Consider the following 263,533-nt stretch of genomic DNA (forward strand, 5'->3'; position numbering starts at 1 on the left):
ATTCCCATCACATTGCACAGGAAGCTTCAAGTACAATTGTGCAATGTCTCTGTTCTATGATTGATTGTGAACTCCACAAGAACCACCCTGTTCATCACTTTATTCACCAGAACAATACCAGGTGTGCAGGAGATTTTTAATAGATATTGTTCAAATGCATAAATAACTAAAGAAATGAACAAGCAAAAGCCATGCCAGTTAGAGAGAGCTTTTATATTTTTATCCTAATACTGGAGATGAATTAACTAGGGTTCAGTAAAGCAAATTGACTTAAGTCACACTACAGAGAGTCCCTGACTTAGATTTTTCAACTTTATGATTATGCAATCTTCCTGAAATGTAAATCCAATCATGTCACACTCCTGTTTAAAACTTCCAAAACCTTCTTAATCCACCTTGTATAAAATTCAGATTCCTTCCATGGACTTCAGAGGCTGTGTTGGCTGGCCCCAGCCTTCTTCTCTAACCTCATCTCTCTCCATTTTCTTCTACCCTCTCTGTGCTCCACTCACATTGACCTACCCATAATTTCTGAAATGGGCCAACCTCTGTCCTGTCTCAGGACCCAACTAAAACAATTATTACATTAAATATAAATGAGTTGGAAGAAGCACTTCTCAAATGAGGAAGTAAAGACCTCCCAAAATCTGATATACCATAAAAGCAACAAGAACACTGGCATAAATTGTCCAAACCAATATTTTCAGAACCTTAGAAAGTAACCAAAGGCTTGAAATAATTCAAAGAGAGACTCTATAAAGCAGCAAGAGAGAAGCAATCTATCATGCACAAGGGAGCCTCAATAAGATTAACAGCTGATTTTCCATCAGAATCCATGGAGGCCAGAAGACAGTGGGATGACATATTTAATATGATAAAACTAAAGACAAAAAAACCAAAAACCTATCAACCAAGAATTCTACATCCAGCATAACTTTCCTGCAAAAATGATGGACAAATTAAGACATTCCCAGGCAAACAAAACTGGACATTGTTCATTACCACTCGACCTGCCCTACAAGAAATGCTGATGGAGTCCTCTAGGTTGAAATGAAAGGACACCAAACAGTAACTCAAAGCTTTATGAAGGAAAAAAAAGATCTTCAGGAAAGGTAAATACATGGGCAAATATAAAAGCCAGTATTATTTTTGGTTTGTAATTCCACTTTTTATTTCTCACAAAATTTAAAAGACAAATATGTAGAAAATAATTATAAATCTATGTTATTGGGAACACAGTGCATAAAAATGTAACTTGTGACAAAAACATAAAGGGTGGGAGATGATAGAGAATGCTACTAGCAATAGAAAGGATTTCAGCAAAGTTTTCAGGGTATGAGACTAACACACAAAACTAAGTCATGTTTCTATATATCTGCAGTGTGCAATCCAAAAAGGTGATTAGGAAGGGAAGTCCATTTAAAATACTACCTAAAAGCACAAAATATCTAGGAATAAATTTAACCAGAGAAAGTCTTGTACACTGAAAACTAGAAAATGTTGAAAGAAATAAAAGAAAACCTAATAAATGGAAACACATCCCATGTTCTTGGATAAGGGGACTTGATGGTATAATGCCAATACTACCCAAGGTGATCTACCAAGTCAACATAACCCCTAACATAACTCCAGTGCCTTTTTTTTTTTCAGAAATAGAAAAACCAATCCACAAATCCATATGGAATTGCAAAGGGCTCTGAATTGTCAAAATCATCTTGAGAAAGAAAAAAATTGAACTCCCTATTTCAAAACTTACTACAAAGCTACAATAATCAAAACAGTGTGGTACTGGTATAAGATAGACATAGAGATCAACACAACAGAATAGTGAGCCCAGAAAGATCCTTCTACATCTATGGTCAATTGATTTTTTGACAAGGGTGCCAAGTCCATTCAAAGAGAAATCAACAAATGGTGCTAAGCCAACTGGATTTTCACATGTGAAAGAAGTTGACCCCCTACCTCACACCATATAAAAACACTAACTCAAAATGAATTAGAGACCTAAATGTAAGAGCTAAAATCATAAATCTCTTTGAAGAAAACATAGGGATAAATCTTCATGAACTTGGATTTGGCAGTAGATTCTGATACAACACCAAAAGCATGAGAAACAAAAGAAAAATAGATAATTGGACTTTATCAAAATTAAAAATATTTGTGCATCAAAGAACATTATCAAGGAAGTGAAAGACAACCTAAAGAATGGGAGAAAATATTTGCAAATCATATATATGGGAATGGTTTAATAATACCCAGAATATATAAAGAACTCCTACAACTCAACAACAAAAAAATAAACCCAATTTTAAAATGGGCAAAGAACTCGAATAGACATTTCTTCAAAGAAAATATCCAAATGGCCAATGAGCACATGATAAGACGCTCAACATCATCAGTCATTAGAGAAATGCAAATCAAAACCACAATGAGATACCACCTTACATCTACTAGGATGGCTATAATCAACAAGGCAAAAAGTAAGAAGTGTGGCAAGGAGGTGGAGAAAGTGGAGCCCTCATATTCTGATGGTGGGAATGTAAAATGGTATAACCACTGTGGAAAACAGTTTGGCGGTTCTGCAAAAGGCTAAATATAAAATGTTTATATTTGAATTATTGGTTCACTCCTAGGTATATTTAAACAGGAACTAATTGAAAACAGGGACTCAGACTGATACTCGTGTGCCAGTGTTCATAGCCACGTTATTCACAATAGCCAAAAGGCGGAAACAACCCAAGTGTCTGACAGCAGACACTGAACGGATTAACAAAATGTGGTAGATACATACAGTGGGATGTTATTCAGCCACACAAAAGGATAAAGTTTGATACACACAACAACATGGATGAATCTTGAAAACATTATGCTAAGTGAAGAAGCCAGACACAAAAGGACAAATATCATATAATTCCACTTATAGGAGGTATCTAGAATAAGAAAAGCCATAGAGGCAGAAAGTAGAATAGAGGTTACCAGTAGTGGAGAAAAGGCAGAATGGGGAATTATTGCTTAATAGTTACAGAATTTCTATTTGGGGTGGCAGAAAAGTTCTGTAAATAAATCATGATGGTGTTTGCCAAACATCAGGAATGTAATCAATGCCACTGAGCTGTACATTAAAAATGATTAAAATGGCAAATGTTATGTTACATATTTTTTATCACAATAAAAATATTTCAGAAATATGTCTATTCACCCACAAATATGTATTATTCAATGTAGGACCCTCTCATCCTCCACACACCATGTCTCTCTGTGAATGTTGCCTGTCAATCAAAGCTTAATGTCTGCCACTTTTCTTTCTATTTCAGGGGATGTCTTCTCCCTGCTCCCCTTGATTCTATCACCAGAGTACTGACCCTCATCCCCTCTCACCTCCTGTATTACAGTCGCTTCCTATTTGGCTCTTCTTACTCTAAACATCACACCCCAATAAAGATGAAGTTTCTGCAGTTTTAATAATGTCTGTTATGTGTACAAGTGTCTTTGGGAATCTTCCATGAACTTACATGAAGTTCATATTCTTGCCTCTCTACCATAGGGCAGACCTATCTATCTACTCTTACCTTTTCTCTGTATGAATCTTAACCTTCCATTAAAATGAAGTGTTTATTTGTGTCTTTGCTTCTGTTTCTTTATTCAAGCTACTTACTCAGTCGATCACTGTGATCTCTGCTAACCTCATCAATCAACATACCAAATCCTCAAGCTCCCATCTCTAAACATATATCCTCAAAGAAAACTTCCCAGAGTTTTCCTCCCTCCTGTAAATCGTATAACTAATCCTATGTCTGTGATTACACTATATGCTCCTTGAGAGTTCATCTTTATTTTATTTCCCAAAATCTTTTTCCTTCTAAAATTCTCTGATAAACAATTTTTGAAATATTTGTCTCAAAATAAGTTAATACATTTTTATTGCTGGATAATGAAATGTACCTGGACCTTTCGAGTCTATGAATAGTAAACATGAGTCTGTGATAACTGAAATGCAGTTAAGCAGAAAGAGCTAATTAACAAACATTTAGGACATAGTTTCCCTAGATGGAAATAGTTTGGGTCTCGATAAATCACTGTAATCACAGTTATTTGCATCCATTAACTGTACATCATACAAACACTAACTTTTAAAAATGTTTTGCGGCTATACTGCCAAATAACCAAAAAGTAGTACTTAGAGATACAGAGGGACGTTTCATGTTGAAAAAGGGTCAATTCAACAGGAAGACAAAACAATTCTAAATTTGTGTACACTTAATAATATGGCTTCAAAATATATAGAAAAACAGACTGTAAAATACGTAAAGGAAGTTAAAAAAACAAGTAAAAGAAGAAATAGACAAATCCACAAACGTAGTTCTAGATTTTAACATATCTCTCTGTGTTAAACTGATATAATAAAACATCTCTCTGTGTAACTAATATAACATGTAGACAAAAAATCAATTAGGATACAGCAGATTTAAACAATGCCATTAACCAACTTGACCTAATTAACATTTATTGAGCACTAGCACTATACTCCACAAGTTCAGAATACACATAAGTGCACATGGAGTATAAAATAAGCATTTAAAAAGTCTCAACAAATATCAGAGGAATGAAATCATACAGAAAACGTCCTCTGATGACAGTAGAATTAAACTAGCAAACAAAACAAAAAGACAATTAAAGTAAGTGTTCTCACCACACCTCCTCTAGCACCTAGTTATTCTCTTAGCTCCAATCACAGCATTTATCACAGCTTGAATTTTGTGTTTTTATTTTTTTCCTTCTCTCCCACTAGACAGTAAGCCCACAAAAGAAAGGCCTCACCTACTTGTTTCCTGCAGTATCCTCCAGTTCCTAGAACAGTGCCCGACTCAAGGTAGGCTCTCAGTAAGTATTTGTTGGATGAATGAATAGCACTGATGGAAGGGTTCATCTGAAAAAGAACGAGGATATATTGTCTCCTGATGCCGGAATAAAAAAAGATAAGGATGTGTGGGTATATTGGTCAGGACATTTTTGGTCAGTTGTAAGAAACCCAACTTAAAATGACTTAAGCAGAAAAAGGAACTTTCCTGGCCCCTTTAACTGAAATCCTGTAAGTAGCACCACCTTCAGGAGTAGCTGGATCTAGGGGTTCAAAGGATGTCATTAGTTGCCTCTCTCTTTCTTTCTCCATCTCTTAGAGCTATGATGGCTCCAGTCTCATGTACGACCTCTCCTTATGGTATGAATATACTCGTGAGTAACTCCCAACCTGTATCTTCCTAGCTCAGTCATCCCAGTAGAATGTAAGCTTCTCATTCTGAATCATTCCTGAGGTAGTTTCTCACTGGGGGTTCTTTGGTTCTGTATCTATTCAAATCCCAATCACCATGGCCAGGGAGGTTGATTCTACTCACTGGACATGTAAATCCAAAGGATATGATAACTCTCATCCAAACAAGACAAACTGAGTGCAGCAAGGGTTTCCCAAAGAAAAACTGAGACATTGTTACCAGAAGAAGGGAGCATGTACACTGAGAAGGCAAAACCTACAGAGGCCCTCTGTGGTGCAAATGCAACAAGTTTGTGGATGAATAAACAGGCAACTGTGAAAGATTTCCCCTAATGGCCTCCAGGGGCCATTGTGAAGGAGATGGTGAAGGGTTGGACGTGTTTGTGAAGGGTGTGAGAGATGAAGTTGAACAGAAAAAAGACAAAGACTGATAAGCTACAGTGGAAGCAGCAGTCTTTTCATGATGGTACCCAACTTCACGGTTGCAGGAGTTCTACCTTCAAGCCACCTGGGGACTTGAGAAGCTGGAGAGTTGTGTTGTCCCAAGGCTGGGGTTTTGCCAGGTGGGTGACGTAGAGGGGCCGGGGTGCAGAGGGAGCGAAGATCCTGGAGGGAGAACAAATGGAATAACCAGTCATGAGGTCAGCCAGAGAGGTGACGGAAGAGGAGCTAATAGAGGGGGCGGACACAGAGAGGTCAAGGACCTGGGAGTCTCAGTAGGGCACAGAGCAGGCATTAGGTGTAGGTGCCAGAGGATGGGACCCTAGAGCATTTTCAGGTAGTGACCAAGTCCAAGGAGTGGAGCTTGAAATAGAGTGGAGGTAATGGCTCTCAGAAGTAAGGAGGCCCAAGGGAGAGTGTAATGCTGATAACACCAAGGCCATGGGTTCGGATCCCTATATAGGGATGGCTGATTAGCTCACTTGGGAGAGTGTAGTGCTGATAACACCAAGGCCATGGGTTCGGATCCCTATATAGGGATGGCGGATTAGCTCACTTGGGAGAGTGTAGTGCTGATAACACCAAGGCCATGGGTTCGGATCCCTATATAGCGATGGCCGATTAGCTCACTTGGGAGAGTGTGGTGCTGACAACACCAAGTCAAGGGTTAAGATCCCCTTACTGGTCATCTTTAAAAAAAAAAAAAAAGAAGAAGTAAGAAGGCCCAAGAATTTTGAGGTGAGTGTTTGGATGAGTTGTTTAAATGGAAATGGGTTCTCTGAGGATAATGGCAGGAGCCGGGGTGAGGAGGAAGACGTTGCTTTCTGAGCTTCAGTCCTGCCTGTATTTGCACAACACTCACTACTGAGGATATCTGTAGACTGTCGCCTGGCCAGCATCTGTTCCCTTCTTCTTGAAAGTAACACCTCCATTTTCTTTTTTAGACAACTACCCTTCCCGCATGTTTAGTCAGGTGGATCATGTGAGATTGATCACACTCAGACTCCATGGTGGGCATGTGACAAGGCCCCCAAAATTATCATATTTTGTTCTCCTGCCACAGTGATTGGATCAGGGTGAACACATGACCCAAACTAGGCCAGTGAGTGCCTTTCTTAGGACTTCTGTTAATCTGTTGAGAAAGAGACTTTTTCTTTCTGCCAGGATTGTTAATCTGCTATAATATAAATCTGGAGTTTCTAGAGGCCTTCTCTGCAACATCAGTGACAAGCCTGTTTGAGAAGGAAGTTTATAAAGTGTCAAGTGGAGAGAAAAGAGGGAAAGAAATGCCTGGTGATATTATTGGTCGTCTGGATTCAGCCATTTCCGGAGTTCCAGATGTATCCTCAGACTTTTCAGGTATGTAAACAGAGACTTCTGCTTCCAGGTGTGATGGAGTAGACAGACTGCAGCAGCCCTACACTCCCTCTGAGAAGAACTGGAAAAGCTGGACAAATCCTTTTTTTCTTTTTCTTTTTTTTTTTTTTTTTTTTTGTAAACCTGTTTAAAGGCATTAGAATTCTGCTGAAACAACCAGAACTAGAGGGGACAAGATTCAGAGAGTAGGAATTATGAAGAGGTGAGCTGGCATTCTGAAGCCACTTTTTCTTTGGGGAAATTTGCTGATTCAGGATGCAGGGAAAGAAGATGAAAATCCAGACCTATACTAGGCAGAGCTCACTACTGAGGGACAGAGAAACCAACAGAGCTGCCAAATTCTGAAGCTAAAAAGAAAGCCTTTCAAAAGCGGAGTATTGAGTGGTGTTTTCAACAATCTCACAATGCTAGGGGGACAAGAATAAGAGTTTCAGGCCTCACCAGGGGGAGGGTGTCCCATAAACACACCAATCTCTCAACTAGAAGTCCTGGAAGACTAGGAGCAAACCAAAGTTCTATGGTGCCTTACCAAAACTGCAGCCCAGCCTCAACTCAGCTCAGTTTGATTAAATGAAGGTGATCAGCCCCCTCACAATCTGACTAATACAGGAAAAGGTGAATGAGCCTTCTCTGGAGGAAGTTAACATCATCTGGAGACTCTACACTGTCTGATATTTAATTGGAAATTACTAGGTATTCCAAGAGATAAGACCATATGACTGAAAACGAAGTGAAATAATAAACAATAGAAACAATTACGTTGTTATCATTTATGTAATAAATGTCCCTTTTTCCTTAAGCCATTTTGAGGTGGGTTTCTATCACTCGCAATAGAAAGATTTCTAACAAATACACCCAGAGGCTTTCACTGCCCGCTCCAGCCATCACAATACCTATGGCAGAACTCGTACCCTACTTTTCCCTCATACTTTATGCAGGTTTGAACAGAATATTTCAGACTACCAGGCCCTAATTTTTCACCAAGATACTATTGAGTTTCCACAAAAAAAAAAAAGTTGCCATATATTTACATCCCCTGTTGTCTTAGACTGTTCAGGCGGTTATAAAAAAATACCTTAGACTTGATGGCTTATAAACAACAGAAATTTATTTCTCACAGTTCTAGAGGCTGGGACTCTAAGATCAGGGCACTGGCAGATTTGGTGTCTGGTGAGGGCTGTTCTCCACTTCTAGATGGTGCCTTCTAGCTGCGTCTTCGTATGGTGGAAGGGGCAAACAAGCTCCCTCAGTCCTCTTTTATAAGGGCACTAATCCCATTCACGAGTGCCCTGCCTCTATGACCCAGTCACCTCCCAAAGGCCCCACCTGTTAGTACCAACACATTGGGGATTAGGTTTCAACATATAAGTCTCAAGGGGACAGAAATATTAAGACCACAACACTTGTCTTTCAGCAGCAATAACAATAACATCTAGCAATTTACATGAAACCTTGGAGTTTATAAAATGCTTTACATACATTACCAATAGTCGGAGTTATATGGAATACTTAAGGTAAATATTAGGGTCTTCATTCATAGATGAGTAAACCTGAGTATGTGGTTATGTCTTGGCTATAGAGGAAGAAGCTAAAGATTAGAGAGCATGCCCAAGCAAGTTAAGTGACTGGACCAAGATCATACAGAAGTGGCAGAGGGGGGTCTTGAACTCAGGCTTCCTGATTCCACTGGGTAATGAGTCCATTAGTCCCGGGCTCTGGTCCTAGCTCTAGCGTTGATTGGATCTGTAAACTTGAGACAGTCACTTCACCTCTCTGTGCCTCAGCATATTCATCTGCCTACCAAGATTGTACATATTGCCCTTGATCCTTCCTGACATTCTTCAAAATATATTTAGTCTATGTGTTTCTAACTTTTACAGCAAGAAATTCTTAATATGAGATCCGTGAATTCCCATCTCAGTGGATCCATTAACACCATGGAATAGTAAGTAAATTTCATTTGAACATGTGAATGTACATTTTGGGTGGGCACATCAGTGTTGCAAAGGGTTCTATGACCCCCAAAAGTTTAAAGAATCCTGCCTTAGAACCATGCTAGATGAGCAGCTACATATGGCATGCCTTAACACGTTTCCTCTTCTCTGGTAGGATTTGCATTTGAATATGAACTTTCAATGCCTAACCCAAGGCAATGTAAATGTCAGAAATTTCAGGCACCAGGGCAGGGACAAGTCAGAGGATAGTTTGAAATAGGAAGATTTTACTTCCTTCCATAAAAATAATACTCATAATGAGTATGCCTATAGCACTTACAGCTGATATTTATCTCAATTTTTCTTTTTGATCTTCATTTATAATCCTGTTATTAAGAAAGGAACCAAAGTTACGGTTCCCCATTATATGGTTCCAAGAAGTTAAAAGAACTGTTGAGCTTCAACAGTCAGTGCTGGTTCCTTCTTTTGCTCTCTTCAGAGGCAGAGCCACGACTCAAGGTTGGGAGTTGCTGATTGCTGGCCACGTGGACCCTTGATTTTGCCTCAGGGAGGAATCAGTGCAGGGAGGAAGGGGGCGGGGTTCTAAGCACATTTCTGCCCTCCACACCACTGCCTGACTGTCTTCTAAAGCCCACAGTCAACAGGCAGCCCCCTTCCCCCAGTACCCCTCCCAAGAGACCATTCTCGGGCACAGAAGGATGGCAAAAGTAGCCACGATCCACAGCACAGCATTAACAAATCACATTTTCTTAATAGCATACCATCCCCTCAGTCACATGCATGTTTGTGGCCATGCTGGAGATTACTAATCAAGTGCAGCTGGCCTCAAGCTGACATCCAGGACACACGTGTGCACACACACGCTCGCGTTCACACACACATACCCATGTTTAGAGGGTGCCTGCTGCCAATATCTTGCCTGGCAAACCAGAAACATTTTAGTGGTTTATAAATATGGTCCCAATCCATCTTGGGACACTTCTCAGGTTCAGCCCATCTGTGTCAGGTGCTCACAGGATTGTGAGTCCTTTTCCGTCCACACCCACCCTCCACCCAACCAGCCTTCCACGTCCCATGATTCACAGCGAACTCCTCGGCACCAAACATCTGAACTGGACAACTTCACAAGCTGTATCAGTCATGTCTTGATTTGTTCTTTTTTCTCTCACGTTGTTGAAATGTTATTTTTTCCACTCATATACCACCACTTTTCACCCCTCCCAAATCGGCCTGTTGGAAAAGATGTTTATTTTGCCTTTTTCCTTGGCATAATTTAATATCAGACAAGTGCATCCCTGATGCAGACAGTATATTCTTGGGGCATACATTTGAGATTCTGGTTGATTAGAATTACAAATTTGTCATGCAGCCCTGGCCAATTTGGAATTTGGCATCCTGACATCATGTTTATGTCCTTTTGGCCTTGCCAGCAGTGGCTAGGATTGTCGGGGGGCTTTTTTCAGCAATAAGTTAGGATTTCATAAATAGTTGGCCGGGCCTTCAAAGAAGCCTGCTCTTTAACATGAGATAATGTATGTTTTCTTTCTACTTACTTGGAGTAGGTCGTCTTGGGAGCCAACCAAGTTCACTTTTAAATCATTTCTCCGCATGCCAGACACAGCTTTTGAAGTCGTCTGCACCAACTCACAGGGAAGCCAGCGCCCTGGCTTCTACCAGCAGCCCCACTGTGTGCCCGGCCGCCCATAACAGGAAGTGTGTCAGAGCCGGGTGGGCACGGGGCGGGGGGAGCAGGACTGCGGGGCTCACTTCCACCAAACGGAAAATCATCTGACGTGTCCTTGGTGTATTCGTCTGGAGCAGAAGCAGGTCAGATGTCACCCTGGCCTCCAAGTCTCAACACGCCTTTCGGGTCTGCCCTGTTGGCGTTCAGATGCAGCACACGGCATAAGAGCAGGCGTTTTCAAAGTGCAGGCCACAGGAAATCACAGCTGAAGTGCCTGGCATGGAGGGTATTTTTATACCGTTCACTTTTTCCCTTTTCTTTTCATCTGTTTTCTGCATTTTTTCAGTTTGCTTTTTCTTTTTGATTTATTGTTGTATTATTCTATTTTTAAACCAAGACATACTTTCCCATCAGACTCTTTAATATAACTCATATGAAAATTAGGGATGGGTGGACCTCAGACAGTGCAGAGACTGGATTCAGTAGGCATCGACTTCCCAAAGCGCAGATGCTCCTCTGGATCTGCACCAGCTGCTGTGGTCTAGGAGGAGAAACCACCCTCCTCTTTTCCTCCCTCACTAACCAATCTGGGGTACAATAGTGTGGGCCCATGTGACAAATGGCTTAATAACATGTAACAAATGGCTTAGTCACCCCACTGGTGGCTAGGAAGTCACTATTGGCCTCCCCTTTGGTGTGGAAACACAGGTATTCCAGTAAGGATCACAGAATACCCAAGACAGAAACGAAGAAAGCCAGTCCGGCCCAACCCAACTTGCCCACCTGAATACTGATCCCACTTGAGCCAGAGTTCCAAGCAGGACAGGCTGAAGGGTGAGGGTCACACTCGGCCCTTGTTATGGCTCTCAAGGAGGCCAACGCCACTCTGAAGCCAGGGAGGCTTGTGCTGAAATTCCTGGTAACTGTTTGGCCTGGGGCAAGTCTCTCTGTGCCTCAGGTATCTGTAAGATCTGAATGAAATACTTTTCTCCTAGAGTTGTAAGAATTAAATAAATTGTCAGACAAATGGCAGCTGCTCAGTAACATGATAGCTCATCTTGCAACTCCAAGATTTGTTCCCATCTTTCCATCTAATCTGAGTTCATCTCTTCTCCTAACTTCCAAGTGAGGACTTATCACAGTCTCTCTTTTATTTCTTTCTGTGTGTCTCTCTCCCTGCTCTGCTCAAATTGGAGAGATCGTGAAGGGTAAGGACCATATACCACGTGGCCTTGGCAGTTAGAAACCCAGACTTTAGAGACTAAGAATCTGCCTTCACTGCTTATTAATGAGTTCATCCATCTATCAAGCACAGAGAACTGAGTTCCTAGAGGTGCTGAGGAGTTAGCAGGAGCAAGCGTGGCTCCTGCAGCAGGCTCCTCCCCTCTCATCTCAGCCCCAGCCATAGCAGACACTTCCACACAAGCTCAAACTCATGTGGTGCTTGCACTACCAGGTGCACTGCATGACATTCCACTTCCTGCTCCAAGAAATTGCAGGACATCAAAAGGGCCTATGAGGACTTTGTGCAAATGCAGTGCAGAAGTGTGGGGCTGACACTCCTGGGAGCTACCCTCAACAGGTGGGGGGCAAAAGCTGGTAGATAATCCTCCAGCCTCCCATCCTTCATGTCAATTCTAGAGGAATCTAGATCCTGCTGCCTACAGCACAACCTCAACAGCACACCTTGCATTGACTTTTTCTCCTTCCTGCTCTCACACTCCCTTCTCCCTCACTTCTGCTTCCTGGGATCGACTCCCAGATCAACTACTACACCTAAGCCCTTGACTCAGGCCCTGCTTTCAGGAGAACCCAAACTAAGGCAGCCTCTGCTCTCATGATGCTTATAACTTAGTGACTGTAGAGAAACAGTAAATAAATTAATAAATAACAAAGCTATCAGATAATAATAAGTAGTATGCAGAGAATTAAAACAAGATGATGTGACAGAGAGGATGATTAAAGGACTATGCTGAGTGGTTGGGAAAGGTCTCCCTGAAGCCACAAGAAGAAGCCACCCTCGTGATGTTCAGGAGAGCGTCTGTCACAGCCATAACCATTGGGACAAAGGCCATAGGATGAGAATGCTCTTGGAACAGTCAAAAAACTTGAAGAAAGTCAAATTGGAGTGTGTGGATGGGGAAGAGAGTGGTCCGAAATCGTGTCAGAGAGGTAAGCAGGGGCCAGATCAAGTAAGTTATTTATAAGTCAGGGTAAAGATTTTAAATCTTATTCCTAGTATGATAGGGAGCCATTGCAAGGTATTAAACAAGATAATGTGACACGATCCGATTTATATTAATTAACCTCTTTGAACCTCAGTTCGTTCACCTGTAATTATCTATAACCCAAGTGGTAATGAGGTTGTAATGGATAACGTGAGTTTAGTGCTTAGCAAAAAGCCTAAAGTGTATCCATTCCATATGTATGTTCACTATAATTATTATTTCTGTTTTGTATCCACTACTTACTCTACAGTGTCCAAAACAAAGAAGGCATTTAAATATTTACTGGGGTGTTAAGCTCCCACAGCCTCTGAGAAGCTGGCCAGATGGTGCAGCAGGACCTTATTGATGCTACTTAAAATAACGTCACCTGTGTGTTTCAAGATGGCGGCGGCTGCGGCGGCTGGCGCGGAGTAGCTGAGGTGGAAAAGGTGGCCACTGGGCCTCAGGCAGCCGGGAAACTTGTGGACCTTCCTCTGGCCATCTCTTAAGGGAGGACTGCTGCTGCTGGCCGGTCGTGGGGGCTCAACGCCACTTTGCCCCCGGCAGGAGAGGCTGCCTCATTTACAGGCAACAGCTTTGAAGTGTGGAGCAGGAAAAGAACTGATTCTTAGCTGCAAAAGCGAGTCTTGAAACAGGGAACACGGCGCCAGGGCTGCTGTGGATGCAGCCAGGATCCCGGAGGCTGGGGCCGCACTGAAGGCGGCCAGCTGCCCTATTCAGGATTCGAGGTTTCAGGCCGGCATTAAAGAAGATTCCTGGGAGCGCCCGAGCGGCGCCGCGACTGAACAGCCCGAGGCGGCAGCGCCGAGAACACGGAAGGCAACAAACCAGAGACAGAGCGAGCGCCCGACCTGGCACAGCACTGTGAGTGATCCCTGGCACAGCTCTGTTCGGGGGGTGGATGCCCATGCGGCTCCTGCCTGCACCACCAGGCCACTCAGTGCCCCAGTGCTGCCTCCATTTTCCCAGGTGCGGGCAGCTCCGCCCTGCTCGGCCATCACTGAGCCCATTTGCTTGGCCTGGCGCGGGGCTTTCCGGACCCTGCGGCCGGCCTCCTCTCCCACTCCCTCCGCGGTTCTCTGGCAGGGCTGGGGGTGTGGGGCGTCCCGACCAGTGTTGGGAGGGCTAGGAAGTACGGGCGGGCCGACTGTCACTCCACCACACCCTGGACTCCGGCCCCGGTAAACTTCCTGTTACTGGGAGGCAGATAACATCTCTGCGACCACCAGTTTGGAAAAAAGCCTAACGAATTTCTGGTTGGGAATAGTGTGGTAGGAGAGTTCCCAGGTCCGCTTGAATCTGCCGGAGAGCAGGCTGCAGGCGGGCACTAGACTCGGTTTATACCGGGGGGATACAAAGGTGAACAAGACCCGAGAAAGATGTACACAGTGCTACAAAGGCACCCAGAGAGACCGGTCGTCTGTGCCTAGCAGAAACCTGGTAGACTTCCTGGGCGAGGCGGTGCTGAGCAGGGTCTTGAAGGCCCAGCTGATAGACGAGGGGTGCAGAAGACACTCCCCAGCCCAGCACAGTGTGCACAGAGGGGGGAGACGTGCGGCCAGGGAGGCGGAGACTCGACAGAAACCACACACCCGGTGGGGTCGCCACTGCACGATCTAACAGCCTGGGCCAGAGCACACGGAACGGGGAGAAGTCCTGTACAGGAAGTGAAAGCTCAACAGAGATCACACACCCTGTGGTACGTGATCCACCAGCCCAGCAGAGTACAAGCTGACCAGAAAGGTGGATCCCCGGAGAAGCCCAAGACCTGAGGCAACCACACACACAAGACACTAGAGGCCAACTGAGCAGTCACGGCGGGAGCCATACCAAATTGGCAACCACAGCAACATCCTAGTTAGTCATTAGTCTCAAACCGGTGGACTGTGAAACCCCCTGCCACAATGAATAAACACCAAAAAAAAGACACCAGAAATACAAAAAATCAAGAAAGTACACCACCAAAAGTTAATAAATCTCATACTCTAGATCCTATAGAACAAGAAGCCCTTGAAATAACTGACAAGGAATTTCGAGTGATAATTCTAAGGAAACTGAATGAGATACAAGAAAACTCAGCTAGACATCATGATGAAATGAGGAAAAGTATACAGGATCTGAAAGAGGAAATATACAAGGAAATCAATGTCCTGAAAAAAAATGTAGCAGAACTTGCTGAACTGAAGAAGTTATTCAGCGAAATAAAAAACACAACGGAGAGTTTAACCAGCAGGCTTGTCGAAGTTGAAGAGAGAACCTCTGAACTTGAAGATGGGCTGTTTGAAATAACACAAGCAGACAAAAAGAAAGAAAAAAGAATCAAGGACATGGAAGAAAATCTGAGAGAGATATCAGACAACCTCAAGCGCTCAAATATCCGAGTCATGGGTATTCCAGAAGGGGAGGAAAATGGAGATTCCATTGAAAACATATTCAACAAAATAGTGGCAGAAAACTTCCCAGGTATAGGAAAAATCACAAATCTTCAGATCCAGGAAGCTCAACGATCTCCAAACGTATTCAACCCAAAAAGGCCTTCTCCAAGACATGTCATAGTCAAATTGGCAAAACTCAGAGACAAAGAGAGAATCTTAAAAGCTGCAAGAGAGAAGCGTCAAATCACCTATAAGGGAGCCCCAATCAGGTTAACATCAGACTTCTCATCACAAACCCTAAAAGCTAGAAAGGAATGGGATGATATTTTCAAAATACTAAAAGACAAAGATTGCCAGCCAAGAATACTCTACCCTGCAAGGCTATCCTTCCGAAATGAGGGGCAAATAGTATATTTCTCAGACAAACAAAAACTGCGGGAGTTCACTACCACAAGACCACCCTTACAAGAAATCCTCAAGGGAGTACTGGGTTTGGTTCCTGAAAAATAACTACCACTGCCATAAAAACCTAAGAAAAATCTAAACCCGCTAGTACAATAAAAATGGCATTCATGAAGAGAAAACAAGCTAACAAAAACACTATCTACAACCTAAGGAACCAACAAACAAAGAAACCAAACAGTAAATCAGAAAGCAAGGAACAAAAGACACCTAAGACAACCAAACAACCAATAAAATGCTAGGAATAAATCAACACCTTTCAATAACAACTCTTAATGTTAAAGGCTTAAATTCCCCAATTAAAAGACACAGACTGGCTGACTGGATCAAAAAGCAGGACCCAACTATATGCTGCCTACAAGAGACCCACCTCACCCATAAAGATTCACACAGACTAAGAGTGAAAGGATGGAAAAAGATTTACCATGCAAACAGAAAAGAAAAACGAGCTGGAGTGGCTATTCTTATATCTGACAAAATAGACTTTAAACTAAAAACCATAAAAAGAGACAATGAGGGACACTACTTAATGATAAAAGGACTGATCCATCAAGAAGACATAACAATCATAAATATGTACGCACCCAATGTTGCAGCAGCCAGATTTATAAAACAAACTCTATTAGACCTAAAGAAGGAAATAGACACTAATACCATAATAGCAGGGGACCTGAACACTCCACTGTCAATATTAGACAGATCATCTAGGCAAAGAATCAGTAGAGAAACACAAGATCTAAACAAGACTCTAGACCAATTGGAATTGGCAGATATCTACAGAACATTCCACCCAACAACCTCAGAATATTCATTCTTCTCATCAGCACATGGATCATTCTCCAAGATAGATCACATATTAGGTCACAAATCAAGTCTCAATAAATTCAAAAAAATTGGAATTATCCCATGTATCTTCTCAGACCACAATGGATTAAAACTAGAAATTAATAACAAACAAAACTCTGGAAACTATACAAACACATGGAAATTAAACAGCATTCTACTTAATGACATATGGGTCCAAGAAGAAATCAAGCAGGAAATCAAAAAGTTTATTGAAACTAATGAAAACAATGATACATCATACCAAAACCTGTGGGATACTGCAAAAGCAGTATTGAGGGGAAAATTTATTGCATTAAATGCTCACTTCAGAAGAATGGAAAGATGGCAAGTGAACAACCTAACACTTCACCTTAAAGAACTAGAAAAACAAGAACAATCCAATCCTAAAGTTAGCAGACGGAAAGAAATCATTAAGATCAGAGCAGAACTGAATGAAATTGAAAACCAAAAAACAATTCAAAAGATCAACGAATCAAAAAGTTGGTTTTTTGAAAAGATAAATAAAATTGACAAACCATTAGCATGGCTAACAAAAAAAAGAAGAGAGAAGACTCAAATAACAAAAATTAGAAATGAAAAAGGCGATATTACAACTGATTCATCTGAAATACAAGGAATCATTCGAGACTACTATAAACAACTATACACCAACAAATTTGAAAATCTGGAGGAAATGGATAAATTTCTGGACACACACAAGCTCCCAAAACTGAACCGTGAAGACGTAGAAAATTTGAACAGACCAATAACAATAAAGGAGATTGAAGCTGTTATCAGAAGGCTCCCAACAAAGAAAAGCCCAGGACCAGATGGATTCACAGCAGAATTTTACCAAACATTCAAAGAGGAATTGACACCGATTCTTTACAAACTATTCCAAAAGATTGAAACGGACGCAAATCTCCCAAACTCATTCTATGAAGCAAACATCATCCTGATACCAAAACCAGGTAAAGATATAACCAAAAAAGAAAACTACAGGCCGATATCCTTGATGAATATAGATGCAAAAATCCTCACTAAAATACTAGCAAACAGAATACAGCAACACATACGAAAAATTATTCATCACGATCAAGTGGGATTCATCCCAGGGATGCAAGGTTGGTTCAACATACGCAAATCAATAAATGTGATACACCATATTAATAAACTCAAACACAAGGACCATATGATCATATCTATAGATGCTGAAAAAGCATTTGATAAAGTTCAGCACTCATTCATGACAAAGACCCTCTATAAGTTAGGTATAGAGGGAAAGTATCTCAACATAATTAAAGCCATATATGACAAACCCACTGCCAATATCATCCTGAATGGGGAAAAGCTGAAAGCTTTTCCTTTAAGAACAGGCACTAGACAAGGATGCCCACTCTCACCACTCCTATTCAACATAGTGTTGGAAGTACTAGCCAGAGCAATCAGAGAAGAGAAGGAAATAAAGGGCATTCAGATTGGAAAAGATGAAGTCAAACTGTCCCTGTTTGCAGATGACATGATCCTATATATCAAACAGCCTAAAACCTCTACAAAAAAACTGTTGGAATTGATAAATGATTTCAGCACAGTAGCAGGATACAAAATCAACACACAAAAATCAGTAGCATTTCTTTTCTCCAATAGTGAACAGGCAGAACGAGAAATCAAGAAAGCCTGCCCATTTACAATAGCCACCAAAAAAATAAAATACTTAGGAATTGAGTTAACCAAGGAGGTGAAAAATCTCTATAATGAGAACTACAAACCACTGCTGAGAGAAATTAGAGAGGATACAAGAAGATGGAAAGATATTCCATGCTCTTGGATTGGAAGAATCAACATAGTGAAAATGTCCATACTACCCAAAGTGATATACAAATTCAATGCAATCCCCATCAAAATTCCAAAGACATTTTTCTCAGAAATGGAAAAAACTATTCAGACATTTATATGGAACAATAAAAGACCACGAATAGCCAAAGCAATGCTGAGCAAAACAAATAAAGCTGGAGGCATAACACTACCTGACTTTAAGCTATACTACAAAGCTATAATAACCAAAACAGTATGGTACTGGCATAAAAACAGACACACTGACCAATGGAATAGAATAGAGAATCCAGAAATCAACCCACACACTTACTGCCATCTGATCTTTGACAAAGGCACCAAGCCTATTCACTGGGGAAGGGACTGCCTCTTCAGCAAGTGGTGTTGGGATAACTGGATATCGATATGCAGGAGAATGAAACTAGATCCATACCTCTCACCGTATACTAAAATCAACTCAAAATGGATTAAGGATTTAAATATACACCCTGAGACAATAAAACTTCTTAAAGAAAACATAGGGGAAACACTTCAGGAAATAGGACTGGGCACAGACTTCATGAATACGACCCCAAAAGCACGGGCAACCAAAGGAAAAATAAACAAATGGGATTATATCAAACTAAAAAGCTTCTGCACAGCAAATGAAACAATTAAAAGAGTTAAAAGACAACCAACAGAGTGGGAGAAAATATTTGCAAAATATACATCTGACAAAGGATTAATATCCAGAATATATAAGGAACTCAAACAACTTTACAAGAAGAAAACAAGCAACCCAATTAAAAAATGGGCAAAAGAGCTAAGTAGGCATTTCTCTAAGGAAGATATCCAAATGGCCAACAGACATATGAAAAAATGCTCAACATCACTCAGCATCCGGGAAATGCAAATCAAAACCACATTGAGATACCATCTAACCCCAGTTAGGATGGCTAAAATCCAAAAGACTATGAACGATAAATGCTGGCGAGGCTGCGGAGAAAAAGGAACTCTCATACATTGTTGGTGGGACTGCAAAATGGTGCAGCCTCTATGGAAAATGGTATGGAGGTTCCTTAAACAATTGCAAATAGATCTACCATACGACCCAGCCATCCCACTGTTGGGAATATACCCAGAGGAATGGAAATCATCAAGTCGAAGGTATACCTGTTCCCCAATGTTCATCGCAGCACTCTTTACAATAGCCAAGAGTTGGAACCAGCCCAAATGCCCATCATCAGATGAGTGGATACGGAAAATGTGGTACATCTACACAATGGAATACTACTCAGCTATAAAAACGAATGAAATACTGCCATTTGCAACAACATGGATGGACCTTGAGAGAATTATATTAAGTGAAACAAGTCAGGCACAGAAAGAGAAATACCACATGTTCTCACTTATTGGAGGGAGCTAAACATTAATATATAAATTCACACACACACATACACACACACACACACAAATCGGGGGGGGAGGGAAGAAGATATAACAACCACAATTATTTGAAGTTGATACAACAAGCAAACAGAAAGGACATTGTTGGGGGGGAGGGGGGGAGGGAGAAGGGAGGGAGGTTTTGGTGATGGGGAGCATTAATCAGCTACAATGTATATCGACAAAATAAAATTTAAAAAAAAAAAAAAAAAAGAAAAAAAAAAAAAAATAATAATAATAATAAAAAAAATAAATAAATAAATAAATAAATAAATATTTACTGGGTAGTTTAGAGTGGAAATAATGGGGGTCAAAGTATTTGTCACATTATAGAAGGTTTTAGAGTTCCATGGATTCAGTTCCCAGCTCTACCACTTAGAAATAAATTACTCCCCCTCTTTGGATTACTCACTTGCCTCCTCTACAAAAGAGGGAAAATAACATCTACCCCATGGATTGTTGTAAGATAATGCATTTAACATGTAATGTAGATGTAGCTTCGGTGCGGGGGGAGCGGCAGGGCAGGGCAGTGGTGATGGGAATATAGTTTTGGATTTCCCAAAACCCCATATAAAAGCTGAGCAACTAGGTAGCAAAATCTGAAACCCACATATAACATTTACAACCAAAGTAGGTAAACACGAATGCCCACAAACCCCAAAGCACCAACAGCTACAAGACCTGCATGTTATCGACATCAGTGAGAGAGAATGTAGGAGGAAGCAACAAGGCACCTGACGGTCCTGAATCCAGTAGGACCCCAAATAGCCAGAGACATTTATGAGAAAGTGCAGTAGGCCAATCTGAAAACAGCAGCTGAAACAAGGAGGGGTCTGCTGAATTCAATAAGGGATGAGTGTTATCAGTAAGACCTGAAGAGAATGGTGCAGTTTATTCCCCATGAACTCTAAAAACGGACCCACCAGGGCTCCTTTCTGGGAGAGAGTCCCATACTGAAAAGAAACTGCTGGGAGTAGAAACAAAATTAAACAGAATGTGGAAAGCAGACAAAAAAATGAAAAAGTATAGATGGGAGGGGAACAGAGGCAGGAAATATCAAAGGGCAAGTTACTGTATTTTTTAACTACATATAAATAACATAAGAGGGGCCTGTGAAGTTATAAAAGCTTCCTAAAACAACTGTCTTTCCAGAAGTTCAGGAAATTAAATTAACACAAAAATGGTCAACAGAAAAAACATCAAGAACAAATCCTGTACAAAGTTACTGTACAAAAAATGACATTAAAGAACAAATAATAATCCTACAGATAATAAGAGCACACCAGAAAATTATTTTTAAAAGAGATCAAAATTCTAACTCATTATTTCAAAATAAGTAAAAGATATTTTTTAAATGATATAAATAACAATTTTTAAACCTCAGAGGTGAGATGTCAGAACTCAAGACAGAATTAGAAATACCTGTAAAAGAAAAAAAAAATTATAAATGAAGACTAAATTGGAAGGAACATAAGTGCAGACAACACAAGAGGTAATGCCTTAAGAGAATACAGTATAAAAAAAGAGAAAAATTTTAAAACAAAAAGAAAAAAATAATTTGAGAGACAGTTACAAAGAAGATCTAACATATGAATAAAAGAAAAAGAAAAACCAAAGAGAAAAAAAGTGCTAAAATATATGATTCAAGAAAATTACCTAAACTAAGAAGATTTGAAAATGCATATTGAATGAGAGTACCATGTACCTGAGATTTTATTGACCCAACATGACCAATACCAAGTCATATTTTAGTAAAATAATTAAGCTTTTTTTAAAAAAGGAAAAAGTCCTTTGGCCATCTCAGGGGGAAAAAAGCATGTGACTTATAAGGGAAAGAAAATGTGATTGTCATCAGACTTTTTGACACCAACCCTATATGCCAGAAGACACAGGAAAGAAAAGCAAGCCAAGGATTTTATATCTAGCAAAACTAACCACCAAAAACAAAAGATACAAATGGTTATCATCAGAATAAATATTATTCCCACAAGCCTTTTGTGGAATCTACTAGAGATCAAGCTTGTGAAAACAAAAACAACTAAAGAAACAAACTATGTGTAGAGCTAAGACTCAATGAGAGTTAAAAGGAAAAGATGACAGTAAGAAATGGTTCTTTGACCTGACAATGCGGATATAGTACAATCATTATTTAAATGAGGAAGAATGGAGTTAGTATATGAAAATAATTAACTGTTTTTAGTAGCCTTAATCAGTGGTGGTAGCATTAATATTGTTATTTTGAGATTGTTATATGTATAAAATGGGACACAACAAGTAACTAATTATGGTTTATCCTGATTTTACCATCTTCTGTGTCCTTAAGAACCAGGATCCTGAGTGTGTAGAAGAAAGCAGGTAGACATACAACATAGAAGAGATTAAGTAAAATCTCTGAAGTTCTGAATTTGAATTGGGGGTATCAGTGTAATCTCACACGGTGTCTGTGTGTTCATGCATGCACTCATGTAAATATCAAATATTAAATATTACTTCCTGTTACTAGAAACAGGGATCTTTGGAGAAATGGCTGATTCCAAGTCTGGAACTGGAAATATGCAAGATGAGCCTGGAATATCTTGACATAAACAGGTAGCTTCAAAGCTATCATCTGCTAAAGTTGTATCAAAAGGAGCCAGAAGCCAATGTGAAGAGGCTTCCACTTGCCAAAGATAGGTTAATTTGCATTTAAGCAAGGTTAAAAGTCTCAATGGATTGGAAACCCATCAAATATGTTAAATCAATGAATTTTTACTGTATTTTTAAAAACCAATTGGTTACTTTTAGTGGATGGTAGGGATCCAATTTATTTACCCAGTTTTGAAAGCTGGATAAATAAAAGGAAATAGTCAAGCATTTATCTTGCCTTTCCTATATACAGCTACACTTACAAATAGACAATCAAACAGCAGATCAGGGAAAATATCTCCCTAAATCATTACTCCAAGCCAATATATAAAAACAAAATGGTAGCATTAGGTGTCACCATTTTTGCAACCCCCAGTGAATTCACAGATCTAGCGTTTGCACAGCAATGGCTGCCAACATCACACAAAAAAAGCAAAAACCAGATACTTCACCTCCAGATGAAAAGTACACACTACACCTCTAGTTCTGCCAAAGGGATTGAACCAGAATCTGATCAAGCCTCTGCCAGCAGCCAGTTTCAGAAAATATAGGGAACAGAGGAACATGTTAAACTGCACCAAGAGAATGCAAAGAGCAAAATTCCAAGTGTGGGAAAGTTTATAGGTCAATGAATCCAGGTTCTTGAACAGACAAATTACAAGAAAAAGAAAAGAAATGTAGGGGGAACCAATAGATTAAAAGAGACTTAAAAGAGATATCAAGTTTTTAATAAATGAGTAAAACTAAACTATAGTGTCTAGGGTTATGTAGGTCTGCACATTTGGGTAATACAACCGTAAAGAAAAGTGAAGAAGAGATTACTATAAAATTCAGAATATTGGTGCTTTGGGGAAGGGAAAGGTTTCGTTTCAGGACAGGGCACATGGAGGACAGGACACATGGAGGGGCTTCTGGGTTGCTAGCAAAGTTCTGTTTCTTGAACTGGGTAGTGGTTACAAAGGTGCTCACTTAATAATGATTCACTAGGATATAATTTGTTTTGTGTGATTTTTTTTCTTGATCTGTATTTAATGTACAAGTAAAAAGGTTTTAAAAGCAAAGAAAGAAGATAAGATGTCTGGTGCAGAGTAGGCACTTGAATGTTGATTCCTGTTGGTTGAGTGAATGACTGATAGACTGATCGAATGACTGGGATGAAAAAGTCACTTTCTCAAGAGCAGGGACCTCATCTGTCTTTGTGCACTGCTGCATCTACAGCATGAGTAATGCCTGGCAAATAGTAGTTGCTCAATAAATATAGCAGAAGGGATGGATAGCTGTGTTCTTTGCCAGCACAAGTGAGCGGTCTGTTTATTCCCATGGCATCCTCCATTCGGAATCTCCATACTTTCTGTCCTCCACATCTTAACTAAGCTGATGATACAAACTGTCTTCCTTCCTTCTCTCCAAACCATCCAACTCGCTTTCTCAAGAGTGCTTCCTGATTAACCCAGAGCTCTCTTGCCTCTCTGCTTGGCTTTCCTATGATTCCAAAGCTATCCCCACAGCCTTCCTGCATAAAATCCAAGCTGCCTAACTGGATATCCAGGGTTCAGCATGATCTGGCCCCTCCTGCTCTCTGCAACTTTGCCTGCCACCACTGCCCTCCGGTAGCCAGTCTGAACTATTTGCAGGTTTTTCAAATGCACCATGCTCTCTCCTGTGAGGTATCCCCGATATTGCACAGGCTGTTCCCTGTAACACCCTCCCCATTTCTTTCTCTACTAGTGAGTTTGTTTAAGATGTAACTCCACTAGAGGCCTTCTTTGGAGCCCTTCTCCCTGGACCTCAGGCTGGGGCCCATCTCTGTGTTCTCTGGTATCTGCCGTAACACTTTCCACAGTGTGACAGTCTCCCTACATACAGGGCTGGCTCCCTCTGCAGACTGTGAGTTCCTTGAAGTCACATTGGGTCATTTGTCTCTCTGTCTACAGTGCCCAGAAGAGCACCCTCAAATATCCATTCCCCAATCCCCTATAAATATTCTTCTCTAATTTCCCCTTTTGAGATACTGTAAGGCCCTCTCAGGGTATTACCCCCCTTGCTCAGCAAGTTTAATAAAACTTGGCATGGTCTGATCAACAAGTTTCCCTGGTGGACTTTTTATGGAACTTCAGCAGAACCTAGGGCAGTGCCTGGCACATAGTGGGTACTTGGAAAAATATTTATAGAAAGCAGAGAAAAGAAATGAAGACGGGGATGGCAGGAGGGAGGGAGGGAACAAAGGATAGAAGGAGGTTGAATATTTTGGATCAATAATGAATGCATGGGTAAAAAATCTGGCATCTTATTGTTATTAATAATTTTTTAAAAGGGCATAGAGAAGAGTAGTTCGGGTTGAAAAATATATATCCATCTTACTTTATCTTAAGAGACAGCTGACCTATCCCAGCTTAATCTATTATTTCACAGGCAGAAAAATTAACTTGCTCATCCTAAAAAGAAGTGAAAATATATCCAAAGTGTTATTCTTTTATTTGTCCACACACACACACACACACACACACACACACACACACACACACACACACACACACACATACAGTTCTCCCCTTGGTAGGATTTAGTCTCTGTCTTTTAACAAAATAGTCATTCCTTTCTACTTGAAAGACTATATTAGCTATTCAGGGAATACTAGCCCTTTCCTTGGACTCAAAAAAGTATTTTATCCATTAAAATCTAACCAGGGTGTAGTAACCATAAAATCCAGCCACTCTGTTAGGAAGACGGATATCCTCAAAGATTTATGTCTGGCCGTCTCAAAGAAAATGTGTAAGATGGAGTTTTCTCAGAGACTTCCTGGCTGCCCTCCACCCGCACATAATTTCTGTTTGTATAAACCCAGATCAAAATTCAGGAAGGGTTAAGGGAAACCTTTCTGAACCACAGGTTATGTCTGCTCACCATCCTCAGTCAAATGTTTGGAATGAATTAACCAGTCTTTAACCAGCCCACAACTGATTCTTGGACTAAATTAACCAACATCTTCAGTCCAAATGGTCGAACCGTTTAGGGTCTCAGCTTCCATCCAGATTCGGGGTGAGGGTTTTGATCACAAACTATATTCAGAGTCATTTGCATGTCTCTGTCCTTGTGGTGAGAGAAAATGAAAACACGCCACATTATTAGTCCCCAGGATATGGTGGAGACCGTTGGAAACATCAGAGTTCGGGAAGGGGTGGAGAAGGAGGCGTGACTATTTTGAATGAACCTGAAAGAAAATACTTCCCGAACCTTCTGTCAGAAGGCGATTTCAGTTCCAATTTTTCATAAGGTTGGAAAAAGTTAAGCAAATGAGAACTATAGACACTTGTTTATAGAAGGTTTTTCTCTTTAATTACTGTTTTTGTTTCATGAAAGAAAAGTCTCATAAAATAAAAGCTCCTTTTGCATTCAGCAAGGCAGTGAGACTCCTGAGAGTGCCACAAAAGGGCTAACTTGGTTCTGGCCAGCCGAGAAGTCCTGAAGACGTGAACCTCTATATATTTCCATAGTCAGGTATGCGCCTTTCCCACCCTCCACCCTACAGGTCTCTCCATACATTTGAGACAGTTTTAAACATGTGAACTGTGGGATCGTCTGGTCACTGGCAAGCATTCCAGACAAGTGGTTTTCTAAGAAGCCAAGTTCTGGTTTGACTCTTTGATTGGAAAAGTATCTATTTCACTAAGGGTGATAGGCCCCTGGATGCATTCTCACCAAAAAACCCATAAACCAATACTTGAAATGCCAGCAGCAAGTTGTAGGGAATTCTTTTGGTTTGCCTTCAAGGACACAAAACATCGCAAAGGTCTTCTCTTTGGCAGAGAGGAGCCTGGCGTGGAGAGCTGGCCCTGGGTGTGTGTGGAAAGAGTCAGACGTGGGAGTCAACAGACCTGGGTTCAAATCCTGGCTCTGCCATCAGCTGGCCACTTCTGACCTTATGAGGCGGGCTTCTTTATTTCTCCTGAGTCTGAATTTCCTCATCTATAAAATGGGCACATTGACAGCAATCTCAAGGGGGGGTGGGGGGGTCAGGGAGATGATATTTGCATGATTCCTTCCACCATGCCTGGCATACAGCAGGGGTTTAATAAGCATTAGTTTCACATCCTCCATCTCACCATTACCGTAGAGCGATGGAGACACACATCCTCTCTGGTGCCATTGAATTCCTTCCGAGACGTCTGCCTGGGGCCACTTGCTTTCATTAATCCAATCAACAGATAATTACAGGACATGGACCCTGGGGCCACACAGCCCCAGACAGGAGGGCTTCTAAAGACAGAGAAGGCATTCCCACAGCATAGGAGCTGGTGCCCTCACCGGGCAGACCAAAAATGCATAGGAAGTATTCACTAATAATCCAAGGCATGTGATTAGATAACTAAATAGAGAGTGAGATTCAAGGACAGGGTTCACCAGCCAGATGCCTTCAAAGACAGGCAGGTGGCATCACAGTGTCTAACATCCAGCTGGTGCGCCCGGGCCCCGTGGAAAGGAAGCTGGACTGCCTAGCACCAGGCAAGTGTTGTCACGCAGGAACACGGGTCAGTGTGGCCAGGTTTCTCATTCTTCAATAAAGGCCAATAATCTGAATTCCATTGTATGGGAAACTCCTCATTTATACTGACAGCTTTTTAAAAAATTTAAACGTCTGTCTGTAGTCCAGATGGGTAGGAAGGACTATACCAAGGAGGTGGGCTCATGCCAGGCCTTGAACAGTGAGTGGCATATAGACTTGCCTATTTGTGTGTTTACTGTGTGTGAATCTATTCAGAGGGCAGTTGTGAGGGTTGAATGAGATCAAGCATGTTAGACTCAGTGCACCCGTGAGCTTGGTCACACCCTCACTATCTTGGTTGTTGTCATTGCTATTGAGATTGACAGCAGGGACCGATGGCATGTACAACTCTGTCACTCTCCATCCAAGCTGCCCCATTCAGAAAACCTTTACCTTGACAAAATGGCTCTGTGAAATGGACAATAAGGTTGTTATCCCTATTTTACAGATGAGTAAACTGAGGCAGCACAGAGAAGTGAAGGAACCCGCACAATGTCACACAGAGAGTCAGTGGAGAAAGGGTGAGAACCCAGGTCTCCTTGGCCACACAGCTTACCTTCCCACCTCTCCTCCTACGCCCACATGAGCTGTACCATGGATGGCCAAGAGGTGCCCTGGATTTCAGGAGCCCCACGCCCCATGAAGCTTCTTTTGGGTTCATCTCACTTAGGCCCATGGCACACTGTCCTTGCCCTGCCCTGCCCCACCCTCCAATTCCATCAAAGGCTCCTTTGAACTTAGTCGCAAGCCTCATCCACAAAGCCCAGGAAGTGTCTTGGATGCAGAAGAGAGTTTCATAGTGTTCCTTATAAAAGCACAACCTGACATGCAGTTATTGTGTCAGTAATCCCTCTATTCCCAATTGCCAGAAACCCAAAACAGCTTAAAACAAAAAGAAACTGGCTCGAAGTCTGCGGGAGCCACGTTTCAGGCCGTGTCTACACACTCACTCTGTTTTTATTAACTTGGCCTGAAGCTTTCAACCCACATGTCTGGACAGGCCTCCCAAGCACAGACCCAGACCTCCTCAGGAGACCCCTGACTGTCCTCGGACCACCTGGGTGAGGGGACACAGGGATCTGGCAGTCAGGAGCAGAAATCGGAACTGGGGCAGTACTCTCAGCCCAGAAACGTCTCAGACACGGATATTTTGATCTCGTCTTGAAGCCATTTCAACCTCAGAGGGCTGGTTGCAACCCCAGGCTCTCACGCACTGCCACGTTCATGAACAGATAGACACTGAGCCTGAGTGTGTGCTGGGAAAGTCTTGTGCTCGTAGCACCTTTACAGGGCCTTCCCATCCCATGGGTCTTGGCTATCTTCACTCAGATTCAAATGTCCAAAATCAGAGAAGTAAGAAAACATCTATAACATACCAAAACAGTGCTGCCCAATGCAGCCCCAAGGACCGAGCACTTGCCCCCTCTTTTCTCAGGCTCTAGAGTGGGCATCTTCCCCTCTGAGTATAACTGCTGTTTAAAAGAATCTTTTTAGTTCAATATGTTCCTGTAACGACTTCACTGTGCGCTCAGAGGAAGACGTGGTGGTCTTTCCCATCACCACAGGTACAGGAGGCTGTGCTGGACTTTTCAAGAGACCGTCTCCTCCTACTTGACTACGTACTTGCTGTGGGAGCTTCTCTTTAAGACCCTAATCTTCACACAAGGCAGTAGATGTTGAGGACTCAGGCTCCGGAGTCTTGGGTGAGGCCTTTAATCTCCCTTAGCCTCAGTTTCCTCTTTCTGCCTCACAGAGCTGCTGCAAGGATGCCATGAGAGAGTGAATGCAAAGTGTTTTATTCAATGCCTGACAGTAAATGTGCAAAAAAGGGGGCGGAAATTATCATCACTCTGGGTTAGAATTTTTACATGCAGTTATCTTTTCTTCCTTACAACAACCCTGTAAGGCAGATATTTTTATCCCCACCTTAAAGATAAGAAAACTGAGGCCAAGCAAGGTAGAGTGCACAGCCCAAGCCCTCACAGTGAATGAGGATGGGGTTCGTTCTCAGGACTGCCGGGCTCCACAGCCCAAGACCCTAACCACGACTCCATCACAGAAAGCCCAAGATGTGTGTAGACACCCCTTCACTTCCATACACGTAGTCACTCCAAGCAGCTTTTGTCGGCCAGCACAGAGCTAAACCCATCCCCCTCTTTCCTGCATCTGCACAAGCCGCTCTGTCTGCCAAAAACCCAGCGTTCAACCAGGACTTCCAGGAACAGCAAAGTCACAGATTTCACACTGACACACACCAGGCAAAGGATCTCGCACAGCAAAGAAGAGGTTTGCCCCCCATCCCCTGGAAGACCACTACAGGTGTTCAGGGAGGTCTCTCAATCATCTCTATGCCCATCAGCAGAGCATCATGTTGCTCCTAAAAGCAAGCGTCTGGGCTGTCACATCTCAGAATCCTATTCCTAGGTTAATTTTCCATGAAGAGTCTTGGATTCAGGAGCAAGCGGCCTTATGAATTCAACAACCCCACTGGGGGTTCTCGCTCACCCTCCAACCCGAGACCTGATTTAACACACTCAACTAATTGAGGGGAGTGCTCCACACAGCAATCTTTTCCACTTGGGCTCCTGCAGGTGGCAGCTGAAGTCATGTGCGGAAGGGCCCAGGTGTCTGAGGAATTCTCGGAGCCCTGTCGTTGATTCATTTGTCTGCAGACATTCTAGACTCCACGTCTCCGAGACAGGCCACGGCAGAGTGCATGACGAGGTGAGCCCGCCTTATTTTTCCCTCCAGCTTTCCCCGCTTTTTTTTCTTCTTGGCCTCCAGGCCCAAAGTATTCTGGACATATTTTTCATTTTTCCAAATATCAATTGCTCTTTTATTCCCTCTCCGAAGCAATGAGTAATAAGAGTTGTGTCTGGTCCTGAAATTCCGGCTGAAATAAATTAGCCCAATGACCAACAGGAGGTGCCTAGAACAATAACTGTGGAATATTTGGCATGTTACAAAAGAGCCCCTGGATGTCGAAGTACAGTAAGTCTAGGAGCACATTACGGAGCAACACTGCCAGAACGGGTATGCAATGAGCCATCCAGGCAGCAGAACGCCTCATAAATTAATCCCGCTTTTTTCCCTTTTTGGTCCACTGTTCACAGTTCTGTTAGCCCTCTGATTAATGGGGCATGCAGAAGGGTATTTTTGGTGTGGCCTATGTCCCTAGCAGGCAGGCACATGCCAACACTGTGTGTAAATATATGCATTTGCCCCCTTGGCTGCTCTGGCATCTCAGGTGCCATTTGCTGCAATAACGGGAGGAGTGAGAGAACTGACTGGAGAGGCAGCAAGTTGTTAACCAATACTAAGTACCTACTAAGTGCCAGGCATCATGCTAAGTGCTGGGATGCAGAAGAGGACTACAAGGAGATGGTCCCTGCCCTCCCAGCCCTGGCAACTTAGATATCCCCCAGCTAGTGCCATCTCAGTGCACATGGCAAGAGCAGGCAGCAAGCAATGGTCTGCCCAGTGCCCCAAATCCCTCTTTCCCTGGAGACCATCACCCATTATGTGAGTCTTGGTGGGTGGCACAGTCCTACCTCCCACTGCAGGAGCAACAGAAGACTTGATCCTCCTCCCTACCTCCTAGAAGCTAGGCGGCAGGCCTATGGCAAGCCACAGCCTAGCAGTTAATTGTCCCTGCTGAGAGCTTTGAATCTACAGGGAGTGTCCTAAAGGCATGGTGGTAGGCTGAAAAATGTCCCCCTAAAGATACCCATATGCTAATTCTTGGGACCTGTGAATGTTACCTTATATTGCAAAATAAGACTGCGGATATCATTAAGAATTTTGAGATGAAGCAATTATCCTGGATTATCCAGTGGGCTCCAGTGCAATTCCACATCTCCTCATAAGAGGGAGGCAGGAAGATTTCACACCCACAAAAAGGGAGAAACCAAGATTGGAGTGATGTGACCACTAGCCAAGGAATGCTGGCAGCCACCAGAAGCTGGAAGAGGCAAGGAAAGGATTCTCCCCTACAGCCTTTGGAAGGAGTGCAGCCAGGCCCAGTAACACTGACTTTGGACTCGTGGTCTCCAGAATTACAAGAAATTAATTTCTGTTGTTTTAGCCATCTAGTTTGCAGTAATTTGTTACAGAATCCATAGATAATTAATACAGACAACAAGAGAACTTAGAATTCTTTCATGCATTTGAATCCAACCACCTAGACATTTGCCCCAGCATACAGTTCTGGGTTTGAACTGTGCTGGTAATACGCTCTCACCTGTGGTTCCAACAGCTGTTCCTCTCCCTGAATCTTCAGCCTCCCCATCAATTCCAGGAGCTCCTTCTGGACATCACCCCAAGATTCATAACATGAATACCTATTTTCTGATTTTAGTTAGCCATAGGGGCTTCTGTTTCTCTCCATCATAGGTAATAACCCCCACATGCTAGGGCTGTTGTAAGGGTTAGGGACAGGCCATGTTTGGGTCCAGCACAGTACCTGTCACACGATAAACCAGAGTTCACAAACTGATGGCCTGCATTTAGCCCACGCAGTGGACTTTTTCCTAAACTTAAATTTGTTGCCAACATTTACAAGTCAGGAGATTTTACATAAAAGTCTGAATTTCTAGCTTCTCTTAAAAAAATCAGAAGATCTTGCAACACTAAACCTCCTATTCTCATGGCAGCAATTGGCTGGCCTTTATAGGTATGCATACTATAATCTTGCCACAGTCCCCACCATGCCCTTTTGTTTTACACCCAGACTACTTCTCTCATTTTATTAATCGTTCAGTATCTTTGTGCATCTGAGTTTGAAATTCTCATTATAAATATAAATCTTCCATAGACTAAAGGCAGGAAACCAGACCGAGACTAGGACTGGGTTCTGGTTTAAGACTCAGGTTGTGAGGTCTTGGCCCATAATTCTCAGTCTCCCAAGATATCCTTTCTTTGCCCCTCCAGCTAGCCAAAAATGCCTCCTCCTTTATGAAGCCATCCCGTGCCCCTCCTTCTGTACCCCATTCGTCCGCACCCCCTCCTATCCAGGCCTGCCAATTATACCATCTCTACCAGTTTTCCAGATAGACTTTTCATATAAATTCTTGGCATGCTTACATTACTGGGAGAATTAAATGGAATTGGCACAAGAGTAGCCAGTCAATAAATATTTAGAGAAGTGAGGAGGAGAAAAGGAAAGGGGATGGGGACGGCAGAGAGGAAGCCAGGGAAGAAGGAAAGGAGAGGGGAGGGAAGAAGGGGGAGAAAGAGAGGGGATGGGAGGGGGAAAAACTAACCGAGGTCCAGCCTGAACCAGGCACTACCCAGTCGGCCCCTTTAGCCCTCCCTGTAACCCCACGAGATGTACATGATGGGTGGCCTCACTTCTCAGATAACTGAAACTCAGAGACATGATGTCACTTCTCCAAGTGAATGTTACAGTGACACCAGGATGTGAAGCCAGATGTGCTTGGGAGACAGGACTCAAGCACGAAGCACTGCTTGGTCTCCACTTGTTAGGTACGGGGCAGATCTCTCCCTTGGCGGGGTGTAACTTTTGAGGCTGGTTAATGATTTGCCTGGAACTCTGTATTCAGTCACACATTTTCCACTGATTCCACCGCTGCCCCGTTCACTCCCACACTGACTCAGGAAGCCACTCACTCCCTAATTCCCTCTTCATCGGGCCCCTCTCTCCTTTCTCATCCCTTCCCGCTTTCTTCACTGGGGAGTGAGGGGTGGGGGTGCCCCTGCCCACACCAGCCGCTGGGCGTGCTCTCTGAGAGCCACGTGGGGACGCTCATTCTCTCCGTCCTGCCCTAAGGCTGAATCCCCAGGAGATGGCCCTCAAAGCAATCTCAGAAGCTCTACCCTTCAGAGGGGGTTCCTGGAAGAATTCACTGGGTTTTCCAGAAAATGTTTCTAGTTGTTTTCTCTTTCCACGACTGTAATTCATTACTTTAGATGTGCCATACTTAACTTAAAGGGCAATCCTTGCATATTTGTATTTGACATTTGAAATGTGTGTAGGAGATAAAGCCCACAAGGCCAGCAGCCTCATGGCACATGCAAGATCAAGGTAATGCACACAGCCTTTTGAAGTGCCCCAAGTAGGAGGCAAGAGACTTGAGTTGGGTCTCTTCCCTCTGACTGGCTTGGACAGGGCACTTTCTTTCTCTGCTCTTGAGTTTTCCCATGCAAAGGGCAGTATCTCATGGACATTCAGAGCCAGGGTGCTGGTATCAGAAGGGTGGAGTTCAAATCTCAGCCCTGCCTCTTACCAGCTGTGGAACTTTGGGAAAATGACTTAATCGCTCTAAGCTTCAGTCTCCCCATCTGTAAAATGGGGATAAAAATATTATTTACCACCTAATAATAATATTAATAGGCTCTGGCTCACTGTAATAATTATACAGTGAGCCAGTGCCTGCAAAGCACTTCTCACAGTGACCTGTACTCAGAAATTTCTTGAACTAACTTAGTTGCGGGTGATAATAATAATAAGGATATGCAAGAAAAGGGGGAAGAAGGAGTGGAGATAATATTAAATGCCTGGGGTGCCAAACTGGGGTGGTTATGGGGTTGGAGGAGGAGGGAATGTAGCTACATTTGATATTTCAAAAAGTTTCATGAAAATCCCACACTTACTTACCCACAAAAAAAGCCACAAAGGGTAATAAGAATGGCAGCTTTCTTTGCTTTGGGCTGAAATTATATTAACTGCTTGGGATAAACTAAAAGCCTTTGGAGTTAAATAGCCCTGAACTCAGGCAGGGTGTGTGACACTGAGTAAGTCACCTCCCCAACTGAGATACTAACAGCACCAGCCTTGCAGGGCGGTTATGATTAAATGAGGTCATGTATGAAAAGCACTTAGTTAGCATGAGTCTGGCGCACAGTAAGTACTCATTACATGACACCCACTCCTGCTGATATACTTCCTTAGCCACCGTGAACCTCAACTTCTTCACTGGTAAAATAAAAATCATACCACCTGCTTTACTCATTTACCAAATATTTACTGAGCCAAGTGCTCTAAATACAAAAATGTATTCACCAGAAACAGTTCATGGCCTCTCAGAGCCCCCAGTTTGAGATTGCTCATTATTCATCCTTTCAACAAATATTTTTACTGAACATTTACTATATAACAGGCTGCATATGAGCATTAGAAATACAATAGTTATTAAAACAGATTCAATCCCCAACTACCTACAGAATTATAGCCTAGACAAGATGTAGTAAAATAACCTAGTGAAATGCCTAGTATGTAATAGATCTCAATAAGTTATCTGGGTGCTAACTAGAGGCTGTGTATGTGTAACTTTAGGAAAATTAATTCATAAAGTATGGGAAATTACTGATTTCTTAACACATGAAATTTGTTTAGTAGACTGGGGCTTTCAAAGTATGAGAGAAGTCCAAAAGAGTGAAATATTTGGAGATACACTTAACAAAACATGTATAAGATCTATATGCTGAAAATTTCAAAATGCTGATAAAAGAAAACAAGGAAGACCTAAACAGTGCTGGCAGGTGGACTCAGTTGACTAGAGTAAGGCCTTGTAACACCAAGGACAAGGGTTCGGATTCCTGCACTGGCCAGCTGTGAAAAAAAAAAATTAAATTAAATAAATGAAGAGACATACCGTATCCGTGGACTGGAACACACAACATGGTAATGATGTCAGCTCTCCCCAAAGTGATCTGTAGGTTAAATGCAATTCCTATCACAATCCCAGGCAGCAAAGTTTTTTGTAGACATAGATAAGCTTATTCTAAAGTTTACGTGGAAAGTCCAGGGCCCTTGAAGAGCTGAAACAATCTTGGCAAAGAAGAAAGTGGGAAAAAAATCACTCTACGTTATAGTGAGGCTGACTAGATAGCTGCACTAATCGAGACAGTGTGGTACTGATGCAGGGATAGATACATAGATCAATGAAACAGAATAGAGAACCCAGAAATAGACCCACACAAATATGCTCAATTGGTTTTTGACAAAGGTGAAAAAATAATTCAAAGGAGGTAGGATGGCCTTTTCAACAAATGGTGCTGGAGCAGTTAGACATCCCTAGGCAAAAAATGAACCTTGATCTAAACCTCACACCTTGCACAAAAATTAATTCCAAATGGATCATGAACTGTAACATAAAGTACAAAACTATAAAACTTTTTTTTTTTAAATGGGAGAAAATCTTCAGTATCTAGGACTAGGTGAAGAATTCTTAGACTTGACACAAAAAGCACAATTTTTAAAAGAAAAAATGGTAAGTTGGACCCCATCAAAATATAAAACTTTTTCTCTGCAAAAGTCCATGTAAGAGGATGAAAAACAAGCTACAGACTGGGAAAAAAAATATTTGCAAACCATATGTCCAACAGACAAGTATCTAGAATATACAAAGAACTCTCAAAACTCATCCGTAGGCTGGCCAGTTAACTCAGTTAGCTAGAGCAGGTGCTGGTAACATCAAGGTCAAGTGTTCGAATCTCCATACTGGCCAGCCATCAAAAAATTTAAAAAATTAAAATACCTCAACTGTAGAAAAACCAACCCAATTAGAAAATGGGCAAAAGGCATGAACAGATATTTCACTGAAGAAGACATACAGATGGCAAATAAGCACATGGAAAGATGTTCAACATCATTAGCTATCAGGGAATGCACATTAAAACCATGATGAGATACCACATGTACCTATCAAAATGGCTAAAATAAAAAATAGTGAAAACACCAAAAATTTGTGAGAATGAGAGAATACAGAATCACTCATTCATTTGCTAATGGGGATGAACAATGGCACAGCCATTCCGGAAAAGAGTTTTGACAGTTTTTAATAGAAGTATCATGCAATTACTATATGACCCAGCAATTGCACTCTTATGTTTACACGAAATGAAAACATATGTTTACACAATAACCTGAACAAGAATGTTCATATCGGCCTATTTATAAGAGCTCCAAACTGGAAACAGCCAGTTTTTTAATACGTTTTGAATGTGTCCTTCAGCCAGTGAATGTTTAAACAAAGGGTGGTGGATATACATCATGAAATACTATTCAGCAGTAAAAGGAACGAACTATACTAATGCATTCAGCAACCTGGATGAAACTTCAAGTTCATTAATTCTATGTTTAAAAAAAAAAGAAAAGAAAAAGAAAAAAGTGAATCCCCAAAGGTGACATATTATCTGATTTATTTATATAACATTTTGAAATGACAAAATTTTAGAAATTGAGAACAGATTTCCAGGAGTTAGGGACAGTGGGGTTGGGGGCAGGGAAGGCAGTAGGCATCACAAAGCCTCCTTCTGGTTTTGGAACTCTCCTGCACTTGACTGTAGTGGTAGGTACACAAAACTACACATGTGACCAAATTGTTTAGAATTAAACATGCACACACAGATGAGTGCAAGTAAAACTGGGGAAGTCTGAATAAGGTTGGTGGATTGTATCAATGTTAATATCCTGATTGTGATATCATACTACAGTGAGGCAAGATGTTACCTTGGGGGAAACTGAGTAAGGGGTATACAGGATCTCTGTATTATTTCTTAGAACTGTGTGTGAATCTACAATGATCTCCATAAATTTTTCAATGAAAACTAGCCTTTATTGTTTTTGTATTTTAAAATTAGCATTTTCACTAAACGCTTGCAAATACAAGTGTGCTTCAAAAGGTGCATAGAAAAATAAAATTGAAAGATAATATGAATTTTTTCGTGCACTTTTTGAAGTACCCTCATATAGAAGAAAAAAGATCAGAAAAATCATCAACCTGAAATGTAATCTTTTGATGCATTTCTTCCTGGTCTTTGTTTTATGCATTATAGGGGAAATGCAAGGAAAGGACCTAAAAATCAGAGTGGTGGGAAGATGGGGGCCTTTCTGTCCCCCACCTTCTGTGACATCAGAACTCAATGCTGGAGGGATGCCTGGTGACCAGAGGTGGGGGAGGGGAGGGATGCCCATCTGCCTATCGGGTGTGGGTATCTTGTTCCCCCCAGGCAGCCTGACCTGAGGCCATGACAATCCAACAGGTGGGCAGCAGGGGACGGGTGGCAGCTGAGCAGGTGGCAGCTGAGAATTTGGCAACGGAGCTGTTTGAACAGAGAAGGGGCAGCCACTGTGAAGACAAGAAGCAGGTAAGGCTAAGCCAGGTGCACGCTGCTTTCCTACCCCCTGGGCTCCCTTTGCCACTGCAGACAGACTGTAGGTCAGGAATGGGCTTTGAACCACACTCTCCCAGAGCCCAATCTGGTGGAGCCCAGCTTAGGGGCTTAGGCACTTCTCACCAAAGCCATTACTGACACTGTCTCATTTAGTTCACAACACAGTGCACAGAAGGTATGTTCCAGGAAGGCTAGATTTTTGTTTAGTTTCCTGCTATACCCCTGGTGTCTAGAATAGTGCTTAGTGCATAACAGGTGCTGAATAAATGAACAAACTGAAATAAATAGAATAATACACCTGAATTGGAAAGCTCTTGGAGGATTCGTTCTCAGGACTGAAATTCTAACTTCACATGGGATTTTGTCCAAATGGAAAACATTAACACTGCTCAGCCTGGTACTTCTACTTGCTCTCTCTTCCCTGACTTACAACATTCCTAAGACGCAGATGCTGTCAACCTCATATACAGATGGGTAAACTGAGACTCAGAAAGGCAAGCAACCCATACAGCCGGGACATGTTAGCATTTGAAACCACATCCATCTGATTGCAAAGCCCTTTGAAACCAGGTCCATCTGATAGCAGAACACTGAGCAAGGGCACCATGTACTCCACTGCCTCCCGGGTGCAGAAGTGAGGATGTAAAAGGAGGCTGCAAAGTTCAGCTGGGCCTTGCACACGATGGATGGGGTGGAATTTTATTCTGAGAATAATTAGAAGCTGTTGAAGGGTTTTTAATCAGAGCAATGAATGACTGATCTGTATATGTTTTCAAAAGATGTGTTCACTCATTCATTTACTGTACATGTGCTGGAACTCGTAACACGTGATGGGGTCCTTGACAGGTGGGTTTCCATCATGCTGCAGTTTTTCCTAAAAAGCATTACACAAATACCAAATCCCCAAAATCCCCCTTTCAGAAAAACTATAAAAAGAGTTCTGTGGTTTGGGGCACGCTGCAAACCTTGTCCCCTCTTGGGAGATTTACACTGCATAACATAATGAAGACTCTGAGAAATCCTACAGCCAAGAAATCCACTTAACGTTGTTTACCACAGCACTTCCCAAATTGATTCCACCACAGAGGCCCATCTTTTCTTTTTAAAAGACCTTTCAGCATATTTCAAAATTCATTTTGCAGATGAAGAAACTGAGGCTCAGAGAGGGGTTCAGCTCAGGCCCCCAGACAGCACAAGGAAAAGGACTAAAACTTAATCCTAGTCTACGTTCCTTCCTTTGCCTTGATACAGCACAAAATAGAAACCTGGGGAAGCTTTCTACCAAACATGCTGGGGAAGAAGTCAACCTGCAAAGCCGTTGCTAGAGGAGAGATTAAATAGAAGAGCGTCCAGACCACAGAATAGTTAGCAGTCATTTTAGAGAATGAGACAGTTCTGCGTGTCTTCCATGAAAAGTCTCCTAAGGAACATTGTTAAGAAAATTAAAAGTGCCCTAATCTTAAGCGTCCAGTGTAATGACTTTTGTATTGGGCGTACACACTGGAGGCCATCACTACCCAGATAAAGCCATAGAACATTTCCATATACCCCAGAAGGCTCCTATGGGCCCCCTCTCAGCTAGCACACCACCCTGATAACCATGATTCTGATTTTTATCATTATAGATGAGTTTTGTACATTCTTGAATTTCATGTAAACAGAATCATACTGTGTGTACCTTTGAAGCTGGTTCCTTTGACTCATTGTTGTTTCTGTGGGACTCAACCATGTTGTTACTGTGTACCTTATTTTTATTTTTTAAGTTAATAATAATATATTTGCTAGTATATATAGAGAGAAAACTATCTGGGGGAGGCAAGTTATACAAATCTTTTATCTTCTTTGTTGTGGATAGCAGCTTTCTAACTCTTGCATCACAAACTCAGGTGAACAAGAAATGTTTAAGGCAACCTAAGTCTGACTCAGCTCAAATCTAGTGAGTTAGGGGAAAATTCAATGTCAGACAATATGTTCACACACACACACATATTTGGAAAACAAGAAAATCTTAAAAGCAATTGTCAAAGTCTCCACATTAGAGAGCAGAAAAAGAAGAATTAAACTCAATGGTAGAAGGACAGAAATGATCAGAAATTAATGAAATAAAAAGCAAACAAATAATAAAGAAAATTAATAAATGATTTATTTGAGATTAATAAAATTGGCAATTTTATGAAATAAAATTAAATACACTAGTTTAAAAAAGAGAGAGAAAAAACACAAATTACCAATATCAAAAATGAGAGAGGGCTATCACAACAGTCCTACAGGCATTAAAAAGATATTAAGGTAATATTAGAAACAACTTGATGCCAATATATTTAACTTACGTAAAATGAGGAAACTTCCTGGACAATACAACTTACAAAATTGACTCTAGAAGAAATACAGGCCCAAAAAGTTTTCATCAAAATTCTATCAGCCATTCAGACAAAAATACCAACCTTACACAAATTCTTTCATAAAACAGAGGAGGAGGAGAATTCTTACCAACTCGTTTTAAGGAGGCAACATAACCTTGACACCAAACCTTGACAAACATACAGAAAAAAATTTAAACCAATCTCTCATGAACGTGGATGCAAAACATCTCAACAAAATAGTAGCAAATCCAATCCAGCACTACATAAAAAGGCTGGTGCATCATGAACACATGGAGCTTATTGAAGGAACTCAAGGTTGGTTCAATATTCAAAAGTCAATTAACACAATTTACCACAAAAGGAAACACTCATTGAATCTCTCAGCGGACACAGAAAAGGCATTTCACTAATTTAACCCTTATACATTTTTTTTTTTTTTTTTTTTTTTTGTCGTTTTTTCGTGACCGGCACTCAGCCAGTGAGTGCACTGGTCAGTCCCATATAGGATCCGAACCTGCGGTGGGAGCGTCGCAGCGCTGCCAGCGCAGCACTCTACCAAGTGCGCCACGGGCTCGGCAACCCTTATACATATTAATGTCCTCAGAAAACCAGGAATAGAAGGAAACTTCTATCTGATAAAGGATGACAATGAAAAAAATCTATAACTAACACCACACTTAATGGTGAAAAATTACACTTTTCCCTCTGAGACATGGGGTAAGGCAAGGATGCTCAGTCTTGCCACTTCTGTTTGATATTTTACTAGCGGTTCTAGTCAATACATAAGGCAAGGGAAAAAAGGCTAATATCTTTTTTAAGGATAAAAACTAGAGAGGATGAGATAAAATTTTCTTCATAGAAAACCTCATTTCTATGTATGAAATTCTAAACTTAAGTTACAAGATACAAACTCAATTGTATTTCTATAGACCAGCAACTATTGGAAAATGAAAATTTTAAAACACTATTTATAAGAGCATCATCAAAAAAAACCATACCATACTTTGGAATGATGTGCAAGGCCTCTACACTTGAAAACTACAAAACATCATTAAGAGAAACTAAAAGAAAACCTAATGGAGAGATATACTATGTCATGTTTATGGATTACAAGATACAACATTTTTAAAACACTCTTTCTTACCGGATTGAACTATAGGTTCAATGTAATACCAATCAAAATCCCAGCAGATTTTTTGTAGAAACTGAAAAAGAGGACTCTAAATAATGTATGAAAATACAAAGTACACAGAATAACCAAAACAAATTTGAAATAGAACAAAGTTGAAAAACTTACACTATCTGAGTTCAAGTTAATATAAAGCCACAGTAATCCAGATAATGTGGTATTATGTCAGACAGATATAGAAATCAATGGAATAGAGTAGCAACAGTGTAGTCTTTATAAACAGAATTGTGTTCCTCAAAATGTATACACTGAAGCCTTAACCCCCAAAGTGACTATATTTGGAAATAAGGCCTTTAAGGAGGTAATTAAGATTACATGAGGTCATAAAGGTGGGGTCTTAATCCCATTAGTACTGATATACTTATAAGAAGAGGAAGAGACACCAGGGATGTGCACACATGGAGAAAAGGCCATGTGAGGGCACGGTGAGAAGGTGGCCATTTGCAAGCCAAGGATAGAGGCCTCATCAGACACCACTCTGCCTGTACCTTGACCTTGGACTTCCAGCCTCAAGAACTGTGAGAAAATAAGTTTCTGTTGTTTAAGTCACCCAATTTGCAACACTCTGTTATGGCAGCCATAGCAAACTAACATAGATTAATATAATATTGATGTAAAGATAGATGTATAGATCAACAAAACAGAACAGAACCTAGAAATAGACCTACGTTAATATATGGTGACTATATTTTTGACAGAGACGCCCATATAATTCAATAAGGAAAAAATTACTCTTTTAAAACAAATTATTTTAGAACAATGCATATTCACATTAAAAAAATCAATCCCAATTGCTTATCATATACAAAAATTAATTCACTTTATTTATTTATTATTAATATTATTATTTCTTTACATTCTATGATGTTGTTGCAGAGCAGGTGGGAGGGAGGGGGGAAAGGGGAAGGAAATGGGATGGAAGAAGGAGGAAGGAGGAGGGGCGGGATTGAGGCCTGTGGCACCCTCTTCATTCCCACAGGGGAAACCAGGGAGCTTCCAGTGGTGGCTTAGTCCTTGCCGGGCTGGGTGCAGATGTCAGAGGGGTGTGACAAAAGCCCTCGCCCCCCCACCATCCCAGCTCACGAACCTGAAGCCCTTCCTGTGGCAGCTCACGGTCATTGCTGGGCTGGTTGTGGGTGTCAGGGGGGCGTGGCCAAGGCCCTCGACTCCCCACCACCCCAGCTCAGGAGGGATGCTACCTGCAGCAGCTCAGTGGTCATCACTGGGGTGGTTGCGTGTGTCCAGGGAGTGCACCTGAGGCCCTCGGCCCCCACCCTCAAGACTGGTTGCAGGTGTTGGGGCCTCAACCATGCCCCTAGCCCTCCCCACTTTCAGGCTTGGTAGCCCAGGGGACTTCTGGTCCTTCTAGGGGTTATGGGTATTCTTTGGTGAATTGAGACCTCTACTAGTTAATATCAAACTTTGCCTCTGGTTGTGGGTACTTTGTTTTTTCTTTCAGGTCTATGTTGGATTATTTGCTGTTCCCACCACTTAAACACTGCACTAGAACTAATTTGTTAGTTTTTGCTAATTTCTAAATGGGGAAACTTCCTGTGGGGACTATACTTGAGCTCTGTGGTTAAAGCTAAATTTCTGCTCTGCTGCTGATTCCCTAGGGAAGGCTTTTTGTGCAGCTCAGGTTTTAATGGTTGATTTTATAGGTACTTCTGGCTTTCATAAGATCTGGTACAACTGGGTTGTGCAGAAACTCTGGTCTGGGCCTGAGTCTTTTCAGCAAACTGTACCCCATGTAATTCTATATTCCTGACCAGTGTCCTCTGAGTGGTCCTACACTGCTTGGGGGACAGATCAGTTGTCCTTGCTTTGCCCCAGTGTTCTCCCAGTGGGCCTGACTCCTCCATCCCCCTCACTCCAAACACTTCCATGTGCTGGTCCCTTGTGAAGACTCACCAGCCTCTGAGTGGCTCCTTTTTTTCAGTTGTTGTGGTTCCTCAGTCCTATGTGGGTCCACAGGAACCCTATTAACAGTCTTCCTGGCCTAGGGGCCACCAAGGCCCACTTCTCCCCTGCCACCTCCAAGCAACTTCATCCAAAGGGCACAGCCATGGCTTTTGCCAGCTCCTGCTCCATGCGCTCAGCAGCTCCAGCCTGGAAGCAGCCAGGATTCAAAACAGTCAGAGCAGTTCTTTCTTTCTCTCATCGTGGCTTCTCATGCGTTCATGTACTCTGTAGGTCTCTCCTCCTCTTCGCCTGAGCTCTAGCAGCCCCAGCTTGGCTGTCATTGCTTTTTTATAGTTGTAAATTTGTTGATTTGTGTGAGAGAATGAAACTGCAGTCCATCTATTCTACCATCTTGACCAGAAGCACCCAAAAATTAATTCAAAATGGATCATATACCTAAACGTAAAAGCTAAAACAATAAAATGTCTAAAAGTAAAAGTAAACTGTAGAGAATCTTCACAACCTTGAAGTTGGCAAGATTTTCTAAACTGCACATAAAAAGTACAACCACAAAAGGGAAAAATTTGATGAATTGGACCTCATCAAAACCGAAAGCTTTTAGTTTTCATAAGACACTGGTAAGAAAATGAAAAGACAAACCACTGACTTGGAGAAAATATTCCTAATATCTGCCAGAGGACTTATCTCCAGAATATATAAAGAACTATTACAACTTAAGAAAAAGAAGACAAATAGTTCAATAAAAATAGGCAAAATATTTTAATAGACACACCACAAAAAAAGATCTATGCATTATGAATGGTCAATAAGCACATGACAAGATGCTTAACATCATTAATCATTGGGGAAATGCATATAATAACTAGATTGACATGTCACGACACAAGCAGTAGAATCCTTAAAATTAAGATTGACAATACCAAGTGTTGACAAGGATGTGGAGCAACTAGAACTCTCATGAATTGCTGGCAGCAATGTAAAAGGATACAAACACCTTGGGAAACAGTTTGGCAGTTTCTTATAAAATTAAACATACCCTTACCATATGACTCAGCATTCACATTTCTGGATATTAACCCAAGAGAAATGAGAACATATGACCACTCAAAGTTTTGTACATGAGTACTCATAATAGCCCAAAACTGGGAAACAACCCAAAAGTTCATCCAGGTGAAGAAATTAATTGTGCTATTTTCATATAATATAAATGCTCACCAATAAAATACACAATATAAGTACTCATCAATAAAACTGAACACACAGAAACATGAAGCCATCTCAAAAACATTATGTTAAGCAGCAGAAGCTAAACACAAAAGTGTATGTACCACGTTCTTCTATTTATATGAAGTTATGGAACAGGCAAAACTAGTGCACAGTGACAGAAAGCAGATTAGTGGTCTCTCTGGCAGGGTGGAAGTAAGGAGAGAATTGATCACAAAAGGACATGAAGGAACTTTCTAAGATGATGGGAATATTGTGTATCTTGATTGGGGTGATTGTACATAGATACAGACATTTGTCAAAATTCATTAAACTGTGCTTTTTAAATGTGTGCATTTTATTGTATGGAAACTATACCACAACAAGGCTGATTTTAAAGATCAATCGAAACCACATGTTTAAAAGTCAGGCAAGGAATGAAAGCAGAGGTGGGCTTTACTTCTCAGAAGGGAGAAAGGAGGGAAAACACAAATTAAATTTAAGTTGCCATGTTATCTGCGATGTTTGGGGGTTTTGAGGTAAGCAAGTGTGACTTAGATACTAGAAAAAAAGTTAAGTTCTGAAAACTATCTCATAGCACCCCCATGCCTGGCCCTTTGTAAGGAAAGCCGGGGGACGCTCTGCTCTCCAGGAATTCACCTCCCATTCCCCTCTCACCTCCTCTCCTTGTCCCCAGATGCTGTTGGCGTTGCTGGTCTTAGTGCTGTACTTGGGCACAGGGATATCAGGTGAGCATTCTGGAATCTGAGAAAGGAGGAACCGAGTCCACAATGAGTCGGGGGGAGTATTCTGGAGACGGTTGCGTGCCAAAGGGGCCTCCACAGCCCGCCTTCTCCTACCCATCCCCCTTCATCCCACTGGGATGACCAACCATGTTTATTTCAACTACCACTCACTTGGCCTTAAGAGGTGGTGTTTGTGCCTGTTTCAGGAAGAAGTTGGGAGGTGTCAGAAAGGATCAAAGACTGTAACTACCCCCAGAGTCCTCTGGCTTCCCAGGTAACGTATTCAGCAAGATACTGAGGGAACTACTGAGGTGAGAAAATCTGGGAGGCTTCCCAGAGGAAGTGTCATTGGTGAGCTGGGTCATGAAGTGTAAGTAGGAGCTGACCAGGTAGACATGGGGACGAGTACTCCAAGCAGAACAAGCAGCATATGCAAAGGCTCAGGGAACTTTTTGAAACCAGTAGCAATGGAATCCTACATGTAAAAGCTCATGAAGCAATTTTGGTGTCTTTCAGGGACTTCAATATCAGACCAGTGAACCTGCAGAAGATCCGATAAGAATCATCAGGAAATGGCTGAAGGAGAACTTACATGTTTTCTTGGAAAAGTTAGAGGAAGAGGTGCGAGAGCTGGAGCAGCTAGTGCGGGACCTGGAATGGTGGCTAGACGCTCTTCTGGGAGAGCCACACCTGGAGGGACCCTGCTGTACCCAAAGACATCACTTGTGAAGGGTGTGCACTGGGACCTGGGGAGGAGGAAAAGAGGGAGGGATGAGGGGTTGTCAGGGGATCCTCTAAGTAGGGCTGAGCTCTGACACTTGAAGTTCGAGGCAGGCAACAAAATAAAGTAATTTGGAAACAACAAATGTGGCTCACGTTCACAAATACTGATCAAAACAGACTCAGAAAGACAGCAGAGCCCTGCTGAGATATCCTCCCTTGCTCCATGACTTGGCCCACTGGAACAACACAGGCTTCAGAGCCAGCCGTGGGTTTAGGACTCTTCTACTCCACTTACTTGAGGCATTGTGCAAATTTGCTTAACCTCTCTGAGATTCAATTTTCTCGTTTGGGAAATACACTTTGTCTCCTGCAGTAACAGAGTTTATCTAGAGTGTGAACACAGAGAGTATGTCTGACATATAGTAGGTGCCTAACAAACAGTTCTTCCTTTCTCACAGTCTTTTTCCCTCCTCCCTGGAATGCAGCAGGCAGATGCTGGTTCTGATGTATAGATATGATGAGGCACTCAACCCTCTAACTCTGCTGGTAGAAGCATAAATTACTAAAACCCCTCTGCAAGGCAATTGGGTGATAGCTATCAAATTTATAAGTGCATTTACTCATTGACCCAGCAATTTGCATCAAGGAATTTATCCTTCAGCTATCCTTGCACATGTGTAAGATTATATATGTGTAAGGTTATTCACTCGAGCTTTGTTTACAGTAGCAAAAACATGGAAGCAACCCAAATGATATCAGTAGGGCTCTAGTTAAATAACTTATGGTACATCCAGACAATGAAGTACCATGTAGCTATAAAAGAGAGTGAGGAAGCATTCTTCTGTGGTCTGAATGTTAGTGTTGCCCCAAAGTTCATATGTGGGAACCTAATACCCAATGTGATAGTATTAAGAGGTGGGGTCTCTGGGAGGTGATTAGGTCATGAGGGTTCTGCAGGATCCCTCATGAGGGATTAGCACCCTTATAAAAGAGGTTTGAGGGAGCCTGTTTGCCCCTTCCACAATGCGAGGACACATAGAAGGCACGGTTTATGAGGAACAGGCCCTCACCAGACACTGAATCTGCTGGCACCTTCATCTTGGACTTCCAGCTTCCAGAACCATGAGCAATAAATGTCTTTTGGTTATAAATTACACAGTCTAAGGTATTTTGTAATAGCAGCCCAAATGAATGAAGACTCTTTCCTTCTACTGATAGGGGAAAACCTGAAAGATATATTATTAAATGAAAAAAATCAGAGTACAAAAAAGGGGTGAGGATAAAAATATATATTTTGTTGCTGTTAATGATATTCTTGAATACGCAGAAAAACTCTAGAATGTTACACATGGCAGTTGAGGGGACTTGAAACTAGGCAGATGCATGACAAGGATGGGAGGGAAACTTTTCACTGTATACTTTTCATACTTCGTTGTTTTCAAACTACATGAATATTTTGCCTATTGAAATGTTTTTGAAAAATAATCTATATTTTGCTTGCAGACAAGGACTTGAATATAGAGTATATAAGCAAAAATAACAGTATAGCTATGATGAAATTATGAGTGACAATTTTTTTAATAGTGTCAAGAGAAAACTCCTCTCAACTAATTTATTTTGGTTAAGCAATGAGAATTTTTATCTAGGATTTTCCCTTTTTTCTTTACTTCCAGAAAACTTAGAGTTTAGTTGTTCATTGTTGGAATTAGATCAGCCTCACTGTTTGGATTATTTTCCTTTCTATGGGTTTTTTGTTTGCTTTCTATTTTGGTGGAATTATTATATATGTGCCAATTATTAGAACTACCTCAAATCTTTGGAAAGTCATGAGGGTTCCAGTTAAGCTGTTCTCAGAGAACATCTGACTTAACATGAACGGCACAGCAATTCATTTGCTGGAAGGAATTAATCAATTGCCATTTGAGATGGAAAAAGTCTTTGTAAATTATGATCACAAGTTTTTCACTGTGACTGTCTGGCAGTGGGTGGGGGAACCAGAATCTGTTTTTTCTCTTTTGCACCTATTTCAGCAAGAGTTCTACAGGAAGGTCCTGACTGATATTGCCCTGCAGTTATAGTCACATAATACCACACAGGGTTGTACTCATCCACACAAAACCATGGTGTATATGTCCATAGTACTTTAAAGGATTCTCAGGCTTAATTTTGACTACATGCACTTTTAGCCTAATACACACTTTAGACTCTAGCCCTCATCTAAGTCACAATTCTACCGTATCTGCAGTATATATGCGTGTAAATACGTGTTTATACAGTCATGCACTGCAAAACAACATTGCACTCAACTGCATTTACAGTGGTGGTCTTATAAGATTACAATGGCTATACCATATAGCCTAGGTGTGTAGCAGGCTATACCACCTCAGTTTATGTAAATAGACTCGACGATGTCCACACAATGATGAAATCACCTCACTACATATTTCTCTGAACCTATCCCTGTCGTAAAGCATGACATGATTCTATATATTATATATGCTTATATTTTATATATTATATATAAAATATAGTTATAAATATATTTATAAAATATACATTTATATATATATATAAAATTTGGGAAGATACATGAAAAAGAAAAGAAAATGGAGTCTAGATCCTTGAGGAGTTGAACCGCTCCTGCGGATATTACAGATTTTGAGTAACACGAGTTTACTGTGGTGCAGCAAGGGAGCCAGAATCTCCCTGAAACCCAGGAGCATTTCATGACCTGGGATCATGGGGACTGTAACAGAAAGGTCTTTAAGAACTTGAGGTGACTACAGTGCCCCAGCTGCACGTGTTCCTGGACCATCCCTCTAGCCACCACCTTTACCTTAACGTGGCCACTCTCTGGTGTTGACTTCCCCTTGAGTGTCTGCCCCATCTCTTCCTGCTTCCAAACCTCTATCTCTTCTTCAACTCAGTGCTTCGCATTCCTTGTAACTCTGATTTGCTCCTCTAGCTGCTCCCTTTCTCACAACCTTCCAATTTCTACTGACTATGTGAGTCTGTCCCCATTTCCCAAGTGCTGTGAATTGAACGTCCCTCTAAAACTTAATCCGCACTGTAACTGGTGAGGGTAGGAAATCCTATTATGATGATTGAAAAATGGGGCCTTAAGCGGTGATTAGATTGTGAAGACCATGCCTTAGTAAATGGATTCGTGGTTCTGTTGGTTTTAAAAGTAGAAAACGTGAGAATCTCTCTATCTCTCTCTCTGCTCTGCCATTCTTGCCATGTGACACCCTGCATTGCTGTAGAGTCACCTGCCCAGATGTGTTCCCTGGACTTTGAACTTCCCAGCCTCTGAAACGTAAGCAATAAATATTTTTTCTCTACAGCTGCTTCTCTAGAATTATTACAATTCTCAGCAATTGTTTTCATCTGCCTCCCTTAGCGCTGGCCCTAGCTCAGGTCTGGAATCTGCCTGGGGTCTGACCTTTGAATGTTTGTCTAATGTAAACCCAGTTTCAGGTATTTCTGTTATAAGCAACACAAAAGAAATGAACTAAGACACTGGGTAACTCCAAGGGGATCAGGTGAGATATGATGTACACATCTCATTGTCTGGAGCTTCCTGTGCCAAGTCAGGCTCTACACGCTAGCCTGCTTCTGGGATGACCTGGGGTGGCCACCCCTCACCCAGTCAGCTGTGGCCGGAGGGAGAGGGGTGTGTCAAAAACTCAGAGCAGAGCTACTTCATCCAAGAAACAGCCTGGGGCCATTTCCCTCCAAGTGGCTCCGGACCATGCTAGGAGACCTGATTTAGCATTACCCACAGTGGTCACAAATGTGACAGAGACAGTGACAGCAAACCATGCACCCCAAGCCCCAAGAGCCAATACCAGGGTAGAGAGTTACATGAGACAAACATTCAAAATCAGACCCCAGGCACATTCCTGACCTCAACTAGGGCCAGCGCTAAGAAGGCAGCTGAAAACAATTGCTGAGAATGAGGTGGGAGGAGCTTGGCCACCTGAGTCACCCTGGCAAAGAGGGTCAGCCTGCCTCAAAAGAACAAAATTAGCTACAGTAATCATTGGAGAATAGTTAATTCTCTGCCTTCCAATCTGGGGTGTGAAAACTACAAATCACACACTTAAATGAAGCATACCACTACCTTTTGTAACTCTGAAGTCTGTTGGAATTTGAATGAGGTTAGCAAAATGGTGCCCAGTAGACCTATTAAGGAGCTCACTTTTATATGGACAAAGTAGATTTCCTTTTGGGAGAGAAAATATCTTTTGCTAGAGAAGGCCACTGTGCACAGCTTCCTCCATTCCATCAAGAAACATTTTATTGGGCCATGCATGTGCCAGCCGCCAGCGAACAAAAAGTTTATAGGCTAACAGGGGAAACAAAAAACAAGTAGAAGAGTCAAGACAGGGCAATTTCAGAGGGTAACAAACAAGAAGACCCCTTAGCAAGCTGCTGCATTTTTCCAGGTGAGAAATGGAGGTTTAGAGTAGGGTGTGGCGAAGGAGCTGGTGAGAGGTGCAGAGAATCAGGATAGAGTTTGAACCTATAATCAACCCCACTGAGGAAGCTGGGTCTAGACAGCCACTCACCAGGCCTCAGGACTCCCCATCTTTTCAGCAGAGAGGAAACTGAGCCATGTTTCAGGTTCTGACCCCGGTAGCCCATGAGGGTCCAATGGAAGAGACAGGCTTGGTCTTGTTAAGGGGAAAGTGGCCAGTTGGGAAAACGTCCTAACTACCAATGATCCACATTTCTTTTGTTTGTTTCAGGCACCTGGAGCATGAAGTCAGTATCATAGATAAATAAAAACTCTTAATTAATTTTAATTGATGGTTTTCTCCCATCTCTCTCTTTTACTTAATAGATGTAGTTGGCAATGTTCTTTATGCTCCCTCAGGCTATTCTATTTTGCTGACGCTGGTTTATTCTGGGTTTTTCTTTTGTTTGTTTTATTGGTTTTGGTCAGCTTCTTTCTTCTTCCTTCAACTTGTATAATGAGGGAAAAAACACAATCATTCAGATAATTCATGTTTTAAAGATAAGAATAAGATACTCTAGACAAAAATTGGGTAAGGTAAAGTCTACCTATGCATCAGCCATGTGTATTTATTAAGAATATAAGGTTCATTGGGAAGAAATAATAAAATGTGATAGCTAACATTTAGAGGATGCTTCCTATGTTCCAGCACTCTTTTAGGGGTTTGGTCAAGTGCTATTGTTATTTCCAGTTTATGAGGTGAAAACTGAGGCACAAAGAGATTGCACCATTGTTAACATCGTGTACTCAGTAAGTGGAGCACCGGGGTTTAAACATGTCCTGCATCAAAGTCCTCACACTAAACCAGTGTTCTTCACAGCCTCCCTTCCAATAAGCCCAGCCAAGATAATGTCTTTTCTCTCTTGAAAAGCTTTCACTTTAATGTCAAGTGATCATACACCAATTAAATTTATAAGGCCGTAAATATTAATTGCAAGCTACTACACATAGCACGCATATATAGAGAAGTAGAAATCATGTTCCCTGCCCACTAATAGCTTGTTTTTCTACCAGGAAGCCAAGAAACAAAGAGGAGGGGAATGAAATATCTGCACTGATTTACAAGCCATTGGATGAAGTGCCAAAGGCACCAAATTAATTGCCACTAAGCTACATAAATATTTATTGACTTAACTAAGAGTTCAGAGAAGGGATAGGGTACTTGAGTTGGCACTAACATGAAAATCTGTTAGCCCAGCTATAGAAAAATACTGGAACTTAAACCAGGCTGTGACCATGGGGACATTATGAGAAAACTGGAGAGAGCTGAATGCTCTTATATAGCATGTTACAGGCATGGGTGCTGCGGCTCAGCGTCAACCTGAGGACCAGATCCCAGGTCTCAGATAAGACTTGGGGTCAGGATTCCCAAAGATCTTTGTGAGAATCAGGCTGAAGACAAACAAACAAACAAACAAACAAACAAAACCCCTCTAGGAAGCCATGAGTTGAGCTGCACTGAATCTATTCCAAGGCCAGGAATGTCCATTTCCAGTCTACATGTCATATTTTTGATGATGTCAAATAAAAATGTGGATTTAATTTGTTCCCTTAATCCACAAATTTGTTCAACAAAATTGTGAAATGCACTAAATCCAATTTTGTTCCAATCTGGCTGGCAGGAGGACAATTGAGGGTGATGAAGGATGGAGCCAAAGACGACGCCTTTCCCGGGGCACACAAATCCCTTCTGTTATGACATTTCCATGAGGAAATGCATCCCTGCCTAAGGGCAGGGCAAGATGGAAGACAGAGCTTTATTCCAACACGGAGGCTGGCCTTCTTAGTCGAGTGGCTGTGCCCTTAACAGAAAGGGCCTGGAGTCACCTGTGTGCTTTGGCCAAACTACTTACCTCAGAACCTCTTTCCTCCTCTGTCATGTGGGGCTACTACCACCTCCTTTGAGTGGCTTTTGGGAAAATAAGAGGATGTAATGACTGCAAAGCACAGTGCTCGAAATGTAACAGGCATGTAGTAAAAGGCAGCAGAACAGAAAAGTCCAGGTAGGCACAGTTAAAGTCAGAGGACATTGGACTTTGCCTCACTCTCTTCATCACTCAGCTCAGCTTGTCTCTGGGCTGGCGCCCTTCTCATCCCGGCTGTCCCCACTCTAGTGGCAAGATGGCTTCAGGAGCTCCAGGCTGTTCCATGCTCTGAGCCTCCCCAGAAGAAAGGAAATGGCTCTTCTGGGATAGCTGTGTCCCAAGTCCTGTAATTGAGCCTTGTGGCTCTCTCAGTTGCATCACATGCCCATGCCCAAGCTGATCCTGCTTGCGGAGCTGCCGCAGTGTCCCCATTGGCCAGGCCTGTGTCACATGCCCATCCCTCTAGCCAGGGCTAGCATCAGCACCACCTAAGTGAAGGAGTCATCATTCCCCTAGGGAAATCAGGCTGCTGTTACCAGAAGTGGGGTAAACGGGTGCTAGAAAAAAAAAATTAATACTTTGTTAAAGTATCAATAATAACAATTCTTTACATTTTCTTCATACTCGGGCAGGGCGTAAAGTACTTTCTCAGTATCCTACCCCATTTGGATCTCAGCTCACCTAGGCAAGAGATCTTTTTTAAGACACTGGTGCATGGGCCTGCTCCAGCAGAATTTACCTCTCCTGCCTTTGAGCCTAGCAAAAATGCAAGTCAGAGGAGCTGGCATGGAGGAGCTGAAAGGACAGGGCTTTGGGGTCAAACAGACTTGGTCCTAGCCCGGCCCTCCTCCCCTGCACTTCTCAACTGTGTGACCTCAGACAGGTCACTCCATACTTCTAAGCCCCATTCTGCTAACCCATAAAAGGGGGTATGTCTACACATTTCCTGGGCCTATTGAGAGGATTAAGTAATAAGAGCCAATTTTTATTTAGTGTTTACTATTCTCCAGGCCCTATTCTAAGTGCTTTACGGGCATTACCTTATTTAATCATCCACAGCAAATCTATGAGACAGTTACTGTCAGTGCCTTCATTGTACACATTAGGAAACTGGGGTAGGGGTGCATAAATATTCCAGGGTCACACAGTAAGTGGCAGAGCCAGGATGCAAACTCAGACAGGCAAACTCCTGGGCCACGAGCTTAAACCCCACCCTATGCTCCTTCCGGATTAAATGAGGTAATGCGCATGCAAGAGCTATGTAAACTGTAACACACTATATAAATGTCACTCGTTATTACTTCTCTCCTCCCACCCTGGTCATTAAAGCCATGAAGGACCCTAATGAATCTACCGTTCAGATATTTTCTCACAGCTCTCGACTCAGTCTCTGAGCTCCCACTTTCTCCCAGTCTGCCTTTGATTCCAGGGCTACATCTATTGAGACCCATCTGATTCCTTTCACTCTAGAGTATCGGCAACGTGGAGAGCGGAGGTCAACAAAGCAAGGAGTAGGCAGAGATCATGAGGCACCAGCTAGGAACTCTGGCTAGGGGAATTTTTCTTGCACCCATCCATTCATTCACTCAACAACTCTTATTGACCACAAGGATGAGCTGGGGCCATATTGGACAGCAGACATCTGGAACCAATATGGTCTCCGCCCACATGGAATTCCCAGTGTGGCAGGGGAGTCAGATAAAATGGGATCCACCAGGACCTAAAGAAGCAGCTCAGCATCACGTGTAATATTTAGCATAATATTAGAACCTGCCTGCTAGCGTGGTTGTGAGAACATGCGCGAGGAATCGTGCAAGTAGAGCACTTGACACAGCCAGAGCTGAATGCTTGTCAGCTATTGTCACAAAATGAATTCGACCACCTCACTCCTGACCTAGAGCTCAGCACTCCATGCCATCTAACTTACCTGCTCCACCCATGAGACGTTCTTTGTTGCTCTTGGTTTCTGCTTTATTTCACATATCAAAACACATACTCATTAGCAAAAATCCAGGAAAAAAAAGTATATTTTTATAAAATAGCAAGAGAATAGAGACAGAAAGCATCCTAGTTGGTTGCCGGGGTTGGTGGGAAAAAGGAATGGAGAGATTGCTGAATGGGGACAGGGTTTTCATTTGGGATGAGGAAAAAGTTCTGGGACTAGACAGTGGTGATGGCTGCACAACACTGTAAATGTTCTTAATGCCACCGAATTGTATACTTTAAAATGGTGAAAATGGTAAATTTTATGTTCTGTGTATTTTGCCACAATTTTAAAAAAATAGCAGGATAGCATGACCTCACTACCCACAGTCAGCCAAAGCAATGTTTTATTTATTTCCCTCCAGTTTTTTTAATGCATATTTTTAAATATTTCAGGTCATAACTGCAAGTACAGTTTTGTACCCTCCTTTTTTAATCCAATTATATGTCATAAGCATGTTTCCCATATCTTGTTTAACCTTGCTGGGCATTTAGGGGGTCTTTTTCTTCAAAGAACTATTTACTAATATTAACAAATGCATTAAGAAAATGGAAGGCAAGCCATAGACTAGGAGAAATTACTCACAAAAAACTGACATCCAGATACATAATGAACTCCTGCAAAACAATAAGAAAAAGACCACCCAATTTTTTAAAAATGTGCCATAAGTTTGAAAAGACACTTCAAAAAGAAGATATACGAATGGAAATGTGCGCAACATCATTGCTCATTAGGAACATGCAAATTAAAATCACAAAGAGATATGGCAGTACCTCCCACTGGCAAGAAAGGTGGTGCACTGACAATCTCACACATGGCTGGTGGGAGTGTGAACTCGTACAAACCACTTTGGAAGTCAGCATGGCAGCTTACTATAAATACACATCTACACTATGTCCTAGCGATTCCACTTCTAAGCATTTACCCAAGAGGAACGAAAACTGATGGCCACACACACGCACAAACTTGCACAAGAATGTTCATAACAGTTTCATTCATAAAAGACAACAATTGAAAACAACTCAAATGTCCATAAATAAATTGTGTTATATTCGTACAGTGGATTTTTTTTTAATGTATGTTACTTACAAAAGACACAAATATGAAGACCTAGAAACTTTGAAAGTAAAATGATGGGAAAACATATCCATAAAAACACTAAAATGTAAATAATGGTAGATAGATATTTTAAAAAGCAGGTATAAAAAAAAGAATCCATTTTACAAAAAAAAAAAAAAAAAAAGCAGGTATAGCTCTACTAATATCAGATCAAATAGACATTAAGACCAAAGGTATTGTTAGACATAAAGAATAACAACACATAATGACAGACGGGTGAATTCAACAGGAATATGTAAGAATCCTAAATTTAAATGAGCTTAATAATGTAGCCTCAAACACTGTAAGAACTAAAAGGAAAAATAACCAATTCCATAATTACAGTGGAATGTTTTTAAACATCTCTCAGTAACTGATAACACAAACAGATACAAAAATTATTCAGAATATAAAGATTTAAGTGACACAAATAACAAATCTGATCAGATCCAAACCTATGCAGTCACCTGATTATGGCAAGGGTACTGCTATAGAGCAGTGCGGCAAGAAGTGCCTGTCAATAGATGGTGCTAGATCAACTGTTAAACTTATGGAAAACGTGGACATTGACCCAAAATTCTATTTTAGGTAAAGCATAAATGTAAAAAAATAAAGCTTCTAGAGTAAAGTGTAGGAGTATATTTACAACCATTGACAAAGATTTCTCAAACAAATCATAAAGAACACTACACATAAAGGAAAGGATTAATAAATTAAGCGATTTTAAAATTAAGAATTGCTGTTCATCCAAGACACCACTGAGAGAGCAAATGGCAAACAAAATGAGAGAAGATATTTGTGATACACATATCTTTCAAGGAACCTATGTAGAGATCATATAAAGAACTGCTACAAATCAACAAGAAATACAGACATCCCCCCAAATGGGCAAAATTTGAACAGGCACTTCACAAAAGAGCATGGCCAATTAGTTATTCATAAAAGTCCAATTATAGCCACAATGAGGTGTCACCTCCTACAGTGAGAATGTCTAATTTTTTTAAACCAACACCAAGTTTTGCAAGAACTTAGACCTACTGGAACTCTCTGATAATTCTGTGAGAGTGTAAATTGGTATAACTGCTTTGAAAAACTATTGTCAGTACCTAGTAAAGCAGAACATACACATACTATTACCCAAATATTTTACTCCAAAGGTATCCTCTTAGAATTGTATATATGTATCAAAAGTCATGAACAAAAACATCATAGCAGCATTATTCTTAACACTTAAGAACTGGAAACCATTCAAAAGTTCTCAGCAGTAGAATGGATAAATAAATAGTATTACATATAATTGAATACGATCCATCAATGAAAAAGAACAAACTAACATATGCAAAATCATGGGTAAGTCTCACAGATATAATGTTGATGGAAAGAAATTAGACTTGAAAAAGTACATTCTCTATGATCCCGTTCATGTGAAATTCAAAATCAGAAAAAAATCAATCTATAATGATACAAGTCAGTGTATTGGTTACTTTTAGGGTAACAATTAGGAGAGTACAAAAGAGGCTCTTGGGGTGCTGGTAATAATCTACATCATACTTTGTAAGAATTCATCAAGCTCTTCACTTAAGGTTCATGTATATAACTATCATATTATATACTTCAGTTTAAAAGTTTAGCAAAACATAGCACATGAATATTATTAAAGTTCATGAGACAAATTGCCAAATTGCTTTTGGGTAAAATTGTGCCAGTTCACACCAGCAGTGTATAAGAGTTGTGCCCAACCAACCCTCCCAAAGATAAGCATTATCATTTTCAAAGATGTTCTTTAGCTTCACCTTAACTGGATTTTATCCAACAAGCCAGCTACGATGGATTCAGGTCAAACCGTTTCACTCTCTCTGCGCACTCCTCCTTCCTCCCACCAAGGCAGTGGGAAAAGAGGGAAAGTGATGAATTTGGGAGAGGAGCAGTAGGGGGAACCAACAGGACTTAGCATGGAGTATGCCTGCTTGGCACTCGGATCCCTTCCTGAAAGCGATCTTCGAAGAAGGGGAGCGGGGTGCTAAACACGTGGCCTGGAGCAGAGAGTACTGGGGAAGGAGTCAGCGGGTTTGGGGTTTAGCCCAGCTCTACCACTACTTCATGGTGACCTTGGGCAAGTCCCTTCCCTCTCTGGGCATCTGTTTCCTAACTGTGAAATGAAGGATTAGATCTGCAGGTTCCCAAGACCTTTTTCCGTATGAGTTGGCTATGATCATGTATGATTCTGTGGGTCTACATTAATGCTGTTGTAAATGCTCTGTGAGGCACATATGAGAACATTTATGTATGAGTTGTACCCTTTATTTACCAGAATTCTCCTTAGAAAGAGAAATGCATTTGGTGGGGGGGGGGGAGTAAGCCCCCATGGGCCCCCAAATATGCAAGGACAGGACTCTCGTAGGGGAAAAGGAGCAAATTTGCTTATTTCTCCAGACAAGGAAGAAGGTAGAAGGACAGAGAAGTCCAGGTGGGCCCACAAGGTGGCAGAAGGCTGCAAGGTCGGTAATGCAAGCACTGCCTACGCCCTCACCAATCATCGATAACGTCCCTACATTATGACATGCTTGGGGGTAGATTTTCCTGTGAAAACTGAAGAATGGGCTGAGCTTTCTGGACAGACCGACATAAGCCAGCCCCAAGGCAGCTCATGTGAACACAAGGAGCAGGAGAAAGAGGGAACGTGAAAACATTCACCCAGGACCTGGTGTAGGGTGGGACAAGTACTAGACCTCCACATCAAGGGCAGGGAACTGGGACTTGAGTTTAATTGACCCCAATCTCCAGGGCACAGAAGAGCCCTAGGTGACAAACACATCACATTTTCAATGCTGATGACAGCTACCCACCGCCCTCAACCTGTATGAAACAAGCCTTAGGGGACAGACAGGGGCCATCTCATTTCCTTCTCCTCCTTTGTAACTGGAAACACCTGTCACTGGCGCTGGTCCTGAGGCAAATGCCTCCTGACACCCCTCCCCCCCATCTGCCTCCTGTTTGAGGACACCTTCACCTGCATAAGGTGAACACCGGCGGGCTGGTACTCACCTTACATCAGAGGGGGAAACGTGACTCTCTCCACCCACCACACAGGCTTTGCAACCCTGGAGACCATTTCCCCCTCCTTGATAGAACACAAAGTCGAATTCATAATTTTACAATTTTTCAAAAGTGGCTAACTCCAAGGGGGCAAAAGGGAGCTTTCAGTAACCCCTATTCGGTAGCCAAGAATTAGCAAGGAAAACACTGCTTCCCACTCTCTAATTGATGCCTCTGCCAAGGGCCCCAGGTACATCGGATTCTGAACACGCGTCTTTGGGGAATTAGTCTCAGGAAACATATCCTCCTAGGCCATGTGCGCTTCCTGTCGCCAGAAAGGCTCCTGTGGCCCGCTCTCCACGAATTTTCTTAACACAAAACCATTTCTTTTTTCGAAATGAAAAATGACTTGTTAAACCCCTCCCGGGTTGCTTTTTTTTTTTTTTTCTTCCAGAGAAACATGTTAAAGTAAACAAACCTGAGACTTAAAATGAAAACAGGGGCCCCCGTAGCACCTGCAGGGTTTTACCAGCTCACATTACAAAGCCCTGTCTGAAGTGGCCCAAGAACTGTTTCCATTACAAATAGCCAGTTCTCTTGAAAGTAAGGCAAAAGCCAAATTAGTCAGATTACATCAGGATATATTTTCCTGTAGCATAAGTTCTTTGGAAACACCTGCCTGACATATTTCAGACGTGTGCCGAAGCAAGCCGGGCCCTCAGCGGTTTGAGGGCTCGTCAAAGTCTCAACAAAAATGGATGTTTGGGTTTTACTAAGTAAAACTGGGTGAGACGCCTACACGGAATTTCAGTTGCTACAGGCTGACTTTCTGGCACCTTTTGGCCAACAGGTTTAACCAACTCTCGTCCCTGGTGCCACGAGGATCTGGGAACTCAGGCTGAACCTCCCTCCGATGGCAGGGGAGAGAAGCACTGGGTTTATGTGGTGAGAGGGCTTAAAGGAGTTGGATGGGAATCTTAAAATTAGGGAAGAGAACAGAGTCAATCACCAGGTGGAGAGCAGGAGACCAACACAATGATCAGAGCGGATCACAAGGGTCGACCGGCCTGGATTCGGATCCTGACTCTACCACTCCCGAGCAACAGGACCTAGGACATCTTCCTTGGCCTCTCTGTGTCTGCAATAGAAGCTACCTAATAAGTTGGCCCTGGGGATTAAAATAGGTAAATCAAGTAAAATCACTTAGCATGGTGCCTGGCACACGATGAACTCTCTAAAATGCAAGTTATGATCAACATATGACACATAATAAGGGTTTTCTTTTTACATTTATATTTTATAAACAAGTATCTGGTTCAATGGATTTTGCAAATGAACATTTCCTCCTAAAAGAAGGACATGGATTTTTCCCACTGGCAGAGTAGGGCCACACTAACAGCCTGTGTGTAAACAGAGCAAGACTGGGTTCCTAGGCATGGATCAGAGAGCTCTTTATTCTGTAAGGAGAGATCCGAGATACGTAGACACAAGACTCCAGTCAGCCTCAGGTGAGGCAGTCCAATGCGTCACCCCGAGACCAAGAGCAGACAGCAAGGCCGGAGGAAGGTGCTGAACCAGGACTCCAAAGCCCAGCAAAGGAGGGAGCTGGAGACCTCAAGGTTTGCAGTTAGGAGAATGAGGAGGGGTGGGGAGGTGTTCCTCTCCAGCTGCGGCACCTTGCCGGGGCATGCCAGCTGTATGAAAAGGCCAGGGTTGAACTAAACAGCCAGAGTCTGCTTAAAGCCAGGAAATTATTGACCTGGAGAACAACCATAGACGCTCGTCAAACGCACTGCTTGCCAGGTCCAGCCTGCCTTCCCTCCCATCCAGCAGCAATCGTAACTGTGCAAACTCTGAAATCAGCCCCCCGGACTCCTTTGTCTCATACATCACAGCCCAGATTGTCAGCACAATTCCCCCCGGTAGGGTTTTTATGACTGGTGATGATGTAAGGAGGCAGAGAAAACACAGCTGGTCCTGCGTGCCGTTTACAGGGAGTCGCTGGGAGAATGTGTGCCTGTCCCCAAACACCAGCCCTTACAGCTGCTCAGCACCCCTACAAAGGCTGTGGCTCCCCCACCACCTCTCATGGAAGGGAACACATGGCACAGACCAATGAGACATTCCTTTAGTAAAAAAATTTTAAAATCATATGGAGACATTTTTAAAGCACTGAGATGTTTGGGGCTCTCCTTCCCTGCCCCCATCACCCAGTGAATCCCCATTCTTTCTGGCTTTACCTATTAAACATCTTCTGCTCATCCCCAGTACCACTGCCTGGGGAGGACCTCTTTATTTCTACTAGGATCCTATAACCACCTCCCAACTGTTCTTCCAGCCTCCTGTCCCGGCTCCTCTGACCCAGCCTCCACCTAGTAGCCACACATCATTTTCATCTTTCTCCTGTTTCAAACCTGTCAAGAGAAAACCTCTAGACAAATTAAATTTAACAGAGTTTAATTGAGCAAACAATGATTCACAAATCAAGTATCCCCTAGAATCAGAACAGATTCAGAGTGACTCTGCCACTGCTGTGTGGTTGGTTAAAAATTACAGACAGAAAAAGGGAGATGAGGTACAGAAAACAGAGGTGAGGCGCCGAACAGTGGCTGCCTGTAACTGGCCAAGACTCGGCTATTTACTACAGAGTAGGTTACAGTCTGCTTGCCCATCAAGTTAGGATACAAGGGTGGGGCACAGGGCTAGCCAGTTAGCTCAGTTGGTTAGAACACAACCTTTGTAACACTAAAGTCAAGGTTTTAGTTCCCTGTATGGGCCAGCCACCAAAAAGAAAAAAAAAGAGAGAATAGGTTACAGTGTGTTTGTAAACATCAAAAACCAAGTCAGGTTACATTTCACTATGTCTGAAGAAACCTTTGCGCCAAACTTAGTTTAACAAACCCTTTATGGTTCCCTGTTACTTCCAGGGTAAAGTCTAAACTCCTTTCACATGGTACAGTCCATTTTTGTCATTCACCATAACTATGTTCTATAAAATCACTGCAAATACTGACTCAGCAAATACTGAACCATCCATTGCTCCTAGGGTAAATATGGTGTTAGGTTCCTGCAAGACTCTGGTCACGAAATTGTCATCGACAGATCAATACATAACCTTGCTGTGTTTCTGCGTCTGTTTAAATTCAATATATACTCACTATATATTGCTGATTCACTAACATTGAACTCACAGCCAACCACACTGAATCTCTTGCCTGAATGAAGCTGGTCTGGCACACATTTTCTCCATAGGGCACACCACGGCCTTTGTATGCCTAGGAATGCTAGCCAGCGCTTCAGCACTATGCTTGGGGGGAATTTTAAACAGCAAAATCATCAACAAAAAGCACAAAAATGTGAAAAACACAGCATTGAATAAACCTTGAAGAAGACACTCATTTGCAATATGAGAGCTGAAACAAGAAGGCAGAGAGTGACTTCAGCCAGGAATGTGCATGACTCAAGTTGTATCAAGCAACTCAGGTTTTTCATTGCTCTCTGCATGACCATGAGGCCACAAGGAGAATTGTGAGAATTGATTTGGGGATTACAAGCACATTTTGGCAAGTAAATGAATTCACAAATAAGGACTTCTCAAGTAGTGAGGATCAATTGTATTTACTACCACTGACTACCCACCACCTCTTTCTGCTGTTTCTATCTGAAGCAGAGTGAACACGAGGGTAGGCACATGACCACAGAGCTGGTTCCAATGTCTTATCTACCCCCTTGGCTGCAGTGACTGATCCAGAGATTGGCACATGCCCAAGCCCACTCAATAGGAGACCTCTCCCAGGATTTTTCTACTGGACCTAGGAGAGAAGATTCTTGAATCTGGGAGATGAACGGGGACAGATGTGACTCTGGGCCACTGATGAACATGTTCCTTGCCATGCTGGCCACCTGTGGTAGGAAAGAATGGAACTGAGGATGGAAAAGAGTGAGAGAAATGACCAGGTACTGTCAGGTTTGGGTTTTTTTATACCTCTGCCCTCAATTCTCTGAGCTACCCCCGGATCTTTCAACAAATCCTTTTTTTTTTTTTTTTTTTTTTTTGCCCAGCTTGATTTGGTTGCCTCTCACAGCTAAAAGAGTCAGACTAGCACTGTGTATGAGGCCTTCCATGACCTGGTCCTACCCACCTTGCCTTCTTCGATGCACAAGAAACACTCAGACTTCCCTGCGTGCACCCTGCTATTCCTCACCTCCACGTCTACTCAAGCTGTTCCACCTGCCTGGAAGCTGCTTCATTCCCTCCTCAACTGCTGTTATTCAACCCTTCCCTGACCCCCAGGCTGGGCTATCTGTCTCTCTCTTCTGAGTTCCCAAGGCATCCAGGCCAGGATCCTCCATCCTCAGGATTGCCACAGCCCCCCAACCCAACTACTCTCTTATCTTAACATGTGATATTGAACTTACCTGTTTATAGACCCTGAATGCCTTGAGGGCAGAACCAGCTCATGTATCTTGTAGTAGGAGCCTGGTGTGCTGAGGATGCCCTGTGGCAGTGTGACAAACTGTTGGGTTTGGAGACTGAAGTCCAAAGGCAATGGAAGTCTGCTGTTCTTCCCTGTGGCCGAGCAAATCTGCTGAATTAGACCCTTGTTAAAACACTTCCCATCTGAATGGTGTCTTGCAGTTCAGAAAGCCATTCTACATGCATGATTTCTTTTGAGGCAGCAATATCATTCTCTCTCTTTGAGGAGAATGTGTCTCACAGAAGTAAAGTCCCACCATCCCAGCCACATGACTGGTTGGTGATAGAGTAGGACGCAGAATGCAGACTTCCTGGCTGTGGGGCCAAAGTACTCTAAATTGTGATGAAAAGCTTAGATTGTCTGTTGCTGAAACTCAAGAAGCCTGTCACCCTCATTTGACTCAGATGATGAATTTGGGTGGTAAGTACCATACACAAGAGAGGAGAGTGGCCTGTCCTAAGCTATGGGAAATTCATGCTATTTTGAAGAAAGGAACATTTTATTTCTCTCTAGCTCCAGTCAATGGGTACTTGGCCAAAAACTAGACAGTAAATAATACACCCAACCTTTATGAAATGTTTTCCACATGTCTTAAATACTCTGCAGGCCCTGACTCATTTACTCTCACAACCAGGTAAGCAACTCATCCCTGTCTTCCCAGGAATGTCCCACTTTTAAAACTGAAAGTCCCACATCCCAGGAATTCTCTCAATCCTAGGAAAATCAGGATGGTTTGTCCCCATACCTTGCAACAATGACATGAGGCTGGTATTAGAATTGTTCCCATTTTACAGATAAGGCAACAGAGGCTCAGAAAGGGAGAATGACTGTCAAAAGTCACTCAAGTAATTAACGGACAAACCAAGATGCAAACCAATGTCCCTCCACCTCTAGAGCTCTTAACACCCCTCAACAAATCCTCTGCTATCAACCATTCAATCAATCAGTTATCTGGCATGCCTCAGCAAATTGGGCCCTTTGCATGACAAGTGAGTGCTGGGCTACAGACACAACACAGCCATGCAGAAAAGGAAGCAGTGCATCTAACCACCATGCTCCTAGTTCTATATTTCTCATCACATTGTAACTACAGTCGGGTCTCCATGGGGCTTCAGATCAGCTAGTGGAACAAGCTCGACAGATGTTTTTGCCCACTGAATTGGCCAATGATTTGACTGTAACTGTGTCTGTACCCAATGCCAAAACAGGCCAATTAACCCAACTCCATTGGCCAATACAGTGGAAAGAGAAAATAAACAAAAGCCAGTTGTCTGAGAGAGATGACCCAGTTGAGGACTGAATCTGGCTGGTTATTTCACCACTCTGGGCAGTAAATTTGGTTGTATCGGGTCACTCTGAGGCCCTCAGTAGGCTCAGCCTGGACTAGTTGAATTAGTTCAGTTCTGTTGGCAAGGTCAATAGGTAGCACCTACCTCCTCGACTTTAAAAGACTAGATGACATTAATGATGGGAGTTGAACATTTTCTGTGTTATGTAATGATTGCCCATGTTAAATCCTTGCTGGGAATCATTACTTTCAAAGGCCTCTGAGCTGCATGTAACAGTTGTTATGTAAGAGGTTCTAGCTCATGCATTATGAGCAGACCAGGGCAAAAATGACATTTAAGATATTGCACAAGTTTTAAAACTAGTGGCTGTACAAATAAACAGTGATTTTTAAAAGAAAAGGAAAAAAAGAGTTTATAAACCCAATAAAAATGTGACAGGGGCCAAGCAAGATGAAAAGAAGTTTAGAGCTGTGGTGAGACACCTTCTGATGCTTTCAGAGCACTCAAATCCAGAATAATTCCTCACACAGAAGAAGGAAGGGGCATGTGCTCAGAAACAACAATAGGAACTTACCTTCCTCCTGCCCTGCCCCATCACCACCACTAAGTTGTCTGGAGTCAATGTGCAAAGTAAGAGGGAGCCAGCAAAGGGTTTCGCCGATGAGTAACCCAGTTGCCCATTCCTTCTCTGGCCCTTTACGTAGGCTCAGCTCAGATACCTAGCCCAGCTCATCTCAAGAAGAGCTAGGAGCCCCGGGGCAGGAAAGAGACACCTTCTCTGCTTGCTACTCATCCACATCACACCGGTTTAACTGTGAAAACAGGAAACAATGGGCAAGCTCTTACTGTGTCCCAGCCCTTACGTATATTTGTCAACCTAAAAAAAGAAAGATATCAGAGAAAAATATCTCCTGATATAATGATTTTATTCAGGAGTAAGCAGAAAGGATTATAATCCAGAAAGCACAGCCATGGCAAGCCACAGGTGCATCCCAAGAGGGGAAAGTAAAGGGAAGCTTTCATTGGCAAGAAGGAGTGCATGTAAGCTGCTTGGAGACAGAATTCATTAGTTCCAGCGGCTCAAAGCCAGAGTTAGCCTCAGTTCCTTGATGGAGATGCTGTAACTGGGCAAGTGTTCTTCTGAGAGCATCTTATCTGGATTGCTGAAGACCTAAAAAAGGAATTTCTTGTGGAATTATTTTAGAAAGTCCTTGAGACAGTCCTTATCTTTAGACATTCCAACATGAGCTCCCCTCCTTTATGCTTTCCCAGCTTCAGTTTGTTTGGGTCTGACAAGAGTGACTTTATAGTGGTATCTGCAACTTTCACACATTATCTCACTTAATGCTAGAAAGGCTTTGTGATAGATGCTGTCATTAAACCCAATTTAAAATGAGAGCATGGAAAGTAAGTGACTCTCCCCCTGTCTTGCAGTGGTGGAGTTGGGATTTGAAAGTAGAGATCTAATTCTAGAACTGAGGCTCTGCATTTCATTCTGAGAACCTGTTCTCAAGCCCCCAGACTCTCTAGCAATTGGTTCCATTCTCTGCCTCCCATTAACCGCCTCAGGTTCTTCTTATTTAAGGAAACCCACTAGGACCCTAAAATAAGATTGAGCTGAGGCTGAGTGTGTCAGGATGGCAACAGGGGGTGATTTGGGGGAGGGGTTAGAGGAAAGAGGAGATATTTGCAAACAGCAAAGAGCCAAGTCTCATGATCTGCCTCTGAGTCTTTTCAAGAGAGGAGCTAAAGACAGAAGTTAAACAGAGCTCAGGAGGGTCAAAATGCTTCAGACAGCAAATAAAGAAAACACAACTGGAACTGGCTTGAGATAGTCAATTTATCTGTTCACATAAAAACAAACCTTATGGGGGCTGGGGGGCACAGCAAATTCAATTGCTCTTGTGTCTCAATAATGCCATCAAGGGCTCGAGGTCGTTCTGTTTTCCATCCCCTGTCTACAGCATCAGCTTCATCTCCCTGTGTCTGTAAGGTGGCTAACAGCAGCAGGCACGGCTAGTGTGTTGATGGAGTTTGGATGTGTTGTCCCCTCCAAAACTCATGTGGAAATTTGATCTCCGATGTGGCAGTGCTGGAAACTGATTGAGTCATGAATTAATGCTCTCCCTGGGGGAGAAGGGATTAATGAGTGAGTTCTCGCTCTATTAGTTCCCACGAGAGATTGTTGTATATAGGACCCTGGCACCTCCTCTCTCTCTCTTGCTTCTCTCTCTTGCTTCCTGTTGCCATGTGATCTACTTGTACCCACCAGCTGCCTGCCACTTTCCACCATGAGTAGAAGCAGCCTGAGGCCCGGGCCAGATGCAGCTGTCCCAGAATCATAAGCCAAATAAACCTCTTTTCCTTATAAATTACCCAGGCTCAGGTATTTGTTATAGCAACAAAAAACAGACTAATACATGTGTATTCACTACGTTTGGTGTGAGAGAAAGAGAGCCAGATCTCTGTGGCCCTCTCAAAGCAGTGGAAAAGCTTCTTTTCCCAGAAGATACCCTACCTGTTCTGCCCAAGGAATGCTGGTTCAATTGGATCCTTGAATGACTGCAACTGTGGGAGCAATCAGGGTACTGCATCTGCATCCAGACATGTCCATTTCATCGAGGCCACCAGAGGCACTGACATTGGCTATGCACAGCCCTCAAAGAGTTTGGAGGGCAGCAAACATAATTAAGGGGACTAGAAAATCATCTAAAAGGACTGTCTGTGGGTTCACATGAGACACTCCTAAGAATTCTCAGCAATAACCAGGTAGACATTGGGGAGCCCAATGTCCTATACTATGTAAGTTGTAGTAAAAGTCTGGGGAAGTTGAACTCATTTGCACCATAAAACTGGAGATTCCAGGGGAAAATGAGGTTGCATTTGCTTTAATGACCCTTTTGGAGCCACTGTACCTCTACCTGACCGACAGCCCTCTCCCAGACATACTTGTCCCCTCTGGCTCTTTGCATCAGAGCAATGGGTGAGAGACACCCTCAGCTGCCACAGCCTGTTCCAGGTGGTCAATTATCTCTGCTTCCCAGTCTGGGGAGAGGCTCAGACACCAATCGACTCAACTTATTCATTAACTTGCACAGCCCAGGTAGTGTAAAAGGATGTTGGCTTAAGTAATCATGTTTCCACTCTGGTTTCAATCATTCCTATAACTGCATTTCTCCCTTCAGCCTAATAGTCCTCTGCTTGACTCTACCCAGATAGTGTTTATGAGGGAATTGTGAAGGCCAGAAAATGATCACCCATACACAACCAGAAAATCAGCAAAGAGAACCTTAATATCAGACATTGGTAGATGTGATGCCACCTGCAGGACCAAGGAATTCACTCCCCACAGCTAATGATGACTCACAGCTGAGACCCATCTTGGAAGCTGCTCTGGACAAAGACTCTCCTTGACCAAACTTTATTTAGACTCCTCTGAGTCCTTTTCCTGACCAGGCCTCAACTTTGAGCTTCTAGGTTCATTCTTGCAAGTCTTCCAAGTCCAGTCTTTACCAGAATCATGCTAAGTCAGTTTAGCAAGAATCCCCTCACCCTTGATACCTGATCACCCAAGATATCTAATCAAATTCCTCATCCCCCACCCTTGATGTGTGAGTCTTTGGCCTGCCTTTAGCAAGAATCCCATTAGGCCAGTGTAGCAAGAATCCCCCTACCTTTGGTGTCTCTTCTTAGTAATTTTTCATCTATTGATCCTCTCACCCTGCTCCTTGGCTATAAATCCCCACTTGTCCTTGCTGTATTTGGAGTTGAGCCTGATCTCTATCCCCTATTTCAATAGTCTTGAATAAAATCTTTCTTACCATTTTAACAGTGTCAGGATAATTCTCTTCTTTACCATCCTCAGCTAAAGGAAGCTGCCTCATTCACAGTTATACCACCTCCCCACAGAAGTCCATGTCAAATAGCTGGCTGGTGCAGCGACACAAAGGCCCAGCCATCCACTCCGTGTAGAGAGAGGAGGGGTCCAAGGTAAGGCTATATATGGACTCACAGACTGTGAGAAATGGCTCAGTTAGTTGGTCAAAGGCCTGAAGAAAAAAAAATGGAAGATTGAGGACCAGGAGGCCTGGTAAAGAGGGCTATTGATGAATCTCTTAGTGGGCACGGAGTGTGAAGATCTTTGATCACATATTAACACCTACCACACAGCACTGACCATGCAAGAGGCAATCACAACCAAAGAGACAAATTGACACAGCCAGTTGATATCAGCCAACCTCTGTCATCAGCCACCCTAGTAATGGAACAATGGACACATGGTGGCAGGAACTGAGGCTTCGCAGGGGCCCAAAGACATAGACTCCTACTCCTCAAGACTAACATAGCTACTGCCATTGCCAAATGTTCAACACACAAGCATCACAGACCACTGCTGAGCCCCTCTACAGCACCACCCTTCAAAGTGTCCACCAGGGCACCTGTTGGCACTACCATGCTCTGTTTTTATGGTAAATGGTCAGGTGCAGCAGCCTTGGCCTGAGAAGGGTATGGTGACCAGAGGCTTAGGCTGATTTGCCTCACAAGGTAAGTCACCAAGACCAGCAGAGATGCTAGCTGAGGTGCAGACTAGGAGCAGGAAAGGAGGGAAATGGAAACTAAAATGTTCATCCTCAAGACCAGCTGCAGGGATAAGGGTTGTAGTTCATGCCACTCTTGTAAGTTTAAGTTTCTCCAGGAAAACATATCAAACAAAATCCTAGAGGAACTGATCCCAGATGGTGTAGACTTGCTACATGAAGCAAATAGATCTGAGAGATGGACTGCAGTGGATATTTTAGTGCACCTAGAATCCCCCTTCAGTACAAAGTCACTGGTATTCCTAGATGCTGTGAGTGTTTCCTGCTGACAGCTTGTAGCTGAATCCCTTCCCAGGAATTGCCTCTGCCCCCATCCCAATAGCAGATCACCATTGGGTCATTGTGGGTGTTCAAAGACCCAGCCCCTTTGCCTCAACTCTGGACAATTCTGAAGTGCCATCCAGCTCCAGAGCTCCATGTGAGATCAGCTGAGGCCTCTGCCGCAAGTGCATGGCAGCCAAACTCCTCCTTCTGCCCAATCTGCTTTTCTCACTCCCTCCGGGTATTTTTCCCAAGCACATTCCCCAAGAAACTTCCCATATGCATTTCTTTATCTCAGAGCCTGTTTTCTGGATAAACCAGCCTAAAGCAAGGAAGCACCTCAAATCAAAGCTCAAATTTGTCTGGAATACAGGAGACCAAAAGATAAAAACCCTTGAGAACACTGAGATAAATCCATGAAAAATGGTAAGGCATTCTCCACAAGGGGGAAGAGAAAAGAACAGGCTTTGCTGAGCACCTATCCTGGCCAAGCACAGGGCAAGGCAATTCACATGGAAAAAATATATCCTTTGAGTCTCACACCCCACCCCCACCCCACCCCCCAGAGAGGTAGCTATTTTATTAAACCCATTCCATAAAAGGGGAAACTGAGGCTCAGAGAAAATAGGCAAATTGTGCACAGTCACACAGAGAGGACATACCAGGGCCAGGATTTGAACCCAAATCAATCATCTCCAAAGTTGGATACTCTTTCTATTATATCACACCACGACACAGAAAAATAATAATAAAGCGTTAAGGCAAAAACACAATGGTTAAGACACTGAGAGAACAATCAGCTGAGGTCTGGACAGAGAAGCCAACCATAAGCCTAAATTCACGATTCCTATTTTTTCGCCTTCTTAAATGGTCCACACCAGTGCCAGCACTAGGGTGAGACACGTAAGGATTCACCTCAGACATAAAATTTAAGGGGTCCCCAAACTGACAAATCAAGAAAAATAATATTTTAGTACAATATTTTTTTAAAATTTAAATTAATCCCAAAATGTGCATGATGAACAAAACTTCAGAATTTTACATGAAGACAGGATGTGACCCTGCACTTGCACAACCCACACTGCTCCTGGCCCTGCCCACCACCTAAGTACATATCTGAACATTAGACAGTATATGACAGAAAAGGAGATCCCGCTGACATCGCAGCTACAAACCTGGGCAATTCTTTGATTTCTTGAGATAATTATATGAGGAGGCAATTAAAGTGAGTAGCTAGGAGCTGACTTTTGGAGAGAACCCGTTTGGGATCCAAGTCCTGACTCCGGCACTGACTGATTGTGTGACTTTAGGTGAGTCCTTTCACTGTTCTGAGACCCATGGCCTCCCCCATGCAATGGGGATAATACTGCTCGCCTCCCAGGTTGTCCTGAGGTTGCTGTGCATGTGAGTGTGTTCACCAGGCCCTCAGGGAGGGCACAGTGAACAGGAGCCAGACACCAGGAGGTATGCGTGCAGATGTGTTCATATTTAGCTCCGTCCCTCCAGCGCTTGTCCCCTTCCTTCTGAGTTCCTGCCAGACAAACGTTGAGTTGTCTACGCTCTTTGAAACTCTGTCCAGGGAACACAGTGAACGCTCAATAAAAATCCAGACTGTCTTGAGGAAAAGGGATTCCTCATGGGGATTTGTATATTAATCAGGAGAGCTTATGAAGTCAGGTAGGTTTTCTCCCCTGAATTGTGGGCAGTTTTGAAGCTGGTTTGTGGTGTGCATACACCCCACCCTCTCAAAGGCCTTGAGCCCTCTCCCTGAGTTCTGCTTGGTGGCCGCTGAAACAACAAACATCCCTCTGCGTGTACACAGTGAGCTAGAGAAGGGCCAACTCTGACCATCTCTGCTGCTTCCAAGATTATCCAGCAAGCCCGCTGGCACCAGTTCATGTTCTTCCAGGTTTCAGTGGGGGCAGAGGCTGAACTTGGCCCCTTGAAGCACCCTTGGCTGAACTGAGTAAGTTCATGAAAGGAAAAAAAACATCATGGAACAACAGCTCCAAAAAAATTCCCCACTGGGCTGCAGTTGTGTCTCTCCACCTGATCTTTTCCAAAGTAGAGTAACCATCTTTGCAGAATAAAATGCCTCAAAGCAAGGGCCCACCACGTGGTGTCGGGGAATGTATAAAGCTTTGGTATCAGAAGGAGCCCAATTCAAATCCTAACTCTGCTTCTGTGTAGCCTTGAGCTACCCTCGTAGCTTCTTGGAGCCTCAGTTTCTGCATCTGCAAAGGAGAGAGGGGCTGTGAGGTACCTGGCACACAGCAGATGCACTTGGAGTCCCTTTACCACAACTGGATCAGCTTTCACAGAACCAGAGCTTGTCAGAGTTGGAAAGGACCAGAAAGAGCATCTTTTCCAAATTTCAGCTGAATATTCAATTCTCACAGCCCCTGAGGCTTCTGTCTTATGGCTGACCTCATCCAAAATGGGTAGAGAGGTCTCAAGAAAGGAAATCAAGAAATGTTTTATTAAAAAGAAAAATATTAGAAGGCGTATCTCCCCACCCCAGTTTCTGAGATTTCGCAGTCATCCTGGTTGCTGGGTTGGTCTGATATATGGACTATGGCAGGAGAAAGGAATGGAGCGGGGAGGAGAGGCTGGCCCTCAGCAGTCATACAGGGATCTGTGACCTCTCCCACATGTCCTCTGAGCCCAGTGCTGGGGTATAACTCAGAGACTACATCTGCAAGATGGCCTGGAAATGCTTCCAAAGAGAAGAACACAGTGGACGCAGTAGCTCTCTAAATCACTTAGGAACAGTTCATTCCCGAGTAACACAAAACGAATGAATTAAGAGAACTTATTGGCGCCTGCAACTGAGAAGTCCAGAGGTGGGACTGGTTTCAGCAAAGCTTAGTTAGTGGCTCAGTGGCATCCCCCAGAACCTTGTTTCTTTCCATTTCTCCACTCTGCCTTCTGCCGTGCCTGCCTCCCCTCTTGGCCACAGATGGCTGCCAGCATCAACAAGGGCTTCTTAGTCCAGTGAGAAAAGAGAGCGCCCCCAAGATAGCTTCTGTGAAAAGACAAAATAAAAGCTTCCTTCTCAGAAGTTCCCAGCAAATGTTTTCCCGGGACACTTGCCAACCCCTGAGGCCAGGGCATTGAGCCGTAAGTACAAGCTTAGGCCAACCAGGGTCTACCTCCTGGAGCTAGGACTTGGGCCTGCTTGCCCTTGAAGTGCAAGGGCTGTGTTGGGGAAGCACCCCCATGAAAATTACCAAGATAAAGGGGAGTAGATGCTGGGCCAACAGCAGCAAATGCGCACGGCACCGTCAAATGCTTTGCCCACCCGAAACATGCACCGGCTCTGATTCTTCTGCTATGCCCTCTGCTTTCCATTCTCAGTAAGGTACACAAGGCAATCTGGCCAGTTCATCTCTCTCTAGGGAAGACATGGCTGCTTGATTGACTATATTTTAGTGGAAGGGGCCCAGGGCTGTCCAACTCCTTGAACTCACTGGTTTCCAAATTGTTCCAAGAAGCACTTTTTTTCCCCCATGGAGCAGTCTCCGGGGCCATTGGAATTGCGACAGAAAGGAGGTGCCTAGAGTAAGGGAGCCTGGACAGGTCAGCCTCTGGGTCCCCCTCCTCCAGTGTAGGCTTATACACCTGCCCCTGGCACCACCTCCAAATGGATCTCTGATACCTACTCATTTTTCGCAGCCTTGACCCTGTACTTTAACCCCACCCTACATCCCATGCAAATGCCAAATCCTTCTAGCCTCTGCCTTCCAGCCTCTGTCTTCAAGAGCTTGTAAGTGACTTCAGTCCTTAGACCACTTCCCTGAGATTTGTTTCCCTCATGGCCCTGAGCTGACCTCTAGACCATCTATGTCATATGGCACTGCCAGAACATAGATAGTCAGCATTGCCACTGGGCCAACCTGGAACTAGCCTGCCTCAGCTGCTTCCTACCTGTGTGACCTTGGGGAGATCACTTCACCTCTCCCAGCATCAGTTTTCTTCTCTATTAAGTTGCAAGAACAACCCACAATTTAGACCAACAAAAATGCTGCTTATTGGAGATTTGGGTTGACTGTTACATTTGCAGAATCTCTTTTTATCATCAGTAATGGCTGGAACTGCTTGACCTGTTCAACATTAATGTTAACAGTATCCAGGCTCCATTAAAAAAAAAAAAAAAAAAAAGGTCTTTATAAAGGGAATTGGAGGCCCCTAAAGACAACACTTGCACTAAGTGGGCTATGAGTGGCCCCAGGCTGGTTCCCCTGAGCTCCATAACTTTCTAGAGCCTCTGCAAGTAAGATGCTTAAAACTAAGTCCCCACCCCAAAGCTGGTCTGCTTTACAAGCAACATGCCAGCCCCAAAACTGCTTTCTGTTGCTGCAGGTGAAAGCAATTTGAAAAGCTGAGATGTGCAGGTCTGTGTCTTGTCCTTGCTGTTCCAACCCTCCCGCCTTTGGAAGCCCAACTACTAGGCTCACCTAAGGTCCTGACAGTGAGCAGAAAGCTGCATGGAGGAAATATATCCATCTATTCACTCATTCATTCATTTATTTTTTATTTTTTTTTTTTTTTTTTTTTTGTCGTTTTTTCGTGACCGGCACTCAGCCAGTGAGTGCACCGGTCAGTCCTATATAGGATCCGAACCCGCGGCGGGAGCGTCGCCGCGCTGCCAGCGCAGCACTCTACCAAGTGCGCCACAGGCTCGGCCCTCATTCATTTATTTACCCAAAATTTGTCGACAGCTTCTCTGTGCGACTTGCTAGGTGCCTGGGGTTGAGGCAAAATGGATTAGAAACTATTTGATGGTGTCACCACACAGGACCTAAGAATGCCTGGATCCTGCTTTCTGCCATCACCACCACCCTCCCCACACAGGGACCCTGAAGAGCAAGAGCAGATGAGAAACCAGAGGAGCCACTTTAGAAACAGCATCCCAGGTGCCTCTTGTAAAAGGCAGAGCACCCTGATCAAAGTTCAGAGTCAAAGGAAGGCTGCTTGTCTTTATGCCAAATCTTAATCTTAAAATTATCAGGCCAATGCACAGAAAGAGAAATACTGCATGTCCTCACTCATAAGTGGGATCTGGAAAAAATAAAATAAACAAATAAACAAAAAAAGAAAGATTCAACAGTCACAATAACTCATTGAACTTTCAAAAGGAGAGAATGGTACTGAGGCCACCAGAGGTGGGAAAGGTGGAGGGGGACGAGGGTTAGTGAGGAATTGGTAAAGGACCACAAAAAATGATTACACTGTGTAACGATAAATATAGTAATATAAGAAAATTATTCTGCCAATGCATGCTGAGAACAAGAATAAGAGAGAGAGAGACAGAGGGAGAAAAAGAGAGAGAATACCTGTAAGAGAGAACCAGGAACCAACAGGGGACCCTGAATCCCTCCCCATAGGTATGGAGAGGAAAAGGAAGACAAGCAGGAATGTCCCCTTTCAAGCCAGGCCTTGTTTAGTCAGGAATGACGTGATGGGGTTGACCAGGTGGATGAAACAGAAAAGAGCATTCTAGGTCTTAGGAATATCATGTGCATAATACAGACTGTGAATGCTCATGGCACGTCCAGGGGACACAAGTGGTCTGTGTAGCTGTAGCAGAGGTGCCAGAGAGAAGAAGAAAGAGGTGAGGCAGGTGAGGTCTGCAGGGGCCAGATTACAGAGCATCAATCGTACAACCCCACCTTTGCCGTGACCTCAGAGTGCACCTTCCTGTCCTTGACTTTGGGTACAGCCATGTGACTTGCTTTGACTGCTGGATGCTAGCAGACAAGAGAAAAGCAAAGGGAGAAAGGTGCATCTAAGATCAGGACTGACCTCTTGTACGACTGCCTTTTGCCATGAGAAGAACAGGCTTTCAGCAATTGCTGATCCAATGAGGTTGAGAGACATATGGGGCAGGCCTGGAACTCAGCTCACAGCCTGGAATCCAGCCCAGTTAAGCCTGGCCAAGATCAGCCACACCCGAGCCAACCGGCACATGCATGGGCAAGAACCGTAAATGCTTATGGTGGTATGCCACTGATATTTTGTGGTCATTTGTCACACAGCAAATGCTAACTGATTCAGCCTCGGATGCTTAGGTAAGACGTTTGGAATTTATCCGGGAAGCAGGAGAAAATCATTTAATAATTTTATGCAGACAGTCCTTTCACAACCTTCCCCGCTAAAATCTGGGATATGAAATTCACTCCTTACTCAGTCCAGGCAGCTGTGTTGGCCATGTGGATCATACATACTGAATCCTTGCTGGTGAACTGACAGAATCGTGTGCCTTTGCTCAGGCTTTCTCTGCCTTAAAAAACTTTCTCCACCTCAGCCAACTAATGTGTACATTCAAGCATCGTGTTCAGAACCTTCACACAGAACCTGCTGCAAACTGGATTAGGAGCTCGAGCAGATACTACACTACGAACTTGGCTTCTCTTCTTCTGAGCCCCTTAAGAGCAGGGACAATGTCCCCTTTCTCTTAACCCCAGTGCCTAAAATTGTGCATGGCATAGAGTAGGTGTCTGGTAAAGTTAATTGAACGAATTAACTCCCCCACAGCTCCTAGCACAAAGCTGGGCCAGTGGTCCTCATGCTGTGAACACGTGGTTGCCTGGCTGCCAGTATTTGTCCTAATTAATCCCCTCTCCTGTTACTTCTTTCTTCTCCCATTTAGAATCTCAAACTCCTGTGTGCTATTCAGCCTCTGCTACAGTTGCCTCTTTATTCATTTTAATAATACCTAGACTATGGACAGAGTGACATAAAGGAAACCCGTAAGTCAAAACATCTATGGTAGGAAAAATACAGGTGACCTATAAAGTACTGCACCAACTTTCCTGAAGACTTCATGCTTGGACCTTGTAAATCATGGGCGCCTGTCCCGCACAGGCTGGGCCAGCCACGCTGCAGCAAGCTGCCCATCTTTAAGAGGCCTGGTGACACAATGGCTTGTTGATGCAGGGTATTTATACAGAATTTCCCACATCAATCTTGGTGTAAAAAGGCAGGTGATGTCATTAAGTGGCGAAACAAGTATCATCTGTAGAAAATCCAAAGCAGGATCTGGGACGAAGTCACACTTGTTTATGTATTCCAGGGTGTATGGGTTGTAAGATGAGCACTGAAGCTGTGCTGCAAAGTCTGGGAGCTTTAAAAGTGTTCATACCCTGTGCCCCAGGAATTGTTCCCCCTCTAGGAATTGTCTTAATGAAATCATCAGGGGATTACATAGAGAGATGCACAAAGATTTATGTTCTTAGTTTGATTCCTAGAATGGTATCTAGAAGAGAAAAAGAATACAAACAACTTCTACTTAATACAGCTGGAAGGTAGTTAAGCAAGCTAGATAACATCCACACAATGCCGTGTTTCAAAGCCATTAAAAATGATCATTTAAGTTCTTTCCCTTTTTTTCTTGCCTTATTAATTCAGTCTAAAAGCCATTAGGTGTAACTGAGCAAGGTAAGCCTCTGCAGAAGATGACAGTAGGAGTTTCAGAGCCTAAGAGAGGTGATGAACGTGTCTAAACAGGGTGGTGGCAGTGGCAGAGGTGTCCTGGCCCAGAGTGTTGAAGCACAGGTTGTTCATGCAGGAGGGTGGCCTGGCCCAGGTGTCTCGTCAGGCAGGGTATGGGCCAGCACGGGGTATTGGAGCCACATTGGGGTGAGGAGAGCCTCCATATGGGGGGGAAGGGAGATGCATCCCAGCCCATCAAGTCAGAGCCTGAATGGGTTAGGCGGCCATTCATGTGATTGAGGGTGAGTAGCAGTGACAGTGACAAGAGATTGGTTACTTGCAGGAGCATTAAGCAAATTAGTAAATATATTTTGGGTTTTACATTGTCTGATTAGTGTTACAAATATGGAAAGGTAGAAAACAAGAATGAACCTGTGGTCTTCAATTGGAGAAATGAGTGTGAATTCATGGAGAGAGAAAGAGAGAGAGATGATAAGATTGGTGACACATAGGACATATAGAGATACAGAACTAAGCGTGTGTCTGTGTGCACATATATTCCCTAGCTCTGTCCACTAAAGGCATCTAGGAGCAATAACAGCAATGAGCAAGCACCTCAGCGAGTAGATCTTGGTATCTAAACACCATTCTCCACTAAAAGAAACAAGGAGTTTGTGGAGAAATGGCTTCTGAGATAGGCAAATTACTGTAGGCCCAACCATCCCTACACATTCTTTCTTGGTGTGTCAAGAATAGAAGGATCTGACCACTCCTTCCCAGGCCTGTCTCAGGGTTGTATTTGCAGTGAGCAATTTTGCAGAGCAAGTAATGTCTCCTTCCAGGACATACAGCAAAGTTGCTTAGTGCTTGCTATAAACGTGGTGGGTTCCCCAAGCTCAGCATTCTTCAGCTGTGATGCAAATACACTGCACACTTGACATCCATCTGGGTCGTATCACATTGCTCTCATTAGATTGAGGGCAAGAAAATCAATGAATTATGCTAATGCTCATGTTACTTCCTGTGTCATGAGTAATAAAGTCCCTTGTCTCTGACTCAGGAGTCTCTTGCATTCTGCCAACATCCATGAAACACTGCCAGGCTTCTATTAGCTTATAAGTATAGAATAAAATCAAATTCCAGACCCAGTGATGACTGATTCTACAGGTAGGCCAGGAAAATATGAGATAATCCTGAAATATCTTTTGCCAGAAAATAAAGAAGTGTTCAGAGAACTATGGGGGCATATAAGAACACAGAATGCAGCTTGAAGTTCTCACTAGCCAAATCTGGGACAATTTGATAATCAAACAAATGATGGTAGTAACTGACCATAACATACTGAATAAGATAGGACCCCATGACTTCATACTGACATAAATAAATCAATCAATCAATAAATCAATAAATCAATAAATCTAATCAACCAGTGCTACTTCTTATGTTGAAAGGGCCCCTTCTTGGGCCCTGAGCTTTGAATAAAAATCTGTTTCAGGTGTAGAGCACATGACTCAGTCATGGCCCATCAAAATAGGCCATGCTTTTGGCCACTGGAAATAGTTCAGAGATGGGAACTGACCTAGCCTGTACAATCAAAGAGAATTTCAAAAGGTTTATTGGGGGAAAAGACTCTTATTCTTTTCTATTGGGCTTGAACTTCAGAGGATAGGAGTTTGGAACTGTTCAGTCATCTTGTCACCATAAAGGAAGAGCCTGGAACTGTTGGAGAAACCACACAGAACCTGTGAATGAAGCTGTTGTATATACTTGTCATGTTGTCTGTTTAACTTCCTTAATATGTTTATAGAATCTGCGGCCTTATGAATCCTTTCTCCCTAAGGTAGAATTCAGAAAACTTGCTTCTCTAACCCCCTTTGCACCTAGCCAGAGGCCTGTGTTCTAGGTGCCACCGATAAGACGTATTCATGCAGACTTTAAATATAAAGTAAGCAATGTGAGGAAGGAGGCTGTTTTCAAAATCCATGTTGCTGGCGAAGGTAGCAGCAGAGGCATCTGGTTGCAAGGGTGGTGGTAGTCGTTGAAAAGATAAATTACTGGCCCAGAAATAGCATCAGCGCTGGCAGTTTTATTAATGCACTGAAGTTAAGTTCCTGGAGGCACTGCAAGCTATAGTGTTTAGTGGTTAGTGGCAGTAGTGGCAACAATTTTCTCATCAGATCATTCCCCAGCATTTTTAGGGATATTATTTCTGGAAACTTAGCCTCAAGCCTGATTCTTTTGCTCTTGCAACAATTCTAAATTACCCAATATCCTTTAATTAATCTTCCTTTCTGCTAATCAAGCCAGAGTCAATTTCTGTTGCACACAACTAAAATTCCTCTATGATTTAAAAAAAAAAAATGGTTTAAGTGGTACCAGGAGTGGGGTAATGAAAGTAATAGAACCTAAAATATGGCAGAAGAATGACCTGATAATTACTGACTAAAGCTGATGACCCTCTTTATGCAGTGGCAAACATTCAGTCAAATTTTTCTTTGCTCTGCCTTAAGATTTCATGCCTATGGAGGTGATGGAATCTGAATAAGTTATTGGGAAATTCCAGAATATTAATCTATGATGGTTACTTCTCTCCATTTTTAACAAAGTCCTACAAGACAGAGAAGAGCTCAGACAAGAGCCGGCTAGTCCGCAAGCCAATGGAAGGTTATAGCTTTGCTAAGAGAGGCAGTATCTGACTACAGCCTCTGATATAAATTGACTGAAAATTCCATCATTTGAAGTCTTATGGTTTGAAAAACTCGGGGAACAACACAAGCAACAGTAATGAAGCTACAGTGTTAGCAGGAAATTAGATCAGTGCCCAAGCTGTTGTCTAGTACCTTCTCTTAAGAGTTCTCAGCCAAGTAAAGAGGGAGCATAACAAACAAAGATGAAATTAAAGGAGGTGCCTCTCTACTCAAGGTTACTGTTTTAAATTGCCCCCAAAGAATCAGCCAATAAACCAAACACTAGAGGGTTGGGCAGAACACAGAGAAAGAATACTATGTCTGAATGAAGTCTTTTTGCTGTGGTTACTTACATATGGAAGTCTATGAAATCAAAGACTGGGTCTCTAGTACATTTTTGAGAGATGTATATTTCCAAAACACTCTGAGCCCAACCTATGATAGCCTGTGACTGTTGAACACCAAAAATAATCCTTAGGGGTCAAACGTGTGCCAAGAAGAAATGGGCTGCTAAAGCTGTGCAGCCCCCAGAAAAGGCACCAACCCCAGTATCTTTCAGATGTAGCTAAGGTAACAGATAGACAGTATCCTCCACATATGGCCCCAATGGGTGACTACACACCACCTCTCAGAGATCCTAGACATCTTGATGGATGCAGTAACTGCCTTTGGACTTTCGACTGTACATAAAATATATACAGAAGGAAAGGCATGTGTGGATGTTGGGGAACTAAAGGAGTGAACTATGGCAGACATTTTAATTGGCCACCCAAAAGCCACTCACGACTCTCTTCTTCCTTGCTTTCTTCAATGAGCAAAGCTCAAAAATATTTATCTTCCCAGACTCCTTTGCAGCCGAAGGTGGCCATGAGACTCAGTTCTGGCCAATACAATATAAGGAAAATCACAGGGTGGGGCTTCCAGGAAAGCTTTTTAAAAGAGATAGGCTCAGCTGACATAAGTAAGGTAATTAACATTTTAAAAAATATAAATCAAAAAAGTTACATACAAAGCTGAAGTCTCCTTTGATCACCTTGCAACTCTAGCCTCTTACCCTCCTCTCATCTCCTGTTACCAGTATGATGTGTACCTTTCCAGATCTTTTCCCATGCATTCTTATACACATACACACATAAAGAAGACTTGTAATATTGTTGCACGTTGCATAAATGGTATCATACTAAGGGTACATATAATTCTGCAACTTGCTTTTTTTCATTCGACAATATGTTTTGGAGATATTTCCGTGCCATACTTATAGATCTACCTCGTTCTGTTTACCTGCTGCATAGTTTTCCATAGAACGGGTGCTCCACAATTTAGCCATTTTTTCTATTGATGGAACTTTAGACTTTCTAATTTTACTATTTATCATTTACTCTTAGAAACAATGCTTCAGTGAAAGTTCTTGTGTACAGCTCTTTGTGCACATGTGCAAGTATTTCTCTGGGTAAATACTCAAAAGTGTAATTTCTAGGTCATAGGCTATGCACATTTTTTATTTTTATGTCCTTTTAAAATTTTAATAGATCCTGCCAAATTTCCCTCCAAAGTGGCCATACAAGTTTATAGTCTCTCAGCAGTGCATGAGAATTCCCCACACTCTCACCAATTTAATTGTTTGTTTTGTTTTTTTTTTTTTTCTGATGGGTAAGGATCGTTCCTGGTTGTGTTCATTTGCAATTTTCTGATGAGTATTGAATTTGGCTTCATTTTTCTGATCTGACTCCTCTCTCAACAAGGGCTTTTTTCTTTTTCTTTTTTTTTTTTTTTTTTTTTTTTGCCTCAGCAGCTCAGCCGCTCAACGGGTTCAGGTTTAGGATCTGTATTATTTAAAGGGAGGGTCTCTGGAGTGGGAACCACCAAAGTGGGGTCCTCATTTCTTTGCTGCACTAACTCTGTGAAGTTAGTGAGAGGTATAGGGATTAAATAAGACAATGAAATTTAGCCCAGTTCCTGGCACATCAAAAGCACCCAATAGATGCCAGCTATCCTCACCAGCTTCATTACCATTATTATGACCACCATCTCCACTTTTCTGATGTGTGACAGGCAATTGCTAACATGGTATTCATGCCTTTGTCTAACCCTCCCCTTGGGTGTAGGCTGGACCTAGTGATTTGTTTCTCACGAACAGAATACAGCAACAGTAATGAGATGCCACTTTCATGGTTAGCTTATAAAAGACTGTGGCTTCCATCTTGTTGACTGTCTTAGTCCATTTTCTGTTACTGTAACAAATTGCTGCAGACCGGGTAACTTATAAAGAAAAGAAATTTATTTAGCTCACGGTTCTGGAAGCTGGGGAGTCCATGAGCATGGTGCTGGCATCTGGCGAGGGCCTTCATCCTGCTCCATAACACGGTGGAAAAGTGGAAGGTCAAGCAAGCATCTGTGAAAGAGAAAGCTATCAGGCGCAGACTCACTTTGTAACAACTCACCCTCTTGATAACTAACCCACTCCCACAATAATGACATTCATGAGGGCCCCACCCTCACTCCTACCAGGCCCCACCTCCCAACACTGTTGCACTAGTAGTTAAGATTACAACACGTGAATTTTTGGAGAACGTATTCAGACCATGGCACTGATACAATCCTATTGCTTTTGCCCTTTGTACACTTTGAGGAAGCAAGCAGCCATGCTGGAGAGGTCCACATACATGGCAGGGAACTGAGGGTGCCCTCCAGCCATGAGCCAATGAGAAACTGAGGTCAACCACCTACACGGAACTAATTCCTGCCAACAACCGTGTGAGTGAGCTTGGAAGCAGATTCCTCCCCAATCCAGCCTTCTTATGTCTACAGCCCTGATGACACTTTGAGTGCAGTGTGTGAGAGGCCCTGAAGCAGAGGACCCAGCCATGCCACGCCCAGATTCCACCCCTACAGAAATTTGAGACAATAAACATTATTTCACAAAACTAATTTGGGGGTTATTGTTACACAGCAACAACTAACTAATACATGATGTAAGTTTCTTAAGGAAAACAGGCTCCATTGACCCCCCCCATCTTGATCAGTAACATGAAACTCAGCATCTCCCCCAAAAACATGGCAATGGTGTATATTTTACTGAAAATAAATCTGTTGAATAGTTCTCAAGGACAGGAAGATGTTGTGAGTTATTTGGGAGAAAAGTGCTTCTGGATATTTCTATAGCCTTTAGCTTGATCCACCACCCCATATTTACAAAGGTAGGAGGCAAAGGCTGGATGGTCAGACAGACTTAACCTCCAGGTGCGACTCTGCCACCTCCTAGCTGTGCCACCTTGGGCATGTCACTTGTCCTCTCTGAGCCTCCATTTTCTCAACCAAAAAAACCAAAGAGGTTTTAAAAAAGAAACAACCTCACCAACCTTACATGGTTTTACTCTGGGGATGCAGAGATACATGACATATTCAAGCACCTCACACAGAGCAGGCACAGAAATATTATTTGCTTCTTCCAAGATTTTTTTGACCTTGAAATTTCTGTCCTTTCTCAACCAGATGATACACCGAAAAACACACCATTGAAATGGTAAAGGAAAATGCCAGTTCTGTTGAGCTTGTATACAAAGAGAAGGGAGGTGCAGGCTTTTCCTCACAGGACTGAGAATAAAAGTGGATAGAGGGTGGGAACCCACCCCAGAATGGACAGCATAGTAAGAGAAGGTTACCAAAATTGCAGTAAACATTTGCCCTCTCTTCAGCCTTGGGGAGAAAAAAGAGAGATTTGGAGTGTTACCTAGAAGAGTGAGAGCTGGTTTTTCTTTTAACTTTTTAATCTTTTCCCTCATCTTCTAAGTAATGAACTGGGTTGAAAGTAAAAGTCTGCTGGCTTCGGAGGAACTTTATCTGGGGCACCTTTCCTACTTTTTTCCAAAAGAAATATTCTCTCTAAAACCACAAACCTGCACCTGCTTCCCTTGATTTAAGAGCCCCCAAAAATGATGTTTTCAATTAGTAGATGTCTTTCTAAGACTGATCTCAAGACAAAGTTTTATAGCTAAAACATTCATTTTTCTCTCACCGCCCTCCCCCAAAAAAGATAAGAAACAAAATTAAGCATCCTCTATTTCTGACCTCTTTCATTAAACTTTTCATAGTGAAAATTCAAGCTTTTCCCTTGGTAGAAGCACAAATCCTTTGAAACTGGAGTGAGAAAAAGCCCCAGGCCAATTCTGGCTGGGGCCCAGACAGCCGAGGTCTAAGGATGGCTCAGGGAGGACAGGCCATGAAGGCTTGAGTTTCTGTCTGCTTTCCTCCCCATCAGGAGGACCGGGCCCTGTCTAGACAGTCAGCCCCGTAGATTATTTCCACTGCAGCCCCACTCTTTCCTTCACTTGCTCGTGAGTGGGGAGGACTCGCCCAACCAGGCAGGTGACTTTTTTTTATAAAGGGGAGGTAGTGGAGTAGTGGTTTAAGGAATTGCAGTTGGTATTTGCTATTTTGGCTATTTTACACCCAAACAATGCGACGGATCCAATCCCCCAAGGTCAGCATTCTCACCAGAGAAGTGGAAAGGGCAAATCTCCCTTGGCACCAGTGTCTAAAGCAGAGCCCACCCTCTGGGTAGGGTGGCCAGAGCCAGCAAAATAAAAGTGCAGGCTGCCCAGTCAAATTTGAATTTCAGATAAACAACGATTTTTTCTACCAAAAATTTTTTTTCGATTATCTAAAATTCAAATTTAACTGGTATTCTATATTTTATACAACAACCCTGCCTATGGGGAACTTGGCTCTGGAAGAAGTGACTGAAAGGCACAGAGACATGGTCCCAGCAGCTCAACAGTGGTCCCAGGGGTCAAGAGTCCAGGGGGCCTAGCAAGACCCAAGCTGGAAGTGCCCATGGTGGGAGCATGTGTCTGTCCCATAGCAATGCTGCTAGTAGCAGTGGGTGAAAGGAACGATCAGTGGGCAGGGTATTTATCGTGCCTCAGTTTCCTCCTTCCTGCCTAAGGCTCATATCTGGCCTTCCTCTTGATTGTGAGAGCTACCTGATAATCATCCAAGAAATTCCTTTCCTGATGAGACATTTTTATTTTTTCTTTTCTTTTTTAGTGGCTGGCAGATACAAGGATATAACCCTGGACCTTGATGTTATCAACACACACTCTAACCAACTGAGCTAGCCAGCCAGACTATCATAATGCAATTTTATTGTAGTTTTTCCAAATATATCTCCTCTCCCATTTCCCCAGGCAGTCCCTGCACAGCAGTGGTGGTCAGAACCCTGACCCCAACCCCAACCCCTCAAAAAGGATCTGGCCAGTCCCTGGGAGGATCCCCAGGAGGCCACTTCTCAGGTGGATGTTAGGTGGCTCTGCCTGCCCTTGACCTTGAAGAACTCGATCATGCTGCAAAAACCCTTCTGTTTTGGCCGGACACCTTCTTCTCTGCTGTTTGTGGGTTCACAAGGAGAAGGGCCATTTATTGGGTGGATTTTAGTGCACTTGGACACTGCCGTCCCAATGCTAGCTGCGTTTTATTCGCCTCCAAAGGCCAGTGCTGGCCAGAGCAGAGGCAGTTTCTGTGCTCCATGTTCCGCCAGTAAAAGTCCCTCAGGTCTTCTTTCAGCTCAGCCAAGAATAGGTCAATTGAGCCACTTGGTAAAGAATTCAGCTGGGCACGGAGCAGTGGAGCACAGCACCACTCAGTATAAGGGGCCCTTGCCCTTACGACTCATTCCCGGGACCCCACTGTAGCCAGCCCAGGTGACTCTGACCCTCCACCTGTCCTTTAGCCATTTCCTCCCTACAGCACCCTGTTTCAAAACAAGGGGTTTGGAGCAGCACGCATTCAGGTGTGAAACCTGGCTGTACCACTCCCCAGCGGTATGATCTTGGTTGCTATACCTGTCTGAGCCTCAGCTTTCTTATCTGTAAAAGGCGGGTAATAAATGCATCTGGCTTATGGGATATGGGAGAGGATACAGTGAAATGATGAAAGGGAGCCTCGGACAGGGCAGAGGACACCCCCGCAACCCTCCTTCTGCCCTCCCCTGCAGAATAGGAGCCCAATCCCATCCCTGGAGGCAGAGTTTGCTAAGTGTGTCGGCTGTGGTGGTCTTGTCTTTTCCACCTGGACCACAGGCCCACAGACAACCCCTATAGGATGTCACACAGAACAGTCTCAACCAAGGCTGAGTCATAATGAAATGTAGTAACGGTAATCATTGCTCCCATTTATTTAGTATCGTAACATCCCAGGAACTGCAGTGGGGATACAAATAAAACGAAATGACAGAAACCCCCTGCTGTCATGAAGTTTACATGTTTTATCTCAACCTTCACATCCAACCCATGAAGTAAGTACTATTGCTGGGTCCATTTTACAGATCAGGAAACTGAGACACAGAGAAGGGTAAGTTATTTGCCCAAGGTCACCCAGCTTAGTAAGTAAACTTGGATTCAAACCCAGAGACCATAGAGCCTGACCCTTTTTTACTGCTTGGTTTCAATTAAACTTCCTAAAAAGGCTGTGAGTTGGTGTTTTGCCAATGGTGAGGAAAAAACAGAGGCTTAGTCAGGTGAAGTCCCTTGCCCCAAGGCACCAGGTTGGTCAGGCACAGAGTTCTAGGGGACCGCTGGTGTGTCTGATTCCACCCTGGCCCAAGGGCCACCTCTGAGCATCCCTGGAGGAAGCCAACATAGCACTGAATCAACAGCCTGGTAAACCCACAGAGGACTTAGGCTCCTCAAAAACCCTCTTTTAGGGGGCCTGAGGGTGGGGGGTGGGGGGTGAAAAAACAAAAAACAAAAAAACCCTCTTTTGTTGAAAGAGACCCCAAGCTCCACTTAGCTGCAATGAGAATGGGAACTGTACACCTAAAGTAGGGCTCCACTTTCAGACAAGACCAGCTTCAGGGAATGCCAGAGAGGCACCCCAAGAAGGAGAAGCTGACCTCCCTCCTTACCCCAATTCTAATTCTTTCTCCCCATTTTTGAATGGCTGATGGGCACCACCTTGGCCTCGGCCCCTCCTTGCTCAGCCCCAGGCATGAGGTGTTGGCTTCTGTTGTTTAAGCCACCCAGTCTGTGACACTTCATTATGGCAGCCCAAGGAAACAAATATAGCTTCATTCTCAGGCAGGCTATGCCCACGTAATGATAGTATGGCCCCCTGCACTTTCAGGTATTCATCCCCAGATCAGCAACCTCAGTAGAAAGAGTCTCTTTTCCCCAATAGATCTAACGAAAATCTCAGAATTGAGTCTCATTGGCCTGCCCTGGGTCACATGTACACACCTGAGCCAATCCCTGTGGCCAGGGGGATGGAAGAGGCTGATTGGCCAGACCTGAGTCAAGTGCCACACCTCCAGTCTAGGGTGGAGTCAGCACTAGTCAAACCACATGTCCCAAGAGCAAGAGAGGGGTGGCCCCCTGGGGATAATCAAGGCAAAGGGGCGAGCAGGTGCCAGAGACTGAAACAGCAACTGTCCACGCTCTCCTGTCTCTAATCGACCCCACCTCACAAGCCGTCCTCCACTGAGCTGCCTGAGAGCTCTTTCCTCACTTAAAATCAGACAATCTCACCCCCTCCTCAAGTAAAGTTTCTTGGTCTGGCCCTGCCTTCCTCTCCTCCACTTCCCCTCTTAGGACACCCCTCCCCCTTGCAGCTGTGGCATGTGACAGGCATGTGGCCTGTGATGTTGAGGCTTCATGTTGCTGCTTCCTCTACCTCAAAACATTCTCTTCCACGCCCTCCTCAAGGCCCAAATTCAACATCGTTCTCCCCGGGAAACCCTTCCCTTTTGAGGCAGACGCACCTCATTTCCAAAGCAGAGCCGGATAGCATGATAAAAAGCTGGACATACTTCCTAGGAGGACATCCGTTTGCTGTGTGGCCTTGGGTAAGTTACTTATATCTCTGTGCCTCCATTTTCTCAGTACTAGCTCCTAGAGTTGTTGACGAATTAATGAAACACACGCAGAACACTCTCTGGTACATGGAAAATGCCTCGTGAGTGTCAGCAATTATTACCTCATGTTGTTTGAACACACTCTCTTGAGAATTATCTATGTCCATTTGTTTCCCTTATCAAGTCTGAGCTCTCCTCAAAGGAGGTTATCTTAGCTGGCTCAGGCTGCTATAATAAAATACCATAAACTGGGTAGCTCATAAATAACAGAAATTTATTTCTCACAGTTCTAGAGGCTGAAAGTCTGAGGTCAGGATGACAACGTGGTCAGGTTCTGGTGAGGCCCTCTTTCAAGTTACAGCTGATTTCTCCTTGTATCTTCACATGACATGAAAGAAAGAGGGCGAGAGAGCTCTCTGGGGCCTCTTTTATAAGGGCACTGATCCCATTCATGAGGGTTCCACCCTCATGACCTCCTCCCCTCCCAAAGGCCGCACCTCCAAATACCATCACTTTGGGGATTAAACTTCAGCATATAAGTGAGAAGGACACAATGAGTCCATGACAGAGAGGATGCCTACTCATCACACTGGATCTCCAGTGCTTTGTAGATATGCTGTATCCCCAGCACAGAGGAGGTGCTCAGAATTTGGAAACCATGAATGCAGAAATGAGTGCATGAGTAAGTAAGCGAATGAATGAGTGAATGAACACAGAGGAAGAGTCTTGGACAACAGATGGAACAACATTCTCTCTCAGTCTGCACAAACCTCCACCTGTCTCTGAAACAGCCCTCAACCCTGAGCCAACTCCACCCCTTTCACCTCAAAGCCATTTTCCTCCTACCCCCTCCTCCTACTTCATTCAGCCGAAGTTCAAATGCAAACCACCGGGAAAACCCAAAGAAGGTTCATTGGATAAATCACCCGATTACTAATCAGGTCCATCCGTCCTACCACTAACCACTGTTTTCCCTGCAAAAAGTAAACATGCCTGCTCCTCACCGCCTGACAGTGAGGGCCATTAAACCCAGGAAGGGTGTGTCTCCACAGCAGCCCAGAAACAACTTGAAAGTGGAAAAATACAGTGGATTCGGTGATTCAGTGGTCGTTAAGATAGCCAAAACGTTTGCTTCCAGCCTGGATGGAACCCATTCCTCTCCTGTTTTGCCTCTTCTAGGATCTGAAAGGTGGAGCCCGATGAGACACCTGAACAGGTTTGATGACTTTGTGCTCCCCCGGTGAATTTGTCAAGCGCTGTCTTTCAGATTTGCCCACTGGACTGGGCCTGGAGGTGCCTAGAGGTTCTGACACAAGGCCAGCGAATCTGAACAGCGCCCCCCGGAGGAAGCCAAAGAGGTGCTTCAGAAACCAGAGAGCACAGCCCCCAGCACTTGGGCGACACATTTGGCTCTGGCTTCTGGCAGCTAAGGCAGAAGGAGAAACACATCGGGTTGCATAGTTTTCATTTTCCGACAACAGAAAGCATGTTCAGTCCTCGGCAGAGACAACATTTTTACTGGAACCAGGCACCAGAAGGAATGTATCAGGGCACTGAGGGGATAAAGAATACTGGGTAATGGGATGGATGATTCCTGCAACTACAGCTTCATTCGTCTCCACATTGGTTCGTTCATTCACGCAACAAACACCTGCTGAACCCAAATGCTGTGCCTGGCCTCAGCTGAGGCCTGGGGCCACAAAGAATGCATGTCACAGTCCCTGCTGCCCAAGGTTTCCAATTTTCATTTATGATTCCCACTCCTTAGTTTATCAAATCCATCTGTCCACCTGCCCATCAGTAACAACCACGACAGCAGTGTTACCCTAAGTGCTGGATCAGACTTCCTCCCTCGCTTCTGGAATGGAACCATCCAGAAAGGAGGTAGGGGCCAGGAGTGCCTAGTTCCCCTCCTTCCCCAAAAGCCAGCCTCCTTCTTTGTGTTTGCTAACAGAGCTCCCATCGTGGCAGGCTGTGCCAAGCCCAAGGGGACATGTGATTGATCTAAGAAAGCCAGAGCACTCCCATTCTTTATTGGATATTCCCTTTCCTATCCCTTGTAGCTAGAGCTGGTCATGTGACCCAGTTCTGGTCAAAGAGATGTCTGCTAAGGCCTCTGGGAAAGTTCTCTCCTCCTTAGTAAATGGAAAGCCCCTACTTTCTGCTTTGAACAGAATGTTCCCCCAAGCTCATGTTTCATCTTGATCCCCAGCATGGCAGTGTTGAGAGGTGAAGTCTTTGGGAAGTAATTGAATCGTGAGGGTTATACCTTCATGAATGGGTTTACCCATTCATGTACTGATGGATTGATGGGTTAATGGAGGAGTGGGTTATCACCAGAGGGGAACTGGAAGCTTTATAAAGAGAGCAGGGGAGCATGTTAACACACACTCTTGGGCCAAGCCTGTGGCGCACTCGGTAGAGTGCGGCGCTGGGAGCGCGGCGACACTCCCGCCGCGGGTTCGGATCCTATATAGGAATGACCGGTGTACTCACTGGCTGAGTGCCGGTCACAAAAAACGACAAAAAAAAAAAAAACACACACACACTCTTGCTGAACCTCACCATGTGACACTGTGGTCGCCACGAGACTCTGTAGAGAGTCCCACCAGGACGAAGGCCCTCATGAGATGCACCCCTTGGCCTTAGACTTCCCAGCCTCCAAAACTGTGAGGAACAAATTTTTCTTCTTATAAATTACCCAGTTTCAGGTATTCTGTTATAAGCAACAGAAACCAGACTAATACAGAAGCCATCTTAAGATCACAAGGTGATAAGCCTGGTCTCTTAAAAAAAATACTTTGAGGATGGCAGAATAAAGAGAGTCCTCGATATTAACTTTGAATCATTGAATCAACCTAGGACCAACTGCCTACGTGCAGATATCTAGCATAAGCGTCTTGATTGCTTATGCTACTGTTAGTTGGTTATCCTATTACTTGCAGCCAAATGCATCCTAATTAATACGACACATTTACACACAACATAAGAAAATTCAGTCTTGGGCAGACCACAAGAGGAAAAAAGCATGCTTTGGAGGAAAATTATTCTGGCTTTCATCATAGGTGCTAACAATTATTTGCTATGTGTTCTTGCAAATTCATTTTTACCTCTCCCAGCCCCTGTTTTCTCACTGGATTAGTGTAAAGACAACAGGAGAGACTAGATGTGAAAGTGCTGGACACACTTTCCGTTTGTCTATCTTGTTCACTACACCCCCCAGAACTTGCAGGCATGGTAGGCACTACATACAATTTTGTTGAACAAAAGAATAAATTCCTTTCCTTCTCTCTACAAAACAAGGAGTCAGTGGTTATTGCCAAATGTGCTCCACTGGTTACTTTTGATCCTTTCTTCATTCCCTGCTTGTCCATTGGCCATTTGGGCTTCACTCTTGGAATGTTTAATAAAGATTATCTTGATAAATGTTATCATAGCGTTCATTTGACAAACACCAGAACAACTCTTAGTTGCTGTTTCCAAAGTACTTTCTATATCGATGATGACACTGCCTCCTGTGATGAAATTGTTAGCACCTATGATGAAAGCCAGAATATAGTTTTCATTTTGCACATGAGAAAATGAAAGCTTAGAGAGGTCAACTGACTTCTCCAAGGTCATTGCTAATAGTAGGCTCAAAGGACAAGGGGCCAGGTCTGTCTGATGCTGAGCCCCAGCCCCTCCCCATGCCTGGCAGGGGTGGAGGAGATGGGAGGGTGAGGCTTAAGGTGGTGTGGATGACAACAGGGACCCCAGGCCTCTTCTTTTGAGGAAGCTCTTCTCTGTGATGCGCCCCTGCCATCTCCCGCCTGTCCCTGCCTTTCTGTTCATTCTCCAGTCATACGCCACTAGCCGCACACATGCTATATCATCAGGCCTCGACGTTTTGACAGGCTCAAATGCCCTTCCGCAGCTCCTCCACATCATCCTTCACATCTTCATGACTCCTCCAGAAATGCCTATGCTGCTCTTCCCTGTAATCTTAATGCATAGCCTGACCCCAAGATCAAACTGTCCAGCTCCGACCAGGAGCATTTCCTGTTGGCTTCTGTATCCTCAGCAGCCAGCCGGCAGCCCAGAGCCCGGCAGAGCATTGCTGGCTGGTGAATATCACTCTGGACTGACCTGAAGCCCATGGAGCGAGATGGCAGACTGTTTCCCATGTGGAGGGACTGTTTTGGGAAAATATTTTTTTCTTAAAGACAGGGGGAAGGGAGAGTTCACTGAGGCGATGCAAAGGGGATTGGGCAGAGGCCGCAGGGGGGCAGTGGGGTGGTAAAGGCCACAGTGGTTGCAGGCCTCCGGTAGGGAGGGGATTCTGCTATGCTCAGACCTTCCTCACCCTAGAGAAACAAGAAGCAGCTTTACCTCCTGTCTCTGAGCCAAAAGGAGACGGAGCCAACACCTGAGCATCCCACATGCAATTTCCCTGCCCAAGAAAAGGAGAAAAAGCCTATTTTACTGCCAAGGAGAAAGCCTAGCTAGCTTTCGGTAGAGAAATAATGACATCCAGTGGACATCCATGTCATCCCAGACTCTGGCGATGGCTCCTCCAGCCAGGAGGCCTCCTAGGGCTCAACAACAGGGAGCCAGGGATGGAGCACTGGAAGCTGAGTTTGAATCCTGATTTTGCCTCGTAGCTGTGTGACCTTGAGTACGTCGCTTCCCCTCCCTGGGGCTCTTATCCTCCACTGAATGGAGAGACTCCACTCAGTCCCCGATCTGTTACCCCAAACGAGGGTGCTCCCATTATCAGAACTTGGGTTTCTTGCTAGATTCAAGGCAGTGCCACAGGGGGGAGGAAGGGCAAGCTTTGGAATTGGACAGGCCTGGGTTCAAATGCTGAATTCCTGGCTGAGTAGCTAAAGCACTTAGTTCTTCAGAACAGGATCATGGCTGTTTCCAACCCTAAGGGTTGCTGCCAGTGCAGGATGAGACCCTATGGTGGGTGCACAGGCAACAGCATTCCTGGAATATGGGAAGGTGGACATGTCCCCACCCTGGGGGCAGAGGGAGGGCTGTGTGGCTGGCGGTGCTGGGTGTCAGCCCCTGAGAAAGCCAGAGAGCCTCAAGTCCCCCACATTTTCTAAGTAGGCTCGAGCAGACGTCCCACCATATCCAGGGGGAGAAGCTGAGATCTCAAAGGACTCTGGGGCCAGCACAAGACAGAGGTCAAGGCCACTGTTTGGAAAACCAATCACTCTGGCCCAAGGAGCCGAGGGCAAAGCGGACACTCCACGACCGTCACCACCATCCTGCCCCAACCACCACCCTGAGAGGGAGGAAGGAGCCTGGACCAGCCTGCACACGACTGAATTGTAAACCCAAATCAATGGGGCTTAAATCCCTGAATTCAAGCTGTAAAGTGATAGTCAAGCAGCCTGCCTTGAGGCACACGGGGGAGCTCGGAAACCACAGTTAGCCTGTGTTCCAGAAACCAAGTTTCTTTTTTGTATGTCTGAGTTTGTGACTGAGAAATTAATACTCCTGATTTAGGCAAAGCATCTGGACATAGTAGGGCCTCAAGAGAGGTAGCCTGCCTTTCTGTTTTCTTTTCTCTCCGTGAGGTTAGCTCCTGATTGCGGAGAACCCGGCCAGCGTCACAGGTCCGCATGTGAGAATGTGCGAGTCATCCGTCCAGTTCGTCCTGATTCCCTGGAGGAAAGGGAATATGTGTGTGTGACCCTGACCACTCAGAGGTCAGCTCCAGCTTGGGTATGAGATGAGTTCTCAATACAGTACTAATAATAACTTGGTTGCACACCTACTATGTGCTGAGTGCTTTACAGGCAGCATCTCTAGTCCCCCAACAAACCTGCAAGGGAAATATTATCTCCCACCCCACTCCACTTTACAAATGAGGACTCAGGGGCCCTTCAAACGGATGTGCCATCCCCCCAAGTCACATGCGTAGAAAGTTGAGGGCTGGAGTTTGAACCTGACTCTGGCCACTGCCTCCCAATAAGGACTCGGGTTAGTGTGGTCACCGGGCCCCTGCTGTGTGCAAGGCTTCACGCTGAGGCTTCACAGTGACACAGGAGAAGTAAACATTTATTCAACAAATATAGCATGCCAGACACCAGGCTCCATGCTTTATGTACATTATTTTGTTTATTTCACACAAAATTCCTATAAACTACTCTTTTCCACCATTTTGCAGATGAGAAAACTGAGACTCATAGAAGTTACATAAGTCACCTAAGGTCACTCAGCTGCTCAGCAGCAGGTGCAGGACTCAGTCTCACGTTTATGCTGATGCTAACGTCTTCACTCTAGGTGAGGAAGTCATACTGTGAAAGAATCCAGGTACTGCATCGACAGGTTACAATACTCCAGATCTTTAAAGCCTTAACTGTGACTTTTAGTTCCTGTCATAACCATTATTGTCATCATCATCACCATCATCATCATCATCATCTGCATGCCTGAAATTTGGCATATCTTTATGCTACAAACAATAAAATATTTCATTTCTCTTCCCTTCTCTAACTAACCCTGTGACTTTGGACAAGTGACCCCACCTCCTGAGCCTCCATGTCCTCATACATGAAATGGAGCCTATAAATCTCATTTGCAAAACTACCGTGAGCTGTTGTGCTATTGTTTTCATCCCCGATCCCTGAGCATACCCATGAGGTGCCCTTCACCCCCACAGCCTGGATTCTGGCCACCAGCTCTCCTGTCCTGGCTTTTCACGTGGGTCCCTGCAACAGGCCAAAACATCTGCTTGAGAACACCATGGAACTCTGCCCCTGAGCCAGGGCCCTGCCAGCAAAGAGTTTAAACAAACAGGACTGGGCAGAAAAGAAACGATCCGTCAGTTGTAAAGGGTCGCGCTACATGCTCACGCACTCAGGTTTCATGATAATCCAAGTGACGGTTCTCCTGAGGAGGATTAGGAAGAAAATGGAAGAGGGGTCTGGGGGGAACAAGAAAAAACGGTCGTGTACCCAAGGCAAACCCTGCCCAGAAAATGGCCTCTGATGGCCAATAAACCAAAGTTTGGTGGGGTCAGGGAGGTGGAATTGGAGCACTGGAGAAAAGGAAAATTGGGGCTCTTTCCAGCTCTTCTAGTACCTCAGTCAGACCTTCACTAGCAGGAGACCTTTCCACTGAATTCGTGAAGGTTGATCACCAGCAACCCCACACCACCAAGGTCAGGAGCTGGCAGGGGTACCTTGACGGGGAGAGGAGCAACAAGCTCAAATGCCCTTCACCACCAGGCAGCAAAGCACGCACAGCATAAGGAAAACAGCAGAGCACATGCAGTGAGCTATAGCAGATGACATTTGGCCCCAGTGTTGGGAAGGCGATAGGGAGTGGTGGGGACTGCGCCAAGCTGGAGCACATGTGCCCCACCCAAAGGGGACAGCTGGGACTGAGCTGTCAGCTCCAGCCAGTCTCTACCAGGCAGGAATGCAGGCCCAGTGTTGCCAATCTTCTGCAAAGCAGGAAAGAACGGATTTTATTTTTTAATGTGCAGGTTCCCAATTTTTAAACATTGGCAACTACTTCAAATGTTTTTTGAAATACTGTGTGGGCCAAACAAAATATATGTGTAAGCCAAATTTGACTCACAGGCCACTGGTTTGCAATTTCTAAAGTTTTTATGCAGTCGTAAAGCCAAGTAGATCTGTCTGGATTCAAACCCCTGTTCTCCCACCTGCCGGCTGGGTGACCTTCGACAAGTCATCCTTCTCCTCCAAGTCTAAGTTGCTTCATCTATAAAATGGGGTTAATAGTAGTATCTACTTGATACAATATTTGAGAAAACAAATATTTGTGATACAATATTTGTGAAATAATGTCATGGAAATTCCTTGACAACGTTCAGCACATGGTAAGCCCTCTAGAAATGTTAGCTATTATTAATAACGCACCCCTCTGGAGGTCCCCTGGGGGATGGGAGATACAACAGCACGACGGAGCAAAAAAGGAGGCCAAGAAAACAGACCAAGCAGGCAAAACAGCCGAGCCTGAACATGTCAATCAAATATTCCCCATCTTGCCATGTCAGGATGGCCCCAAAGGGATTATCGCCACAAACTGGCATCAAATTGACAACAGAATTTTGAAAATGTTGGGCAGTGGCCTGAAGGATGGCCCTCTAGTATCCCTCCGCCTCTTTCCAGAGTATCACTAGAGACCTCGTGAAACCTTCTGGACTATTGCAGAATAAAAGGTGGTTAGAGAGGGTGCCCCACAGGAGGTAAAATGATGCTCCAAGTCCACGGCCGGGCCACTGCCCAGCTGTGGGACTTTAGCCAAGTCATTTTATCTACATCTGAGACTCCACATATCCATTTTAAGAGAATAGAATCTTGAGAGCTTTAGCGGATCTGTAAAATGGGTTGACAATAGCTGCCTTTCAGCATACTGGTGGGGATTAGGAATAATGCAGTGTAGGATCTCGTACAGAGCTCATGTTCCACAAACATGACCCATTATTGGTTGTTGTTATAGTTATTACTATTAATGGGCAATATAAGTGCTTGCCTGGCCAGCCTCCATCGACCTCTCTTCACGTAACTGCCCAAATGTTCCTCTAGAGAACCATCCTTCCCCCATTCCCAACTGAATGGTTCAGTTGATGTCAGCTTCACCCCAGGCTCCAGGGACAGGCGTGTGAATCAGGTGTAACTAATGATAGAAGCATAGTGTCCTAGGCCAATAAGAATCAGATCCAGGACTTTCATTCAAATTGTGAGGGAAGAAGATCTCTCCCTTTCTCACCAGATCTGTTGTAGTGGGAAGGCCAGAGCTGCTGGCAGCTATCGCACCACCACACAGGAGGAGCCTAACGATGGAGCCAAAATCAAGGAAATCGGAGCAAAGATTTGGAAAAATCCTTGATTCTTGATAACACTGCATAAGTACCTGGATCCAGCTGTGCCTGATGCTAACACTATGCTGAACTATTCAGTCATATAAGCAAACAAATTCCTTTTCTTGCTCAGGCCATTTTAGATTGCATTTTCCATAATGTGCAACCATGCAACAACAGATACATGAGCCTTAAGGATGAGTTAAGAAAATGTCCAAAGGGTGAGTTTAATTTGCTGGCAGTCCTTATAAGCTCTCAGGCGAGGCTTTGAGCATGACGGCACTATTCGCCTTCTTAAGAGTATGATAAAATACTCTGAAAGCCTTTCACAGACCTTCGACAAGCTTCCCTTAAAGCAGTGGCTCTCAATGAAGGGGAGTTTTGTCCCCCAGAGGACATTTGGCAATGCCTACAGACATTTTTTGTTGAGACAATGGGGAGGCAGGGGGATGGTACGTGCTGCTGACATCTCGTGTGTAGAGGCAGGGATGCTGTCAAACATCCTACAATGCATAGGACATACTCACAACAAAGAAATGATCCCACCTGAATGTCAACGTGCTGAGGCTGAGAAGCCCAGGAGAAGTAATCCATCATCCAATAGTCTACTCCGACCAGCCCCTCCACACTTGAAGACAAAGTCCAGGCTGCTTCGTGGAAGTTAGGGAACTTTTTACACTTCCTGATGTGTTCTTGGAGTATGCCATGTTGTGACTCAAGCCCAATTCAAAGAAGGAAATTGCCCAAAGTTTATACACAGCTATGCATAATCCCTCCCAAGTCTGCAGCCTCCCTCCTGTCTCCCTAACAACCACAGCCCATAACTAATGGACCAAGAAGAGGAAGTAACCTCCGAAATAGACAGTCTCATCCAGTAACATGAGCATGTCCTCCCATATCCAGTGATAATTGATCAGACAAATAAGGAAATTATACAAACCCCACATATCCAATAAAGGGAAAAGACGGCATTTCCTTTCTGTCTGAAGTAGCATTTCTCAGTGTGTTGCTCCTCAGAGCCCTAGTCTTGTGAGATACTCATAAAGAAAAAATAATGATTCCGAGGTCCAATAAGTGTGGGAAGCATGAAAGTCTCCTTTACCTTTGTGGATGGTAACAACAGGCTCTGATGAGTCCCACAGCAAATAAACCTGTTTAACTTTCCTTAACTCAGTATTTCCCAAACTCACTCAATCACACAATCCTTTTTCACTTGCAATACAATTAATATTCCATGGAACTGTTGTCCCACAGACAGACATTGGGAAACATATGAGAGAACTACAGAGAAAATGAAATATAGGATATTAATGAGATGCAAAAGCTGATCCAAGGAAACCACGTGATGGTGGAAATAGACCAAGACCCTTGGCCAGAGAACTGTCTTAAACTTCTCAGCATTGCTCATTCTAATTTCATTTGAGCATTCCTACATGTTTATGGCTAATCCAGAAAAGTATTTTGAAGGCTGATTAAGTGCCAAGCATTGTTCTAGATACTGAGGTTTAGAGATAAGTCAGACTCCAGTAGAGACTGCAGGGATGGGTAGGATTTGGAGAAACTGCTGCAGAACTGATGCTGTTGCTGTGTGAATGAGCCTCCTTGCCCCGAGCCTTCTCACTCTGCCAGGAGCAATGGAGAGTGAGGGCATTTGTCCCTTGAATCTTTTTTTTTTTTTTTTTTTTAGCATCCTTTGAATCTTAAGACCTCTGGGTAATTTCAAAAGTATACAATTCTACATATCAGTTGATTATATTGACCATGTCAAAGCTTATCGGGGAGCTGGGGTGGGGCTTTGAGGGAGCAGATCCCTCCTGGCCAAGTCTGTGCCCTGATCTGTGACTGGTGGTGTCAGCCACACCTAAATGCACTCCTAAAGGAACCCAACCCATTAGGAGGCCCTTGGCGAGGGAGATGGCGTTAGGCTGTGCTTGAACAAGAGATGGCCACTGATTGGGCAAAAGGCAGGCACCAGACCCAAGGGCAGCCCATCCATTGGCTGGTTGGTGACCTGTGAGGAGGCTGGAAGGAAAAGCCCTGCCCAGGAGTTTCAAGTAGTTGAGCTGAACAGGCTCTGTCCCTTCAGGGGGTTTTCTTTTTGTTTTGTTTTTTGTGCATGTGGCTGCCCAGTACAGGGATCTGAACCCTTGACCTTGGTGTTATAACACTGCACTCAAACTAACCGAGCCAACTGCCAGCCATCCCCTTTGGGATTTAAATAGGAAAATATGGAGTCAGTCAGCAAATTGGTGGCAGGAGGAGGAAAGATGCACAAGAGACAAAACAGCCCCTGGAGTGATGCAGTGAAGTTTTGTGAACTACTGCTGTTGAGGGATCTCTTGGCAAAAAGCCTGCCCAGATTCTTGACCTCGTGGCATGCCCAGGGCAGGGCCAGGAGTCAGCACCCCAGGCTGGTGGCCCAGAGCCCTGGCTCTTATGCAGTAGGTCAGTGCAGGGAGCCTGGGATTCAGCTGCTCTGCGAAGAACCGATGCCAGCGTCAGCCTGACCGCTCCTAAGGAAAGGCATGGATTTAGAGCCTGCAGACAGGGGAACTGGGACCCCAGTAGTAGTGACAGTGCAGTGTCCAAATGCTGGCTAGGATGGGCCCGGCCTTCATCAGGAAGCCCCTTCACCCCCAAAGGCACCTTTGGAGTCTAGGACCGTGTGGACTTCACAGCTTCCTTTCTTCCCGAGGGAGACTCTGCAGTCGTAACACTTTATAGCTAAGATCACACCCAGTTTGACGTGTCCGCCCCAAAAATCACATGCAGGACACAGCAAAAATAACACAACAGTACAAAACCTTGTTCCTGGAATAATAAGGTCACAAGGCTGTACCCAGCGGTTCGTGACAGGGTTGAGTCGGGTTTTTTTTTTGGAAGGGGGGGCGGTGTAGTGGGGGAAGTTGGTCAAGGTTATAAACTGGTCTTGAAAATGAAATTATGCTAAGCAAGACTTACAGAAAGGGGGCCAAGGTTGACTTCACTTGCTTGAATTCTGCTCCCCAGCCAGCAAAATCACGGAGTTTGCCACAGCAGCAGAACTACATCATGCACACCTTAAACTTCACCCCCAGCTTTAGGATCTAACTGTCAGTGACCAAAGTCTCGGGGCATGAGGGTGACAGCCAGTTTGGTGAAGCCACCAGAGGGAGACACAAGCAGCAGAGGCCTGGACCTCCTCTGCAGCTTCCCACGAATCATGTGTATATCAGACCATGGGGCAGGACTTGGGTTCAAATCCCACCGTGTTCACTAAGCCCCCACTGCTGCTACACGCTTGCCTCAGTGTGTTACATATATGATCACATTTGTTCTCCCCATAACAAATGAGCCTCTTGACACCTGTTAAAGCTTTGAATAAAGCTGCATCTTAAGCCAGAATGGACTGAACTTTGCAGGCAATTTAAAATTTAGAAATTATCATTTTCTCTTCTTTTTCCTGCTCCCCTCCTAATTCCTCCCAATAGTTATTTTAAGAGCAGAGTCATTTGAAAGACAGAGTGTCTGCATTCAGACTTTTCTCTTTTTTCCCTTGGCCAGGCTGGTAGTTCTCAAACTCTAAATGGGTGTTAGAATTACTGTACCAGGTCATATAACACACATCTCTCGTACTGTACTGAATTTACAATTTAAGGGGTTTTCAAAAGTCCTGAACTCTACAGTTTTTTGCCTGAAGTGCTCACTTTAGAATCAGAGTGCCATGAAAGGGGAGACTCCTGTATCCTGACAGTTCTGGAATCCATGGGCTCAACACACATGTGTTAGTACCTGTGATTGGGGCTGGGGACCCAGAGATGAGCAAAATACGGATCCTAGTGTGGAAGGAATCAAAAGCCCTCCATGAACACAGGCCAAGCTCACTTCATCTCACTCAATGCTCAAAGCAGACCTGGGAGGGAGGAATGATTAGAAAGAAGTGCCTTGTCCTCAGTCACCGGACCAATGAAAAGCAGAGACAAGATTTGAACTCAAACCCCTCTGACCCAAAGGCAAACTCTTTTCACCCTTTCTACCCACAGGTTCTTCAGCACACATATGAAAAGCTACAATACCAAGGAGGAAGTGATAGGGGCTTAAGAGGTGTTCAGGGCCTGGAGGATTTGGTTCCTGTTCTGCGGATCGGGGAGGAAGTGACATTTGAGCTAAGCCTAGAAGAACGTGCAAAATTAGTTATTTCGCATTGGGAAAAGGCATTCCTCATGTCTGCCCAGCTTCCATTCCCCTTTCTTTTTTGGCCTCAGTACCCTAATCTTTTGGGGAATCTGCGTCCCTTCCATTCTCAGTCCATGTGGTGAGTGGGGGGTGGGTCCCAAACCCTGGCTCCAGGTCTGGCCAATCAGAGCATTGTATTCCTCCGGCCACAGTGATGGATTTTAAGGGTGGGCACATAACCCTATCTGAGTCAAGGAGACTTAATTCCAAGACTCTTTGGGCCCACTGGGAAGAGAGATTTTGCTCCACCAGAGATATTCAGAGGATAGGATGTGCTCTTGGAGCTGCTGGCAGCCACCTGGATACCACTGGGAGGAGAGCCTACTTAGAATGAGACCATGAGAGAGGTGAGCAAAACAGAGAGGCAGAGAGAGTGAGACCAAAGAGCTGCTGACATAATTTGAGCTCCCAGATCCAACCATGCCTGAAACCCATCTATTCCTGTATTTATGTGTGATACGAGCCAATAAATGCCCTTTTTTGTATAAGCCAATTTGAATTGGACTGCCATCCCTGGATCAATAGAGCTAGCAGAGTGGAGGGCTAGAAATACTAGTCTCAGACTTAGGAGCTGAGACTACATTAGACATTGCTATTTGACTGGGGATGCAGAAATCAAGATTATTTTACTCCTATTGAACACAATTTACAGATTGGTTGATGAGAAGGCAGGGTAATAGAATCTTAAGAGCTTTAGCAGATCTGCTGTGTTTCATATTCTCATTTTGATGAGGAAATGGGCTCAGAGAACCAAAGGAGGTTGCCCAAAGTGATGCAGAGGGCTAGCAGCCCCCCTGAGAGCAGGATGCTGAGACAACGGTCTAGGGGTAAGTCAGCCTGGGTATAGGGACAAGGGAGGACCTAGAGGTTGGACTGGGAAGAAGGAAGTGGTGATGCTCATTGGCCAGCAGGATGCCTGGACTGGGCAGGCGTCGTGCATGGTTCGCCAGCTTGAGTCAGGCAGAGAAAAGTTGAGCTCCTTGTTCTACTGTTTTACCTGTGGAGGGATTTCGAAAGCCACTTCCTGTCTATGCCTCAATGCCACTGCTTATAAAATGTGGGTTCAGTTCTTCATTTAACAACAATTCCTTGAGCTTTGTGATAACCACACCCCAAAATGGCCTCTGAACATGACAAACAAGGTCCTGGTTCTCAGAAAGTTTACATTTCCAGTAACAGAAGTCAGAAAACATAGTACAAGTAGACATGTACAAGTAGACAAGGTAATGGTAAGAACAGTAGAGTAAGTAGAATACAGGATGCAGTAGAGAGTGACATGGGATAATTTACATTACCTGGTCAGAATAGTAGACTTCTCTGAGGAGGGGGTATTTGAGCTGAGACCTGAATAATGAGGAGGCATCTGTGCAAATAGCCAGGAGGAACTGCATACTAGACAGCAGGAACAGCACGTGCAAAGGCCCTGAGGCAGACACAAAGAATGGAAAGAAAGCTCATGCAGCTGGAATGGGAATATGATACAAAATGACATTGGAGAGGTAAGTGGGGGCAAGATCACCGCAGACCCTAGCAAGGAGTTTGAACCTGATTCTAAGCACAATGGCCGGCCATCAGAGAGTGTTGGGCAGGGCAGTGACACAATCCAATTTATGTGTTCTAGAGATAGGTTTGCGCACTGTGTGGTAGATGGATTTCAGCAGGACAGATAATAATGTATGTTACACACAGCATCTGGCACACAGTAGGTGCTTGGTGAACAAGGCATCTATCACTACCCCAATGCACACCCACGGACGGTTGCCAACATCCAGTCCAGGCCAGGAATTGTGCTCTTTGTCCTCTGAGTTCCAGCTCTCTCTAGCTCCCCTCTGTGTACCGTGATGGTGCTAGTACAGCCAGCAGACTAAGCTTTCGGGAAAATCCTTTCTTCTCTCTGGTTACATTAACAATCCAGGAAAGATGATGTGGAGGTATGGAGGGGTGAAGGGGGGAGTGGGAGCCTTCTGTTAAATGTTGAGTTGCTCCCAGCCTACTTTTCAAACATTCGTTTGCTTTTGCCCAGTCTCCTCCGTAAGAGACATGCTTTCGGATGTGTTTTGAAAAATATTCCATATGCTAATGGAATGTCACCATCTGCCAAAGAAGGCAGAGCTGTTTTTAAAGGAAAAACTATTACAGAAATGAGGTATTCACAGAGGGGCACTAAAGAGCCCAAACGTCGCTGACCTGAGGCTGACCTGGGCTGCCTCGTGTTACCAACATGAAAAGGGAGTGAGAAAATCTGAGGCCAATTAACTTCTCTCTCTCTCTCTCTCCTTCTCCTTTTCCCTTTCTCTCCCTCTCTCTTTTTTTCCCCTCCTCTTCTCGGAGACATGATGAAATTTCCTGAAACAAAAACTCGCAGCTCGTTCTATAAAATGCTTTCGCCTTTGGTGGAAAAAGCCCTGATGGTCCCTTTTATCTCCTCATTCCTGAGGCCCAGACCTGGCCCCCGTCTGTTTGTGCAGATGGGCTGCAGGGAACATTCCCAAGGACGAGCAAGGCAAGGGCCAGAGTGGAGAAGCTATTCCTGGGCGCCTGTTTGTTATTGTTGCCAGAGCCCTGGCCATTAGGAGATGTGGCGCTGTCTCGGAAGAAGTGTGAAGTGGTATTAGGTGTCCTGAGGCATGATTAGTGGACAGGCATTGTTCCCCAGGAGGCCTGGGCAGCTTGGAGGCAAGCGTCTGCAAAAGAGGGTTTTTCCAGGTCTAGAAGCATCCAGTGGGCCCTGCAGAGACTGCTGGTTATCACGCTCCTACTTTTCTGGCTGCTCCTTCCCCACGTTTGTCACAGCCTTGTCCTCCTGTGCCCTTTTCCTAAATGCAGTGTTCCTCTGTACCCTTCCTTCAGAAGCTACCACCTGCATCTCTCTTCTAGGCAGCCCAAGTCAGCTCCACTTGAATCTCTCTGGGGCAGCTCCAATATCCAAATCCAAACGTATCACCCTCCTATACCACAAGTCAACCCCCCCTTCCCTTATCTGAGAGTCTGAATGCCCCTTTAACCAGTTGCCCACTCCAAGTGATTCCTACCTCTGGGCCTTTGCATCTGCGTCTCCTCGGCCTGGAACGTCTTTTTCCTAGCTGGTTGCTTGGCTGGCTCTTACTTATCATTGAGGTCGTGGCTTGAATGTCCCCTAGGCTGCTCCAATCCACTGCCCAATGTAATCTCCTCACAGCACTTATCACAATCTGAATTTATCTTGTTAACTGATGTTTTTGTGGACACTACAGCAATCACTGTGCATTGTCTACTTCTGGAACGTAAGCTTCCTGAAAGCAGGGACCACGTGTTTCGTTTCCGTTACAGCTCCACCTAGTGGTGCCTAGGAGACAGGCACTAAATACGGGCATGCTTGTCAGCCCCTCCAACTCCCTCCACAACCAAATCCCATGATTTCTGTCTCCTTGATACCCCTCAAAACCACCCTCCCTCACCTTCTCATTGTTCTGCCTTATTCCAGACTTCCACATCTCTCTCCTGAATCTTGACCCTAGCCTTCTAACCAGTCACTCCCCAGCTTAAAACTGGCCAGTGATTGCCCCAGCCCCCAGGATGGAGCCCTCACTCAGCATGGCCCACAGGGCCAGCCTCAGTCGGGCCCTGCACTCACCTGCCCAGCTCCCTACAGTCCACGGCACTTTGTGCACTGTTGAAGGCACTCCACACGTTATTAATGACCAAAGAACATATGCCAGGAGCACGAGTGGAAGGAAAAAGAGATGGGCAGAGGGTCTGATGGTGCAGAGAAACTGCACAGTCTGAGGCCTGGCTCCTCGGGGAGACTGCTGGCATCACAGTGCCCACAGAGCGTGGAGAAGGAGATGCTAGGGAAGCGTGCAAGAGGTCAGCTGTGGTCACCAGACAGACTGGAATCAAAGCTAAGCCCAGCTGCTCCCTAGCAGGACACACCCGAGCCTCAGTTTCTGCAGCCATAAAGTGGTAACAATGTAAACCACACAGGGTTACTGTGAGGATCAGAGTATGCTCAAAGCCATAACCAGCAGGCCCGGCACTCGCTAACTGGTAGTTGTTTCTGCTTTTGCTGTCGCCGTAGCTGGTGTTAACCACCCTGTTCCCCGCACCACCCACCACACCTACCACCACCTCCTACACATGCACAAACACGTGAAACTTTCCTCCATCCACTTTGGAGACAATACAGTCCGCTGAGGATAGTGGCGTGTTTAGGTCTCATTCCCTTCCCAGAAACACTCCCTGGGGATATAACAGGTTGACTGCCTTTAAAGCTGAATTACTCCTAATAAAATTTACAAAAACAACTTGGTATAAACACTATTCACCTATTGACAATCTCCCTCTCTTCCACCCACTGAAAAGCTCAGGCCCTGGTCATAGCTCAAATCTTCACTGGAACCAGTCCTCACTGGGGACTGTCAGTGCTCTTCTCAAGAGTGTCAGCTCTTGTCCTTCCCTTCAAGAGGCCCAAACTGGCCTCAAGACTTGCCTGAGCACATTAACCACATTTATTTCCTGTCACACCATCCCCAAATCCACTAACCCCTGTACCCTTCTCTGGTCCAAGCATACTGTTCCATCCGTTTAAATGCCACAGTTGCAGCTACCAGGCACCATGCTAAGTACTTGAGGTTATGTCACTTAATCCTTCAGTAATCTTAAAATACCATGTCTACTTTCTAGGTGAGGAAGCTCAGGTTTAGGGCAACCAATGCCCTTGGCCATGGGGCCTGCTGCCAATTAAGTGGCAGAGCACCAATCCCGAGCTGGGTCTCTGGGCCCCAAGGCTCATGCTCTTTCCTCTCTGCCATCTGATAGACAAGTGACCCCTGTGGGATGGTCTTGATTGAGATCCAAAGACTGAGGTGTTCTAAGGGCATTCCCTCCCAACCCCCAGGGCTGTTGGGGATTGGGAATACAAATACAGCCTGCAAGCATGGAAAAGTCTGTTGGATCTGAAGATGATAGTGAAGGTAGGGGAAAGCTTAAATCGTACTCACTAAGATCTCACCAGAATACCACATTTAAGCTGTTCCTAAGGCATGTCCCCCACTACAGATTAAGTCCTTGGCATTGTAACTTCCAGATTCTCCCAGGCCAGCCCAGCAATAACTCACGAACTCTGAGCAATAAGATGAAGCAACTCCTGGAGACAGGGTGAGTAAACGACCGCAAAGTTGAAAGCAATGAACAATATGATTCCATTTATAGGATTCTACTTTCCAGTTACCTGGTATGCACTGAGAAAAAGTTACTTATGATCTGCACTTCAATCCTTTCACGTGGCTACACCTAACCAATAAAAATTTTAAAACACTGAATTAGAATTTCAGTGCATTTGGTGTGTGGGGTCCATTGCCCCATCTTTGGACAGGTAACCACCTTAAGATGGCCATATACTGTCATGCCACAGATGTTTCTTAAGTGCCTCCAAGGTGTTAGACCCAGCTCTGTGCAACAAACCAGGAGCCCAGAGGTCCTCTTGGATGTCTTCCAGAGACAAGTTCCCAGAGATCAAGCTTATCTTAGAACTAAATCTTGCCCTGCTTTATCATGAATTCAATCCCAGCACAAAAACAGGCAGCTCCAAGTCTCACAATGTAACTGAAGACAATGGCTAGTGGCCCTGGCTCCTTCCTCCAGTCTTTTCAAACACCTCCCTTTTTTGTCATTTTTCATAAACAAACATGTATTGATGTGCTGGTCACTTTGCCAGAAAGCATTTCATTCAATTTGTCCCCTTCTCTGGAACCTCTTCCGTTCTTCAAACTTGGATACAATGTTTCAAAAGGTCACTAATAAAAATGCTTAAAATCACATTAGTTCAGAGATGGCAAATTGGTGTCCCAGAGATTTAAAAAAAAAAAAAACTAGTTGCCAATTTTTATAAATTGGGTCGCTACATGATCTAGATTTCCAGCTTTTCCTAAAAATTTAGATCTGGACTCACTGGGTCTGCATTCTTACAAGACAATAAACTGTCCAGAGCTGAGGCATGTGCCCACCAGGACTTGAGCTAGTAAAACCCTCTCATACCCAGGGAAGCAAAGATCCAAAAGGGGGTATTGCCAGGCAGCTAATTAGTAACAGCATTATCAGCCAGATGGCCCAACTTCCTTTCCCCTTATTAACTGGAAAACAAATAGGCTGAAATGGCAAAGCACCACCCGAGTCTGATTTTATATATCCAAGGAGCCCTACAAGAACTTTCTCTTTAGAATCTGCATAATTAATTTGGCATGCATTCATAGCTATGAGTTTCTTGCAGCAACCGCTCAACTATCAAGGAAGAAAGAGACCAGTATTCACTGAACACCAGCTACGTGAGGGAAGGAGACAGGACTGGAAAGGTTAAGAGCCCATCCTACACCTGAGCTCCTGTTCTTCCCATTTGGCAGCAATGCTTGGGTTCAAACTATGTCGTTCATAATGATTAACCTAAATCACAGAGAACAGTTTATTATGTTTAGCACAGGCAGGGATAGAAAGACCTGTGAAAAAGGAGTCACTACAGGAAAAAGCAAGAAACAAACTAAAATTCCACCCTGAAGGAAATGGCAAAACTATGGTACATCCTTATAACCAAATACCATGCAGCTATTAACAAGAATGAAGTTGAATTCCATGTCCTGACATGGAACGATCTCCTAGAGTACCAGACGAAAAAGCAAGTTGCCGTACAGCACACACAGCATGCTACCACTGACGTTAAAAGGAAGGGTACGAACATGTATATAATGTGGATCCTAGGTACAGAGGATATGTCAGAGGATATGCAAGAAACTAGTTAACAGCGATTGAGGGACTGGGGGTCAAGGGCAAAAGGGAGAATTACTTTTTACTCCATCTTTTTATGGGTTGTAAATCGTTTTTCTTAACCATATGCATATTATGTATTTTGAAAACAAGAAATGGGTGGGAGCAATTGTGTAGAAATACTCTAATTTCATCCAAAAAGTCCACATTACCAATTTGGTTGGCCAATGGGGAAAATCTAGCCAACCAGAAAACTCACCTGCTCCTCAGGACTTCCAAATGGAATCCTGCAGATACTCACTGCATTCGTGCTGCTTTAGTGCGCAACCAGTGGTGTGTGTATCCGCAAACAGGAAAAGCTAGACCATTTCCTTGCCAATGCCAATGGAGGGGTGAGCTATCACTGCACCCTCACACCTCCACCCCTCTTCTTCAAGAAGGGCGCAATCCACTCACACCTGGAAGCCACCTGGGACACTGAGGAGGCCACTTTCATATTTTTACAGTAACTTGTGAAGCAATTAAATATGAGTGGGAAGCAGATTTGCTGGAGAAGAATTCTGAACTAGCCCCCAGCTCCTGAGGTTGAAGTTAGCTTTCAGCAAAAGCCCCCAAGCAAGGAATTATATTGTCTTTTACAAAGTTCTCACAAGTCAAAAACAGTTTGCCTTCAACCTCATTTTACACAGCAGATGATGTTTAAAACCTATAAACTTTAATTGTATGTCACTGAATAGCACATAACTGTTCTTGAAAAATTTCTTAACAGAACATCAGAGTATTGCAACACTTTATTAAGAGTATTGGCTTAGAATCAGTAGCTGAAGTAACAATTGCATGAAGCCAGATTAGGTGTACTGCACAGTACTCATACTTGATTTATTGACATTACTTAGCAATTTGTTGGACAAAGGTCAAACTTTTTGTTTTTTATTAAGCACATTCCACAGTACAAAGCTGTCATGAATAATATCTGTACAATTTAACAGTTTCAATAGCTGTTCAGACACAAATTTATTTCAAACAGATAATTGGCAAACATAATTAATTACAAGTTAGAATTAGACTATCCCAGTGCTTTAAAACATTAATATAGCAGTAATTTACAGTTGCTCAATTATGGTTAGCAAAATAAAGTCCAGAGTATGGCTGGGAATTACTACTATAATCCCAGAAAGTCAAAATTCCTTGGGTGCCAAAGTCCCCTGCTATAATTTAGTAGGCACAATTCAAAGGTGTGTGCATATTCAAAGGCCATGATCTCCCAAGGAACAAGAGGAACTTCTATATTAAACATGCAAAAACAATAACAAAAAATCCATTCATTCAGAAAATTTGCCTCCTCCCCTCCCCCCTCCCCTCCCCCTGGGCTTTCCTAACCAGTTTGATGTTAAAGCTGTAAGATAAAGAGTGGTCAAAGTTAAATCACTTTCACAACCACTGTCAAGCTTACAACATCCAATTTATGAACGGAGGTTTACTTTTTACACTCTAAGACTCAATCTTTAGTAACACATAGGAGGGAAGGAAATATTTTTTTAAAATTAAAAAGAAAAACTAAAAAGCAAAGCCAACCCAATAAACAAATCACATACATACACATTGATCCCTATACGATTCTCAATGCAAAGGACAAAACAGAGCCTAGGGACCTTCCTTTAGTAGTAGAATGTGCTTCCACGGGAAGAGGTTTAATTTACAGGAGGTTGTTTATTGGTCCATTAAAATGTTACTGACATTCCTTGATCTTTGGAAACAATGGCATGGGGCAAATCAAAACCTAATATTGTACAAGGGAAAAGGAGTGCCAACCAGATGTCAATGTCCTTTCCGTGCACGGTCACTGTGACAGTGCCATTCACACATTCAGTTTGCGGAGCACTCGGGAGCTTTGAGAACCTGCTGCGGCCACAGCAGCAGGTGACACTAGAGATGACAAAGGGGGGATTCATGAGCTTGAGGCTTTGCACTACTTGGGAGTGTCCTCCCCTCAACATGGGCCTCTGAGCCAGCTGGACCTGCTCTGCTCTGCAGACTCCGACACAGGAGCCAGCTCTGCTGACACCACGATGAGGCCAGGATGCATGGATTCTAGAACCAGGAAACCCAGGTAATAGGGTCTTCTTGTTCTTCTCTTCCAGGGTTACGACCACACAGAATAATGATTTTTGACAGTGAAGCCATGAATATATACTACGGGAAGTGACCACTAGTACTCAGGAGTACTTATGAGGAAAAGAACCACAAAAATAAAAATGTTAAGGTACCTCTCTATTGTATATACTGCACAACAAATAAAACATTTGGTGTTAAACTTTAAAAATTACATTTTAAAACAAGATTCCCATTAAAAACACACACACCACACACACATGACAAAATAAAAACAGCGTATGAATACTGCAGGAAGGGTTCTAGGTTCCACAACAACCCTGCTATCAGGTTTTGAGCCCAGCCCACGGCTAAGTGCAAACACACTCTGCATTAGTGTCTCAGGCACAGGGGGCCCTGACTCCAGCAACTTTGAGGTTAAACTGTTATATACATTATATCTACATGCGGATACAGTATTTTAAATTAAGAGCCAAGCACACATATAAAGGTGTTATTCTACCAAATATCAGGAAATGGTTGGGGGACAGAGAACAGTTAATAACAGAAAAGAGCTATATTACCTGTTGAGAGATAATATAACTGGCTTACAGTTCTTTAAATTAAAAGAAATAGGTACAGAAAGGAAGTATAATCCAAAGAACATTACTAAAACAATCCAGAGAGATTTTTCCATTGTCCAACATGTTCCTAATACAAGTCAGAATTCATAATGACTTGGACGGTCAAAAGAAGAATGCTAACTTCTGAAAAGGAAAGCCCTGGACATTCTGGGTAGGTGTTTGGCACCCAAAATTTCACTGAAGAAGAATGCTGTTTCTTAATATCAGATCAAAGTGCAAAGCAATATAAATTAGAGGCCAAGTCTTCTCTTGACAGCTGATTTACTTCTGTAAAACAGTCTGTGTGTTCCTTTTATATGAACAATTTATGTTTGAAGCATTAGATTTTTTTCACTGATAGGGGGAGGAAATGGGCTTCTGTTCTACTTGAAGTCGGTGAAGCTAAGGTGTCCTTCTCAAAGTAGAGCCGGAATTGGAGGTGAGAAATGTCGGTACTTGAAGAGTTAGGCTGCTTTGCATCTACCCAGCGTCTAGAACCAATTCCAGCTTCATAACTCAGCTGTGAATGAACTCCATTAGGCATTTGGTAGCCATGTAGCCAGTAGTTCAAGATTAGGAAACCCTGAAAAAAAAAAAAAAAGAGTATGGATGGATAATCTAGTTAGACAAGGATATATACACCACAACCCATCCCCATTTTTACACATGTGCACTTCCAAGATATTACTGCTTCTCAAATAATTAGCATAAAAAATAGACAGTGCAAGTTGTTTTGAGTGTACTACACACCAAGCATCATATTTATTTAAACCTCACAACAAGGTAGAAACTATGATACCTACTTCACAAATAAGAGATCTAAGGCTCAGAAAGGTTAAGTGTTTAGTTCAAAGAGTTAGCCATTAAGTGACAGAGAAGGGATTCAAAGAGAGGATTGACTCTATAATCTATCATCTTTCACTGCTGCTGCTAAAAAGTATGCATATAACAAAATATGCTTAATATTAGATTTTATATTTGTATAATATTTTATTATTATAGCCTGCAAGGGACCTGTCTAAAATCCTCACAAAAGGCTTCATCTATCACTGTGAAACCAAAATATGTAAAGTTGGTAAACAAATTATCCCTTCCAAAGAGAATGCAAATAATCAGAATTGCTTCTTTTTTAAATAAATAATTTGTAAAAGGACAATGCAGCACAGAAGGAAAGACCACTGAGTGTTCCATATTTTTTTGACCATGGCCTTCAGTCAGAAACATATTTTAATCACAAATCTTTACATTCATCCATGTATGTAAATATGCACACACACCTATCACACCCATACACATACCTGGAATAGAATATTATGAGACAATACTTTTCATTACTATGTACAATGCAGGCTGATATTTTCTATTCTAAACCAAAACAAAGTCAAAATCTATTCAAATTATATCACAATCACTGATGGGTCACAACTCTTTCCAGACACTGCACTAAACCATTGGTCTAAAAAATCTAGTCACCTTAGGTCTAAAATTCTACGGGGAAAAAAAAAGACTTCTTAAGCTTGTATGCTCTTTGTTAAGGCAAGTTTCCCAAAAGGTTGTCAATTTTCATAAAGATCTATGAATTCAAGAGAGATTAAATTTAATTTGCCCATTTTCCCATTAAGGATATTTAAGAGTGGCTGAATTATTTTGAAAATATGAACACCCAAAGATTAGAAGTGGGAACTCTCAAATGCTGCTGGTGGGAGTATAAACTTGGGGGAATATAAACTCTTCTGGAGGGCAACATGACCCTATGTATCAAATCTTTAAACTTGATCTCTTTTAACCCAGACACTCCAGACATTTCCAGAATCCTATCCAAAGGTAATAAAGGACTGGGCAACAATTGAGCTAAAAGAATGATCATGGAACTGGTTTTTAAAATAGCTAAAAGCTTGTGGGGGGGGCGGTGCATAAGTGGGGAGTAGGCACATAAATATCTAACAACAGGGTATATCCAAACAATCAAATATTATTTGGCAAACAGGAATGATAATTTAGACAAATACTGACATTATTGACATGCAATCATTTCACAATAAAGAGGAAAAAAGCATTTTAAAAACCTGCACAATTATAAACCATAATTTTAAAAAGCTTGAAAGGATATATACAAGGGAGTTAACAGTGGTAAACCATGAGTAGGAGTTTGTTTTCTTCTTTTGGTTTATCTACTTTTTCTAATTTCCTAACAATTTTGGTTTATGCAATTTTTCTAATTTCCCAGTATATTGTCATTTGTAATAAGAAAAAAGAAAATAAATTTTGAACTACTGTATATAGCTCTTAGGAGTAATTTTTAAAAAATGACTTGGTATATGTCTATTGCTACATTTCCTAATACAGAGATACCTGATATTTTAGGGGTGAAAATTTTACTGCAAGGTTAAATCATCATTAGGGTAATGTTTCTTATTATGCATAAATCTTATAGCATCACATGGTAATAATTTTTTTCATGTTACAATAAATGAAAAGAATTTGGAAAAGAGCAATAAAATCTGTAAAGCTGACTGCCACGGTTGTCAAAAGTAATTCACTTTGAAGAGACAAACACATTTGGGGTTTCACTGCTTATGCTGGGATACAGGGAACCACTACCTTAAAAAGCAGATAAGATTTTTCCATCAAGTTGTAATTGTGGATCATAACAAGGCAGTTGTTCTTAGGTTCCCAAAAAGCGGGGGGAAAGAGAGCCTGGAAGAAGTAGCACAAGTTTCCTTCTCACCACAGCCAATGAGAAACGGTGTTGGTGATCATTTCTCATCTCTCAACCAAAGGGACCCTGTTTGGGGGCACTTTTAGGTAATACAAAAAAGATGCCAATTTGTGAAATTTCACTATGTTCTATAATCCATCTATTAAATACACCAGGAAAAAAAAACCCATAGTATGGATGTCTTGGATTTTACCGTGTGCTTCTTTAAACAGAGTGTAAAGACACAAACACATACTAAAAATACAAAAGAGGTGCACTTAAATTGCTCCCTGTCACACCTACTCCTTTGAGTCTGTTCATTCCTGAAGCCCAGCTACAATTACAGTTGTCCGTGTTCTATTTTATGTGTTTTATGTTTCTATTTTATGTGGAAAAATAAAAGCAGGGTCAGGATGCAGCTAAAGCAATACATTAAGATATCCGCATAGCTTTAAAAACTTCCATCAAGGAAAAGAACAGAACAGAATAAAGTTAACAAAAGATGTGCAAGAGAGAGATATACCATGTTTATGGATTGGAAAGCTCAACATTTGTTAAAATGAAAATTCTCCCCAGAATGACCTTTAAATTCAATGCAGTCCTAATCTTGGCAACCATCTTCCTAGAACTTGATAATCTAATTAAAAAATGAATATGAAAACCTAAAGGACCTAGACTAGTCAAAACAATTTTTAGAAAGAAAAAAGTTGGAGATTTATTATAAAGACAGTGTTGTATTGGTGAAAGGAGAGCCACATAGATCATGGAATAGAGTCCAGAAGGAGACCTACACATAGGTTGTGAATTGATTTTTTGACAAAGGTACAATTCAATGGAAAGACGAAGGTCTTTTAATCAGATAGTGCTGGAACAACTAAAGAGCTGAATAAAAAAGAACGATGACATTCTTACCTCATACCATACACAAAAATTAACCCTAACTGTATCAAATGTATAAGCTAGAAATATGAAACTTCTAAAACTACACTGGTCCAAACATGTAGTCACTAGCCACATGTGGCTACTTAAATTTAAGTTTAAATAAAATATAATTAAATACAACTAAAAATTTAGTTCCTAAATGTCACATGTGGCTAGTGACTACTACAGAGGACAGTACAGGTCTAGAAAATACAAACTAATCTAGTGATAGAAAGCAGGTCAGTGTTTACCAAGGCTGAGTTAGGGGTATGTTTTGACTACAAAGGGACACAAGGGAACTTCTGGGGTGATAGAAATGTCCTTATCTTGATTGTGAAGGTGGTTACAGGGTTTACACATTTGTAAGAACCTATCAAACAGTACTTTAAATGGGTAAAATCTATTTTACACAAATCATACCTCAATAAAATTGAATAAAAAAAACAGGGGCACAGCAAAGTTCTGGAATGGGCAGGGCAGAGGGAGACCAATATATCTAGGTACCTGTCAATGTAAGGAATATATCTAATACCCATCTATGCCAGTTTAAATCATTTATTTCAATTTTTTACTAAGTTATCTATATTTGCTGAAGGTGACTGCATGAATACACTGTAGTTTCACACATTTATTGATTTCTGAGCAAATTCTTGTGAGGCCTAGGAGAAAGAGCACAAATATCCTATGCTGGCCCTGGGTGCCACTTGCCCAACAAACATCAAGTGCTTCTAATACACTGGACACAGTACCCGACACTGGAGCTCCAAGACAGAGGGGCTTCACAGCCTTGTGAGGGAGACAGGCACATAAACCATCTCTACACAAATAACAAATTAAGCCAGGGGGGAGCCTACCCAGCCCCCTAATAACACAAGCAAGGCGAGAGAGGTGGTGGAGCTTACACTACTAAAGTGTGACCAGGGAAATGAAACAGAGTTCAGTCTGGTTGGAGCACTGGACTTTGGGGAGGGAATAATGGGAGACTGGGTTGAGGGGTGAAGGGGCAGCTGGAGAGGAAAGAAGATAACAGCTAGATGTTACAACTAATCAGTTAATGTAAGCAATGAAGGCTTGAACCTGAAGACAGCCAGGAGCCAGTGAAGCAGAAGGATGCACAGAGCCAGAGCAAAGATGACCCAGCTAGTAGCAGGATGGAGAGTGGGCTGAAGAGGGAAGGGAAAGACCAGGAGTAAAGCCAGTTTTGATATGGGTCCGTTCCTCCTTCCCTACATTTTCCTTAGGCTTTTTGGGAGGGGAGGTTGAGGAGTAGGAACAATCATTCAAGAGATCCTTGCCTTCTTCCTCTGTAATTCCCTATAACGTCTATTTTAAGACTCTATTCAATAAATATAATAATTTTGCCATGTGGATTTTTTCAACTCATCTATGAAGAGTCTATCCTGAGAGAACACAGCAAGGAAGAAAGTTGCTATCACAAGAGACAGTATGAATACACTTGAGACCAGGAACAGCATATGTATAAATGGCTTATAGGTCTCTCCTTCTCATTTCCCACACCCAAGGCAGACAACATGGCAACCCGTCACGGCACTCAGTCCTTAGGGGTCCACGTGGGGTCCCAGAATCCTTTTAAAGGCAGCACTCCAGCCAGTCACTACAGACCAAACTGAGTTGGCCTGAAGGAAACACTTATTTGCCATTCCTGATACAGACCCTTGGTTTACCACTAATGGAAAGAACTGGGGAAAGACCAGAGGTCAGCAAACTTTTTTTGAAAGAGCCATATGGTGAATATTGTAGATGTTGCTGACCATAAGGTCTCTGTTGCAACAATTCAATTCTGCCACCAAAGTATAAAAACAACCATAGGCAACATGTAAACAAATGAGTGTGGCTGCCTCTGTTCCCATAAAACTTAACTGACAAACAATGGAAATTGAATTTCATATAATTTTCAAATTTCATTAAAAAGTATTCTTAATTTTTTCAAGCATTTAAAAATATAGAAACCATTCTTAGCTTGTAACGGTAGGAAAAAAAGAATCAGGCAGTGGGTCAAATGTGGCCCCTGGCTGTGGTCTGTTGACCCCTGGGTAAGAAAAACTTCCTGGAAGAGATCTATTTATTGGAACTTAGAATCGTGGTTAAGAAGTATCTAAACAGACAGTAACTTGGTGACTAGGTACCCAATCTTTCCATCAAAAAAATTTCAAAATTCTGCATGATTTTCAATGAACAGGAAAATGTATAACAACAAAAAGCTACTAAGAATTTAAGTAATATTTTAAAATAAATATGAATTTTATTAATCACAAGTCTTTAATATATTCATAGTAATATAAAGTTTAATGTGCATAGAATTTACTGGTCCACTGCAAAATTCTCAGAGGTGGGAACACTGAGATGGTTCCAGATGGTCATCTGTTCCTAGGAGACAGCCAAGTAAGGCTTCTCATCTTCCAGAATGGACACCCTTAGTAATCAAAACATTCCATCATCAATGGCTCTAAATATTCCCGTAACCAGAGCAAAGGACTTTACTTCTCAGGGTAACTGTTGTGTCTCATGGATGAAATATGGGCTTTAGGGGCTCTCTCAACAAATACCCTTCTTTGATTCATCACTGAGGGAATGGTTGTGGTGAGTGCAACACAGTGGTTGGGAGGAGAGGGATTTTGAATGTTTTGTTGATAGTGATTTTTTTTTTTTTTTTAAATAAAAGATAGAACTGAAGGACAGAAAAGAAAAAGAAAAAGGACATTCTTGCACCCCAAAATAAAATTCGATGGACTTTACTGGTGTTAAATTGACATGACCTGGGAAACCACTTAGGAAAAGATTCTAAAAACAAGCCACAAAAATGTACAACATGCAGGATTCCACCTTAGATCTTCTTTTGATGTAACTATAAAGATCTAATCTTATACCAGAACTCTGCAAAAGATGACACATATAATAGAGACGTTGGTTCGCACCACCGAGGAACCCAAATCACAAAATTTCCCCAAAGGGAAGGTGAATTCAATCAGCAAAATTAGAAGCACAGAGGTGGGGTGGGGGTATGGGGAAGATACTCACCTGAAATGGGTAAAAGTGCAGACTGTTATCTGGAGATGTAAGTGTATGTTCTGGAGGGAGAACGGGTCTCATTCTGGGCACTGGGAGGCACATTTAAGAAATCCCAAATCAAAATAGTGTCATCATGGGAACTGCTGATGATTTGAAATTCATCAAACTGTAGCCGAAACACACGTCCAGAATGTTCCTATGAAATGTAACAGCTTAATGAATACAATGAAATGTTTACAATCCTTCACATGTCACAATGAGGTATTTAGCACAAGTTGAAAATGCAGCTGCTTATTATCCAGGCTTCCTAAATAATTTTCCAGAGCTTACTGAGCTTTGTCCTTCACCCTAAGAACAAATACTTTTCTTTTCTTTTCAGGCCTTTTCTTTTATTAAACTTTGTATCCTAGATCCTGGTCCATTAATATGTCAAAGAAAAAAACTATGTGATCATCTGACAAAAGGCATTAGAAAGGTAAACAATGATATTTAATACCCATTCTTTATACACTGTAAAAACTAGAACCAGAAGGATAATTTTTTAAAACATAACCAAGAATATCTATCTCAAACCACAGCCCAAACCAAAATTCACGAAGAAACATTAACAGCATTCCCATAATATCAAGAAAAAAACAAGAATGACCCTAACTGTAGTTCTGCACGTTTTACTCAATGAAAGAAGCAAAGAAATAGAAATAAAAGTAAAATTACTGAAAATAAGAAAAATCTGTCAATATTTTCAAACAACTCTTCAAAAATACAACAGAATCAATCACACTATCAGAAATAATAAGTTTGATGAACAATAAAGAGAGACAGAGAGAAAGAAGGAAAGAAACAACAATCACAGTAATACATTGAACTTTTAGAAAACTAGAGGTGGAAAGGGGGCGGGGGAGAGGGAGGGGGGCTAATGAGGAACTGGTCAATGGACATAAAGAATGCGTACTGAAATGATGAATAAGCTAACTATGTTGATCTAACCACCACACACTCTACACAATTACTGAAAATCAACATTGTACCCCACATGTATGTATAATAAAAAATAAAAATAAATAAATAAATAAATAATTTGGGGGAAAAAAGAAATAAGCTTGGTAAAGTTCTTAAAACAAGATTAACATATAAAGTATTCCTATATGCCAAAGCAATAATCCATAGAATACAGACTGAGGGGAAATTCTACCTTAATACTACAAAAATGTGCTATGTTATAAAAATATAAGATAATGACAGAGAGCCGTATTAAAAAATCTCCCAAACCTATAAGGAAGGAAATACTGCATGTTTTATGAAGAAACCAGTCTATCTACAAATGAGAAAGCTTGCATTCATATCTTAAGTTGCATTATTACTCCTTAGGAAAGAGTTCATTATTATAGTAATGTAAATGTAAAACATTCTCTGATTTTAGCTAAACAAAATTAACAGTGAATTTCTCAGACAACACGCTGAGAGACTGACAAGCTTTCTTGTGATTGACCTAGCTCTCCAGCATAGGGAACCAATTCCCATTTCCACGGATCACGTACCACCAATGTGCGCAAACACAACGTGCTTGCTGGGGCTCGAGGGTCAAGAGCAGCTTGCAAGTCCCAAACTTTAATTTTCCTACAAAGGAAAATGAGAGATTGTGACTAGTGGAAAAGTTAACATTTTATATATTGTCAAACATTTCGTTGACAAAAACTATATTTGATTGTCTATTATAAAAGCTAACTGGGAACATGCTTATGTTTTTACAAGTTATTTGAATTACACTAGATTAAAAAAAATAAGGACCTACACATTCTCAGAAATTTCTGCTGAAATTTTGAAGAAATATAATTTTAAGGGAGACAAGAAAATAACTTTAGGTTATCTAAATTCAATTCCTGACTTGATCGCCTATATCACCAAATTCATTAACCAGGGGGCTCTCTAGGGCTGAGTAGATACTGCTGACAGAAGCTAGGGCTCTGCGTGAAATCCCAAGGATACCTTTCCCCAAACTAAGCAAATGCTTCAAGTTAGTAACAGGAGTATAAACAGACCAACTAACCCATCTGTGGAGTATATATAAGGTCATCTTGAAAGGTTTACAGTTGCCATTTGTTCATTTAAAAAGTTGTGAGGTGTTTGGTAAACTTGTTCAATTTACCATAAGGGGAAGAAAAGAAATTTATGATTGAACTCCCCCCCCCCAAAAAAAACCAAAAGCCTGGTTTAACTTAAAGCTAAGAGTTGAACTCCCCCACAGCAAGGTACTCCCTGAATTTACAATGATGGTTAAAAGCATAAGCTTAGGAATCTGGCTCTGTTACTGGGTGATTTGGGGTAAAATTTTGGTCATCTTTCTGGGCCTGAGTGTCCTCACCTGATCAATTGGTATAATAACACATGCCACCCACCATTACAGGGAAAGTACCGAGCATAGGTCCTTGGCACACAGAAAGCTGCTTACTACACAGCACTTCTTTTTCCTCTTGATATAGTTATAACAAAGCATTAGAAAATTTGAGACACATACCCATCATAGGCCCCACTGACAATCCTCTTGTTATCAAACCGGATGCATCGGACCAATTCTTCATGTCCCTCCAAGACTCTTAAACAGGCGCCACATTCGATATCCCATAGCCTGGAATGAAAAACAGACTTCTGTGAAAAGACTTTCCACATGATTCACACTATCCTTGTGTTCTTTATATCTGTTCCATACAATTAAGATTTTTTCACTATTCTTGAGTTCTTTATTTCTGTCTCACTCCCAGTTCACACTACACATATAAAGCAACATATGTATATTTATACCATTTATGTGTTTTTCAAGTACTAACTTAGGAGAAAGCCTTATTTTTTGTTGTATTTCCTTTCACACAGGTTGAACCTTTTTAAATCATGTATATTACTATTTGAATAAGATCAACAAACAAGAAATTTCAATTATATTTAGTCCCTAGGTATTATCTTGATGTCTGAGTTGACAAAACTATGTAGCCAAACAGTCTGGGAAAGACTTTTCTGGGGGAGACAGAGATTGCAAGCAGTACAGGAGAAAAAGCATGTACGTGGGGGAAGGGGACAGGGAGACAATACATACTGCCAGGGGGTTAGGCTTCCACTCCAGGCCCTTTTACCCTAAGTCCATGAGGCCCACTGAGGTTAGAACTGGTGGACCAGCATAGTGGTCTCTCTCTTCTGCTCAGGTTTAGGGACACCCCTTCCTTGATATGTACCATATACCAGAGTTGGCCCTTTTACAAAGTCAGACTGGGAGACTCATTAGGTATATGCAGTGTCGTAGAAATATAAACCCATTGACTATATCAAGCCTTTTTATATGCATATGATTTATGTAAAATTCTGGAGTTAGAGATTTTTTCCTTTTTTTTTTTTCTATTATGATTGATTTGTTTACATTCTTTGCAAAAAGAAATGACAGCAAACTAACATGAACAAAACAAAGTGAGCAAACTATTTCTATCATGACTTTTTTTAGCCTCTACCGTACAACCAATGAACATTTTACCACAGATGCCCTCAACAAATCTTCTTAGCATCAGTGATGACAGTTTCTCTAATCTACAGTGAACACAGTCATTCAGCACTGCCACTGTAACTCCAAAGCAGTTCCCTTCTCTAAACTGTAGAGCAATATACATTATTATTCTGTAAAACCTCAGAGATTCCAATGATAAAGCTAAGGACTATTTTTTGATGAAACACTAAGCAATGCTACAAAGCATGATGAATACAATAGAACCAAGATTTAAGTTCTAAACTAACTTTTATGATATCTTAAAACTTAAAATGATAAAACTTACAACAGTTATAGCTTCTATACTATTGTTTGCTTTCTTTCTTTCTTTTTTTATAATCTTGAACCCAATCTTTATTTTGCCCAAACATTAGGCAATTTGATTATAATTGTCAAGTTTTAGTCACTTATGTAAAGCTACTAGCATGTGTTGGGACAGTGGAAAAATGACTTGGATTAATTAAATAAATATTTCAGAGATGTTCTTAAGAAGATATAAAATGTCTAAGATTAGTCATATTTATCAGAAAGCAAATAGAATGAGCGTTGGGAAGAGAAAAGGGAGGTAAAACCAAAGACCCGACAGAAGTAGATGACTTCGTAATGCAGGCTTGGGAGAGAGAAACCAAGTCCACTACCATCTGTTAGGGAGAGCAGGGAGCCCACAAGTGAGGAAAGCAGAGCAAATCGGCGTGGAGCATCCCTAGTCTGTTCTTAGGTACTCTGGTATTAAGTGACTTTGGGTGGAGTGGAGGTGATAGAGTTTGGATGTGTTGTCCCCTCCAAAACTCATGTGGAAATCTGATCCCCAATGTGGCAGTGTTGGAAACTGACTGAGTCAGGGGGGGCGGATCCCTCATGAATGGATTAATGTTCTCCCTGGGGGAGGGGGGATTAATGAGTGAGTTCTCACTCTATTAGTTCCTACGAGAGCTGATTGTTTAAAAGACCCTGGCACCTCCTCCCTCTCTCTCTCTCTCTCTCTCTCTCTCTCTCTCTCTCTCTCTCTCTCTCTCTCTCTCTCTTGCTTCCTCTCGCCATGTGATCTGCTTGTACCCACAGGCTGCCTGCTGCTTTCCATTGTGAGTAGAAGCAGCCTGAGGCCCGCACCAGATGCAGCTGTCCCAGAACCATAAGCCAAATAAACCTCTGTTCTTTATAAATTACCCAGTCTCAGGTATTTCTGTTATAGCAACAGAAATGGACTAATACAGGAGGTTATAAAACTTTGTTTACTGGGGGTATCTTGGAAGAACACCCGGGGGATACTGTTTCCCACTTGAATCATGAAGAGCCAAATAGATTTGTAAAAGTTACCTAAAGTTTTCTCATCTGAAGCACCTTATTTATGCCGAGTTGTTTGAGCACTAGGACTGGAAGATGAGTCAACACTATGGCAAAAATAAGCCTGCTCTGTCAGAACACAAACTTCTACTCACCTAATGGTATTATCTGATGATCCACTAACAACCAGCCGATCCCTGTATTGGAGACAGGCAATGCCTCGCTTGTGCCCATTAAGAGTACGAACAAATTCACAGGTGCTCGTGCTCCAGACCTGAATAGCAAATCAGCAATATTTTAAAAAATGAATGCAGAAAAGTCCTCCCACAATATACCTTTAAAAAAAAAAAACAAAACTGTCTGAGAATAACCCATACACATGATTATAAAATATTGTCTCTTCACACTCAAAATTGGGAGGCTGGAAGACAGATTGGTCAGCATAAAAATTCTTGGCTGTTGAGTGCTAAAACTGGAGTGAAATACAGAGGGAAGTAGTGAAGTCTACAAACTTTGAGATCTTCATGGAGAGAACATCTCCTGGATGGTTCAGACATTCATTTGCCTGGAGGAAAGAGTTTGGGCCAGATTTTATGTTTTTACACCAGCTGACATGTCAAACCCAATGTAATTGATATAAAAAAGCTTCACCTTTCATATTCTTCTCTTTTCCAATATAGATTCTTGAACAGCTCCATTTGTTTTGACACATTGCTCTTATATTACATATGTGGAATAAATAATCCCCTTTTGAGAAATAATCTGTAAGACTTAGATGCTCATAGACACACTTAAAATATTATGAGCCAAGTAAGAAGATATAACCAGAATGCCCTGAATTGTTTTACGAGTTGCATTTGTGGCTGAATGGGATAAATAGATATCTACATCCAAAAGAATGGAGTTGGACCCCTACCCTACACCATACACAAAATTTTAATTCAAAATGGACCAGAGACCTAAATGTAAGAGCTGAAACTACACAACTCTTAGAAGAAAACATAGAAGTAAATCTTTGTGACCTTGGATTAGGCAATGGCTTCTTAGATTTTACAACAAAAGCACAAGCAACAAAAGAAAAAAATTGATAAACTGGATGTCATCAAAATTAAAATCATTTGTGCTTCAAAGGATACCATCAAGAAAGCGAAAAGACAACCCATGGAATAGGAGAAAATATTTGCAAATCATTTATCTGATAAGGGACTTGTATCCAGAATATATCAAAAACTGAACTGTACACTTTAAAATGTTGAATCTTATGGCATAGAAATGATATCTCAGTAAAGCTGTCATAAAAACATAAGAAAGCTAAAATTCAAAGAAATTAACATGAATATGGAAATCAGAACTGCATTTACCATATCCTTTGGATCACCCCAGACTACAACTGTTTGTCACATGCCCGCCTCCGCACCCACCACATGCTCAGCTTCTTGAAGGCAGGCACATATGTTGTTCATCATCATTATCTCCAACATCCAGCCCAGAATCTATGGCATGGTAAGCTGTCAAAGGTAGGTAAATAAATCAAATCTAAGCTCTGCCACTAACTAGCTGTGTGATCAGTTCTTCACTCTCTGAGCCACATCTATCAAATGGAGGCAACACCTACCTCAAATGAGTGCTGGGAGAGTTAAGTGAGATGGTAATGTAAAACTCCCAGCACACAGTACATGCTCAGTACAGGTAAGTTCTCTTCTCCTTAAAAAGGTTATCAGCAATGTCACTTCATGAAATAAAGAACTGTTCTCTATTCTGGACCCATGACTTTTCCTTCTACCTTGTCCGTAACTCTAAAAGCATGTAGAGTGGGGCAGCCTCAAGGACTCATGAGCACAATAAAGATCATGCCAGGTACCCGGTTGGTATAAGCCATCTCTGCTCTCAGTCCTAAAAGGGATAGATCAGGCAGCGTTATGACTGCAGACACACTTACTTTGATGGTCCTGTCGCCAGAGGCAGACACGATGTACTTATCATCAAAGTCTACTACGTTGACAGCAGCGCGGTGGCCAACCAGGACACGGCGTAAAGTGATATCAGTGGCAGAAGCCATGTCCCACACGGCAATGGAGCGGTCCTTGGAACAGGTCACCATCAGTCCATTGCTGAAGCGTAAGTGCAGTACAGCTTCATTGTGGTGGATTAATGTGTTAAGAACTTCGCCTGTGTTCACATCCCAGACTCTAGATGAGAACAGAAAAGCATGATACTTAATTATTGAGATAGCCAGGAAAAGACTGTGGTGTCTGAGCTCTGGGTCCATTCTTAATGAACTCAAGTACATGATTAAAAGGAGCCTCAGAAGCGATTTATTTACTGAGAAGTACTGAGATAGTTTCAGAGAAAGTGGCTATTTTTGTTTCTGCTCAGGTTTAGGTTTATTTAACAGTCAGGCTGAGGTATTTGCAGCCTTGTGCTAATGGCAGAAGATGATTCCTCGAGAAAGTGGGCTTTGCAGTGAGTATGAGATGACAGAAGAAAGGAGGCTTGATGGCTGAGGAACTGAGGACAGTTCCAAGCTTAAAGTTCTTGTTGACCTCTGACAAGCCTCTGAGTCTATTATTTATCCCCTGCAAACTGGAGACCGTAAATCATGTCTCATCAATCACCACACCCGTTTCTTTACCCAACTGCTTTATGGACAAAGCCAGGGAGTCCCAATTGCTTCACATTTGAGATATGGGGTTTTTAGGGGCAGCGCTTCCATGTCATAGCTTTTTTGCAACCCCAATCTCCTAAGAGGACAAATTTACACAGACCAGAAGCAAAAAGATTCAAGACTGTAAGGATGAGACATGATCTCTAACAGAAGTAGGAGCCTGGAAGCACTGAGTCAGGGAAAGGATGCTAGGCATTCTGCAAGTAGGGGTGGGGAAGAGTCCAGGAGTGTAGCAAGAGACTAGTAACCAAAACTAACTTAATAAAAGGAGTGAAAAGAGGGAGAACTTGGGAACCCAAGGACAGACTCAGTGACTATTCTAATCTCTTAGGTGTGCCTGTAAATAATCCTCCAACATCTGATTCAGCCCAGAAAAAGCATTTGCTTCTCCTCCACACTTTCTCCATGACAGTCCAGCGGTCCAGCTGAAGCTTTACTGTATGGCCTCTAGCTCTGTTGGACTCATCACTCCACCCAATGCTGAGCCCATCTACTGTGAGTAAACATCCTTGACTCAGAGGTATAGGAATGGATCTCAACAATGTTCCCTTTCTACCCTCCCAACTCCCAACTGGCAGTCACTGCTTCTCTTCTTCCATGGAACACTGCCACTGTCATCTTATCACTCTGCCTCTGGGGTAGCAACTGAAAACTACTGTCTCCAATACTGGAAAGGATACATATATAGTCTTGACCAGTATAAATTGAGGCTCAAAATGTACTATGTGATTCTGAGGAAATTATTTAACCTCTCTGTTTCTGTTTCTCCCAGTTTCTGAATACATCTATAAAAATGAAGATAGCATCTACCTACTATGAAAAGTTGATGTGAAAATTCAATAGGATTACATTATACGAAATATCTAGCATACTATCTGGCTCTCAAATTTTACCTTCCCTGTGTCCCTCAAGAGGTTCTGCAAACTGCTTCTGATTCTTTCGGTATCTGTAGGTTGGTGACCACCACACTCCTAGCACAGCTGCCTTCCTTCTCTGTGCTCTGGACCACAGTCTCCTAAGAGGAGAAAGCTAGCCTCATATTAGGTAATGTGTTTTTATAGAAAAGCATTTTGTCATCTCTATAATGTATAGCAATGGAAATAGGACATGATTATCAAAAATTAGCTTTTCTGCCTACTTTGTTCAAACACACCTACATCAAAGGTGGTTTTGAAATACAGTACGTAAAAATGTATACAAAGTACATGTGTGCCTATCCCAGAAGCAGGTATGAATCTGTCTCTTCATAAAAGGCTTACAAGTTCAGACCAATGAACCCAGATCACTCACCTCACTGTAGAATCTGAAGAACCAGTTACAATGACACGTTCATCATACTGGAGACAGAGGACAGAGCCTGTGTGCCCTGTTAACACTTTCAAACATTCCAAGCTGGTTTTATCCCAAATCTATTGAGACAAGATCAACCACAAACAGCGATTTAGTATATCACATTTTGGTGAATGTTACTGTCCTACCTTATATTCTGAATCATAAAACACACCTTTGTTACAGTAAATAAAAAGGGTTAAATATCAAACAGGTAGGAAATTACAAGAAGGAATGGGAGCAATATTGATTAACTTCCAGAATAGATGTACTATTCTGTTTAATTTGTACCCTTAGCTATTGTACTCATTACACCTATCACTAGCCTTATAAAGGGGATTGTTAAATAAAATCTGTGAAGAGTTGGCTCACCCTGTGGAAAACAATGTGACAACCTCTATTAAGATCCTTTAAAAATGCATGCCTCTTATGTTTGTTTATAAAAACGAAAAATGAAATGTTCAACATTTCAGAAAGATAAAGTAGATTATGAAGAATTTTTAATGAGAAAATATGAGAAATACAGTTAAGTATTTTAAAAACCAGAATAAAAATTGTCTATATAGTGACATAATAATGATGTATATTTAAAAAGAGAATGATTAAAAGGAAGTAAAATATTATCATTTAATATTCGTTATTTGTTTATACTCTGAGTGCTCTTTTTCTCCCTTCTTTTATTGCCTCTGTAGATTTACCTCTTCCTGAATGTCATATGGTTGAAACCATATGGTATGTAGCCTTTTCAGTTTGGTTTCTTTCACTTAGTAATACATATTTAAGGTTCAGCTATGTCTTTTCATGGCTTAATAGCACATTTCTTAGATCTGAAAATTATTCCACTGTCTGAATGTACCACAGTTTATCCATTCAAGGGATACCTTGGCTGCTTCCAAATTTTGGCAATTATGAATAAAACTGCTATAAACATCTGTATGCAGATTTCTGTGTATACTTAAGTTTTCAACTCCTTTGAGTAAATAGTAAGAAGTACAACTGCTGGATCATTTGGTAAGAGTACACTTAATTTTTTAAGAACTGCCAACCTGTCTTCCAGAGTGTAACATTCCACTTTGTCACCAGTAATGAGTTAAGAGTCCCTGGTTCCTCCACATTGTCCCTAGTATTTGGGACTGTCAGTGTTCTGGACGTTGGCTATGCTAATAAGTATGAGTTAGCACCTCACTGTTTTAATTTGCATTTCCCTGATAACAGATGAGGTGGAGCCTGTGTTTATATGCTTATTTGCCATGTGCATATCTTCTTTGTTGAGGTATCTGTTGGCCAACATTTTGGGGGGTTGTTAATTGTTGAGTTTTAAGAGTTGTCTATTTTGAATAGTCCTTTGACAGATATGTCTTTTGCAAAATATTCTCTCTCATTTTGTGGCTTGTTTTTTCATTATCTTGACAGCACCTCTCACAGAGCAGAGAGTTTTAATTTTAATGAAGTCCAGCTTATCAATTCTTTTTTTCTTGGATCATGCCTTTGGTGCTGTATCTCTAAAGTCATCACCAAATCCTAGATCATCTAGATCTTCTCCTATGTTAACTTCTAGGAGTTTCATAGTTTTGCATTTTACATTTAGGCCTGTAATCCATTTCGAGTTCATTTTTGTGAAGTACATAAGGTCTGTGTCTAGATTATTCTTATTTTTTTGCAGATAGATGTCTAGTTGTTCCAGCACCATTTGTTGAAGACACTATCTTTTCTCCACTGTATTGCCTCTGCTCTTTATCAAAGATCTATTTACTATATTTATGTGGGTCTATTTCTGGGCTCTCTATTCTGTTTCATTGATCTAGCTGTCTGTTGTTTTGCCAGTACCACACTACCTTCATTACTGTACTATAGCTTTATAGTAAGTCTTGAAATCAGGTAGTGTCAGTCCTCTGATGTTCTCCTTCAATGCTATGCTGGCTATTCTGGGTCTTTAGCCTCTCCATATAAACTTTAGAGTCAGTTTGTCAATAGTCATAAAATAACTTGCTGGGATTTTGACTGGGATTGTGTTGACGCTACAGATCAATTTGGCAAGAACTGACATTTTCACAATAGAATCTTCCTACCCATGAGCATGAAATATCTCTCCATTTATTTAGTTCTTCTTTGATTTCTTACATCAGAGTTTTGTAGTTTTCCTCATATAGATCTTCTATGTATTTTGTTAGATTTATATCTAAGCATTTCATTTTGTGGGATTGCTAATGTACATGTTATTGTGTTTTTAATTTCACATTCTACTTGTTCATTGCTGGTAAACAGTTGACTTCTCCATATTAAACTTGTGTCCTGCAACCTTGCCATAATTGCATATCAGTTCCATTTTTTGTTATTGTTGATTCTTTTGGTTTTTCTACATAGACAATTATGTCTTCTGTGAGCAAAGACAGTTTTATTTCTTCCTTCCCAATCTGCATATCTTTTATTTCCTCTTCTTTTCTTACTACATTAACTAGAACATCCAGTATGATGTTGAAAAGCAGTGATGAGAGGGAATATCCTTTGCCTTATCTTAGTGGGAATGCTTTGAGTTTCTCATCATTAACTATGATGGTAGCTGTAGGTTTCTTGAAGATATTCTTTATCAAGTTGAGAAAGTTCTCCTCTATTCATAGTTTATTAGGAGTTTTTATCATGAATTGGTGTTGAATTTTGTCATATGCTTTTTCTACATGTATTGATATGGTCATGTAGCTTTCTTCTTTGGCTCACTGATATGATGGATTACATTAAGTGATTTTTGAAGGTTAAACCAGCCTTGCATACCTGGGGTAAATCCCACTTGGTCATAATGTATAATTCTTTTTATACATTGCTGGATTTGGTTGGCTAATATTTTGTTGAGGACTTTTGCATCTATGTTCATGAGAGATATTAGTCTATAGTTTTCTTTTCTTTATCTTTGTCTGATTTGGTATTAAGGTAATGGTGACCTCATAGAACAGGTTAGGAAGTATTCCCTCTATTCCTATCTTTTGGAAGAGACTGTAGAGAATTGGTTTAATGTCTTACATGAATGTTTGGAACCCATCTGGGCCTGGTGCTTTCTGCTTTGGAAGGTTATTAATTATTGATTCAATATCTTTAGTAGATAACAGCCTATTCAGATTGTCTACTTGTTCTTGTGCGAGTTTTGAAGATTGCATCTTTCAAAGAATTGGTTCATTTCATCTAGACTATCAAATTTGAGGGCCCAGAATTGTTCATAATATTCCTTTATTATCCTCTAATGTCCCTGGGCTCTGTAGTGATGTCTCCTCTTTCATTTCCAATACTAGGAATTTGAGTTCTCTGTCTTTTTTTCTAAGTTAACATGGCTAGGGGCTTATCAATTTTACTGATCTTTTCAAAGACCCTTTTGGTTTCTTTGATTTTTTTCTACTGGTTTTATATTTTCAATTTCATTGCTCTCTACTAATTTTCATTAATTCCTTTCTTCTGCTTACTTTGGATTTAATTTGCTCTTCTTTTTCTAGAATCCTAAGGTAGAAGCTAAGATGAATGATTTTATATCTTTGCTCTTTTCTCATATATGCATTCAATGCTATAAACTCCTGATGGAGTTTGGATGTGTTGTCCCCTCCAAAACTCATGTGAAAATTTGATCTCCAATGTGGCAGTGTTGGAAACTGACTGAGTCATGGGGGCAGATCCCTCATGAATGGATTAATGTTCTCCCTGGGGAGGGGGGATTAATGAGTGAGTCCTCACTCTATTAGTTCCTGTGAGAGCTCACTACTTAAAAAGACACTGGCACCTTCTCTCTCTCTTGCTTCTCTCTCTTGCTTCCTCTCACCATGTGATCTGCTTGTACCCACCAGCTGCCGCCACTTTCCACCATGAGTAGAAGCAGCCTGAGGCCCATGCCAGATGCAGCTGTCCCAGAATTGTAAGCCAAATAAACCTCTTTTTCTTATAAATTACCCAGTCTCAGGTATTTCTGTTATAGCAACACAAAACGGACTAAAACAACTCCCTTCTAAGCTTTCACTGAATCCCACTAATTTTGACAAGTTGTGTTTTCATTTTCACTTAGTTCAAAATATTTTTAAAATTTCTCTTGAGGGATGGCTGGTTAGCTCAGTTGGTTAGAGTGTGGTGCTGATAACAAGGTCCAGGGTTCGATCCCTATATCAATCAGCTGCACCACCCCCCCAAAAAAAACTTGAGATTTCTTCTTTGACCCATGTATTATTTAGAAGTGTGTTATTTAGTCTACAAGTATTTAGGAATTTTTCCAGCTATCTTTCTGTTACTGATTTCTAGTTTCCATTGTGATCCAACAACAGACACTGTATGATTTCTATTCTTTTAAATTTGATAAGGTGTGTCTTAGGGCCCAGAAAGTGGTAAATGTTCCATGTAGGCTCTGCCCTCATGACTGGATTAATCCATTCATGGATTAATGGACTAATGGGTTAATACATTAATGGGTTATCATGGGAGTGGAACCGGTGGCTTTATAAGAAGAATAAGAGAGACCTAAACTAGCACGTGAGCACACTCAGCCCTTTCACCATGTGATTTTCTACACTGCCTCGGGAGTCTACAGAGTCCCCAACAGTAAGAAGACCCTCACAAGATATGCCCTCTCAACCTTGGACTTTCCAGCCTCCAGATCTGTGAGAAATAAATTTTGTTTCTTTATAAATTACCCAGTTTCAGGTATTCTGTTATAAGCAATAGAGAAACAGGCTAAGACACAGTTCTATCAATTTCTATCTCAAATATTTTGATGCTCTGGGTTTAGAGGCATAAATATGTAAGAGCTGTTATGTCTTCTTGGAGAACTGAACTCTTTATCTTTATGTAATGCCCCTCTTTATCCCTGATGACTTTCCTCGCTCTGAAGTCTACTGTCTGAAATTAATATATCTACTACTCCTGTTCTCTTTTCTTAGTATTAGCATGGTATATCTTTCTCCATCATTTACACAATCTATATGTGTCTTATTTTAAAGTGAGTTTCTTGTCAACAATATATACTTGGATCTTGTTTTGTGGTCCACTTTTATAACCTCAGTTTTTTAACTGATACATTCAGACCACAGACATTCAAAGTGATTACTGATACCGTTGGATTAACATCTACCATATTTCTTACTGTTTTCTACTTGTTCCCCTTGTTCCCTGTTCCTGTTTTTGTCTTCCACTCTTTTTATGCCTTTTCTGGTTTCAATTGAGCATTCTATATGATTCTATTTTCTCTCTATTCTTAGCAGATGAGTTATAGCTCTTTTTTTAATGGTTGCCCTGGAGTTTGCAATGTACATTTACAACTATTCCAAGCCCACTTCCAAATAACAGTATACTGCTTCATGGGTAGTGTATTTTATAATACCAAAAATACACTAATTCCTCCCTCCCACCCCTTGTGTCTCTTACATCATTCATTTCACTTTTACAGGAAGGTACTTCAAAAAGTTCATAGAAAAACAGAATTAAAAGATAGTATGAATCTTGCCATGAAATTTTGAAGCACCCTCATATATATATATATATATATATATATATATATATATATATATATATATATATATATATATATATATGCATACATAAGCAAATATGTTACTATTAATATATTGAACTGTTAGATCAATTAAGAATATCAAAATCAAAATTTTTATTTTACTTTCACTTAATGCTTCTTCAGTGTTCTTCCTTTCTTTATGTAGATCCACGTTCCTGACCTGTATCAATTTGCTTCTCTCTAAAAAACTCCTTTTAACATTTCCTGTAAGGCAGGCTACTGGCAATCAATTTCTCCCAGTTTTGTTTGTCTGAGAAAATCTTTATTTGTCCTTCACTTCTGAAGGATAATTTTATAGGATACAGAATTTTAGGTTGGTGAGGCTTTTTCTTTCAAAACTTTAAATATTTCACTCCACGCATTGAAGAGAAATCAGATATAATTCTTATCTTCGATCTTCTATCAGTAAAGTGTTTTTTACCTGTGACTTCTTTCAGGATTTTTTTTATCTGATTTTCTGTGGTTTGAATATGATATGCCCAGGTCTAGCTCTTTTGGCATTTATCCTGATTAGTGTTCTCAGAGCTTCTAGATCTGTAGTTTGGTGTCTGACATAAATTTGGAGAGATTCTTAGTATTATTGTTTCAAATATTTTTTCTGTTCCTTTCTCTCATTCTTCTTCAGGTATTCCCCCTACATGTATGTTACACTTTTTGCAGGTATCCCACAGTTCTTGGATAATCTGGAGGGTTTGGGGGGGGGTTTTGTATTGTTTTGTTTTAGTATTCTTAAGTCTTTTCTGTCTGTTTTTCAGTTTTGGAGGTTTCTATTGAGCTATCATCAAGTTCAAGGATTCCTTCCTGAGCTGTATCCAGTCTAGTAATGGGCCCATCAAAGGCATTCTTCATTTCTCTTAGTGTTTTGAACTCTAGCATTTGTTTTTGGTTCTTTCTTAGAATTTCCATTCTCTGCTTTTATTGCTTATCTGTTCTTGCATGATGTCTACTTTAGAGATTTTAGCATATTAATCATGTTTTAAATTCCTAGTTTGATAATTCCAACATGCTTGCCATATCTAATTCTAGTTCTGATGCTTACCCTGTCTCTTCACACTGTGTTTCTTGCCTTTTAGTATGCCTCGTAATTTTTTCTTGATAGCCGACATGACATACTAGGTAAAAGGGAATGCTATAAATAAGCCTTCAGTAAAGTGGTAATAAGGAGTGGAGGGAGGGAAAGCACTATAGTCCTATGATTAGATCTCTGTGCCTCTAGACTGTGAATTTCACAAGTGATTCTCAGTTCCTCCATTCCCACTTTAGGTGAAACAGAATGGCTAGTGGGGGCTAGAGTTGGGTATTCCCTTCCCCCAGGTTAGTTAGGCTCTGATAAATCCTCAGCAGGTTAGGTCCTGATTAAATAGTTTCTCCTGCACATAGACCTTGTTAAGAAAACAAACTACTCTGGTATATTTCAAAATGGTTTCCTTTCCCCTCTCTTTGCTGGAAGCACGAGGGGATTTTTCTCTGTTACTCATCCACATGTTTGTCAAAACTCATAGAACTTCACACCAAAAATGGTGAACTTTCCTGTATGTAAATTGTAACCAAAAAAAAAGTTTTTAAAAAAACCTTCAATGTTTTCTTAAATATGAGGAAATAAGCTACAATGTTGTAGAGAAAGTGAAGGAAAATGGTCAGGGCCCCTCAGATGTTCAGAATCTTGCCGAGCATTTGATGTAAATATGCACATGCGCCCAGGTGTTTCTTGGTTATTGTCTAAGGTAATTGCGCATGTGCACCTAAGTGTTTTGGGTTATGGACTTAAGTATAAAGGACAAGTGGCTCTGATCCATGGTGCCCTCCACCCTCGGGATGCCCCCGTTGGGGGGGCCACAGGGAGGCTGCTACTGCTGCTGGAGGCTGTTGCTGCCAGTGCCCCTGGGATGCCCCGAGAGGCCACCACTGCTGCTGCTTCTGCTGCTACTGCTGCTACTGCTGAGGACTGAGTTCCTGTCATCAGCCAATGGCTCCCGGGATCTTTCCCAATTACCTAACATGGAGCTCCATGTGAGGGGTCTATGACCCAGCCTGGCATGTGAGGGGTCTGGTGACCTATCCTGGCATGTGAATGTTCTATGACCCAGTCTGTACAATAAGTTTGAAGGGTCTGAGTCCTAGCCCTGACAATACAAATGGAAACTTAGTATAAACCAAAATAATGAAACGTTTTGGCTTTAGTTATGAAATGCCTAGCCATAAAATTTACGTAGTCACTTAGCCCTATTGGCTACGTCAGCGGGATTCAAACAATAGCACTAACCAGACAATTAGCATAGCTATTGCTGTAAGCCCACAAATGTATAACAAAATCTGTCAGATCAGCTATAAAACAGATTAAACATGGACAAATTAATCCAGTTTATATACTAATGAAAAGAGAATTCAAACAATATAAGTTGCTCTATCATTCTTTTGTATTATTATCTGAGCCCTTCTTGGACACCATAAAAGGTAATGACTGATTTATAGGCAAACTAGCAACACTTTCACCTGCTAGCAAAGTAATCAAGAACCTGTGATGCTGGGATATTTTCTATTTCTACCTACATACATAACAGAGAATGCGAATGTGCTTACAGGAGGGTAAGAAGTGAGACAATTCAGGGCCTTGCATTAGTTACAGGGAAATGCTCTGGTTCTAGTTCTTTAGAATCACACTCAGAGTTGCCAAGATTGAGTGGAACAGATTAAAAACCAATCTGGAGCAAATGAAAGATTGTGACATCTAGTGTCTAACACATAACAACGATTCTAAAAATAATACATACAAAATTCTGTCATTCACCTTAATTGAATTATCTCGTAGGCCACTGATAATTTTTTCATCATCATACTGTAAACAGTAGACACCTTTACTATTTTCAGAGCGGCACTGAATCCTCTGCAAGTTGTGTCTTCCACACCGCCAGTTAGATTCTATAGTCTAAGGAAAAAAAGGAGACAAGAGATGAGTTTTTGTGAATCAACTATTTTATTAGATTTTGAACTTTGGTGTTGCTTCCAGAAACAGCATACCATTGATACCCCAATCTTGGTTTGCATAACTGTCTGTGGATAGGAATCAAGTTCTGTTCCAAGTAAGATATTAGCCCAACAATGTTTATTATCAAACTTTCCTTGCCCATCTGGCAACTATCACAAGATTTCCATTGAGTTTGGGGTTGGGTTTTTTTTTAAATGGCCTAGACAAAATTCAATGGATTCAAGAATGCTATTTGCACCCAAAACATACAAAGAAATAATATCTCACTGGGTTTCTCCATAATGCCAATTAAAATATTTGGCAAAAGACTGCTGCCATAATTAAGCATATACTGACAATCTGTGTATCCATACAAAAGTATTATCTCAATTATTGAGAAAAGATATTGAGAAACGACTCATGACAACTACATAGAATTTTATGTTATCATTTTTAATCTCTCACCAGATTGAAGTTCCTTTAGAGTAAAAACGGTACATTCTTTCATTATTCATGCAACATTTACTGAGTTGTTAGTATATTCCAGGTACTGTGCTAGACACTGGGGATAAAAGAGCAACAGGAAGCATTCTCCATTCTAGGGAGGCACCACTCCAGTATCTGGAACTGGATATACTCTTAGTTTATTTGGTTAAATGATCCACTCAATAACCCTGGAAAGAAGTTCTTGTTTTTTGCCTTTTATAGATAAGAAAATAATTAAATTTGCCTGAGGCCACAAAACTAGTAACTGGACTAGCTGAAAACCATACCCAGTTCTGTCTGATTCTGAGCCCATGCTTTTGCTACTAACATATTCAATGTCTATAAAGAAGAATGGTCCTAGCTCTTGAGGCAGTGAACACAGAACAAAAGAAGATCAGTAACAATTTCAGATAAAATATAAGTGCAAAATGAGTGAGAAAAACTTTAAGTGCTACAGGACTGAAGGGAGATAAAGTACACTATGGCCTGAGAACATTGGTCAAAGTTCAATGAGAAAGTAGGTCATGCCCAGAGCACTAGAAGACCTAACCTCTGGTAGTAGACAGGAGGAATTTTTCAGGATCAAAAGATACCATGTCTCTACTAAGAACAACCAAAGTCTGAATTGCTGACCCTTGAAATTAGGGGACAATAGGGACTACAATAACTGGTTACACTTCAGTTCAGGATATAGTTTGAAAGATGATTTCTGTGTAGCTACAAGTTTAATTACTTGATGTTTTGAAAAAAGGTGATAAATCTCATCTTTATTCACAATAAGCACTTAATTACTGGCTCTGCTAACATCTAATAAACTGTAATTCCTCTTATTTTGAAGGTAGTATGCTTCTATACACTCTAAAATGGTAAAATTTACTGAATGCTATTGCCAGGCACTATGCTCTCCTGATACTATGCTATGTGTTTTATACATTTTGTAGCTAATTTAATCATAACAACTCTGAAGCAGGAATTAATGTCCACATTTCACAGAAAAAGAAATGAAAGGTTGGGGATATTGATACACATATACTTAAAAAGGAAATGTTCTCATCATTTGTGGCTACAGTGCAAGGTCTTGGAAATACGATCCCTGCCCTCAAAGAGCTCCTACATACAGGCTCGAGAGAGGGCAAGATGGCATTTTTCCAAAACCCAGGGACTGTCAGGGGATGCCATGGAGATGCCAGGAGAGAGGACATGTTCATCTGCCCATCTGCCACCAAGTCAGGGCTTCCAGTTGGCAGAATGTCAGACATACAAAACCACATTTCAAAACCTCCAAAAATTAATTCACCCCATCTCTGCTCCCTCTGTCAAGGTAGGCAACAGATATAAGCAACTTTCAAAATAAGGGTACAGAATATAAAGACCTTCTTAAACTGAACTCAATGCTTGGAATCATTAAGAGAAATAATGTATTTATAGACAGTGACGGAGCCACCTCAGCATGCTAAGCATTCCAGGAAAATGCTGACTTAGGCATATGTACTACTGGTAACAAGTCTCATTCGTGGCTAGTGACTCTTCGCAGTGGTTAGCAATGTTAAGGCTACTCCCTCTGGGGGCCCACAGAGAGTTGCTACAGAATGTATGGCTTCATATGAACCCAAAGTATTAAAAAGATGAATACATAACACGTCCTATATGTATTAAAAAGATGAATAGATAACATGTACTATATATTCCAAAAGTCTGTGGAAAAATAGAATTGAAAGATAATACCAGGGTGGGGGAGAAGGAGTAGACTAACAGATACAAAACTATGCTATCTACCCTAAGCGAATCATGGTGCACTATACGCAAGTACTGAAACAACATACTGTACCCCACAAATATGTACAAATAAATGTTAAAACATTTTGAATTTAAAAAAAAAAAAAAAAGGAAAGATAATACAAATCTTTCCATGAACTTTTGGAAGTACTTTTGTATACACATATATTGTATCAGGTGTTATTCTTTAAATTCATACAGCTGTTCTTAGGTTAAAAACAAATACAATTGCTTTAAAATATTATTACATCAGTAAGTAGCTTTGGTACTCTGTATTTCAATGATAGAAAAAGCACATTTACTATTACATGACAATTTGGAAAAAAAGAGGTGGGGGGGAATCCCCATCCCCAAAAGAATTTCCTACATGCTCTCCCACTACTCTAAAATGTTTTCTAAAACTGGGTGACTTGGTTACAATCTTTAACTGTACTTAAAGCCCTGAATACACAGCACAGAGGGCTACAGAGAACCAAGGTAAAGGCCACACAGTCAGCCTGTGAAATATCAGTCCCCTGAGTTGTTCTGACAGACAACAACAACATACCCCCTATTCCTGACCCTCAAACAAGAGCTAAAGGACAGGACCACTCAAAAACTCTGCTATCAGACTTTCATTCTAAGTTGGATGGAAGTTAGGAAATGGCTTAGCTTCTCAACGCCTACGAAGAGCCTAATTTTCTAAAACACATTTCTGAATTTTAAAAGAAAAGGTTTGCCAAATAATTCTGGATGGGTCATTTTAAGAAGTCTCCACTTAAGGCCGTTAGGTTCCTGAATCCGAAGAAAAGTGTATTTTGTTTTGAAAAGCCATGAATGTGACACAGAACTAGATCAGGGAGCCAATGGTGCTGGTGCACACCAACTCCAGGTAATCCCTGGCCTGCACTCCTCTCAATTCCCAAGGCCACCCACACAAGAAAGCAGCACTGCCTGCTGACTGTGCCTGCCTAAAAACCTACCACCATGTTTGACGACCTCAACTCTTACTTGGATGTTTATAAACCAGGTCTTTTTCAGAAGAACTAGACCTTTAAAACTGGCAGGCAGCCCATTGTGGTAGAAAATACCTAGGTCAAGTAACAGCTTTGGCAAATGACTTAGGCTGAGCAGTAGTTTCCTCCTCTGTAAAAATGGGAATAATAATATCTACTCCCTCAAAACTATCATAAAGATCAGATGGGATTACATATATAAAGTCTCATCGTAGTGACTGCAAATGATAGCAGTTATGCTCTTCCTTAGTTGTTGAGAACACTGACCAAAAATAGTGGGCTGTGACCAAAAAAATTTCACCAAACTGCCAGGAATTGTTGTCTCAGTCTAGGCTGACATTTAATGCTAATAGTCTGAGCCCTCCCTAAACATTCTGAGGAAGGGGCTCAGCCATTATCTCACTGTCTGCAGCAGGAATACAGGTCACACACACATAGGTACACTTCTTTAATAATGTGGATACCTGCCATTTCACTTAGCCATCATGTGGTACAGCTACTGTAGAGGAATATTTCATGTTTTTGAGAACTTGTAAAATCCCCTTACCCTGTGCAAATTTTCAAAATACTGGGAAAGTAGCCATGATACACAGAGTATACAGCGGCATTTAAATTGGCAATAGAGTGAAAACAGATGTCTGAGTATGGAGGAATAACATTATTTTTAGAAGCCTAAACACAACTGGGTGGGTGGGCAGTTTTCAACTTTTTCTGGTCAGGACAATGTTAATATCAAGTTTGCAAACCACAAAAAAGCTTCCCGCTTTCCCTGAATAAAATGTGGTTTACTAAAAGGTGTGATACACAACACCATCATTTTCCCAGTGGTCTGTTCCAAGCAGAGTTCTTCAAAAGCCTTTATCCAGTGAATAAAGAAAAGAAAAGGTATATTACATAAAGGAGTTTGTCATTATTCTGAAAAGGCAAGAGAAAAGACCAAGTTCAGAACATCAGAACTCTAAGTCTGTTATATAACAACTCCCACCTCTCTGTTGGTGGATACTTGGAAGCATGGTGGAGTGAAAAAAGCATGGGGTTTAGAGTAATGATCTTAGTTTTGACAATTTGAGGATTAAATCACTGGAGCAAAGTACCTAGTGGTAAGCCCACCATTAACAGTAATAATAATAATGATAACAACAACTAAGACTCTAGATAGCAAAGGAGAATATGGCTGCTTCCTTTAGGAGTGAACCCCACATTTTCCAGGAACAACTTCTCAATTCAGAGACTCTGTAAACCCTCCCTATGTGTGGCAAGAACACCCAGGAGAGATGAAACTTTGCAGAAAGCTAAAAGCTAAAAATGCATATTTCTTCTCCCCAGGCTTCATTTTTCACATCCTCGATTCCTGAATAATTGGAGTTGGCCACACTAATCCAGGTTCTCTACTTTTTCCTTAAATTTAGCCAATTTCTGGTGGGTCAACGTGGAAGCGCAAGTTCAGAGATGAACATTTCCATCTGCTCATCAGAGCCAAATCTGGGAATGGATGAATTACAGGAGCCAGCACATGAACCAAGCTGTCAAGGTAAAGGAAGGAGGAAAAAATAGAAAAAGGTGCTGTGAACTGGCAATGTTGCAAAGAATAATGGAACAGAGACTCTGAAGCTGTGCATGGGCAACTGGGGAGGGAGAAGGAGGGACATAAACATTCACTTGACATTCTGAGTGTAATTTATCTTTTGGCAATGTGCTTAAAACCCTTTAAAGCACTACTATTCTCTATACATAACTGAACTTAAAACAAGGCCAACTAATCTTAACTCATACACTTTTTCAACTAACAGTCAAGGACAGTGAATATTCACACAATTAGAGAAAGATGATGAGACCACCTTGAAATTCTGTAGACATATAACAACATGCCTCTTTCTCCCTCACTTCTGGAATTTTCCACTTTGAAAATAACAAACAACTTTAATCCTAGAGTTAGAGAGACCTCAGTTAAAATCCCATTTCTTCTACTTAACTAGGTAGCAAGTTCTAAAACTTCTTTCAGTCTGTTTCTCCTTAGTACATATAGGGACAATAATATGTACATTGCTGTAAGAATTAAATGCAATAATCTATGTAAATCACCCAATATAGCTCAAGGTATACTGTAAGGGCTCAAAGAGGGGCACTTATAATTATTATATTCTGCTTATGAAAATTTCATACCAGCCATATGGCAGAGCCAAGCCCATGGGAGTCTCTCATTTGCTTGACCCATGGAGAACCCTCTACATGTATGTCTATCTTGGACAGAATAAAAACACATTCCCAAAATAGAGGTAAAGAATTCTATGTTGATGTGGTACCAGTGATCTATGTTACAAAAAACTTGTATCAAAGGCAGAAGAGTATAAGGTTGATCACAGACTCCTAGACTCCGCTAGACTCAATGTGTAATCTTGAGCAAGCCATTTACAATTTTTGAGTCTCAGTTTCCTCAACTTTAAATAAGAACTTGGCCTACCTTTTAGGTTTTCTCCAGAATGTTAAATGAGAAAATGTATTATAAAGTGCTTAACAAAGTATCTGGCACAAGTAAGTGCTCTATTAGTGGTACATTATTTTTACTATTACTACTGTTAGTGAATATACCAAATATAAACATCATCCCTTACACGAAGAGATCTAGCCCACGAAAATCTGGAGGAGACTCTTGTGGCCAACCAGTGGGTTTTCCCAAACCACACTTTTTAAGAACTACTGGATAGACCACCATGATACAGAGGTTTTGTGTCTAATAGGTTTTTCCCCTATAGCTCTTTTTCCCCTCACATCTGCCTCCTCTACTAACTTTAAAATATTATTTCAGCATGAGGAAATAGTTATGGTAGGTGGTGTTGCATACTGTCATACCACAGAATACTGAGTTCATACCGTCATACCACAGAATACTGAGTTCATATTGTCAAACAAAAGTAGTTGTGAGGATTAAATAAAAATAATCTGTCACCAAATCTCCAACCTGATCACAGTTCTTCCAGTTCCTGTTTACTAATGATTGGCTTTAAACACTGACCTTCTCAAAATAAACTACTTCATAAAATTAAAATTATTCAAGGAAATTTGGAGATATTTTGTAAATAGTTGCATCCCCCAAAAAAACAGTAATGTGGTTTCTTTCTAAGATGTGCACACAAGTAAAGTTTTAATATAACCATCTAGGGATAGCCACTCTCCCCTGAAACACACACACACCAACCTAAAATTAAAGTTAACATTATGTCTCAGCTACTAACTCTGCAGGAGCAATTCTAAGTTTTGATCTGCCAATGGATCAATTAATTCCAAACTTTACGATCTGTCTGCCAGAAATTTTAAATTATTTAATGCTATCTAAAAGGTTACTTTATAGGTCGTTTTAGAGAGCAGAATACTCAAGACAAGGGTTTGTGTTTTAAATAATGATATTCTGGTCACATTTAGATTTACCATTAATGGAATGATTCCATTAGTTCACATCTGCCTGAAAAAAGGGGGAGGTGGGGGCTTCCAAAAAAGCACAGGTTTCTCCATTAATGAATTTTGGCACAATAACTTTTATGTCTATCACCTGGGGAAGAGGATTACTTCACATTTGGGAAACTGAGTACAACTTTACGGGAGATACAGCATTGCCTAGCAAGGCTAAACTTTTCTGCCAAAGAGGAAATAGTGAAGTAACCAAGACCTGCCAAGAGCACATGGGAAAGAGTTAATGAGAACTGCCTGTGCATGTCTTTCCTGGTTCAAGGAAAAGGGCTAAATAATAAAACTGAACTAATTAGAACACATGAACAATATCAAACATCTCTAATGTTTCTCAGCAAGTTTACAGAGTTTTACTGGTCTGGTAAAGTTACATTCAAATCCAAAATGGTCCAGGAGCATACTTTGCTCTATAAAACCCACTTAACTGTTGTTTAGAATGATTTCTAAGTCACTTTTATGAAAACTACTGGTAATTTACAGAGAAAACTGAGAATGTGCCTCTTCTAGTTCTCCAGAGATGGCTGAAAAATGTAAAACTATGCTTACCTAAAAAACTGGTCCTTGGATTTTGGAAAATTGATCAAATTAGAATTAAAAGTTGATTTTGGACTAGATTTTTAATTAACCAGCAGCCTATCAGAAGTATTTCATGTTTGAGAAAAGTTAGATACTTTTTGAAAAAAGATATTATACATTCTGAATAGCTGCAGATTACACACTGACACATTGGTTCCAAAAGCTCAACTTAAAAAAAAAAAATTACTAGTTCCATGATATAAATATAAAAACATAAAAAGTTGAGAACAAGACACAAAGAGCCCATAAAACAGATAAATCATAAAGTTACCTCTATATCCTGGATAATCTTTGGGTATAACGATCTATAAAATGAATTGGGAGGGCCATCTGTGGGTCTGTTTTTAAACAGGTACTGATCCCTGGCAAATAAAAACAAACAGATGTTACATTTTTGCACATAAAAGGGTGAATTTTATTTAAACACGGTGCTTACAAAGATATTGTATCTTTCATGTCTTATAACTTGTAATGAACTTTAAACAGTTCAAAAGCAGAATTTCTGACAATTAAAATGTACATGTTAGAGGCAAGTTTAGTTCAATTCACAGCTCTCTAACATGATCCTGGTCTTTTGTTTTCTGAGTACCAATACACAATGATCTAGCCTTTCATTCTATAGAGTTTAATAAAAATTGTTAATGTAGCTTGGTGAAAAACCTAACTTAGTACACATCAAACTTCCTCTCATAAAGAAAATACAGCCCTAACCCTTACTCACACCAGGTATGACCCTGTACCTCCCTCCATCCGTAGCTCTCTCTTGCTCTGTGCTAAGCCAGGCCACTGACGTGCATAGAGCTATAAAAATTTCTCTCAAAAATTCTGTTGCTGTGCATCCCATATCCTCAACCAGGAGCAATAACAAATAGCAAAATGGCATTACTTGACTTTCTCATATTTTCTTTTGTCTTATCTTTTGGTAATGGTATAATCACCTAAGAAAAATGTGAAGGAAAAAAGCATAATCACCCATTCAAACTATACAATACTTCCTACTAGTTAATAAATAAACAATAAAAAGGAAATACACATTTCAGAAGGGGATATTTATTCTAACAGCTGAAACTTTTTTTTTCAACTTTTCACTACTCATTTTTCCCCCTTGTTTAAAATAGGCCAACACATTTGCAAGTATAATTGCCTTTTTGAGTAATCAAGCTGACCCTATATCAAAGAAACTTTTTTCAAGGGAACAAGCAACCCAAGTACTTACCACCCTCTTCTTTCTGAAAGTCCCTTCCATAAAGGATCAGTGCGTACCATTCGTTCAATCAGTTTCTTCCAAAGCATCCCTTCTGAGATCACTCGCTGCCATTCTTTACATACCAGCTCTGCTGCACACAGAGACCTGGCATCCAGGTAGGAAAGAATGTTTTCTGCTATGTGATCTAAGCCTTGCTCTACAAAACAGAAAAGAGAATGAGGGAAATGGGAAGGGAGAGAGAAAAGTACCAGCCATCATTTCCTTAAAGAGAAGAGGAACAGGCTGGCCAGTTAGCTCAGTTGGTTAGAGCTCAGTGTTAATAACAACAAGGTCAAGGGTTCAGATCCCCATCCTGAACCAGGTAAAATACTTAATATCAAAAGTTCTAAATATATGCAAATGCGTAAGTACATAAACATATACATCTCTTTTTGGTTCTGATTTATGATAAAACAACTGATGGCAACCATTCTCTGTGTGTAAAAGCTGACCTTGCACAGTTCTACTTTTGTCAGATATTATGAAAAAAGACTTATTTTCATTTTCTTTTATGAAACTCCTACAAAACCCATATGGAGTAATGACTCCCCAAATTTTACAGATGAGGCACAAAGAGGTAAAGCACTCAAGGTTTACACTACTCAGCGGAAAAGCCGAGGCTGAAACTCAAATTTCTTGGTTCAGAGTTTGTGTTCATTCCCTTCTTATTCACCATCTCTCATAATACATCATAACCCATTAATCCATGCCCTGTGTGAATCTCTGGGAGCTAAGGAGACAAAAGAGGTGGAACAATGAACCATCCTTAAAAACTTATGAAAAGTTAATGACAATCCAAGAGTTAAAGACAGTTGTGCTTAAATGTATTTTTGTCAATCTTTTCATCTCCCTCCTGTGTATATTCTTTTTCTGTTCACGAATAGATGGTAAAAATCCTCAAACGCAATAGTCATACATCTACAAATTCTAGAACCTTAAAGGTTATTGGGTTCAACCTCCCACACAATGCAAAGGTCCTCTCAAAGATAACTATTCAAGATTCAGCCTCTGCCATGACATTCACAATGGGAAGAAGATCACTATGGTCAGCACTGTTGCCACCTGTGAACTCCCATCTGTGGTTCTAGGCACATTCTCTGAAGCTACAAGAAATAAAGCTCATCCACAAGTCTATTCTGTGTAAGAACAGGAACTCAGAAAATATAGTCAGAAAATTCCAATTTCAAAGTCCCAGGTTCATTCACTTATTAGTTCTATGACATAAAACAATACTGAAATGTCCCTGTGCCTTGATTTTCTACCATAAAAAGTGGTGATCACCAATTACAATTGTCCTTTCTCACTCTATCTGTAAGAATCAAACAATTTTATGAAGAGTTTTAAAGATAATAAAGCACTCTACAAGGTTAATAGTTGTTCTCTTTTTCAGAATAAACAGTAGTAGTATAATAGTCCTAAACTATTAAAAGATTAGAGTATAGGTAAATCATTAAACTTCCAGAGCCTCAGTTTCCTCATCTGTATAACATGACGATAATAATATCTGCCCTATTTTTAAAATATTGAAATGAGATGATGCATTAAAAATGCTCTACACACTAAAGTTCTCTTCAACTCTAAGAACAACTATTGTTACACTGTTGACTGTGGTTTCCAGTCCCTTTATATACTAATTTACCTACTCTGGACTAGATATAATACCCAAGCTATGACCTGATAATGAAAACTACACTGGGACCACTACTCTTTCTTGCACTTGTCATTATACTACAGTGAATGTAGTCAAGGACTGCAATGTCTAATAGTCATGTTAACAGTAGACCCCGAAGGTGGTAGTAAGTGAAAATAAAATCCTAAGCCTCTCTCCCCCAAACATCTACTAAACAATTCCTCCAATTCTGTACTTGTACAGCTAGTTGGAAAGGTGGAGGCAGCTTCGTGCAGGAGTCTATATTTATCCTTACTCACCTTCAAACTTTATCTGACCCATCCATTTCGGTTTCTAAAATTCTGATTTCTGCCATCCAGAAGAGTGGGTATTATACACCAGATCTGCATGATGGGCAAATGTAGTTTATATCCCAAGTTCTTGACAAATATGTTAAGACGGGTCAGAACCAAGGACAGCACCCACGACACTGGCTATTCCCCTCCACATTATCACTGATACAATCATCAATACTCACGGGGACCTACACTGAGCCACCAGCTCTGTAACCATCTGGATGTCCTGCTGACCAACCCACATCTCTCTATTTAGTGCTCAGGATCATTTGGAGAAACTGCCACATGAAGACACTACCATCTTTACATGATTCTTCTAACCTATTAGTCTGGTACCTTTATCCAAAAGGGAAATGAGGTGAATTTGGTACGATTACTCTTTATGTTTCCTTTCTGGTGTTTACTACATAAAGTTGTTATTGCAATTTTTTGTTTACATGTTGGCACTAGCAGTTCTGTGTCCCTTTTTGGCATATATAATCCGTGTTCATTATAGAAAAACTATAAAATGTATTTTGTAACCCAAAATTTTTAAATCCCTAAACCCCATCTCCTAGAGATAACAGCTTTTAACATTCTGTATACATCCATCTATGCTTACACAACCCTACAACATCTTGTCAGATGCTGATTAATTTATGAAATTTGTGTTAGAATTCTGCTAGAGTGTTATATCAAATTTTACCATTAATATCCCCCAAATATACCTTCTCCAGTTCTTGAAGACCAGCAGACCTGCTTATCAACCATCTCTGGGTACTATCATGAAGTTGTACAAGTTGTACAGGGCACAACCGTACCCAGCAGCTCTGCATACTGGTTTTCAATTACTTCTCAATGTTCCATATTCTGAAAATCACATCCACAGGTTTTGTCACTATCCTGGCATACAATGTATTTAGGCCTACTTGTTTACAGGAGCTGTGTGATTACTCAACATCTTTCTTAACTACAATTTTTCTACCTTTCTTGTTTTAAAGCCATTATCCTCAGTGGGGAAAGAAAAAAGGTAAGTTAAATAAGAATGAAAATATGCTGTTTCTTTCTATTATCACTATACCTTTTATTCCAAGCACTATCCCTTCATTCTGCATAATCTTGTTCTAAGTAGTTGATTATTTTGTTTTCAACTCTCTCAGATTACTTAAACATTTTAGACAACTTTACATTATTTGGGGTTTGGTCTTCTTGATACTATTCTCAAAGATTCGGGCCACCTTTCTGGGTATCTCCATGATCATGTGCTCCTTTCTTCCACCTTCTATGTTTACTTCAAATCAAGGGAATCCATGGATAATCACATGGGGTCTTTCTATTTGTGCCTCACTATGATTGACAAAATATTCATTAGAATTTCAAATTTCAGAATCTCTTAGCCCTCCTTAATCATACTTTCATTTAGAGTTTCTAGCCATTGGCTAATAGACTTAGCTCTTTGAATTTTTCTTATTCTGGGGTATTATCTACCTTCTTTTTCTAGATTCTACACTTAATATTAAAACACAGTCATTTTTCAAGGTTTATGGTACTTCCACATCACTAACCACACCCTTCTAATTGGTTATAAACACACCCCTAATCAATTCTCCTCTTGAGTCCTCTGCTCTCTAAGAAAACAAATAGCAAGGATGAATGCATTAATTGAGTTGCCTTTTCAGGCCTCAATAGCTGCAACATCCCCATCATCTGTATAAGAACTGAGAAAACAGTATGCAAATCTTCCACCTGACTGGGTGGTCTATGAGCTGGTGGAACCTGTGCGGTTGTACCTGAATCACTTAGGGTAACTGATTTTCAAAACAGCAGCAACAACAACAAAAAAAGATTGCCCAGATCTTCTCCTGAAGAGAAGATTTTACATAAGTAAATCCCTCACTAATGCATATTTCCTCCTCTTTCAAATCACTGAGTCCAATTAAGTCCAATTAAAGCAACATCAGTCCAATTAAGCAACATCTCAGTGATAGCTATGAGATTAGATTTTTTTCCTTTGGTTAATACCTAAATTCATCCTTCTAGGAAGCAGCATGTTTTGATCTTGTGGAAAACACATTGGCTATAAAGTCAGATAACCTGGGTTGAATCTTGGTTTTGCCAACTGTTAGTTGTGTGACTTTAAGAAAATCAGTTTTCCTTTCTGGGTCTCAGTCTTCCACAACACAGAAATGACATTAAATGCTTGAAATGGATTATCTTATATAATTTGCACAATAACCCTCTGAGGTAGTTACTGTCAATATCCTCATTCACAGAGAAGAAATTTCCCAACCTTGTTGGGAAGGTTATAATATACATAAGGAGCCAGATACATAACAGGTATTCAGTATATATCCATCTTTGTTCTTCCCTTTCTCCCAAATCTCCTTGGCTGATATTGATCGTTAAGGAGGCTAAATAGTATTTTTCTTCTTTATTATTTTCTGCAGAGAAAATACTACACATCTCTAGCAAAAAACTAAGCCCATTCTATTATCTTGGTATAAGTCTCATATCCCCCTAAAAGGTTTTGAGAATAGGAGTCATGCAATCTAAAGCAGCATCTTAGAGCATCCACTCCCAGGAGGCATGCAGACCTTATAACTTTCTGTTTTCAGGTCTATTCAGGACAAAGAGGTTACTGAATAAGGTGGTCCATTTGCACAGGCTAACAAGTGCTTTGAGGTGTTAAAACTAAGCATTTTCTTAAGTACCTATGTCTGGCTCTCATTACTCTATCATGCTGAGACTCCCCCATCTCCCACAGCCACCCCCCTTCCCAATGCACCTAGAGGACACATTATGGCCTCAGAATACTGAGGCCATAATACTGCACACACAGTGCTAAGGAAGTGCTGCTGTTGCTAATTACAGGCACCAGATGAAAGTCTGGAAAAATTTCAATAGTTAATTAAAACAATTAAAAGGCACAAATTTCAAGGCTCAATATGTAAACAACACTGTATCAAAATGAAACTCAAATGTGTGATGTCAGTTCAATGTCCTTGACTACTGCCAGTTTTAACACAGCTGCTTAGATCATACAATTTCAGAAACTTTTTTTATTTTAGAAACACATTTCAAAGAGCAGCTGCAGAGAAACTTCCTTCCCCACCCACCCCTGCTGTCCCTTCCCCCTTCCCAGTCACAGATGTAGTTGTAAAATCTAAAGTTGGAAACCTTCTAAAAGAAAACAATGCAACTACTGACAACAACAGTCTGTCAATGGATGCTTTTCACTTGGAATACACCAACCTAAGAATTCAGACAGAAATGAAGTGAAAAGAAGCTCAGGTCACCAAGTCCAACATCTTTTTCCATAAAACATCCAGGAAACAAAACAACAAAGTGGCACACACACCTATATGATGTCAGAATGAATCAATTCGGAAATTAGTGGGTGAATAATTAAAACTTCCTAGTAATAAATTTTATTACCTCTGGAGAAGCAGGTGTTTCCTGCCTCTCTGGGCTTTTTTTTTTTTTTAAAGCTGCCATCCTCAGAGTACCCACTAGATGCCAGGATATTATTATACACTGTCTTTGATCCTCTTAATATCCCATTAAGTATTATTATTATTTCCACACAGATGAGGAAACTGAAGCTCCAAACTGTGGAGTCAATATGACTATTAAATGCAGGGGCTAGAATTCAAACTGAAGGGCTGTCTAAATCCAACACCCCTGCTCTTTCCACTCTGTCAGCTGGGTCTGTGGCCCTGCACCCAGCCTAAAGACTTAGCTATGCTTGGGTCTTCCACGTGCCCTAAGACCTTTGATCTAGTCTCTGGCACATTTACAGTCCAGAATAATTTATCATACTTACTCAGGGATAAGACAAATAAATAAACCATGGTCAGGAAGTTAAGAGTTTCAAAATTCTTAATTGCTTAGACACTTCACCAAAGGGATCACCAATGCTTATCCTTTTTGAAGTACAAGCTGCCTCTACTTTAAATGGTATGAATTTTCCCTTTAACAATAGTTCTTACAAACCACAAACTTAGCCTGCAGAAATTGACATTGCAGACTAAACATTTACCACAATTTTTAGAAAAGCACATCATAATTATCACTTTTTCCATTGAACCAAAAGAAGCCAGAGACCATAAACATTTTCCATTTTCCCTATACTGACAGGTACAGTACTCACCGTAAGCATTAAAAAGTCAAAACTATAGACAATTTTTATAGAATTAATGGTTTTCACAAACAAAAGAAGTCTAAAGTTAACTGTCAATTTCAATAGAGTAAAAGTTCAAACTCAAGATGATCTACAGCAAAAGTTAAACACCAAACTAGTATAATGATTAGTAAGTCCCTCCTCACATTATTAAATCTATGTATGACCATACACGTGGACCTGTTTCTCCCCTAATGCTCTTAAGGCAAGGTCTGTGTTAAGGAACTAACGCCAGGTTTAATCCAAGTCTACTAGACACTAACTAACACTATCAACTTGGCTAGCTTGTCCCCAGTTATTAGATTCATATGTATGATATATACTGACATATGTATATATGTTCAGATCAAATCCTGTCAAAACAAATAGCATCTTAACAAAAATATTTCCATGTCCCAGCCAATGGTCCATACATTTCATGTAATATTCAATACCACAAAATTCTACTTTAGCAGAGATATGGACAATGCCTTAAAATCTGCTGTAATGAAAACTGAATTGTATGCAATTATACTAACCATATTTATATACATAACACATGTTCATCTGTTCTGCCTCTTCTTCAAGACTGTACACTCCCCAAGAGAAGGGGTTGCCTCTAACTATACCCTGCAAATCACGAGAACTTCAACAGTGCCACCTTGTGGCTATTACATAAATATAAGGTGCATTCCCTAGTACTCTAAATCACAGGGAAGAAAATGAAACCAAAACACCAGAAAACAAACAAGAAACAGATTTGCTCGAGAAAAATGGAGGCATAGCCTCATTTAGTTAAAAGCCCTTCTAAAGAACAAGTGCAGGGCCGGCCCGTGGCTCACTCGGGAGAGTGCGGTGTTGATAACACCAAGGCCCCGGGTTCGGACCCCATATACGGATGGCTGGTTCGCTCACTGGCTGAGCGTGGTGCTGACGACACCAAGTCAAGGGTTAAGATCCCCTTACCGGTCATCTTTAAAAAAAAAAAAAAAAAAGAACAAGTGCAGTCAAACAACTTTAAAAAACTACCCTGTCTGTTCTTGGTGTGAGAGGTAGCTGATTCCACAGGGTTCTGAGTTCTGGCACTGCACATATAGAGGAGCTGCATCACGTATACACTTATCTCACTTCCATTCACCTACAATTCTCTCTCACACACAATCAAAAGCATGTCTGTTTCTCTCTCTCCCTCCCTCTCTCTCTCTCATAACTAAAAGTGAATACTACTGAATTAGGTTGTAATCCATGTATTCAATATTTAGGGACAATTTAAGGAATTTTCCAGGCTAATTTAACTTTAAGTGATTTTAACCTTTGTACTAACTTTTAAACTAACCCCTACAGCAACCACGCCATCATCACAATAACATGATCCTGGGCATTTCACCCAATTTCTCTGATCCTCGGCTTCCTAACTTATACAATGAGAAGTAGGACTACACGATGAGGAAGATACCTTTCAGCAATTAAATATTGTAATTCTCGAAAGAGTGGGTTCGTACTTTGTTTTTCTAGAGATACAAATGGAAGAAATGAGCAAGTTGTGCTACATTTCAGCATAAAAAGAATAGCAGGGTCAAAATTTTCTAAGCTAATTCTCATATACACTAAAACACTCCCATTTTAGAAAGTAAACTTACAAGTTTTGGAAGAGAGATTAGAAATCAAAAGCTAGCCTGTCAATTTGCAGCCTCATGATACAGGCCCGGGACCTGAGCCTGGGGCCTGTTTCCTGTGGAAGTACTTAGGGTCCTGACGTTCTCCTGTAAATCACAGGCTAAGTAGGACCTACTCTTCGAGGAGCCATCCAGTAGCTCTAACAAGGGATAGGGTGGTGGCAATGGCACTGATTCACCTCTGGCTGTTTCTAGGCTTACCCTAGCATGACAGTTGTAACCACCACATTACACTGACCATGTCAGAGGAAAATATTCTGGCCAGCACTCTCTTCAGGAGTGAAATCTCTGTATCTTACCTCGTCAAATTTAAATTGAAAATTAACAAAAGAAGACAGAGTGACAGAAAAGAATTAATGAGTGATCAAAAATCAAAGGTGGAATGAATAGGCAGAGCACAGTGAAACTATTCCAAAGGGTACTACAATGGCAGATACATGTCATTATGAATATTTGTCCAAACCCATAAAATATGCAACACCAAGAGTGACCCCTAATGTAAACTATGGATTTTGGGTGATAATGATGCATCATGGATTCATGGATTGTAAATGTACTCCTCTGCTGCAGGATGCTGATAGTGGGACAGGATGGGCATATGTGGAAGTGCAGGGGTTGGATATGGGAATATGAAAATTCTCTGTACTTTCCCTTCCATTTTGCTCTGAACCTAAAATTACTATAAAAATAAAACCTATTTTTAAAAAATCAAAGTAAACTTAACCAGAAAAGTGTATGTGTGTGTGTGCAGTGTGTGCACACCTATGTGTGTGTGTGAGAGAGAGAGAGAGAGAAAGAGAAAGAGAAAGATGGCTAGAGGGTGATGAAGAAAAGGATGCAGAAACAAGTCTCAAGAAATGTAATAAAGACATGCTACCAGTTTTCCCAATAAGTTTCTGCCATTCCCTAAGTGTCACTGCAGATACAAATGAACATCTTAAACTTTGGGACACTTCCCAAACATGCAAACTGAAGGAAAAAATCATCCCATACTTTTAAAAAATTACATATAAAGGCAAAATGCAGACTATATACACACTACCTCAAAATAAAAAGCATATCATTAACTCAATAAACGAACTAAATGAAACAAGGGTGTTGACCAATGATCAGTATTAGCCACAGAAACTGCCTAAATTTCCTAGACAGATACTAAATTATATTTCCTCCTAAAGTGTCATATATTAAAAATAGAGTATGTGTACAAAAGAAATACTGCCTCACACAGCACTCATTCATTCATTTCATAAATATCTATTCAGCTCCACCGAGGCTCTTAGGCTGGGTATTCTTCCACTGCTCAGCTTTGTAAAAGACAAGTAGTTACCTGGTAAAGCGGTAATAAAGTCTCGCTGCAACATGGGCTTCAGGTAAGAGTTAATATGTCCATGCTGATAATGACACATTCGTGAAATAAGATGTTCCACAAATTCCACTTGATCTGATTCAGACCACTGGTCAAAATATTTAATACACAAGTCTTTTTCTTTTTGATAGTTTCCTTCTGATGGCCTCTTTCGGGAGACGATCACAGATGATGTTCCATTACTTATCTATTTTAGAAAAAACAAAACAAAACAAAAATTAGTTTGACAAGGAAGAAAATATAATTGATATTTCATTAGAAACATTTTCCACCCTGTGAATTTAATCTTAAAAAGCATGTTTTACCCTAAAACCAAACTCATTCCTTTATTAATTCATTCAGGAAGTGATTAAAAATGTATTTAGGGCCTGTGTCCTCAAATTAGTCACTACAGTAAATGCTGAAATTACAGCTATTTCTAAAGCTAAACGATGTCTCCAATCATCTTTCTCCAATGCTTATTCCAAAATCATGCTGTTTTCAGATAACTAAGGTTGGAGATGACCATCTTAGGGGAACTGCTCAACTTGGCAAAGCGGCAACTGACTGTTAATTGTTTTACTTCCTCAAAGTTGAAAGTTAATGTTATATACATCTATGCTAATGATTCTCACACTTGAGCTAGCATCAGAATAACAAGAAGGCTTGTAACACAGATTGCTAGCCCCACCCCAAGAATTTGCATTTCTAACAATTTCCCAGGTAATGCTATGCCACTGGTTAGAGACCACACTTTGAGAAGAACCACTAATGGAGAAGATAAGCATTGTTGTGTTGACACCTGAAAGCAATTCAATCTAAAAGCTTCGTTTTACCCAACAGTTTCAATCGCCTCCATACTGTTTCCCAGGGCTACTAAACTGCTGGCAAAACAGATTAGAATTTCTCTCCCTTCTTTCTCAGAAAAAAAATCCAAGGTAAGCCCTGTATACCTGGAAAATTCCTCATCTTATATAGGTGTTTTATGGATGACTCACAGGCTCCTACACTAACAATGCATTTCTCACCAAATCGACCTACATGTCCTTGCATAAAGTCAGTATCTTTTCAAAACTGAAACTACATACACTGCAACTGACAACAACACCAAAAGTCACCGAATCCCTAGACTCAAGCCACAATTACTGCTGATGCTATGAGGCCCATGAATTTCCCTGTCAAAAAACAAAATAACCTCAAAACTTTTGTCAAACATTTGCCAAACCCATCTGTCCATCGCTCCTCTGATAGCCTCCTCATGTGCAATAGCAAAAGGAATAACATATAAGAGAATTCTGAGAACTTAAGAGTTGAATTACAAATATCCATTAATTCTGTTAGGAACTTATCTCAGAAGTCTTACATATAAAGAACCAAGAGTTTTCATTATCAGTTAAGTCCCTAACTTAAGTGAACCCGAATCCATCCTAGAAAGAAGAGACATCCTTTGTAAATTTCCAAAGGAGTCTTCAGTCTTCTTTGATAAAATCTTGTAAATTTCATGTCTGAAGCAGGTTATCTGGGCATTTATAGAGATAAGGTCAGAAGGCATTGATCTCCCACCCAATTTATCTTACCATCCCATTGTCTAGGAATGTTTTTTTTCCCGTGTAACATGGGTGAGAGAGAGCTCACTGATACCAGCCACCGCCAGGGGGCAGCATTAAACAAGGGTTTTATTTTTATTATTTTGCTTGTAGTAAGACCCCAAAAATAAGAGTTCAAAATAGAGATGAAGTGAAAATTCTTTGCTGTAACAAATATTAGCAGGTATAAGGGGCATCTATGCTGCTTTTAAGAATAAGGATATCCACCACAATGTTATAACAGAGAAAAATTAGATATAACTTCCCAATTATAGACAACTGGTTGAAGCAAATTATAATGCATCTACACAAAATGCTATAACATAGCCATTAAAATTAGGTTTATAAAGTAAGATTTTAACAACAAGAGAACACATTTATGAAATACTGTTAAGGAACAAAAGGCAAGATCCAGAATTTTTATATAACATTATTATCACAATAGTTTGTGAGAAGGGTAAAACACCAAGATAGACTAAAGGATATGCATCATATGCATCAAAATGTCAAAAGTGCCAAATCTGGAGGAAAAAAAGCTATATATATATATTTCTCTCCCCTTTTACTTCTATATCTTCTTCATAATAACTTGCCAAAATAATTGCTTTCGCAACAAGTTAAATATAACAATGACAGCAAGTTGCTTTTGTGTACTGCTTTATAATTTACAAAGTACTTTCATATCCATTATCTCATTTGATAAGCAAAGGGGTTATTTCTTTTACAGAAGGGTTCCTAACCATGTTGCCTCCCTAGGGTATTTGTACATCATTAACTAGTTGACTGGAAGATAGATGAAAGAAAAAACGAAAGCTAAAGTATTAAGAAATACTGAAAATCTTAAAAATCAATAGTAAATGAAAAGAATCCTATTGCAAGACAATAAATGTGAAGGAGGGTACAAAATTCAGTGTGCGCACAATGTTAAAAAAAAAACCATAGTGGCATGTGCACTATTCTATAGCACATATTCAATATTCTATTTCCAACCACCTGCTGAGCCCAGCAAGATCTTCCTAGCATTACTTTGCTTTTTTTCATTTATTCTTAAATCTGTTGGGCGGACTTTATTCTTGCTTAACTAATCTAATTCTTCAGTTTCAAATCAAATGAACCCAGAAATTTTTTTTTACATTATTCTCTTTAGATTTGTTTGCTTTTAATCACGTCTTCATGAAGGGGAAAACCATGTGTACCATGATGGTTGATGAAAACACCAAATCATGAAACTTTACATGCCCACCCCTCCCCCAACAAAACAAAACAAAAACTAGAAGATTGGGAGGAAAACTGGCAAACTAAAATAGAGAGAAGAAGGCTGAGTTTAAAAGGAAAAGGTAAACCAATAAGAAATGGGAGAGAAGGGTAGAGGTCGGGAGCAAAAGGAGAAAATGCCACCAGTGCATGCATTGGTGGGTGGCATGGTGCCATTTTGGTGACAAAGGATGCCACCACTGTCCATCTTTGGATTAGACAGTGGCCACAGACAGAACATTTTAGGCTACAGTCACTTCAGAATCTTTGTGAAAACTCCAAAATTCTTTACTATTTATAATAATACTTCCCTAAGAAAAGAAAATAAATTAGGGTGGATTCTGAAACTAGCAAGACTACACAAAAGAAAACAAAAGTGCTTGGCTTTTGACTTCATTGAGGACATTAACTGAGGGAGCATCTTATCTATAGTAAGTCAACTGCTATCTTATCTGTTCACAGTCATTCCTACCTGCCAAAGAGTACTTTTCTTTGGGGACTCATCTTCATTTTGATCTTCCATAACTGAAGTGTTCTAAGGGGGGAAAAACAGGTTATTTGAATTTTGCCAAGTTTTGCAAACCCTAAATAACTACAAGATATAATTTTGAAAAACCAAACTAGAGTGTACCAACATAAACCCAAGAACTATCCAACTTGTAGCCAACACATGCCATTTTGGGTCAAGGGAGGTGTGCTCATCTTTCATAAATCAATACAGTTAGTGGCTGGACACAAGTAAACATAGTCTTTATTTTTGAAGGCTAGGCGTGCTTATAAAAAAGGCTAAATTGTGGGAGTGAGGCTGAAGCTGTACCTCAAGCATCACATTATTTTATTTGTCGCAAGAAATCCCAGAGACCCACAAAGTTTCTGATGATTGCACAAAACATTTACTAGAATGTCTGCTATTCAGTAATTCATCCCAACGATCAGCAATTAGAAGTGACAAAGCCTTGGAAGCTCCCTGCCTTTCTCTTTCCTTCCTTGATAGTCTTGTTTCTCTGGAATGGCTTTGCAATCTCCGCTAGCAAGCACGGTGGGTGCCCCAAACTTTTCCCTGAAGAGGAGGATGTTGTTAGCCAGTAACAATCGGGCTTGCCTCAGGAATGTATTAGCTTTTGATTTTTCTGTTTACTGCACAAAGAGGCACTGTGTAATTATTCTTTCTGGTGACCTAGTCGCTCAATAGATGCCCATTAACTGGCGATTATACATGATTGGATTTTCCCTTTTGAAGCTCCTACCTACCTAATCGCTAAGTGGAAACTTAATGAGAGGAGGAAGTGGGAGAGTTGTGCTCTGAAAGGAATAAAACAACTCATTCATGGACAGCAGACTCTCTAAGATTCCTTCCCAAACCTAAAATTCTAAGATTGGGGTACAAAATTTAAACTATGACATTTGTCCCATAGCAATTCAAAAGTATGTTATATCTATTTAAGTCATCAGTGTTTACAAGATCCTATTTATTGCCTTTCTACCAAATTTTCCCTATTTTCCATTATGTTAAGTCCTAAAATGTTTGGACCCATACAGTATTTTCAAACAATCTATTTGAAAATACCCAACCTGTTTTTAATGGCAGAAGAATCATCACTCTACAGGTCACACAGCTGTCTCTGATCAGGGACGCAGTTATGACACAATGGGAAAGCCAAAGGCATTGAAATCACAGAGAGAAGTGGGAATCCTGATGTGGTCCCTCAGTGTGTGTGTAACCTTGAGAAAGTTATTTTACACATGGAACAAATACAAACCACACCGAGCTGTTGTGGGGACTGAGTCTACCCAGCACTATGCTTGGTGCTTAACAGGTATTCAGAAAAATATTACTTCACTCCCTGATTTGAAGATGCTACTTTCCCCCAAGTGTTACCTTTTCATGCTTTTTTTAATTTCAGAGATTTTGACAGGACAACTCCAAATGGCTGCCTATGGGGAAAACCCCCTGGCTTCCTCAATAAAATCTTACAGACCCCATATTGCCAAGGTCTGCAATGAGGGAGGGGGAGAGGAGGGCAGGGCTCTGTATGTGAAAGCCAACAAGAAGCTAGAGAGGAAGGCAATGTCTTAGTGTCTAAAATAGGGTTGGAGTGGTGGCAGCAATAAATTATCCTGAGTGGGAAGAAGGTGATAGAGAATAGGTAAACAAAAATAGTATTTATGAAGGTCTCTCCATGTAATTTTCTTTTACTGCTATCCTGAAGGGACCTAGGGTTTAATAAAGCTAACAGTTTTCCTTAGCAGAATGAACAAAGTGAGAACAGTGGCTCTCCATCTCCTGAGTTTGGTAGTTACAAAGCCATCTTGCAATGTCACAATGTCCTGGGTCCTATGAGTGGCAAGGAGAAAGAAGAATGGCTGAAAACATAAAAGGCTGAGCACATAAAGGAATGGGGAATTAAGTGGAAGAGAAATGAGAAGTAAGTCCACACACCCAAGTCTCCGAGTATCCCAGAGGAAATGTGTGAGGGATGTATATATGTTTTAAACTAAAAACTTTTGAATCCTCCAGAGCTATTCTGACCTAAGCTACCTTAATACACAAGTAACAATTGTCTTTACAGTGAGAAAATTTAATTCTTCCTTTCATTTGTTCCAAAACATAAAAATGATGCTTACTAATATGGCTGAGAAGGAAACCCCTGTGAAGAAAATAGCAACGATTCTCTTAAGGCTTGATAAAAGACGAAGAAGATATAAATTTAATAAAATTATATTTAATAAAACGCTGGGGGCTGGAGCAGCTCCCCCATCCTATAAATTTTTTCAACTTCTTCAAAGTCTTCAGGAGAAGACGTCAAAGGGAAAATGCTGCTCTCAGGCTCACTGACCAGAGCATCGTTTCCAGAGTATTCCAGGTGACATGAGATGTTCAGAGTGGAAGGGGGTGGAAAAAGGAGTCCCAGGGTCCCAATAACTTTGAGAAATGCTATGCACACTCTCAAGCTGTCTCCTTCTGTCTCTGTGAGTCTCTCTCTTAGAGGTTACAATACACTCCATTAAGATACTAAAGGCTCTGTAATATACAATAATTAAAAAATCAGGCTTGGTTGGTTTAATCCAGCTTTCCCAATTTGTTGGACATGGATATCCCCCTTTTACAATAATATCTATTAATAATAGCTCAGTACATACTGGCAAACACTGACTCGAGCAATAGCATGGCATAATTCCTTCCTCCCACTTCACCAAATGCTTCTGGGAGACCCAGGAAATGCCCACTTTGGTAAATACAATATAGTCCTCTCCTATTCCCCATCATCTTTCTCAGCCTCCTATGTGGGGTTGTGGGAATAAGTGGTAACAGCAGGAATAGAAAACTCTCTTACAGGAGTCATAAATTTTTTATCACTTTGACTTTTATTCCTTAAATAATAGACAAAAGGTCACAGGTTCAAAGGTGAGGTAAGAAAAAACAATGAGCCTCCCAAGATTAAAAAGGAAGGTTGTTTCCTACCATTCTCTCAGGTGAAACAAGGAGCCAATCTGAGAGGTGAAATCCTCTTTAAGTCTCCAACACTTCTGAGAAAGAAAAGTTCTTTAAATACCAATGGGCTTATTCACTTCTCACCCCTATCATCATTTCTTTCCTCTTACATCTACCAAGGGGCACAGATAAAAATGCAGACCCTCCTATTCTGATACTACCAATGAAAGATACAATCTAGGGAGAAGCAGCTAGACTCTAGGGCAGGTCAACCTCAGTACAACTGACATTTTGGGATGGATAAGTCTTTGTTATGGGGGCTGTCATGTGCATTATTGGATGTTAGCAGCCTCCATGGCCTCTTCCTATGCCAATAGCACCCCCCACACTCATCTCTCACACTGTGACAACCAAAAATGTCTCCAGATTACCAAATGTCCTAGGGTAGGGGGACAAAATTACCCCTCCACTTGAAAACCAGTGCTCTAGGGGTATGAGCTCCTAAACTTGCCTAACTGGAAAATATACTAAAGCACTGCCATCTTAGGCCTGGCCTTTCTTTCTCCTTGGGCTTCTTTCCTTGGCCCCTGTGACTATATGTGATCCTCTTCACATAAAGCCTGATCTTACCATGGCAAGTAATTCATGGAGTATATTGATATCTACATTCTGGGGTAAGTCCTCCTTGCCAGTAAATTCATATTTGGGAAACCTTGACATTAAGGGTTCTTTACTTGCAGCGAATGGGCTTGCAGAAATGGATGAGGGATATATCATAAAGCCATATACAGCTGACCATGGAATAGATGAGCCTAGGCATTTTTTTTAAGTTCTCCAGGTAATTTTGACATATGTCTCTGCTCAAAAATCATTGCTATGGCAAAATGATGTGGTCCACATGGTAGCCTCAGCCTAAATAAAGAAGCTGCACTGATGCTATCGTGTCAAACTCCATCCCAATGTGTGATATTTCAGAACTACCAAGTACCACTAGAATCTAATGTCTGCTCCTGGGTATCTCGTACAAGTAAAATTTATGAAACTAGTCAATTATATTAAAAATATGATCAACTATATACTTTATCTAACAGGTACACAGAGGAATAGAAAGGACAAGAATTACTATTTAATGACTGCCTGGCATTGTGTTAAAAAATTTATATAAATTATCTCTAATCCTTACAACAACACTGCAAGATAGTACATATTCTTATTTTTACAGATGAGGGGGTGAGGCGGGAGAACCTTGGCTCAGAAATATTATGCAGATGGCTGGCCGGTTAGCTCAGTTGGTTAAAGTGTGAGCTCAGTTGGTTAAAGTGCGGTGTTATAACACCAAGGTCAAGCAAGGGATTGGATCCCCATTCCGGCCAGCCACCAGAAAGAAAGAAAGAAAGATTATGTAACTTGCCTGGGGTTATTCATCAAATAAGTGCCAGGATTCAAAGCTAGACTCTTTCTCACTACACAACACTATCTCCCCACTTACACAGCATATATATACATTATTTTGCAGCCCAATAAAGATCCCAATCTTGTTTCGAAGACACTTTTCCCACTACTGCAAAGGAAAACACAGGTGCAAGCAGTTGCCCTGTCTTCATAAACAGTACTGTGCATAACTGCAAGTGGTATAAGTTTCCATACTAAGGACAACTGGTTTGGTTCGTTGGTTAGTTCAATTAGTCAGGTGTCCATTACCCTCAGAGTCAGATTTGGAGATTCTATACCAGTGGTCACAAATGTATCTAATGAAAGGACAGAAAGAATAATCAATTTCCACACAGTTTTTTTTTTTTTTAAATAACTAAAAACACATGTAGTGTACTCTTTGAATATGATAAACAGCTTAGCAAAAGTAATTTTTCTTTTTATCTGTGCGTTTTCATTAACACCATCTACCCTAGGCTGGTAATGGCAAAAACTCCTCACTTTAGTAAACAAATGCATTTAGGTAGCACAGATGTAAAGAGATGTACTTTTTTTTTTTAGAGCTGGCCAGTACAGGGTCGAACCCTGGACCTTGGTGTAAGAGATGTACATTTCTTAAACTGAATTCTACTTAAAACCAAACAAAACCTGGGAAAGTTGACTCCATTGTATCATCATTCAAAAAATAAAGTCTCATAATATTGATAGAAGTCAGTGTTTTCCTCAGCTGGGTGATAACAGTTTTACTACATTGCATCTTCTATGGAATCTCAGGTACCACCTAGAGGGTACTTACTTCAAAAAGTTCAAGGAAAAATCCGTATTATCTTTCAATTATATTCTTCCATGAACTTTTGAAGTACCCTCATAGAATTCCTTTTTTCTTTGTAGCATTTCACAAATCCTAGAACATCCTTTGTATGTTCTGCCTTCTCACTGTCATGCCAAGCAAAAGAAATGGTAGGCTTGTTCCAATGACCTAGTCTTCATTTTCTTTTAGACTGTGTATAGGCACAGCAGGCTCTGAGCAGTGACACATCTTTGCCAGTAGGTGAGGGTTATATAAGAGGAATTAACTTCCTACTTTAAAAATGCTGCAAATTCTGCATTAAGTAACTGGTTAGGAGTAACACAGCTAGTAAATGAGAGGCACAGGACTCAGACCTAAGTCTGTTCTACCCAGAAGTCAATGTACTTTCCATATAGAAAAATATGTCGCAGGTGTTTTCCAACTACTGGTTGTGGCCCATGAAATCAATTTAATGGGTTGTAACCAGCAATTTTTAATAGAACAAAGCTGAATCTGGGCATTCCCCTACCCACGAAGGGTAAGTGTAATAACAAATTCATACAAAAAGACTAACAGGAATAAAACAATAAAAACATAACAAAAAAATTCAAATTAAAAGGAAAGTAAGGGTTATTATTGCAAGGAGAGCAATATTCAAGTCAAATCACTGAATAACAAAGAATTTTTTATATCTATAAAAAGTAAAATTTATGGGCTGGCCAATTATTTCAATTGGTTAGAGTGTGGCCTTAGAACACAATGGTCAAGGGTTCAGATCCCCATACAGGACAGCCACATAATTAATTAATTAATTAATTAATTAATAAACAAATAAACAAGCAAGCAAGCAAAGTTTATAAAGAGGATAATATATACACAGGCCAGCCATCTAAATAAACAGATATATAAATAAGCAAAGTTTTAAAGAAGATAATATGTGCCAATAAATAAACAAGCAAGCAAAGTTTATAAAGAGGATAATATGTGCTTTTATATACTGAATAAAATTCCACAAATTACATCAAGGAAAAAAGCTTGAAATACTTTTTATTTTTTAAACACATTTCCATCTTTGATAGATCAACTAGACCAAAAAAAGAAAGAAGAAAAAGAAGCTGGATATACTACATATATCTCAAAAAGTATATCCTATAAAAGACTATACGTTATTTTCAATTTTCCATGGAACATTTTATAAAACTGATATATAACATTCTAGGCCACAAAAGAAATCGCAAATACAGTTAGAAATCAGGAAGAGATTATTATATGTTTAACATTAGGCCAAGCAGAAAAATCTAAGTCTATTCTGCCAGTTACTACTTGCTGTAAATTCCAAAGACAAATACAAAGAACAATGACTGGCAAAGGCAAACCAAACACCTTTTTCTTGTTATTGTTAACTCTACCTAGGCCCTAAAACCTAAATCTTAAACCTAAATTTTGCCAACATATTGCTGGGAAACATGAGGGTACTTCAAAATTTTGTGGAAAAGTAGAATTGAAAGATAATACAAATCTTCCCATGAACTTTTAAAAGACCCCTCATCAGATCACTGGGAAGCTAGAAGTATTCATTTCGTAAAAGAAGAGAGAGGCTTGTCCAAAACAGCAGTCCCTATCTCTCATAATAATCTGGCAACTCAGAAGGAAGAAAGCCATGTATGCACAAATGCATACAAATCGACCCCAACCACCACTAAACAAAATGCCATTGGAAACCTTCTCCTCCCTCCATACAAATGCTAAAATATAGGCATATACCAGATGTTTTCTATAATATAATAATAATATAAATTACTAATAAATTTTAAATCCATTGGGAGTTTGGTTGAAACTGTTACATAGATTTTTATAATTCAGTAAGTTTTCATCTAATTAATCTAAACTATAGTTCCACTCAAATTTCTAATAGATATTGTTGTTGCTACCATTATTTGACAAGAAATGATACCAAAAATATCTGGAAGAATGTAGGAGAATGAATGCTTTTCTTCCTTTCGTCACCACCAATTTTCTTTTAAAAGAGAGAAACATCTATTTTATTAGATATTACAGTTTTCTTAAAGCCTACAATAATCAAAGCAGTATGGTCCTCACAAAGTGAAATCAATGAAACAGATTAGAAAGTCCAGAAACAGATTCATTTACACTTATGAAATTGCACGTGACAAAGTGAGAACTTCAAATTGGTGGGAAAGGAATAAATAATTCAATAGAGTATCTAAAATAAATACTACTTTATATCGCATACCAAAATGTACAACGGATGAAAGAATCAAATGCAAAAAAATAATGTAATAATAATGTGTGGATGTAAATTCAAACGTAAAAAAATGAACTACTCTGGTGGGGCATGTTGATAATGGGGGAGGATATGCACATAAGGAGTACAGGGGATATATGGGATTTCTCTGTATCTTTCTCGCAATTCTACTGTGAATTAAAACTGCTCAAAAATGAACACCTATAATAACAAAAAACATACAATTTTTCAACATTAACAACTTTTATTTACTGTATGGAAAGAGGGCTCTCTGGTAGATTATAAATTGTTACCTCTCAGAGAATATTTATCAATACATAACTTCAAAAAGAATACATAATACTGTACATAATTTAAGTTACAGTAATTTACCCTAAAGAACTGTAGACCAACAAAAAATTGTAGCTACAACAATTTGTAACATGAAAAATAGAAAATAATGTCAATGTCCAACAACAGGGTGTCCTTTAAAAATATGGTACATGGAATACAGAGGATTTTTAGGGCTTGGAAATTAATATGTATGATACCATAACAGCAGATTCATACATTTGTCTGAACCCATATAAGGTACAACACCAAGAGTGAACCCTAATGTAAACTACGGACTTCGCTTGATGATAATGTATCAGTGTAGGTTCAAGTGTAACAAATGTACCACTGTGGTGGGGCATGTTGATAATGGGGGAGGATATGCATGTGTGGGGGCAGAGGGTATATGGGATATCACTGTACCTTTCACCCAATTCTGCTGTGTACCTTTTGAAATATGCTTGTACAGCATATCCCCTATTTCAATTCTGAGATGCATTGTTTTTTTTCAAATTTTAACATCTCTGAAATAGAGGTGTTTCTTACAATCAATGAAATTTTACAATTAAAAGCAGCAGCACATTTTCTGAATGAATACATATGCATAATACATACAAGAGTACTTCAAAAAGTTCGTGGAAAGATTAGTATTATCTTTCAATTCTATTTTTCCATGAACTTTTTGAAGTACCCTTGTATACATACATATATGCATATATATAAATTACACACACATTCACATATAAATATACTAGGTCTAATTGTAAATTTTACTTCTTTCTGTGAAAACACCTGAAAACCCATTATTAGAGTACAATGAATCCCATAGTACAAAAGTTACTACCTTTTCAGTTTTCTTTCAACTCTTCTACCAAAAGATATTTTCACATCTCTCTATTACTTGCAAATATCACTTTTAACAAAAAGAGTGGGCCTCCTGTTCCATTTTCTGTAAAAAAGAGTATCCGGCTATAATTTCATATGAGTTTTGTTTTATGGTAATATTTTACAGTAACCTATGCCAGTAAGCACCAATGATTTCCAGTCTCACAGTGACATATGAGGGTACTTCAAAAAGTTCATGGAAAGATTCATATTGGAACCAGAGACTTTTCAGTTAAAATTTATTCCCCTGCTTAAATTGCCTGTACTTTCAGTAAATTTCCATAATTAACTTTTCACTCTGTTTCTTCATATTTCCCTTTTAACATAAGTTGTGTGCCTAAGGTGTTTTGCAGAACTGTTGGAATTAGCTTGGCCTAGCACAAACCATGTTAAACTGGTTGAGCCCACAGACCTCTCTCAAGATATCCAATGGGTGACCTTTTGACATCACAGGGCCCAAAACTCCACCTCCAGACCAGGTTAATGCTGCCATATTTTGAATATGCAACATGTGAAGAGGCATATAGACAGCTTGTGCCTGCATTGATTGCCGGAGAACTTCCTCGAACCCTTTAACCAATCACAATCTCCCAGACCTCACACCACCCCTGATCACTTCCCCATAATTATCCCTTTTTTCCCACTGTTGAAAAGGCAGATTTGAGATTTATTTCTCCCTTCTTGTTTGGCTGCCTTGCAAATAAACTTTTTTCTCTCTGCCAAGACCAGTACTTCAGTGTTTGGCGATCCGCTGTACACAGGCAAATGAACTCCATTTGATTTGGTAACAGCACTATCTATCAATTCATTTTTCCATGAACTTTTTGAAGTACCCTTGTACAGTTTCCTTTTAAGGAAGGAGATTTTTAAAATATGTATAATAGGTAAAAGAACAAATGTATGCAGACATGTCAAAAATTGTAATGGTTGTACTCAACTGTCTAAAATTAGGGAAACTTTTATAAGAATTGTGACATGAAAAAAGGTCTAAACTATATTTTAAGCAAGAAAAATGCAGGTCAAAATATTTCTGTATGATCTCATCTTTACAAATGAAATCTAATTTATTTAAGTATTAGAAAAGCAACCATGTGTTAAAATGCTTAACAATACTATTTCTGTAATTTTCATTTTCTTTTTGCTTACATACCTTACCTAAATTTTCCTTAAAGTAGACACATCTCTTTTTAACAGCAAGGAAAAGTAATTTTTCAAGTTAAACTTGAGAGTGATTTTTCAATTTAGACTCCAGATATATATGTTCTACTCTATGGAAACATAAGCTAGTTACTGACGGTTCCAGCAGAAGTCAGATCCTGCTGCTGGATCTGACCTCTCTGTACCAGTGTCCTTATTGATAAAACTGAGGAGAAAACGGGGCCTCCTGACAGAATAAGTGAGAAAATTTTAAAAGACAATCCTGGCAGTCAAGAAGGGCTCCTTTAACAAAGGTAGAGGGTTCAGATCCCATTAAGGGCCAATCACCAAAACAACAACAACAAAAGGGCTCCTTTAGTCAAATTTAACCTCCACAGGGCAGAGATGTCTAGCTGTTTTATTCATTCTGTAGGATAATTCCTGGCACACTACTGAAGTATAAAAGTATAATAAATATTTGTTTATAATAAACATTAGCTATGGTTATTATAATCTTCCTATTAATCATAGTTAACAAAAGTAATAATTTTGTTTCTCCTTACTACTTTTCCACATCTTCCAAACTGTCTACAATAAGAAAGGATTCAAAATGTAGGGGATAAAAAACATATACCACCATTTCTGGTCTTCACAAAAGAGGTAAACAAAGTCTACTTTCAGATAGGCAGTCACCCTTATCTTCCCCAAAGTACTGGGTTACCTAGATTTTTTTTAAAAAAAAGAAGAAGAAAGAAAACCCCATTAATTATAGACAAAGTCTGTAGAGTTTCCCCTGAGAAAGCAGACAGGGGCAGAACATGCACTTACATGCTTCCTAGTGCTTCACATTTCAAAGACAGCTTTAAAACAAAACTTGAAAAACTTTCTATACTTGCTAAAGGAAGCCAGAAAAGAAAGTGCTTTAGAAGCAGTAACAGAGAATGGCCAAAGCTACTCAGTCATGAAGAATGGCAGCACAGAGGGAGACAGTCTGCTGAAGTAAAAAGAAGAGGCCTTTAGAGCCAGATAGTCTCAGGACAAATCCCAGGCCCTACCAACTACAAACTGTGATTTGGAATAAGTTACTGAACCACTCTTCTTAGGTTCTGTTTCATCATTTCTAAAATAGGGATAATACGGCCTATGTTGCAGAAACAGAAATAATATATGAAAAGTACCTACAAGCATACTTCAAAAAGTTTGTGTAAAAATAGAATTAAAGGTAATACAAATTCTTCCATGAACTTTTTGAAGATCCCTCATACAACATGACATGGCTCAGAGGGGGGGAAATATTAAAACCAGAACAACATGTTTATTCTTTTGCTTCTACTATAAAGCATTTTTTAAAGAAAGAGGAAAGCACCTATCAATGATATCAGCCAAAACAAGAGAAATACCATAGCACATCACAATCGTTTCTTGTATTGTGTTTTAGTATAACTTGGCAGACTCATCTAAGATTCAAACATAAAACCCACCCGAGAAAATATAAACCAGCAAATTACATTTATAGTAATAGTGGTACCATTTACTGAGTACCTGTTAGAGATTATATCATTTAATGAATCTGAGAAAACTAAACCCACCAAAAATTTAAAGAGGAAGAGATAATCAGCTAAACACAGTACCAATCAAAATCCCAGTAGGCCTTTTTTTCTACCCACCCTCCTCCCCACCACCCCTCCCAAAAAAGGAAAAACTGAGCTGATTTTAAAATTCATGTGGAAATATTAAGGGCCAAGAAGAGCCAAGGCAATCTGGAAGAACTAAGCTAAAGAATTTACACTATGAGATATCAAGATCTATTATATTCCTATATATAGTAACTAAAACAGTATCATACAGGCATAATGGTAGACAAATTGATCAATGGAACAAAATAGCACCCAAACACAGATCCACATATATAAGTTCACCTGACTGAACACAAAGGTGACACTTCGGTGCACTGGGAAAAGAACGGCCTTTTCAATAAAAGATCATATCAAGTGATATTCTTAACAGATTTTGAGCCCTACACATAAACATACACACATATACACACACACGTACACACACACGCACACAAAATCCATTCCAGATAGACTGCAGATCTAAATGTAAAAAGTAAAGATTTTATTTTATTTTATTTTTTTTTTTTTTTTTTTTTTTTTTTTTCGTGACCGGCGCTCAGCCAGGGAGTGCACGGGTCATTCTTATATAGGATCCGAACCCGCGGCGGGAGCGTCGCCGCGCTGCTAGCGCAGCACGCTACCGAGTGCGCCACGGGCTCAGCCCAAAAGTAAAGATTTTAGAAGAAACCACAGAACATCTTCATGACCTTGGAATAGGCAAAGCTTTCTTAAACATTACACAACAACTGCTAACCATAAAGAAAAATTTCATAAACTGGACTACATTTAAAATAATTTCTGTTCTGGACACAGACTTCATGAACACGACCCCAAAAGCACGGGCAACCAAAGGAAAAATAAACAAATGGGATTATATCAAACTAAAAAGCTTCTGCACAGCAAAAGAAACAATTAACAGAGTTAAAAGACAACAGAGTGGGAGAAAATATTTGCAAAATATACATCTGACAAAGGATTAATATCCAGAATATACAAGGAACTCAAACAACTTTACAAGAAGAAAACAAGCAACCCAATTAAAAAATGGGCAAAAGAGCTAAGCAGGCATTTCTCTAAGGAAGATATACAAATGGCCAACAGACATATGAAAAAATGCTCAACATCACTCAGCATCCGGGAAATGCAAATCAAAACCACACTGAGATACCACCTAACCCCAGTTAGGATGGCTAAAATCCAAAAGACTCTGAACGATAAATGCTGGCGAGGTTGTGGAGAAAAAGGAACTCTCATACATTGTTGGTGGGACTGCAAAATGGTGCAACCTCTATGGAAAATGGTATGGAGGTTCCTCAAATAATTGCAGATAGATCTACCATACGACCCAGCTATCCCACTGTTGGGAATATACCCAGAGGAATGGAAATCATCAAGTCGAAGGTATACCTGTTCCCCAATGTTCATCGCAGCACTCTTTACAATAGCCAAGAGTTGGAACCAGCCCAAATGTCCATCATCAGATGAGTGGATACGGAAAATGTGGTACATGTACACAATGGAATACTACTCAGCTATAAAAACGAATGAAATACTGCCATTTGCAACAACATGGATGGACCTCGAGAGAATTATATTAAGTGAAACAAGTCAGGCACAGAAAGAGAAATACCACATGTTCTCACTTATTGGTGGGAGCTAAAAATTAATATATAAATTCACACACACACACACACACACAAAACCGGGGGGGGGGGGGGAAGAAGATATAACAACCACAACTACTTGAAGTTGATACGACAAGCAAACAGAAAGGACACTGTTGGGGGGGGGGAGAAGGGAGGGAGGTTTTGGTGATGGGGAGCAATAATCAGCCACAATGTATATCGAGAAAATAAAATTAAAAAAAAAATAATAATAAAGCCCTCAGAACCATGAAAAAAAAAAATTTAAAAAAATAAAAATAATAATTTCTGTTCATTAAAAGCATTATTAAGAGATTACAAAGGTAATCTACATTACAGGGAAGATAAAAATGTTCTAAAATTGATTTATAGTGATGGTACATCATTGAATTGCATGCATAAAATGGATGAATGTTATGATATGCAAAACACAGCTCAATTTTTTAAAAGAATTAAATTTAAAAGAAAAAAGGCAACCCACAGAGTGAAAAAGAATCAACAATACATCCAAAATACTTTTTTAATTCGTTTTGAATCAAAGAAAAATCACAATCATCCATATACCCAATTAAAACACAAGCAAAAGATTTGTAGAGGCATTTCACTAAAGAAAATATACAAATGAAGTTTTAAAAAAAAAGAGAAAAGAAAAAAAAAATCAATGAAAATACTGCCACCCAAAAGATAACCATTGTACCATTCTGGTACACAGATTGAAAACTGTGTGTGTGTGTGTGTGTGTGTGTGTGTGTGTGTGTGTGTGTGTGTGTGTGTGTGTGTGTGTGTGTGTGTGTGTGTGTGTGTGTGTGTGTGTGTGTGTGTGTGTGTGTGTGTGTGTAATGAAAATTGTTTAAAACATGCTCTTCAGTAACTGCTTTTTCCACGTGTCACATACAGCTTTCCATGTCACTGTAGATCTACATTTTCATTTTCAATGGCTACAATTTACTTCATCCCATAATTTGCTTACTCAATACAGGTAGTAATGGACATTATACTTTTTACTATTAACACTACAATGAATATTCATGCCTACTTTGACAAATATCTTTTGCTCAAATTCCTAGAAATACATGACATCCAAAAGAATGTGTATTTAATAAATGAATGGATGAACTGAATTTCATTTCCTTTGACTCATCACTTATTTTCATCAGAATAGACTTCATATTATAAGTTATTACATCCAATGGTCAATTCTTATTCCTCATATTTCTTGACTTATCAACAAGGTTGAGCACTTTCTCCTTCTTCATATACTTCACTCACTTGGATTTCAAGACTTTACACTAACCTAGTTCTCGGATCTCCACTACAAGAAATATTAAAGTTATGAAGACAGAAGGAAAATGATACCAGAAGAAAACTTGGGTCTAATGAATGAATGAAGAAATAAATGAAGACAATGATGAGAAAAATTGCAAAAATGAGAGTACATATACATTTTTTTCTCATTTTAAAATTTCTGTAATACATGATTGACTAACTGAATAATACAAAACATTGCTAAAAGAAATTAGAGACATAAATAAAAGGAAAGACATTCTGTGTTCAAGGATTGAAAGACTTAATGTCAGTACTACCCAAAGTGATCTACAGATTTAATGCAATCTCTATCAATCAAAATCCCAATGGTGTTTTTTGCATAATCTATCCTAAAACAGAAAAATCATCCTAAAATTCATATGGAATCTCAAGGGATTCCAAATAACCAAAACAATGTTAAAAAACAAGAACAAAGTTAGATTTTAATCAGGTTTGAAATCAAATCTAACTTCAACACTTACTACAAGCTATAGTAATCAAAACTATGTTATATATAGGCCAATGGGACAGAATAAATTATTTCAATAGATTCATTTATAGCATTTAACAAACTCAACACCCAATCATAATTAACAACTCTCAGGTAACTTCCCCAATATAATAAAGGCATATAATAAAAACCTCTATACCTAATATTATACTTAATGTTCAAAGATGGAAAATTTTCCCCCTGTACTCAAAAACAAAGCCAGAAATGTCCATTCACACACTCCTATTCAATACAAATTTCACTGGTCATAGCCAGTGCAATAGGCAAGAAAAGAAATAAAAACACAAATATCAGAAAAAATGCAAATGGCATCACTGTTTACATAGAAAACATTAACGAATCTACAAAACAAGTAAAACTAATATGTGATTTTAGCAAAATCATAGGATACAAAAAATAAAAAATACAAATGAAGTTATATAAAACTCAAGCCCTCAGCATAACTATAAGGCACAGAAGGAACATAAGCAGAAAATTAGACATTAAATCCTTGCACATCCTTATGTTCCTGCCATTAAGTCTTCTTGAAGAGCAAGGGAAGCCCAGGACAAATTGTACAGAGGAAAACAAGCAGCATACTGAAGACTGACATAAAATCACATTAAGTGTGAAAGTACTGAAAAAGAGTCCTGGTAGATCAGAGTTGTTTACAGATAAGGTACTTAAAAGAGGATGCAAGAGGCAAAGAGGCAGTCTTTGAAAAACCACTGTTTAGAAGAAAAGAGTGCAAACATGAAAGGCAAATAGAGGGGAACTTCCTCAACTTGATAAAGAACATCTACAAAAAAATCTACAGCTAACATCATACATACTGGTAAAAAGCAGAAGCTTTTCCACTAAGATCAGGAACAGGCAAGAATGTATCCTCATAGCTGCTTTTCAACATCATACTGGAAGTTCTAGCTAATGCAATAAAACAACAAGAGGAAATAAAATGTATATAAATTAAGAAGAAAGAAATAAAACTGTGTTTGTGTTCAGATGACATGACTGCCTGTGTTTAAAAAAAAAAAGAATTAACAAAAAAACTGCAACTAACAAGCAATTATAAGAAGGTTGCAAGATACAAGGTTATTAATACACAAAAGTTAATCACTTCCCTATATACCAGCAATGACTATGTAAAATTAAAAACACATTACCATTTATATTAGCAACTAAAAAAAAGAAATACTAAGGTATCAATCTAACAAAATATGCACAAGATCTATGCGAGAAAAACTACAAAAATCTGATGAAAGAAATCAAAGAAAAACTAAAGAAATATTCCATGTTCATGAATAGGAAGATTTGATATTGTCAAGAGGTCAGTTCTTCCCAACTTAATCTAGAGATTCAAAACAATCCCAATCAAAATCCAGCACGTTATTTTGTAGATACTGACGAACTGACTCTAAAGTTTACACGGAGACTAAAAAGACCAAGAATTGCCAATATGACACTGAAAGAAAAGAACAAAGTTGGAGAACTGACACTACCCGACTTCAAGACTTACTGCAGTAATCAAGACAGTGTGGTGGCAAAAGAGACAAACAGATGAATGGAACAGAATAGAGAGCCCAGAAATAGACCCCATAAATACAGTCAACTGCTCTTTGAGAAAGTAGCAAAGGGAACACAGTGGAGAAAACAGGCTCTTCAACAAATGGTGCTGGAACAAGTAGACATCTATATGCAAAAAAATGAATCTAGACACAAACCTTACACATTTCACAAAAATTAACTCAAAATGGATTTCAGACCTAAATACAATATGCAAAACTATAAAACTCCTAGAAGATAACATAGGAGAAACTCTAGATGATCTTGGGTTTGGTAATGACTTTTTAGATACAACCTCAAAAGCATGATCCATGAAAGAAAGAATTGACAAGTTGGACTTCATTAAAATTAAAAATTTATGCTCTGAGAGACACTGTCAAGAGAATGAAAAAAACAAGCCACAGACTGGTAGAGAATATTTGCAAAAGACATATTTGATAAAAGACTGTTATCCAAAATATAGAAAGAACTCTTAAAACTCAATGATAAGAAATCAAACAACATGATTTTAAAAATGGGCCAAAGACCCTAACAGACATTTCATCAAAGAATAAATACAGATGGTAAATAAGCATATAAAAAGATGCTCCACATCATTAAGTCATCAGGGAAATGCAAATTAAAACGACAATGAGATACCCCTACCCACCTATTAGCATGACCGAAATCCAAAATGCAGACAACATCAACTGCTAGCAAGGATGTGGAGCAACAGGAAATCTCATTCAATGCTGGTAGAAATGTAAAATGGTATAGCCACTTTGGAAGACAGTTTGGCAGTTACTTACAAAACTAAACATACTACTACTATACAATCTAGTAATCATGCTCCACTGTGTTTGCCAAAATGAACTGAAATCTTATATCCACAGAAAAACCTACACATGGATGTTTATAGCAACTTTATTCATAATTGCCAAAACCTGGAAGTAACCAAGATGTCCTTTAATAGGTGAATGGATAAATAAACTGTGGTACATCCAGACAACTGAATATTAATCAATGCTAAAAAGAAAAGAGCTATCAAGCCATGAAAAGATATGGAGGAAACTTAAATACGTATTACTAAATGAAAGAAGCCAATCTGAAAAAGCTATATACTGTATGATTCCAACTATATGCCATCCTGGAAAAGGCAAAACTATGAAGAAAGTAAAAAGATTAGTGGGTGCCAGGGATGGGGGGTAGGGAGGATGAATAAGCAGAGCGCACAGGATTCTTAGGGCAGTGAAACTATTTTGTAAAATACTACAATGGTGGATACATGTCATTACACATTTGTCCAAATCCATAGAATGTCCAACACCAACAGCGAACCTTAATGTAAACAATGGACTCTGTATGATAATGATGTGTCAATTCATTATACCAAATGCACCCTTGTGGTGCAGGATGTCGACAGTACAGGAGCTTGTTCATGTATGAGGATGGGGATATATAGGAACCCTCAGTACTTTCTGCTCAATATTTGTTGTGAACTTAAAACTGCTTTTTAAAAAAATTATTATTTTTTTAAAAGGAGAGGAAAGGTGAGGAGTATTTTGAGAACCATACAATTAAAGCAAAGAGAAATGTCAGGAGGAGGGATTTTAGGATCCTACAAGAGAAAAGAATTCTTAAAAACATTCAAAGGATGCAAAGCCCTTCCTCCCACCATCTCCTGCTTCCCCTGCAAAAAAAGCCATCCAGTAAAGAAAGTATGCTTCAAAAAGGATGGTCTTGAACTAGGAATCTGGTAAACTTAAACTACCTCAAACTGCAAGCCCTGTCGCAAAATATGTAGTGAGGTAAGCAATCTTCATCTATTCAAAAAAAGAAAAGAAAAGCTAACGAAACCCCCACACATGAAAGCAGAGAGAGAAAGAAAAGAAAATAATAAAACAAAAAACATAAGAAAACTAAACCACCAGCCCAAAGGAGCCTTTCTTAACTGGGGATCTATGAGATAAGCCCTGATAAGAATGGTTTTGATGACTACTTTCTTAATTTTCATTAGGATAGTACATAATGCCATTCTAGTTATGTAGAATAGAACTTAATTAATTATGGACAATGTATGCCTTAGTGCATTATAGCATACTGTGCTTATGGAACCTGGTTGAAAAGAGTTCCTCCAAACTGAATTAAATATGCTCAAACAAGCGTTTGATATTATTTTTAAAAGCACCTTGAATTAGAAATTCAAAACTTAAGAATAGAAATGTACCAAAAACAGAACGAAATGAAACAAGAATTGATTTCTCAGAAAAGAAATAAAAACAAAATTATAACAAATGAGAGTAAATTACAATGCCCCCAAAATGATAAATCAAACGTAATGAAGCATCAAAAAAAGCAAGGGAATAAAAATGAGATAGAGAAAGAAGCTAAAACAGAAGGCAAAGGAGATGCAACCTATACATATAGTTGTCCCTCGTTTCCACGGGGGATTGGTTCTAGGATCCCTGTGGATACCAAAATCCACAGATATTTAGAATCCCTGATATAAAATGGCATAGTATTTGCATATAACCTATGCACATCCTCCCTTATACTTTAAATCATCTCTAGATTACCTATAAAACCTAGTACAATGTAAAGGCTATGTAAATAGTAGTTTTGTTCCCCAGAATATTTTCAATGGGAGGTTGGTACAGATATAGATAAGGAGGGCAGATAAGGAAGGCCGACTGTAACTGGAGTTTCACAAAATAAAATAAAGGAACAGAAATAACATTAAAATTATAATCCAAGTGGTGCCTAAGGCTGGGTGGGTGAGAGAAATGACAACTTCAAGGTAGAGTGTTTCTAAATTGACTGGGTACACAACTCTGTGAATATACTAGAAATCACTGAATTATACATTTTAGTAGGGTAAACTGTGTGATATGTAAATTATATATAAAAAGCTATTTTTTAAAAAATTATAATTCAAAAAAACTTTCCAGAATAAAAGAAAACCTAAACTGCATGTTTAAAGGGCCTCCAAGTATTTAGAAAAATTGGCTCACAGTAATAAATATTAAGAAATATCCTAAGAAAATTATTGGACTTCATAAAGACAAAAAAAAAACTTCTCTGACTCCAGCCCAAAAATAATTTTTTTAACTAAAAAAAAAAAAAAAAAAAAAACTTACAAGAAAAAGAGCATTAATTAGACTGGCAACACACTTCTCAAAACAACATACCAAGCAAGGCATCAGTGGAGCAGCATTTTTCAAAAACTGTAGAAAATAAAGGGTAAAGCAAAGATTTTCTTGAGTGATCAAGAGATGACTCAGAAAACTTTAGCAAACAGGCCGGCCCGTGGCTCACTCGGGAGAGTGCGATGCTGATAACACCAAGGCCCCGGGTTCGGAAGGAAAAGAAAACTTTAGCAAAAAGAGTAATGGTAAATACTTAAAATAATTAATTATGGCTCTAAGAATAAAATAAAGATGAAGAACAGAATAATAATATGTCACATTCAGACAAAGTAGAAATAATGCAACTTAAAAGATGGAAGGAGAAGGAATAAGGAAGAGAAAAGAACAAGAAGCTCTGATTGTTGTATAGGCAATAGAAGGGAGTTAAAGAATACCATTAAAAATGGATAAACTGGCTGTACATCCAGGCCAGCAACAGAGCCAGTCCAACACCTGGGGGTCCTGAGAGATGAGGGCCATGGGTCTTAGCCCTGCCCCACCAGCACACATCCAGGCCAGCAATGGAGCCAGCCTGACACCTGGGGGGGTCCTGAAAGACAGGGGCCATGGGCTTTAGCCCCACTCCCACCCACAACCAGATCTTAAAATGTACTTTTTTTTTTTTTTTTTTTTTTTTAAAGATGACCGGTAAGGGGATCTTAACCCTTGACTTGGTGTTGTCAGCACCACACTCAGCCAGTGAGCGAACCGGCCATCCATATATGGGATCCGAACCCGGGGCCTTGGTGTTATCAGCACCACACTCTCCCGAGTGAGCCACGGGCCGGCCCAAAATGTACTTATTAACCACATGTGTTTCTTTGGAGTTTATGACTTATCTGCTCATGTCCTTCACCAGATTTCTGCTTAGATTTTTCTAACTCATTTTTAAGAGTTCTTTTTGCAATAAGGATGTTACTCTTTGTATGTTAAAAAAAATAAATAAAAAAAAAAAAAAAAAGTAGAGAGTAGAATAATGGTTACCAGAGGCTGGGAGGGGTGGGGGTAGGTGGGAAGAATAGGAGTGCACTAATGAGGACAAAACTATGCCTATGCTATCTACTCTAGGTGAATCATTGTGTAGTATATATGCACGTATTGAAACAACACACTGTACCCCACAAAAATAAATATAAATAAAATTGAAAAAAAAATTGATAAACTTGTCAATAAAATATTATACAAGAAACTAGGAATTAGAAGCATTTTAAAAATTATAATAAAAGATGGGCCGGCCCGTGGCTCACTCGGGAGAGTGCGGTGCTGATAACACCGGGAGAGTGCAGTGCTGATAACACCAAGGCCCCGGGTTTGGATCCCATATACGGATGGCTGGTTCGCTCACTGGCTGAGCGTGGTGCTGACAACACCAAGTCAAGGGTTAAGATCCCCTTACCGGTCATCTTTAAAAAAAAAAAAAAAAAAAAAAATTAAAGATAACAATAAAAATACAAACCTTTCTAGCTATAAAAAAATTTCAAAAATAAAAGAGCAAAGAAAACACATCATGAAAACAAACTAAAATAAATGTAAAGAGACATGGATAAAAATACATGACAAAGACTACTCCCAGTACAAGATAGTTTAAGAGGACAAAAAATAAAAATTCAGAAGAATAAACATAACCAATAAGGCAGGCAGATTTACAAATAGATATCAAACTTTACACCCTCTTGAGACTAAACCTGCTTTTCAAGCACATGTAAAAAATTTATGTAAACTGATCATATATTCGATCACAAAGAAATAGGTTCAATGAAGGAGAAAAATTAGAAAATAATATACTCTGGTCAAAAGACAATAAAATTAGAAATACTTCCCATAAAAAGAAACTTTCCTTCAAAATCAATGCTATAAAACAATTTATGGGGCTTCTGACCTATTTATTCTTTGAAGGTTTCATAGAATTGCCCTGTGAAACCATGCTGGTCTGATGCGTTTTTGTGAATTAGTTCTTTGATGTTTCTCTATTCTTTTCTGCATAACTTGTTGTTGGATAACTCAACATTGTAAAGATGACAGTTCTCCCTAACTTATAAGTTTAACGCAACCCCAATAATCATACAAAAAGCTTCTTTATGGAGCTAGACAAGTTGATACTCAAGTTCATATGGAAAAACAATAAACTTGTACGAATACTCAGTAAAAAACATGGAAAAAGAAAGGCTACAAAGGGGAAGCAATAATCCCACCAGACATTAAAATACTCTAAAAACCTCTCTAATCAAAAGTGAAATACTATTACAGCACGTGAATACACAATTTTCCCAGTGTAGGAGTCAGTAAACTGTTTCTGTAAAGAGTCAGAAAGTAAATATTTTAAACTTTGCAGGCCCCATAGTCCCTGTTACAACTACTCAACTCTTGTTCCACCACAAAAGCAGCCACAGACGATATGTAAGCCAATGAGTGTGGCTGTGATACAATATAACTATTTACAGAAACAGGGCTGATTTGGCCTGTGTGCCATAGTTTGCCAAATTCTGGTCAAATGAAATAGAAAGTCCAGAAATAGACCCAAGAACACATGAAAACTTAGCACATGATAAAAGTGGCATCTCAATCACTGGGGAATTTTTTAACAAGTAGTGCTGGGACAACTGGTTAACAATTTAGAAAAAAAAAATTAGATCCATACTTCACAGAATATACATGAATAGACTGCAAATTCATCAAAAAATTAAACTTAAAGAGTGAAACCCTGAATATTGGAAGAAAACATGCGTGAATTCTTTTAAAACCTGGGGGTAGGGAAAGGTTAACTATGACTCAAAATTAGATGCAAAAAAAAGGAGATTTAAATACAAAAAAATTCCAAATTTTTGCACAGTATTTTTTTAAAAACACTATAAGCTAAGTCAAAAGAAAAATTAAAACTGGGGGAAAAAATTTTGCTGGGCAAATAAGCTGAATAGACATCTCTCAAAAGAAGACATACCAATGGCCAACCGGTATATGAAAAAATGTTCAACCTCACCAATCATCCAAGAAATGCAAATCAAATCACCCAGTTAGAATGGCTATTATAAAAAAGACTGAAAACAACAAATGCTGGTGAGGGTGCAGAGAAAGGGGAACTCTTTTACATTGTTGGTAAGAATGTAAATTTGTACAGCCATATGTAAAACAGTATGGAAGTTTCTCAAAAAACTACAGACAGAACTGCTATTATGATCCAGCAATCCCACTATGAAGTATATACCCAAAGGAAAGGAAATCAACAAGTCAAAGGGACACCAGCACTGTTTATCACAGCTCTATTCACAACAGACAAGGACCTGGAACCAACCGAAATGTCAATCAATAGATTAATGGATAAAGAAAATGTGATATAGATACACAATGGACTCTTTACTCAGCCATAAAAAAGAATAAAATTCTGCCATTTGCAGCAACATGGATGAGCTTGGAGAAAATTATGCTAAGTGAAATAAGCCAGGCACAGAAAGAGAAATACCACATGTTCTCACTCATGTGTGGAAGTTAAAAAAGTTGACCTCTTAGAAGAGTAGAATAGTGGTTAATAGAGACTAAGGGAAGGGGTAAAGTAGAGATGGGGAGAGGCTGGTCAGCGATACAAAATTGTAAAGCAATAGGAAGAACAGGATATAGTGTGCTATAGCAACATAGGGAGACTACAATCAAAAACAAATTATTGTTATACCTTCAAGTAGCTAGTGGAGAAGATGCTGAATGTTCCAAACACAAAGAGGTAACAAATGTCTGATGTGATGGATATGCTAAATACCCTGATATGATCACTGTAGTACAATGTATAAATGTACCCAAATATCACACTGAACTCCATAAATATATACAATTACCATGGTTCAATTAAAAAATAAATTAAGACTGACCGGTTAGCTCAAGTTGATTAGAGCACGGTGCTATAACAGCAAGGTCAAGGGTACAGATCCCCATAACAGCCAGCCACCAAAAAAAATTTTTTTTTACTTAATTAATTAAAAAAGAGACAGAAGTAGATTACAGGCTGCCTGAAAGGGGGCGGGGGGGAGGGGCAGAGCAGGGGTAGTGAACAGGGAATAATGAGAAGTTATTGCTTAATGGGTACATAAAGTCTATGTAGAGGACAAAAAAGTTTAGGAAATTGATAGAGGTACTAGTCACACAGCATTGTGAATGTTATTAATTCCACACAATTGTGTGTTTTAAAATGCTTAAAATGGCAATCCTTATGTTATATATGTTTTACCACACTAAAAAAAAAACTGGGAAAAAAATATTTGGGACATATGTTACAGATAAAAAGACCAATTTCCCTAAAAACTTCTCTTCAATTGAGTGTAGTAAAATTACCAAAATACCAACAGGAAAATGGGGAAAAGATATGAACAAATTTTTTTTTAAGATAAAATAAACATGACCCTTGATTAGGAAAACATGTTCAGACATACTCATGATTAAAAAGATGCACATTAAAGCTACACATTTCTCACCTAAAATTGGCAAATATTCAAAAGTATGACAACACATCCTACAGATGAAGCAGTAAGGAAACAGGCACTCTTATACTTGGGTTTTTCTGGTGGGAAGGCAAATGTGTTACAACGCTTTTAGAGGAGAATTTGGCAATATTTAATAAAATTAATTATGCATTTATCTTCTGATCCAGCAACCCCACTTCTACAAATTTTTCCTGAAAATACACTATTTCAATAATAATATAAAAATAACACATGCACAAGATTATTCATGGGAGCACTGTTTATAATTTCAAAATAATTGCAAAAAAGCTAAATGCTCATACATAAAAGAATGGCTGAACAATCTCACAACAAAGACTGAAAGAGAAAAAGAGAGAGGGAGAGAGGGAGAATATAAAGAGAAACAAATGAACCTAAGTATATTTCAAATGAACTGCAAAATCACACTTAATGGTGGGCAGAAAAACACTAACCCAAGTGACTCTTAAACTCAGTAGTGAAGACAAGACCATACAGCCACAAACAAAAGATTTTTTTTAATTGTAAAGAAAGATTCAGTATGGTTAGTGCATTTATTTTTCAATGATGTTAATGAATAATTCTAAAACTATATAATATGCATTCTAGTACTGAGCAAATGAGCAAATATATTGTGAAAATAAGAGCCAGGCTTCTCAATGTCAGAGAAGGGAATTATAAATATGAAAAGGGTCACCTTTACAGAAGGCTAGAGTACAGTCTGTGGGACTGAACTAGAACTGGAGAAATCAATATAAACTCACAGTTTTTAATACATAGAAAAGAAGGGAGTTTTTTTAATAGGGAGAGAAGAAATTACACATATATTTCCTAACACAGTTAGCTGAATGACATTCCAATAGCACTAAGCACACTTGCACCCAGATCTAACACTATTCTTCACTAAAAGGAACCAGGGCTCCTTGGAGAAATGGCTGATTCCAAGCTGAGAATGGGAAAATATAAGATGAGCCTGGAGCATGTTAAAGCAGAAAGTAAGGAAGTGCTTAAACAATTATGAGGACAGATCAAAAGGATACAGGAGTCAACTTGAAAGAGCAACCCACTGGCCAAACTTTGAACAATCTGACCATCAAAATAAGTAATGATAATAACAGACTATAACCTACTGAATAAGATAGAAAAAAACAAGTTCATACTGATACAATAAATAGAAAATTGAAATTCAAATGAAAACAACATTTACAGAGTCTCAAAGTACCTCCCCACTTAATTAGAAAAGGAAAAAGGATAACTTTACAGTAAAGAAGGCTTGCTAGACACTACTTTACTCAAGTGATCAAGGTGATCAGCATTCATAATGAGACAAATCAAAATCATGTACCACCTGATAGGATACAAAGAGAACACAGTAATCACTTCTGTGATATTTCTTCCAAAGATGTATTACCTAAACCTAATCATAAGGAGGGAATAGACAAACCTAAACTGACAAACATACTACAAAATATATCTGTAATCTTCAAAACTGTCAAGGTCACAAAAGTCCAGCAAAGACTGAGAAACTATTCTAGATTCAAAGAAACTAAAGATGTACGACAACTAAAGGCAATGCATCATTCTAAAGTAGATAGCTCTGGTATAATGAACATTATTGGGACCTCTGATGAAACTTAAATAGGGACTGAGGACTAAATGGCAATAATGTATCCATGTTAATTTACTAATTTGATTCTCGTTTTATGATTATGTAGAACATCCTCTTTTGTAGGAAATATATACTAACACAGCATGGCAGCATTCAAGTCAGCTTTACTTTCAAATTGTTTAGGAAACAAAAAGTTCTTTGTATTGTGCTTAAAACTTTCCTAACAGCTTGAGACTATCTCAAAAGAAATAAAAAGCCATATTTCAATGTCTCATTTATATTAATCCAACACTTTGAATTGTGGGATCATATCCCTAGGAATAAATATACTGAAATTTTTTGTGCCCTTTTTTTCACCACCACTGTCAGATAACCATAACAAGCACCTCAAGCCAGCACTGACTGAGGACACTGCAGGTTCATGTGCCTTCCCCAACTCATTAAGCACTAGTCAGTAAGAAGGGCTTCATCCATCCATCCCTTTCCTGTGAACTCAACCCAGATGCCCCTGAGCAATGTTTCTTTTGGCAAAGTCTTTTTTTTTTTTAATTAGTTATGTGATAGTTTCTTCCTATCTACCCTCATAGTCACCATTGGTTTACCCCTCATTTTTCATTTCCTGTTGTCTTAAAAATGAAGGATTTAACATTTGCCTTTTATTCCAAATTAAGTAACTAAGAAGCATTCTATAATATAAGGGATTTCACAAGGACCCTAATAAGTGACTCTTGGTTTTCTAAAGTGAGTAACTGTCCTTATATCAGGGTAGAGAGTGTTTGTATGCAATTCCTCTATGAAGACTCTTTGCATTACCAAGGTACAGCATAGTGCATGGGACATAACAGGTATGTCCCTATGTGATTCTGTTTTCTTAAGTATTTTGTGAACAACTCCATTCTAAATGAATGATCTCAATTTCGTACTCTAGTCACAGCACCCAGAGAATTCAATAGGAAGGCTGGCACAGTTGTTATGTGTTTGAAAATGTCTGGAGTTCTTTCACTTGGCCAAGAACATCCAGTAGTAGTAGAACTTCTTTTAGTAGGCCACACTTTAGCTGACTCAACATATATTCAAATTGCTCAGAATGAAGAGCAATTGTACATGTGAACAGCAATTTACAAGTGCCACTTGTAAAGAGGTTTATGAATTTAGAGTATGCTACTAAATGATACAGGGCAATAGCCTTCAAAATAATAATGTTCAATCCTAGTGAAGGTACAATGACATGTAAACCCTCTGGAAAACAATTTGACAAGATATATACAGTATATCTCCTAAAAATATAAGTAATTCAAAATGAAGGCAAAGATTTATGCACAGATAGTGATTAGTTTTATTAATAATTTAAAAAATTAATAATTTTTAAGCACCCAGAGAAATGACAAATTATGAGATGTTCATGAAATTCATTATGTGGTAATTTCAAATTACATTATAAGAAATTATACGACAAGTTAATATAATCATCCTGAATACGTGTACAAAGCACAAAAAGTAAAATAAAGCATATAAAATTATATATATATATATAAAATAGTCAACTATGTAAAACATATAAGGAGATTAAAAACTAAAAGAAAATATGCCAAAATGTTAGAATAACATTTCCTAAATTGAAGATTATTTCTCATTCTTCTTTCCACTTTTAGCCCAATGTTCTATAATATACAGTATGTATTAATTTTTTAATCAGAAAAGAATACTTTTCAAAGCAGAACAAAAATACAGTAAGCTGGTCTTCAAAGCAAAATCTTTTTTTTTTTTTTTTTTTTTAAAGATAATCTTTCAACTTACAGGAATATTTGTATTCACAGAACTTGGAGAACTTAGTCCAAAACAGTCTTGGCTAAGACAGCAAATAATATTATACCACATAATCCTAACAAAACTTAGAGAAAGCCTTCCCTTCACATTCCAGTTTATTATGCCTATTCTTCATCCAATAAATAATTACTGAGCATCTACTACCTATCAGGAACTATTCTAGAAATGGGAGCATTTACCAAGCAGTCAACAAGAAGACACAACCCTTTTCTTGTAGAGCTTGGATTCTAGTGGGAGGAAAAGATAACAGACGGGGGCGCGGGGGGGAGCGTAGAACATATTTTCAGACAGTGCTAAGTGCTACAGAGAAAAAATAAAGCACGGTAAAAGAACAGTGGAAAGCAGGAAGCTATTTTAGATTGGGTGGTCAGAGGAACCCTTTCTAAAGAGGAGAAATTTGATCATGTAAGCCACTGGCATAACATAAATAGCATTCCTGTTGCTTAATTGTCCTAAGATTTAGAAAAGTTTATTTACAACTTAAAATACAGATAATCATCTCTATGAAAACAGTTTCTACTTTAAGAGGCAGTAAGGTACATCAGAACTAGACAGACTAGGTTTGAATCCAGGTTCCACCGCATAGTAAGCAAGTCACAAGCTCTGAGTCTCAATTTCCTCATGTGTAAAACAGACATAATAGTACCTAGTTTATAAAGCTGTTCAGAGGATTTAAAAAGATAATGTATGGGAAAGAGCTTAGTAATGTGTCTAGGCATGTAAGTATTTATTAACTGTTAAGTCCCCACATATTTATAGTTCTTCCACAAAAGGAGCACTATACACCAAATGATTCTTCATGAAGCACTCACTGTTTAATTACTGCAAGTAGAAACATACCACAATTTTATCTTCCAACCATACTAGGGGCTCCAAAGTCCAAATCACCTCTGACTAAACTGTTACTAGATACTGGTGCTATAAATGATACTGGCTTGACAAAACTGATATCATTTTTACTAATGTCACACTGACCTTTTCTCTCAATTCATCATGAACGGCCTCTGTTTCCATTCTGAATCCCTAACTTCAAAGTCTGGCCTCTTGCCAGCCTGGCTGTGAGGGCTAATTTTATGTGTCAACTTGGCTAAACTACGATGGCCAGGTGTTTGGTCAAACACTAATTTAGATGTTGCTGTGAAGGTATTTTTTAGGTGTGATCAATATTTACAATCAGTAGACTCTGAGTAAAGCATATCACCCTCATAATGTAGGTAAGCCTCATCCAATCAGTTGAAGATCTTAAGAGTAAAGACTAAGGTTTCCCAAAGAAGAAGGAATTTTTCTCAAGATTGCGACAAGGAATCCTGCCTGAGTTTCCAATCTCCTGGCCTGCCCTTGAAACTTCAACTTGTTAGCCCCCACAATCATGTAAACCAGTTCTCTAAAATATCTATCTACTATTGATTCTGTTTCTCTGGAGGACCCTGATACACTGGTCAATCTTAAGAATTGATATCATTGCTTTTACCTCTTCATTCTATTATCTACACAGCAATCAGAGTGATCCTGGTAAAATGCTAGATAACTCCTCTGGTAAAAATTCTCGAATGACTCCCAATCTCAAGCAGAATAAAAAAGTCCAATAAGGCCTAGAATCCCTACAGAATTTGTCACACCTTCTCTCCTTCCCTCTCTGAATTCATCTCCTAATACTCTTCCTCATTCTACCCTCCAGTCAGACATTAGCCCTCTGGCTGTTCTAACATATCACAAACATTCCTACCTCTGGGCCTTGTACACTTGCTGTTCCCTTTATCTTCCCCTAGATATCTGCACAGAATGTACCCTCATTTCCTTTAGGTCCTTGCCTAAAATGCCATCTTTTCAGAGAGGCTTTCCCTCATCACTCTATTTAAAACCGAAGCCCTTTCCAACCTTGAGGTATACTGTCCCTTGTTTTCTCCATTGCATTTATTATCATCTAGTATGTTATCTGTTCTACTCATTTTATTTTTTTCACCGCTAAAAGGTAGGTTCCAAGACAGCAAGGTTTGTTGTCTGTTTTGTGTACTCCTATATTCCCAGGCCCCCCAATAATGCCTAACACATAGTTGGAGCATCATAAATATTTGTTGCTTGAAGAAGAAAACAAATGAATAAAGAAAGGGTGATTTTTAACTTATTCTTTGTGCTTCCCCATATATTCCAGTTTTCTACATTGGGTATTCACTTCTATTTATTAATTGCTGAAGATATTGAAAATTAATATAACTTTTGTGGTAGAAGTTTAAAAGCCTTAAGAAAGTCCATATCCTTTGACTCAAAATTTTTTCAGTGAATAACATAAAACTAAGGAATTAATCATGAATATCCACTAAAATTTAACAACCTTAATGTCCATCAGTAAAAGGCTTATAAGTTACCGCACACCCAGACAATGAAACTGCTTGGTTATTAAAAATGTAGACCTAAATCTACTAAAATAAACCATGTTGTTCATAACACTCAATTTAAAAAACTGGATTATAATTCAGTATATGGAATATAAGCCTATATAAAAATAAATATATATATAAACATATATAAAGAGAAATAAACATCAAGAGAAAAAAACGAAAACTGGACAATAAAATGAAATGAGATTATAGCTGAATGGTTAATTTTTTTTTACACTTGTCTACTGTCTAAAATTTTTGCAATTAAAAAGAGCTATTTTCATAAATAGTAAATGTAAATCAATAGAAATAAATAAAACCAGCATTTTTATAAGCAACATAATAAACATCTGTAATATGAGGTACATGACATCATTTGTGTTCAAAAAGTAAAAGACATTTTTTAATGTGTTCTGAATCCATTTATGTGCTTTCCTGTCCTCAAATTATACTGTGAAACATTATGCATAATGCACATTGTTGTGGAAACCATAAATTGTACTACTGGTAAAGTAAGGTGTAGTTTTAATTTTCCCACAGCAGAGGCTCTTTTCCATAGGAAATGTATGTGATTTCTTGAGTGCTAGTACTATATGGCCAGGCACTGCGCTATCACTAAAACTTCCTCCAAAATATTAGTTTACTTGACACTTCTGCTGCTTCAAATTCTTAGATCACCAAGTCACCCTTACTGTTTTCAGAAAATATGACACGGAAATGAAAGAAACAAAAAAACTTCAATTCATAGTAAGAACAGAGAAAATCACTCTTTTAGGAAAATGTTAAATCTTTCTGCTTGGCACTGAATTTTCAAAGTCTACATCATCATTAACAGGACACTTTGAAACTAGCACTATATATTAAAAAACAGCATGATACAGCCATGGTCCATGAGCCTAGAGAGGTTGATCACTGATGATGATAATAGAGAAGTAAAGAGGAACAAAAGCTTGAAAGAGACTTCTGTAAATGGACAACACTGGACAAAGGAAGTGAAAATGTGCATATGATTTCAAAATCAATGGGAAAACACTACATCAGTAAACAGTATACAGAAAACAAGATTGGCCATTTAGAAGGAATGTGGATCCCTAATTCTCAGCATACAGCAAAATAAATTATAGAAAAACTGAAATACTTAAATGCAAAACATAATGCCAAAAACCACTAGAAGAATACTAAAGGAAAGGAATAAGTATGACTATATAAAAAGTAAACATTTCTTTCAAAATTTTCATCATAGACAAAAGCATTATAAACAAACTAAAACGCAAATGTCAAACTGGGGAAATAAATGACAGAATTACTATATTTAATATACAAAAAGTTCCTACAAATCAGATTTTTTTTAATGAAGCCATCAATAGAAAAATGGAGAAAGGATATGAAGAGGCAACTCATAAAACAAGAAACAGAGGCCAAAAACTATTTATACATATATATGTTACAATAATAAGGTATCATTTTTGCATTATAATCCATCAAAATGGATTATAGAAAGAAACAGAAAATTAAAAAATCCAATGTTATCTAGGATATATGAAAAGAGACTCTCTCATACACTCCTTTGATAAGTATAATTTGACCCCGCTTCTCAAAAGTACAATTTAGCAACCTAAGGTTTTTAAATGTGCACACTCTTACCTAAGTATAATCACAAAAGTACACAAAGACTTAGTTCCAATGACATTCAATTCAACATGGCTTAAATGTCTCAAAAATTGGAAGCAGTCTTAATATAAAAAAGGGAAAGTTTCTTAAAAATCAATAATATAGCTATTAAATGGAATATTACACAATTATTTTAAATGATGGTAGAAAATTTTAATTTATCATATTACTACTAGCCATTTTTCATTTATTGGTTTAATCATAAATAAGTATGCTCTTTTGGGTAATATTTTAAAAGTAAACCTCAAACATTTTTACATGATATTCAGAGCTTATGGCAACGAACAGAATATAGAATAGACTAGAATACTGGTCCACCCTCCACTAAAGCAATTTGGTCATGTCCATTAAAATATAGCACTGCCCTCTTTGTGATAAATTACTGAGCTATGTACAAATTTTTGCACTTTTCTATAGTACGTCATTATACTACAAAAAAGAAAAAAAAACTGTACTCTCACCCCTACTCCCCCAAATCTAGGGATGATAAAAATACCACTGTTGAAAGAATTAGACTTTACTAATCTGGGGACATACCTATGATATAATGTTAAGTAAATAAAGCAGATAAAGATTGCACTGTGATTTTTCTAGAATTAGCCCATTTTCTATTTAATAGTAAAAAAAGGGGGGGGGTCCCCATAATTGTAGGATTGCATATCCTCCTACGAACAAAAAAAAACAAATGACAACAAACTGTTAAAATTTGTTTCTGATATATTTAATTAATCTAGATGAGGGGATTGGAAGGGAGAGATTACAAAACTTCTCTATATACAGATAATTTAATTAATTAACAATAAAACACTGATATTCTTTGACCACGCAATTGCACTTCTAGGAATTTATTCTACAGATATAATTATGCATGCTTAAAGATGTACGTGCAATGAAATTACTAAAGTGTTAATGATATCAAAACTTCAATAGAGAACTGACTAATTTTTGGAAAAAACTATAAAGCTACACAATGGAATATTATTATTGCAGTTATAAAAAAAGAACAGTTTTATTTGGTTTTACGTACTAATATAGAAAAATTGTTACCATCGTAATTGCTAATTAAAATAGTATATTATTAATTTTAAAATAGTATGTATAGTATGGTTCTATTCATATTTTTTTAAGCTTTAGTCTAAAAGGATCATGGGAAACTGAAATGTGATACTTTGGGAAGTGAGACCTAGGGTCAAAGAAAACTTTACGTGTCTTTTTATAACCTTCAATACCAATTGTTATTTTTAATTTTTTTTAAAATAACCTCAGAGATGTTAAGAAACTTGTACAAGGAAGAACAGTTATTAAGTGGCAGAAGCTGGACTTTAATGAAAGCTGGTCTTGTATTCCAAGAACAGTATTTTATTCCATATACCAATATGCTTCTATTTATTTATTTATTCATCATTTATTTAATTTTATGGTGGCAGGCCAGTATGGGGATCTGAACCCGTGACCTTGGTGTTACAGCACCTCATTCTAACCAACTGAGCTAACCGGCCAGCCCCCTATTTTTAATTTTTGGAAATTTGTTTAAAATGTTTTAAATGCTACATAAAACAATGATTTGTAAAACTTTCTGGATTAAGCCATCTCAGATTTGCTTTTAAATTCCCCAGGGGAAGAAAAAAAAAGTTAGAGAAAAGTTAAATTAAGGACAGCACAATTTTGAAAATTGTTCAAGGTTAAGCTGAATGATTTCTAAATATGTTTGGAAATTTCCATAAGTAGAAAGTTACAATAAAATCTTCCTAAGAGCCCTACTATGTAAAACAGATTAAATCCAGAGCTAAGGATAAGGGTAAGGTAAAAGAGGAAGGGGGCACTACACTATCCCCTCCTTTATCCCCTTAGTGATTCCAAGGTCAAACTAAGGTTCCATAGGGTATTAAAAACACCACTGTTACAGTCATCACTGTCACCATAATAACAAAGAGAACCTGCACAATTTGAGGAATTCCTCCTTGACCAACAGCAGGAGGAAGTTAGACCTTAGAGCAACAAATATTCTCTCTCGGTAGTGATGGGCAGTGAGGTTACCAATGGATTTTTTTTTTTTTTTTCTGACCAGTAAGGGGATCACAACCCTTGGCTTGGTGTGGTCCGCACCACGCTCAGCCAGTGAGCGCACCCAGCCATCCCTATATAGGATCCGAACCCGCAGCCTCGGCGCTGCCAGCGCCGCACCCTCCCATAGGGTCAGCCCCCAATGGATTTTTTTTAAGCCATTGTATTTTGCAAATTTTCTTAGGAAGAGAAAAATGTGTTTTTTAATGTTCATAAAATATTATAAATTTTACCACTGATCAACCCAAAAAGTCATTCAAAGCCTTCGCATTATCGAACCTGGAATACAACTGAATAATCAATAAGAAATGACAAATCCCTAGTGCTCATTAGAAAAGAGGCAAAAGAAATGTTCTGGAACAGCCATGTCCGACCTAAGGCAGACAGGCCTTGAACAAATGGAGAACAAGACAGTAGGGGCCATATCATATGCATGGTCTTTTAGCTTATCCTTACACACCTGCAATCTGAGACTGTAAGACTGGAATTCCCTCTTCTTGAATAGAGAACTAGGAGCAAGCAATGAAAGATATGGATTTTTGTCCCCCCAACAGTAGAAATCAGTAAGAGGTAGCTAATATCTTCCTCTACGGTCCCAAAATTCTGTAAGGTAGTTGCATCTACCCTCATTTTTAAAGATGAGGAAACTGAAGTTCAGAAAAGTAAAGTAACTTCCCAGTGTCACAGAGTCACTGAGTAGTAGGAACAGGACTAGAATTAAGGTTTGCCTCCTTCAAAGCCAGGGTTCTTTCTACCAAGCTAGCTCCCTTCTCTAAAAAATATCCTCTCATGCCAGTAGCTGCAAGATCCAACTGTAGCATTCTCAGACCACTTTTGCTCACTTGAAAGTAAGAAAAGAAACAAGAAAGGCAGCTGTCAAGAAGTTGTATTAATTATTGCCCAGCTCTACCGCATCTTGGAAGGAGGCACTAAAACTAGATTCACATGATCCTCACTGTCATTTCAAGTAATTATTCCTACCCCTGAAAAAAGGTTATCACTAACATTCTCTCCAGCCGAGAGGTTGCAAATAGAATTCTCAAGAAAACTTTGCCAGTCTACTTTGCCAGTCTACCAAACCTTTATACTCTGGATGTGTTAGCTTTAAACTTTTAATACTAAAAATTAAGAGGAATTTGTTTCGATCTAAAAATGACAGTTGCCAAGTTAAAATGGTAGCTGCCACTACAGCCTGGTGACTAGAGTAGTAGCTTTGCAGTTATCCAATCTAGGTTCATTACCCACTTAAATAAATGTGTAACCTTAGGCAAGTCAATGCAATTCTATAACTTCATATACAAAAAAGGCATGATAAATAACTTCTCCATAAAGGATCAAATGAGATAACCTGGTGCCTAGAGCCTGACACACAGAAAGGTGGAAAATAGGATACATACTATTATTAACACTGGAATTAGTCTTGTGCAATAGGAGTCTTGGCAGATCAAAACTCCGCATGGTCTGAACTCTTGATTATCGGATGTAACAATCAACTGCTCAAATCTGGACATCTGAGGCAAATGAAATACTGACTCAGTGCAGCTTGGTTCAGAGATGTCCAGATATTCCAGTTCAACAGTTCTAAAATATGTAGAGGATTAGTCTTAGTTTAAACTGGTTCACATTGTTTTAAAAGCACATAAAGGTTTGGCTAACTTCAGAGTTGTATTACACACACACACACACACACACACACACACACACACACACAGACTTCATTTGTGGTTCACTATGGATTTTTGTTCACAGGTCTGCTTACTACAATGGGCTCCTTGAGAGCAGGAAACAAGTCTGTATTGTTGATTTTATATGCCCAGCACCAGTCAAGGCTATGGCACATACAAATTGCTCAGTAAATATTCATGTAATTAAGTTTACAGAAATCCATTCAAGAACTTCACTAGCTTTAAGATTCAGGAAAGCTCATTTTGGCAAAGGGAATGCCAATTTTTTTCCCTATAGAATTTGGCAATTCTTTTCTTTTCAAATAAATAATCACTAAACAAATCACACACCAGATATCAACAGTAAAGTTTCCACAAACAAAACTAAAATGAAAAACTCTAGAAAAGTGGCATTCCAGTGTAAAGGAAAGAAAACCAGTTTGGGAATCAGGCAAACATGGGGTTCAAATGCCAGTTCCACCACTTCACAGTTATGAAAATATTAACTTGGATCAAATAGCACACATCACCTCAGACTCAGTTTCCACACCTACCTCACAGGTTGTCACCAAGCTAATATATGTGAAGCAAAAAGTACAGCTGGTAGTTGAGTGATTTTTAAGTCTCTGATATCCATCCCTTTTCCCAGATAGCACAACCTGGAGTGGCTATGTAATGCCTAAAGGCAACTACTATCTTCACTCTTTTTTCAAAAGGTACACTAATTTAGCCATATAGACAGGCCAATTGGCTACAGTCACAACTATCAGACCAGTGCTACAGTTTTAACGGGGACCCTTTCATGGAACTCCAGAGCCCAAGCAAAGCCAACCAGGCTCTGTCCTCTTCAGGTAGCCTGTTCCTTCTCTTCTGGATTCTGCTTATAATGAGTTTGCTGACAGGTTTGCAATGTCAAGGATGTAGTATATAAGCAATAGGCATTAAGACTGGAGGTAGAGGGGAGGAAAAATAATACTTAAATGAATGGAGAGGAAGTCTTTCAGGTTCATTAATAAATGTTTACTTTCCATTCCATATGTAGAACAAAATAGAGTAATGATTTGCTTATTCCAATCAGCTGAGTACTTATTTCATTTTACTGTGCTGCATACCTTCAATTGCATACTAACGAAAATAAAAACCTTAGTAAACAAAATCCCTTACACACCTCTAAAGACAATATTGCTCCATCCATTAAAATGAAGTCCAATCAAGGCAAAGTTTCCATTTTTCTTCTCTTAAATGACTTTCACTGGGAGAGATGAGTCAAAGAACTACTAACAAACTTGGATTTCTGTTTTCAACAAGGTAGGCACCCATACTTCCTCCCACTCGCCCCACCTCCAGAGAATTCACAGTACTAAAATATATTGTTACTAAAATATATTGAACAATGCCTTCCACTGGTCAATTTTACTTTTAACTGAATGCAGTGAAAAGAATCTGCACTTCAAGACCTCATTAACAACCACAATTCTTCCCCTACTTAAATTTCCAGTTCTAGAAAAAACTGGGTCGGCCCATTAAAAAGCAACTATAACATTCAAGAAAGCATTTTCAGAAAAACAGAGACAAAGATGTAGAGGTGTAGAGAGAGAGAGAGAGAGAGAGAGAGAGAGAGAGAGAGAGAGTGTGTGTGTGTGTGTGTGTGTGTGTGTGTGTGTGTGTGTGTGCGTGCGTGCGTGCGTGCATGTGTGCCTGGCTGGTATGGTGTACACTATTATTATCATGCAAATATCCATTATACACCATCAAGGAGAGGACGTGCAATCATTTCAAGAACATTTTTGTGGGCCGGCCCGTGGCTCACTCGGGAGAGTGTGGTGCTGAGAACACCAAGGCCCCGGGTTCGGATTCCATATACGGATGGCTGGTTCGCTCACTGGCTGAGCGTGGTGCTCACAACACCAAGTCAAGGGTTAAGATCCCCTTACCGGTCATCTTTTAAAAAAAAAAAAAAAAAAAAAAAAAAAGAACATTTTTGTTAACATTACATTTCATGCAGGGAAGCTGTTTTTCCAGAGATAATAATACATTCCACTGGAGCCTCACTGAAATACCCAACTCCTGTATCCTAATACTTGTAACCCACCTTTTTATATAGAACCTAAAGACAAGTGGGCCTTACATTGAATTTACTCTCCAGTTAATTGTGTTATTGAGGTTCCAGTATAGTTTTCTAAAGAAAGCAATTTGAATCAATAACCACACCAGCACTATTGAGAATGTTTTGCCAATAAGTAAACAAAATGCCTGAGCTCAATATGAAGGAAATTTTCCTCCTTCCTGGCTCCCCAGCTCCATTTAAAGATTGTAAACATGAATAGAAAGATAACCTTGAGAGCAATAAAGTCACCCATGCCATCAAAAACATCCCTCTAACTTATTTCCTAATTTTACACTGTTTTCCTGAAACAGGGCAGTCTCAACAGGATGCCAGGAATTTAATATTGCTTCTTAAAGATATATCAAGCTGTCTAGAATATGCAGTGATGAAAACTAAATATTGCTACTGAAACCATACTTAAACTCATGCTTTCTCTAAACAGTGCTTCACAAATAAAGCCAAAATGTTTTCTGCATCAATTCTCTTAGAAGCCATCCTAACAAGAGGGGTCACCAGCTGCACTCCTGCTAACAGCTGTATCCTGAGCAACCCCTTCCCACATACCCCTCACCCCCCAGAAAGTTTTACTTTTATCTGTGGAATTCTCTGCCGGCCTCGGCCTGGAAAACTGGGTGGACTCTGAGGACAGGTGTCAGATCTGGCCTTTGGGAGGTGGCCTAAACTGACAGTTATTGGCAGCATAAAGCTGTGATCTTTATACACTTCAATTTGAGACTTAGTGATTCCCTCCCCCTCTCCTTTTTTTGAAGGGGGGAGAGAAAGCAAGCCAAAAGAATGTTTCAAAATAGAAAAATCACCACTTTAATTATGAAACCCTCCCAACTCAGCAAAGAACTGTTAAAGGTAGCCAAATGGAAAATGTCAGGGTTTTTTGGGCACATGCACAACTATTAAACATGAAAATCACAACTTCAAAGTGAGGGAGAACGAATAAAAAGCAGGAGCAGAAAAAGGGGAGCAGGACAGGGCCCAGCCAAAGACCCATTTGCTCAGAAGGACCCCTCTTGGTACTAACTCCTCCATGTGGGGCACCCAGGCTGGAGGAAAGCAGAGGGTTACACAGAACATTTAGCAGACTTAACATTGGATTAAACACGCTACTGCAAGTTTCAACAAATGTTCATGGCATACGTAAAAACACATTTACAACAAGAAAGAAGAGAGGCACCTGGAGACATCTGACACTGGGCATGCTCTGCAGGCAACTCAGTGCGCACATGCTCTCTACCAGGTTGGCGCAGCCTAGCCACAAAGACCTTGGCACAGAACACTGCAGGATGACAAAAAGGAAGGAAGAGAAGAAGCAGTTAGAGGCCGCAACAAATCACTCCTTTACACAGGTAACCCGAATGTTAGTTGGGGCAGGGGTGCACTCTTGGCAGTTTGGAGGTCAGGGATGGTCCTAGAGACCTTACTGAAACCTTGGGAAAGGGCCCACTTTCTGTCCTATGGAAAGGAGGTTTGTGCTGCTAACCACTAATTTCTCAGGATACACTGAACAGAATCAAGAGGGAGAGAGAGAATGTTTAAATGAAAACCCACTAAAGGGAACTGAAAATTTGAGTGCAAAACAAAATTAGTGGTGATATCATGACTATAATTTCATCAAAGTAACAGTTTTTGGTCTTATGTCATTTAATAATAATTTCCACCATTGCTTAAGAACTTGTGTGCCAGGCACTTTAAACATGTTCTCTAATCTTCACACCACAGTGTAAGGAAACTGAAATTTAGAGGTTAAGTGATTTGCACAAGGACACACAGCAAAGGAAGGGAGAGTCAGAATTTCAAACTTTGGTTTGTCTGCTACCAAAACCCACATTCTTTACATAAGACTATGATGCCTCTATTGTAAAAACTTTGATCACCCCAATTTTTACCATGTGAATACAGTTTTGCACTTCCCTAAAGTAAAACCACACAGATCTAAAGAATAAGTCAAAAGGAACAAGAAAGATGAGTGACAGATGGATAGATACAGGCAATAAAAAAGCTGATTAAAAACACATCTGAGGTAGGAAAAGGAGGAACTGGTAAAGGGACATGAAAATCAACTATATTGTATATTGATAAGTTAAAATTAAAAAATATATGTTTTTTAATTACAAATAAACACATCTGATTTTCAGTGTCATCCACATCTCTGCCTTCTCAAAGAAAAAATGTTGGAATATCATGATTTTCATTTTGGACTTTGTTTACAAAGTTTAATTGACATGACTAAGAATTTAAAAGCTTATTTCATTTACCCTTTCCCATGCTCTTTTGAAAGCTTCCTGGTTTTAAAGTAATTAAGAAAAAAAGTAAAATATAAAAACGAACATATGTATTAAGGTTAGCACTTAATAACCATTAGACTATGGTATTCAATAAATATCTTTTCAGATCTAGGTCAATTAATTAAACATGGCAAAATCAATAATCATTCAAAAACACTGAAGGTGGGAATTTGGGTTCAATCAAAATATTCCAGAAGTCTTAGACCTGAACTCATAAACTTGCTCATCCTAACTACAATCAGGATAGCCAAACATCCTCGTTTGCGTGAGATAGTCCTAGTTTACGTTATTGTCCCAGCATAACTTTCATTCTCAAAAGTTTTTTGATTTTGATAAATCCTATGATCACCCCAACTGTAACATAATCAAAGACAGCTTTGCCTGAAATCAGATAGATCTGGGTTCCTATTCAGCATCTGCCACTTTCTAGTTACATTTCACCTCTAATATAAGAAATATTGAGATTATTTAGACAAGGCATTTAAAGTAAACAAAACCAGAGGAAACAAATAGAATAAAAAATTGAGCAGCTTTCTGTTATCAATGAAATGCCACACATTCCCAAGGTGTGCCTTTACTCCAAAGTTTACCAGGGTAAGTACAATAACAGCATATCACTGACACTCCAGGCACATATATTTTGTTACCCCAACACCTTCATATCAGAGTGCCAACTACAGAAAGGATGCTGAATAAATGTTTGTATAATATAATGAAAGTAGCTGCCATTTACTAAGTTCCTGTTACATGCTAGACAGCTGACATAGTAAAACCTCACAATAACTCTTCTAAGACTGGTATTATTCCATCTTACAGATGAGAAAAGCAAAGACCAGGAAGGGAGAGCTTGATGTGTTAAAACAGCTACTTGTCCAAGATGCAAGAGAATAAGGGCAAATTAATGACAGAATCAAGACAGGAAGTTAATCCTGCCTGACTTCAAGTAACCTCATTTTCTCTCCACCACAACAAATTCTATCCAGAGATACTCTCACACATGCTTATTAAAAGAATACTTAGATGAGCATGCATCAGAAGTAGATGGGCAAAGAATATAGTTAAAGGATTACACCTGCATTTGGCAACTAATACAAAATTAATACCAAAGCTCACGTGTAAATCAATTTTCATTTATTCAGTAAAAACAGTCAGTTCTCCCCTGCAAGGTTTAATAGTATTTGCATCAAGGTGTAAAAACCATGAAAGCATAAGGTACTGATTAGATTCTATCAATAACTTAACATGTAAAACTTAAAAGGAGCAGGGGGCAATGTATCACATTCAATAAATCAAAAAATTTATAGACTGTGAGAACTGTAAGGAACCTTAAAGGCCATTTGGTCTAATCTCCCACCCCTGATTTTGGATTAGAGGTAAAGAAACTAAAGCCCTAAAAAGAAAAATAATGAGCTTCCCCAGGTTTTCTAACCATCTGATGATCTAATCAATACCTAACAAAAATGTGAAAAATAATTAACACAATGAAAATTTCCTGAAAACCTAATTTCAAAATATTAACCATTTATTTCAAGTTTGATATTTTGATGGTTTTTTAAAGCTTGATATTGAACTTGTATATTCAGGAAAATATTTTAAAAGGAGCCTCTGAGGGTCTGGTTTCCAAGAATTTATCTTTATAATACCTGTGGTAGATACTGTGGGGTATATAGAATGATGCCAATATTTATTGATGGTCTATTAGGTGCCAGCACCATGCTAACTACTTTATAAAGGGTATCTCATCTCATTTTCACAATAATCCTACACAATACGTATTACCTTTCTCAGCATTCAGAAGAAGAAACACAGGCTCAAAGAGATGAAGTAATTTACTTGTCCAATATTGCACAATGCTGGGTAGGAGCTGGGATTTAAACCCAGGTCTGGGGCAAGAGTCACTTCTCACTATGTTCCATAACTTACACCATTTGCTTCAGAACAGAATAATAGAAAGAGACAGCTTGATCCTACGCATTGCCCAAACTGGTGTATGATGCAATTGCCAAAAATCTGTTAATCAGAGGTCTCAACTGTCCGATCATCCCAAGACTGGAACCTTCCAGTTTCAAGACCAATGTTGTTATCCAATTGGTAAGAGTAAAGACAGTGGCAGTGAAAAGGTATTAAATTCACACTCAATCACCTTGGAGCTAAGTGACCAACCACATTGCTAAAAAGTAGTTTTCACTTAACAGAAAATGCCACTCTAGGAAATATGACCATCTGTTAATAAGGAAGTCTGTACCTCCTGGCCTAAAACAAGGTTCCTCTTAGGTATAATGGACCAGGAGGACATTGATCCAATTTGAAAATAATGGACAAAAATAAAAGTTCCGCATTCATCAACCTAAGAGCATTAAAAAACAACTAAAACCACAATAGTAATGGATTCTTGAAGCTTCTAATTTTAAATTTAGAGACTTGGTTGGAAACACACATTGATCATTCTGGAACAACGTTTATCTATCACTCTTTAACTGAATAATGAAAAGATTTCTTCATATTAGCTACATTCACAGCACAGACTATTGTCTATTTTCTTTTCTTTTTTCTTTTTCTTTTTAAAGCTAACAGTGGTCTATCCTTAAGCTTCTGGAACACTACCTTATTGTTAAAATACATCTGAAGAACCTACCCTGTTACCGTGGGTATTTACCAATTTTAACAAATACTTATTGACCTACTTATTAAGCTAACAACAATACAAACTAAGCCTCTTTCCTCTTGAGGCTTCAGCCAGAAAGAGGAAAGAAAAGCCAGAAGCTCAAGAAAAACCCAGGAGGATCAAAGTGGGAATACATAAGAGAGGACTATGGAGGTAGACAACCTCCAAGATATGCTTGTTATAATTTCAAATTTAGGTACTTGTAATGACCAGTATTCTAATTTAAGACTGCTCATAGAGAACAGGAAATGATTCATACTGGGTTCTGATATTAACAGCAGTACCATATATTTGTAGGTTCTATAGCCAAAGAAAATAACAATAGCCAAGGAAGCTGATAGTCTTTATTATTTTTGCCATGTCCACTGTCTAATCAAAAACCAAAATCAGGGCCGAGCCCGTGGCGCACTCGGGAGAGTGCAGCGCTGGGAGCGCAGCGACGCTCCCGCCGCGGGTTCGGATCCTATATAGGAATGGCCGGTGTACTCGCTGGCTGAGTGCCGGTCACGAAAAAGACAAAAAAAAAAACAAAATCAGGGCCACCATGCTGAGAAACACTATTAAGTCAGTAAAGACAAGAATAATAATAGCTTTTGGCATTTTTCAAAAGCAAAAAGTTTATTAAAAGAGGTAGGAGAGAAATGTCCTAGGCTCTCTTCCTATTGCCATAGGAACCACAAATCAAAAGGAAAAAGTGGTTGCAGGCACCTTGTCTTCTGATTGGCTTGCTTGAAGAAGAACACACGAAAGCTAACATTGGTCTGTTTCTAGATGGGATTGTTTTGAATCTCCTGCCCTGATTCCTTATAAAAGAGGCAATTCTTTTAAAAGCTATCCAAAGAGGTATTTTATGTTAATCATCTCTCTGATGTTATAACCTCTGATTTGAAATCTGCCTTATCATAGGTTTTCTGTAATATCCTCCCCCCAACCTTTTTCTTTAAAACACTTCCCACAGAATCATTACCAGCCTTTTCTAACTCCTATCACCATGCTTGAGATAACCAAGTGGCTTAAATACACTATTCCATTCAACAAAAAAACTTATCTGAACTTACACTTACCTGCACATAGAAAAGCAATTAAGACATTCTCTCTATCCTCCAGGAGCTCATAGGAGGAAATCTTGAGACTGTGCAGTGTAAATACAACTAATGCAAAATTTCTTTCAGCTGGGCTACAAAGAGTAGACACAAGGGCCAGCACTTACCAACTTTCATAATCAGTCTAGGTCCTTTTTTTTCCCATAGAACTTCCACCATGCCCTACTGATAGATTATAAAACAAAGAGTGTCATGATAATGAAATGACGGCTACCAGATACAGAAAGAGTTGAAATAAAAGACCCATTTTATGGTAACCATTTGGCAGCAGCACTCTCTTCTGGGAATCTCTTGCAAGGAGTGGGGATTGGGTCCTGAAGAATCAATCACACAGTAGGTGGGCTGGAAGAGAGTATATAACTCCAGCTCTTTAAACCTGGGTTTGAAAGCTACAGAGTTCCCATTCAGTTTTTGTTGAAGACTATCCTCAACAATAGAGCAAACATTAATCCAAATTAGGAATTATCCTATTGTGTCTCATCTCTCAGATTGTTGCTTTTCAAAAAGCAGCAGTATTTATAATGAAAATAAGGCCACAATGTTTTTAGAAGAGTCTTCAAAAACTCAGGCTGTAGACTTCTGCTGTTAAAACAATGTCAACATATAAGAAAGAAATAAGAAACAGCAAACTCTCACCAAAATAATTGCACTGTTTTTAAAACCAAGAATCATAATACAGTATCAGGTTCTGGAATAAAAGTTAATCCACAATTTAAAGGCATTTTCCATTGCCTTTTAAAAAACTGAACACTGGTCCACTGCCTTAGTAATAGACTTCCTTTTCCTCATAATAGCATTTCATTATAACAGAATTTGACAGTACGTATGTGACCTATAACCAAGAAAGCTAACATTTTAATTCTTAGCAAATATATTTCAGAATGATATACTTATTTGTCATAGGTATTACACCACAGGGTATTTTCAGGCTGGGATATATGTTAAGGGAAGGAAAGGGCATGGGGAGAGAGGGGTAGAAAGGGGAGGGAAAAAAGAAGAATGAGAAGAATGAGGAAAACTGAAATTTACTTTTTGCCAAGTTTTAGAGATTGAAACACAGCCAAATGGTAGTAGAATCAGGACTGAAAGCCAGAGCCAAAATTTTCCTTAAACCCTACTAAAAGTTTCTTTAAATTATTTTAATGTCTAAACAATTATCCCATTTTTAATGACTCTAAGATAAGATACCAGAACCCAAAAGCTAACAAAAAATGGATCTTCATGATAATCTTTGGCAGAGAGATGAAGGGTAAGTTTCTTTTTAAATTTTTACTCATTGATATTTTCTCATTTTTCTCCAATAACCATCTAGTACTTATGTAATATGTTAATACTATACTATTTTGTATAATTTTAAGTGATGCTTTATTTTGTTTAATTATCAACAGTAACTTGACAATTTAAATAAAAATTCTTTTCCCAAGAATTAATTTTGAGTCAATTTTAAATACATGTAGTTTAAAATGTGTTAAAAAATGCTAACTCCTAAAAAAAAATTTACTTATCAACCCTCAGAAACAGCAGTGAACATCAAAATCATAATGGCTTATTCCTGAGGAAATCCAAGGGAAAAAATCATCCCTGTCCACTTCACAACCACCACCCATGATTCAAAAATGTCACCAGGCTTTTCAGAGCTCTTACAGAAGCTGGAGGAGGGAAGGATTAGATGTATGAGGGGGGAAGCTGAATCTCTATTCTAAGCAGCGTGACAGAGAACAGGATGTAACAAAATAATCTATTTCCGGCACAGCCACATGGGTCCTCAGTTATACTAGGACCAGTCTGAGGCTCAGTTGCTGAGGAGGAACAGATTCCCCCATGAAGCGCCAGGGCAGATCAGTCTGAATTCAATTCCAATAGGATTATCCAAGATTCATAAATCTTGATACTGGAGAAAATTTAACAACAATTAAATTAAGTACATCTGGGCCTTTGCTGGTTAGCATCTGTGGTCCAATTAGAATGGTGTTCAGGATTACGGGAGATCACTTAACCTCATTTTCAATAAAAATGATAAAAAACATGAAAATCTATTAAAAAGGATAATTTGGGAGGGGGATGCAAATGAGTACTGCACAGCTATACTGTACTCATCAACTCTTGCACCACCTCTGGCCTGACAGGTACCTGAGTTTTACAGAGGAAGAAACTGAGAACCACAGACATTGAATAATTTGCCAGGGGTCAAAAATGGCAGAATTGCAATTCTATCTGACTCCAAAATCCCTACTTTCTTCCCTAATCTATACTGTCTGTCACTTCCTTTGCTTGACATTAAACTCCCTAAAGCAGCATGTTTCCCTGATTTATTTTCAAATTTTATCTACTCGTCACTCATCTATACTGCTAGTGGGAATATCATTGTAATCGGTACAGTCTCTGGTGTACAACTTTGCAATAATGCATATTCAAAGACCTGAAAAACGTGTACATCATTTGACTCAATTTTACATGTAAGAAATTATATCAAGAAAAAAAATAAATGTCCAAAACTACAGAAAAAAATGTTCATCACACCAGTGTTAACAACAGCAAAGGACAAATGCCAACAACAAATTAAATGGTTCAATAAATTAGGGATTACCCATAAAACAGAAAATTATGTCTCCATCAAACAGCAATCATGTTGTATGAGTACTTTTATAAACACAGAAGAAATATGTGGAAAGTTGCAATATGCTGAAAGAATTCAAGAAATATTAAGTGAATAAAGGCAACAAATCAGGACTTACACTGTGATCCCATTTTTATTTAATAAATATAAAGTACATAAAAATCCAAAATTAAATACAGGCAATTTTTATTTTATTCTTTTTGCCTATCATAATTTTTCAGAGGCAGCCAGTTTACAATTGGCATTATAGTATTCAAGCTTCTCAATCCTCTCTCCTACAAGTCACCTCAAAACAAAATACTGGAATGTCCACAATTACTTGGGGATTTGATCACAGCAACTTTCCGCTTGATTCTAGGCCATTCTCCTTCAATGAAGGTGGAAAGCAGGTAGGATTAAGGCAGTTATCAGAGTTTGGTTGCACTGAGTGGACAAAGACACTATCCTAAATTCATTACAATGCCTGTGGCTTCTAGACAGCCTAACTAAGGTATTCAGTCAGAAAACTTTTAAGTTAATGGTGTTTTGTCTTAAGAGGCTACCATTTCTAAATATTCATATGTGACAATCCATGTTCCACATTTCATTAACACCTTTAAGGACTTCAAGATGACAGACTAAAAACCTACCTTGTTTTTTAGACATTATCTAAGAACTGAAAGACATATGCTCTCATTATCTATACCAGCACCCCAGTCCCATCCTGAGTTCGTCTAACTTTCCCTTCCCTTCCATCCCAGACACAGGTGCTGGCTGCATGCCTTCCTGGTCCTTCTACCTACCTTCACAAGTCAAAAAAATTTTAATCAGAGAATTTCTGGAAGTGTGTGCACAAGGAGATTCTCATTGCCCTTCAGTATAACTAAGCCCAAATCCTTACCCTACTTTCATGTAAGATAGTGCAAAGTTTACCATGTTTTAAAAAGAACGTTAGAACAATATGGAAATTGAAAACTTTTTTTCTCCTGATGTATTGAACATTCTCATTTTTTCTTGGACAAGATAGGCACTTTCAGGAACATGGCTTGAGGAATATATCTACTCTCCACAAAGGTTTGACTCAATTATAGTCAGACAACATCGTATTTGTTATAACTTTTTCATTTTAAACTGCTTATTTATTCAAAAAAGAGTACTTAACACTAAGGTCCAGCGTTTGATTCCTGTACTGGCCAGCTGCCAAAAAAAAAAAAAAGTTTACTGAACATGCTTCAGTAGAAAACATAATAATTCTCAAAACCAAATATAGAAGACCCTCCATATTGGTATCCGCGTCTGTGAATTCAACCAACTGCAAATGAAATGTATTTAAGGGGGAAAAATTGCACCTGTACTGAACAAGTACAGACTTTTTTCTTGTTGTTATTCCCTAAACAATACAGTATAATGCCTGTTTACATAGCATTTATATTGTATTAGGTATAATAAGTAATCTGGAGATGATTTAAAATATACAGGAGGATGTGCATAGGTCATATACCAGGGACTTGAGTATCATGAATTTTGGTATCCTCAAGAGAGAGATAAGTGGAGACTATTCTGGTATCAAAAATTATTTCTGCAAATAAAACTATATTATTTCCTGGTTCAATAAGGGAGAAAGATGGTTAAATTCCTAAAGTATCAAATATTTTACATAAATGCAGTTTCACTGCTTTCAAGAGTATTAAAACTCAACAAGTGGTATTTTAAAATCTTTTGTAGACCTATTACTTCCAAAGACTTCCAAAGTTTCCACCATCTAACATGCTCCCTGTTTCATTGAGAACTCTGGATAAAGACCTGTAAAATAAAAGCTGGTCCTGCTGAAAAACCTTTTGAATTCAAACTTTATAACATTTTTAAAAGTCCTGTACTATTTTCTAAACACTGCTGCTCATTTCTCAAATACATTTATTTTTCTGAGACCTAACCAGCCCCTATTCCAAATAAATACACATTTCAAGTTAACAGAATCTCAACACACACACACACACACACTCACACACAGAGACAGAGAGAGAGAGAGAGAGACAGAGAGAGAGAGAGAGAGATCTAGAAAACAGTGGTAATCAAAATTTTGCTCCTTTACCTAGGAATAACATGAAAAGTGAGGTGTCAAAGCTACTCCATAAAGGAGCCCATTTCTTCATCCCTTAATTAATTTTACAGTAAATTTTGCACTTGCTCTCCTTTCTCATGTAGTCCACTGTTTTCATATCCTAAGCTGACCTTGGTTTCAAATAAGAATGAAGTTGTGTGCCTTACAGTCCACTGGGCTCTAAGAACAAATCAATCTGTCTTTCAGCCAGGGGCTAGGACGGCCTTAGTAAGGAATTCCTGCTGCTTGCTGCACAGCAAGGATGTCTTTGATTCCCCTTTACATTGTCTATTTCCTGCAGGCAGCTGGATAAGGGGAGTACTCACTGCTTGAAGCCAGGGATTTCATTGAATTCTAGAGCTGAAAGGGACATTGTAGGCCATTTTGTCCATGTTCTTGAAATGTTTTTCTAGCATAGGTCCTCTAAATCTCTCACATTAAGCTGTTAGTATGTACCCTCTTGAAAATACCTTGAAAACATACTGTAGCTAAACACATGCTACAATAAATAAAGTCAACCTATCAGTTTACAGACTCTTTTTGGATGTGTACATGTGCATATGTATAGAATATAACAGTCTGGAACTTCTCACACAAAGGGAGTAACAAAGTCATGATTTAAAGGCCCAATACAAGTTTAAGAGATCCTAGACTGCTCATCAACTTCTTTGTCAAAAATCCTGTTCAGAGCCAGCCCCGTGGCTCACTCGGGAAAGTGCGGCAGTGGTAGCGCCGAGGCCGCGGGTTCGGATCCTATAGAGGGATGGCCGGTGCACTCACGGGCTGAGCATGGTGCAGACAACACCTTGCCAGGGGTTGCAATCACCTTACCAGTCAGGGGAAAAAAAAAAAAAAAAACCCTGTTCAACTCCATTGTTTTAATAACTTTATGAATGACTTGGCAATAAGCAGTCAGACTTCAAGATATTCTACAAAGCACAGAACACAGATGTCACCATCATAATAAATGTCTCATTAACTCTGAGAGAATACAGAATTCCAAGAAAGATCAGAAGACAAGTCTCATGGGACTTTCCAGCTGCATTTAAAAACAGAAAAAACAATCTGTAATCCACATTTCTTTTAATTGGCGAGTTAAAAGTAAATAGAGAAACAACAGAAACATGTACCAAGATTGGGAGGTGAGGGGGAGAGGTTGACAGGGTGACGTGACTCTTACTTTAAAAATAATCAAATTAGAAAACCAAAACAGGTCTATAAACCACAGGTATACTTAAAAGTAATAAATTTTCTTGTAAAAACTGTACTTACTTGTCATAATAGGGTATTTTATTTCATTTTATTTCCAAAGTAATTTATAAGAAATAAAGCAATTTACAGGGAATTGGTAAGACAATTTACCAATTTACAACTTAAATGTTTTCAGTTCCTCCACAGTGCTTGTACACAGTAGAAGCTCAATAAATACTTGTTCAGTTATCAAATAATTAACATGTAAAATCCAAAGAAGTTCACATGCAGAGCAAAAACTTGACTAGGAGGCCAAAGAAGAATACAATATTAAAATTTTAAGGGACTAATGGTAGTACTTGTTTTTTGGCCACATCCTCTAATCAGTGAGTTGATTCAGTGATGGTCACTGAATGCTTCACTTGAATACCAGGACTTCTATGAGAGCCACAAAAAAATCTCTTCCCCACTGAGCTGGACAATGAAAGAATGAGAAGTACAGCTGCTGGTGCCATCACGCTACCCCAAGAGAAAGCCTGCCATTGGTACTAGGAGGTACCTCACAGAGTCTGAAAAAGAAACTTGAATCCACATCCACCTCTGGCATTTCCAAACTGTAAATTCCCTTTCTTGGCTTAAGACAGTTTTGAATTGGGTTTTCTAACTCTTTCAGCTGGAAAATCATAAAAGAACCTTAACTATTTCATTCAAATAAATAAAATACGAATAACCCAAAAGAGGTACTTGAGATGGCCAAGGTCATAAAGGTATGGTATTTTACAGATGAAACATTCTTAAATTTATATTAACTTTCCTATGAAGTCATTTTATTCTACTGATAAACAAAGGTATTCAAAACTAACTGTTCCAAGAATATCCCATTCATGCTAGAATCATGGACACCAAAGAAAGAAAAATATAAGAGGATAAGCTAATCGAAACTCTAAGAAGACTGCAGAAAGAAACACAGCAGAAAAATGAGTCCTGATTTTCCCAAGAGCTCTGAAACCCAATACTGAGCAACCTGACCCACATCTTTATAAGTACTCCATTCCAACTAAGCAATGAGGCTGCCAAGTACAAACACCAAGTAAATAAATAACCTTAGAGAAAGGAATATATTTATCATAAAAGATTATAAAAATCGTGCGAATTACTGCAGAAAGAATACTACCATAACAAGCAGAGCCTAATCTGCGCCCTTCCTGTAGTGGCTAACCCTGTTCTATATACTGTACAAAACTTTACCCCAACTTTATCTTACTGTTTTAATTAATTTTCCCTTTCATCTTCTATTTCCCATTTATTTTGCTTGTATCTTTCTACATTGTATGTGTCACTGTAATCACTCAAATTCTTTTTTTAGAACAAACTAAGGTTTTAGTATATACTAACAATAGCAAAAGTCATTACATTTCTGAGCTGAGAAAAAGGAAAAAGTTGACAATAAAAACCTATAGGGGTCCTGGAGGTTAGCTCAGTTGGTTAGAGCACAGTGTTAAAACACCAAGGTCAAGGGTTCAGATCCCAGTACTGACCAGCTGCCCCCCCCCCCAAAAAAAAAATTCTACAGGACTAATACTTTAATATTGATTGTCTAGGGTGCTAGAGAGGCACAACACCTGCTCCATCCAAAGCAAGAACCAAGTAAATATTAGCTACTATATTACTAATGAAAGCCAACATAAAACTCCAACAAAGAAGCCGCATACCAGCAGAAAAGGCTGGAACTGGGGAGAATGAGGGAGGGAAGGAGTATGAGAGCTTACAGAGTCGGTTCTGGCAGAGGCAGTCAAGGCTTCCACCTTTTCTTCTCAATCTCCCCAAATACTGAAATCTGCTACTTCTGCTGAGCCTAGAGACCTTGCTGCTCCTGAGCCTCTGGCTCTCTTGAGAGTGTCAAGCTGCCACCTACTACTCCTCATACTAAGGTGATGGCTAGCAGTGCAGCCTCTAAAATAATCAGAAGAGTTTTTCTTTTTCTTACACCAGGCTGGGTTGGGAAAGAGCACAGGCTTTATCGGGAAAAAAAATGATAAATAAAATGTTAAGTAAATAAAATCTATCACTTTGTTAGCTATGTGACCTTGAGCAAAAAATAATTCCCTTCTCCAGTCCTCATTTACTCACATGCTAAAATGTGGGAAATAAGCCTGTGTGTTTCAAGGCTATAGTAAAGGTTAAAAAGAGTTGTGGATGTAAATCTGGCAAACAGTAGGCACTGAACAAATACTAGTTCCCTTCCTCCTTACTTTGGCAGGATGATAGAGAAACTCTTGGTGAATAAAAGGAGTTGGGGTGAAATGCACAAAAATCATAAACAATATAATTTCCAAAAGTGTGTCCCTTGGATTACATACATTTTGGTTTTCAACCAAAATAAAGAGGGAGGGGAATTCTGGGGTGAGAAAGTTTGGTAAACGTTGAGAAATACATTATTATTATTTTTTTTTTTTTTTTTTTTTGTCGTTTTTTCGTGACCGGCACTCAGCCAGTGAGTGCACTGGTCATCCTTATATAGGATCCGAACCCACGGCGGGAGCGTCGCCACGCTCCCAGCGCAGCACTCTACCGAGTGCGCCACGGGCTCGGCCCGGGAAATACATTATTAAAATGACAATTATCAAGTGAATCTCCAAGAGAAGGAGATTATGTAGCATTTATTCAATTTACTTGACCACAGAAAGCAACTCACAGGAACAGTGATCCTTTTAATCACTGATACACACACAGAGAGATGGAAGGGATGCAGGAAGGGAAGGAAAATCAGCACTTAAGGCCATTAACAACTTCTTCAAAATGACAGGTGGAGTATCAGCGAGATAAAGCTATCTGGACAATTTACAAGTCAATGACAGTTTTAAAATCTGGTTTGGAGGCAGTAAGGGAAAGAGGGGATGCTTTTTATCTTCTGAAAGGAGTTTCTAATGCTAACTTCTTAATTTTTAAGATCAAATCAATTAAGAGTAAGAAATGGTATTGAAACAGAAAACACCAAGAGTTTAAGGAGTGAATGTATTCACTTTAAAAGTGCAAGTACACTTTTGATACAAGATGATAATTCTCATTTGCCCTCCCAAATTTATTCCTTCATTCAACTGGACAATTGTTTGGCAAGCATTGTGATAGATGCTGGGAATGAATATGCTATGAACTGAACATAACATGACAGACATGATCCTTGTCCCCATACAGATTACTTTCTAGTCAAGCATTGACTGTCTATCAGAGGGTTATGCAATACATTTATTAACTACAATTATGTTAACAGCTGTGAAAAAAAGAACTGAGTGCTGCTAGAGCATGACAAGAGGACCTAATCTATAAGAGTACCCAGGGGACCCACACATGATCCCTGAGGAGTTGATGCTTGAGCTCAACTCTAAAGGACAAGCAGAGGTTAACTGGACCTCCCTAATGAAGATGACAGTAAATGATAATGCTTGTAAGGACCCTTAAGCAGAAGCTGGTGCAATGGAAGAACAGAGAGAACAAAAAATTTGTGGTGACTAAAGTGCAGAAAGCTAGGATGAAAAAGAACAAAAACAGACAAAACTCAGGAGGAAAAGAGAGGGGTCAAGGTTGAGATTTCTGACTGGTGCAAACAAAACCATCAAAGGAATACCAAAATGAAAGACAATCTCCACTGGCACTGGAATCCTAGCTAGGGTATCCTCCAAATATATAAGACATTTCAAAGAATTTCTATAAAATATAATACAGGAAAAACTGAACTGAAAATAGGGTTCGCTACATGTAAAGAAAGAAAAGCCCACCTGAGAAGTGGAAGGAATTCCCAGCAGAACCCCACCTCCTAGCTTAAAGTAGCAAAGGCTAGTAGAAGTGAATGGCCTTGAAGCTGTCGTTGAGACCAACCATGACTGATACTACAGGGCTTCATAAAAACCATCCAGAACCAGGGTCTACTCAGAGCAAGGACCCAGTTTCTGCTTTCCATGGACGATATACTGAGTGAAGCAAACACTTCTGCAGCTGGCTTCTAACAAAAATGGCCACTTCAATCACAAAAGGACAGCACTGCCCCAGCCACAACAAACTCAGAAGTTCCTCACTCTAGTGATTTCCTTCCACTACACTCCCCCATACACCTGGATCTAGAATCAGCAAAGCAGAACTATAGCTAATCTACACATTTCCCTTTCTTCACAAAAGAAATGCAACTAGCCACAAACATAGGAAAAATATATGCAACATCACTAGTAATTAAAAAATAAAATTTTTAAATCAAATTGAAATTTAATGATTAAAACCCTAACATGGCATAAACGTGTTTTATACAGAGAATACAGTCTGTCATGTCATGTTCATAAATGTAAAAATAGAAAGCAGGTAAAACCTTTGGCTATGTAAAACACGCGTTCTTAAAAATGTATACATCCTCTGACCCAACAATTCCACCTCTTAGAACTTAGCCCAAAGTGATACTCATAGATGCGTTAAAAGATTAAACTACAAGAAAGAGTAATCCAGCTTTGTTTGAATTGTTATAAATTAGGAATAACTTAAGTCTAATAAAGGAGTAGTATAACTAATTAACCATTGTAATATTCATACATAATAGGCACCCCTTCAAAATATTATACAAGGAGTGGCCAGAAATGCAGCTGGAAACCTAGCTAGGCACTGGAAACCTAGCTGCCCCCTTGCCCATCATGCAAAGCATGTCCATGGGGAACCTTGTACTAAATTATTTGTAGATGACCTGCTTCTGGGTTAGGGTTTCGTACACAGCACAGCAGCTCCCTCACTGTGATCGACTGAGAGTCAGCCCTTGACACAAGAGTTTGTTAAAAAAAAAAAAAAAAAGTAAATCAAACAAATAAAAAATAAGAAAAGGAAAACAAAAAGAAAACCAAAATATCATAAAGAAATATACAATGGTTGAGAAAGATGCCACAAATATTGTTGAGTTTTAAAAGCAATTTACAAAACAATTATATATGTGAAAAACAAATATGAAACATACATGAAAGAAGGGAAGAATACCCAACAAATATAGTATTTATCAAGAGAACTTTTTGTTCTTTTTGTTTCTGATTTTACATTATTTTTATTTTCACTTTTTCTATACAAAACGTGGATTACTTCTATAAAAAGAAAATATAAGTTCTTATTCAACAATTTTGTAACAGTTTTGTAATGTATGTGTAAATAACAGTGCTGGGATAACTGGATAACCATATGAAAAAAAAATGAAGCTTGATCGGTACCTCAACCATAAAAAGCAATTATTCTAAGATGGTAAAACCATAAAACTTCTAGAAGAAAACAGAATATCTTCGAGACCTTAAGAGTAGGCAAACCTTTCTTAAATAGGATACAATAAATAGTAAGTAAGAAAGAAAATTGATTAACTGGACTTCATTAGTATTAAAATCTTCTGTCCGTCAAGACAATTAAAATCAGACAGTGAAAACGCAAGCCACAGAACAGGAGATGTCTGCAATACGTGTATCTGACAAAGAACTCATTTTTAGACTATATAAAGACTCCCATAAATCAACAAGAAACAACAACTCAATTTTTAAAGGGGGCAAAGATTTGAACAGGTAATTCTCTCAAAAGGATATTCAAATAGCCAACAAGTACATGAAAAGATACTCAACAGCACTAGTCATTAGGGAAATGTAAATTTAAACCACAATGAGATACTATTTCACCCCTGAGTGGCTAAAATTAAAAAGACTGACAATGCCAAGTGCTGACAAGCATGTAGAGCAATTAAAACTCTCACATATTGCCATAGAACATATAAGAATGTAAGCCACCTTGGGAAAAGACCTGGGGGTTTCTTGAAAAATTAACATACATCTTGAGACATAATAAAAATACATATTTGATCTCTATTGCCCTGCTGTCTCCCCCTCACTTCCTGATATGAGAGCTTCTAAAACCCTCGGAATTCCCTGAACAATAGCGGTGAGAGGAACATCTTTTGTTATTCATAATAAGCCCCATTCAACCAAACTAGAGATTACCCTAATGAGGTGACTCTTGGAGTATGGGGGTTGGCTGCCAGAGGAAACAACCAAGTGATTGGAGGATCAGAACTTTCACCTTCCCCCTCCACCTTTGGGAAAAAAAGAGGGGCTGGGCAGGGGAGAGGAGCTAGGGATTGGGTTACTCACCAATGCCCAATGATTTAATCAAGCATGCTAGGTAATGGAACCTCCATGAAACCCTGAAGGACAGGGCTTAAAGAGTCCAGGGTGGCGAACAAATACATACTCTAGGAGGGTGATGCACCCCAACTCCATGGGGACAGAAGCTCCTGAGCTCAGGACCCCTTCAGACCTCTCCCTAGGTACCTCTTAATCTGGTTGTTCATTTGTATCATTTATAATATCCTTTAATAAAACCATAAACATAAGTGTTCCTCCGAGTTCTGTGAGCCATTACAGCATATTATTGAACACTGAGGAAGGGGTCTGTGGGAACCCCCAGCTTATAGCCAGTTAGTTATAAGTACAGGTGGCAACCTGGGACTTGCAACTGAAGTGCGGGCAGTCTTGTGGAACCAAGCCCTTTAACTTGAAGGATCCAACACTAACTCCAGGTAGAGACAGTCTTGGTTCCAGAACCCCCAAAGATTTGGATGCTCAGTCCCTTATATAAAATGGTGTAGTATTTACATATAATCTAAGCTCATCCTTCTGTTTTTATAAATTACCTAGTCTGTGGTATTCCATTACAGAAGCAGAAAAAGGCCTAAGACATATACCACTACATGCAACAAAATGAATGTACTTGTCAGACATACTAATGAGCAGAGGAACAAAAACACAAGAGTATATGCTGTATGATTCCATTTACATAAAACAAAAACAGACATAACCTGTAGAGAAAGAGGTCAGAACAGACCTTTGAGAACGTTCACTGACTGGGTGAGGCAGAGGTAACATGAAGCCTTCAAGGGCTCTGGAAATGGTCTATATCTTGACTTAGGTAGTGGTTACACAATGAGCTGTACACATATGTAAAAATTCATTGAGCTACACGCTTAAGATGTGTGTTCTTTACTGTATGTAAGTTATACACAATAAAAAATAAACAAATTCTTTTTTTTTTCTAAAAAGATGACGGGTAAGGGAATCTTAACCCTTGACTTGGTGTTGTCAGCACCACACTCTCTCAAGTGAGTTAACCAGCCATCCCTACATAGGGATCTGAACCCGTGGCCTTGGTGTTATCAGCACCACTCTCTCCCAAATGAGCCACGGGCCAGCCCCTTACAAATTCTCTTTTAACTGATCTCTGTTCATACCCCAAAACTGGAGGCTTATTACACAGTAACCAAATGGGGCTTCTGTCAGTGTTTGTCAGTCTCACTTCCAGTTTATTCATTTACATGTTCTTCAAGTCTATCTCCCTCGGAGAGTCTGGGCTGTGAGTAATACTAACTACCTGAAGTAATGGCACTGGCAATGAGACTAGATGAGGTCATGTCCCAAACAGTCATGGAGGATTTCCAACAAAATACTTATTAACACTACAGATGGTCTTAATATGGTGTAATTTTAAGTGTATGGGGCAGAGACAACCTTGCAAATTCACTTCCTTTTGACCAACTTCTCCCAGAGATTGTGGGAAAATTAAATACAAGCAGCAAGCTCTTTAAAAATAGGTATATAGGGCTGGCCAGTTAGCTCAGTTGGTTACAGCACAGCATTGATAACATCAAGATCAAGGATTTGGATCCCTGTAACACACACACACACACACACATAAACACACACACACACACACACACACACACAGAGTATATAGCATTGCTAATATTTTTGTTTGGAAACTTAGCTCCATAATTATAAGGAAAGTGAGAGAAAAAGAATAATCACAATATAAATATTTATTATATACACAATTTTCAGAAATAAGGCCAGGTCAGAGTTATGTTTTTTTGCCAAAGTGTGTTATTATTTGCATACTAAAAAACTAAACTTTATACAGTGACAACAATGCATGAAACTATTACTACTGTCTTCCAAAATTAACCAATAGATCACAAATAAGTGGTTAACTTCCAGAAACCCATTTATGAATGGCTTTTTGGAAATAAGACTCCCTGTTTTAATAGTCTGATTTACATTCTTGTCAGTACATACCTATCGATACAATCTATCCATTCTACATCTGAAACATCTCACTTCCTCCTTGTCACACCGTCTGCTACTATCTTGTCATTTCTTACCTGGAATATTCCAATAATCTATAATTGGTCTCCCTGCTCCAGTTTTTGTTGCTCTAACACATCTTCCAAACTGACAGCTGCAGTGGTTTTTGTAAAGCACAGATCTTGCTTAAACTTTCATAATCAACTCCCCTCTCAAACCACACCCAACACCCTCACACCTCCAATCTATGCAGGGATCACAATCTCAAAAGCTTATATGACCAAGTAGAGGGGCATGATAAACAGGAAAGTACAAGTTAATTCTGACTCAAAAGGGCAGCTACCCCTGAGCTTCAATTTTCAAGCAAAACCAGAAATTAGTGTTTTGATATAAAATGTCCAAATTTTTTTAATCTGTGCAGACCAAATAAAATACGTCCACGGAACTCTTATCTATCCATAGGCTACTAGTTTGTAACTTATGACCGAAAGGATAAAGTCTAAGATTTGGTTATAATCTACCTTTTCAAATTCATCTACTTCAGTCCCTTCACACAAGCTATATCCTCCAACAATCCCACAGAACTACTTACTTCTCCTCCTAATAGACAATGCACACCACTGTCTGCCAGTCATTGCTCACTCATTACCTCTGCTATAAAAGCTCAACAGCCTCTCCCCCTACCCCAATATACCCATGTCCATGTCTAATTTCTACTCAGGCCTCAAAGGGTAACTTTTAAAAAAATACCACTTATGAAACTTTCTTCGTTTTCTAACTCCCACAACACTGTATGTAGACCTCTCACAATCCTTGCCAGTTTTCACATTATGCCATACTTTTTTATGTAAAAGACTGAAAACTTCTGGAAGCAAGGTATACCTGATTCTGTTCTATACTTCCCCACATTACCAAACAGTACCTAGAACACAATACATGCTCAATAATGAATGAATGAAACTATTTATCTGCCTATTTATATAACAATGTGTACCTTAATTTGATGGCCATGGCACAAATAAGGTCCTTAGATTTTGAAAATCAAAAGGCTAACAGGTTCAGAAAAATAATCCCTTACTACATTTGAATCAGAAATAACATGGACTCATGGTTCTTTTTAAACACATTTCTTAGCTCTGTCCATTGAAAGGGTCTAGAAGCAATGACAACCCACAGCTATGACTTTAGTTTCTAACTACCATTTCCCATTAAAAACAAACCACAGACTTTTGGAGAAATGGCTGATTCCTGATCTTCAGGGAAAGCACAAAGTAAGCCTAGGACATCTTGTTGTGCCTAAAAAGCCAAGAAACACACAAAGATTGATGAGATCATGTCAAAAGGAAGTAGGAGCTACCTGAAATGGGATCTCAGCCAAATCTGGGACAATGTGAGCATTGGTAAAGGCTGTAATCAATTGTTAACACACTTAATAAATAAAAGCCTGAAGGAAGGAGAAATGGGGATGGCCTCTGTGACAGCTAGCCAATAAACGTAGAGGGAATAACAGAATTAGGAAAATCCACAATTTTGTAACCCATATTGTAATAACCAATTTCGGGATCAGGATGCTATACCACTTGGTGGAAGGTTGTAATGGAACAGGACATTTACAAGGTGCCAAAATAGTAAAACAGTGTCCCATAGATTCCTCTCGAATAGCAGAGAAAACTCTGCCTTCATAATGGAGAGATCTCAGTGTTGCCACCTCAGCTAAGGGATCAAATTTAGCATAGCTCCTGATGGGATAACCTGCCATTAACCTGCATTAAGTGCCTCCTTGTTGTGGCTCAATGTGAAGTATACTTCACCTATGATGACGGATTCTTGTCAAAATGTTTAACCTGCATGCATCTCAACTAACTTCCAGTTTACAGGAAGTACAGAAGCTAGAGAAACAAGTTAAATGACACCATGAGGAAATAAATGCACAAAATTGCACCTCCTACAAAACAACTAGCTGGGCTGGACTCTTCAAAAAAGTTAATGCCAGGAAAGGAGGGAAAAGGGTGAAGAGCTGCTGTGCATTAAAAGGAAGTAAAGAGACATAAGAACCAAATATAAAGGGTGTACTTTGGATTCTGATTTGTTTGCTTTAAAGGAGGGAAGGTGCTATAAAGACATTCTTGAGACAGGAAAATTTAAATTTAACTGAACACTTGATAGTATATCACAGAATTACTTTAATTTTCTTAGACATGCAAAACATATAATGGTTATACATATGTATGAAACGTGATTATATATAATATGTGGTTACAAGAAGGTACAAAAAGTTCGTGATTTCCACCTTCATATGATTTGAACCTTCATATTATGGAGACAGATAGATACATACATAGAGCTTGTAAGTAGGGTTAAAAAAAAAAGATATGTGTGTGTGGGTGTGTATGAGTGGTTTGAGAGAGACTATCCTTATTCTGAGGAGATAAACTGAAAAATTTAGGCGTTAAAATATGATGTTTGCAACTTACTTTCAAATTCTTTAACAACAAAAAAAAGAGTATGTATGGCAGGGGACAGAGAGAGAGGGAAGGAGGAAAGATGTGAAAGAGGGAGAAAAGAGGAACAAGGAAGAGAAGGGCAAGAGGAGAGTAGCAGAGAAATGAGTCTAATATGGCAAAATGTTAACAATTGTTGAATCTGGGTGAAAAGAGTGTACAGGTGTTTGTTGTACTATTTTTTCACAAATATATGACATTTTTCATAATAATATATCTTTCATAATAAAAAGTTAAGAGAGAGAAAAAAAGAGAACAATTTAAAAAGCAATCAGTTTAAAATCCATATAAAACTGTGAGAATGTCAGGAAATAAGAGCACTCTTATGCAAAACCTATGAGAGTATAAATTGTTGCAATATGATTGGAGGGCAGTGTGGCAATGTCTATCAGATTTTTTAAAGCACCTATTCAGCATGCCTACTCATAGGAATCTGTCCTAAAGATAGATTCCTTCATGTGTGAAATGACATATGTGTAATAGCAAAAGACTGGAAATAACCTATGTATACATCAGTCAGACTGGTTACACAAATTATAGCATATTTGTACAATCACTTAGCATGCATCTTTTAAATTATCTCCTCAAAAAATATGAGAGCTCTTTGGGAAATGATACAAAAGATGACCAAGTCATACTTTACATTGAAATTATCAAGGTGCAGAACAATGTGTACAGCATACATATATGTATAGGAAGGTTACACCAGAATGTAGTTGGGTATGGGTAGCTTGGAACTAGAGAGAATGGGAGACTTTTTTTTTTTTTTTTTGCTGTATACTCCCTTTTGTACCTTATGAATTTTATACCATAGATATATATATATAATTCATTTTTTAAAAATTGTCAAGTATTGATGGACTGTAGCTGGAATGAACTCTTCATGTCACCATGCTTTCATTACCAAAACTCAATTACAGAGGAGCTGCAGGTCACCTAAAAATTAGGGTCTGAAATGAGTACCTAAGGTGAAAACAGCATATTATAAAAATTTGCCTTAAAAATCCCTTAAGGATATGCCACGCTGGAGACCAACACAGCATCTCAAAAATTCCAACACAGCTAATTTTTACTCCAGCACTACAACAGTTCACAGTTCTTCAAATGACTAGCAGATAAAATAGTTGGCTTATATTTAAGGCCTCATTATGTGTTGTTAAAAATGTGTATCTTGGACCGAGCCCGTGGCACACTCGGGAGAGTGCTGCGCTGGGAACGCGGCAACGCTCCCGCCGCGGGTTCGGATCCTATATAGGAATGGCCAGTGCACTCACTGGCTGAGTGCCGGTCACGAAAAAGACAAAAAAAAAAAAATGTGTATCTTTAAAATACACTCATCATAGCTAGATAAGAAGCTTTCAGGAAAGCAGATTTCCATTTCCCATCTCATGCTTGATCCAGAACCCTCACTATTTAGGTTCTGAAAAAGAACTGTTTAGGTTCTTTTTCTTGTTTTTGTCACCAGACGCAAAGAACTGAATTTGGGTAAATGTACATAACTGAGTTTTTTAAAAAACTGTCTCTTGGGGCCGGCCCGTGGCTCATTCGGGAGAGTGTGGTGCTGATAACACCAAGGCCATGGGTTTGGTTCCTATATAGGGATGGCTGGTTAGCTCACTGGGTGAGCATGGTGCTGACAACACCAAGTCAAGGGTTAAGATCCCCTTACCGGTCATCTTTTAGGAAAAAAAAAAAACTGTGCCTCTACTAATTAAACTGTTGCAGTGAAAGAGAAAATCACAACCCGAACATAACGGGCTAATTACTGACTGGGAATAGGTACTATCTGGCTGTAATGGAAGTCACAGATCAAGATGAAAAAGAGGCTGGCTGGTCAGCTCAGGTGGTTAGCATGTGATGTTGACAACATCAGGGTTAAGGGTTTGGATCCCTGAACTGGCCAGCCACCCCCCGACCCCCGCCAGCAAAAAAAAAAAGATGGAAAGAAGAGAGTGGTAACACCTCTTGGTCAGATCACTTATCATCTCAGGTTCTGACCTTAGCTGTGGGCCATTTCTTTAGATTGGCATTCCCATACACCAACATATAGATTCTTCAATCTCTGAGTAATCTTATAACTACTAAATCAGCTACCACTGAGGCTAAAAACTCCTAAATATTTCTCTCTAACCCTGCACTCTCTGGTTAGCTCCAGAACAATATCCCTCTAGATACTTCTCCTCTCAGATGATTCCCCCACAAGCAACTCAAATTCATTTTAATACAAACTGAACTCATTCTTTCTCCTCCCCCAGTCTGCTTTTCCTCTAGTAATTCCCTATCTGGGAGAAGAGAACAAACATCCATCCAGGTGCCCAAGGCAAAAAATCTAAAATTCTTACTATATTCCTTCTCTCTCCTACTACTGTAACCGATCTCCAAGTTTAGTCAATCCTACCACCTCCATCTCTCAAATCCATCCCATCCCCATCATTCCCATTGTCAATGCTTCCGTTCACTTTCATCATTGCTCACTTGGACTAAACTGATCCCCCTGCGTTCAGTCTCTTCAATCCATCTTGCACACACCTGGCCAAAGTTAACTTCCTAAAATACGAATTTAGTTATGTTACTCTTTCTATTTCAATAACAGAAGAACGCGTCCCAAAATAATGATATAGTGAGCTGAAAATGAGCTCCATCTAAAAACATGATATAAGAGAATGTACCATCAGGTACATATTCTTATGAATTGTTCCTATTCTACAACAGACTATTACCAAATTAAATAGGCTAATATGTGCCTTTCAGTAGAAAGAGGCCAGAGGGAAGCAAGGAAAATTCAACTGCCTTCTTAAGGTTGAAAAGGAACACAAAGTGGATTATAGCAGTGATGAAGGAACGTTAAGGAACACAAAGAGCCTCCCAGACCTATAAGACAAGAGTGCATTCAAGCAGAATGTACTAACCTGTCTAAAAATGAATGCATTGGGCCGGCCCGTGGCTCACTCGGGAGAGTGTGGTGCTGATAAAAATGAATGCATTAATCAGAAAAGAATTTAGGAAGCAAAAGCAAGTAGAGAAGATGAAGGAAGAGGTTTTGCCATAGGTAAAAACCACCACTCGTAAAGTATGAGGTTGTTTCAGTCCCAGTTTATCAGATATCTTACTTCCCTGTTTGAGGCCATGATCTGACCAGGTAGGTAAAGTTTACCTACATGAAGAGAATATTCCAGTCATTTGGCTTGAGTCTTCAAGTCCCTCTGATTCTTATTTCTTATTTGAAAAAAATTAAACCAGCATATTAATTAGAACCTAGTAAGCAAATGTGCCTATCAGAAAAGAATACAATATTCATGCCAACACACATATATCATTGTAAATTAATAAATTAGAATTCTGGTTTTACACATCAGTATTGTAGGGCTGGTTAACATTAGTCTAACCCTGGAATAAGGAGATTCTTTGAGCATGCTGATCAGATCAGATTTCTGAGTACTAAACCAAGGACCAGACCTAGGATGACGATAAATTCTAAAACTACACATGTGGCTATTTAAATGTAAACTTAACTAAAATTAAGTAAAATCAAAAATTCAGTTACTTAGTTGCACTGCCATACTTCAAAATAGCCAAATGTGGCTAGTGGCTATCATACTGAACAGCGCAGATATTGAACATTTCAATCACTGCAGAAAGTTCTACTGAACAGCACAGTTCTAAAAGATAACCTCAAACTAACTGCGAGTTCTCTTGGGAAACAGCCTGATATAGATAGCCCTGGATGGCTAACTCAGGCCTGAGAGGTAGAGTGTTTTCTACAGGAGGTAAGGAATAGATATTCAATAATTGTTTCCTTTCCTTTTGCAATGTCTTGTAAACAGAATATACGAGGGTACTTCAAAAAGCTCATGGAAAAATAGAATTAAAAGATAATATGAATCTTTCCATAAACTTTTTTTTTAAAAAAAAACAACACTAATTTATTTATTTATTCATTCACTCATTTATTTGGCTGCTAGTCAGTATGGGGATCCGAACCCACTTTGGTGTTATAACACCGCACTCTAAGCAACTAAGCTAACCGGCCAGCCCTCCATGAACTTGTTGAAGTACTCTCGTATAAGGTTTAGTCTCCAGGATTTCTGCCCCTTTATTTATAACTGGAAGATACTCTAAACTAGAGGTTGTATAGCACAGAGGTTAGAAGCACATTCTCTGAAGCCAGACCTCCTGGGTTTATACATTATCTTCATCTCTTATGAGATGTATAAACTTAAGCATGTTATTTAACTACCCTTAACCTTTAGTTTCCTCATCAGTAAAGTGGAAATAATGGTACCTACCTCATCATGTTACTAAGAACATAAAATGAGTTTGTACATATAAACTGTCTAGAATCATGCTCAACACAGAACAAATGCTCAGTAAGTGTTAACTGCTATTATTTCTACTAGTACTATTACCACCACCATCCTAAACAGCCCTTCAGATGACAAGTGTGAAAAATGCTCACATGGTTGAAATATCAGTAAAGGTAAATGAATTATACTAACCAGGATCACAAAGGTAGAGTAGCAGTCTATGTTAAAAAGAAATTTTTTTAAGATTAAAGGGAGTGGGTAATCTGGAGAGAACATTAAATACCAAAAAAAGGCATGTTTTCAAGAGAGCTGCCTGACAATGTTTTACTTGTAAGGCTGACAAATCACAGGTCAGAAGAAGTCTACATAAGGAGCTACTGAGTTATTTAAATAACCAATAAATACTAAGGAGGAACTGAGCAGATACAGATGTGAGTTCACTAGACCAAATAATACTTCCCTATATAAAGTATGTTTGACATTTAAATGCATTGCTTCTCCTATATACCCTAAGTTACCATTATGCTCACTTGAACTGACTGAAGACCTTCCGAATTTTCAGTAAGCAAGCAGAGCACCAGATATGATTAAAACATCATGCTAAACAATGACCCAGCATGCATTCTTCAAGTGAAAACCCACTGCAGAAAAATCATGACTTGCTCTTGCAGATAGCAATTTGAAACTCCAGAAGTTGTACAAACTTCAGCAAATGTAGTAATATCTAAAGAGCCAGAGCTTTGGGGACACACATACCCAAGTTTAAGGCTTGGCTTTGCCATTTACTAGCTATATGACACTAAGAAACTTATACTTAATGCTTATGAGCTCCATTTCACTAGCTGTAAAATGCAGGTGAAGCACTATGCCAATTAAATAAGAAATATATGTAAAGTGCCTACAACAGTAGGCGCTTAGCAGATGCTCTCAATAAACAGTTGCTTCGGTTAGTAAACCTTTCTAAGAAGACCCTCCAAGAGTCCTAAGAATAAAAGACCACTACTGCTTCACATGGTTACTACAAAAAATATTTTGACCAGGCACTAATACTATAAATCATGTGAGATAATGCCTCAAAATTACCATTTGTTTTCCACATTTTACAAGCTAGTCCCCAAACAAAATGTTTCTGTTTACTGTATTTCCTATTAGACTATGACTAAAAACTATTTGGTCCTATAATAAAAATAGCTGCACTTTTTAATTACTAAAAGTTTTTACTAGCAATTCTACCACACATACGTTCACTGATACACACCCAAACATAACACTGAGCACAAATATCTAATAGTTCTTCCTTTCCCTACTAATGGAAAAAAGAGATAAAGATTTTTTAAGTTTCTTTCAGCGAGTTGAGTTCCAGAAAACAAAACAATACAGGGTAATTGCTTACCTGGAAAATATTTTGTACTTCAGATCCACCAATCCAGAATGAATGGGGGTATTCCCTTTCAGACTAGTCTGAGAAAAGACAGCAGTCAAGCATCTTCCAAGATTCTTTCCGTTTACCGTATCCAGCTTTCTTCAACAAAATCCCAAACATGCACTTCGGTAACTGTTGAAAGACAGAAAGCAATCCATACACCCACCATGGCACCAGCGGCAAAGGACAGCCACCAAAAAATGGAAGGAAGGGTCAACGGAAAGGTGGATCTGAGGCACAGAAAATAAGTAATAACCCCTGAGTCAGCTATTTGGCATTAAAGGTCTACGACACTATTTCTCTGTGTTGAGAGAAGGATACGAAACAAACACCCCTAATGTTAATATTTACTCATGATAAATAGCATGCAATTTCCAATGACAGCAGCTAAAAACTTGCCCTATCATCCACATAAACTATCCCAGACCATTCAGCTACAATGAACTTACTCATCCATTTTCTAAAACAGCTTCTCTACCATTACATAGTTTGTCAGCTAAGACATCAAATCTACACATTACCCAAATTCTCAACCCTCAGCCGAAATATAGGACATTTTAAAACACATGATTTAATTAAAGAGTGAATTTCTCATTCAATAAAGCCCAATCCCCTACAATGGCCAGTCATCAGGTAAACTAGGAAAAATAATAAAGAACACTAATAAACAATTTACCTTTACACCTTTAAATATTAAGCCCAGTCCATACTACATCAACACCCTTTTTCTACCATATCAACTTTTCCATTAGACTGTAAATTCTAAACAAGCTATACAGGAGAGAGAAAAAGGCATTCAACAGGATGATACAGATAGAAACTTAAAAGACTATGAACTTACTTGAACATAAATTTGCTACTTCCTCAATTGCCACACTATTGCCAAAATGTAATAATACCTACCTCCACTATTAGAAGGGCTATTAATGGGCCAAGCCCTTTACGTTAATTATGCATATTTAATTCTCAAAAAAGATGAGTAGAAAGAAATAACTTGCCCGAAGTCCACATCTACTAAGTGGTAGAGCCTATGCCCTTTTCAGAGTAAGTGAAAGGATGCCTCCCAAGTCCAAAGATCAGAAAGGCCATGATTGCTGGGACAGGAGAAGAAACCAAGCTTTACTCTCAAAAGTCCTAAGTTAATTAACATGGGAATGGAGAACTACAAAAATACAGAAGAGAAAATATTTCTGCCTAGCTGAACCAGTTGAGCCATCCTGAAAGAATTAACTCCTCAGATTATGTCATTTAAAAAAGCATTTCATTAACAAAGAGCCACGCAATTCTAAGGCCCACAATATCAATGTTAAAACATATTACAACGGTGCTCAAGTAGTTTTTGTGTTCAACAGCAAAGATGTCTGTGGCAAAAAATCTCAAATCCAACTGAACCCAAGTAATTTTTAAATTCCAAGATCTGTTAATAGTTCACAGGTAATAAAGATGTTCTGATTTTTCACACTGTAAGCAAAGTAATCAAAGTGACTAAAATACCAGTCTACGAATAACCTCACTATTACGATCAGATAGAAATATCGAAATACCCACAACTTAAAAGAGATCACATAAGTAAAATCCCAAGCAAATAATGAGTGTTCAAGTTTGTCCCTTTAAGTGATATTACTCTTGAGTCTAAGTATAAACTGGAAACCCAATTTTGATAAAAGTAGCTAGTAAGCTATGGCTAGTAGCAAACTGTAAAGCAATATACTACTACGTTTTTCAAAGTATAACCTACTGTTATATCCAAAATGCAAAACAAGTTATAGCAAAACACAACCACAACAATTCAACTAACAGACCCATCTCTGGACCTGTTGAATCCTCAGGTCTTTTCCCTGTATTAGCGAGTTAATTTTTCTCCCTTCCCTTAAAAAAAAAAAAAAAAAAAAAAAAAATTCTTATATGCCTAATTGGTGGCAGGACTTATGCTAGAAATACAAAGATTAACAGAAGCTACACAAGGAGTGTCAGGACTGAGTTCTTCCTGTACACAGCTCTTTCTGAGTCTCTCCAGTGGTCATTTTAGAGAACCAAATTATACTTTATTATTAGTACTCAAAACTAGTTAAATATTCTCAATTTAACTCAAAAAATAAAAATTAAAAATTACTAAAGTTCTTTTTTCTCAATAGTAGAGCCCTCACTTAATCTTTTTCTTCTCTGCATCAGAGGCTTTCTACTAGAGAAGTTTCCTACATTCATTATACTTAGATTTGTACACCTCTCTACCCACAGAGATTTTCTCGCCCCCCATTTTCATGTTAATATCCCACTGTCTCTACTTTACAGCTTTCCATTCTGTGAAGATCTTCATTACTAAATAACCCTGAGAGGGAATTTCCTAAAACTGCTTCCTGCTGACATTACAGAACTCTGCAATCTGAGTTTTGTTAAAACAGTAAGATCCAGGTTAGACACTCTACTGGATTGTCAGGTATTCCTGGTCTGTCTCTCATTTGCCTACAAAGACAAACTTCCTGTTAAGCAACTGTGATCAGCAGAAACTTAACCGAGGGTATACCAGCACATTCTTGACCAACAGGTTTTTTTCCCCCATTGTCAACTAATTCAATGAACAATAATACAACTCAGGAGGAAATCTTGTATGGAACTCACTGCTAATTTTGTTAAATTATCAGCTCTGCTAAAACAATAATAAGAATTCAAAAACCATAATTTCCCAGTCTAAACTAAACTGATCAAGGCTGGCTGGTTAGCTCAGTTGCTAAGAGCACAGTGTTATAACACCAAGGTCAAGGGTTAGGATCCCCACATTGGCCAGCTGCCAAAAGTAAGTAAATAAATAAATAAACTAAACTGATCAAACATAAATCACAATGCTCAGTGTTAATATAAACTAATCACCAGTTTTTTTCTACCAGGATACCTAAAACAGGGCTGGGTGGCTTCTTTCTGTAGCGAGAGCACAGAAATTATGCCAACCGGTAGTTCTTAGTAATTGTAACAGTATCGTTTCCCCCAGAGATGGCTCACTAAACGTATGGCTAAAAGCAACGGAATGTTAGGGCTCTGTAAAGTTTTACAAATAAATACATGTGTAACTCAGGGTTAAAAATTAAAACCTTGTCCATATAATCTGTCTTGATTCTGCATTACAAAATGTGGTCCCTGTATTTGTGGCGAAAGTTAGTACAGCCAGTACTTGATGAAAAGCAAGCCTCTGCAAAGTCTTTTTACATACATCTCTCATATAATCCTCCCAACAACTTGGAACAGTACCTAAGTTTTCTTATTTCTACATATAAAACATATCACAGAAAGGCTGCCTTTCTTAAGATCACACAGTTAGGAAGTGAGAGCTGGGATACAAACTCAGGTGTTTCACTCTAAAGCCCATGTCCTTTCTACTAAAATCATGCTTTTCTAAGTCACAGAATCCCTAGAATTTATCAACTGTTTGTCAAATTCACACCAACAGACATAAAAGGAATTTGATTTCCTCAAATCTTTGCTAACAACCACTCTCTGTAAATAATGGTTAAAATGTCTATGGACGTCCTGTGTGCCACACATCACTTTCCTCTTCCCCCTCACCAGTCTTTCTCCTCTGTTCATCTCCCCCTTTGTCTTAAGTTATGAAAAGAAAATCTTAACAGATTTCACCGAATTAAAAAACAAAAACTAACATTGTTCAAATCAATAAATATCTATAGAGCATTTATGTGCTAAGAACTGTGAAGAAGTAAAAGGAAAATCTGATACAACCTCTGGAAGGGGAGTTTAGACACAACCACAAATTTTTATAATATACAGGAAGGTATGATAAGTCCCATAAAAGTTAGGAACAGATTATTGTGAGAATTAGTAATGTAGGTGAAAATTTCCAGAAAAGAGGATGGTTAAGATAAAGGCAGAAGGCAATAATGCATGAAAACAATCACAAGGAAAATTCAACTCAACATTTACTAAACACGTACAACAAAGAAGGCACTGTGTATATGAAGGAGCTATGTCATAGAAAGAGGAATAAGGCCCCATCCCTCCTCATGAGGGTATCATTTAATAGGGGACACAAACAGGTAACTATAACACAAGCCTGGAATATGTTAAGTGCAACAAGATAACTACGAAGTGCCAGAATTCATTCATTTAACAATGATTATCATGTAAGCAGTGTTACAGACCAAAAAACAAACAAAAAAAGATGGTAACTGCCACCATAATGTAAAATGACATCAAAAGAGATGGCATCTATTGTGTTTTAAGGGTGGATAGGACTTTATCAGCATAGGCGGAAGAGAAGATTGCTGAGATGTGACCTAAGCCAATTTGCCCAGAGAGCCGATTATTAAGGTCCTTTTGGTAAATATCAGTAGCCTTCGATAAATGGGCTTAGGTCAGTTCATATCAGTGCTGACAAAGGAAACTTTGAGCAGAATTTGGAGGACCATGGGCCTCCATGCTTTGGCTGGAATACAGAATAAATGAAGAAAGTGGGAGGAAAAGCCAGAAAGGAAACGAATCCAAAGAGAGTCTGGAATTCGACTTGAAATGCTTTCTTTCCCCCAAAGTGCAAATATCACAAAATGGAACCCAGGATCCCAGAGATCTCACTGAACAGAAAATTTCATTTCTAGAATTCACAGGCTCAAACAATACTGCTCAAAGGGATATATGTGTTGTTCTATGAATCTATGTAATGGCCTAGTGATTCTCCTGGGCTAGCTCTCTCAGTTTGTAGGACATATATAGCCTACAGCAGTCAGAGGCCGAAAGTGCCAAGACTTGTGTGCAGGAACATGTTTATCCTTGTCAAATCTGAAACATTTAACCTACTGCAAAATCAGGGGCAAAAACTGATATATTGAGCCACAGCCTCTTTAGGCAGGTAAACTAGGTCTATAAATATATATGTAGTTTATTCATTTGGATCCTACTGAAACCTATGTCTATTTAATCTGCATTCGGTAAGTGAGCACACCCCTAGAAGTACATGAAGGTAAGTGATGGTGACAAAGTAAGACCCAACTTCTTGATGGAGTCATTAAACAATCCCACTTAGAAAGTCAATGACAGGAAGGGGAAAAAAAAAAAAACCAAAAGAAAAAAATATCCAGTAACTTCAATTATCGGTTTCTTTCATCTCTGTGGCCTACCTGTACTTCAGTAGCTCTAAAAATAGCATTTCTATCACACCTTAACGAGGACCAATATATTTTAACATATATTACTTCATTCAACAAATAATATAGCCACTTAAGAGATGAGACGGGGTGGGGGCTGGCTGGTTAGCTCAGTTGGTGCTGGTAACCCCAAAGACCAGGGCTCAGATCCAGCCAGCCACCCAAAGAAAAACAAACAAACAAACAAAACAAACAAAAAAGAGAGAGAGAGAAAGAAGACGGAAGGGAAATGACTCATGGTCATTTAGCAATGAGCGGAATCATTCCACAGCTAACAAGAGAGTATAAATTGTCCATTCATTGTGTAAAGAGGGGGAGGAGATTCACTCACACCCATAGAAGGGGCAGGATTATCTTTCCTAAACTTTCAACATCAATTTCTGCTATCTTTTAATAGAGAGGACTAACCATCTTTCTCTTCTAATCAGCGGCTCTTATGAGTGCTTTCTAGTGATGAGTGCCTGAACATCAATTCATATCCCCAACTCAAGTTAATAAATATCATGTGATTTATAACATAGTTTCCATTCTTTCTAATGAAGTCCACAGAACTAGACATAGCCTGACAAACTTTGTGTATTTGCCAAATGGATTACTACTTTTTTTGCATCACATAATAAAGCTGATTTCAACAAAGTCAGAAGTTTAAAAAACAGGCCCAGAAATTAGGGACAGTACTGGGGCCAATAAAGGCCATGAAAGTCATTTCATGGTTAGGGCCAGCCCGTGGCTCACTCGGGAGAGTGCAGTGCTGATAACACCAAGGTCACGGGTTCAGGTCCTATATAGGGATGGCCGGTTTGCTCACTGGCTGAGCGTGGTGCTGACACCAAGCCAAGGGTTAAGATCCCCTTACTGGTCATCTTTAAAAAAAAAAAAAGTCATTTCATGGTTAAGTTATTAACCATCTGCAATTCAGTTGTCTTAGGGCTGGCAGTTAGCTCAGTTGATTAGAGCGCAGCCTTACAACACCAAGGTCACAGGTTCAGATCCCCTTACCGGATAGCAGCCTAAATAAATAAATTCAGTTGTCTCAATCAAGAGTATACAGACTTTATTAAAGTCTGAATTCTATGCAGTAGGTCACTGGAAAAAAGCACCTTTTGTGGTCAGGGGTAGGAGTTATATTTTGGAGATTTAATTCTTCTGCTATCGGTTTCACTTCCTTCATCAAAAGTACAAGAAAAAAAGAAGAATCAAAATCAAAAAAAGTAGAGGGATGAAGATCAAGAAATAGAGATAACCAAGGAGTCTGTTTCCTCTTTTTAACATAGCATACACTGGAATACAAACTGAAAGTTATCTTGTTAACCATTAAGAACCGAACTGGTACAGGCAGCACAAATATTTGAGTACTGAAGCTGACTCACAAAAATCTAAAAATATTTCATGCTTTAGGCTTTCAAAATACCATCAGTTTAACCCCTCCCCCTCCTCCAATCATGTTATTTTGAAACCAATGTAAAAAAATATTTTTAGCCTAATTCTGGAAACTGTAATCTAAATGCAGTGAATATAGAGAGCCACATGCAATTAGATTTTAAGGCATTATCATTCTTACATTTGATCCTGGTTTTATTCAATCAGTTTAAGCCCCTGTGCTATCTACTATACTAAAATAAATACACATATGTTCATAAGAAGGGTTGTTTAAAAGTCTTAACTAATATCCCATTCAGGAAATACAAATATCCTTAAATGAAAAGCCATTTTAAAATTGATCATATCTACTAAACTCTATTAAATTTCCTAAGAATCCCAGTTTAAATCCCAGTTTAGAATGTCCTTAAAAGACTAAACTCTCTTTTCAGATCAAAAACTAGTACTATCATGTAAAATCAAAACTTTTTAAGTTATGAGCATAAGAAGCAAGTAAATTCAGGCCAAAGATTTTTTTTTTTTTTTTTTTTTTTTTTTACCATACACTCAAGACACTGACTTGGGTTATACTGTATTTCTTTTAATTCTTTTGAAAATAAAGACATTTTAATTATTCTTTTAAATAAATGGAAATGAAAGGAGCTCAGAACAGCCAATTTCAAAGAGGTACCAACTTAATTTGTCAATATGAAGTACTCCTCCTGTTGTAAATACATGTGTTGTATATCCTCAAGTATATGTAATATATGTAATTCCAATTAAGACATTTTACCAAAATAACCCACTCCAAAAGTTGCAGAATATCAAACACTTGACTACAACACTTTGATAAATCATGCTGAAAAGGAAAAATTACTCAGTAAATGAAGGTCAAATAAAACCCACAAGTGACATCCCTTAGAGAACAACCACACATGCACACATACACACAAAAACTAGAAACTACTAGAGTTGGTTGGGGTTTTTTTTTTTCTAGTTTTCAAGAATGCTGGAGAAGACCAGTTCTGTGAAGTATGCAAACGACAGCAAATATTAAGCTGCCTCCGTATTTATGCTACTGTACTTCCATTTTTATAACATGCGTCTCAACTCCCCAGATACCATCATCCAGAGAAACCATGCAGCTATCCAAAAGACTTTCAGTGTCACCATTTATTATTTATAGCATTAAATGGGGGAAGTGGCTCTTATGTCACCAACCCTACTCAGTGGAATCACTGACTCAATAAACATTTTCACACTGGAGAAAATCTGGCTAGGAAAACATTTCGCTGGGTTAAGTAGATTCTTCCACCTTTCCTCTCAACCCTAGGGGAGAAGTTGTTACTGTGGTAGGAGAGATACAAAGAAACTGTCAAGGTTTCCACAGGAAGAAACCCTAGGCATGTCCATTTGCTGAGGCAATGACTTCCTCCTCCCCACTCCCCAGAGCCCAGTTTGATTTCTCTAATGTTCAAACTGGCAGGTAATATCTGCCATATTTTATTTCTTCTACCAAATCATTTACCAGTTAGCAAATTCTTCACTTCTACTAGCCACTCTCTCAAGGTCCTGTTTCTAAAAACCCCTTCTAGCTCCAAATCCTAAGGCGGAAGGGGTGGGGAAAGCCCGCGGACCACCACTGAGTCTGGCCTGGCTACCAGTGGTTTCTAGCAGAATGGTCGCATCCTCAGGGGTGAAGGATTCCCCTTGTTTTTTGTTTTGTTTTTGTTTTGTTTTTTCCCTGAGAAGAGAGAATTGGCAGCAATGATGAGGACGACCTCCTCTCCCCTCCTCCCTAATTTCCCACAGCAGCTCTGGAAGACATGAAGTTACAGTTTCCCTTTCCTCGGGGATGGAATCCAGAGTACCTGGGGCCTTGCTATGCAAACATCCCTCTCGACTGGGTACGAAACCCTTTGTCCGAAAAGCCGGACACCACAGGGGCCCGGGAAAAAGGCCACCCTATCCGTCAGAGCCTCAAACCCAAGAGCTCCGCACCCCCCAGCCCCACAGGGCCTATTCTGGCATGCGCACAGCCCTAGGTCGGGGAGAGGGTGTTCAGACCCCCTCTTAGGACGCGGAGGCCGAGGCGCCCTGAACGATCTCCTCCGTTCCCCCTCCCACCACCACCTCATTTGGCCCGAGTGGGGCTTGCAAGCTCGGTGCGGGCCTGGGCCGAAGAAATACAGAAGGAAAAAAAAATCCCCTTTAAAAGAAGAATGAGATGCTAGAGCAAGTGCAACCTAAAGCTACAGCATGAACGAGCGAGGGTCGTCCGAGAGACAGGCCCGGAGACAGGACAGAAGGAAGGGGGACAACCAAGGGGCACGGAAGGGGTCGGGCCAGGGCCGGCCTGAGATCTCGGGGGATCCGGAGGAACTATGACGGGCCCGAGGTCAGGGAAGGTGGGGGCCCAGGTCTGGGCCGAATCGGCGGGGCAGGGCCAGAGCTGGCCTCGCGCCGGGCATTGATGTGGGCAGGCCCACCCGGGGCCGGACGGACGGAAGAACAGACGGTCCAGCGGGCCGCACTCACCATGAGCTCGATGGTCTTGTCCTCAATCACCGAGTCGGGCTCCATGGCGGCCCCGGCGGCCCCGCCTCGCTCTCCCCGCGCAGCAGTGAACGGCCCGGGCGGAGGAGGCGACGGCGGAGGCAGCAGAGGCGGAGGCAGCTATCGCACCCACTGTAGCTGCCAGCCCGCCCGGGCCGCCGGCAGCTCCGCCCTCCCCCTCGGCGGACGCAGTACGCAGAGCGGGGACTACAGCTCCCGGCAGGCGCCGCGGGCCCCGCAGGGCGTTGTGGGAAAGTGAAGCCGACCGGGCCAACTCTCCTGGCAGCCCAGAGCTGAGTTCCGAGCTGAAAGGAGCCCTGGACTGTGAATGCGGGCGGTGCAGACCTGAAGAACGAAGGGCTCGCTCCGAGGAGTACGGCCTCGTGAGCGCCATGACTACATGTCCCAGGAAGCCCTGCGCGCAGTTCTTTTTCCGGCCAGTTTCTCTTGACTTCCTGGCAGCTCAAGGCTGCCCAGACCGGGACGGAAACTCCGAGGCAACTCCTCACTTGTCAGGGATCCTGCCTGTGCTACCGATTTCCGCACATGCGCGGTTGGTGACCGCAGTGCCCATTCGACGCCTAGGTAGCGGCGCGGCGGGTCCGCGAGTGTCTGATGGTAGGGGCAGATACGGAGACAGGTGGGTTCTAGGTACCCCAGGAAGGTGTGGTCTTGGGGCTCAGGGGCGGGAGGGGACCAGCGAGCGAGAGAAGCTGGCCAAGGGAGGAGGCTCTGAGAGGATGGCTATCCCAGGAGTGAGGGATTTCTGGAGATGTGCTGTACTGTCTGATGCCACGCCATCCGGAAGGGGCTGAGAGAGGAAAGGGAATCTGTGTATGTCGAACCCCTCTTAACTTATTCATTCGTTCAGAAAATATTGGTTTATTTAAGCATCAAGCATCCAGCCTCCACCGAGTACCGCTCTAGGCACTGGGAATCAACTCTGAACATGACAAACAAGGCGCCTGTTCTCATGGAGCTTAATTCTAGTGGGAGGATGACAAACATTAACCAGAAGAGTGATAGGTGCTAGGAAGGAACACAACTGGAAACTACTTCTAGTGAACTCTGTCTCCAGCTCTGTGTGAACTTGTCAGTGTCCTCCAACCAAAACCCACTAGGAACACACTGATAGTTGAAAAAATCTGGGCTAATTACTAGTTGAAGTGAGGGAGTACCACACGTAAGGAACATGGGGCATCTCAGTAAGAGTTGTGCGGTGATTCGGGAGATGGTTTAAGGAAGCCTGTGCTTTACACTGAATTAGATACTGTCAGGAAGTGGAGGTACGATTGGGTATCTCAATAAATCTTTTCTGGAGAAAGGGAATAATAGACCGAGGCTAAAGCTGTATCGGTAAAAAAGCGACAGTCTTTGTATCAGCCAGATGGAGAGGTTTAGGTGTTTTTTGTGGTTTGGACAATGTTCGTGTTTTATCTGGGTTCAGATATGATTATGGAGTGGTCTTGTTTTTGCCTTGATCTATAAAGGTCACAGAATGGCATTGGCTGATGTTGATGTTCCGTGAAATTGTTTATGTTCTACAGGAGAACTTGAGGCCGACCTGTAAGGACCTGGCTATCTACCCTCTCCTAACATTATGACCTGGCTGATTAAACCAGGCCAGCTTCCAAATGTCAAAGACTGCTTTTCTCTTTCTCAAGTGTTCCTGCATTCTCCACACCTGTAAAGTGAAGGGACTGGATGCCTACAAATCTTTCCATTCCCAAGGACCAAATTATTAGTTATTTGTGTACATTTAGGATACAATGTTAAGTTCCCTGCAGGTAGAGTTTGAAGTTTCCTAGTCTTTATTTGGTGCTTTTCACCAAGAGAATTGAAAGAAAAGCAATAAGAAGAAAGAGCACTGAATTGGAAAGTTATTGCCACTTAATTGCTATCTAAATTTCACAGGCCCCTTCCCCTTTCTGGGCCTGGGGAAATTCATTAGCAAAACAAGGGGATTAGAATAGAGGACCTCTGTTTCAGTTACCTATTGCAACATAATAAACCACCCCGACACTTAGTAGCTTAGAATAACAATGGCTTATTATATTTTACAATAGTGTGGGCTGAAGAGTTGGAACCAGCCCAAATGCCCATCATCAGATGAGTGGATACGGAAAATGTGGTACATCTACACAATGAAATACTACTCAGCTATAAAAACGAATGAAATACTGCCATTTGCAACAACATGGATGGACCTCGAGAGAATTATATTAAGTGAAACAAGTCAGGCACAGAAAGAGAAATACCACATGTTCTCACTTATTGGAGGGAGCTAAAAATTAATATATAAATTCACACACACATACACACATACACACACAAACCGGGGGGGGGGGGGAAGAAGATATAACAACCACAATTATTTGAAGTTGATACAACAAACAAACAGAAAGGACATGGTTGGGGGGGAGAGGGGGAGGGAGAAGGGAGGGAGGTTTTGGTGATGGGGAGCATTAATCAGCTACAATGTATATCGACAAAATAAAATTAAAAAATAAATAAATAAATAAATAAATAAGTAAAAAAAAAAAAACAATAGTGTGGGCTGGCAGGCTTGGCTGGGCTCACAAGTGTAAGCTGAGGTTACTCAAGGGGCTACAATCATCTGGGAACTCATTCAAAATGACTTATCCTCTAGGGCCTCTCTTCTCCACATAGTTTCTTATCATTCAAGCTTCTGCATGGTGGCTTCAAACACAACAAGCCCCAAGGGACAAATGCTTATCAAACCTCTGGATGCACTATATTTGCTTATATCCCATTGGCCAAACCAGGTCATATGGCCAATCCCACAGTTGGTGTGGGAAGTGACTATACAAGGGTGTGAATACAGGGAAGCATGGTTCATTGGGGGGCCACCGATGTAACATCAACCAAGACCTCTAAGGTCCCAGCACCTACCACAACGTAGCACATAAGGCTCCGGTAGGTGTCACAAGCTGAATATGACCTCCCAATATGTCTGTTTATCCTATACCATCTGTTTTATTGTTTTAAAATTTGACAGTTTCACATTTTAACATCCAAATTTCCAGTTTTTCTTGAAAAATTAGAATATCTGACTATTGGATCTACATGGCAACAGTATGCAGGGGTTAAGTAGCAACTACCTTCTCTATATGAAACATGTACTCTCTGATTTTCCATAGTCACCAGGTCTCCCTGTTGTCCTATATATGCATACTACACTCATTTAAGTTGCATGCCTAACCCAGATAGGTATTTGAGTTTGTAACCCTTGGCATTGGAACTGTAGTGAAAATAACTCAAGGTTTCTGTCCTTTTATTAAAATCATATCCCACCTTAAAAGGAAAAAAATTACTAATATTATTGGGTCAAATTCCAGGAGCTCAGTAGGGTTAAAAAGTGGCATATGTGATAGAAGTCTTACCCAAGCTATATAAGAGGCAAGCTGAGCCAAGGCTTATTCACCTTGTCCTTACCGCTTCTCAAGAACTCTGTTACTTGAGTATTCTTATTGCTTTAGGCTTGATGACAGCTGGTGATGGACAAAGGCAGAACACCATGAGGTATATTTTCCCCTGTGTTCCAGACAGTTCTTCATTGAGGTTTGTAAGACATGCTTAATAATAATGAAGCAGTATATAATGAAGTAGTACTTAAAAATGAAGTAATACAGGTCCATGATCCCTTAATGAAAACCCTGAGGTCCTGATGTGTTTTAGCATTCAGAATTGTTTAAATTGAGGGCCCACCCTTGGCTCACTCGGGAGAGTGCGGTGCTGATAACACCAAGGCCACGGGTTCAGATCCTATATAGGGATGGCCGGGTAGCTCACTGGCTGAGCGTGGTGCTGACAACACCAAGCCAAGGGTTAAGATCCCCTTGCCAGTCATCTTTTAAAAAATAAAAATAAAAATAAAATACTGGACTCAGTGAGCAGTCTTTTAACCAAGGCACCAAAGCCCCTTCATAGGGCTTTGTGTCTTTCTCTTTCTTATGAATACTGTTGAAGGTAAAGGGTGATATTTAAAATGATATATTTTGGGCTGGCCAGTTAGTTCAGTTGGTTAGAGCATGGTGTTATAACACCAAGGTCAAGGGCTCAGATTCCCATACAGACGAATCGTAAAAATATATATATAGAAAGAGAGAGAGAAAGACTTGTGATGAATTTTCTGAATTCAGATTTGTTATAGTCATAGTATAATGAAATTTTGACAACTCATTTCCAAATAACGTCAAAGAATGCAATTCTCTTGAAAGCTAACCTTGTGAAACCGTAGGAAAGAGAGTATCCACTGTCAGGTGAGTTAAATCCACAAGTTTTAGGAAAATACATTTAAAGCATGTACGTAAAAACATTTCATCAATTAATTTATTGGCAAACAAGTATTGAAATTAATATTTGTATTTTCCCAACCCTTTTTGAGCTTATCAGGTTAAATAAGTTACTTCCAAGAGAAAGAGTAGAGAAAAGTTGTATTAGATAGAATAAAATATACTGTGTCACAGTAGCAAATTAACCCTGTTTATCAGTCAAAATTTAAACAGAGAAGCAGAACCAACAGTAATGTATTAAGAGGCTGGTCTGAGTGCAGTGGTATTTACAACTAACTGATCACAGCCAGTTACAGATTTCTTTGTTCTTCTACATTCCCACTGCTTTATTTGACTAGCCTTGAAAGAGAGAGAGAGAATGAGAGAGAGAGAAATAGAGTATATTGGATTTTTTACAAAGAGTTGACCTGATATAATTGTCAGACCTAGTTAAGTGATCTCTGTAAGGCTGTTGTCTTCGCAGCTGATGCTGAGATCTTAGAGTCAGGTAGTCAGGAAGGGAAGATGGACGTGAGGTGGGGGAGTGCAAGGATCAGCATGACTGGAGCCCATGAGGACAGACTGACTGAAACCTGTGCCAGTGCTTATCTGACCTTGGTGGTATGGATGTCATGCAGAGGCTAGAGCCCTTCGTCCCAGAACTAAAAACATGCACACATGGCCCAGGATTCAGAGATGGTGAAGGAGACTCAAAGGGAAAGTGGAGCAAGTGCAAATCCAGCCACTGCCTCACACCAAGAAGAGAGCAGATCAACGAGAACGTATATGGACAAAAAGATGAGTCATGCTTCACTTTCACGCTCCAAATCCTGCACAAGAATCTCTCTTGTGGCCCACCCTAAGCAGAAACATAGAGGAACAGAATTCAGAAAATGTAGCTCAGCCTAGGCAAGCTGACACACTACTACTTTTCCACACCCTGGAAACACAGCGGCTTCAAGCACGTCTTTTTCACACGAAATCCATTCTGGGTCAGCAAGCCTCCATCTTATGACACCGAGAACTCATGGTCTCCAGTATTGCTGAGGAAGAAGGGACATACAGGGAAGATTCACCAGCTTATGTCAGAAGCACATCATTCTTGCTCACTGATCATTGGTCAGTACTTAATCACATGGCCCCAAAAAGCTGCAAGGGTGCCTGCACCATGTCCTCTTCCTGTATGCCTAGACAAAGGGAAACAAAGTAGAATTTGGGGAACATGTAGGATTGTTCCTACTACACAAATATAACTTAATAAATTAGTTAATATTTAATAAATCTTGGTAAAGCCATTTTGATATGCTTCCCAGAAATTGAGACAGTGAATTTCTCTAGTGACTCTATAAAAGATCCTTTTACTAGTCAGGTGGTTTCCAATACTTTGCTGTCAACAAAATTGGAGGAAGATCAAATTGCGTTTTAATGATAATAAAAAATAATTTTTCTGATAGATCACTATGTAATTTTTGACATCATAACTTGGAAAAGAATCCAAAAAAGTTGGATAACATTGCTGTAAGACAACTTTCATTCTTAAATAAGCAAGTCTTCTCAGTACTAACATCTATAAAAATCAAACTAAAAATAAATTTGACACGTAATTCTGTCTCATTCTAGCAACAAGTAATATTTGTGCACAGATACACAAATTATTCATTTTACCAATTATGTTTAATAATAAGTATGATGATAACTAAATCCAGAACAATTTCTTAGCTAATATTTAGAGGCTGTGATCACAGAAAATAAAAATTATAACACAATATGCACAAGGGAAGTATGATAGTTTGATAATAAAAGACTTTCAAACATAAATATATTAGGATAAAATACTTTGTGAAAAATGGAATGGAAATATGAGTTCAGGGAGAAAAAAAGAATGATATAAAATTTTCACCTATTAGAGGGGCTCGCCAGTTAGCTCAGTCGGTTAGAGTGTGGTGCTCATAAAACCAAGTTCCAGGGTTTGATCCCTGTACTGGCCAGCCACCAAAAAAAAAAAAAAAAAAGATTCCCACCTATTAGAAAAGAGCTTTTCATGTATATTTTTAAAAGATGGTGGCATAAAATTGCAAGGGAACTTCAAAAAGTTTGTGGGAAAATGGAATTAAAATATGAAAATAAAAAATATAAACTTTATTTCTCAACATGAGCTCCATTAAGTTCAACATTCTTTTGTAAGTGATGATACCAGCCACTTAGTCCATCCCTAAAGAATGGAGGGTCCTAGGAATTTAACCATGTCAATGCAGTTTTTTTCACATTATTAGCTGAAGAAAAGTGAGTACCCTTTAAAGACTTTTTAAGATTAGGAAACAAAAAGAAGTCTGAAGGAGCCAAATCAAGACTGTAAGAAGGATGCCTAATGATTGCCTTTGTTTGATGAGAGTAATGAGCAGGAGCATTGCCGTGATGGAGAAGGATTCTCTTGTGAAGCTTTCCCAGGTGATTTTCTGCTAAAGCTTTAGCTAACTTTCTCCAAACACCCACATGATGAGCAGTTGTTATAGTGGTTTGTTTCTCCAGCGTCAACAAGCAAAAGGTCTTGAGCATTCCAAAAACTGTTACCATGACCTTTGCTCTTGACCAGTCTGCTTTTGCTTTGACTGGACTATTTCCACTTCCACCACTTGGTAACCATTGTTTGGATTGAGCTTTGTCTTCCGGATCATACTGGTAAAGCCATGTTTCATCTCTTTTGGGGGGAGTAGGGGTGGCTGGCTGGCTGGTACAGGGATAGAACCCTGGACCTTGGTGTTACCAGTACCATACTCCAACCGACTGAGCTAACTGGCCAGTCCTGCTTCAGAATCTTGATACCACTTGTTAAAATTTCCATTGAAAGCTCCATTGTAGTCTGCAGCTGATCTAGGTGCAATGGTTTTGGCACCCATGGAGTGGAAAGTTTGCTCAGCTTTAATTTTTCAGTCAGAATTGTGTAAGCTGAACCAACAGAGATGTCTATGGCTATTATGACAATAGATGGCTATTGTCTCTGCTATTAATGGTCGATTCTCTTCAATTAGGGTACAAACGAAATTAATTTTTTTCCTTACAAATTGATGTGGATAGTCTGTGGGGCTTTATCTTCAACATCATCTTGTCCCTTCTCAAAATGAGTTATCCATTTGTAAACTGCTGATTTCTTTAATGCATTGCCCCCATAAACTTTTTGTAAAGCATCAATGATTTTACCATTCTTCCACCCAAGCTTCATCATAAATTTGATGTTTGTTCTTTCTTCAATTTTAGCAAATTTTTTTTCTTTTGGCGGCAGGCCAGTATGGGGATCTGAACAATTTATCAAAATTCCTGTTTCTCTGATGGGGCTCAGTGCCTCCAACTAGGTCCTATTCGGACCTGTTATACCAAGTTAGTCTCAGTTTTGTTTGGGGGGAGCTGGCCGGTATGGGGATCCAGACCCTTGACCTTGATGTTACAAGGCTGCGTTCTAACCAACTGAGCCAACAAAATATGCACTATGCATTTTCCATGATATTTTTGAAGACCCTTCATGTTAGATTTCATTGAAAATATAACAGTTTTATTTTCAAATGTCAATATTTACAATACACTGAAAATTATATTTTCAACTATTTAAATTTATGCTGAAAAATTTTAGATGTCAGTTTGAGAAATGAGTACTTACATAATGTTTCAAACTTCTTTTGGGGGTACACAAGCAAAAAAGGTTGAGGATCAGTACTCCAGAGCAATGACTGCAGAATTGTACTCTGAGTGCCAGAATCTCAAGTTTGAGAGTTTGGACAAGACTAGACATCTGCCAACAAGTCCCTAGCCTACATGTGGAAGAATTGGATTTGGAAAATATCTCCCCTCAATAATAACCAAAGACATACCAATTAAAACAACCATTAGATAGCCAATCCATTTGCCCCACTTTTCACTACTCAGGTAGCTCCACGCTACCCACTGAAGGCTGTTAGCAATACAACTTCAATACAGCTTTCTAACTTCATTTCTCACTATAGTTGTCCCTTATATGAAACGGCATAGTTATTTGCATATAACCTGTGCACATTCTCCTGTATACTTTAAATCATCTCTGGATTGCTTATAATACCTAATGCAATGCCTACACATCACCTCATGCCTGTGGATTCAATATAGTACTCAGCACACAGCAAATTCAAATTTGTTTTTTGGAATTTTTTCTGAATATTTTCAATCCTTGGTTGGTTGAATCTATGGATGCAGAACTCAAAGATACCAAGGGCCAGCTGTACTTTCTCCCACCACATTTTCTGGCTCCTCACATATCCCTGAAGAGACCATCATCCCGCATAGCTCCATACCTTCATGCTTTTTGCTGCCTCTTTCTTCTCCCCTGCTGAGGAGGATGAGATGGGTGCTTGCAAACAGGATACAAAACAAGAGCCAACAAGAGTCTGGGCAGTGTAGAATTCAGCAACCTTGGTATGAACTTTTTCGCCAGACCCCATCCCAGGCCTTCCTGGAGGCTTTGAGCAGCTTGAAGGTTCTCCAAGTATTAAGAAATTTATCCTAAGAAATATTGTAGGGCTGGCTGGTTAGTTCAGTTGGTTGGAGCACAGCCTTATAACAACACCAAGGTCATAGGTTCAGATCCCTTTACCTGCCAGGCACAAAAAAGAAAAGAAGAAACATCCTAAATTCTGTGGATACAAACCAGTGAAAAACAGGCAAAGGGATGAAGTTATGTAGAGATTTTCTGATGAACTAGATTCTAGCTGCTAGAACACAGTATTTATATGGCTGAGGTTTCAGGTATTAACCCCAATGAGTTTTGTTTGTGTGTTCAGCTATGGCCTCATGTTGATGGCTTTTTTCTGCTCCCTCCCGCCTGAATGGGAGCATTGTTTGCCTGCCTTCTTTTATTCTCTCTGCTAGAGGAGCTTTGTAACCAGTAGGGGCTCAGAATTGCCAAACTTGGAGCAGAGTGCATGCACAAGGAGCCTTATCTGTGTAACAGGATGTTAAAATGGGACTCTTCCACTCCTGAGTGTCAGCATTGGCCCCAAAACTGAAAACAATAGGTGCCATTTTAATGCAAAGTCTTGGACCAAGTTTGAAAGGCTTGTGAAGAAGGTTGTCAAAAAACCAGTTCTGCCAGCTAATCAGCCCATCCTCCACACACATTGAGGGTATAAAGGAAAGGCTTGGAGATTGATGAGCAGAGGTGGAAGAGGATTTAGAGAATTCTTTCCTCCCAGTACTGTCCAAGTGCACTTCAAAGGGCCCAGGAAACCACTCAGAGATGTCGATATGTGTCCCCTTGAGTTTGGGGGACATGGGACTAGTTCCTAATTTACATCTGAAAAAGTAAACCAGTTAGGCTAAAGGTTGAGTGGGAGCAGCCTGGGGCCACAGAGAGAAAAGACATATCTTGGGAAGGGCCTGCACTTCCAAACTTGTGAGGGGAAAGGTGCGTGTTTTCTGTGGGCTGGCAGTGGTTTCCACAAAAAGATTATCTTGAAATAGTTTCTGACCAAGAGGACCATCTGGAGGGACAAGGTGATCCCAGCAGGCATACACTGTGAGGGGTACATCACAGGAAGCCAGAGATTAAAGGGAAAAGGATTTCAGGCAACTATCCAGAGGAGGTATCCCTCCCATCTAGTAACTCCCAAAAGTGCTCAATGAGAGAAAATACCAGCATTTGACATAAAACATCTAGAAAATAAAGGTGCCAAGTACATTTTTTCCCCTGCCTTACATTGGGTTCCCAGAAGCAGACCCTGAGATGAGAATACTGTCCCAGGGTTCTCTTAGGAGAATCCCATGAGGGAGTGGGGGAAGCAAGAAGGGAAAGGGGAAAGAGCCAAGCAGCCTTGGGATCTCAGGCAGAGTTCCATAAAGAGCAGCTTCTGCCTGCTCCTGCATGGATGCTCCAGAGGGAAGTTACTCCTTGGAGTCTGTCCTGATCTGAGGCAAGATCAATTAGTCAAATCACAGGCTCTCGGCGATTTGGTGCCTTCAGGCAAAGCAGCACTAGTAGGAGTGCAGTACACAAAGAGAGTAGAGGGTATGGACTATTCGAAAGAAAAGCACCTAGAAGCCAGGAGGGGAAGTTAAAGAATTCATAAAGGAGGATCTGGGTGGAGTACTAATTGTCTGCTGCAGATCATGCCATGCACTGTTCACATCTGCTCACATCTTACATTAACTCCATCTTGTCACAGCTTCTTCAAGATTGTGATTGGTCATAGTATCTAGGGGAAAACAGAACAGGAAGGTAGAGTGATGAGTTACAGCTCCTTAGTTTCTAGGCTGTGCATAATATTAGTCATCTTCCTCCCTAGCTGTTCTGGATTCCCCACACCCTTGACTAACACATCGCTGTTCTTGGTGGCTTGTCTGGAAGGGTGTCCCATAACTTGATCCCTGAGAAGTCTGAGGCCCTGGATCCTCATGCCCTTATCAAGCTAGGATTGCTGTAATTGACCACTCACTGTTATATTCAGCAATGGGAATACAAGGGCCCACTGAGGCTAGTGCCACTAAGGGAACATGTGTTATCCTCAGTCCCCAACTTCACTCATAGCCCTACCTTACCTCTTCATAATGATCTACCTGGTCTCTTTTATCTGAACCTTCTGTTTCCATTGCTGTCTTCTTGTCTATATTAATTTCCTGTTGCTGCCACAACAAATCACAATAAACTTGGTGGCTTAAAACTATAGAAATTTATTCTCTGGAGACCAGAAGTCTGAAATCAAGGTGTGGGCAGGGCCATATTCAATCAAAAGTGTCCAAGGGAGATTTTTCTCTTACATCTTTTTTTTCTTTCCTTTTTTTAAAAAATTGTGGTAGACATAAAATTCATCATTTTAACCATTTCAAGCATACAGTTCAGTGGCATTAAGTACATTCACATTGTTGTGCAATCATCACCACCACCCATCTCCAGAACTGTTTTCATTTTCCCAAGCTGAAGCTTCATATCCGTTAGAAAATAATTCCCCTTCTCTCCATGCCCCCGACCCCTGCCCCTGGCAACCAACATTCTACTTTCTGTCTCCACTAATTTGACTTCTTTAGGTACTTCATTAAGTGGAATCATACACTATTTGTCCTTTTGTGACTGGCGTATTTCATTTAGTATAATGTCTGTTAAATAAAAAATTATAGGAAAACATTGTTTTGGAATAAGTTCCTGCACTAGTCTCCAAAAGACCAGACTAAAAACCAGAATGGAGTCACTGCTGCTAAGTTCCACATCACCAAACCTAAACTAAGTTGTGGTCTGACCTTGTGAGAAATCAGGAAAGGGAGATAACAGCCAATTTCCCAAACAGGTGAGTTTAAATCTTCAGGAGGCATGATAATGAAGTTCCCTCTGCTTTAATCCTTACACAAAAAGGATAGACTGAAGTAACCTGATGTTAAATCATCAGTTATTTTTCTATTGTTCTGTCTCCCTGTCCCCACTTTATTTTTTTTATTTTTATTTTTTTAAAAAGATGACTGGTAAGGGGATCTTAACCCTTGACTTGGTGTTGTCAGCACCACGCTCTCCAAGTGAGCTAACCGGCCATCCCTATATAGGGATCTGAACCCGTGGCCTTGGTGTTATCAGCACAACACTCTCCCAAGTGAGCCATGGGCTGGCCCCTCCCTGTCCCCACTTTATAAGGAAAGTAACTTTGAAATGACCAATCCACTTTTTGTTCTTCGAGTTTTTTTAATTTTTCAGTTTTTTTTTTTTTTTTTTTGGTAGGGAGAGGGAGCAGCTGACCAGTACAGGGATCAAACCCTGGGCCTTGGTGTTATCAGCATCGTGATGAGCTAACAGTTGAGCTAACAGGCCAGCCCCACTTTTTATTCTTTGTTTCTGCTTTCTTCAACATTTTCTTTCTGTAAAACCAACTCCCTACTTGCCTCATTGGAATATTTATTCTTTTATGGAAAAAAGTGTTGCCCGATTCTAGAGTCATAATAAAACCAACTGAAATTTTGTAGTTTGTTGTAATTTTGTCCTTTGACATGTCTTCAAGGTTTACCCATGTTGTAACATGTCACAGAACTTCCTTCCTTTTTAAGGCTGAGCAATATTCCATTGGATGGATATACCACATTTTGTGTATCCATTCATCCATCACTGGACAACTGGGTTACTTCTGCCTTTTGGCCTTTGTTGAATAATGCTGCTATGTGCATGGGTGTACAAATATCTCTTTGAGTCACTGCTTTCAGTTCTTTTGGGTGTATATGTAGAAGTGGAATTGCTAGATCATATGTGAAAGAAAGTGAGCCGAGATGCCGGATACCATTCAAGCTTTATTAAAGAAAGAAATCTGCTGGGCTGTGCTCAGAGTGGCACAGAGCCCAGGGCTGCCCTGAAAATGGTGGACAGTACCAGGTGTGGGGTTGGTAGAGATTATATAGTGTGCCAAGGGCTGGCTGATACCATCAAGGAGGGGCATTATGCTAATGTGGATCAGGGTGGAGACCTGCGTCCTTGCAGAAGCAAAAGAGGTTTCTATTTAAGTCAGGAGGCTTCTCGTAAAGGGAAGGGGGAGAGGAGGGGAGGAGGTGGGTGGTGCCATTTTGTACTTGGGCTTGTCTAAAGTAGTGCTGGTTATGTTGCAGATCCATTATTCCTGCCTTTGAAATATAGGAAAAAGGGAAAAGGGGTGGAGGTCTCATTCTTCTGAAGCTACTTCCTGCTGGAGATGGGCAAAGATATGTAAAAAATAAAAGATTGAGGTGGCGGGGTATTGGTTTCGTGTGGGGAGGCTGTATTCCTCCAGGGAAGGGTCGCTGATTCTGAGGGGCTGATATCCTCCTTGCAGGGACAACTCGGTGACTTTTTGGTTGGTGAAAGCCTGCATACGTTCCTGCAAGAAATTAGAGAAACACCAAAAGAGACAGGGTCCAAAAAGCAGGATGAGTCCCAGCACAGTTAGGGGTCCTAGTAGGAGCATAAGCCAAGGTATCCAAGGTTCAGTGAAATGGTTTAAGTTGTTTTGGATCACCCCGGACTCATTTATGTAAAAACAGCATTCCTCCCCAAAGAAGAGGCAGGTGCCTTCCTTCTCGGCTGTAAGAAAGTAAAATAAAGAGCCCGACAGTTCTGTAAAGCGACTGTTGCGAGTGAGGTGACCTGTCACTGGAGGGAGGAGATGAACTATGCTTAGTTCTTCTGAGAGTTTTTGATAGACTTGAGAGGCAGTAGCAGGGCCCACTATGCCAGTTCCAGTTGCAAGAAGGATCCCTGCCCCAATTAAAAAGGTACAATTGGTGGGGCCGGCCCGTGGCTCACTCGGGAGAGTGCGGTGCTGATAGCACCAAGGCCCCGGGTTCGGATCCCATATATGGATGGCCGGTTCGCTCACTGGCTGAGTGTGGTGCTGACAACACCAAGTCGAGGGTTGAGATCCCCTTACCGGTTTTTTTTAAAAAAAAAAAAAAAAAAAAAAAAAAGGTACAATTGGTGCCCTACAGGAGCGGGGGGGCACTTCCTGAGAGGGGGGTCCAAAGTTAGTCACAGTCCCATCTCCGTGTCTCCATCTGTCTGGAGGGTGATGTCAGGGACGAGTTAAAAGAATGTGCAAGAAATCGTTTTAGGGGGGCAGGCAACAGGATAATGTAGTTTTACAAAGGAAATATATTCCAGTTTTAGGGCATTGATGAGGAGGGGTAAGTGAGTGGTAGCGTTTGGTGTTAGTGAGGCAGAGTGGGCAGGTCCTGCACAATGCTGACAGCCCCCACTGAGGTGAGATTAGAGGAAAGTGAAAGTGAAGAGACGTTTGTGGAAACGTTGCGGGCTGCATCCACAAGGAGGGGGGGTGACCACAAGAAGTTTCTCGCAAAGTGGGAGACAGATGAGTCACTCAGGGACCAGTCTGATTTGCTGAGGACTGCATCGTCCCTGTGGACCTTGAACCTCCATGTTCCAGGTAAGGAGGAGCATTGAGATAGGAGGAAAAACACGAGAAGGATGCAAAGGCTTAGGGAGCCAAAAGAATTTAAAGGGCACATTGCCACAATGAAATTGCTAAGAAGCATCCTACTGATAGGAGGTAAAGGAGTGCCAGGAGAAATCTTCCTATAATGTTACAGTGCTCTGGGGCAGCACTGGCTAATCCTGTAGCAAGTAAAGTTTAGGGACGTGAGGTGACATATATGTTCCACGATGGCAAACCTGCCATAGCAGGTTGGGACCAGTCTTGGAGTAGCTCTAGTGCGAAGGACGTGAAGCGGACCTGTAAGAGTGAGATGATAATTGCCGGGGGAAAGATCATCCTTCTTCTGAGATTGGGGGAAGAGTGAAGGTCCTGGAGATTTTTAGTTTTGTGGGTCCTAAAATGGATGAAATGTGAGGAGATGTTGGGTTGGGGGTGGTAGGGAAAGGATGAGGTAATAGAAGGTTGGCCTGTTCCCTAAGATCCCTAATGAACAAAAGAGTAGAGAGATACTGACCTAAAGGTGATGAGCAGGAGGGAGATGTGTGAGAGTGAAGGGCCTACCATACATAAGTTCGAGAGAGCTGAGGCCTATGGGCTTGCAGGGGGCAGCCCGTAGGTGAGTGAGTGACAGGTGGGTAGGCCAAAACGAGGGATGATTTCTGAGGTGAGAGCATGCGTTACTGCTGTAGCATCCTCAAAAGTGCAGGGAAAAGCCTCAATCCATCCTGAAAAGGTATCTACTAAGGTTAGAAGATAATGTGTCCTTTTGTGGGGAGAGTAATATAAGGGCTGAAGAAGGCATAGTTGGAGTTCATAGCCTATATGAACTGAATTATGGAAATCTAAAAGGATTTGCTCAGCTTGTGTAGTAGGGAAGACATAGCCACTGCAGAGAGTATACCAGTTGTCCTTTCTCTGTGCCCCCAACTATGGAGGTGTTGTATTTCTTGGAGTGTGTATTGGGATAAGGGCGTAGGGGACATGAGAATGACCTGAGCAGGAGAGGAAGAGTGGGGGCCTGGTGATTGAATAGCCTGTTTTATGGTTAGATCCGCCAGTTTGTTTCCCTGGGCTATGGGGTCATTGGAGGTTTGGTGTCCTCTGCAGTGTATAACCCCAACCTCCTTTGGGAGTTGTGCAGCCTCAATAGCTGTGTTAGATTTACTACGGCATAACCTGCCCTGGGGGGCGGGTGTGGAGGTGGCACTCTTATCTATGAACTGTGTAACGGGATGCGGGGAGATGTGTGGAAAGGGCTTAAGAAAGAGGCCTAAAGCCTCCATGCATGTGTTCTAAGGGTCATGAGTGTTTTGGGATGAGAGTGGCTGGATTTTAAGGGAGGGCAAGGTTTAAAGGAGAACTGGGAGTTTTCAATGAAAGTAAGGTGAATAAATTATAGGCAGGAAAGGGAGAGAATTGACTTGGCCTTATGGCTGAGAAGATCTAAAAGTTAGTTTAGAGCTTTCTTGTGCTAAAAGGACAGCTGCCACTAAGGCCCATAAACATGGGCCCATTCTCAAGCTGTGGCGTCTAGTTGTTTAGAGAGGTTTGTAACTGTGGAGAAAATATCTCCTGCCTTTTGTCCCAAAACCCTGACTGCCAATCCTTGGGTTTTGGTGATGTATAGGATAAAAGGATGAGATAGGTTTGAGAGAGATAGAGCTGGGCTGCAAGGAGAATGGCTTTTAATCACTGGAAGGGAGAATGAATGGTTTTTGTAGGACCTAAAGGAATGGCAGGATCCCCTTTGGCTGCCCCATAAAATGGTTTTGTTAGTATGCCAAAGTTAGGAATCCACATGTGGAGATATCCTGCAAGCCCTAAGAAAGAAAGGATTTCATCCTTTGCAGTAGGAATGGGGAATTCAGAAATTAGACTCTTGAACTGAAGGAGAAGAAATCTGGGCCTTGCTGGGGGACACTCGATATCCCCTGGAGGACAGGAAATTAAGGAGAGCAACAGTGTGGGCCTGTGAATCCTCATAGGAGGGGCTACAAAGGAGGGGGCCGTCCACATATTGTGTTAAAGTGCTAGAGGTTGAGGGGGGAGTTCAGATAAGTCTTGAGCTAAGGCCTGGCCAGAAAAGTGGGGGCTATTCCGAAAACCCTGAGACAGTACTGTCCAAGTAAGTTGTTGGGAACAGCACATGTGAGGATTAGTCCTGTACTAAACAATATGAGCTGTTAAGCTTTATAACCAGAAGGATGGGTGTATTAAAAGGAGAGCAGGTAGGCTGTGAGAGATGGGAAGAAAGGAGTTTGTGTATGACAGTTTTTAAGCCTATTAGGTGCTTGTTAGTGATGGGGTACTGTGGGACATTAGGGAACAAAGAGGGGTTCAGCAATTTAACAAAGAATAGGGGAATGGTGTGTAGCAGTGGAGGGAGAAGAAGCGTCCCATACTAGGGATTGACCTTGTCTGAGGGGGAGGGGAAGGTAGAAGCCTCGGGCCAGGTCTGGGTGTGACCGGTAACAGGAGTATTGTAGCTGGAGTTAAAGTGTTTAGGGTAAGGGTAGCTTTGAATTTGAAAAGAATGTCCCATCCAGTAAGGGGCTGGGCATTGAGGTATTATTAAGAATTTGTGTGTGAATTGGGTGTGATGTAGGGTGAAGAAAAGGGCTTGAATGATCTGTGGGTGGTATTCTGTTCCCGTGACCCCTACTATTGTGGTAGAGGATGGGGTTGTTGGTCCTGCATACTTAGGAAGGATAAAGTAAATGGCCCCTGTGTCAATGACAAAAGAGATTGGCTTACCTGCTATGAGGCGAGTTACCCTGGGCTCACACATGGTGATCTCCGTGGGGGGCCTCAGGCCCTGGACATTGTCAGTCCTCCTCCTGGGCAAAGCTGAGAAGCTCTGGTAGAGATGGCCGTGAAGCCAAAGGCTGTAGGTTGAGGACTGGGCCACTCCCACAGTCAATCCCCCAGTGACATGGCCATTTGCAGTGAGGATGGGTTACAACAGGCCTGTGCCAAGTGGCCCGGTTGGCTGCATTTGAAGCAGTTCTTGGGTGGTTTGCCCCTTGAGGTAGCCGGCTTTGAAGTATGTGAGCCTTGGATGGCATTATCCAGGAGCTCATATTTGGCCTGATCTGTTTTGTAGTTTTTTGAATATCAGGGGCTGATTGGGTAATGAAATGAGAGTGTAAGAGGGCCATTCCTGCAGGGGAATTTGGATCTATAAATATGTATTTATGTAGGGCCTCAGAGAGGTGGGTTAGGAACTCACTGGGATTTTCAGTGGATCTCTGTGTGATTTCTCTAAGCTTGTCATAATTGACTGACTTGTGAGTTGCCTTTTGGAGGCTGTGAAGTAGGTGTGTGATCATGTTATCCTGGAGATCTCAATCCCCATGGCCAGCCTGGTAGTTCCAATTTGGGTCCGTGCAAGGAACAGCAAAGTCTCCCACAAGCCACCTATTACTTTGAGTGTGTACCTGAGCTGCCATCCAGACCTGCTCCCTGTACATGGACGCAGACAATTCCTTCCATCCCAGCCACTTCACAGAAGGGTTATAAAAAGCTGTAGCTGAGGCAGGGTTGTTACCTAACGAAGGGGAAGAAGGGGGGGGAGTTGGGCTGAGGATGAGCATCTGGAGGCCAGGTGTGGGGAAGAGAGAGAAATGTGGAGGGCTGATGGATCAGAAGATTGATCTGAGTCTGGAAGGAGAGCTTGAGCATGAGCTAGGAGAATTTGAGACATAGGACAGTTTTGACAGAGAGAAGAACGCATTCAGAGATAGGAAAAGGCCTGAACAAGGAATCTCTACAGCTTTTGCCATTTTGGGGAGTGTCTAAATTGAGTGTCATCTTGTGGCCACTGGGATCCATTGCAACAAGCCGTTTGAGTTTTAATGTCTCCCTGGAGGCTGAGAAATTGGCCAAGAGACAGCCCAGAGGCATAGAGCGGCCCAGAGGCATAGAGCAGAGTACAATAGAAAATAAGATGTTTAGGTTAAATGTCTCCCTGGAGGCCAAGAAATTGGCCAGGAGATGGCTCAAGGGCATAGAGCTTGGAGGTTTGGATCTTGAGGATACCGTGTAGAGGGTGAGAAAGGGCAGTCAGTCCTGGTAGAAGAAGCGTGCCAACAAAGAGCATCCTCTTTGGTGCCCACCTTCTTCTTCTCGAGAGAAAAGCCAACTGACCAACTAGAGGAGCGTCCTCCAATAGCTAGGAGGCATGAGAAGAGTTCCCTTGGCCTGGTGCCTGGGCTTTGTAGAGACCTGAGTCATAGAGAGAGTAGTCGGGGGAACTGTAGAAGTAGGCAGGACAGACCCACTGACTCACCCTGAATTGAGGCCGGTGTTGGATGCCTTGGTCTGAAATGGCAAAAGGAGAGAGCATCCCAGAGGCATCCGGTTTCAGCAGGTCTAGGAAGGGTGGCTGAGGGCCAATCACCCCAAGAGAGGGGGGATTGTCCACACCATGGGCCAAAACCCTTCCTGGGTCTCAGTACCATAACAAAAGAAAGTGAGCTGAGATGCCAGGTACCATTCAAGCTTTATTAAAGAAAGAAATCTGCTGGGCTGTGCTCAGAGTGGCACAGGGCCCACGGCTGCCCTGAAAATGGTGGGCAGCACCAGGTGTGGGGGTGGTAGAGCTTATATAGTGCGCCAAGGGCTGGCTGATACCATCAAGGAGGGTCATTATGCTAATGTGGATCGGGGTGGAGAACTGTCCTTGCAGAAGCAAAAGGGGGTTCTGTTTTAAGTCAGGAAGCTTCTCGTAAAGGGAAGGGGGGAGGGGAGGGGAGAGGGTGGGCAGCGCCATTTTGTACTTGGGCTTGTCTAAAATGGTGCTGGTTATGCTGCAGCTCTATTAATATGGTTATTTTATTTTTAATTTTTTAAGGAACCACCACACTATTTTTATAGTAGCTATACCATTTTACATTTTCACCATTGATGTACAAGTGTTCAAATTTTTTCACATTCTCAACATCTGTTATTTTCTGTGTGTTTTATATATATATGTATATGTGTGTGTGTGTGTGTGTGTGTGTGTGTGTGTGTGTGTGTGTGTGTGTGTGTATTCCAGTGTGAAGTGGTATCTCGTAGTTTTGATTTGCATTCCCCAAGGATTAGTGATGTTGAACATCTTTTCATATGCTTATTGGCCATTTGTATATCTTCTTTGGAGAAATGTGTTTTTTGTTTGTTTTTCTTTACTTTTTGTGTGTGTGTGTGTGTGTGTGTGTGTGTGTGTGGAGAAATGTGTATTCCACTCCTTTGCCATTTTTTTTTTGGTTTAATTTTGTTGTTGTTGAGTTCTTTAGGTGTTCTTTATACATTCTGAATATTAACCCCTTATTGGATATATGTCTTACAAATATTTTCTCCTCTTCTGTGGGTTGCCTTTTCACTCTGTTGATAGTATCCTTTGATGCACAAAAGTTTTTAATTTTTATGTAGTCCATTTTATGTTTTTCCTTTTGCTGATTGTGCTTTTGTTGTTATAGCCAAGAAACCACTGGCAAATCCAGTGCTGTAAAGCTTTTCCCCTATGGGCCGGCCCGTGGCTCACTCAGGAGAGTGCGGTGCTGATAACACCAAGGCCCCGGGTTCGGATCCCATATAGGGATGGCCGGTTCACTCACTGGCTGAGCGTGGTGCTGACAACACCAAGTCAAGGGTTAAGATCCCCTTACTGGTCATCTTTTTTAAAAAAAAAAAAAAAAAAAAAAAAAAGCTTTTCCCCTATATTTTCTTCTAAGAGTTTTATAGTTTTAGCTCTTACAGTTAGACCTTTGAGGCTGGCTGATTAGCTTAGTTGGTTAGAGCACAGCCTTATAACACCAAGGTCAAGGTTTCAGATCCCCATACCAGCCAGCCACCAAAAAAAAAAAAAAAAAAAAAATGACAAACTCACACACTTTTGTGTGTGTAGTTAGAGATATAACATTTAGATCTTTGATCCACTTTGAGTTAATTTTTGAATATGGTGTAAGGTAAGGATCCAGCTTTATTCCTTTGCCCTCCTTATTACTTACAGCTTCTGGTGGCTCCTGATGTTCTTTCTCTTTAGCAGCCTAACTCTAATATTTGCCTCTTTCTTCATACGGTCTTCCTCCCCTTATCTCTGTGTTTATCCTCTGTGTCTGTGTCTTTTGTTTTTTGGGGTGTGTGTGTGTGTTTTGGCAGTTGGCTGGTAAGGGGATTTGAACCCTTGACCTTGGTGTTATAACACTACACTGTAAGCAACAGAGCTAGCAAGCCAGCCTGTGTCTGTGTCTTTTAAGGACACATTAAATTTAGGGACTACCCTAATCCAGGATGACCTTATCTTGAGATCCTTACCTTAATTACATCTACAAAAAACATCATTCCAAATAAGGTCACATTCTGAGAGTCCAGGTAGACATATTTTGGGAGGGCCACTATTCAACCTACTACCGTATCCATCCTTTTTTTTTTGTAAAGATGACCGGTAAGGGGATCTTAACCCTTGGCTGGTGTTGTCAGGACCACGCTCAGCCAGTGAGCGAACCGGCCATCCCTATATAGGGATCCGAACCCATGGCCTTGGTGTTATCAGCACCGCACTCTCCCAAGTGAGCCACGGGCCGGCCCTTACAGTATCCATCCTAATCTCCTTTGTCACAGCAATTTTATTACCAATCTTTTTGTTCCTTTTACTTACAACGATCTTTAGCATTCTCTGCCATGTCCAACTTAAAACACTCTACCCAACCCAGTTAACACCAGGTCCTGATCTATTGGCTTTTCTGCTATAACTCTTTTCATTATTTTCTTATTGTTTGCTCTAGGGATTGCACTATACCTCCTTAACTTTTTGCACAGTCTACTTAGAATTAATATTGTAACACTTCAACTAAAATATAGAAACCTTGCAACTATATGTCTCCATTTATCCTTTCCTATCTTTTTGTTTCTTTGTTTTTTTTTTTTTTTTAAAAGATGACCGGTAAGGGGATCTTAACCCTTGACTTGGTGTTGTCAGCACCACACTCAGCCAGTGAGCGAACCGGCCATCCGTATATGGGATCCGAACCCGGGGCCTTGGTGTTATCAGCACCGCACTTTCCCGAGTGAGCCACGGGCCGGCCCTGTTTCTTTGTTTTTTTGACAGTTGGCTGGTGTGGGGATCCAGACCCTTGGTGTTATAACACCACATCGTAACCACCTGAGATAACTAGCCCCTTTCCCATCTTTTATGCCATAGTTTTCATATGTATCACATTGACCTACATTATAAACCTCACAAAGTTATACATTTTGCTTTAAATAGTACTATGTATTTCTTTTGAAAGTCAGAGGAAAAAAACAGTCTTTTATATTTACCCAGTTTACTGTTTTCAATGTTCTTTATTCTTTCCTGAATATCTAATTTTTCATCTGGTACCATTTCCTTTCATCCTGAAGAACTTCCTTTAGCATTTTTTTGTACTGCTGGCAATTAATTCTCTTGGTTTTTCTTTTATCTGAAAATTTCTTTATTTTGCCATCATTCTTGAAGGATATTTTAGCTGAATTTAGAATTCTGGGTTGAGATGTTTTCCTTTCAATACTTTAAAGATGTTGGTCTTCTGTTGTATTAGTTTCCTGGGCCTGCCATAACAAATTACCACAAACTTGATGACTTAGAACAACATAAATCTGTTCTCTCGCTGTTCTGGAACCAGAAGTCCAAAGAAGCATGGTCAGGGCCACACTCTATCCAGAAGCTCTGGGAAAGAATCCTTCCTTGCGTCTTCCAGTTTCTGGTGGCTCTTGGTGGCTCTTCTAGCATTCTTTAGCTTGTAGCTTCATAACTCCAGTCTCTGCCTCCTTCTTCACATGGCATTTTTTTCTGTGTTTCTGTGTCTTCTCCCCAACGCCTCTGTGTTTCTCCTCTTCTTTTTTGGCGGGGGGGAGACTGGTATGGGGATCTGAACCCTTGACCTCTTCTTATAAAGACACTTATCATTGGATTTAGGGCTTACCTGGTAAATCTAAAATGATCTCATCTTAAGATCTTTAACTTAATTACATCTGCAAAGACCCTTTTTCTAAATAAAACCACTTTCACAGGTACCAGGAGTTAGGACTTAGATGTATCTTTCTGGGGCCACTATTCAATCCAATCCATCTGTCTTTTGGCCTCCATTCGTTCTTATGAGAAGCCAGCAGTCATTTGAGTTGTTACCCTGTGTGTAATTTGTCATTTCTCTCTGGCTACTTTCAAGACTTTCTTTTTATTTTTGATATAGCAATTTGATTATGATATGCCTTCATGTGGTTTTCTTCATATTTATCATGCTTAAGATTTGTTGACCTTGCATCTATAAATTTATGACTTTCACAAATTTGGAGCAATGTCAGTCATTTCTTCAAATATTTTTTGGCCCTATCCTTTCTCTCTCTTCTCCTTCTGAATGTTGTCTTTTTCCATATCTTTTTTTCTCTCTCCTGCAGATTGGTTAGTTTCTTTTATTAAATCTGTCCCCTGTTACTTCCATTGTGCTGTCAACTTTATCCAGTGAATTTTTATTTCAAATATTGTGTTATTTCATTTCTGGAATTTCTATTTGGCTCTTTTTATATAGCCTCTATTTCTGTGCAATGATCTCCTCTCTCTTCATTCATTGTAAATGTATTTTCCTTTATTGAATATAGTTATAATAACCTCTTTAAAATCCTTGTATGCAAATTGTAAAATCTGGGTCATCTCAGAATTGGCCTTCATGAACTGTCTTTTCTCTAGAGACTGGGCCACATTTTTCTATGTCTTCGTATGTTAAGTAATTTTGGACTGTATCCTGCATGTTCTCAAAATCATGTTGTGAAGATTGGATTCTGTTATATTCCCCTGAAGAGTGTTGGTTGGTTTTAAACAGGCAGTTAACTTGGTTGGATTCATACAGCTAACTCTGTCTCCTGGGTATTAGCTCAAATCTCAGTTCAGTTCTTTTATCCTTACCTAGGCTGCTTGTAGTTGCCCCTGTGCATGCATACTTCAGAGAGGGGTCAACTAGAGTTTTTGCAAAGTTTATAACACACAATTTGGGGCTTTTCCTCTTGGACTCTCTCCTTTCTGGGATATCCTTCCTTACTTTGCAGGAGCATAGTTGTCCTGAAGTTTGGTCTCTGGTTTTAAATGCCAGAAAGACTGAGAATTTTCTATTAGATTTTTTAGCTGCCTTGCACAGCACCAACTGGACCCTACCCTCAGGTTAATACCTACAAAAATTGGAAGCTCACCTCTTCTCTTCTTTCAAGTCCAATTCTCTAATATATAGTACTTGCTTGTTTACTCTGTAATGTCTTTAGGTAGTTGTTTGTTGTTGTTGTTTTGTGTTTGGTCCAGAATTTATAGTTATTGTCTGTAGGACTGTTGAATTTACTTATTACCTAATCGTATTGGAACGTACCCAAATTTTTTCGTCCTTCATCAGCTGGTTATAGAGAACACCCCTCCCTCAATGAGGCCATAGGCATCAGCTGAAAGAGAAGCATTAGTGGGGCTCAGGACTGTCAGCCTCTTAAGTCACCCAATAAATGGGTTGGAGCAATATTCCCAAGTGTAGAATGTGCTAAAGCCAGAAAAGACCTCCCAAACACAGTGTTCCTTAGTGTTAGGAGCTGCAAGGTGCAATAATAATATCTGTGTCATAAAGGGGATGTTCTGGCATGGCATGCTACAGATCACTGGGCATTTCAAAACTACACTGGCATAGCAAATATTTTTATCTCCCAAACCATGGAACACATGGTCTTACCAGGGCATCTAGAGTAATTTCACTTCTTGCTCATCAGATCCAATTAATGTGATGTATCAGTGTAGTGGAACCATGTGATGTTACATGGAGGGCTTAGAAAATCGAGGTCAATTTGGACTACATTTTGGCAGAGAACAGGAGAGTTAATAGGAGAGCTCTGAAGCAAGACTGAATGCGTAGTGGTGTTCATCTTAGGTAAATGCAAATTGCTTCTCATCTTCCTTTCCAATGAGAACTTGTTTGGAGCTTGTTTGGAGGTTCTAGCAGGGCAGTGCTACATGTATACCCTTGAATGAAGAATGGTCCTCTCCTCTACGGGCAAAGGTCATCCTCTTCAACCAAGCATGCAGCTTTGGGAGGGATGCACATGGAGCAGTGAGGGAGGAAGGGGACAACTGCCTAGCCAGCCAGATCAGCCAAATCAACCCTGGCAATCAGTAGGGTGACAGATACTGCAGCCAGATTGCCCTCACATCCTCTGATGGATATCAAAAGGAGCACATTCACTAGATCAATAGATACAATGTAAAAGAGGCTATATTGCTTTATTCTACTATAAATACCACATCCAGCACAGTAATTGCAGTGTGGCTCCCATTTAGTTAAGTTTGCAATATTCTACTGTCATCTGCTATGATTCATCTGATTTTGCAGGGACCAGGGTGGTAAATTAAAATGGGATATAATGGGGACTACCACCCTTGCATCTTTTCAGTCTTTAAAATTAGCATACCATTCTACCCAAGAGGCAGTATTGTTTGTGATTTACTATCTTAGCCAGATTTGGGGGCAGGGGGCAGGAAAGAACAGTTAAGGGCTTTCACTTGGCCTTTCCTACTACAATAGTCCTTATTCCATAGATCAAGAAACTAATGCGACGGTTCTCCTAGATGCTAAATATATACATCCTGACTACACATTTGGGTACCAAGGAGATTATCACCAGGTGTATCTATGAAGACTTTGGACCCACTGTAAGAAAGACCTGGGTCAGGACTATGTTTATTGTCTGACCTCTAGAACCCTATTTTTTTTTTTCCTTGTTTAACAAACATTTAGTGAGTACCTTAGGCCAGGAAATGTACTAGGAACTGAAAATATAACCATGTATTAGATATAGTCCTTAGGCTCTAGGAGCACTAGTGTAGGGGGCAGGCAGAAAGTAATTACATGTTCCCCAGCCCACCCTAGTTGAATTGAATCAAATGGAGGTCACATTCACAATATCATCCAGCTCCTCACAAATTCTCCCACCTTTTTTTTAAAAAATTCTATAGACCCCTATTTCAATGATGGGTCTTTGATGGTGCTTTAATTTTGGAACTTTTGATCCCCTCTTCAGCATTCCATTGTGGGCCTTCATTTTTTCAAAGTTTCTGAACACTATCCCACTATTAGGACCAATTTCAAGGCCCCTTGTCAGGATGTTAAACATTGAGTCCTGGGAGAGTGTCCTCATATCAACAAACACTCCTTTTTTCTTGTTTCTTTTTTTTCTTTGGTGGCTGGCCTGATGGGGATCTGAACCCTTAACCCTGGTATTACTAACATTGTGCTCTAACCAATTGAGCTAACAGGCCAACCCCAACAAACAGTCCTTTAACCAGATGAATATTCTACCACCCCAATCCCTCATTCAGCATCCTTAAGGTACCCTGGCAAGCAAGCATTCCTGGTTCTTGCAGGTACATATTAGTCTGGACCTGCAGCTCCTTTGTTGAATAATCCTTTTCCACCCTTAGCAGAGCCAGCACTTCTCCAGGTGGGTCGTGCTGAGACTCAACCCTAATTATTGGCCTAGTGGCCCAGAGGGGGGATGAGGGAAGATCCTGAGGAAGGCAGATATTGTTTTGCAGGGCATCTGTCTCAGTTCAGGCCCCTGCATGGTTTCTGGAAGGAGGGGACTGCCATTGTCCTCTAGTGAGGGGAAATGACTCAGTGGATCTAAGGGTTAAATGTACTGAAGTGCATCTTCCCAGATATCCCCATCCCATCTCAAGGTTCCATTCCTTTCCTATCAGGGGCCTGACTTTAGTTCTGAAGACTTAGTGAGGCTGCAAAGTTAGCCATTGCTGAGGTTCTACTACTCTTATAATATGGTCCTGTGCCTGGTCTTTAGCACAACTTGCCTTCCAGCTATAGTAGATGGCAGTCATTTTAAAAGCTGCTAAAGAGGCCTTCTGACGTTCACATCATGCCTTAAATTGCTGACCTGAGCCTGTCATTTTCTCTCTTTCATGCATCAACAGCATCCAGCAACAATAAACTAATTCTGAAGTCCTTTAAATTATTGCTTCCTCTGTATTGCACAAACCAATGCAGTCCCTTTCAGTTTATCCATCTAATTTACAACAGGCACATATTTTAGTAATTGCAGTGGTACAGTATACCAGGCACTAACAACACTTCACTTACCATCAGCAATAAGGTCCTTATTGCCTTCTGGTCAGCAAGGATCAAATTCCAAAATCTCATCCTTAGGCACTGGCCAGTTAGCTCAGTTGGTTAGAGCATGGTGTTATAACACCAAGGTCAAGGGTTTGGATTCCCATACTGGCCAGCCGTAAAAAAAAAAAAAAAAAAGTCATCCTTAAGGTCTATTTCATAGGACCATTACCAATTTCAAATGTCTTAAGTAGGTTTTAGAAGCAGACTATGAAATGAGAATTTGTGTACAAGTAATCTGTTTAAGAAATGTTCCCAGGGCTCACTTGGTAGAGAGCAGTGCTGATAAAACCAAGGCCACAGGTTCACATCCCTATATAGGGATGGCCGGTTAGCTCACTTGGAGAGCATGGTGCTGACAACACCAAGTCAAGGATTAAGATCCCCTTACGGTCATCTTTTAAAAAAAAAAAATAAGAAATGCTCCCAGGAGAAACTGGAAAATGAATGGAGATGCAGGATGGTGGAGAGGAAAGCAAAACAAGGGTGCGACTTGAAGCAAAGTCCCACAGAGGGCAGCTTCAGCCTGATCCCACAGGGCAGCTGTGGAATATAAACTAAGCGTCAGAGTTTGTCCTGACTTGTTGCTAGGGAGCTGGGGTTTCAAACTCCCACACCACTTAATCATGGCTAATACCCACCTCAGGGTGGGTGGATGTAAATTCTCAGGCACTTCTGACTGTCTGTGCCTGTGGGCAGAGTGGCTCCAGTAGTCCAAGAGCAGACATTTGAAGAGTCTCAAGTGTGGACTGTTAAAAGCAAAAGCCACAGAAGCTGGGGGAGGGGCAAATAGAAACCATAAAAGGGGATCTAGGTGGAGCACCAACAGTACCCACTACATGCTCCTTACCTTTCCTGCCCTCCCTAACTACCTTTTCACTCCAGCTCTGGATGAGGAGAAGAGCCAAGTGGCAGAAATGGTGAAGATGCAGACTATATTAGACTCTGGGTTATACTACTACTGTAGTAACAAACAACCCTAAATCTTGGCAGCTTATCACAATGGAGTTTATGTTCTGCTCATGCCTTGCATCCTATTGGATTGGCAGGGGGCTCTGCTCTACGTGGTCACTAGGAACTAAAGCTGTTGGAGGATCCACCATTTTCTTCTGTACCATCTGGAACACACAGCCTCCTCAGTTGCTTTAATGGGAAGAGAGAGACTGGAGGATCATGCATTGGTTTTTCAGTGTGTTTCGGTATAGGTGTGACAGTCACATCATTAGGCAGAATGAGTCACAAGGCTTGCCTAACTGCAGGGGAACAGAAATGTTGGGGATCAAAATGATACATTTGGTGAGAATTATCCCAATCATGCCTGTATTTTTCACTACAAGTTTCTAAGTGTAGTTCAAGCTTGAGCTGGGTGAGAAAAAGTTTTAAATCCAATGAGAAAGTAAAAGATGGTAGCCAGACTTTACCAAATAATTTTGGGAAAGCTGTAAGATTTGCCAGAGATTTTATCACCAAGACAGGGGAAAAGATTTTACCTAGCACAGAAGATAGGTAGTTATGTGAAAAGATAAGGTCCCTAACAAAAAAACTGAAAATAGGGCTGGCCAGTTAGCTCCGTTGGTTAGAATGCAGTCGTATAACCCCCAGGTCACAGGTTTGGGTCCCCATAATGGCCAGCTGCCAAAGAAAAAAAAAGTTAAAAAAAAAACCCAAAAAACTGAACATAGCCAAAATGCCTAACTGTGTAGCACTGGTTAAGTACATTATGTACTTTCATATGTTGGTAGGTTATTTTGCCATTTAAAACTATGTTTGCAGAAGAATTTAGTGACATTGTTAAGTGTTCATAATATAATGTAAGTGAAAAAAGTCTGGATATTAAACTATATATAAGAATTCCCATCTCTTACCTGAACAACTATAAGGACCCTAATTATCACCCTCCCTCTAGTCTGTGCCCCTCTAGTATGTCCTTTACACTACAGCTAGTCACCTGTCTGTAATATAAAGCTGATTTTATACATTGTCTTCAGGATAAAATCCAAATTCCTTTTCATGGTTTATGTGTATTTCTTTCTGGTCAAGCCTGTCTCTCCACCTTCATTTTTATCGACTGCCCACTTCATACTGTATTCTCAAATTTATGCCCCCACCCAAATATTTCCTCTGTGCTCCAGATGTGTAGACAAGTGACATTCCTCCTTGGGTCTCATAGTTATCTCAAATTTAATAAATACAAATTAAACTTTTTTTTGGAGTTCTCACTTTAAAACTGGACTTCTGATTCCTTCCCTTCACCACACCAGATATTGTCCTATTCTGATCTTTTCTAACTTAGTAAATGATATGTCTACCCGCCTAGTCAGCAAATCTAGAAATTCAGGAATCATTGTTGAGTTTTGGCTCCCATAGTGGATTGAATATTGTCCCCCCAAACTTCCCTGAAACTGGAATTGTGCCCCCCAAGTTTTATGTGTTAGAAACTTAGCCCCCACTGTGACTGTTAAGAGGGTGGGAAATCCTGTTATGGTAGTTGAAAGGTGGAGCCTTGAAGAGGTAATTAGATTGTAGGACCGTGCAGTAGTGAATGGATTAAAAATGGTAGTTAGGGGCGTGGTTCTGAGGGCTTTAAAAGAAGAGTCTGTCCCCTCTCTCTGCTCCCACCATCTTGCAATGTGAGACCCTGGGACCCTCACCAGATGTGTTTCCTGGACTTTGGACTTCCTAGCATCCAAAACTGTAAGCAATAAATTTTGTTCTTCTTTATAAATCACCCAGTTCCATGTATTTTGTTATAAGCAACAAAAACGGACTAATACAGTTCCTTTCTAAGTTCAGCTAGCACTTGGCCCTTCCTGGCCTTTTGTTTTTCAGCCTCTCAACATCCTTTTCTAACTGGCCTATTCTCTGACTATACCCTAGTTCAAATTACTAAGGGAGAGATTCAGATTGACTCCGCCTTTTATTTTGGTGGCTCGCAGATAAAGGGATCTGAACCCTTGACCTTGGTGTTATCAGCACCATGCTCTAATCAAGTGAGCTAAACAGCCAGTCCAGGCTTTGTTTCTTGATTCCTGAAGAGTCAATCCATGTTATTGGTTCTGCTGTTCCACCAGTTTCTCAGCATATTCCCTCTCCTCATGGAATTGGTAAAGAAAATGTTTTACAGACTTTTCCAAAACCTCATCATCTCAGTCAAAGTGATAAGACGTGGGCAGGTAGAGGTAGGAAGGGTAGAGCTCTAGACTAATTTAATGGTTGATGGAGGCCTCTGATGAAATCCACTAGTGCACCTGTGCACTGAGTGCTTCGCTTCAGTTGTTTTTGTTTCACTTCTAGACTTCTGACTTGTTTCTTTTTCCAATAGATTTATTGAGCTACTTAATTTTTTTATTTATAGCCACATACTATAAAATTCACTCTTCACCCTTTTAAAGTGTATAATTCAGTGTTTTTTACATTTATTTTTTTGGTGGGTGGCCAATATGGGGATCCAAATCCTTTTTTTAAAACATATTTATTTATTTATTGTTATTATTATTTATATTCTAAGATATTGTGGAGCAGTTGAGGGGAGGAAGAGGGATAAGTGGGGGGGGCGTGATCAAGGCCTGTGGTACCCCCCTCCAGGGTGCTTTCAAGTCCTTCTAGGTGGTATTACACCTTTACTGGTTAATATCAGAACTTTGTCTCTCATCTGTAGGGGTTTTGTTTTTTCTTTCAGCACTGTTGGATTATTTGCTGTTCCCACCACTTAAACTCTGCACTGGAACTAATTTGTTGTCCTTTGTTTACTTCCAAAAGGGGGAACTTCCTAAGGGAAGCAGCACTTGAGCTCTGTGGTTGAGCTAAATTGCTGCTTTGCTGCCGATTCCCTGAGGAAGGCTTTTTGTGCAGTTCAGGTTTTAATTGTTGACCTTGTAAGCACTTCTGGATCTTGTGAAGTCCAGTACACCTGGGTTGTGTGGAAACTCTGGTCTGGGCCTGAGTCTTTTCAGCAAACTGCACCCCTGCAGTTCTGTATTCCTGACCAGTCTCCACTGAGTGGTCCTGTGCTGACTGGAGGGCAGATCAGCTGTCCATGCTGTGCCCCAATGTTGCCCTGGTGAGCCAGTCTTCCCCACCCCCTACACTAAAAACACTTCCCATGGGGCAGGCCATGCGCTGGTCCCTTGTGATGACTTACCGGCCTCTGAGTGGCTCCTTTTTTTAGTTGTCTGTGGCCCCCTTACTCCTATGTGGGTCCACGGGAACCCTGTTAGTGATCTTGCTGGCCTGGGGGCCATCAAAGCCTTCTCTTCCTCCCTGCAGTCTCCAAGCAGCTTCATATAAAGGGCACAGCAGTGGCTTTTGCCAGCTTTTGCCAGCTTTTGCTCTGAGCACTCACCAAGGCCAGACTTGAAGTGGTCGGGGCTCTAAACAGTCAAAGCAGTCCTTTCTTTCTGTCATCGTGGCTTCTCTTGCCTTCATGAATTCCGTAGCATAGTTGCTTTTTAATAATTGTAAATTGGTTGATTGTGGGAGAGGATGCTGGGAACCATATATTCCACATGCAGATCCAAATCCTTGACCTTGGTGGTGTCAGCACCACACTCTCCAAAATTTAATATTTTTTTTGGTGGGTGGCTGACTGGTACAATCCACTATCTAATTTTAGAACACTTGTTCTTTTTATTTTTTGGTAGCTGGCCAGTTCGGGGATCTGAACCCTTGACCTTGGTGTTGTAACACCACGTTCAAATTGCTTCTTTTTAAACCTTTTGTTTTCAGCTGCCTCCTGAAACTTTCAAATCACATCCTTTATTTCCTTGAACATAGTAAGCATAGTGATTTTATAGTCAGTTAGATTACTCCATAGTAAGCACAGTGATTTTATATGACTTAGATTAACAAGAGCCCTTATTAATGTGTTTCTAATGTTTGTTGTTTTTGCTGGTTTTAGTTCATGTTATCTCCTTGTGTGCCGTTATTTTTTACTTGTGTGCTAGACATTTTACCTGCAAAAAGTGTTTGCAGAAATAATTGAAGCCTAGGATGATGTTCTCCCCACCAGAAAGGATTCACCTTTGCTTCTGCCAAGGTGTTTGTGAGCACTGACACACCTGGATCACTCCAGGCCAATTGCAGAGGCTTTGATTATTTGAAGCAGAACCGCAGTCCCTATGAGGTTTGTCAATTCTTATTCATGGGTACAGCACTTTGAGGTCTGAACTCAAAGGGAATGATTTCACCTGGGTCTCTTCTACCCATCCATTGGCAGGCCCTGGGCTCCAATTTTTATGCTGTTAGTCCTGGGAGCCTGTCAAAAGCTCAGCTCCACATTGCTCTTACCCCCCTAGGATCAGCAAATGTTCCCAGAGTGAAATACCAAATTGCCTCCCCGGGCCTCCATCCTTGCTTGAATCCTGACCTGATATAATTGTTTATTATCTTGTAATTCTCATAGGCTTTCAAGTAGATATGTTTAATGTTTTTGTCCAGCTTTTCTTCCTTTTTTTTAACCATTTACTTTTTAAAAAAAAATTTTTTTAGTATAAATGTTTATGGGGTACAGTTTGTTGTTTCAGTGCATGCATATATTGTATAATGATCTGATCAGAGTAGTTAGCATAGCTATCACCTAAACATCTATCATTTCTTTGTGATTATAAAATTCAAGATCCTCTTTTCTGGCAGTCTTGAAATGTACAATACAATATTAGCTGTTGTCATCCTAGAGCACCATAACTTATTCTTCCTATCTAACTGTAACTTTGTAACTTTGTACAGGTCTACCAACCTTTCCCCCCTTTTCCCTGCCTCTAGTAACCACTATTCTACTCTCCATTTCTGGTTTATTTTTCTTAATTGATCCATGATAATTGTATATATTTATGGAGTACAATATGATATTTGGATATATTCATACTGTGTGCAGTGATCATATCAGGGTGCTCAGTATATCCATCATGTCAAACATTTGCCATTTCTTTGTGTTAGGAACATTTGGCATCAACTGGTGTTTTTGTCCAGCTTTTCTAATTGTCCTCAGTGCTAGGAATGGTCTGAATCACCTAGTCTGCCATCTCTGGAAGTAGAAGTTCTCTCAGTTTTGTTTTTAACTAAAGACATCCTTGTTAATCAGACCCCCACTGCTCCCTCTGCAGACTCTTCATGGTATAAGGAACTGAGACTGGTTATCTCTGGCATTGATTGCAACATGCTAGGCTCTGAGTGTTTATAGATCGGCTAATAAGTTGTACTCCCTGACCTCATGGAGCCTGCAGCTTTCCTTTTCCTTCCTAAAGCCTCAAACTTTAGTGGGCCATTATACCCATTTAACATTGTCTTAGGCTGGCTGATTATCTCAGTTGGTTAGAGCACAGCCTTGTAACACCAAGATCACAGGTTTGGATCCCAGTACTAGCCAGCCACCAAAATATATATATATATATTTTCCCCCTCAGTAACCCCAGTCATTTTTCTAGCCCTTAATGGCAGGCATGCCAGCTGCTTATTCCTTTGCTTCCCCCAGACAGTAATCAATGCTATGTCCACAATGACACAAAGATTTCACAGTCCCATGTGACACTGTGACTGCAGCCTGCCCCCTGCTGGCCAGAAGGTCTCTAGGACAGAGACAGCTCATTGCTGGAGACAGAGGAGTTCATCATTTTTTGTGCCATGGACTACTCTGCATTCCATGAATATGAACCTCTTCCCAGAATAGTATTTTCACATGCACAATATAAAACACATAGATTACAAATGAAACCAATCATAATGAAATGCAGGTATCAAAATACTTAAAAAACTACATGTATTGTTTATATGTAATACATACCTATATGTAATGTGATATATAGATATATACACACATATCACACGAACTAGCAAGATCTAGTGACAGGTCTTATAGCTACTATAATTTCAAAGTGATGAACAAAAATGATACTTTTGGATGTCTGCAACAACTCCAATATGATTTGAAGTATCTGTGACTTCTATTGGTGACACAGTCATAGGTGCTACTCATACTACTAGGGTTTGATGCCTACACCTATAATGAAAGGAAATGCTTAATTCCAGTCAGAGGTTAGTAAAACTAAAGACCAAATCTTTTATCATCCAAGTACAAAGATGCCCTGCATTCTATCCATGGATCTCTTGTGGGGGGAGGGTCCATGGATCCCAGGTTAAGAACCCCTAAATGCTGTTTCAGAGGCATGGCAGACAAATCCTTTTAAATACAGCAGAGATGACTGGTAGTTAGGTGTCTGTGTGACTTTTGCTTAGTTTAATGGGCAGTTGGGTGAGAGAAAGGTGTGGTGGACACACTGGTAGAAGTTCTACATTTGAATTCCACAGGCATCGCCAAGTGCTGTGAGATTTGGCTCGACCCTCCCCCTTGCCCAGTGTCTATTTCCTCATCTATCAAATGTGAATGACAATGTCTTCATCACAGATTGTTGAAAGGATTGAATATGTTAACATGTGAAAACTCTTGGGAGTCAATGAATGTTTGTTGTTAAATGGCAATGATATAAAACGTCTGTAGAGAACATGCCCACACACATACACACACACACATACACACACACACACACACACACTCTCTCTCAGCCAAGTATAACTTCTTGTGTACTCAGAAACCCTTTCTTGCCTGGCAAATGTGTAAATGTGCGCTGCTTTCCCACCCATACCTGAAAGAACAACCCAAAATGCAAATAGCCTTGTTATTTTATTAGAAGCATATTTACATTCTTACAGTTAGCTTTGCAGAGAACATTTTACAAAAGTTTTATATAAAGTTTGGAAACTACATAAAAATAACTTCTATCCTTCATAAAGGGAAAATATAAGTTAGTTATATATACTCTGCAAAAAAATGGACTGAAAAGGAGAAACAGTTCCGTCTGTCCCTTACACAGAAAACATTAGCACAGGCACAAGGAGTACTGCGTGGGTCTTCTCAGGGACGGGCACTGCAACCTGGCTCTGTCGTAGGCTAGGACACCTGGCCAGCCCCATCCAAAAAGGCACGTGGGAGCTGTTAGGGCTCAGGAGGCACTGAGTAGGGACGCAGCAACTCCATGAAGAACAAGAACAATATGAATGACAAGCTAAATCAGGGAATAATCAAAGACTTGCCTGAACCATGAAACTTGCATTTCACCTAATACTCATTTTTACACCCTGGGCTGCAAAAAGTAATATTGTAAACAAAGCCCAAAGGTAATGTAAGTATGCCTGGTGGAACTGGGTCTGTGTTCTGTAGTTACATTGCTGCTAGTTCATGTTTCCACAGCCCCTGTGCACTGAAGAGACTACAAGGAGACATTGTTTACCTTGTCGAATTTGTGTGAGGCCTAAAAAACATCCCATCTGGGTCAAATACTGAAGCAGGCAAGCTCACTAACCTGAGAACCATTGCCCACACGACCCCAAGAGCATATTTAAGATTTGGGAACTCCAAGTCCCCAAGTCCCTTTTTTCTGTTGAATGGCTGCCCCTCCCTTCCCAAGCATCCAGTTATAACCAGTTATAAACTTCCAGGGAATTGCTTTAGAAAGACAGTATCAAACCTTAACCTTTATGAGAGAAAGAGGAGAAAGTCCTCCCACGGTGTCTCAGCCATTCATTCTATCACCAGCAG

The 263,533-nt window shown here is 40.4% G+C and overlaps 2 protein-coding genes across 5 annotated transcripts; one reads left to right on the top strand and one right to left on the bottom strand.

Moving 5' to 3' along the window:
• Positions 1-37,032: 37,032 nt before the first annotated feature.
• Positions 37,033-45,332, top strand: SMIM23 (small integral membrane protein 23). Its single transcript, XM_063087677.1, has 4 exons — positions 37,033-37,152; positions 44,555-44,606; positions 44,810-44,877; positions 45,120-45,332. The coding sequence occupies exons 1-4, from the start codon at positions 37,033-37,035 to the stop codon at positions 45,330-45,332; spliced, it is 453 nt and encodes a 150-aa protein (XP_062943747.1).
• Positions 45,333-106,968: 61,636 nt separating this feature from the next.
• Positions 106,969-228,742, bottom strand: FBXW11 (F-box and WD repeat domain containing 11). Of its 4 annotated transcripts, none has more exons than XM_063086160.1 (14): positions 228,553-228,742; positions 192,379-192,480; positions 153,844-153,906; positions 150,514-150,739; positions 141,378-141,564; positions 140,433-140,523; positions 132,687-132,824; positions 124,324-124,442; positions 122,308-122,557; positions 120,524-120,642; positions 118,074-118,184; positions 117,097-117,175; positions 115,568-115,754; positions 106,969-109,492 (listed from the first exon to the last, which is right to left on the bottom strand). In XM_063086160.1, the coding sequence occupies exons 1-13, from the start codon at positions 228,595-228,597 to the stop codon at positions 115,593-115,595; spliced, it is 1,692 nt and encodes a 563-aa protein (XP_062942230.1). In that variant the 5' UTR covers positions 228,598-228,742; the 3' UTR covers positions 106,969-109,492; positions 115,568-115,592. The 4 variants fall into 4 exon arrangements, with proteins under 4 accessions (XP_062942230.1, XP_062942232.1, XP_062942231.1 ...); XM_063086162.1 differs by lacking the exon at positions 192,379-192,480 and adding an exon at positions 219,479-219,640; XM_063086161.1 differs by lacking the exon at positions 192,379-192,480.
• Positions 228,743-263,533: the final 34,791 nt, after the last annotated feature.

Source organism: Cynocephalus volans, chromosome 2 (assembly GCF_027409185.1).
Source record: "Cynocephalus volans isolate mCynVol1 chromosome 2, mCynVol1.pri, whole genome shotgun sequence".
Lineage (NCBI taxonomy): Eukaryota > Metazoa > Chordata > Mammalia > Dermoptera > Cynocephalidae > Cynocephalus > Cynocephalus volans.

Coding starts and splice junctions, on each gene's coding strand:
- SMIM23 (XM_063087677.1), top strand. CDS start 37,033: ATGACAATCCAACAGGTGGGCAGCAGGGGACGGGTGGCAGCTGAGCAG. Junction 44,607..44,809: donor CTTGGGCACAGGGATATCAG/GTGAGCATTCTG, acceptor TGCCTGTTTCAG/GAAGAAGTTGGGAGGTGTCA. Junction 44,878..45,119: donor AGAGTCCTCTGGCTTCCCAG/GTAACGTATTCA, acceptor GGTGTCTTTCAG/GGACTTCAATATCAGACCAG.
- FBXW11 (XM_063086160.1), bottom strand. CDS start 228,597: ATGGAGCCCGACTCGGTGATTGAGGACAAGACCATCGAGCTCATG. Junction 153,907..192,378: donor CCAGTGTCAGATGTCTCCAG/GTGCCTCTCTTC, acceptor TTCCCCCCTTAG/AACACTTCAGTTATGGAAGA. Junction 115,755..117,096: donor TGTGTTTGCGCACATTGGTG/GTACGTGATCCG, acceptor TACATTTCATAG/GAACATTCTGGACGTGTGTT.